The sequence below is a fragment of the Enhydra lutris genome, unplaced genomic scaffold (assembly GCF_002288905.1).
Source record: "Enhydra lutris kenyoni isolate GAN:26980312 unplaced genomic scaffold, ASM228890v2 scaffoldscaffold44, whole genome shotgun sequence".
Classification (NCBI taxonomy): Eukaryota; Metazoa; Chordata; class Mammalia; order Carnivora; family Mustelidae; genus Enhydra; species Enhydra lutris.
In genome coordinates, this window is record NW_019154128.1 from 3,696,683 (window position 1) to 3,985,040 (window position 288,358).

Genomic DNA, 288,358 nt, shown 5'->3' on the forward strand with positions numbered 1-288,358 from the left:
GGATCCTGTTAGAACGGCACTGCATTAAAAACTAGAATTTCATTCCAGGCCAATGTCCTTTAATTGCAAAATAGCATGGCAAAGAGGTCTGTCTGTACTACTGGTCTAATTTAGAACACGCCTTCAGCCCTGGCAGGGTTGGGGAATGGAGCTCAGCCTTATTTGTGGAATTGTTCTGCAGGGAACTATAAAAGGATCCACACTCACACCTTCTCATGCCCACCAACAACAGCCCCCACCCCCATCCCCACCCTCAAAGCTCCAAGGATAGCCCACCAAGCTCTGGTGGCCGGGCCTGTCTTTGATCTTACCACGATTCTTAAACCTGGCGGGACTCCCCCAGGTTTTTTGGGAGAGGTGACAGAGGTCAGAGCTTGGCCAGGGTCACAGGAGCAATAACTCTGAGGTTGGGCCATATCCACGGCTGTGTTGGCAGATCAAAGACCCCAGCGTCAGCAGTAGCACATGGTTCCACCTACTGGAAGCTGGAAGTTGGCCCAGAACCTAGAATTTCCGACTCCATGTTGAGTGTTTTTCTGCATGTGTGATACTTCTGAAACAAAGTTTGGCTTATTAAATAAATGGTGGTTATCTCTGTAATAAATTACTATGTCCTCCTTAAAGTCAGCTCTTAGAAGGATGTGGGGAATAGAATTTTTCCTCTTTTTAAAAAAAATACGTAATTAATATTGCCATTTTTACTTCTTTTTTTAAATTTGTATCTCTTTTTTTTAAAAAAAGATTTTGTTTATTTGAGAGAGAGAGAGAGAAAGAGCACAAGCAGGAGCAGACGGGCAGAGGGAGAAGCAGACTCCCCGCTGAGCAGGGAGCCCACTGGGTTTGATCCCAGGACCCCAGGATCATGACTTGAGCCAAAGGCAGATGCTTAATCAACTAAGCCCCCCGGTGCCCCTAATTTGTATCTCTTTTATCCAATATAAATATTTTGACACAAGTCAAGCTTCTTTGTTTTCTCCACCTTTTTCTCTCTCTCCTGTTAAAGGCAAGTCAGTTTATTCATTATATGATCTATCCTTCCATGTTATCAGAATAAATATTTACATCCCCCTTTCTTAGGTAAATGGCAGCATATCATATTTTCTTTCCTCTACTTGCTTTGTTCATTTAATAACACATCCTGGAAATCACACCCTTGGCCCTATCTCGAGGTGTTCCTCACTCTTCTGGAAAACTGTATGGTACCCCGCCAGTCCCCAGATGGGTCCTCTGCAAAGAAAGCTGCTGTGAGACTACTGCGCATATTTCTTCTTGCCTTTCGTTGCCAGTGTATTTCCAGAATAGGTTCCTGGAAATAACATTTCTGGCTCAAAAGGCAAACGCATAGGGAATTTAATTAAATAGTCCTAAAGTCAGATTCTACTTCCATAAGCCATACAGGAGAGTGTGCTTCCCCTCAGCCCTGCCCTCAGAGTCTAGCACTCACCTTTGGGTGAGTACTGTATGAGTACTATATGAGTACTCACCTTTGGGATCTGGCTACTATGATTAAGCAAGGCTTGACAACCCTGTAGGTTTTATTGATTTCCCTTTTCCAGCCCCCTCGGCGCTTAGAAGCCCCTTATATACTAGAGATGACCATTTGTCTGTCATTGTGGGTGTTGTCTCCATCTGTCATTTCTCTGCTTGATTTGCCCGGAGTGGTCCTGATCAGGGAAAGATGTTTCTTTAAAAAATAAAAATGTATAGCATCAAATATATCCCACTCTTACTATATAAACTTCTGGATTTTAAGTCATAGGTGGAAAGATTTGTCCTCTCCCCGGTTTTACAGGACAAATTACCTTGAAAGGGAGGGAGATGCAAGACACAAGGGGCACCAGGGCCAGAGAGTCCAAAGGAGGAAGTGCTGACTGGGAGGAAATGAAGTGAGCTCACAGGTGTGGTCAAGGCACGGGACGTCCAACCGGAAGTAGGAGTTGGGGGTGAGCCAGGGCAAGTGGCCAAGAGAGTCCCATGGGAGTCCTGGGGGCGCCAGGTGAAGCTGAGGACCACCTCCCAGGAAAGCACACACATCCTCCATATGGAGCAGCAAATGGCGCCAGACCATGTGAGAGCTGTGCCAGGCTATTGTCCCCGCCCCGCCCCTCCCCTGTCCAGGAAGTGAGAGAACAAAGCCCAACCCCCACCCTGGAGACACAGGTCACATTTGTGCTAGAGGAAGAGTGTTTTCAATCAGATATACGTCTGAAGTGTTATCTTGAAACTGAACTAAATTTTTATAATGGGAAGTGATCCCCATATTACAGAATCTTCTCAAGGCATCATTAATGGAGGTATGACCCAGCTGGAGAAGGGGATTCAATATCACACAGATTAGGGGTAGGGATGGGAAAATTCAGGACCACTTTATATGTGTGTTCTGGTTACACATACTTCACCTTATTTAACTCAGAAAATAAGGTAGACACTCCCACCGAAATTGTATAGGGAAGGAAACTGAGGCTCAGTTAGCTTAGGTTGCTTTCTCAGGCTCCCACTGTTAGTAAAGGTGTAATGAAAATTAATAAGGAACTATTGTGGGTTACAATGTTGATTTCACTCCACCATGTCTCTGCCCAAGGGAGACATGGCCTGGGCTGACACGCTAGACTTGGTATGCAGGAAAATTTCACCTCCAATGGTCCTTTTCTGGATAATTATCATCAAATTCAAAACTCCTACAACCCCAGATGGATTATAGAAAAAGGGCTAACGTATATTCATCAGAAACTCCTCCAAAATACAGAACAGGCTTTCACTGGAGATTTGAAAATCAAAGTGAAATATTTTTTTCTCCTTTTAAAGAATAAAAGGAATGTAAAAACCCTTCCCTTGTGGCTCCACAATACCAAATGTGAGGTTAGAAATGTCTGCCTGAGTTAATTCCTTTGGAAAAATCGATTGCTGATACCTAAGGCAAACATGATACAGGCAGGTACATAACGTCACATCTGGAAACATAATTGGATTAGTCTCTTAATGCCTGGCCACCAGCCATAATTCCCTGTGCTAAAACGATTGCAGTCAGAGCTATAGAACGAATGCCCCAAAACCAAAGAGCTTGTCTTCACTGATCTAAAAAGTTGTCACCTGAGAAGGGAGGAAAAGCACACTCACATAAACTTATGTATGTAATTCAACTCAGTTTCCTTACAACGCTTCACACTCTGGCAGAGGTTCTGTTAATATCCTCAGTATCTGAGTGGACAAGTGTCTTTGGAGTGCCTTTTGGTGCCAAGGGCTGTGCGAAGTACGAGAGAGCAGCCAAAAGAGACAATCATGCAATAAATTACATTAAGAGCCTTTGAAGCAAATTGTGGTTAGTTGACAAGACAGAGGTTAGGGGATGAAACCCTTATATGTGATATACGGAAGAGTTACCCGGAGTGAGGGATCATAGGCAGGGGCGAGGGGAATGGAATGGACAAGAACTCTGGACAGTTGGGGAGGGCATTGCGGAGGAGTGGGACTTGCAACAGATTCTGGAAGATGCATAGTCCTCCCTCTGATAACTGCTTGCTCTTTCATGGTATTCAAGTCTAGCTGGCTAGTTGGTCACACAGCTAAGGCGGATATTTCCCAGCCTGCCTTGCAGCTGAGTGTAGCCATGTAACTAAGTTCTGGGAAACAGGAGGGAAACGGAAGAGATGCACCTTTAAAAAAGGAATGGGGCACCCAGTTAAGTGCCAGACTCTTGATCTCAGCACAGGTCTTGATCTCAAGATCATGAGGTGAAGCCCCATGTTGGGCTCCACACTGAATTTGAAGCCTACTTAAACACACACACACACACACACACACACACACACACACACACACACACAGAGTAAGAGGAGTATTTCCTTCCTCCTTTCTCCTTACTGCTGGCTCAGATAAGCATGTGAAGGCAAGAGCTGAAGAAACCACCTTGGACCCAGAAGTAAGAGCTGTATTTTGAAGATGACAGAGCCACCCAAAGAACTCTGGACCAGCTCCCTCCTGACAAATATGTGCAAGAGAAATAAACTTTAAACTTGTCTAAGACACCATATCCTCATGTTTTGGGACACCACTTTATTTTGGGATACGGCCAGCTAGACTATCCTAATTAATACACGTGCTTAGGGAGGAGATTCATTAATAACAAAAAGACCTTGCTTTAGGTCAGAGTCTAGTAGAGGTGGTAGAACTGTGAACAAATAATCACAAGAAAATTGAAATATGCTCCAACAGAGCCTTTATGTGTCTGCACGTACCCACAGCATCTGCACAGACCCACTGCAGGCCTGGGTTACATTCTCTTCTCAAGGAACCCAGATAGACACCAAGGCTCCATGTAGCCCAGTCTCATTTCAGCATTATATTCAAAGAACACTTTGAGTACAGTATATTATATTGAACTATATTAAAACTAATTTCCGGTTTTCCTCGCTTCCTTCACGAAATACCAAAAGAGTTTGATCTATTTTGTACAGCATCAACTTAATTCATTTTCTTCCTTCTATAGTTCTTCCGCCTCCTATAACCATTCCACCGCCTCTTACTCCCTAAGTTTTTTAACTCTACTTTTCTGACCCTAGCTTTCTTGGAAACCATGATGGAGTGGCCTCTTCTCTCTCTTTCTTCTTCCATTCTGGGTCATTCTGCCTGTGGGAGGTACTGACCGTTCCTTGACTCCTACTGGATCGGGCAGCTTCAGGATGGTAAGAAGATCTGAAAGAGTCCTGGATAGTTTCTTGTAGGCAACATTCTCTCCTTTTTAGCACTCACTCTTACAATGGTTTTGTATTTGCAACCTAAAGGGAAGTCACCATGTTTGGAAGCCTTTTCAGGCTGACAATTAAAATCTTGTCATTGTGTACTGGAAAGAGAACACTCAGAGCAATTTGGTGACTAGGGTTTACTGTTAGGAATTCAGTTGTCTAAGCCACAAGGACTTTGCTGATGGTCTTGGCCTAAATGGCCCTCAGTACTTCAGTCTGTTCCACTTGATGTGTCATCACTGTTGGACATGCCTGTCAACCAATTGCCCAATCATTAAAATGACTGTCAAGGAAATTTAATACTCTGGTTGGCCAAAATCAAACATTATCTCTTTAGTCACATTGAAAAATAGCCTGTCTCAATTACTTCTTATGCTATACTGCCTTACAAAGGCATTCATAATAATATAGCGCAATGAAAGAGCTGATTGACACTTAATTGTGACTTAATTCTTGTAAAACAAATCAGACACACACACACATACACACACACACACACCCCAATACACTGAAGAAGAAAAAAAAGGCTGGAACCAAAATAATGTGTTTTTTTCCTGATGATAGCTGATTTTTTATTGCCTTCTCCTTGCTTATACACATTGTCTCATTTTTGTACAATGAATTTTTTTTCCTAACTAATGGTATTATCCCATGACATTATCCCAACTTTTGTTCAATTTTGCTTTGAAAGAGGAGGAGAATTTAGGTCCACAGATGGATCTCTGTGAGGGTTCACTAAACTTTGTAGTGGACATCAGAGGGAGAAGATGCTCTGAGAACTGGTAAGTAAGGATTTGGGGGACTTGTACTAATATTGGCTCAGGGCCTAGAATGCAAACATTTACCATTGCTTTGTGGATTCTTTTTCTGGATATATAGTCATTTTTCTCATACGAAGTTAAGTCTTTACAAGGAAAAACTACATGAAGATAATCATGAAGATTTCAAGTGATCATCTGTGTGGGCTGTTTATTTTCTCACCTGAAGTGATAATTGCCTCTTTGTGACATCATAATTGCTTGCTGGAGACCTGATTATAATGTCACCAACAGAGGATTAAGCCTTCAGGTAAGGAGGAAGCTGCAGGAGCAGATGAGCCCCCAGGAAACCAGGATTCAGTTTTCATGCAAATGTCAAAGTTAATAAAGGCAAAGCAGGAAAGGTTGACAATTTCACCTTCCTAGTGTATCTGCTATCCTCACCAAATGGGTTCACGATATTTTTTATGAGCTGCAAGCTGGCTTTTGATTTCCGCCAACCTAAAACCAACATGCTTTCCAATTAGCAATTCAGTGATAGAACATACATGCACCGTATTTTCATTTCCAATGCAGGGGAGTAGAGGTGAGGGTAGGTGAAGGATAGTCTAGTGCTGAATCAGGGTGGGGACAGGGGAGGCAGATGATGGGAAGCACATTTGAGAAAGCCATGAATCCTTATGGCTAATATTCAGTGTTTAAAGTTAAACTATAACCAGCTACACTTAATTCAGCTGTCTAGATATAAAGAGAACTTTAAACATGTTCCTGCTGAAAGCAATTTTACTAATTTTGTTCATTCTTTTTCTCTTATGAAGTGCACCATCCATTTCCTTCCTCCTTAGTGTTTGTATATTGTTAAAATCATTGCATATAAAACCTCAAATAATGAGAAGGCTCAGGGTTTAGGCTGTGGATGCTAGTTAACCAAACATGCTGTTTAACTGAAGATTAAAATAGGAAAACTCTTGTTTTCACCCTAAGTGGTGAAAATGGTTTTACTAGTGAAGTTTCTGGATACGTCAGTTCCAGTTAATTGACATTTTATTATACCTGTCCTTTAGATTAGCTCTAAGACATTGTTTTCCACTTAAAAGGTCAGACCTTAACAACTGCAGGAAAGGCATGTGGATTGTAAGTATCACCTCATGTGGAAGGAGGGCTCAAATGACACTAGGGTTTCCCATTCAATTGTGAGAGTGTAGGTTTCCTGTTAATAGCAATTTTTTCCCCCTCAATTCTTTGAGCTGTTTCAGAAGTTAATTTCCCTTTTGCACTTTCTATGACCCTAAGTCAGGCCAGGCTGGGCTCACAATGTAGCGAGGAACAACTAACTCTCAGTGGTTTAGCACTTAAAAGCTATTTCTTGCCTACTCCAAGTCCTTTGCTCTCCAAGGGCAGCTGTTGTCTATGAGAGATTTAGGGATCAAGACTGTTGAACCTAGAGCTCCTCCATCTTCACCAAGCCCCACCCTCACCTCCGAAGGGGAGGTAGGATGTGCAACAATAACACGCAGGCTTCTCGCTGCTGTGGCTGGGAATCCATCTACTCACACTTTTGTGTGTAAACCTTTGGCCAGATCTAGACACACGGCCCCTCCCAACTACAAGGGGGCTGGGGATGGTTTTATGTGTTCCCATCAAGGAAGGATATAAAAACAGATGTTCTTTCCCAGTCTCTTTAAACACTGTGAGAAGCCAAATAAATGGCTTTTGTGGAGAGGATCTGGGATCTTGAGACCTGGAACAATCTACAGAAACAAGGTGCAGGTATGGTCTTCAGACAACCTGTATGGAGTCCTATATGCACATCCCAGATCTGTGAAACCAGAATCCCTGAAACAGGAGCCCAGGAATCTGTATTTTTAACAGCCTCTGCAGGAGGTTCCTGGGTGGCTCAGTCAGTTAAGTGTCTGCTTCGGTTCAGGTCAAGCTCTCAGGGTCCTGGGATTGAGCCCACTGGCTCCCTGCTCAGTCTGCTTCTCCCTCTGCTTCTCCCACTGTCCCTCTCCCCACTTGTGTTTTTTCTCTCCCTCTCTCTCTCAAATAAATAAATAAAATCTTTGAAAAAATTAAAAAAAAAAACAGCCTCTGCAAGTAAGTCTTCTGCACATTACACTTTAAAAAACACTACACACATATATATTCAGAGCCCCCCCAGAAAAAAATTTCCACCGCCAAAAAGTTTAAAAAGTTTAAAAACACTGATTTCTGTATTGTCTACTTGTTTATTCACAAAACACTGTGACATGTAAAAGACCCTGACCAAGAGCCTTTGGAGGGATTTCCAGCTATGGTGGCATGAAGATATTGGCAATTCCCCTCTGGAAAAAACACACATAAAACTAAAAGAATTGTCTGAAACAACAATCTCAGGGGAGTGAAACTCAAACAAAAGCAGACAACAAATTTAGAAACATTCTAGAAATCAGAGAGGTAGACAAACCATGAAAGACTCTTGATTCTGGGAAACAAACCGAGGGTTGCAGAAAGGGAGATGGGTGGGGGGATGGGTGGTGGGATGGGGTAAGTCGGGGATGAGCATTAAGGAGGGCACGTGATGGGATGAGCACCATGTGTTAGAGGCAACTGATGAATCACTGAACATTACATCAAAAACTAATGATGTATTGTTACATGTTTGCTGATCGAATTTAAATTTAAAAAAATAAAAGAAGAAACATTCTTGAAAAAAGTGCTGGAGCTTTGAGTAAGAGTCTGTGGCTTAGTTGACTGGGGCAGCTTCTATACTCCATCACCCGTGGCTCGGTTGGCAAGGATGATGGATAGACCAGTGTAGGACTGGCTGAAAAACAACAGCTTTGTTGACTGTTCACCCTTGGGGGGGGGCTGGAGTGGAAATCCCCTATGATTTTGTTGGCCAAAAAATTAGTGAACTCAACTGGGAGTGCAGAAAGTGACAAAGATCGTCCTTGACCAACATTAGTCAGCTTCCTCTAAGCTCTTTTCTCAATGAGGCTTCACACTTGGGTGTTGTCCTCAAGCCTGCATAGCCCAATTTTAGCAAAAGTCCTGCTAAGTCAGTGTAGTGAGACTTCCTCGCTCTCAATATCTGATCAAAATTCTTCATCCCCTACCATCCTTCCTAGAGTTATCTGATCACTCTGGTCTGCCTTCAGAAAGAATTCTGTTAGGTCCGTTTAGTAAAAATTGCCCCCTACTCCTGGTATCTCCTCAGTAATTTTCCATTCACTGATCCACATCACCTGCTCCTTGGCTATAAATCTCCACTCCTCCTTGCTGTGTTTGAAATTGGATGTTTCATTTCCCCTATTGTAATAGTTCCTGAATAAAATCTATTTGTACCACTTTGACTACTGTCCAGGTCTGGTTTCTTCAACAAACAAAAACCTGCAGCTTCAAAAGCCTGAGACTGAGGACCCTGTTAAGTCAAGCAATGGGCCAACTAAAAGTTCAACAAGATAATTCTAGAAAGAAAAGAGCCCTAAAAGGACTCAGATAAGCCCTTTCCATATCCCATATCTCACCCATATCTCTGGGTGACTAGAAAACTATTCAGCTTGAGGAAGACCCATGGACCTGACATGAAATGAAAGTCCAGAAAGACCTGAGATACAGTGTGTTCTCCAACCCATACACTGGTCGCTTGACAGAGGATATAAGCCTGACAGACTCGAGGTGTTTGAGCACTGCCTAAAACATTGGTTAACCAGAGAGCTTACACAGACACGGGGAAGCCCTTAGGAAAGGCAGGCGAAAAAAATAGAAGAACAAAAAACTTTAAAGACATCTACCATGTACCACAGGGGAGACAGATTCCAGGATTTAAGTCAAGTAACAATGAATGATAACCCCAAGAAAAAAATAAAACGGGATCTAGAATTGCTACACTATATTATCCAAAATGTTCAGTTTCAGTTTACAAATTTACTAGACTGAAAAGAAAACAGGAAAGTATGACTCATATTCAGGAAAAAAGGGCAATATAAAGTGACTCTGAATGGGCCCAGAATTCGGGTTTAGCAGACAAAGATTTCAAAGTACCTATTATAAATACATTTAAAGGATTTAAAGAAAAACGGACCAATGACTCCACAGAAATTATTTTAAAAAATGAATTAAAACTTAATTCAAGGGGTGCCTGGGTAGCTCAGTGGGTTAAATGTCTGCCTTTGGCTCAGGTCATGATCTCCAGGTCCTGGCGATCTAGAATCATACTCAGTAGTTAAAGGCACACTTTTTTCCTAAGACTGAGAATAAGGCAAAGGGATGTTCACCCTCACCAATTCTAGTCAATATTGTACTAGAATTTCAGGACACAGCAATTAGGCAAGAAAAAGAAACAAACGTATCCAGATTGGAAATGAAGAAGTAAAACTACCTTTATTTTCAGATGACATATTCTTGCATATATAAATTTTAAAAGACATGACTAATAAACTAATAGAACTAATAAATGAGTTCAGCAACATGGAGAATACAAGATCAACACACAAAAACTAATTGTAGTTTGATGTTTTAGGAATTAACAGTCCAAAAATAAAATGAACAATTCAAGCTATAATAACATCAAAAGAATAAAATAGTTAGGAATAAATTTAAATAAAAAAGAGCAAACTTTGTTCATTGCAAATTACAAAACATTGCAGAAAAAGATTAAGTTTTGAATAAACAGAAGGACATCCCATGTTCATCGATTGGAAGATTTAATATTGGTTAAGATAGCAGTACTACCTGTATTGATTTACAGATTCAGTGCACTATCAAAATCCTGTCTTATTTGCAGAAATTGGCAAGCCATCTTAAAATTCTTTATAGTAATTCAAAAGACCCTTTACAACCAAAACAATCTTAAAAAAGAAAAGAATTAGATTATGATTATGAAACCTACTACAAAACTATGATAGTCAATACTGAATTATACTGGCAGATGTATAGAGCCATGGAAGAGAGTTAGGAGTCCAGAAAGGAACCAGGTATTGACTTTCAACAAGTGCGCCAAGACAATCTGATAAGAACAACATAGTATATTCAACAAATGGTACAGGGACAACGGCATATCTACATACAAACAAATGGAATTGGACCTCTTCCTCATGTCAAACACAAAAATGGATCTTAATCTAAAGGTAAAAGCTAAAACTATAAATCTCTCAGAAGAAAATACAGGAGCAAATCTCCCCGATCACGTGTTAAGCAGAACCTTCTTAGATATGACAACAAGAGGATGAGTGACAAAAGAAAAAAATAGATAAATTAGAGTTTCTAAAAATTTAAAACTGTGCTTCGATGAGTACCATCAAAAAAAAAGTGCAAAGACAAAACACAGAAAAGGAGAAAAATAAAAACTACAATAGAAACAATAGAAAAAAGGAAAAAGGACCCAACTTTAAAAAATGAACAAAAGTTCTGAATGGATGTTTCTTCAAAGAAGATACCAAAGAGTGAAAACAACAAAACAGATGTATCATCAAGTAAAATGTGGTACATCCACACAGTGAAATATTATTAAGCAATGAAAAGAGGAAAAGGATCAACACATGCTACAACATGAATGAAATTTTCAAATTTCATGTTTTCAACATTATACTAAGTGAAAGAAGCCAGTCACAAGAGAGCATATATGGTCTCATTGAATTTATATGAAATTTCCAGAATAAGCAAGTCCATGGAAACAGAAAGCAGGTTAGTCATTGCCTAGGGCTGGGTGGGGAAAAACTGGGGTGAAATGGGGATTGACTTCTAATGGGCATACGGTTTCTTTTGGCGATGATGAAAATATTCTCCTTACACAACTGTATGAATATACTCAAACTACTGAATTGTCAAAAAAGGAAAGCCAAAGTGAAGGTATAGATGTAGTATATGTTTCACATTGCAGTTGGTGTGGTAAGGTCCAATTACAGAGCTTCTAGTGTGTCTGCATACTGGACTAGGCAATGGAGATAAAAAGACAAGCTTAGGGGCGCCTGGGTGGCTCAGTGGGTTAAGCCTCTGCCTTCAGCTCAGGTCATGATCTCAGGGTCCTGGGATCAAGTGTCTCTCTCGTCAGGCTCTCTGCTCAGTGGGGGGCCCGCTTCCTCCTCTCTCTCTGCCTGCCTCTCTGCCTACTTGTGATCTCTGTCTGTCAAATAAATAAATAAAATCTAAAAAGAAAAAAAAGAGAGAGACGAACTTACCGCTTGCAGAGCTCAAGACAGTGCTTAGCATACATCAGACAGTCAAATAAATGTTTGCTCAACATTGACAAGGCTCAAAGTCAAGAATTTAAAACCCAGAACAGATTCCATGTTTTCCTGGTGCTTTGTCCCGTCTCTCTCTGTCCACTGATTTGGAAGACATTTCAGATCTTTCTGACCTCTATAGTTTGCTGCATGAGCTATTTGAAGGTTTCCAGGTGCTAGAATGCCACATACCAGAGGTAACCTGTAATAAGCTAGACCTTTGGGTCCAGGTGTAGAGGATTAGTTCCATGCCCTCAGGGAGGATTTTGGCTTCACGATGTTGGGTCGATTTATATATTTTCCAGATTGCATTGACCGTAAATTTCCATCCACTTGTAGCAGATTCCCATTATTCTCTGCAAGTGGCTGATATATTACTAAAGCTGGTGCCATCCTTTACATGTCTCATAAATGTACCTTCTGCTTGACAGCTCACCAGGCCATACTGAAGGCACAGCGGCTTGCAGACATACCATAGCACCTCATGTCCCAGTGGGCTGGTGGCCACAGCTGGGCCCGAACCATCAGTCTTGTCTCCATCAGTTTCTCTTTCCCATGTTAATCTGGGAGATGATTCCCTCTGATCTGCTCCTTCTTTCCCTGACTGCTCTCCCTTCTCCTTTCCAGGAACCCTAGCTAAGTCTACAACAAAAACTCCTGTACCCTTCTTTAGGAAAGGGGGTCTCTCTTTAGCCTTCTTTCCATGTCCCCAGACAAAGACTCACACAGTACTTTCTATAGAATGGATACTGACAAAATAACTTTCGATACATCTACCACTATCAGCCAGAGACTAGCTAGGACTCTCAAACAAACAGAACAACAAACAAACAAAAAATTTTCCTGCGATCTCCTTCTAGTAGAAGAGAGCAGGTTTAATAACCAAAAGGATTGTGCCAGGAATTAAAAAAAAAAAAAAAAAGGATGTAAAAACCTCCAGAATGTGTCTAGGACAGTGTTATAGACAGAGATGATGATCTTCACCTTTATGGTTTAATTTGGACGGGAGTGGATGCTTGCCATATTCTCCTGAAATTGAACCTCTGGAGATCCACTTCTCAGCTCAACACTTATCCTATTGTGAAAATGAAAATTTTCACAATGAAATACATTAAAGTCACATATGTTTTTAGTATTGTACTGTGAATGAACTGACTGCTTCTCTCATGTGATGGCTCATGAACTATGAGGACTTATTCTTGAAGGAGACACCAAGGGACGGGCTCACAAGTTGATTAGAAGGACGCTGGCAGGTGGGGCTAGGCAGCACAGTGAGTGTGTCATGCATGTCGGTGTGACCAGAAGAGTGTGACATGCATGTCAGTGTGACCAGCCACGGGTCTGAGGACATGAGATGCCTCTCAGAAGAGAAGACAAAAGTAATAGATTAAAGGGATGAAAAGATGCTGTGAGGAAAGAAGAGGTGCACGCACGGCAGGACACACGTAGGGATGCCCAAGCCCGCTGGAGCACAAGTCCTCCACCAGAATATTCCATTTCAAACCTAACATGGCCACCAAGCTCCTGCTGAGGTGTCTCATCCTAGCTCACCACAGTCCCCAGTCACTCTGGGCAGTTGCTGTCCCAAACCACTAGAACTTCCTTGAACTCTGTCTGAAGAGTGTCCTCCACATCTCCAGCCCTCTGTCTGGGCTGGTGCCCTCTTGTATTTCAGAAATTCATTCCTGACTCCTCCCTCTGACTGACAGAGCACCCTTGTGCCCATAGCACCCTGGCGTCTGGCTCCTTGAACCTCGGCTGGCTGCCCCGTGTTTCCCCTGTGACCTCCCTCCATCTTCCACATTAGACCACAAAGGCCTGGAGAAGAGGGTGAAGTTAATCATCTTTACATTCTGGTGCCAACCATGGAAAAGACCCTCAAAAAACAAATAATAATAACAAAAACAAATTTTGAGCAAATGAATTGAATAGCTTACCCTTTTTTTTTTTTTTTTTTTTTACAAAAGTGCAGCAGTGAATGAGTCTTTATTTCTCTGAGAAAATAAACCATGGAATTTGGGGAAAGAAGTATTTTCTCCTCAAATATTTTGAGTGGTGACTTTTAGTTTTGTTTAGATAAAATAAACAGAGATGAAGCTGAGAAAAAAATATTATTTTCCAAGGACTTTGTCATGACTGGGCTCCTTTGGTGGAGAGAGAGCTGTTTCTGAACATCAGGGGTGTCTCACACTGGTGTAAAATACCACACTACCCTTAGGAGTACTTGATCAGATCAAGAAGAAGAATGGAAATGTGTTTCAGAGTGAGTGGGAATAAAGGGCTAGCTTAAATGTAGGAACATACAAAGCAACTGGGAGGAAGCAAGACAATGAAATGCATTCAAGGGCGCCTGGGTGGCTCAGATGGTTAAGCCTCTGCTTTCGGCTCAGGTCATGGTCCCAGGGTCCTGGGATTGAGTCCCTCATCCGGCTCCCTGCTCAACGGGGAGCCTGCTTCTGCCTCTCCCTCTGCTGCTCCCCCTGCTTGTGCTCTCTCTCTTTCTCTGTCAAATAAGTAAAATCTTTAAAGAAAAAAAAAAAAGATGCATTCAACATGTGTGAAGTGACCAAACTGAGTGGCCTGGGAGAAAGGTGAAGGGAGATCTCAACAAGGAAAGCCCGAGCCCAGAGCAGGACCGAATCGTTCACGGAGGACCCAGCCACAGCCAGGAAACTTACATGCTCACTTACAAATGCCATCCTCCAGTGATGGGGAGGGAGCAGGGTGGGCAGAGACGGTGAGGGCAAGGACGTGAGAATGCCGAGCCAAGGGCAGCAGGAAGGCAGGAGAGGGAGGGGTGAAAACCAGCCTACCTGACAGATGGAGGGCCCGGGAGGGATTGTATTTTCTGCTCTAATGGGCCTTGGAAATGAGACATTCCCACTCTCCCACACTCTCCTGGAGAGTTCAAAGCCTCTGTACCCAGGAGTTCTCAATTTCCAAGGCACTCAAGTGAGGCAAAATATATCTTTCCCACCTGTAGTTTCACTGACAAATTATTTACGAAGCTAAAAAGACATTTTGCTGGCCCTTTGAAGAGGTTCCTTTTGTTCTTTGCCATGTGACTAAAAAGCAAAAGCCAACCCAAATTGCAGAACTCACTCTGCAACATACCACGTGGGTCAGATAATTCTCGTGAATTCTATCATGTGGGCTCTTTCCGTGTGAAAGTGTTCTTGACTAACAGGTACAGATGAGTTATGGTGTTGGGACTTTATCTGGCAACACCAGACATCACAAAGGACAGAAACTGAGTCCCTCTTAGGTCTTTCCTGTGAGGGAGGGCAAGGGTCACCCAACTTGGATCCATGGACCCTTGAGAAGGTGAGGCCATCTGCTGGGCCCAGGTTCTCCTTGGCAAATGAGTAAGTCCCTGCCTTTTAGACCAGTCTTCTCTATAGGGGTCCTCTGCCCACTCACATCCGAGAAAATCAAACCAAACTCTAAAAGACAAGGGCTCTAATAGAGTACAGGATTTCCAAATCTCCAAGGCTAACATCCTACCAAGCATCATGACTAATTTGCACTTTTTTGTGTATGATTTTAAACCTTTTTTAACTTTTATAAGCTAGTGAATATTTTTATCAATAAATGGGTTGAAATAATATAAAAGCAAATATAAACAATAAGCACATAAACTGGAAAAAATAATTTTGGCTCAGGGATTCTAATAACATAAAATTTTAATTAAGCATAAATTGACTTCTTAGAACTCTAAATTGGCTAGCATATTTAACATCCCAATATCTACTTATAATCATCTGTTATTTATATTACTTTGTCCTCATCTTTATCTACAATGTATATACTGGCTGAATTTCTATAACCCTTCATTTTGATTTGAAACCCTTGATTTACTGATAAATTTACTTCTAGCGTCTTTTTCCTTTCAAATATTGCAGCTTATACATGTATTTAAAAATTGCTTATACATGCCTATCCATGCTAATTTATTTACTTATTTTTTTTTAAAGATTTTATTTATTTATTTAACAGAGAGACAGCGAGAGAGGGAGCACAAGCAGGGGAAGTGGGAGAGGGAGAAGCAGACTTCCTGCTGAGCAGAGAACCTGATGTGGGCTCGATCCCAGGACCCTGGGATCATGACCTGAGCTGAAGGGAGATGCTTAAGGACTGAGCCACCCAGGCACCCCCTATCCCATTATACAAGCTTATTTTTGAAAAATAGCTCATCTATACATCCCAAGGAGAAATCTGATGGAGACAGCCAAGTTTGGTGAGCGTGCAATACTGCAATGCAGTTCTGACACTAACTGACTGAAGTTAGCACAGACCACACAGATTTAACACAGTCCCCAGGAATACCTCCATTACTTCAGGCACCAGGTACGAGTTCCAGAGTTCTCAGGCCACCCACACTTCTGCCCAACTGGGCACAAATTCAGAGGGTTCTCATGATCCTCTCAGGTTTGATAATTCACTAGAACGACTCACAGAACTCAGGACAGCACTCTAGCTACAGTTCAGTTTATTTCAAAGGATATAAATCAGGGCAGCCAAAAGAAGAGACCCATAGGTGAGGTCTGGAAGGATGCCAGACGTAGAGCTACCCTGTCCCCGCCTCATGGAGTCAAGGTACACTAGTCTCCTGGCGTGTCCATGTGTAGCTACCCACCAGCAAGTTTAATGGAGCTTCAGTGTCCAGAGGCTTTTTTTTTTTAAGATTTTATTCTTTTATTTGAGAGAGAGAGATCACAAGTAGGTGGAGAGGCAGGCAGAGAGAGAGAGGGGGAAGCAGGCTCCCCGCTGAGCGGGGAGCCCGATGCGGGGCTCGATCCCAGGACCCTGGGATCACGACCTGAGCCGAAGGCAGAGGCTTAAACCACTGAGCCATCCAGGCGCCCCAGTATCCAGAGTCTATGTAGACCTGATTGATTGAATCATTGATTGCATGACTGAAGTCAATCTCCAACCCTTCTCCCTTTCAGGAGGTGGGGCTGATATTACCTGGTTCAAAGCCCTAAACCTCTGATCACCTGGTTCCTGTTTCAGGCATGACCAACCTTTTGTTCTGAGTCATCTTAGAAGGAACACAGGTGTGGTCCCTGGCGCCCACCACCAATAACAAAAATACTGTTATGACTTGGAAAATTCCAAGGGCCTAGAAGCTTCCTCCTAGGGACAGAGACCAGACAAATTTTTATTATACAATGAGGACAACTGCCTTAGACAGCAAGAGACCTGACTTCTAAGCCCTACTTCCACCCTCACCAGTAGCTAAACCTGAATAAATGCTGAAGTTTACCTAATGGACGATTTAGCTTCTGGATCTAAGTTAGGTGGTTTAGGAAACAACTTGTCACAATAGCTGAGGCACATGGCCTATCATTTGTTTACACAATTCATACATTTATCCACTTACTCAGTCGGCACATACATATACACTTATTAAGTTCCAGGCCTGTTTAAACTGTCACTGAGTGTGGCCTACAATTGAGTTTGGTGGGTTGGTGTTCCCCAGGAATGAATACTTCTGAACCTGAAAAAAAAAAAAGAAAAGTATTCCTGTAATATTAGAAGTAAGTTAGGGGCAGGGGAGGGGTAGGGTAGGGTGGCTAATGTTATCAAATGCCCTCAATCTGTGCAGGGACCAGGGAAGGAGTGACTGCTGTTGGGTGCCTATCTTCAGTCAGTCCACAGGACAGATGTTCTAACAGATGAGTGTGGCAAAGAGGTTGAGCACTCACGTGATTGGGGTGTGACAGAGCCAGTGAGTGAGGGGCTGGGACTGAACCAGGCTTCCTGACCCAAAGCCCACCTCTTCTCCTTCCAATAGGTTGTACCTACCATCGCTCTAACTTAGGATTGTTCCCAGGCAGTCTCTTTCCTGAAGTTTGGCTTCAGGATGTTGGGAGAATTGAAGGACACCACCTCTTTTAAGGGAAAAGATTTCTGTTGAATTGTGAACAACAGTTGGTTCACCTTAGTGAAAAATGATACCCAGCTACCGGAACAACGTGTTCTCTCTCAGTCAGAACCGTGAGTGTTCCTTGGACTGTTTTTTTTTTTCTTTTTCCATTTGGGAAAAAAGACCCGAGTGTCTTTTCTCTATGCCTCCACTTCCCCCTCTATGCCTCCACTTTGATAAGCAGCTCACAGTATTAGTTGTCACTGCTATATATCAGATTAACCCCCAGAACTGAGCAGCTAAAGACAAAACACACCTCACCTCACACAGCTGGAGACATCAGTAATTTGGGAATGCCATTCTTGGGAAGTTGTGTATGGCAACCTTTCGTGGAGTCACAGTCAAGTTCTGGGCTGGGGCTACAGTCATCTGAAGGCTTGAGTGGGGCTGGATGATTCACTTATAAACTCCCTCAGGTAACTGCTGGTGAAATGCCTCAGATCCTCGCCATATAAACCTCCCCAGATGGCTGCTCACAACAGCAAAGGCAGCTGGCTTCCCCCAGAGAGAGTGAATCATGAGACAGAGGATGGGTCCAATGAAGTCAGAAGCTTCAATATGTTTTATATCTGGTCTTAGAAGTAACATACCAGAATCTCTGCTTGTATTTTCCTGGTGACACAAACTGACCCTGGTACAGTGTGAGAGGGAATCGCCAGGAGGCAGAAATCATTGGGGGTATCTTGGGAATTGGGTACCTAGTTCCCTTCTGACCACCAATGATTCTTGTCCCTTTCACATGTTAAATGCACTCACCTCCTCCAAAGAGTCCCCTTCCCCACCTCGCCTCTGCCAATCTTACCCCCATTACAGCATCAGCTCAGGGTCCAGAATCTCATCATCAATTTCATATGTTACTATAAGCAGCAAGAAGAAAGCAGGTGGCAACTTCAATCCTCCTTCGTTACACCACCCAGTTCACTATATACATTTCCTACTGCCTACATAGTACAGGCAGCAGTGTTACGAAATACTATCACTGTGTAACGAAGATCCCCTTTCCTCCAGCATTCAGAAAGGTTCTCCTCCCTTCCCTTTAAGCCTCACCAGCAGCCTCCTCAAATTCAGATTCTCCTAACATTTTTGGTCAAGGCAGCTTAGGCTTTCCTCACTGTTCTCTGTAAAATCCCACTGCCACTAACGCTCATATTTTAGGTTATTTTTTATGGAAACATTCTCCTTCCAGTTACCAAAGTCTGATTAGGTATCTACTTTTGTGTAGGAACAAAATAACTATCAAAACATGGTAGCTGGGGGGCACCTGGTTGGCTCAGATGGTTAAGCATCTTCCTTTGGCTCAGATCATGATCCCAAGGTCCTGGGATCAAGCCCTGCATCAGGCTCCCTGGTCAGCAAGGAGCCTTCTTCTCCCTCTCCTTCTGCTATTCCCCCTGCTTGTGCTCTTTCACTCTCTCTGTCAAATAAATAAATTTTAAAAATCTAAAACAAAACAAAACATGGTAGCTGAAGATAGCAAATATGTATTATGTGACAAGGTTCCTGAGAGTCAGGAATCTGGAAGCAGCCCAGCAGAGTAGTGGTGAGTGAGGATCTCTGATCAGGTTGCAGGCAAGACATCAGCTGGGGCTGCAGTCATCTGAATGCTTGAGTGGGGCTGGGGGATCATGTGCGCATTGGCAGGAGACTTTGGTTCCTCACCCCGGGGGCTGCTCATGACCTGGTAGTTGACTTCCTATGGAGAGACACTATTCTGAGAGAGAGGGAGTGACCAAGACAGAAGCTGAAGTGTCCTCTGTAACCCCATCTTAGTAGTGACCTGCCATCACTTCTGCCATATTCTAGTGGTCACAGGGATCAATCTTGGTACAATATGGAGGCAATCACGCAAGGATACTACAGGAGGCAGAGGTCATAGGGGGTTGGGTGACAATCCTGCTAATTGTTGACATCTGCTTTCCCTGGACATCCACTGCAGCAGACCCTGAGCAGTTTTTCAGTCTGCTCAAAGTTCTTACCATCAAGGAGCTGGGCCACTTCCTCTTGGGAACACTATGCATAAACTTAATGTAACAATTTAGTGGTTAAACATAGCCATAAACTCTTTCCTCCAGCTTAGTGGATGTGAATAATTCTCTCTGAGGCATTTACAGAAGAAGAGAATTTAGATCAATAACCATGTTTTCCCATAACAGAAGTACACTCCAACCCTACAGTCCGACTTATGCTTTTAAATTTGATTTGGTGTTGGCTTGCTATTGGGAGGAAACACAGTGACAGCTGTACCATGGTATAAACTTTTCATTTTTGAATGTAAAAGTCCTAGATGCAAGTTATATGGGAATATATGCCACGTGACTCCTACCAAAACACAAGGAGTGAAGTCATTCTGCTCTTGGTTCAACCCTCCATGGAACATAGGTTTTTTTCCTCGGGGTTAGCCATGCAGGGAGAAACTGTCCTGACTTCAACTGCCACCTCCCTTTCTAGGTGAAACCTTTCAGGCAAAGAGCCCAAGGTTTCTCTCTAGACTCAGGACAGGGAGGAGGCCCAACCCTGTATTTGGAGCCAGTCCTCCATTAAGAGAGACTACAATGGTGTAGATTCTTGGTATGAAACCCCAAAAATGCTGTAGGGAATGAGAGCTAGTGTAGCCTTTGAAAATATTTGTTGGTTATTATTTTGACTTCTTAAACCATAGAAGTATTGCATGTTTGTAAAAGAATTTTAATTTTACACACACACACACACACACACACACACACACACACGTATATATATAACTTACTGTAAGTATGTATGTGTATGTGTATATATTTATAAAGTGTGAGTTTATATATAAAGTATACACTCTAGGGGAAGTAGATTATAATTTTCTAGCCTTTTTCCCATTTATCTACAATTTTAAAATAGTTCATCATTCAGCAGCATACTGGGGCTTAGTATTGGGGGTGGGGAAGAACATTATAAATCATTCATTCTCTATAATGTGGGGAGAAAACAACAAGCCAGATAAATGGCTAATTATATAGTATAGTAGAAGGAGTTAAATTTCCTGGAAAAATTCAAACAGGGGGAGGATAAGGGGAGTCATGGTGGGAGAAGATTGTAGTTTTAAATAGAATGATTAGGAAGTGCTTCATTAAGAAGGTGACATTTGAACAGATTTGGAGGAAGGGGCAAAGCATGGGAACCCCCAGGGCCGAAAGCATCCCAGGCAGCAGGAACAGCAAAGGCAAAGTTCCTGAGACAGAAACATGTCTGACGGGAAAGCAATAGAGAGGGGGTCAGATTGGTGGTGAGTGGTGGAAGTGGAAGGGAAGTTCGGGTCTTACTCAAGGAGAGACAGAGAGCCATCAGGGGAATCTTGAGCAGAGGAACCCCATGATCTGAGGTTTTAAAAGGGTCACTGTTCCTGCTGTGTGAGACCACAGACTGTGGTGGACAAGGCAGAAACAGGGCCTGGTGAACCTAACCATGTGCGTCAGGTACAGGGGAGATGGAGGGCCAGGCTTACCCAGGGTTGGGATTTAGTTAGCTGAGTGTGACAAATTCAGAGAGGGACAAAGGGATGGAAGTATGTGCAAAAAAGGGATAAGGATTGACACTAGGCTCACTCAGTTCTGGAAAAGAAGGACATTAAGAACAGAAGAAAGAGGCAAGATTGGGGTGGGTGGGCAGCTCAGTGGATTAAGTGGGGGGCCCTTGGTTTCAGATCAGGTCATGATCTCAGGGTCATGAGATGGACTCTGCACTCTGCAGTCTGCCTGTTCCTCTCCCTCCCCCTCCACCCCTCTCCCCCCTCTGTCCCTCTCCTCATTTTTTCTTTCTCTCTAGTTCTCTCTAAAATAAATAAATAAAGCCTTAAAAAAAAAGATGCAAGATGGAGGAGCAATGGAGGAGTATGGGATGGGTGGTGTCCATGGGTTGTAAGTGGTATTGAGGAGTTGTTTGAATCAGGGGAAGAGAAGACTGAGTGGGAAGATAGGCTAGGGCCAGAGGAGAATAGAATACCTGAAATTGAGACTATGGCCAGCATTGCAGGTTTTGGTGCCATCACTGTCAAGGGCATGACCATGGGCTATGGTGCAGAAGAGAGCACAATTGCTGGAGGAAGGGAGGACAAGAACTGAAGTCAGGGTGTGGAAGGATTCCATGTGTGGCTAGATAGTGAGCCAGGAGCCAAAACTTCCAGAAATGAGGGTGGGAAGCTCATAACCTGAGGGTGGGAAGACGACTGCTTCAAGGAGATCTAATACTAAATTCTAGTGGTGCTGGCCTCAAAGATGGAGGTTTTCAGGGAGAAAGGAGGGAGAAGCGTCTGTAAGTAGCATCGAGAAGGACAGAGGATGCCACCTCACCTACAGACCTGGTGAGCTAATAGTGGGCACACTGCCCCATGTCAGTCTTCCTTGGTTTCCCATTGCATCGGTAACTCATGATTTATTTAACCAGTCCGCTTCGGAAGGTCACTTAGGATTGTTTCAGGTGTTCTGTGGGGGGTTTTGGTTATTAAAAACAATCCTGCAATTACCATCTTTATTATTAATAATAATAATGCCCATTGAGGCCAAGTGTGTGGGAAGCAAGGAAGTGGCAGGCAACCTTGGGGTCCAGTCTGGGCCTTGGAATCACCAGCTGCCCACGTGATGCCAGGGTGAGGAAGAACAGCCTGTCCACAGGCTTTTGCATAGCTTTAGGCATTGTATTCTAGGACCTCGCTTTCTTTGGTGTGGCATTTAACTCGCACTGCTCTGATTTCTTCCTTGTGTGCTATAGAGAGACCGATGTTCATCTGGTCAGAGCATGATGGTCTGTGCAGAATGACAGCTGGGTAACAACCCAAGGGACTGAAACTATGGGTCGTCTTGCAACTCTACCTGGTGGACAACTGGGAGGGAATGGGAGACTCAGGAACCCAAGGTTTTAATGAGGAGAGGACAAATTCACGTGCCAATGTCTTGGGGGAAAAACTCCAACTTGAGGAAAAATGCACCTGGGTGATAGGAACCTGGGTGCAAATCAGGACTCAGGTTCCAGGCTGCTTCTGCTGCCAACCCTATGGGCAAATTCTCTGCTCTTCCTAGGGCCCAATCTCCTAAAATACAAAGCTGGGGTGGAGAGGAGGCGGCACCATATAGAGAGAGGGAAATGGACTTAAGAGTCAACTAGTGCTCGCTTCACATCCAAGTGCCTCAATTTCCCTCAGTGACGAGCTCCGGGAACTTTTTTTCCCATGAGTGCAAGAAGGATTTGAGTTACCTGAGGATAGCAACCCTGGGGAGTTTGCCCCTCATAGGTCCTGTGCATATCAGGTTCTGATGAACAGTCACTTCCCATCCTAACCCAGTTCCGCAATTCCTAGCCAAGGACTTGATACTTACGGATTCTAGAATAGCGTGGCTTTAAGAAGAGTGGTTGTTACTTACACCATACTATAAAACATCCCCGGCTGGGGCTGGGGCTAGGGCTGGGGCAGCTTCTGTCTTCAAATCCATGAATAGTGCTGCGGGGAAATGTATGTGTATTCATAGACAATGAAGCCAGTGGAAACCAGAAACAACCTTACATCATTTCAGCTCAAGTTTTGCTGCCAAATAAACGATGGCAAGATTTCTGCTTTCAAGTCTGGTTCTTCCCTCTGGCATGGAGAAAGTCACCAGATGTGATGCTGGAGAGAAGACATTTATTAGAACGTGGAGTACTAGTATCAGGCTTAATGAAAGCCATGTTAATATCTCCTATGGTCTAACTTGCATTAGTTTCCTTTTCCTCCCAAAAAAACACAAAAAACAAAAACAAAAACAAAAAAACCCAAACCACTCTGTCCCCAGAATGAATCCACACACACTTCAGTGTCCCTCTTGCCCACCCATGGCCCCCCTTCAGGGCCATGTAGGGGAAGGGAGGGTGGGTGGCCTCAGGTCTCTTCCAAGAAACTACTCCATGGACGATGGGGCCAAGAGGGGAGAGAGGATGGACAATCTAGTTTACTGCCTCCTGCACATCCTGGTGACAACCTAGGCTCTCCCCCGAGCCAGGTTGTGGCAAGGTGAGTGTATTAGTGCCTATGGGCTACTATGACAAAAAATACCATATACCCGGTGGCTTAAAAAACAAATTTTTATTTCTTAGAGTTCTGGAGGTGGGAAGTCCAAGATCAAGGTGCCAGCAGATCCGGTGCCTGGTGAGAACCCATTCATAGATGGTGCTATGGTCTGAATGTTTGTGTCCTCCCCCAAAAAATCATGTGTGAGATTTCTGATGCCCAGTGTGATAGAAGAAGAAGTCTGAACCCTGGTAAAAGGTCCTCATGTGGTCATGCTGTCACCCCAGTCTCAGACTTCCAGCCTTCAGAACTGTGAGAGAGACATTCCTATGGTTATTAAGATATCCTGTCTGCAGTACTTTGTTATTGCAGAGCACAAATGGACCCAGACAGATGGCCATCTTGCCAGTTTCCTCCCTTGGTGGGAGGGGCAAGGGAGCTCTATGTGATCTCTTTTATGAGGTCACTAATCCCATTCATGAGGGCTCTACTCTCATGATCTAATTACTCCTCAAAGGTCCTACCTCCAGATGCCATCATATGGGGGTGTAGTTTAGAGGAGAGGACACAAACATTCAGATCTTAGCAGTGAACAGGAAGGATTTTTATTTCCCATGTGCTCCGAGGGGGTTATTTTGCTCTTTCTGCTCTTGGTCTAAAATGCAAAGGAGTCAGGAATCCACCTGGCATGACACCTCTTGACATTTTCCTGTGGGAAAGGCTGCAGGCGAATTGCTTCTTGGTAGAGTAAATATCTGCCTCTGGGTTCAAATCCTGATTCTATCACCTGCTAAGATGCCTCCATTTCCCTGTCCCATTTCAATCAGCTAAGACATGTATGATGGATGGCATACTTCTTGGCCTAGGGTATTAACCAAAAAAATCAATGTCAGTTTCCTCTCCTCTTTAATTCTGGGTGTGACAAACAGGAAACCCATCCAGCTAGTTCACGTCCACTTTTGTGTAGCCCCTTCTTTTCATGCTATTTAAAAAAAAAAAATGGTTTTAAAAAGCTATAACCAGTTAGGGCAATGTAAACCTTGAAACAGGAAGTTGGTAACCAGTTAGGGCAATGTAAACCTTGAAACAGAAGTTGGAACTGCTTCAGAACTAATATTCCATCCCTCAGATACCTGAGTAAGGAGGTCTTACTCCTAAGAAGGTCTTTTGGCAACAACTTCCCTCAATTTTTGTTTGAAAATATCTTTCTCTTTCATTTTTGAAGGGCAATTTCACAGGGTAAAGAATTCTAAGTTGGTGGGGTTTTTCTCTCAAAACTTAAAATATTTCACTCCATTCTCTTCATGCATGCATGATTTCTGAAAAGTCATCCGTAAGTCTTACCTTTGGTTCTCTAGGTAATCTGCTTTTTCTTCTGGCTTCCTTCAAGACTTTTCCTTTACTTTTGGTTTTCTGCAGTTTGACCAAGATTTGCCCAGTTGTGTGGATTTGTTTTGTTTTGTTTTTGGCATTTATCCTGCTGGTGTTTTCTGAGTGCTAGTTGTTCCCTGACACTAATTTGGAGAAATTCTCAGTCATAATTGTTTCAAATATTTCTTCTGTTCCTTTATCTCTTTCTCCTCCTTCTGGCATTCCCATTGTGTGTGTGTACCTTTTGTGTTGTCCCACAGTCCTTGGATAGTCTCTCCTCTGTGTTTTCTCTTTGCTTTGCAATCTGGAAGTTTCTGTTCTCATATCCTCAAGCTCAAGAGTCTTTCCACAGCTGATTCCACTCTACTAATTAGCCCATCAAAAATGTAAGGGCCTGGTTGGCCAGAGAGAGTCATTTTGTGTTTATGTAGTGAACTTAGATTGACCCTATGCAGTAAACTTAGATTGACCCCGCCCCTCCCAGAGGAACTTACTTGCAAAGCCTAGATACAAGGGCGGGTCAGGCCAGGTGAAAACATCCAATCAGTGGGGCACGCATATATCTACTAGGGTAAATTGAAATTCAGTTGGCCAATCGTGTGTTACCTAGCAGTTTTTTTCTGTGTGTGGCAGACTTAGCATGACTGTGCAGTGTTCTCTGTGTATTGCAATCTCATTGGCCACCTGTGTATAGCCCAGCTAAACTACCTCTATAAAAGTTAGTCTGTGAGGCTGGGAGGGGTCGCCTCTTTGCAAGAGACGGCCCTGACTGGTCAGTTTGATTCTCGATGCTTGGTGCGAAATAAAGCTTTGCTTGACCTTCGCTTTGTACCAGTCTTGCTCCTTTGATTACGGACCCTAACAAAAAGCATTCATTTCTGTTACAATATTTCTAATCTCTGGCATTTCCTTTTGATCGTTTCTTAGAGTTTTCATCTTTCTGCTCATACTATCCATCTGTTCTTGTACATTGTCTACTTTTCCCCTTAAAGCCTTTAGCATATTAAGTATAGTTTTAAAAAATTCCTGGTCTGATAATTCCAACATCCTTGTAGTATCTGACTCTGGTTCTGATGCTCGTTTGGGCTCTTCAAACTGTTTTTTTTGCCTGTAAGTGTGCCTTGTAATTTTCTGTTGCTAGGCAGGCATGATGTATTGGCATAGGGACCTGTGTAAAAAGTCCTTTAGTGACACATTGGGTATGGGAATGTGGGAGCACTCTACAGTCCTAAGATGGGGTCTCAGACTTTTGGTGAGCTTGTATCCCTCCACTGTGAATTTTATTAGGTCTTTTCAGTGACCTGCCTCTTCTTAGGTGAGGTAGCATGGCTGGAGGGGGTTGGAGTTGGATAGGTCCCTTCCCCCATGGTGGTTAGGCTCTGATTAAACCCCAGCAGGTTAGAATCTGGTTAACTAGTTTCTCCTGAGGACAGGACTTTGAGGAAGAACAGAATGCTCTGTATTTCAAAATGGTTCCTTTCTGCTCCCCCTGCTGAAAACAAGAGGGGGTTTTTCTTTGATCTTCTCTTTGAAAATCTCGTAGAGCTCCAGTAGGTAAAACTCACAGAAGTGGGGCGCTCCCTTATTCTGGGTCCCTCTGGGCTTTTTATCTCTTAGTTCTCCTACCCTAGCACTGGTTTCCACGGAGGTTTCTGCTTGTGACTGTTTGTTCTGATAAGTTGTGATTCTCTGTAGCCAACTGTTTGTCTCTCTGACTTTGGGTACAGTGGTTTGCTGGGCGATCTCACTTTTGTGACAAATCTAAGAAGAGATGTTGATTTTTCAGTTCATCCAGCATTTTACTTGTTGTTAGAATGAAGACATCTAAGCTCCTTACATGCTGGACCGGAAACCGGAAGTGGCCTGTCTTTTCCTAGCAACATCTTCCTGCTAAATGTGTATCCACATGTCCCACATTACTAGCAAAGACGTGAGAGAGCTGTTGCAGCTGTCCCCAGTAGACCCATCGGGTTCATTCCATGTCTCCATGTCTGGAGCTGTGGTTTCCAAGCAAGGGGGCTCTCCCTGGGGAAAGAATCCTCACTGGGGCCTGGGAAAGAACACCAGAACTCAACTTATATTTATTTTTTATCTCAGTTTTCTATTTCTCTTTTTGTAGGTTTTACAGCGTGCATGAGAGATTTGTGTAGAAATACTTAAGTATACTTTCTAAATAAATCATGGGGCTACATGCTCAGACATTTTGAATGATAAGAATTGTGTTCAAAATAAAATGGAGACCACTGTTTTAGAGATTGACAAGGTAATTTCTCTACTGGTGAAAATAGTACATTTGGTTCCTTTTAAAATAACATGATCATTTTCCCCCTCTCTTGACAGAGATTTACCCAAGTACATATGTTTTTTCTTGTTTTGTTTCAATGAAGCCCTCAGATCTTTGGAATAATATTGTACTTTTGCACTGATATGTTAATGTTTCATGTCCATTCCTTAAATTTAAAAAAGAAGTATTTTTTTTTCCTCTTCACTTTCTCTCTGCTGTAAAAGTTTCCATGCTGGCAAATGGAGTCAAACCAATTTAGTCTTGCCAAGAGAGAGGACCAAGACTGTTGATCTCCAAGTTAGAAAATAGCCTTCTTTTTTCTTATTTTTGTTTTTTGTTGGGGCAGTGGGAAGGAGGGGCCAATGGTCAGTGTTTACACTCTCTGGGCTCCTGAGAAGCCAACAGGTGGTTCTGTGGCTCTGTACTCTGGAGTGGTTCCTGAGACACAGCCAGAGAACTTATTCCCAAGGGGAGGACAAAAAGTCACCTGTTGCCTCTTGTACCCAAGCATTTCAGATATAGATACTCTAACATCACTGTATAATCATGGAGGTAATAGCAATTTTCAATGGCAGGCCTTGAAAGATGGCAAAGATTAAGAAAAGGCTCCCATTTTCCTCCCAAACACAAGTTGACACTAGCATCTGGTTTGTCTAGGATTCGGGGTTGGAAGTCAGCAAAATTACAGAGGCTATAAGACACTACTTGCCATGGTAGGCGGTCCCATCCTTGGTGGGAGTTTGGAACAGGGGTCTGTTGTGATGTATGGCCTCCACCAACCTTGTAAATGGGTTAGTGAGGACAACTCTGCCTGCCTCAGTGTTGCTGTGAAGTCAGATGAGATCAACGACCAATGAGGAAGAGCTTGGAAATCCCTGGGCCCCCACATGCAAGAAGGCCCCCCTGCTGCCAGGTGGCCACTTGGGCTCATCTATGTCAGCACCACCACCCCCAACCCATCCAGGCAACCCCAGGTGCCCAGAGACACTTTGCGTCTGTGAGTCCACCAGCAGAATCTCTCCTTCTTCTATCCATGCACCAAAATGTCCCTGTTCATGGCGTACTCATTGCTGGTCACTGCCACATATAAAAAGCATTTGAATGAGGACTTCTAGAAACAGATTTCAATATAATTGAAAACCTATAAATTTAAATTAATTTCAATTTTTATAAAACAGATTTTTGGCAAGGTGTTGGGAAGCCAGGTGGAAATACTAAAGCATAGAAATCCCCTGGGGTACCCTTTAAACCATTGTTTTCAATCCTGGCTGCACATTAGAATCACCTGAGAAGACTTTAAAATTCCTGATGCCACAGGGACACCCCTGCCCAGGGCCATATTATAATTTTTGTGAGCCTCTTCCTCTAAAAACATACTAAAAATCACATTTTACTACTGCAGTGGTATAAAGACAGGTATGTTAATATTACATAGTAAAACCTTTTCTTTGACCTGAAAACTCATTTTCTTCTTTTGATTTTAAACAAAGTAAAAACACTTTTTTAGTGTGCCTGGTGGGCGTGTTATCCCTGCCAAGAAGGGCTTAATCAGAATTTCTTGGGTGGAATGGAGGCCTCAGTGTTTTCTAAAGGTCCCCAGGCTATTCCAGCAAATAGCAGAACTTGAGACCTGCTTTTAACCAACCAAGAAGGAATGCCTACTTGACCGGATTGGTGAAAAATAGACTAAAGAGGTCACCTCTTCTCGTCCTAATGGACCAAGGTTAGCCAAATTCGACCTGAAGAAGCCTTGCTTCCCTCCACACCCAGAAATTCTGACAGAACAAAGCATCCCTTACTCCTTTATCATCATACCTCAGACATTCAAACCCCTGCCTGCCTGATAAGAAACCCCTGAGTGTCAGAACTAAAGAAACAGAAAGATCTGTACACCCATCTCCTTTCTAGATGAAGAAACAGCTGTTGCTGAAGTACCTGGTCCAAGGTCATGGAAATGTCTGAAGCCAGAACATGCCCTGAGCCCCGTCTACACATCTCATTATATGTTGCAACCCCTTAAGAAGGAACTCACAGGCCCCAAAGGGCAGAACCAGGAAAGTCTCTTGAGCGCAAAATTTGCTTGGTCCTTCCATCTGCTCATGAGCAATCATGATCCCATGAGGGGCCAGTCCCTCTCTGGGATGGCATTACATACAGATCACCTGAGAATAGAATGAATACATTAGACATTACAAGACATTCCACCAGAAACCTTATTATGGGCACAAGCCCTACCATGTTGACATAGGGTTCAGAGAGAGAAGGAAGAAAAGGTTATAACAAGAATTTGCAGGTGTTCTGGGAGATGGGAAAGTGATTTCAGCCTCTTTCATATTCAGTGACATCTTTGGAGCCATTTGCCTTTCCTTCCTCCCATCCTTCCTCCCTCCCTCCCTTCCTCCCGTTCTTTGTTCTTTCCTTCCATCAACAAACGCTTGTTGGGAACCTACTCCTAAATGTGTGGGATACTGTAGAACATGTCTAACAAAGAAGAATGGGTTCCTACCCAAAATCTCAGATTCACAGCCCTGGGGGGAGAAAGGCAGGCATGTAGGTAAATTATAGAACAAAACCAGCAGGTCAGATATATGGGAGCATGGAGTAAAGGGCACATTCCTGTGCCCCAGGGGCTTACTGGAGCTGGTATCTTACAACAGACATATTTTGAGCTGAGTTTTAAAGAAGGTTCCTTGGTTGTCATGGAGATGGGATTGGTCCATGAGAATGCACAAAGTGAGGAACTGGAGGGGAGCTCAAGGGTTCTCCGGTGTTATTTACTCAAGTGTTTCCCATTAGGAATCAGGGCATTAATTAACTGCAACCCCCTCAGTCATTTTGGGCGGGGGTGCCTTTTCTGCAAATGCAGCCAGAGCTAGAGCTGAGATGTTGGCTAGAGAAATTCTTTTTCCCTTCTTTGTGTACCTCCTGAAACCAAATTACAGTTATGGCCCCCTAAACCTGCATTTTCACAGGTTTCCCATAGCAATCAAATTATGAAATGGGAGTGGGTGCATAGATAAGACAGAGATGGAAATAGCGCCGAGTACAATGAAGGAAAGTGTTGTGAGGGATGAAGCTTCCAAGTTCATGAACAATTCACGTTTTTCTGAAGGTGGTCCTTTGTAAGTGCCAAGGTCATAGCTTACCTGGAACTCTCAAAACCCGTTCTTGTTTGCTGGTTATTACAGATCACACCAAAGCTATGCCTAACCAAGCTCAGCATAGATCAAGGGCTTTTAAAGGGTTTTTATTTTGCATCACTATTTTTAGCTATTGCATGGAAGAAGATTGAAAAGAAACCTATCAAAACATTAACCAGGTTTGTGCTTGAGTGGTGATGGGATTTTTGACTTCTTTTTCTTCTTTCTCTCACATATTATTTTAGTTTTTTTATCTTGAATTAATTACAGACTCACAAGTTGGAAATATTGTGCAGAAAGATCCTATGTGTCCTTCACCCAGCTTCCCCCAGTGGTTACATCTGACATAACTATAGTACAATCATCGAAAGCAGAAGGTTGACCTCAGTACAGTATGATAAACTTGACTCTACAGATCTAACTCAGATTTCACCAGTTTTTACATACACTCGTGTGTGTGTGTGTGTATGTGTGTGTGTGTGGGGGGGGTCTTTGCAGATTCACCAGACATATAGATTTGAGTTTTCGTATTTTAAAAAACTTTTTATAATAAGAATGTATATGTCTTACTATAAAGAGAAAAGCTTTACTCAAATTCTTTTCTGGGAATCTCTCATGGGGGGGCAGTTAACCCTAAATATATAAATTTTTAAGTACAAAATTATTAATTGTGGAATTACTTATAAACAACCTTAAGGCCTACAAGGGTCCAACTAGAAGTAATTAAACTGAATTAGCTAGAGTACATTCGCTGATGGACTATTGTGTAGATCTATAAACTGTTGGTGATAAAAGTTTGTGATAACATAGGAAAATGTTTGTGATGAAATTAAATGAGAACCCAGCTACCAAACCGTGCATGCAAGTGTGGGATGTGACTATGGACAGAGATCAGGGCCCGGGGTGGGGGAACATACCCAAACTATTCTCTTTATTTTTCCTTATTTCCCCCAATTTCCTTATTGAGCATGTCTCAAATTTTAAAATTCATTGCCTTGTGATCATATTAAAATGTAGATTTTGATTCAGTCAGCTGGGACCCGAGTAGCAAGTAAGAGGCCCAAGATTTTTATTTCTAGCAAGTTCCCAGGTGACCCAGATGCTCCTGTTCCACAGTCCACACTCTTTAAACAACAGATTGTTAGCAAATGGACCTTTAGAAATAATAAGGAGCTTCTTACATTGAAAACTGGCCTCAAGTGCCAAAGCATAACTCCCCCCGCCAAAATCCAATAAAATTCCCTTTCTTTACAGATTCGCCTTGGAATTTCCAAGTAACAGATGGAGAGTTGGCCTTGTCAAGCCCAAGACAGTGAGATTATTCCTTTGTTCTAAGTGATTTTGTTTACCGAAGGTGGGAGCAGTTTTCCATTTGTGGGGTGGCCTTGTCTTTCATCCAAAGCTTGAGTCTTACTGATTCCTTGCTTTCCCTGTGAGGACTTATTTTGCCCCCTTATCATCATGGCACCCAAAAACAGGTATCTACCTGGAACCCCAAAGGTGGAAAAGCACAATGGGGTGAGGCACTCCTCAGACATGTAATCGTTGTGCTCAATAGCCACCTGCTTGTTTAAGAAAAGTAATGCGAGGAGCAGAGAGACTCCCTTTATCTTTTGGCAGCCTCAACTGTGAAGCACTTTATTTTTCTTTTAATCTTTCAGCAGGGGCTGTTTCTGCTCTAAGCGTTGCCAAATTAGATTACGGCCCAGAAATTTCTATTTTTAAAACACCACAAAGTCTTTTGTGTGAGTCAATGAAGCAGTATAAGAAGACTTTTATTTAGTTTGTCATTTATAGATTTCAGTGCTCTTCTGTAAATATGACTTGACCTCTAATGTTATTTCTTATTAAAACTCATGCGTGTTCTATGTAGAATATATGGACTTTTTATCATGTAAAATTAAGAAACTTAATTCTTCCATAAGCTTACTACCTATAATGGTGTTTTCTGTTTTGTTTTGTTTTTGCCTAAATGTAATATACATGTCTCTTTTTTGTTAAGCTGTTATCATACCATGTTAGCAGTTTTGTAATATCTGTTTTATTTTACTTGACCTTCAAAATGGCCTTGGGAGAAGGCAGGGAAGATATCGTTAACTCCAGGTCACTGGAGTTGGCTCAGCCGTGATAAAATTCCATGATGATTCCTGTCATTCATAGAAACTCCTCCTTCTAGAGCTCAGTCCAGCCCCTCTATGGGGACACTCCCTGGTGAAGGCTAATCATTGCCTAGACTGCTCTACGAATACATATGGATAAAATAGATTAATGGAGGAGAAGGGAGAAATTATTCCTAAATATTAATTGGATAAAATGGAATTTATGGAGAGCTCTCATCTTTGAAGAGGTGGCTGATGTCACCTAAATTTCATTTTCTTCCGGCCTAGAAAATGACACTACTCAGGAGTGTATTAAAACCATATCCCCAGTAAACATGTGGCAGTATGTGCACACAGAGTGCCACAGTTAAGGAGAACCTGGTGCTCTAGAACCACATGCAACGAAATGAACCAGAGCATTCATAAACACAATATTGAGGGAAAAAAGCTAAGCACAACAGGAGACACACTGCATGGTTACATTTATGCAAAGTGCAAAAAACAGGCGAAACAAAGCTGTGATATTAGAGGCCAGGAGAGGGGTTCCCCCTGGGGCCCTGGTGACCAGAAGGGATACATACACAGGATTCTGGAAGCACTGGTAACACTTTACTGCTCTTCCTCACCCCACCTCCCCTCCCCTTCTCCCTCCTCCCTCTTCTTTTCCTTCTCCTTCCTCTTCTTTTCCTTCTCCTTCCTCTTCTCCCTCTTCTTCCTTTGGCTGTGGAAAACAGACTTTGTTTCTTAAGCACATTGTTACAGTACAATTGATATACAAAAAGCTGTAAGTATCTAATATATGCCACCTCATGATCTTGGAAATAAGTATACACCTGTGAGACCATCACCACCGCAATCCATGCTGTAACATTTCCATCACCTCGAAAACATTTTTTTCCAGTCCCCTTTGTGAGTATGCATGTGTGTGATAAGAATACGTAATGTAAGATCTACCCACACAGTAAATGCTTAACTACTCAAAACAGTATTATTGACTCTAGGTAGTTGCTGTATAGTAGGTATCTACAATTTACACATCTTGTAGACCTGAAACTTTCTGTGTTTGATTAACCCCTGCTCACACCCCCACACCTCCAGCCCCCTGGCAACCACCATTCTACATTTGACTTTTTTTAAATGTCATGATCATGTAGTAATCTTTTTTCTGTGTCTGATTTATTTCACTTAGAATAATGTCCTCCAGTTTCATCTGTGTTGAGGCAAAAGTCTGGATTTCCTCCTTTTTATTTTTAAAGCTAAATAGTATTTGGTGTAATATATTATTACATTTCCATGCATCATCCATAGACACTTCAGTCGCTTCCATGTCCTGGCTGTTATGAAAAATGCTGTAGTGAACAGTCGGCTGCAGATATTTCTTTGAGATCCTGATTTTGATTCCTTTGAATATATACTCAGAAGTGGGATTGCTGATATATGGTATCCCCATACTTAATGTTTTAAGGAAGCTTCGTACTGTTTTCTGCAGTATCTGTATCCGTGCGCATCCCCACTAACAACATACCAGGGCTCCTTTTCTACACATCCTCGCTGGCACTTTTTTTTTTTTTTTTTTTAATAATTGCCATCCTAACTGGTGTGAAGAGCTCCTCATTGTGGTTTAGATTTGTATCTCCCTGAGAATGAGTGATATTGGGTACCTTTTCATGTACCTGTTGGCCATCTGTATGTCTTTTGGAGAAATATCTGTTCCCCTGCTCATTTTTACAATTTGGTTTTCTGGGTTTGTTGTTGTTGTTGTTGTTGTTATGGAGTTGTGGGAGTTCCCTCTATATTTTGGGTATATGGCTTGTAAATATTTCTCCCATTCTGTGGTTTGTGCTTTGTTTTGTTAATTTTTTTTTCCTGCACAGAACCTTTTTAGTTTGATGGAGTTCCCATAATAAGCACCCCCTTACACAAACCACACAGTTCTAAGATGTGGTGAGGGGCTGTGAAGGAAATACATCCAGTGAAGAGATAGAGAAAGTGCTGCTGCTTAGTCCTCATAAGTAGGGTGGGTCGGGGTGGGGGTGGGGGGCTCTCTGAGCCTCGGGCAGGACTCTAAGACTAAGGGTAAATTCATCCCAAGGAGAGTTGAAAGGTGCAGAGGGAATACACAGGTAACATCTGAGAATAGAAGGGTGCTTGGCATTTTGGGGAGGGACAGAAAGGAGGTCAGAGGGGCGGGAGAGTAGGAGGAGGGCCAGACAGAGGAAGGGTCCTAGGGTAAGGCAGGAGCCAAGTCAGGGGAGAACTGGGGCCTTCGGAGGCTATTGTAAGGAGTTTAATTTTATACTAAGAGCAAAAGGAAACTACCGACGGCTTTCAGCGGGGCACGTGGATTTGACTTACCTTTTAGAAAGACCACGTTGGAGACTATTTGGATAGACTGAGTGCGGAGGGACATTAATGAGTTAATTGTAATAGGCTGCATAGAAATGATGGCGACTCAGGAGGATGGTAGCGAAGGAGAGGAAGGAAGGGACGTGAGCAGGCAGGAGAGATCTGGACAGCAGCACTAACAGGACAGATGGCTCCTAGGTCATGCGGACCAGAGGGAGGATGGGAGAGTCAGGGTGTGAAATAGAGAAGGGCAGCAGGGGTGGGATGCTGGTGGAGGGGACAAGTCCGAAGTTAGAGATCCAGGCTTGGAGCTCGGGGAGAGGGTCTGGCTTGGAGATAGAAATCTGGGGATGGGGATGCCTGGGTGGCTTTGTTGACTAAACATCAGACTCTTGGTTTCAGCTCAGATCCTGATCTCCTGGTTGGGAGATAGAGCCCCATGTCGGGCTCCCTGCTGAGCTGGGAATCTGCTTCCCTTCTGCCCCTCCCCCTACCACTCATGAACTCTCTCTCTCTCTCTCATAAATAAATAAATCAATTAAAAAAAAAAGAAATTTGGCAATGGCTAACATACGTGCCCTGTAAAGCCTGCTATACCGGATGAACTTCTTTTAGGCAGAACTGATAGAGGAAAATGATAGGCCAGCTTTCAGCTCTGAGGCTCTCCCCATCTGGAATTAAGCCAAAGGGGGAGCCAGTAAGGAAGACCAGAATGGGTTGCCCAGACTGTGTGCTGTCACAGGACCCCAAGGGGTCATGGTCAGTGCACAAGATAAAGCCCACGGTCAGCGGAGAAGCCAGCAGGAGCTCAGTGATGAACTTGGCACAAGCCCAGCAGTGGATGGTGTTGGTGACCGTGGTTGTATCTGCTGAGGCTGATGACTCGCTGGGGATGCGGCAGCCAGATGCCAATGTTCCAGGGCTGAACTGAAGTTACTTGAATTCTTAAGGTAAAAGGGTAAAGCTGTAATGTGGGCGGCTTGAAACGGGTTTGCAGCCACTATGGGAGTCTGGCACCCTCAGTTCGGCTCACTGAACACCACCGCCTCGGTGGGGACCCATGTGGGTTCCTGACACCTCCAGGAAGCTGGAGCCCCCTTGCCCACCCTCACACACCACCACCCCACTGTTTCCATCCTCTTCCCACACAGTCCACCCACCAGCCCTGCTAATAGCTCAAGGGCGGCCCCATCACGCACCCCCCACCACCGGGCTCTAGCAGGCGATGCTGTGAGCCACCAAGGCCTTGCGGCCAACGGTTCTGGTTCAGAAAGCGTCCCCATGCCAGGACACGGCAGCAGGCACTGTAAATACAGGATGTGGGATACATACTGAATGCTGGCCTTCCTCTGTTTCATTGCCAAAGGAAAATTTTTCTGGAAGCCACCAGCCCTTCAGGTGAAACTGAAAGAAGGGAGGGACGCGGCTTAAGTTGTTTGCAGCAAATTTTTCCAGGCGATATGAAAGAAGTATTTATCGGGGCTGGGAGTGAAGGCAGGGAAGGAAGAAAGGGCAGAACTGTGATGTGACAGGAAATGTCTGTAAACGGGTGGGGGAGAGGCGGAGAGGGAAGTCAGTGAATCTGATGGCGTCTTCCCATCTAGAGGACAGTGTCTGTAGATTCCGTGTTTCTAAACAAAGGGAAGTGTGATTGCACGAGCCAAAGGACAGGTGCTTGCTCGCTCATTCGATTGGTCTTTACTGAGGACCTTCAATGGAGAGGGAAAATTAAAAGGGAATAAAGGAAGCGAAAAACATTTAAAGTTGCTGAGAAATCTAAAGCCTAATGAATTGTTTTAGATGAGTTTAAATAAAAGAGATGAGAGGTGGAGAGTCTGTATCAACATGATTTCCTTGGGTCTCAGGTCATGAAGGGTCCTGAGCAAGAATGGCCTAAGGGGGCCAGACGGTGATTTCTCTTCCACATAAAGGAGGTCAGAGTGGAGTAGGTAGTCTGTCCAGGGCTGTTTGGTGGCTCTACGGATTTGTCAGGGATCCTCTCTGTCATGCCCAGGACTGTCCCCGTCCTCTTGGTTCTTAAGCTCAAGCCACTTGGGTCAAGATCAAGGAAGAAAGAATGACACGTGTGCTCTGCTCTAAGGAAATTTCCTGGAGGTCCCAGGAAATAGGCATTGCTGATCGCCTCTGATTAGCTAGGATATCCAAATGTGGTCTCGTGTAGCAGCAAGGGAGGCCAGGAATGTCTTTTGTTTGTCCAAAATGTGGATTTTGTTATTTTGGGAAAAGGAAAGAAGGGCTATTTTGGTCCGCCACAGAGGCTAACGTATAGAAATGGGATATACAAAACAGATAAGAGAGGTGATGATTCACTTTAGAGATGATGTTTGATTTTAGCCCCATAGCTAAAGGAACATGGCTCGACATGGAAGACTCTCCACGGTAGTGCCCCAACTGACCAGTCCAAACCTTTCTCCACGACACATCTGAGCCGCCTGATCCTTGCGCTAAACCGGTAATCCCTCAGTTCTGAGTCTTGGCTTACATTGTCCCAGCGTGGATTTCAATTCACATGCTAGGGCTTGTGTGAAGCCACTGGGTTAAGCAAGTGTCCAAGGAATCCCTAGGAAGGAACCTTATGCACACACATATACATACATACACACACAGGAACACACACACGTACATGCACGTGCCCACATGTAAATGACTCAGCCAGAAGGGCTGTCCACTGGGCACAGATTAGAGACAGGACGAAGAGCCAGTGGACTGGAAACACAGCAGGTGGACGATCATGGCTCATTAGCTGGGCAATAGCTCCCCCAGCGAGCGGGGTTCTCAAGGGCTTGCCGCATCCTGGGGAAGAGTGGTTTCCAGAGGCGGCCTCACACACCAGCTGGGTAACTGGTCTTCTAATGACCCCAGCCTCACTTCTTTATGTTCAACCGAAATTCTTCGCAGATGCATTTCTTTGATCGTGGAAGTCTGGTGTGTTTGTAAACACACAAAAGGAGCTGTTGCTCTTAGTGCGGGGGCTTTTGCTGGGTTCCACATGTCTCTCACAGGATTTCATGATGTCACTTCTCTAAATTATATTGACATGGGTAGGCGGGTGTATACGTGTCTGTACTTCAAGGAGGGAACCCAGACTTAACTCTCAAGAGATTTTCACAGAGGCCTATGCTCCTGTCATATTGTGATTTATAATAAGAAATCTATATTTGGACTTGGTCCCCATTCCTGGCAAGGAGCTCCTAAATCCCTTGGGATTTCAAGTGAAGAGTCATAACAGTGTTTTTGTTATGTTAACACAGTGACTTGTGGAAAACTCCTGGGTCACCTAAGGTTGGGGACTCCTTACCAGGGAAGCTATGTGACCAGAGGGTTGGAACTTCTGCTCTCCAACCCCATCCTTCCCCCTCCCACTCTCCCAGCTGCCCGATATTCAAGGAGCAGAGAGGGGCTGGAGATTAAATTTTCATCACCAGTGGCCAATGATTTAATTAATCATGCCTTCTGAAAGAAAACCCAAAAGGACTGAGTTAGGAGAACTCCCAGGTTGGTAAACGTGGAGATTCAGAGAGAGTGGAGGGCTCAGAGAGCAGGGGAGTGCCATGCCCCTCCCCACATCCTTTGTTCCAAGCTTCTCTTCCATTCAGCAGTAAGTAAGATGTTTCTCTGAGTTCTGTGAACCGCTCTACCAAATTAATTGAACATGAGAAGGGGGCCATTGGAACCTCTGATCAGAACCATGAGTGACACCTGGACTTGCAATCCATTGGCATCTAAAGAAGGTGGGGAGCCATCTTGTGGAACTGAGCCCTTATGGCCTGTGGGATCTGATGCTGTCTCCAGGTAGATAGTGTCAGAATCAAGTTAAATTGCAGGTAGCCCAGTACACAAAGATAAACTCGAAATGGATAAAAGACCTCAACGTGAGACAGGAATCCATCAGAATCCTAGAGGAGAACATAGGCAGTAACCTCTTCGATATCAGCCACAGCAACTTCTTTCAAGATATGTCTCCAAAGGCAAAGGAAACAAAAGCGAAATGAACTTTTGGGACTTCATCAAGATCAAAAGCTTCTGCACAGCAAAGGAAACAGTCAATAAAACAAAGAGGCAACCCACGGAATGGGAGAAGGTATTTACAAATGACAGTACAGACAAAAGGCTGATATCCAGGATCTATAAAGAACTTCTCAAACTCAACACACACAAAACAGATAATCATGTCAAAAAATGGGCAGAAGACATGAACAGACACTTCTCCAATGAAGACATACAAATGGCTAACAGACACATGAAAAAATGTTCATCGTCTCTAGCCATCAGGGAAATTCAAATTAAAAGCACATTGAGATATCACCTTACACCAGTTAGAATGGCCAAAATTAGCAAGACAGGAAACAACGTGTGTTGGAGAGGATGTGGAGAAAGGGAAACCTTCTTCCACTGTTGGTGGGAATGCAAGTTGGTGCAGCCACTTTGGAAAACAGTGTGGAGATTCCTCAAGAAATTAAAAATAGAGCTTCCCTATGACCCTGCAATTGCACTACTGGGTATTTACCCCAAAGATACAGATGTAATGAAAAGAAGGGCCATCTGGACCCCAATGTTCATAGCAGCAATGGTCACGGTCTCCAAACTGTGGAAAGAACCAAGATGCCCTTCAGCAGATGAATACATAAGGAAGATGTGGTCCATATACACTATGGAGTACTATGGCGCCATCAGAAAGGATGAATACCCAACTTTTGTTGCAACATGGACGGGACTGGAAAAGATTATGCTGAGTGAAATAAGTCAAGCAGAGAGAGTCAATTATCCTATGGTTTCACTTATTTGTGGAGCATAAGGAATAACACGGAGGACATGGGGAGATGGAGAGGAGAAGGGAGTTGAGGGAAATTGGAGGGGGAGATGAACCATGAGAGACTATGGACTCTGAAAAACCATCTGAGGAGTTTGAAGGGGAGGGGGGTGGGAGGTTGGGGGAGCCTGGTGGTGGGTATTATGGAGGGCACGTATTGCATGGAGCACTGGGTGTGGTGCATAAACAATGAAATCTGTTACACTCAAAAGAAATTAAATTAAAAAAAAATTGCGGGTAGCCCAGCTGCCATTGTAGAGAATGGCTGGGGGATGAGAAAGGAAACCACACATTGGTGTTGGGGGCAGAGATCAGGCAGCCGCAGGTCCCAACTGCCGTGCTTATTGTCTCTCACAGAAGAGCCACTGGGGGGGCTAGTCTCTGGATATGGTGTTGAGCAGCCACAGGCCAAGCCAGGCTGCCACTGCCCACACACTGTGTCACCAAGGAGGGATGCCCAGAATTCCGCGTGGGTGAATGAGGATGGTCTAAGAGGTCTTCATTCTGCTCTTAGTGGAGCTAAGCTCGGACGTCTTAGCACAGAGCTGGGAGCGGAAGCATGAAAAAGAACGTAGCCAAGTGTTTTAAACAATGGTTACTTAAAACTCTCCTAACTGGTTTTCATGGAGCTGGCCATGAATGCAGTAATGCTTAGGGGAGACCTGGATTTAAGTGTGTGGCTTTTGTAAGCCATCGGCCATGTGAAATGGCTCCGGGTCAACTTAGAGTTAATAAAAGCTAATATTTCAAGCACTGTTTAATATTTTGGTTATATGGAAAGTTTTTAATAGCCAGGAGGCCTGGAGCCAAGGAAAGCCTGGGCCTGCATGAGATTAAATTAAATATCCTTTGACTTTATTGACATGGAATCCACATAGCACAGATAACAGCATTGAAGGCCGCATGTTTTCAGACAGCGCATGTGACCCAGGACTCTGTTAAAATATGCTAACTATACAACACAGCTACTCTCCTGTCCATGGTCTTGCTTCCTCAAATTTCCACAGTCCAGGAAAGGATCTAAGGGTAGATTTAGATTAGTAGATCTTGAATAGATTGTGAGGATTAGAAATAGAAAAAAACGAAATGGGTTTACTTCTGAGACATGTTATTAGGTTTATGTGTCATTCATGAGGGCATTTATAAATATTTTGTGAATACCTATCTTGAGAAAAATTATCTAAAACTTGGAAATAAGGATTGGGGGCAGTATATACTTTCTTTTTTTTTTTTTTTTTTAAAGACTTTGTTTATTTGACAGAGAGAGACACAGAGAGAGAGGGAACCCAAGTGGAGGGGTGTGGGGAGAGGGAGAAGCAGGTTCCCCACTGAGCAGGGAGCCCGATGTGGGCCTTGATCCCAGGACCCCGGGATCATGACCCGAGCAGAAGGCAGATGCTTAGCGACTGAGCCACCCAGGGGCCCTGGTAGTATATACTTTCAATGTCACTCTACCCAAGGAATTTCTCAGCCTCCAGGAGCATAAACCCCTGATTGCCGCGACTACTTAACTGATTCGCGCTCAGACACTGTGAAGTTACTTGTCAATTTCTGTCCACTACAGAAGCCACCGTTTGATTGTCCTACAGAACCCTAATGAGTGACCTGTCTAAAGTAGCATTCCGAGTCTGGCATTCTGTGTTTCAAAGTTCCTACAAGGACCCAACTCCTTAAGTTGCTTTTGGAACCAACATTGTTATTTTATGTGTTCCCTTATTAATGATCGGCAGATCTTTCCCTTATTAATGATTTAATATTTTGGGAAGGCCTCATAGTTTTGACTTCTGGAAAGTTGCATTCCGTACTCTGAAAAGTATACAGGAATATAAATGACAGCTCCTGCCCTCTAAGCCCGTCCCCAGGGAAAGGGTAGAGGAAGTACTGTATGAAATCAAAAGAGAAGAATGAATTAGAGCCAGAAACTTGGGGAAAACTTTACGAAAGCCAGGGGTTGCTTTGGTAGAGCCTGTGCCATGAGGGGAGGTGTGGGCTGTCCTTTGGGGAAATTTCATTTTCTCCCTCTTACCTTTATCTCTCCACTTTTCTTTTCCTTCTCAGTTTTAAACCCCAGAGCTCTCCTCCTTACTCACCTTCACACTTCCTCCTCTGCTCCCATTTATCTTCCCGAATGAACCTTCCTTCTGGTCCTATAGAAGGAAGGGGGTTCGGGGAATTTGGAGAAGGGGCACTCTTCACACAAAGAGGCTGGGCAGGGAGCAAATGCTGGTTTTCAGGGCAAATTCCCTGTTGTGCTGTGCACTGGGGATTGTTTTAAAGGAAAAGCTCTGGGTATCAGCGAGTCAACAAAGAGGCCAGGGTGCCCCGCGAGCTATGTTTCCTTAACGTGGTTTGGCTATTCCTGCTAACAAGTGATTTAAAACAGAATCTGCATCGATGTGGTCCTTGCACAGTGGGTCTAACACAGCCCAACATCTCTATCTGTGGGCAGCCAAGGGTTCTAAAGACGCTGGTCTGATCCTTCGTTCAAAGGGAGTGGAAATCACTCTTCCAGGGTGTGGGGGCCATGGGAGCCCCCTCCAAGAGGCTGTGCTCAGTGGTTCCAGCCAGCCCTGCCAGGTTAATGCAGCCCGCTAAAGTGGGGGACTCCATTCCCCCCCCAAACAATCGCATCAAGCTCATTATCGGTCTGATCAAGCCGGGTCTCTGAGTGCAGTCCAGAGGCCAGAGATCGTTCTCCTCAGCCCATGGATGACCAAACCGAAGCCCAGTTGTGAGGGGCAGGAACCAAGTCCCTGACCCTCACTCTTAAGCTGAACGTCCGTTGTGGGGGCCCAGTAAGCACTCAGTAACAGGAAGCAACAGGCTTGTTCTGCGCCATCCGGTGACACTTGGAATGCACCCTTTCAGTCCCCGGCCTCAAAGGGTGTTTCAGAATGAGTCCTGCTCAGGAAGTTAAGTGGTATCTGGTCAGAAGCCCCAAACAAATTTTCTCTTGATTTCCATCCCTAGAAACAAACCGGAAGAGCTTTCTGCAGAAGAGTAACCATCCCCAGGGAGAAGCTCTTCATGGGCCTGAGTTCCGATGACCCTTATCTGGATTTAGGGGGTCTCTGCTTTGCTCGCCCCTCTTCTCTCTGTTCTCAGGACCTGTAAATAAGACTTCCCGGGCAGTTTCAGGAAACCCAGAGGGAGCAAATCGCGCTGGGTTTCCTGAAACTGCCCGGGAAGTCTGGAGCTCTGTCCTCGTGGCCCAGTCCAGCCTTTGAGACTTTCAGGCCCAAGCAGTAAGAAGCACCTACTGACGCAGTGCTCAGACCAGTACAGCGGACATGTCTCCCGTGTGGCGAGGACACGAGGGGCAACAGCCTCACAGCGCAGTCACCCATGTGGTCCATGCTGCAAGCCCATCAGGCTGAGGACACACTGTAGCCACCAAAAGGCAATTCTGGAAGTGGGATCCTTCCATGAATACCCCAGCAGACCCCAGTCAGGACCCTGGTGTCCTTCCCCGCAACGCAGGATATTCTTCTGGAATTCCCAGAGGTCTCAGGCTCCAGGTCCCCAGGGTAGTAACTGTCTGCAGTGTCCTTTCCTGGAGGCCTTCCTTTCTTTCTCTGTTCCATTCCCTCTGCCTTGGAATGGGAAGTGCACCTGGGCTCTGGTTCTCTCTCTGGTCCACCTGGCACAGCACAAGGCCAAGACATCCGGGGATGCCCTGAGGAAAACTCCTCCCCCAGATCCAGGCAAAGCCAGCTCCCTGCTGCAAGCCGGCAGGAGGAAAAAGACGGCTGAGAATATTCGTATTTCTATGATTTTGGTCTTTTTACATTATCTGTTAATGAGTCAAAGCCAGGGATCTAGTAGGGCCACCTACTAGATGTGAGTTGTGAGTTGAATTTTGAGAAACAGTAATAATAGCTAATATGCAGAAGGGATCTATCACCATGCCTGGCTGGGGCTCATCCTGGCAGCAACAGGAGGCCTAGCTGCCAGAATCCAAAACTTCTGCTCTTTTCCTCTGCTGTCCCAAGTGAGGGAACAAGGGTGGCGGAAGCAAGCCAGGCATGGGTGCCCTGGGGGCCCATAGGGACTGACCGGCTGCCACCCTTGCCAACCAGGAAGAACCTCATGCTTTGCTCAAGCAGGAATAGGGGTTTTCTAGCCTCTGTTCCCTCAGGGGAAGTGATATTTCATGGGCGCTTGTACAGAAGCAGCTCTAGCATCCTCCTGTGTCTTTGAAAGTGAAAGCAAAGCCTCAGAGGTCTGTCTGGATTCCCCATTGGGGCCTCCTCTCCCTGATCGCAGAAGAGCTTCACTGCGGGGATTCAGCGCAGTGGGTTCAGCGCCGCTGTCTTAGCTTCTGAGCCCGGCCTTGTCCATCGCTGTTTGCCTCCAGCCCTCCATCACTTTCACCTTCTCTCCGTCCCTTCCTTTTCCTTCTGTCCTTTTGTAATTCTTTCTCTCTCCTGTTGTTCTCCCTAATTCTTTCTTCGTTTTTTTGAAGACATATTTATTAATTTGAGAGGGAGAGAGCACTAGTGGGAGGGGCAGGGGGAGAGAGAGAGAGAATCCAAAGGAGACTCTTTGCTGAGCCTGGAGCCTGACTCCAGGCTGATCTCACAACCCTGAGATCGTGACCTGATCTGAAACCAAGAGTCGCGGATGCTTAACTGACTGCACTGCCCAGGGGCCCTTCTTCTCTTACTTTGCACAAATGCTTCTTAGCTGCCTGCTCTTTTTTGGGTACCCATGCTCCAACAAATGGCCAGGGCATCTGGAGAATGGCCGTTGAGCTATTTTGCGGGGAATCATGAAGCTTCATGGGCCAAGCCCCATTGCTGAGCCTGTCACATCGAGTACTGTTCCAGGTGATGAGGTCCAGGGGAAGCCCCCTCCAACAGATGAAGCTGCTGATGAGCCCAACTGTTAAGCCAGAATTCCACATTAATTAATAATTTCCATGGGTGATGTGCCTGTCAGGATAATGGGTATCCCATCACTGGATCGAGGGGTCCCCAGGAGTGGGAGGAGGTCAGAGGCAAAAGGCTTCTGGGCACACAACCAGGGTAAAAGAATTTGGATATATTTATAATATATATGTTATATATATTATGTGTATATATATATATATATATATATATATATATATATATATTTTTTTTTTTTTAAAGATTCGTTTGAGAGAGAGCACGTGCACATGTGCACATGCAGGTTGGGGAGAGGGGCAGAGGGAGAGAAGCCTCAAGCCAGACTCCTAGCTGAGCATGGGAGCAGGGTCCCATGACTCATGAGATCACGGCCTGAGCCAAAACCAAGAGTCAAACACTTAACTGACTGAGCCACCCAGGCACGCCCCCCACCCCTGGAACTCAGATATTTTTAAAAAGCTGTCAACTCTTTTTTTTTTTTTTTTTTTTTAAGATTTTATTTATTTATTTGTCAGAGAGAGAGAGAGAGAGGGAGAGAGAGCAAGCACAGGCAGACAGAATGGCAGGCAGAGGCAGAGGGAGAAGCAGGCTCCCTGATGAGCAAGGAGCCCGATGTGGGACTCGATCCCAGGACGCTGGGATCATGACCTGAGCCGAAGGCAGCTGCTTAACCAACTGAGCCACCCAGGCGTCCCAAAAAAAGCTGTCAACTCTTAAAGAAACCAGGTAGGCCTAAAGTGACATTCCTTTTTAACCAGGTTGCTGTTCATTCTAAGGCTTCTTCTGTTGGGAGGACCAGTAACACATGTTCAGAACTGGGGCCTCCCCCAGGCAGACCCATTGACAGTTACTACACACAGGCAGTTTCTGAAACACACAGATGGCCCCCACGGTGCAGTGGCCCAGCACACTCAAGTTTTCTTTCTCGCATGAGTCACAGTCCAGTGCAGGCTGGTGGCAGTGGGGACCAGGGTAGAGGGACCTCTGCTCCGTGCTGCCCTACAGAAACCCAGGCTCCTACCAGCTGTGCTCCCCTCCTTCTAGCGCCATGGACTCCTTCCCTGGGTTCCCCACACGTGCTCTGCAGACAGGAAAGAAGCCTGCTTGTGCTGCCCCTTGTTTCGCCGGCCTTTCCTGACCGGAGTCCACGTGCAAGGCCACACGCAACTGCCAGGGAGCAGGGAGCACCAAGGAGGAGAATGACATGGTGCTGGGTAAGCATTTTGCTTGGTGACAGAGACACCTTGGGCTGCCTTACACTGCAAGCTCTAAGGGCCATTAGAAGTTCATCCACACGCACGTTGAGCTGGGAGGAAGGAGGAAAGAGGATTAGATGGACAGATAGACACAGTCATCTTGCCTAACCAGGTACACCCAGAAGTCATGGATGGATCCCCAATCTCCACCCCCAGCTCAGTGTTACACACACACGTGGACTCCTGGCTTGGTGCCGCCTCCATCCCACCAAGAACTGAGATGTGGGCTGTCAGACTCCCTTAATTAACTCACTTATTGTTTGGGCCAAAAGACTTTCGCTAAACAAACTCGATTCTTACAGGGAACAAATGGCTGCACTTTCCCACTTGGAAATGCGTTTTTTGTTACACTTCCTTTTTATAGAAAGACTGAAAGCACTACGATATCTCAAAATGGCTCAGCGGAGTGTGTTGCGATGTAAACGTTTCTTCCTCTGAAATTGACAGAGCCTCATTATCTTTAAATTGCTTCAAGCGCCACCAAGATTAACAGTCTTCTGGAGTGTATGTTGATTCAGAAAGATGTCGCCTCTGAAGTTACAAGACGCCCCATTGCCTCGAGATCTGTAGAGTCCCTGGGAGCCTCCAATCAGCTGACATCAGCTGCCTGACCTACTTGGAATGGGGACCAGTGAAAACTGTGTGTAGTCTTGTAGAAATTGGCCCTGGATTATAGGATTAACAGGAGCCGCTGGAGGCCAAGGGACTTTCACTGTAATTGACACCAGGACGGGTGTTTCAAGCTTTTGTCAAAGAACAATACAGCCAAGGAGCCACAGGTTGGGTCAAAGAGGCATTGTGACGCTTGAAGACTCAAAATGTGGCTAATTGTAGAGGAAAAGGGAGGTGATAAAGAAAGAGGGATTGACTTCAGGAGAGAAGGTCAGAGAGGAAAGTTGGTTTGAAAGCAAGATCAGACATCAGAAGAGGGAACGCCAGAGGCCAAGGCTGAGCTTCTCTGACGCTATTAGTCCCTGGGGCTGGAAGCTGGCAACATCGCCGGCCTGAGATCATTTCTTCATTGACGATAGTGAGAATGCCGGAACGTTCAGAGTCACTACATTATCGAGGTTCTGTGCCACGCCTTCGGATCAGAGCTGTCCTGGCTCTCGCGTCCTTCTGACGACAATCCTCGTGTTTCTAATGACAGCTGCTCACGTCCTTCTATACTGTCTAAAATGTAAACAGCAGCAAATACATTCCCAGTGCTTCATTCAGCCTGCTTTCTGGTTTACCCAGGGGGAGTGCCGTATTGAGATACATCCTAATGGATATTAGTCAAGGCTTTCCAGAAGGACAGAACCAAAAGGATGTGTTGGAGATATTTCTATTTCTATCTCTATATTTCTTCAGATGTAATACATATTATATTATATTATTATTATATTATATTATTATATCTATCTCTATATTCAATATAGATATAGAAATAGAAATATTTCCAATAGTACATATCTAAACATAGATATGATATATAATATCTGTATAAATATAGAGATATAAATAGAAATATTAGTATATATACTAATATCACTAATATTGTATTAGTATATAATATATTAATAATATTCATATATAGTATACTATTAGTGTATATTAATATATTAGTTATACTATATATACTAATTTAGTAATATGCTAATATATACTATGTAGTATATATTAATATTTATATATATATTATCCATCTGTCCACAAAAGTACATTCTCAGGCTCCACCCCAGACCTGGTGTATCAGATTCAGGAGGTAGTCTGGAAATTTGTGTTTTAATCATCCTTCAAGTGACTATGATGCCCAAGACAGTTTGACAACCACTGGCATGGGGACTAAAAGGCTGGCTATTTTCAGTGTGGCTTCCGGCCTCTTGGAGGATTACGTAATAGTATCACATACTTATGGGTAAGGCTTTGTGCAATTTATTAAGGACTTCTATATATACTCAATTCTCACAATGGTTATGTAAAATAAAGATAATTTTTGCAAATGAAGAAGTAAAATTAAAATGACATAGCTACTCCTATCACTGTAATGCATCCTAATACAATCATCCCCTCCCTCCCTCCCTCCTCCTCCCTCTCTCCCTGCCACTTTCTCTCCCTCCCTCCCTCTTTCTAGTCAGTTACTGTGGCAGATGAAATGTTGCATTTGAAGCTCATATTCCCTTTTACAAAGGAAGGCCCTGTTCTCTCAGGTGCCAGAAGACCGCCCTTGGCTGCCAGCCCTCTTTGGGGCCCGCTTTGCCCGAAGGCAGCCTCTCAGCCCAATGTCACACCTCCTTCTCAGAGGCAGCCCATATCCAGTGACTGATGCGTGTGAGGGAGTGATAGTCTGGCCCAGCCCCGTCCTCCCAGTGAAGGGCCATCTTGCTCACCCTGTGGCACTTCGGTTTTTGTCCCCTCCCTTTAACAGATGTTCATCCTTGTACACACCTTCCTCAGTGTCCTGCACGCTATCCAGTCCTTCACAGTGGGCATCCCAGGGACATTTCCTGGCATGTTCTTGGGCACTGACTTGACGTCAATCCTCCTAATGACAGACGATTGTGTTGTCACTGTTGGTGTGACACCCCCCCGCTCATAATCACATGCACACTAAAAATTTTCTGGATATTTGAGCACCGCTCAGTGGACACCAAGGCAGCATAGACTGAGGAACATCTCTGAAAGCTTACTCCAAAACAAAAGTGGATTATACAAAGTCTCTCTTCAGCAGAGACACCTGAGATATATGTGTATATCTTGAATCTGTTTCCAGGTTGCCCTTTGCAAATCCTTTAGGCAGGCAAAGATTTTGTTTCCCCTTGGAAGTCTTCCTCTGACCTGTCGAAGTGTCCAGTTTCCAAAGGGCCATGACTTTCATCATTTCAGCATTTCGCGCAATAGGCCTACGCATGACACAGCACGGACCTTCCAGCTACCTATTTATTATGAGTCTGTCCATCTGACAACTGAGGGCTCCCTCCACGCCATCGATCACCTCCCCACAGAGCATGCGTCATCCTCCCAGAGCCGCTCAGAGCTTGCTGCCTCCAGCCCAGAGAAGCCCATGGTGTCCTGTCTGTAGCAAACATTCATATCTTCTTTCTCCCCCTTGACAAAAAAGAAAAAGAAAGATTTAAGACGTGATACCTTCAGCACCATCTCTGACAGAGAGTTTTTCCTTTTTTTCTGGAAAATAGATGATCTATTGTTTCCATGCAGCAAGTAGTAATTAGCACGGCTTTCGTGTTGCCCTTCCTTTTCCTGAAATTCATCATTTATTGATAGAGGGGCAGGCCTGTTAGAGTTAAGGGGAAAACATTGGCCAGCAGGTTAATTGTGAAGCCTGTGGTGATGGCATGAGAGAAAAGGAAGTGAGTCCCGACGTTCACCATCTGCAAATTGGACTTCACACTGCTGGAAGGGGAGACCTGCTCCCTACAGGAATCAGGACTGGCGTTGACCTTGGCAGTAAAGCTTGGCTTTACAAGTGTCAGCAAAGGAAGGACCACATCTCACCTAACTCAGTTTGCCGAAGAGAAGCAGAGTCCTTATTCTTGGGGGTGACTCCTCCCTTTATAGATGATGGTACTGAGGACCAGAGAAGTCAAGTGCCCCACCAAACATCACAGAGTCTTTGCAATCCAGGCTTCTGTTTTTGTTTTCCCCCTTTCCCACAATTATTCTTAGTCAAGTATGCCTATATTGCTTACTTGGCTATGTTTTTATGAATTTTAAATTGTTGGTTTTAGAGTTAACTGAATTATTCGGGAGAAAAAAACGGACTGAACATCAAGGTTTTTCCCCATGACACAGGTAACTTTTCATCAGAGTGTTATTTTAAAATGTTTAAACTTAATTGTAAAACATTTTTAGAATTTTCTAGTTATTTACCTTAACATTTTTAAATATACCTTTTAAATTGTGATAACATAGACACAACATGAAATTAACCACTTTATTTTATGTGTACAGTTCAGGGGATATTAATTTCATGGTTCTACAACCATCACTACCACACAGGTGATGCTCTCCAGAACTTTCTCGTCTTCCCAAATTCAAACTCTGTTCCATTTAAAAACTCCCCATCCTCCTCCTCCCTCCCCTGGTGACCACCATTCAACTCTCGAACTCTATAAGCGTGACTACTCTGAGTCGCTCATTTATATGGACTCCTGTGATGCTTTTCTTTCTGTGTCTAGCTTATTTCACTTAGTGTAATGTTTTAAGGATCATTTATGTTGGAGCACGTGTCTGAATTCCGCTCCTTTGTTATAAGCCTGAATAATGTTCTATTGTATGTCTATATTCCATTTTGTTTATCCATTCGTCCATGCCTACAGCCTTGGGTAATTTCCACCTTCTGGCTACTGAGAATAATGCTGCTGTGAACATGGGTGTACAAATATATCTATGAGTTTGAATGTGATTTTTAAGATTAAAATTTATTTTTATTTATTTTGTTTAAGATTTATTCATTTATTAGAGAGAGAGCGTGAATGCCTGTGAGTGGGGGGAGGGGCAGAGGGAGAGACTCCTTGAGCAGACTCCCTGCTGAGCACAGAGCCAACTGTGGGGCTCAATCACATGACCCATGAGATCATGACCTGAACTGAAATCGAGAGTCTGATGCTCAACTGATTGAGCCACCCGGATGCCCCAAAATGTATTTTAGAAAAAATAATGTTGCATTTTCTACTGGTGAAGTTTATGTCATTTGGGCCAGCCTCTCACCATTTTATGGTCTGTTCCTATTATATTTGGGCTGCTTGGGTACCTTTACAAACACAAGTGATGGCTGTCTTTCTTCACCTGGTTAGCCAGTGTGCACAACGATAAAGTGGGCACCACTGACCAAAAAGTCGTACAACTCTTCTAGAATGTCCTTCTCCAGAATAGGGCTTGCTTGGTTCCCGCTAGAGTTCTGCTGCCTAAGAGATGAGGCCCTCAGTTCATTCTTCTTAGATCAATAAATTAAGGAACTATATATTTTTCAACAATTGAGTTATTGATCCATACATATTTATTTTTAATCAAACTTTCCTTCAATGTACACCCAGATATAGAGATTATTTTCTGTCATAACCATCACTAGATGGGATCAAGAAGAAGTCCTTCCCAAGCTGTTAATTTGTCACTAGACACGTAAAGGCCCTCCTTAAAAATAGAGAAGTCTCCCAATTTGCAGTGGTATTTGGCTCTCAAAGGTGCTTTTTTTGCCCCAGTAACTTAGATACTCTGTTGCTGTACTGGAGTTGTTTAAAAATGTCAACTCTGATCTCTTAGCTACACCTTAAGTTGGCAGTCCTCCAAAAGATGGTCAATCATGGATGGATCAGATGACCACAGTTATGGTAATGTCGTGTAACAAACAACCCCACATCTTGCAACATACAGCAGTAAGCATTTGCTTAGCTCATGAACTTCAAGGGTGGCTGGGGCTTGGCTGATCAAGGCTGGCTTTGGCTGGGCCAGTCTGCTTCCAGCCACAATTCCAACAAGGCATGGCCTCTCATTGAGGTCTGGGCTCAGATCTGCTTGATGCCTGTTCATTCGGAGACCCTGGGAAGGTCTAAGGGAAGCACTTCTCGGGGTCAGGCAGAGGCAAAAGACAGAAAGTGGAAATAGCAAGGCCCCCTAGAGCCTGGGTTCATAATTGGCACACCACCCCTTCTATTTCAGTTCATTGGCTAAAGCAAGTCACACTGTCAAAACTAAGGAAGGAGAATATGTTCTACCTTTTAGGGGGAAAACTGTAAAGTCACATGTCAAATATCTGGGTACAGAAAAGACTGAAGAATTGCAACCAGTAATGCAGCCTTCTTAACCCAGCTGTGGAAAAAGAGCCAGGAACAATTCACCCTCTCCAAAAGAGACAATGGCCTGCCGACAGCCTAGCATTCAAATAGACTCATACAGTGCAGACAGTGAAGGCTCAAGTAGGAGTCTGCTAAAATCTGGTGACAGAATAGGAAAGTAAGAACTACAGTGCCTGCTCCTTCAAGTGTGCTCCTTTGAGTTATTAACATGCCAGGCCTCATGGCAGCAGCTGAAAGAATGAGGCTCCTACCCTCCCTCCTTAGGCAGAAATCATCACTCTGCCTCAGATTCTTTCCGAAACAGATCTCTGAGTCTTGCTAGAGTAAACCTTTCTCCTTCTATGAGAAAAAAAGGAAGATATGCCTTGCATGTGATCCCCTCCACACAAGGATAATTAGTGTCAGGTGCCATTTTGATTCCATTGCTTACTCAGCAGCTAATGGTGAGCACATGGGATTAGTCAAAAACAAACAGCAAGGTCCCTTCCAGCCACTGGGCCTGGAAATCAGGTATGATGCCAGGTAATTTAGAGCAACATTTCTCTAGGTGCCTGTAACTGTGGCAAGGCAGTTACCATCAACACTTGACACACTGGAACAAAGTCTCAGCAAGACTGTGCTCCTTTGAGATGCCCCAAGTTCTTGTGAACATTTCCAACCACACTGTGCTCTACAATGGGCAGGCCTACAAAGGGGGGGACTGGGTCAGCCCTATTCTACCCACTGTCCGGTTCCAGTAACAACAGGAAGTGTCAGCGACAGAGATGAGGGGAGAAACCAAGGGATCCCTTGCATAGCTGGCCCGTTTCTGAATGTCTCAGACGTGGGTATTTTTCTCATCATGAAAATCCTTCCTGGAGTTCCTTCTCTTTCATAAAGGTCTAAGTGATCTCTTTTGTGAGATGACTCGGGGAAGCTGGGCTCCTCTGAGAGGAAGCAGAATTGATGTGAAAGAGATGACTGGGGTTGGTAAGGATGTGGTGAATGTGGACATCAGAAAAACAGGCAGAGAGGCCAACTGTGGATTGGTCTAGAAATGGTTAGAGAGAAACTAGGACTTTTTAAATGTATTTACGTTGCTAATCTCATGTGGTGCAGGCTATAGATAGATGAGTCCATTCTACAGAAATGTATCACTGAAGACTGATAAATACTGACAAATGAGTCAGGCCTATGGGGGGTATTCAATCGATCTCCTGGAATGAATGAAGCCTGGTGACACCACCAAGGAGAGAATATGGTGTGCAGGGATTAGAGTTCCCTCTGAGGGAGAGACTTAGACATCGCATCTCTCCCAAATTTAGGGATAGAAGTGGCAGCCACAGCAGGTCACCTTGATGTAGGTGTTCTTGGGTTCATGAAGAAGAACTTGCATGAATCGTCTTAGTGATGCAGAATTTCCTACACTCAGGATCTTTTGACTGCATCTTCCTGGTGTCTTTTCATGTGTTCCACTTTTCTCTACATTTCCCATACATGGTAGAGTCATAGGCTTGATTAGATTCTAATTCTTCTGGCAAAAAGTCTTCATGGATGGTGTAGTGTATTTCATATTGCATCTCATGAAGTGGTCACTGCGCTTCTGGTGATGTCAGTGTTGATCAATGGGCTGTCAGTCTGCCCCACCTCATAAGTTACCCGTTTATCCTTCATCCAACTGTCCTAGCACCTATTGGGGATTGTTGCCTAGATCCATTGTTTCATGAAGGATAACATGTCTCTTCTGAACTGGCCTCAACCCAGGACCATGATCCCTGATTCTCTCGAGTTCTCCCAAGTTTATGGCTATCTGTGGGTAGGGTTGGGTTTGGAGAGGGACAAAAAAACAACAGAGGAAAATTGAACAGAAGGAGGCCTTTATGATTGATGATATACTCCTTTCCAATTGTTAATCACTCTATATTATACAGAGGACCTTCTTTGAGTTCAGTGGCTTTCATAAGTGGCAAGGCCCAGTATCCTTACTGCTGCTGCCAATGGAGGAAGACACTTCAGTGCCCTGGACTCAGACTCAGGTTACACCACTCTATAAGCTGCTTTGCTCGGTAATTTTATTTAATGATATCATTCAACTCACTGTTCCATGCTCCCGAACTGGGTCTTAATAAAAAGGCAGTTCTGGATGTATCACCTTGCCCTATACTCCAGAGTTCATTGTCATCCTTGCCATAGCAGGTGATCCCCAATGAAAACTGTGAACTCTACCAGTTCCTCTTCTTTCCTCTGTCTTATCTGTATGGAATGAGTATGAGGTTGCTTTAGGGAATAATCTGGTAAAATCTGAGCCTCAGATCTGGGTGGTTTAGCATTTTAAAAGTTTTCTTTCCACTTGCAGAGCATATCTAAAGTGGGGTGGTGGGGAACCTGGGCCCATACAGTCACACAGCATCCTAGGCTGACAGAGACCCCGTGATTTTAATCCTGCATCATCTGGAAGCTTGATCCTCATGGCAAAGAGAGCTCTGGAGGTTCTTGAACCAGAATCAAAATCTTTGGCTGGAAGCAGCTTAGGTCACCTCTGCCCTCAGCCCACTGACCAAAACTCATCGCTGGTCCCATCTAGTCATTTAATTGTTCTGGTGTCTGGAATGGGAGAAGAACTGGATGTGGGTGGGTATGAGAAATACCCACCCCTGAGTGTTAGAAATTTGTAGAATAAGGCCTGCTATCATTCAAAAATTGTACATTGAGGTTTGTCAGTTGTAATGGTTTCTGGGATTTCATACATTCTTTTATTTATTTGTTTGAAAAGGTTTCCTGGAACCTTACTACTTGCCAGACATGTGTTCCAGGCACTGGAAATAGAGCAGTACTCAAATAAAACAAATCTCTCCCCTCAAGGTGCTTACCTTCCCAAGTCAGAGGAAAACAATAATTGACAAAACCTAGTATATGTCGGACAGTGATTAAGTGCTGTGATTCCATGTAAAGCAAGGACACAACTACAGAGGTAAGAAGTTGGGTACTACTTCAGGATAGGCTTCTCTCAGGAGGGGACCTTTCAACAGGGAACAGCATGGAGGCCAGTCATGGGCGAAGAGTATGGGTGTGGAAGAAAGCATGTACAAATGCCAGGTGTGGAAGTGAGTGAGTGAGGTCAAGAACAGCAAGCCGGGATGGGCAAATAAGTGCAGGGAAGTGGGAGGAACACATTGCATTCCAGCTATGGAATCCATAAGTCATGGGGATAAAAGGCAAAGCTTAGGGAGTCTACTCGATGGCACTATAATGGCATTGTATGGTGACAGATGTGAGCTACACTTGCGGTGAGCATGGCATACAGTATAGACTTGTGGAATCAGTATGTTGTACACCTGAAACTAATACAACATTGTGTGTTAACTATGTTACAGAAGAAGAAGAATAAAAAGAAGAAGAAGAAGAAGAAGAAGAGGGAGGGGGAGAGGAGGAAGAGGAGGAGAAGAAGATGAAGAAGAAGGAGAGGGGGGAGGGGAAGGGGGAGAAGGAGGAAGAGAAAGAAGAAGAAGGGGAAGGAGAAGGGAGAGGGGGAGAAGGAGAAGAAGGAAAAGAAGGAAGAAGAGGAAGATGAAGAAGAAGGAGGAGGAGGAGAAGGAGAAGGAGAAGGAGAAGGAGAAAGAGCAGTAAGTCAGATACTATGGTACAAGAACAATGAAGTGGGCAGAGCTGTAGGGATGAGGTTGGAGGAAGTGGCCAGGGACTGCCTCACAAGGACCGTTTGAGCCCAGGGAGCATTTTGGATTATATTTTACGTGTCATGGGAAGCCATGAAAGGATTTTGAGCAGGGCAGTGACCTTACATAATTTTTACTTCTAAAAGAGGTGGCAAACACATTGTAGGGGGATGGGAGATTAGGTAGAAGGCTCTAATGTGAGCCCCAGAGACAGATGGCTATAGTGACCAAGATTATGAAGGGAATGGCTGAACTGAGGACACGTTTCCAAGGTAGGGTTTGACAAGCTGTGTGTCCCCAGAGGTCAAGGAGTTTCCGTCTCTCCATGCCAGCACATTCGGGTACTGAGAAGCTGTGTGACGTGATAAAAAGTGGGAGTCCCGGAGTCAGGCAGAGCCATGTTTGCCCTTCTGTTCCATCACTTGCCAGCTCTCTTATCTTGGGGGAAGTCGCTTAAATTCGAGAGCCTCTAGAACGGAGATGATGATGCCCATCTCACGGGGCTGTTGTGAAAGTTACAAGGAAAATATGAAAGTGCTTCCATGTTGCTTACCACTTACTTTGGAATATTCCACTAGGGTAGTTTTAATTTACTCCCAATTCATATTTTAAATGCATCTGAAAGACCCTGATCAGGATTCCGCACCCCAGCAGAGGATGGGACCAGTGCTTCTGTGCTTGCTATTCAAAGTGTGTACATGAGAACTTGTTTAAAAATTAGCTTGAGAGATGTCTGAAATAATATTTCAATAGTGAAATTAGTAGTGGTAAGAAATAGCATAAGAACAAGGTGAGTTCAGCAGCCTAGAACTTTCCAGAATGACGACTTCAACTCTGTTATTCTAGTCTCTGACATTTCCTGAAGGATTCCCCTGCTGGGTCTGATTCAAAGGTGAGAAGGTCCTGCGCCTCACATATCACCACATCTGCCTTCAGGAAACCTTTTGTGCAAGAGATTGTCAGAGGGCCCAGAGGCCAGGGAGAACTGGACTTACTCAAACTTGCACCAAGAGCTCATCTGACTCCTCTGGGCTTTCTAATGAGGGACATTTGGGAAGTCAACCTGATTATTGGCCTTCACTATAACCTTCCACCCAGTGGAAGGGCTGGGATAGGGCTGATCTATAGTGCCCCCCTCCTATTCCCACCCACCTTTAATCCCCAGAGGGTACCTAGATCAACTGAAAACAGCAGCAACAATGAAAACATGGTTTGACCTTGTGGATGGGCAATTCGACTGCGTCAGTTCTTGCCAAGAGTTTAGCCCAGTGCCTGGCATACAGGAGAAATTCAATAATAGCAGCTCTTACTGTTTTCTTAGTGAGAAACCTAAGGCCCCAAGTTACCAGTCGGTGAGTGGCCGAGCTGGGAAGAAGGCTGAGCTCTGCTTGGTCCTGAAAATTCAGGCTTATTCACCCTACAACACAGCCTCCAAAGAGACAGGGGCTGCTTGTAGCCAGACTAACCCACTGAGTTATTCTCATGCTGCAGGTCATCGGGAGCCATGGATAGTTGGGTTGGAAGTAACAACAGGTGTGACATTTATAAAACTCCTTGACAACAGAGTATAAGACAGAGATCGGTGGATAGAAGCTAGGGATGGTATGGTGACTAATGTAATAATAACAATAAAAAAAACTAGGGACAATGAAACCAGCTAAGATTCTCCTTAAAAAAAAACCAGGACATTCTATGAGAATGATAGCAAGGGACAAATCTAATGACTGTGTGTGTGCCAGCTTGCAAAGGAGGGGGTGGCAGAACATGGTGGCTGTCGTGTCATCATCTGTCACACAAGACGTGTGAGATGATGCTGAGCTCCTGTCTGCTCACTGGAAGATGATGGCAATATTGGGGGAGAGGACGCTTGCTCCCAGGGTCTGAGACACATACGACTGGGAATCTACTCCTTCTGGGCTAAGCTGTTCATTAGCTGGGGCACCCAAGCTTGGAGACATCTAGGAAGGTCTTCCTCCTAAGGGTAACCCACCAGGAAAAGAAGAGGATGAGATTGTGGGAAGATGAGGTCGGGGGCTGTTAGCCAGAGGTGTGGGTGTTGGAGGGGGGAGTGTGTGTTGGTAGAGGTTTGTGAGTACGAGGTGTGTGTATGAGTGTGTGGGTGTACATGTGTCAGTCTGTATGTTGGGTGGGGTGTCTGGGCTGAAGACTTGCTTCAAGTAGCAGGTGCAGGATTACATCCAGAAGTGAATGCCACACACCATCCTTTCAGTTATTGGGTAGCTGAGCTTCCAAGAAAGGTATCTTGGAGCTGGGCCCCCTCTATTCCAAATAGGCAACCTTGCTATCTACAAGAAAAATAAAATCCCGCCTAGTGTGATGGTGATTTGCCTTGCCAGGAGCCACACATCTCTTACCTAGTCCATGAATGATTGGAGGTGGGCATGGATACCGGGGTTAGGCTTCTCGATCTTGACTTTCTGGTGTTCTCTTGGGTGTGTGGCAAGGAGAGGGGGCGGGGAGAGACATCAAAACTGGAGGTGACCTGAAGTGGGCTCCTCCAGAAGACCAGAAACCGGCCATCGAACAATCACCAAGAGTCCTCAACACAGGCAAGAAAGGCTTTAGGTGTCACTTTGAAAGTTTCAACACATGCCAACTACATCTTCAAGAACTTAGCTATATGTTGGTAGGGGAAGGAGAGGTTTGTTTTATTTTGTTTTCCAAATACAAGGAAATTCTTGGTTGAGAGGAGCAGACATGTTACTAAGAGTTACACTTCACCCATCTAACTGTCATTTCCTGAGAACTCGTGAAGCTTTTGGCTTTTAGGCCGGAGAGATGCAACACGTTGATCTCAGGAGGAAAATCTGATTCAGGCTAGATTGTATCTAAGTTTATTCCAGTCAGAGAGTTGGGGGCATTTTAAAATATCACATTTTGCATCACTAACTGCATAAACAACTTTCTAATTGCCCTATGGTCTCTTTCCACATTTCTTTTCACGCGTCTAACCCGGCCTTCTTTCAAATAAAATATTATGCTTTTTAAGCTATTCTGTCTTTCACCATCTTAAAAAGATCTTTATTCCATCAAATGGCCCTTGGAATACAGCTTTTCTCCCCCCTCCCCCAGGCCAATTTCATTTCTCTAAGGTCATCAGAGAAAACCACCATTTCTTTTATTTATTTATTTATTTATTTATTTATTTAAATTCCATTAGCTGGCACATAGTACATCATCAGTTTCAGATGTAGCATTCCACAATTCGTCAGTTGCGTGTAACACCCTGGTTTCAGAAAGTTGCCTTCAAAGTCCTGGCCCTGAGGGTGATAGTGGCGTCACAAGACCCAAGAAGCCCATTTGCTGTGCTGCAGCGACATTTTTGCCAGCACAGGCCCTGGGGTCGGGAGGGCCAGACTTGGATCCCTGGGCTTCACCCTGGATGTCTCCACGCTCCCAGGCAAGTATAGGCAAGTGGCGGGTCAAGGGACAGGCCAGGTGCATTTCAGCTGTGAAACTTCCAAAATGCCCTGTTAGCACCCACTCTGGTTCTTAGACCTTGTGCTCCTAACCTCCCACCCCAGAGCCTTTGGTTTTCTTAATGGAAGAGAGCGGCTTTCATTGATCACTTTGTATGCTAAGCTGAACAATTTTTTAAAAATAATCTTGGGATCCCTAATTTTCCCTTAACTTCCCATTATGGAGCAATTGTTCCTGAATTTATCCAGAAGTATTAAACTGCAGGCGTATCCATCCACTATTTTACCTTATAGAGGAGGACCCTGTAGGTGCGGTGACCTAGAGGCAAAGGCACTGTTCCCTTGTTCTCTTTCTGCCCCTTCTTGGTCTCAGCTTTGGGCAAAAAACCAGGCTTTCCAACCACGGTCTGTTCTTTCCACAATGGAAGATGCTGTATGGTCTCTCTATATCCTGTCTTCCACCTCTTGGAATAATGAAGTCTCATATTGTTCTAGCACCTTCAAAAAGTGCTGTTAACTACCAGACCCCAAGCCACCTCTCTCAAGGCTCCAGAGACTTCCCAGCCTGGTGGGACACATCTCCCATCTTGGAACGTAAGCTCCCGAGGACAGCGCGGGGGCTGGGTGCTCCCGACCCTGTATCTTGATAAATTAGCACTTTGCCTGGCCCACAGCAGTCATTCAACGAATATTCTAGAATAATGAAGGGATGAGGTATACGAACACTCCCACCATTATGTGTCTTCCTCAGGCATCTTTCCTAATCTCCTTAGCACATCTCCAAGTCCAAGGAAAAAGTAATGGATGCGGTATTTATGTGGCCACCAAGTAAATCTGTCCTTCCTGATCATTTCTGGGCCGTGTCCATCCTCAGAGCAAGGACAGACCACTGTAGGTAGTTCTAGAATGTAAAGGTTTGGAGTCCCTCAGGGTCAGCCCAGTCACTGCTTTTCAGTGACATTCCCATGGAACTTCAGACATTGGAGCTTTCCAAAATGCACACTCCCTTTGGTGACATCAGTGGATTGCCTCGTTCTGGGTATGGACCAAGGGCAGACTGCCACAAGATAGGTCACTCTGCCATGAAGACGGTGTTGAGTTAAAAAGCAGCTGAAATCCAACAAATTCAGGAAAATCTCTGCCTCCTCCTCAACTGCTTAAGATAAACTGAGAAATAGGACCTGCGGCCAGAAGGGAGCTATCCGCGTTGATAATGAACTAGGTGAGGCAGACAGGATGGAGGAACCTAGCAAGGCCCATTTGATCAAAGTCCTCTGTGTCCCATTGTTTCTGAGGGGCCTAGCTAATGTGTATTTATCAAACATTTATGCTTCTTCATCTTCCTGTGTAATTGCATTCCTTCTCTTTGACATCCCAGACTCCAGCCCCCTTCTCCTTGTTTCAGAATGACATCCATGCCTCATTTGGCCTGTCTCCGGAATTTCCACGTCTGTGTGGACACCCTGTGGGTACAAAATTAAAATCTGCTTTTCTCCCGTTAGTCTGTCCGGTGTCAATTTGACTCTTAGTCTGCCCAGAAGGACTTTGAACGGGACGGGACATTCTTGCTCTCCAACATCTGTGAGAACATCAGCCACCCCCAGCAGGCATGGTAGCAGCCCAAAGGGCAGCAGGAAGGAGGGCATGCGGACAGACACTGGTCAGCCCAGCCATATGGGCTTTCTTCTTCTTCCTCTGTTGGAAGGGGAAAAGCCAAGATCTGCTCTTTTGGCCACATGTTCCTCAAGAGTGCGAACAAAAAAAAGTGGGAACAAAAAAAAGTGACTCTCGGACAAAACAATGGGTCTGGCCCTTCATTTCAGGAAGTCACAAGGTTGAGTTTTTTTTGTTTGTTTGTTTGCTTGCTTGCTTTCTCTCCCTGCAGTTTGGCAGACTCTAGGTTCTTGGTCCCTGGCCTTCCCCTCACCCGGCAAGTCTCTTTCCCCAGACTCAAGAGACCTCTGGGATTCCTGGAAGTGAGACCACAGAACAGGCCCCTGGAAAAATCATGGCAGACCCAAAGTTTTGCGTTCAGCTTACTGTGGATTTGGGCCCTGACTAGATGCTGCATAAAGCCGCTGCTTTTCAAGGGATGCCAACATTCCCAGACCCCATGTTTGCTGAAGAGAGGAGACCATGAAAAGCTGGATGGTGTGTTTTTAAAAATCAGGCTCCCCACAGAAAAACACTTTCATATTGAAGGTGTGAGTGTTTGATGAGGAAATAGGGCATAGCGGTTGAGGGTGTGGGCGCCTCAGGCCCCAGCCCCCCTCACAGGCCTCTCACAACCTCCCTTCCTCTCACCACCCAGGCCTGGGGGCCCCTCGAGGGCCGGGGTGGTCATCCACACCCACGCGAGCCCACAGCTCCCCTTTCCAGAGTTCCAGTCATGATTTGCTTCCTCTGAGATCACTTCTGCTGATATAAAATGTTCTCAGACGTTAATTTTAGGCTCTTCACGCCAATAAATGTTAAGCCTGTCAGACAGTAGCAGGGTCACTGAATTCCGCCCCCTGGCCCCAAGCCCGTCTCTCTTTTTCCATATCTTGTTTTCAAAAGATTCACATACAAACAGCAAAAGTTAAAAAAAAAAAAAAAAAAAAAGTAAAATGAGCCCAAGGCACGGTGTGAGATTAGAAGAGGCTGGCAAGGCCAGGGAGGTCCTGGCAGCGGCAGGGTTGGCCCCAGACCCTTGAGGTGGTGTGGGAGCCACTGTATGAGCAGTGGACATTTTCCAGGCTTTAAAGCTCTGGACAGTGGGGAAACTGTCCCCTACCCCCCTGTTCCTCAGTAGGGAAACCCACTCAGTGGTACAACAGGTCGGCCTCAGGCCTGAACAGGAACTCAGAACCCCTGGCCATGAGTGGGCCTCTTATGGCATCTTAATAAATGTTGCCTGGCCAAGGGAAAGTCCTTAAGCCTGTCCTTGCATTTCGGTTCTAGAAAACAAACAGCAGGAAGGGCTTGCTTACGGCCTTTAGGCCAGGTCCTCCCCTTTCTAGGCCACACCCAGACACTTTCCAGACCCCTGTTGCCACTAAGTAACTTCTTCCCGCTGAATCAGCATGTTTCTCTCCAAACAACCCTGGAGGGCTGGGGTGGGTGTTCTCCCATAAATCAGCAACTTGGTCTTGCAGGATTTCAGGGTGGTGAGAGTGCCTTGGTAAAAAAGGCAGAAAGTGGTGGGAGCCTTGGGGAGCATGGCTGGGTGACCTCTGTGCCCTCGAGGCCCTCAGGAGTTTCTGCTCTTTACCCCAAGAACCATTCAGATACCCGTGGCGTTCCGTGGGCTAGTGCTCCACATAACCAGGAAATAAGGCAGAAATCCCGAGAGGTGAGAAAGGTAGGGAAAGGGGCGAACAGCACTCCTTGGGGTTGGCTGTGAGCTCACCCCTGGACTTGCTTTGAGCTGAGCCCACAAATGACCTCCCGCTGGGTCCCCTGCCACTGCAGCCCCCACTAGAGCAGATGACAGTGACTGGGGGGAATCCCAGGGCCTTCCCTGAAGGGTGTGCAGGAAAGGGTGGGTCCAGGGAGAATCAAGGTTCCCTTGACTAGGTGAGGACGGACAAGCACAAGGGCCTCTCTCCTCAGCCCTGAGGCAGGGCTGGGAGGTGGAGGTCGCTGTTGAAAAACAAAATTCAACTGAGTGAATTTAAAGATCTAATCAGCTTTCTTCAGAATTCCTGAACTGGGCAGCATCCCATCTAGTAAGTAAAGGGGAGCACCTCTGAGCTGAATGAAAGAAAGGTTTTTAAAAACAAAGGGAGGGAAGAAGAAGAAGAAAGAAGGAGAAGAGGAAGAAGAAGAATAGGAAGAAGAAGAGGAAGGAGAAGAAAGGAATTTACTAGCAAGGAGTTCCTTATTTAGGGAAGGTTGTCCTTTTCAGGGAGAGATGGGGCCTATCAGCAAATTTCCTAGCATTGACCAGGAAATTCCTTGTCTATTGGTGAAAGGTTATGTTCCCCAGGGGCTTGACAGTGCTCTCAGGTTAGATATCGAGTCTTGGTTTGCTGACTCCCCAGTCTACGTGATGTCATTTGGGGCCTGTGGTTTTCTTTTCAACACCATTAAATAAGTATCTGAGGAGTGAGTGGGAAGATTTTGTTGTATTCAAACACACACCCCTTAATAGTGCTCAAACCCAGTTCTGGCCAATTGTCAAGGCATGTTCTCTTTCTTCCGTGATGCTGAAAACAAATTACCCTTGCTTCACCACAAAGTGATTGCCTGCTGCATGTGAGACAATCCTGGGCAGCCATAGTTAAGGGGACACAGGGGGTGAGGAGTAGTGAAGACAGAGAGATGAATTCCGAGTCTCATCATGAGAGCATGTGGTAACTGCCTACGTCCTAGGGAGCAGCAGGGCGTGTGAAAGTGTTATTGAGGAAATAGAGATCACAAGACACTTTCTCAAAAGGAAAGAACAAAACAAATGTAGGTATTTGATGAACTATATGTTGATAAAATGCCAAGGCCTAGAGGATTCTGTGATGAGTAAGAGTTCTCACCCTTGAGATTTCCTGTTTTAGAGGCAGTATTAGCCAGGGTTCCCCACAGAAGTACCATTAGGACCTACAGAGATGTGTAGATGAAGATTTGTTATAGGAATTGGTTTACACAGTTATGGAGACTGAGGAGACCCATAATCTGGTGTCTGCGGGCTGGAGAACAGGGAAAGATGGTGGTGTAATTCAGCCCAGTTCTGAAGGTCAGTGGTGTGGGTCCTGGGCCAATCCGAAGGACCTGGAAGCTGGAGTGCCTATGTCTGAGGACCTGAGGAGATGGACGTCCAGCTCAAGCAGAGAGCAAATCAGTCCTTTCTCTGCTTTTTTGTTCTATTCAGGCCCCCAAAGATTGGGTGATGTCTGTCCTCATGCCTTGGTGACAGCAGTCTTTTTTTATTCATCTACAAATTCAAATGTTCATCTCTTGTAGAAACACTCTCACAGACATACCCAGAAACAACGTTTTGCCTGCTAAAGGAGCTTCCTTTAGCAAAGTCAAGGTGATACAGTATTAACCATCATGGAGAGGAAATCAGAATTGAACCCACTCATTTCCAAACAGTGGGGTCAGCCTGGAAGCCAGCTTCCTTTCCTGCACTGACACTGCTGCTCCCTGATCTAGAGCTAGGCTGTCCCATATGGTAGCCACTGCCACGTGTGGCTACCGAATATTGGAAATGTGGCTGGTCTGGGCCACCATATGTCATAACTGTCAAATACACATTGGATTTCAAAGATTTACTTTTTAAAAAAAAAAGCGCTATCTCAGTATTTTTTAATGTTGAATACATCTTGAAATAAAATATTTTGCTGAGTTAAATAAAATATATTATTAAAATTCATTATAATTATATGTAGCTATTAGGCAATTTTAAATCACATCTGGGGCTTGCATTTTTTTTTTTTTTACTAAGCCAGCACTGACCTAGAAGGAAAGCTAAGATCTCCTTTCACAGTTTTCCTTAAACCAAGACCCCAGGAAAAGCCCCAAGGAGCTTCCAGAATTGTTTTTTTTGGACTCCCCACCCTGAATCTTCGGGCTCTCTTGGTCCTCCAGAGTCAGAGACACCCGAGCAGATGTCACTAAAGTCAAAAATATTCTTCCCGTAGGGACCCCTCCAAAAAGGACCTTGGGAAATGGACCCCTAAAATAGCCTGCAGAGATCCCGCACGGAGAGCTCCTCACCCCCAAACAGAGACCAGAAGTACATCTTCCAATCGGCTGTTTCTCTGTGTGCTCTGGGCTATAGCTTGCCGAACCATGTTAGTAAACTTGGTACATGCTGGACTAACCCAAGTTACTTTTTCCAATTGCAGGAATGCTCAGAGCCTATGTATACTAATAGATATTGCGACTCCCTAAGAGTCAAACAGTTTTTTCAAGTTTTATTTATTTATCTGAGAGAGGGAGAGAGGTGTGCAAGTGGGGGGAGGGGCAGAGGGAGAGAATCTTCAAGCAGACTCCCTGCTGAGCACAGAGCCCAACTCCACACTTGACCTCATGACCCATGAGATCACGACTTGAGCAGAAACCAAGAGTTGGACACCTAACCAACCGACTGAGCCACTAAAGGCACCCTGAGAGTCAAACATCTTTTGTGACTCTTCCTGCATTTACTGAGGACGGAGTCCTCACACCTTGTTTGAGAACCCACCAAACATACATCAAGAAAGGCTGTGTGGGCTCTGTGACTTCTGCCACCACCCAGGTCTTCTCCCTCCCTAGAGGTGGCCAAGGGCACCAGGCACACCCCTCTGGGTCTGAGAGAAGATCACAGCTGCCTCTAGTTTCTAGACTACTTTGCTCACTGGCATTTGGCAAAATGGCACTTGATTTAACAGCAAGAGGAATTTGCTGCTATTCAACCAGGTAAGACCATTTTTCTCTGCCTGGTTTTGATATTCTGTGCTCCAGACCTCGGGAGCCCTTAATCGCCCTCTGATTTATATCATCATAAGAGATTTCAAAAAATATATATAAATTGTGTACTGGGAGTAAGTGAGAGAGCTTTCCATCAATGCCCAATTCATTCACCTCTGCTGAAAAAATATAATCAATGTCCAACAGACAGCTTGAAGATTTACAAAGTGTTGGACTAAGGACCTTACTCAATAATCATCTTTTCTATTATTTCATTTCCAGGCTCTAAGACCTGCCCAGGGTGTGGGGGTGGTGGAGGACAGAGCCTACCCATGGGCTGCTTGTAGTAAGCCACCAGCAGGCTGGGACTGAGGGACAGCTGGAAGGGGGCCAAGAAGCTCATTTACTTCAATCTATCTTGCTAGCATTGGCTGCTATTATGTTCTATCCCAGTCCCTCTTCCCCTCCTCACCCCTGAAACTCAGAAGTCCCTCCCAGATATTCAGTTCAGGCCATAGCTTAGCTTCTAGCTTCTGTCATTGGCTTCCCACACCAGGCTCACTTGAAAAAAAAGAAAAAGAAAAAGAAGAAAAAGTCAGCTATAGGTTGGTCTTGCTATCTCGGGTATTTTCTTACTCTTAACTCAGTCCTCCTGGCTTCATCATCACTTCACATTTTTCATTAAACAGAATAGCAACCCTGTGCCAGGCATGGGGCTAAATGTCCCTACAGGGTCTGCACATACAGAATTGGTTGATTTGTTTTTTTTTTTTAAATGGTATTTTATTTAAATTCAGTTCATTAACATCTAGGGTGTTACTAGTTTCAGGGGCAGCATTTAGTGATTCATCAGTTGCATACAACACCCAGTGCTCATCACATCACATGCCCTCCTTAATGCCCATCACCCAGGTACCCCATCCCCCACCTGCTTCCCCTCCAGCAACCCTCAATTTGTTTCCTATAGTTAATGAGTTAGGTTAAAAAAAAAAAAAAAAGTCCTGGCCTCATTTGTTTGAATTCATTATTCCTTTGTGTTCTTTTATCTTCATGACAATGAAATTGAAGTTTGATCCTGATTCGTGATGGACCACATCTGCCAGCAGTCTTTCTTCTGGAATGCTCCCTTATTATCTTAATGCCAGCAGTGTCCCTGTTCTCCGGAGAACCTGCTTTCTGTTCTCCTCTAGGTCCTGGAAACCACTTGGTGGCTGGTCGCAGGGGAGGGCCATCGCCGGCCACGGAGCCTTCTCTGCCTCTGCTAACACAGCAGAGACCCGGGTTCAGCTGACAATCTCATATTGCGGGACAGGAAACAAAAGAGCAATTCAGTCCTTGTGAAAACTTGCCAGATTTCCATGCAACGATTTTCCTTCTTGAAATCACTTCTTGTGTTTCCATCACAGAAACGAATTCAAAGGAAAATGAGTAATTGCTGGTCTACTCAGAATCAGTGGGCCCCCACGAGTAAGCGCATTCCTGCGTGAATCTATTAATTTCCATTTCCACGGCTTTTGGATGTAAAACAAATGTTTGATGTAATATGCACCACCGGTCTGCTATAATTAAGCAACCTCTTACTGTCTAAATTGGTGAAGCACATCATCGATCAGTATAAATCAGTATAAAGAGGGCTTTCACATTTTCTTGATACAAGGGAAATGGCCACAAGTATTCTGTTAAGATTCTGGGATGCCGCTCTCCCCCAAGTTACAATAGTAGAAATAGCTGCTTCTTGGCGGCCTCACTGGAATGCTCGTGTCCAGTGATGGCTCAGTGCACGTGTACGTAGAAAGGAGTGAATGGTGGGGAGACTCCGATTAGGAATCAAATACAATTGACCCTTGAATAGCACAGGGGGTTAGGGATGCTGATCCCCATGCAGTCAAAAATCCACGTATATGGGCACCAGGGTAGATCAGTTGGCTAAGCGTCAGACTCTTGATTTTGACTCAGGTCATGATCTCAGAGTCGTGAGATGGAGCCCCACGTTGGGATCCCAGCTCGGTGTGGAGCCTGCTTAAGATTCTCTCTCTCCCTCACTCCCTGCCCCACCGCCTCCACTTGTGCCCACTCTCCCTCTCAAAAAAAAGAAAAAAAATAAATCCATGGGGCAACTGCGTGGCTTGGTTGGTTAATCATCTGCCTTCTGCTCAGGTCATGATCCCAGGGTCCTGGGATGGAGTCCTGCATCTGGCTCCCTGTTCAGCAGGGAGTCTGCTTCTCCCTCTGCTCTTTCTCCTCCCTACTCATGCTCATGGATTTAAAAATCCATGTATAATTTTGGATTCCTCCAAAACTTAACTACCCATATAGCCTACTGTTGACTGCAAGCCTTACTGCTCACATAAACAGTTGATAAACACATATTTTGTTTGTTATATGTATTATAATACTGTATTCTTACAATAAACTAAGCTAGAGAAAAGAAACAGTTATTGATAATATTATAAGGAAGAGAAAATACTTTCACAGTATGCTACTGTAAAACGATCTGCATATAAGTCCACCGGTGTTGTTCAAGGGGCCACTGTATATTCCATTCCAGGGCCATTTCCTGAGCTCCTATGCAACACCATTCTGAGCACCACTTACTAAGCACCTCGAATGTATTAGAAGCCATCCTGACATCTTGACAATATTCAAGATGTGGGTTCAGTCCTCCTAACTACACCCTGCATCTTCTGCTGCATTCTTGCCCAAAGTGGGGAGGCTGGAATCCTGCCAGGTCTGGTAGGATAGCCTGGAATTCACCCCTCTCCCGTAGCCAATAGTAGAGCAGAGTAATTCCCAGCCACTGCTCCCTTCCCTGCCCAGGTGGGGGGCTACCTCGCTGCCATATCCAGGTTAGTCCTGGCCCTGGACCCTGGGGCAAAGGCAAACCCAAGGCAGGGAGGCTGTCGGTACTCCATCACCGCACAGTTAGCCCTCACTGCACACCGCATTTCGGACGCCACAGCTTTTGCCTTAGTTCTCCGGAGCCAGCAGCCACGTCCCACCTGTATTCATTCTCGGGGCTCAGCTGCTGAAAAAGAATCGCTTGAGCCCCTTGAAGTGGAAAAGGATTTCTCACGGGCTCCTCAATGGCTTCCCCAATGCTTGGCAAAGCTGAAGAACAGACCCCAGGAGGGGATCCCCAGAGCTCCTCTCAAAGCCACCTAGCAGAGCCAGGAGACATTCATGTCCCTCAGGAAGGGTCTGCAGGATGGGCAAACAGCCCCTGCCTCTCCTGGCTTCAGAACCACTCCCCTCTGCTCTGGTCCTGCCAACTGAAGTAGCTGTATCGCCCTCTGCCTTCTTGGCCACTTGACCCTTGCCAAATTTAACCTCCCCCGCGTGCATCAGGAGGTGGATCCTAAGTAACGTCCAGAGTCCTAGTTGCCGGGATTCAGGTGGGGAATGAGGTTTTCGCCCGCCCACCTCTGCAGTCTGGGAGGGAAGACAGGCTGTGACCGAGCTGACATCAGGTTTTGTCAGTTTCCCAAGCCATAACCTGACACCCGCCCCTTCTGGACTCGATCCATTTTTATCTGGGTAGTTGGCTTAATCCCCCAGGGCTCTGGAAACCGATTTCAGTTGGCTGAGAACCAGCTGGGAACCAGCCACCTGCTGACAAATGCCAAACCCAGGACTGTTTTGTATCGAAAACTTCTCTTTGCTGAGGTTCTAATTTTCTGCAAAGGGCCTCTTCTCCCCACCGCCCCTCAACATAGTTACCATTTTATGAGGCGCATCTCTGCTAACGCCTTTGTCCCTCCAGGAATAAGCCGCTCCTTAATCTGAGCCAATCAGGGATCTCGTCTGGAATCTAGGGGCTGGAACCCAAGAGGGTTGCATCAAACTTCGCCGTTGAAGCTATAAAAAATATCTCGGGAATTCTCAGATGCCATGATTTCTGCCACGTGGACAGCCCTGACCACGGTGAGAGCAAGGAAGGAAGCGGATGGAAATACAGAAGGAAATTCACGAGAAGGAGAGGGAGTGCTGAAGGCCTTGGCAGCCCTGATTCTGGTTTCTTCTAATCTCCTCCCCTCCCATGCCAGTCTATTAACTTCAGGGGTGGTTCTGTGCCCGAGCAGTATTGTCATTCTCCCACTTTTGCTTCATTCTGAGGTGGCCTCTGTCATCTGGAACAGGGGATTCGAGTTAATACATATTTATTGAGTGATTTGAGAGGGACTCTTTGATTCTTGTTAGTGTACACACATGCTGTTATTCTCCTAACACACACACGCACACACATGCATGCACATGCACACACACACTTCCTGTCTCTGCCAGTTCTTAAAGCTCCAGTGCTATTACTCTGCTCCCCTTCGCAGCAAAGCCTCCTAAGAACTCTCTGTACTTCCCCTGGTACCTCCTCTCTCCCATCCATCCTCCCCTCCGCCTCACTGCTGGCCTTCAGGGTCATCTCTCAGCCTCTCTCTGGACCTCTCTGCAGCCCTGGACGCCACTCGACATTTCCACCTCCCTGGAACTTTCTTCATTCGCCTGCAGGCCACAAGTTGGCTTGGTTTCCCTCCTGCCTCACCATTGCCCCTGCCCAGTGTCCCTCTTAGTTCCTCCTCCTATTCTTGACATCTTAATATTTGTGTCTTCTGTTGGCCTCTTGGCTTTTCTGTCCCTCCCTTGTCCTTTTCATCTGCTCTTCTCTATCGTAGGAGACCTGGCTCGGAAGTCTGTTTTCCCAGATGACCACGCCAGCTGGTTTCCACTGCATATGACCGGCTGGAGGCTGGGCTAGGAGACCGAGGAGGGAGTCCTGAGCTTTGTCTGCAGCAGCAGCTTCATTTCGCTTCTGTCCACCTCCTGGGGGCTTGCCAGAGCTCAGCGTCCATCAGGTGAGCCCAGCCTCCGGGTGCTGGTAACACCACCACTGTTCTGTTCCCAGACCACATGACTGTAGAGAAAATCTGATGGAATCTGAAAGTCAGCTAGGAGAATGAATGAGTTTAGCAAGGTTGCAGCATACAATATCAAGATACAGAAATTAGTTATTTATCTATATACTAGCAACAATCAGAAATGAAAATAAATCAGTTATCACTTAATATCACATAAAAATATTGAAAACTTCAGGATAAATCTGACAAAAGATGTGAAAGACCCCCACTGAGAACCAGAAACCTTTGCCAAGGAAAATTAAATAGACTTAAATTAATGGAGATACATACCTTGTTCATAGGCTGGAAGACTCAGTTCTCCACCAAATTGATCTATAGATTAAAAACACAGAGGGAGAGGTGCCTGGGTGGTTCCGTTGGAGGAGCATGCAACTCTTGATCTTGGGGTAGTGGGTTTGAGCCCCAAGTTGGGTATAGAGATTACTAAAAACAAAACAAAACCAAAAAAACCAAAACCTTTAAATAATACATACATACATAAAATTTTAAAACACATAAGGCATAGAGGCAATAGTATTGTAATAACATTGTATGGTGACAGATGGTGACCATGTTTATGGTGGTGAGCATCACATAATGTATAGAATTGTTGGTTCACTGGGTTGCCCCAAAACCCATATAACATTGTATGCCAATTACACTTGGATTAAAAAAAAGAACAGTCCCTGTCAAAATCAAGCAGACCATTTTTTTGTAGAAATTAACAAGCCGATTCTAAAATCTATATGGAAATGCAAAGGACCTGAAATAGGTAAGAAAATTTTGAACAAAGTTGGAGGATTAATGCTGCTCAATCTCTATAACTATTATAAAACTATAGGAATCAAGACAGTATATGACTGGCATAAACATTGACAAATTGAACAGAGTCTAGAAATAGACCCACATATACACATACATAGACAACTGAGTTTTGACAAAGGTGTCAAGAGAATTCAATGAAGAAAGGATAATCATTTAAATGAATGGTACCAACATAATTAAGTAAATAAATAGTACTAGAACCATTAGATAATCATATACACAAAAAATTTTTGATTCATGACTTGTACCATATATAAAAGTCAACTCAAAGTGGGCCATGGTCTTAAATGTATGACTATAAAACTTCTAGAAGAAAGCATAGAAAAAAATCTTTGTGAGTTTAGGTTAGGCCAAGATTTCTTAGTTACACCACCAAAAATAATGTCCATAAAAGAAAAAGTTAATCTTTGCTCTTTGAATGACACCGTTAATAGAATTAGAAGCCAGGCCACAGGCTGGGAGAAGATGATTGCCAATCCTATCAGAAAAAGACTATCGGAATAAAGGATTCAATAGCTCACTAATAAGAAGACAAACAGTCTGGTTTAGGGGCAAAAGGTTTGAACAGATACTTCACCAAAGAAGATATATATTTGGATGGCAAATAAACACATGGAAACATGTTCAACCTCATTAATCATCAGAGAAATGCATATTAAAGTTACCATGGGCTAACACCACACACCTATCAGGAAATCTAAAATATAAGACACCAGCCTTAGCAGCTGTGAGGGTGCAGAACGACTGGAACTCTCTACCGTGGTGGTGTGACCGCAGAATGGTACAACTACTTTGGGAAACAGTTGGCTGATTCTTGCAAAGAGGAACCTCCACTTCCCATATGATCCAGCCTTGCTGGTCTATGTATATATCCACACAGAGGCTTGTACGCGAACGTTAGCAGCAGCTGTCCTTGAAATAGTCAAAGATTGGAAGCAATTCCAATGTCCACCAACAGACAAAAGGATACATTCTGGTACATCCACATGACGGAACTCTGCTTTGCACTAAAAGGGAATGAACTGTGGATACACACAAAGATGGAAGAGTCACTGAACAAACACCAACTGAAACAAGTCAGAGAAGAGAGCACAGGCGGCGTGATTCTTCAAAATGCCAATTCATCCTTAGGGCAGAATGAGGTGCGTGTTTACTAGGAGGAAGGGTGGGAGGGAAAAAAGACAAAGGGGTGTGGTGACCTATTTATGCTCTTGATTTGGTGATGGTCTCACAGGTGTTTTCGTTCACATGTCTACACATTACACTTACAGTAATCTTTACGGTGTATCCATGATACCTCAATAAAAGTGTTGTAAAAACTAAGTCAGACCATATTTGCCCTCTGCCCCAAACCCTGCATTTCATGTGCCCTGAAAGCCAAGATCCGTACCCCATCCTCGTCTGTGCTCCCAGCACCCTGAGTGCCTGCCTGTGTTTCCAACAACGGCTCAAAGACAGCAGGCAGGTTTCCACATGAGGGACTTTTTTTGTTCACTGTTCATATGTAACCCAAATTTGTTACCCAAATTTCCATGTGGCTAGGTCCTTCTTTTAAGCCTTTGCTAACACGTCACCTTCTCAATGAGACCCACCGTTATTTAACTCCCCACAATCCTGAGTCCTCTTTCCCTGCTCTGTTTTTTTTTTTCCCAAGCCCTGACCACCTTTTAATAAAATAGGTATTTTATTCACTTATTATATTTATGACTTAGTTTTTCTCTGACCCCCCGGTAGAATATAAGCTCCTTGAATACAGAAGGTTTTTGCTGTGCCCACCACAGCCTGATGTGTCCCAAGACCAGGGTGTGGCACATGGTGGCTTCTCATAAAGACTTGTTCAGTGAATGAGTGAATGAGTTATACATGGATAACGCTTGCTAAAGACAGAGGTAACCTACATCAATACAGTTCTAAAATCCAGCTCAGAATATATTGACAAAGTTTTGACTTTCATGTCCAGAAAATGCTCCATAATTTTACATGATTGTGTTTTGAGCAGTAGTATTTTCAATCAGTAATAATGCCCCCCGCCAAAATGCTCACTGAATGTGGATGATTTCAAATACAGTTTGCTAACATCTCCCAAGTCAAATCTGTAAATAAGGACTCCCCGCGAATGGCTTTCCCCATAACATGCAGAGTTAGAAAAACAGCAATTACGGATATCCTAAGAATGAATAAACTCATTTTTTGCATGTGTTACCCTTTGAGACAATAGAGCCAGCTTGAGAAATTGAGTGCAATAGGCCATCTCGTTACTTCAGTCAGATCTGGTTTAGCTCTACTGAAACTTCCTCTTCACGCAGACAAGGGCACTGTGGTTCTCATGCCAGCAAGCTTTTAAAAGTCTTTAAAGTAATTTCATGACCCAAAAATGTGCACGTTGTTCATTCTGATTTGATGTTTCAAGTTTAGAATGCCTATCAGTTTCTGTGCAAGAATTGGCTGCAGCAGAAGTTCTCAAAGTTTGATTGTTACTAGAGATGCGATTTTCCAGACCCCAACCGGACCGACAAATCAGACATCCTGGGGGTGGGGTCCAGATTTCTACAAGCCTTCTAGGGGATTCTGATGGCTGCTAAGGCAAAACGAGGACCACTGGGTCTACACAATAGTGAGGTTTGGAAATAAATTCACTATGGTGTCACTTCTACTGCCTGAACTGAAATTAGTGCCCTGAAATCAATCGGCAAAATGTTCCCTATTTTTTAACAGTTCTGTTCTTTCTTCTGTTATCTTTATTTTATTTTTTAAACCAGACAACTTTTTCAGGAGGCACATGAAAATTTAGATAATAAAAAACACTATTCCTTCCCAGTGATCAGCAAAGCCTCATCAAGAACAGAGTAAATAAATGTATTTTTAAATATATTAACACAAAAGATTTACCATCCAGTAGTAAAAATGAAAAGTATACGTGTGCACACACAGTGTTTTTATTGCTATGTGGTGAAGGAAAAGAAGTCAGATGCAAAATAATACAGTCCAATTTCATTTATATAATGTTGAAAAACAGGTTAAACCAAACTGTACTCAGGCGGTAAAAACTAGAGTCAAGAATGGTATTGAAGTCAGCACAGCGACTGCCTCTGGAGGCAAGGTGGGTGTTTTGATGGCGAAGAGAGTTATAGGCAAGGCTTCTGGGGTAAAACCAATGCTCTGAGGATATTTGCCTTATAAATACATTAAACTATAGGTGGAAGTTTTTATGTTTTTTGTCATATTTCACAATTCAAAACTGTCTTAAAAAGAAAGAAAAGTAAAAGAGTTGACACTGTTGTGCCCCCCTTTGGCTTCAGGAATTAAGGTTACCAATACAAGTGGAGGGTCTGTGGGTTTCTCCCTGATTCAGTCCTGTCTTCTCCCCTTCTCCCACGGGAATTGTTCCAAATTGGTTATTCATCATTGTGAGTCATTTTATCTATTTCTGTTATGTTTGTGTATAATAAGTACGTATATAGCCTTAACTGGCGTATATCACCATGTTGCCGGTTTTTAAACTTTATATAAATAATCTTACACTGAATATATTCTACTGCACTGTTTCACTCAGATTGTGAGTTCATGTGCATTCATATGACTATGGTCATTCATTATTCTTTGTTTAGCTAAGCACATTATCTGTGGATATTGGGTTGTTTAGAGATTTTGTATGTATTGTAAATGGTGTTGTTATGAAACATTCTTGCGCATATGCCATAACATTCCATCTAAATGTATGGAAGGTGATATTGTTTTAGAATTATATAAATTATATATATAGTTATATATAATAAAATATATATTTATACATAAATAATAAAAATAAAATATAATATTATATAATATATAATATATATTTTAATGTGTATTATATAATATAAATATAATACTATATAATATATTTTAATGTATATAATTATATAATATAATAAATATAATAATATATAATATAAATAAATAATAAAATTATATAAAATTATATAAATTATATATACACATATATCAGCATATAAAGACACCTGTGGACATATGTGGAATTTCCTGGTCTGTGTGTAATGGTGGATTTCTCAGGCATATGGTATGGTTACATTAAACTTGATTAGATACTGCTGACTGGTTTCCCCAAGGGGGGGTGGTACCAGTCGACATCCCTCCCGGCAGGACACTGTGACTCATAACACCAGCATACCGAGACTGTCTAATGGATCTGGAACAGAGTCCAAATTGGTTCTAACCTGCGTTTCCCTGTTCCCTGACCATCCTTTTATATGGCCATTTATGTTTCCTCTTCTGTATATAACCTGTGTATATGTGCACCCTTTTTTATATTGTTTCTCTTTTCTTTTTTTAAGATCTTATTGTCGAGAATGTGTTGAGCATATTTTCTCCCAATTTGTGACTTGACTTTATTTATCTCTCTGGATTGTGTCTTCTGAGAAATGGAAATCCTGGTTTGTAATTGAGTAGGACTTGTTTACTATTTACTTCAAGATTTATGCTTTTTGTGTCTTATTTGTATTTTTTCCATGTCGAATTCATAAAAATATGGTTTTACAGCCTCCTTTAAAAGCTTTGCTTCTCACATTGATGTTTGTTCTGTCATATGAAATGGGGCTGAGGGTCCCCAGCTGTGGACTGGCTTAATATGCACCAACAGTCCCTTTCTCTATAGACTATCACTTAGTACTTACTTCTGGACTAAATAGCTAAACATAATGCAGTTATACTGCTCTTTCTCAGTTCTCCAGTTGTAGACATTGTCTAACAACTTCCCAGGATGAGGGATGGAATGTAGCTTTTTGGCCTGACCTTGTATCTCCTCTCCTCCACATCCCAGAACTTTCCGTACTGTTCTCCCTACCACTCTCTCCCCTTTCCTTTGGTGGGAATTCTTAATAGTTGATTGTTAGCTCCTGTATATCTTATAATTTTCTCATCTCTACTCTCCATTTCTAGAAGATTTTCTCAACATTATTACACAGCCCTTCTGATAAACCTATTACTAAGGCTACCTCATTTGTCATTTCCAAGAGCTTGCTCTGTTCTGTCACTGTTCATGTTTCATAGCATCCTGTTCTTGCCAGGGACGCATTGTGTCCTGAGAGCAGGATCGTGTAACAGTTAGAGGTGCAGGAGGGAATGCTCTAAGGGAACTGGGCTGGGGGAACCCAGGAATTCAGGTGAGGAAACAGCCCAGACAAACATTGTCCCACAGAAACATTCTGCCACCCAATTATGTCATTTTAAATGTTCTAATAGACATATTTTTAAAAGTACAGAGGAGGAGGTTGGAATTCATTTTGCTAAGGTATTTTATTTAACCCAATATATTATTGTTTCAACATGTTAGAGATTTTAAAACTTATTAATGAGATATTTCACATTTTGGCGGGGGGCATGTTTTCACAATTCGGCATGTGTCTCACACTTAAGCATATCGTCATTCAGACTTGCCACGTTTTAAGTTCTAAGCCTGTGGCTGGTGGAGACTATGTTGGGTAGGCCACATCCACAGGGAGCTAGAACAAGCCAGTAGGTTCATTTCGAAGCTGCCTTGACTCCATCAAGAACTTCCTTTCCAGTCCACTTCTCGTCTTTCTGGACCTTGCCCCCAGCACTCTGGCCCCCCTGGATGGTGGGCCCTAGAGCACTGCTCCATCCCAGATCCCTGTCTTAGCCGTGCCTCGTGAGCCCCTGCCCACCTCTGCATTGTCGCCTCTCATGGACATGATTTGTGTTGCTTCGTTTGCTCCCACTTTCATCCCTTTAGAAAGTGCGGTGCGCCCAGGGCTCTCTCCCTGTCCTTCTCCCTCTACCAAGGCCTGTCATCCTTGGATCCACTTAGCTTTGCCATAGCGGCCTTGATATCCAGAGCGGTTGCCCAGCTGACTGGCCTCTTAATCTGGTTAGAAAAGCTGCGGCCTAAAGGTGTCATGGTGGCCAGGAAGGAGCTCATCCCCAGCATGGTGACTAGATCCAACTGGCAACTAGCAGTTTCCAACTGCAAACTCCCAGATGGGTGGCCAGCTCTGGTCATGATGGGCTCAAGAACTGGAATGGCCTTGGGGCCACAGTGTCTAGGGCCTGGACTCTGGCCTTTGCCCCAGTAGAGAGAAGACAAGGCTAGGAAAAATGAACTAGGGGCCAACAGGAGGCAAAAGAGATGCCCCCAGTGTTCATGGGAGAAGAGGTGTGGAATGAAACCCAGGGTATGCAGGAAGCTCTGCCTGCCCCAGGCCCCTGAGGAATGGACCGGGCAGGTGTGCTTGGTGAGTCAGCCCTGGGCCCCTGCTGCCCTCCCGATGACTTTCTGCTCATACAATAGCCCAATTGTGTCACTGCATCTAGCTATGGCTTGGGTTGCAACCCAGGGACTCAGCCCAGGGACCTCTAGGGACAGAGAGAAACAGCTATGAGAGAGGTCTTTGTGCAAATCCATCCTGCAGGAAGGAGCCCAGGGGGTCACAGAGAGCATGGCTGTGGCTGAGGAAGGACAATGGGGGACAAGAGGAGATGGTCTCAGCAATCCGTTTGGACTGATGGCCTGTGGGTGTCAGAAAGTGGCAAGAGGAAAGCTTATCCAATCAGTGTGGAATTGTTGTGCATTTTAAGTAGGTTTTCAGACAAAAGACTTTGTAAGTCTGAAGTCTAAGGGAGGTTAGTGAGGTCTCAAGATACTGCAATGCTTTCTAACCGAGTGAATAATTAGAAAGTGTTTGCCTTTTTTTTTTTTTTTCTGTTGTTGTCACATGCAAGGACCTATTTGAGATTGTTTGTAAACAAAAATGATGGGTAGCTTGGGTCTCTTGGGGCTGAGAGCTCAGTGTACCCTGTAAAAAAGTCTAACCCATTTTTGCAGAAGGTGAAATTTCTGAACGGTTATTCTAGACCATGTTTAGAGATGAGAAATATGGGGGGCATTTCATAGCTTATTTCTGTGAAACAGGAAGTTAAAATATTTAGACAGAGATGTGGGTCTAAGACCAATGGAGGCAAGCCCTTCGTCCAAGGCATCCAACAGTGGCGTCTTTTCATGGGTACCAGGTTGCAAGGTGTGCCTTCTAGGTGTTAGCCTTTGTCGCCTAGGGGAACTAAGGGTGAGAAAGATTTTTAAGCTTAACACTGTGTTCAAATACTAAAAGTAAAGCATAGCCTCTGTTGTCCCACTTTCACCAGCCTACAGGCTTGATGTTGGGATAGTCCCAAGGATATCACTGGTTTCTCTAGCTCCAACTGATTCATTAATGCTGGGTCTGTAGCCCCTCTTGGATTCCCACCCGATTCTTTATGGAAACACTGGGTGAATCTCCCCTGAGCCTGAGAGACTCCCTTGCTCCTGGGTGGAGCCTCACATTCTTCCATTCTGGCCTTTCTTGTTAGTGTCCAATGCATTGGCCTGACCACATCTATAGGGACACCCTTTCCTCAGCTTGTGTTGGGCAGGGCCCCAGTGGGCTCGGATGGAAACCCAGTGTGAGTAGGGACCATTCTCAGAGAGGACGGATGCTCTCCTTTTCCTTGTCTTCCCCTTCCAGCTGTCCACATGGCCGCATTCCATGGACATCATTCTGTCAGGAATTCTCATGTAAATTCATGTCTACCTCACCTCCTGTCATACATTCACAGAGAAGTCTGAATCGACATGAAATGGTAACTTATATATGGGACCTCCCCTATTAATGAGAACTGAAATCCTGGGGCAAACTCTGTAAGGTGATAAGATGCCAAACTTAGACTCTTTCTACCTTGCAGTTTTGGCAAGTGTCCCAAAGGCTGTCCTTCTTTTTGTTTCTCTGTAAGTTAACCTTATGACTTGAAGTGACTTACACTTTCAGCGACCGTCTATCAACTGCTGACAGACTCTCCCGTGCTTTCCTTTATGCTCTCTTTCCCTCCTCCCCTATCAACTTTGTTATCTGGAATTTTCTTTGTACATCATCAAGGTGGACAACATTCCCATGATGTCAATAGCCACGTCATTTCCAGGTGTTTTCCAATTAACGACTGTGATGTTCTGTCAAATCTGAGAAGATTCATTTTGTTCACTTTAAAGTACCAGTTGAAGTATCTCTGTTTCTTCAGTTGTTTGTTCTATTTTTGGACTTTGGTGTTTCTCCTCATATTTCCTTCAGTGTTGAAAAGTACTGGGTTTTGGTCACCTGCCTATCAAATGCCGGTTTTGTTTACCAGAGCCTGCCTCAGGTGACAGGCAGGAAACTTATGTGTATCACAGATAATGTTAGTCATCACCACGTAACTTACCATTCCAGAGTCGGGACACATCCACTCCTCCGTATTTCCATACCACTTCAATTCTGCAACCGCGCTTTGGATGGTCTGCTTCTCCCTCTCCCTCTGCCCCTCCCACTGTTTGTGTGCTCTCTCTCTCTCTTTCAAATAAATAAATAAAACCTTAAAAAAAAAAGCCAAACCAAAAAACAAAATACCACAGAATGGGTGGCTTATAAACAACAAACATTTTTTTCTCACAGTTATGGAGGCTGGGAAGTCCCACGATGTAGGTGCCAACAGACTCAGTGTCTGGAGAGAGCTCTCATCCTTGTTTATGGAAGGCTGTTCTTTTACTATGTCCTCATCTGGTAGAAGAGCAAGGGAGCTTTCTGGGGTCTCTTTATAAGGGCACTAATCCCATTCGTGAGGGCCCTCCCTTCCAAATGCTCCACCTTGAATATCATCCCCCGGGGGTTAAGATTTTAATATATGAATTTGGGTGGATGCAAACCTTTGGTCTCTATCAGACTGTGCTGATCTCTGGAGTCACAAAGACAAATAGGATACATTCTTCACACAAGAAGCGCACCTTCTCAGGAGAAAACAAGAACGGGCCCATTAGAGTACAGTGCGGTAAGTGCTACCATGAAGATAAGCACAGATCCATGTGAGACCGTAGTCCAAGCTGAGGAGGGGACAAGCCTCTTGAATGGGTGCTTTCTGAACTGAGTCTTGGAGACATCCTGAGGTAAGAGAGGGAGGCACCTGGGGATGGGAAGATGAATGGTCCAGGCAGAGGGAAGGGCAGAGACAAAGCCTTGGAGGCACGGGAGAGAACAGCAAGCCCAGGTGTGAAGACAGAATGTATGGCTGGAGGACTGGCTGCTGAGGAAGAGGGAGCAGAGCATGAAGGGATGAGAATCTGGGAAATGGAGCTGGGAGGTGTGTGTTCCCAGTGCTCTGATTATCCTTTGCTGCAAAACAAACCACCCGCAACGGTGGCTCAGAACAATAGCAATCATTTACTTTACTCACAAATCTGCAGTTTGTGCAGAGCTCATCACGGAGGGTTTGTCTCTGATCCACATGGGGATTAACGAGTTGATGTGACCTGGGGGGCGGGGACGGGGGCAGAATCTGCAACCGATCGCAGGACTCCTTATCCAGCTGCCAGCCCGGGCTGCTGGTTGGCTGGGACTCTGGCCAGTGCAGAGAGCCAGGAACCTTGGCTTCTTTCCATCAGGGCCTCTTCGTGGACCTGCTCTCCCTTGTGGCTCAGTGACTGTGTGCCCAGAGTGAGCATCTCAAGACAAGAAGGCAGGTGGAAGCCGAACTGGCATTTGGGACCTTGCCTCTGAAACTTGTAGACTCATTTCTGCTTACGCTATTGGTTGAGACAGCAGGAAAACACCCAGTTTCAAGGGGAGGAGACCTAGCCCCCATCTTTTGAGGGTTGAGCGGCAAACTTCCAAAAACGCATATGGGACGAGCTATTTTTAGAAAAGCACTCTCCCCCATGCAGCAACTGTATGGAAGGCAGAGTGTACAGGTTGATACTAGAGGCAAGGAGATGCATTAGGAGATGTTTCCAGCGAGCAAAGAGCAGACTAGGGAGATGCAGATGTATTCCAGAGTCTGCTAGGTTCTGGGAGTCGGGAAGGGAGGCTCAGTCATCAGGGAGCAGCACTGGCCACAATCTACTTTGCAACTGAGCCCTGAGCCCTTCGGAGGTACAGTCTGTGTGTACCAGCTCTCAGTTCCCTGGCCTCAGTGCTAGGCCAGCTAGGAGTTGTTGGTGTGTGCTGTCCCCACATCAGTCAGGGCTGTGGTTTCTGTGGTCCCAAGGAAGCCTGGGGTGCCACTCACGAAGGCCCACTGTTGTTACTGATTGATAATAACACCAGGACCTTGCTGTCCACAGAGACAAGTTCTCCCCCAACACCACTGCAGAGAGAGAGAGAGATTTTCACCTGGGAGGGAACGAGAAGGTCTGGTCCACTTTCAGAACATGGAAACTCCTCACAGTGGCCTGCAGAGGAGGTGGAGGACCCTGACTTCCAAATGCCTGGCCCCCCATTCAGTGGACGAACAAGGACATTCAAGATAACATTTAAGAATGTTCAAGAACATTCAGTTGTGCTTATTTTCAAGTCCACAGACCTTCAACGGTCAGAAACTGAAGGATGGAAAAAAACCCTATTCAGCTAGTTTATGAAGACAAGAACAGCTCTTGGGATGTTTATTGTCTCCTTCCCACCAATGGTCATCTATCTCTTGTTCTCTGAGCAGCACATACCTTCCTTTCTATCAATCTTGGAATATACCTGTGTTCTCCCACCTGGAAGATGACACTTTCACCTCACTCCCACCAGCAATGAGCTGGAAGCCTATACTGGGTTCAGAAGAGTGATCTTGGCTTTGACCCCATTATCCTGGGGCTAAAACCCAGCTGGCTGGCCAGCAGAATCCCACCATCTCTGGGACCTTTGGAAGCACATGAGGACCCCTGAGAAAGGCTCTCAAAAGAAGTTCTACCGGGAACCAGCACTGAAGTTGTCAGGCAAGGCTGTCTGTCACCTGTTCTTTCCTGATGCCAGCAAGACAGAGTCTTCAAAAAACCAAGGGCCCCTTGCCATGGCATGCCCCATGTGAAAGATGGCCCGCCTCAGCGATCTACCAGAAGAAGCCTATGGCTTTAGACACTGCTGGTCAAACGCTCTTCCCGTGTTGCTCCTATAGTTTCTCTGAGCCTCCCTGTCATTGTTTGCAAATGCGGTGGGCTTAACTACCCCTGCCAGCGGAAACCTTTGAAGTCCACTTTTTTTTTAAGATCAAGAACTGACCAAGTTCATCCAGATGAATCCAGTTTCTTGACTTTCTTCTCTTCGGTGATGTTTCCCTCCTCTCCTTCTTGATCATTCACTGGGATCGACAAGTCCTATTTGGTAGCCACAACCAATTATCCTTCCACGTCAGTTACTAACTTAATCTTACAATATCACATAGACCTCTGAGTTCATGGATCCCTGGGGCTCTTCTCCTCCTTCATCGATTCCTCTTTACTCTCCCCTTTATCCAGTTTGGATCCCTGTGGTTTAGCTTTATAACTAAAGGAGAGGGTGTTTTATCCCGTATCATATGGTCTGGCAAGTAGTAATTAAAGTAAGAAAGCATTTAAAAAGTAAAAATATTAAGTTAAAATTGGGAAGACCCAAAACTGACATGTACATCTTTGAACCCATTATTATGGTTTACAGCAGATAGAGATGCGCATTCATCCACCAGTCTTTGGAGTTAGGTCCATGCCTTTCCTTTGAGAATGGGTCTGCTGATGGGAATTCTGCACTGTCTCTCTCACATAAGTCACTAGAAAGCCTCTACTACAATTTGGTTTGGTTTTCTTTAGAATGGAATGACCACCAGTCCATGCCTGAGAAGTGATCCGAGTGCAACTGTGCTCTTACAACAGCATGGAAGCCTGGAACGAACAGGTGCTAAAACACCTGTGAGCTCCGAACAAATAAAACCATTTCTTGTTCCATAAAGAACAGTGGACAGAGTGGGCACTCAGGGCGGCACCTGCTCGCCCCCCAGGCTCACCTTCTGCTAGGGGTCCAAGCCCATGAGGCCAATAAAGCCCTTGTGCTCTTTGAAAGCTACTCCCCAGTTCTTTTTCATTTCTCAAACCCTCATCCCTAGGTCTTCTTAGACATCCTTATCAGCTTAGGGCCTTCCCTCCATCACTGGAGTGATCTTAGAGCCAGACAAGGCCATGAGAGATCAATCAGGGCTAGATGTTTATTTAAGGGTTGTGACCCCAGAAGGAGGACAGATGGGACTGACAGAGTAGGGATGCTCGCTACAGGGACTGGGGGCATCTAATAGCATGAAAGCAATTGCCGGCCTCCCTGAGTAGTGAAACAGTGGGGGGTTAGTCTGGGGACCATCTACAAGAAAGGGATGACACAACCATAGGCAGGGCCCACACTCCCCTCCCTTGGGGATCACGGCAAGAACCCTGTCACTGTCTGGGCTGTGACCTCTTGGATTATAAAAAATCCCCTTCTTCATCTCTTGAAACTAAAACTCTGTCCTGAGTTTCAGGACTGAGAAGGCAAACCCAGAAAACTCTTAGGAAATTTCTGCCAACATCACTGGGGATGGCTACAATTACTTTTGTAGATAAATATTTCTTAATTCTGAGAAGACTTAAAATTATATAAATGTTTGCTGGTATGAAACTATAGCATTAACATTTTTGAGGTAAGAAAATCTGTGTGTATCTGGTAGCTTATGTCTTTATAAAATTTAAGAGAATCTGACCTGTTAACTTAAAACATCTAACTGAATTTAGACTTTTTTATATTTTATTTTATTTTATTTTATTTTTAATTTGATAGACAGATATTACAAGTAGTCAGAGAGGCAGGCAGGAGGGAGAGGAGGAAGCAGGTTCCCCGCTAAGCGGAGAGCCTGATACGGGGCTCGATCCCAGGACCTTGGGATCATGACCTGAGCCGAAGGCAGAGGCTCTAACCCACTGAGGACTCAGGCGCCCCTGAATTTAGACTTTTGAATTTAGGTTGGACTCTTAGTAAATGTACAAATAGCAACAGAACATGTAAGAGAACTTAAGACTCACTGTATTCGTAAGTTTAATTTATTAGATTTCCCAAGGATTACTTAAATGCTTGGAAAGGTTTGTTTGTTAATTAGATCACTGAAGTATGTAAGACTGGAAATTGAATTAATAGACATATAAATGTAATTTAAAATCCTTAAAGGAAAAAAAAATAAAATGCTTAAAGGAGTTTAATTCCATGTTAATCTGGAAATAGACATTAATCAAACTAATTAAAAAGGATTGCTTCATGTTGGGTTTATAAATAAAATAAGATTTCTAACCCGAATTAAGAAACTTACGGTAGGGCGCCTGGGTGGCTCAGTGGGTTAAAGCCTTTGCCCTCGGCTCAGGTCATGATCCCAGGGTCCTGGGATCGAGCCCGCATCGGGCTCTCTGCTCAGCAGGGAGCCTGCTTCCTCCTCTCTCTCTGCCTGCTTCTCTGCCTACTTGTGATCTCTGTCTGTCAAATAAATAAATAAAATCTTAAAAAAAAAAAAAAGAAACTTAAGGTGAAACCAGGGATCATTAACTATTTTTTTTTTAAACTCAAGTAACTTCCTTTTAGATAATCTTAGCTATAGATTCAAAAGCCATTTTTTGAGGACACAAAAATCTCACACTGATAGCCTCATAGTTCATGGGAAGACCGAAACCACCAGACAGGCACCCCATCACTGTCTGATTACCAAATCCACAAGCCAACTGTATCCACTATTCCTTCTTCCTTCCAAGTAGCAACAGAGTCTTGTTCCTTCTGTCATTGCTCAGTTCTCTTCTGCTCCCTCCGACCCTCCCTCCTCTGGGTGTCCCCTTCCCCACACCATCAGCTTTGCACTAGTATGTAAAGAAGCTAGCACATGGACCAACACGCAAACATCGGTTGGACCCAGAGCTACATACATACATAAAAGAGGATGGGTGTCTAACGGTGTAGTCACAGACAGAGCTTTTGAGACTCCAACTATCTCAGATGGGTTGGGTTGCCTATCTCCATGCTAAGGGATTAAATTCATTCGTTAAAGTCATAGGCAGAGGGGAGTGGTGACTGTTGGGACAAGATTGCATTCTTTATTGCTTGACTTGGCTAATTTTAAATGTTAATTATTTTCTAGAAACAATTTCCTTTTAAGGCTAATCTCCAGTCTCACCATCACTTGCTTTTAGATTTCATTTTTTTCTAAATTAGAATAAGCTGTACTCTCTACATTACACCTATGAATTAAGACACATAAAAATGAAACTTTCAAGAGTATAATGTAAGTTGAATGTACTTGTTAATGTCAATGTACTTGTTAATATGGGTTTGAGGATATGCAGACACTCAAGTTTAAGTTCATGCATGCCGTTATAAACATGAAACTGAGCTAGAATGATGTGACATTTTCCTCTAATCTTTACAAAAACATCAAAGTAATCATACCCATTAGTATGGCTACCACTGAAAAAGCAGAAAATAACAATTGTTAGCAAGGATGTGGACAAATAGGAAGTCTTGTGCGCTGTTGGGATATAAAGTGGTGTGGCCATTATGGTAATCAATATTGTGGTTTTCCTAAAAATTGAAAATAGAATTACCATATGATCCAGCAGTTCTACTTCTGAGTATATGTCAAAAAGAATTAAAAGCAAGGATTCAAAGAAATATTTGTACACCCATGCTCACAGCAGTGTTATTCAAAATAGCCAAAAGGAAGGGAAGCAACCCAAGTGTCTACTGACGGATGAAAAGAGAAAATAGAGCATATACATACAATAGAATATTATTCAGCATTAAAAAAGGGAGAAAATTCTGACAAAGGCTACCAGATGACTAAACCTTGAGGACATTATGCTAAATGAAACGAACCATTTGCAAAAAGATAATACTGTATGATTCTGCTTATATGAGATACCCAGATTAACCAAATTCATAGAGACAGAAGGTAGAATGACAGTTGCCAGGGCCTGAGGGGAGAGGGAATGGGGAGTTGCTGTTGTCAATGGGGATGGAGTTTCAGTTTCAGAAGATGAAAGAGTTCTGGAGATGAATGTGGTGAAGGTTGCCCAACAACGTGAATGTACCCAATGCCACTGACTAAAAATGATATAGTAATTTTTTAATAGATTTATTTATTTTAGAGAGAGAGTGGGAGAGACAGTATGTGTGCGCAAGCAAGAGGGGAGGGAGGGGCAGAGGGAGGAGGGAGAGAATCTCCACTGAGTGCGGAGCCCAACGTGGGGCTCAATCTCATGACCCCTGAGATCACAACCCGAGCCCAAATCAAGAGTCAGATGCTTAACCAACTGAACCAACCAGGTGACTCAAGATAGTAAATTTTGTTATGTGCATTTTAGCACAATTTTTTAAAAAGTCACAATAGGTCACAGGGCACAAGTGGTTTCTGATTTAAGGCATTTTCCAGAAATTCTATGGTAGATTAGACAGATAAGAAACAACAGCCCTACTGAGCAAAACTCTGACTCAATTTCAGATGCCATATGACCTTTTGCAGACACACACAGAGAGACGAGAGAGCCTGAGAGACACAAGCCTTCTTGTAAGGCTTGTGTGTGCAAACTCAGAGTTAATAAAAGTACCACCAGGTCTTAGAATGTACCTTTATAGCCAACGTTTGATCATGTCAAGGCTTCCTTCTAGTGTTTTAGAATGGCTTGCTTTAGCTCTTATTAAATCAGAGAGAAGGATGTTATTTCATTTTATAGGTTCTCTTTTTCTGTTGTCAATCAACCAACAAATATTTGCTAAGCATCTACTACGTACAGGGAGCACAGAATCTAACACTCCGAGAAAGGTTTTTAGGTTGAACCATAGGAAACTGCCAACATTCAACCATTTTTGACCTGAAAAAAGGGGCCATTTCCTATGACTTAACCTTAAACTCAGTTGTTGATAATCTGGGGAGAGAACCAGCAACCTGGGGAGAGAAAAGATAGACACACCAGAGAGGTTGGCCGGCAACCACCAGTACAACCAGTACAACAACACATACGACCCGTACAGCCCCAGAGCCAGAGAAATGCTGTAGGTCTCCTGGAGAAGAGGCAGCAGGATAGAGGAAATGGGGAAGGGGTTGAGACAGTGCGGCTGGACGAGCAGAGGAAGTGACTCATTTACCAAAATGTCTGCTTGACGCGAGCGCAGACGCAGGGAGACAGGGATGCCCGGGCTCCGCGTGGAGTTACCGGTAGCTATGAGGAGGCCCCGGGTAGCTGAGGCTTGAAGGGGAGTGGGAGTGTGTGACGGGCAGTCTCGTCTGGGTTTCACCGTCTCCGTTGGACGAGGCAGCTGCTGAGCACTGCGGTGCAAAGACGGAAGCGGAAGTTCAGGAAGAGCAGTTGGTTGAGTGAAGACATTAGGTGAAGACAGCGGGCGAAAGTTGCCATTTACTACATGGGCTGTGAGAAAATAGACCACATTCTTGGTGGCTGCGAACAGCAAGTGGTGTTATTAGGAACGGATGAAGACCTTACAGAGGAAGCAGGTGCCTTGGGGTTGAATGAGGTGAGGCTACGCGAGAAAGGCAGAAACAAGCGAGATAGATCAGTGAGGAGGGGAAGAAGGAAAACTGGCATCACTAAAATGTTGAAAGGCCACAGAGCTTCATCTAGAATTTTGAAAGAAAAAAAAAATGTGATGTGTGAACCATATCCAGCCACGCATTGTTTTTCAAGGGCAACAGGAAGGCGTTTTTAGACGCGAAAGGTCTCAAAGCACTTTGTTCTCTCCTCTTAGGTTGATTCATTCAGTGTTAATAGACAAATACTTATTGAGTACCTACTGTGTGCAGAGCACTGGTCTATTTTGGTTACATTAGGCAGCAAAGCAAATACCCCTGCCCTTGTGGAACCGAATTCGAGCTGTGGGGTGTGTATGTGTGGGTGTCTATGTGCACGCACACACAGTAAATAACGACCATAGCAAAGAAGTGAGTTATCCAGTATGTTTGAAACTGTTAAGTACTGCAGGGAAGAAAAAGAGCAGAATAAGGGTGGTCGTCAGGGCAGGTTCATTGAGAAGGTTCTAGATGACCCAGATTACAAATTCTGTATTTCACAATATTCATTATTCAGTTAATTGGCTTCATTGCATTTTTAATTTGGCAATTATGATTTTAACCATTATTTTTCGTGAAAAAGTTGGCTACTGATAAAATTATTTTCTAATACCCCCAGGAAGGCCAAGCAAAGTCCAGAGCAGAACTCTTTCTTTTTTCTTTTTTTCAGTTGTTCATCTTAGAGGTTTTATTTTTTATTTTTTTTCAGTGTTCCAAGAGTCACTCTCTCCTAAATATTCTTCTACAACCAGTATGACAAATGGAGCATTGACTCTGTGTCCACCTCATTTTGGTCCATGCAATTTTAAATACAGAAGAATTTTTTTGATGTATATTTCCTTCAAATAATTTCTATCTGTTGTAGAAATTTGGTGAACATTAAGACATGTAAAGAAAACACAATATTTTCAATTGCTCAAAATGATTTCCTGATAACTTTGTAGCCAATATCACCGTCCCCACCAAGAAAATCTACCGCTGAGAAGTCAGAGGCTACACCTGCAGCATGGATTGGCCATTCCCAAAGAAGAGCTCGGAAAGCTTGTTGAACAAACGCTGCACCCTTGAGCTTCCAACACCTACTGTGACCACTGTGATTTACATGCTATTTGGATATCTACATTCTGGTTAGGCAGTGGTTTTAACTGGTTTCATTACTTCAAGTTCATTCCTTTCTTCTTATTTACTATTCACAGCGCTGGAAGGGAACTGCTTGTCTTTGTAGCAATGAACACCACTAGCATCTGAATCCCATCTGCGACTAGATGGCAGCTGGAGGTTGAAATCATTTGAATACAGTGCCTCTGTGGGTCTACAAGCAGACATGGTCTGGAATTGTGGGTTACCTCGGGCTTCGTTTAGATAATAATCTAGCCTATTAATCTCTTTTTCCTTTTTCATTAAGATACTTAACAAGCTGTACGAAGCTTCTAAGCATGTTACATTATTATGCAAAGCAGTTCACCTTATCTACATGTATAATAATGTCTGACAACTATAATATCATCCTGAAAGGGTTGGGCAGAAAGTGCCGCTCTGTGCCAGTGTGTCTGAGGCCATTGAAGTACAGAGGTCTCCAAACGTGGCGGTCAAGGTGCTGGAGAAGGGCAGAGCCCATGCTTACCCCCAGGGTGGAAGCCAAAAGTGTTTGACTACCATGAAGATAGGACTACTGCCTCTTTGGACTTGGACTTTCCCCAGGCCATGACCTATTCTTGGAAAGCTGCATCAGCAGGAGCTGGAGCTCTGGTCCTCTGGTTCCTGACTTTGGCTCCAGAGCCTGATGCCCAAGCTGAGGAGTTGATCAAACACCCATCCCCTGGGGAGGAGGCCATGCATTTTAAAAAAAATCTGTCGAAGTGAGCTTTTATACCAGCTGTCAGTCTCATCCATCTTAGGTAATAACTTCCTGTCAAGTGACGGGATCCTCCAAGGATGGAATGAGTCTTTTCCAGTTAGCTTGTACAGCTGGGAGCTGTGATATGGGAACTCCACATGGAGATTAAGGCAAATAAAGATTACTCTTTTAAAAAGACAGCTCTAGTTATTCAAGGTCTGACACTTCTCTCTATATGATCCAAAGAAAGGACATGCTACAGAAGGTGTGTGTTTTCAGTAATGTGAACACAAGGGGTTGGGAAGAGGTGATTTTTCCGAAGGTTTCAAGCAGACTAGAACAGTATCCAAAGCGTAGGCCTCAAACCACCACCATCAGAATCTCCAGGGAGCATGTTAAAAATGCAGATGCCCCTTGCCCCCTTTAAATTGGAATCTGGCAGTTAAAAAACTGCATGAAAGAACATTCTTGAAGGGTTGGAACTATAAGCCATCTAGGTCTGAGTGAGCTGTATTTAGAACAGCAACTACCAGTGTCTCAGAGTGCAAAGGCTTTTTGAGAAGATGGCATTAGGGACTGAGTGTTTGCACTGCCTCCAAATTCATGTTAACATCTAATCCGCAATGTGATAGCATTTGGAGGCAGGGCCTTTGGGAGGGAGTTCAGTGACGAGGAAGGTGCTCTTACAAATGTAACTATTGCCCTTATGGGAAGAGGCCAGCGAGCTAGCCAACTCTCTTCCTGCCATTTGAGGAGACAACATGGCAGGTCGGAGGTCTGCATCCTGGGAGAGGGCTCTCATCAGAACCTGACCACACTCGCATCCTGATCTGAGACCTCCACAGTCTCCAAAACTGTGAGAAACAAATCTCTTTCATTTATGAGACATTTGGCTTATGGTATTTTGTTATAACAGCACGAGCTAAGATAGGGGGCAGAGGTCTTCTGAGCATTGGTTGGCCTATTCAACTTTTGCCTAGTACTCAATGACTCTTGTGTTGTCAGCTCAGGCTAAGAAACATAAGGAACTTGGAAGATGTTCTATTCTGCCCTCCATGCCCCCTCCCCTTCCCAGCCATCAAGGAGAAAACAAAGATGTCTGCTCCTCAAGGGAGGATTTTTTTTAGGGGATGTGAATTTGTCGAATACCTGAGGTAAGAATGTGGTGTAAGTATGGTGCTCAGTGTGGCCAAGTATGGCTTTGGGGCCTGGGCTTCTAATGAAAGATGGGTCTCATATTTAGAATGAGGAGTTTCTTGGAATACATGTCCTTGCGTACTTTTAGAGTCTATGTTCTAAAAAGTGGGGGTGGATTGGTGCTGACACTGCTGGTAGGGGCCACATCGAGGGTCTCATGGAGCCACACCTTTGCAGTGGGGCCCTCTGAGGAAGCCTGTGGCTGGTGGAGGCACCAGGGTTCCAACAAATGAGGAAAAATGTCAAGTAGATTATGTGACACACAATCGGCCTGACTGGCATTGCTTAGTACTGTGGAGCGTGTCCTGCCAAGTTGGTCTAGTGCTCTACCGCAGATAATCCTCACACAGCCCTGGGAATCGCCAACATGGTGAGCAGCCCCGTTTGCCCGCAGGCCAACACACTCAGAGAAGCTGGCTAATTCGCTTGAAGTGACAGGGTTAATAAGGATAACTGGGCGCTCCTACCACACTTGGCTTTGGCAGCAGCTCCCAAGCCTGGAAAAGGGATTCTGCTTTGTGAGAGAGCAGACAGCAACCCCGCAAGGTTTCAGACAGACAGAAAGACCTAAAATCACTGTATTGATCACACGAGTGGTGATTACACGAATTATACACCTATGGGTGAGTTCTAGTGGGAAAGTGGCCAAGACCAGAGCTGTATTTACCGTGAGGTTTTATTTTAAAAGAATACTTTCAAGCTTTTCTAGGCTCTCACAGTTCTAAGCTTTGGTCTTAAAATTAATTTGGCATTCTGGTATCGGGTGGTAGAAATTAGGAAGAGAAGTAGTTTATAAACCGCTTCACAGATAGAAGCCAAAGACAAAATTGTACTGGTACCGAAAATATTTAGCTTGGGAATATCAGAGTTTCAGTAGACCTAAAGATTCTAATTATAATTTAAGACTATCATTTGTGATGCACTTTGGGAGAAAACATGGCCAGTTTTAGTTCCCTAGAAACATGATTTAATAGCATCTGGCACTCGTCACGTGTGAGGGCTTGGTGGTTCAGGGCCGTAACTCAGCAGGGCTGTTTCTGAAAAATGAAGGCACACTGAATGCAAACAAATGAGCGGAGTCACACAACTATAAAATGACTGCCCTTTATTGTCCTTTGCCGTCTGTGCAGAGACAAGGGAATGGCAAAGCAAGATCTGTCCAGGAAATCTCGGACATGCAACAAGGTGATGGCAGAAGGGCCACCTGGACAGGGCATTGACGGTCCGTTCACACTCCAAACCACACAGGGACTCTGCCTCGACCGCCTTCCCCACTGTCAGCAGGCTCGAACTGGGGCTATCAATCCACCCTCCACCGGTCCACCTGGCGCTGGGAAGTCTGGGGATGCTGGAACCTTCATAAATACAAATCCTGATCTGTCCCAGGCAGCTGGAGGACTTCCCACGGGGGTTTGAGGCAAGATTGAAAATGACGGTCAATTTTAACTACAAGCCTTAGAAAAGTTCCTGAAGCCAGAATGTCTATCTGTATTGTGTCCTTTAATTGCTTGTTTCTTCCTTACTTGCTTTGTGTAAACCCAAGCCTTTCAGCTATCCAGACACTTATCTTATGAACGGATTCTAACATCAGGTCAAAATGGAACACACAACACCGAGACCTGAAAAAGTCAGAAGCCCTTGTAATTTCCAGGGATAAGGTATAGGACAGATGTGCTTTGTCTGAAGTAATGATCCACTTTGCTCATCTGAATATATATATTCTTACAGAACTGGGTACCCCAGCTTCAGGTACCAGACCCCAAACTTCTGATTTATATCACAGGCAACAAAGAGAACAACGAACTCAAAGAGAACAGGAATGGCAGGTTAAGTGCAAGCTCTCACCAAACTGCTTATTTCTGCTGGAAACCCCTGGGGTTGGTGTTGGAAGGGGGTGGCACCAAAGCCAGCTTTCTGGGTTTGCAACTGCCTGACCAAGTACCAGCGCCATGACCTTGTGCATTTACCTCCTGCCTCATTTTCTCCATCTGCATAAGGGGGATGAGAACAAGACCACCTTAGGGGGTTGTGATGAGGACTAAGTGAGGACACCCTGTCTGGCATAGACAGGGCACTGAGGATACATGCGCTGTTCCATTAGTCAGTAATGGCACAATTCCCCTGTGATGTGACTTTGTTTCCTGTGCCTGGCATGTTGCAACTGTTTGAGATTTGCTTACCAACTGAGCGACTGGAAGTAAGACACGGGTGGGAGAGAAAAAAGCTGGTGCTGAGCACTACGGCTGACAAAAGTTCGGTGCAACATTTTTAAACAAATAATTTCCAAAGAGTAAAGTTAGGACCAAGCTTGAGATTCTGCTTTCTCTTGGAGTTTCACTAATTAAAATTTATTATTTCAGCATACAAAATATGTGGTGGTAGAAAAAGAAAACACGCAAATAATAAATTTGTTCAAACTCCTTTCTAAAAATTGTTTCCCCGTAGACACTGAGGAACCAGTAAATGCTGGAGCAATTACTGTCCCGGAATGGACTCTGAGTTTTCCCAAAGATAAATACACACATAGTCTTGTCATAATACTTTTTTTTTTATTACAATATCCAAAAAACTGAGTATGCAGGTTTAGGAGGTCTCAAGACCCCTTCTTCAGTTGTAGGAATGTGCCATCTCAAGACTGTATATTTAAACTATAAAGAAGTTCAAATGTAAAGAAAAAAAATGCAATTTCTTCATAAACATTCTGTGTCTCTTACTACCAATCACATATTCTCTTGTAAACCCTGAAAAATTCCCTGTAAAGCAAATAATATATATATATATAAATATATATATATATATATATATATATATATATATATATATATATGGGGTGTGTGTGTGTGTGTGTCTATAAAGTGTATGGTAGCTCCCCTTCCCCAAAGATCAGCTGTTTTCCTTAATCATCTGTATTAGTGTCAACAAATGGCTACAGATACATATTACTTTGAGAATTAAATACATAATCGTGAAATTTAAACAGGCCGCAGGGCGAGAGGAAAAAGCACTAGGCGGATGGCACATCTGGGGGTAAATGACCACAGCATCTGTCTGTCTGGGTCACAGGTCTGGCTTCTGCAGACTGACTTTCAAGGAAATTCTTTTATTGCAAGCATAGCCCCGAAGGCACTGGACTTTCACTACTCTCTCATCTGGTGGTTCTGGTATTGCTACCAGCAAGGCGTGTCCACTCCCTGGACAGTCTGGGAGCCATGCAAGGGCAAAGGGCATGGAGCCACGGCTGCCAGGCCCAGGACCGGGGCCCTCTGCAGGAGCGCCGGCCCCGCTTTCTGAGCTGTGCTGTAGTTCACTTAACGACAGCATCGGTGCGTTCAAACCGTGCCCGATGTCTGTTTAAGGAGGGCTTCTGTTAGCGCGAACCATCTGAACAGACTAAGGCTGTTTTCAGTTGAGCAGGAGCGCCGTGATCGAACAGCCCCCTCTTGCACCTCCCGTTTGAAACCTGGCCGGGAGGAGGGCAGGCCAGCAAGTAGGTGCCACGGCCCGGCCTGGCAGAGGGGAGGCGAGCGGAAAAACAGACCGACCTGCACGCAAAGGTAAACGAGGCCAAGGAAGCCAAGGACCGATGAACCACCGGACAGAGCGGAGCCCGCTGCAGGAGGGCCCGTGAGCGCGGCCTTTTCCGGGGGCGCACGCGCCCGGCTCCGGGAAGGTGAGTGTGGCACCGAGGGCCTGGAGGTGGCAGGGGCTGTGGGCGTCACTGCAGCGCTCGGACGAGGTAGAGCTTCTCCCCGTGCTCACTGGTGAAGATGGGCGCCTTTTTGTAGTGTTCCACCAACTCGTCCATGGTGTGAAACCGCCGCTGCCCGATGCAGTAGACATTGTCCACAAGCTGCACCTTGAAATGTTTGTTCTTCCCTGACGCTTTCAGAGACACGGAGAAGTCACTGGGCTGGGGAGGAAACGGAACACGAGTCAGGACCGGCCGCCGGCAGGAGACGCGGGGGAACGCCCCCACGCAGCAGGCACGCACGCACGCCAGGTGTGCGGCAGTACCTAGCACGCCTGAGGCTCCCGGCGACCCAGGGGCCATGCGACCTCGCGTGCTCTGAGTCCAAGCACAACTCCATTTTGCTTAGTACAGCGTCCGTGCCAAATGTATTTCAGTTATTCGAAAATTGGGGACCCCATACATAGCGTGTAGGGATACTGGTGTTACCCTGATGCTGAAGAAACTTGAATTTTTTTTCCCCAGCCTGTTTCTAATAAACTGGGAATTTCTAAAAAGTGGTCTGCATATAGGCAGCAGCTAGAAATTTCCCTCCATTAGAAATGAAGCCATCAAAATTTTTCTAATTCTAAGCTATTTAAAAATAAATAAGAGCAGTTGAAAACTCCGGAGTTTTAAACATGGTTTGTAATATCCGGGGGTGGGGGTGGGGCTGTACTATGGTTTAAGCGCAGATTTTACTGAGAAGTGCCTGATTTTGCGATTATGTCAGTGCCTTATTTATATGTGAATCGATTTGAGAAAGGTATCGTCATTTTTTATTAAAAGTAGTCCTGCCTATTCTGAGACACTGACTAGCCAGCTGATGGGGAAGTGGAAGGAGGCTGGTCACCCTCAGTGGCTCCAGAATAAAACCCAATTGCCCACTGGCATTGTGTCCACATGGGGTGTGTCACGTGGCCCTGCCTACAGATCTAATCAATTAAGATGTCACTGTCCCACTGTCCCACTCTCACTGCAGTTCACGTTGTTCTTTGAGCCATCCTGTCGCTACCCTGGACGATCATTCTTTCAAGGCTACAAGCTGAAAGGTTTTCCACCTAAAGAAACCTCTCTCAATTGAGATAAGTTCTTCCCTTCCTTGGCTTGCCATACAGCAGAAAGCTGACAACTTCCAGGGACAGGAGCAGAGTGTACTCCAGTAACTTCTGTAATAAATAACTTACACGTTCGTCTTATCCCTTCACTATGCATTAGGCCAGGTGGACCACATCTTCTCCACTCTGTATTCCGGAGAGCCGTACAGATGGTAGAAGCCTACTATAGCTCTTAAAGGAATTCCTACAGCAGGGTTCATTGGTTCTCAAGACCCAACTAATTTCCTGCTGCGGAGGACCCGCCCCGTTCTGTGTGGTCCCACGGAGACAAAATTAACAAGCACCTCAGCCACTTTAACACGCAACTTACAAACCTTTGGTCCAAAGTGTGCAAAATCTTGCAAAACAAGTGAAAATCCCATAAACCAATGACATCCCAGGGAAATGGATATCCAAGGGCATTCAACTCTACAAAAGCACTGTGGGGCTCACCCACCAGTCACAGCTGCTACCGTGCAAGAATCAAGTGACAACTGTATTCACAGCCTGTATTTATGGATCCCTCCACCCCAAACAAACCAAAGAGAAATCTTTGAGGGAAAGGTCCCATCTTATCTCCGTGCTAACCCTGGGACTTGATGCCCTAGAGGAGACGCAGGAAGTGCTAGTGGGCTGGATCTTCAGGAAGACACAGAAAGACGGATCTCCGAATTAACCTCAGGCAACATACCATTTTCAGAGTCATGGGCGTGTGACGGTTAGGGAGTGGGGAGGACAACACGGAACTCGGAAGTTATTTCCTCCACTAGACCTCTTAGAAACGAATCATCACAAACCCTGATGTCACAGATGATCCTGTCAACCCGCCCTGTCAATGTAATATTCTAAACCGCACAAAATGTCATTCTAAGTAATTCTAATCAATTCTCCAATCGTGACTGTTCTCATGGGACTGAACAAGATGGGTGCAAGCTAACCCTCGGTATCCTCTGTGTTATTTTCCAAGTTGGTTGCTGTGTGTGGCTCTGAAAAAAGAACCAAGTGAAACAGGTTTCTGCCTGACAGGTCCTCCACGTGTGAGCAAGGCTTGGAGCACTGGCGTCGTTGTTGCTGTCACAACAGTTATTAGTCCTAGTGCAATAGTCCATACAGCTTATGTACCACTCAATCCTCTCCTGAGGGCTTCTGATTTCCCTTAAAGCAATGTTTAGTTTCAAGCTTCTATTACACACACACGCGCGCGCGCACACACACACACACACACACACAGAAGGCGATCTCCCTTTTATAGTTTAGCACAAGCCAGGCACTGTGCTAGTTTTATAGATCCCTGAATCAATTCACAGATTAAGCAGCATTGTGGTCGAGGTGAGTCAGGGTAAGTACACGATATACCCCATTTTAATTAAGCCAAATGATCAACAGATGACTTTCTGAACAGGGAAATGTGCTTTTAATTTAAGCTCCTTAATTTAACATCATGGCATGCCATGTGCATTTGGGTGTTAACGGCAGGAGCGCCGATGCAGCGGAGAAGGTAATTTTTAATTTCATGGGCTCTTGAGCAGAAACCTTAAAAGTTAAGGATGTAGAACAAACCCAGTTTATGTGAAGCAGGAATGCTGAACACTTGGGGGATTCTTGGTTCATTCTGGGCAGATTTTCCAATCACTAACTAGCACTAAATGAAGTCTGAAGATGAGCTCGACCGGTGGTTCTCAAGGTAGGCTCCCAAGACCAGTACCAGCAGTAGCATCACCCAGGAACTTGTCAGAAAAAAAGCAAATTCCCAGGCCTCGCCCCCAGACCGGCTGAATCAGAAACTGCAGGGTGGGGCCCAGCCATCTGTGTTTTAACCCTGGCCATCTGCGTCTCAGTGAGCCATCTGCAGGATGCTGATACGGTCTTAGAACAGAAACACCATCTGCGCCAACCACTGGCAGTGTTTTCAAATGTTCAGAGCCATGAGAAAAAGATATGAACGTGAATGATGGGCTGAGTAGCCCCTCGAAGTGGGGAACTCTGGGGCCAACCTCACCCCCAGGCTGTGGATGCCTTTCTGATTCTGTCCTGAGGACTCCGGCCCCGCCAGACATTCTGGTGTGGAGCTGCCTCAATGACACAGCTGGGACACAGGTGGGCAGAATCTCCTTTCCTTAAACTGGGCCAGTTCCCTGGGTCTGACAAGAGATGGAGCGGCTCCAGACCCAAAACAACTCTGCCTCCAGAGAAAGCGAAAGAGCACAAAGCGGAGGAAGACCCCTGGGGAGGCGATGCCACCAGCCTTGTCCACATCTTGTCCATCTTCTAGAATGACTTAGGGGAGTCGGGTGAAAAAGAACGAGGCCACGCTCCCTTTGGCTAGCAGCGGTGTGCTGACACTGTGACTCTGCACTCTAATTTGAAGCCAGTCAAAGAACCCTGACAGGGTTTTGTGAGAATACCTACGTTGAGAGATAAATGCAAGCAAAACTAAAATGTTCTGTTTAGGGATACATACTTAGGTTTAAACAATCAGGGAAATTATTTTCATAAAATTAAAGGTAGCAATTACCTCTACTTGGAGGTATGCTGCAATCAGGAGGCTAATCTGGGATGGGCAGTAGCTTCTAGAGTACCAGCAATGTCCTGTTTCCTGAACTTGACCTGGGATACACATGTACTTAAATCAGGCTCCTTGCTCTGCGGGAAGCCTGCTTCTCCCTCTTCCACTCCCCCTGCTTGTGTTCCCTCTCTCACTGTATCTCTGTCAACTAAATAAATAAAATCTTAAGGAAAAAAAAAAAATAGACATTTTCTGTGTGTTACTTGACACGATAAAACATGTTTTAAAGGTGCTAAATCTGAAGCAAGGAGAGCTGGCTTGGCTCTCCAGCAGTCATGTGGCACCAGCATTTACCACTTCAAATAGCCCTGCCACCCTCTTGAGGGCCTGCTTCCTGCTTCCTAGACAACCAACTTCTCATGGTGTCTCTGAACAGCAGAAGCAGCAAGAGAGCTCTCCAGGGTCTCTTTTATAAATATGTGACTAATCTCATTCATGAGGGCCCCACCCACCTAATACAATCACATTGGGTAGTGGGCCTTAGCCTGTGAATTTGGCAGGGGTTGAGGTGAGACACACATTCAGTCCAAAGCAAAATTTTTTTATATTCTTTCTGTGTTTTCTGTCCTTTTATATGTGTATCCTAAAATCTCTAATTCCTTTGGGCTATCTTCCCATTTACTAATCCTTTCTTTGGCCGTGTTTAATCTATGGTAAACCCACCAAGTTCTTAATTTCAGTTATTATATTTTTTAGTCTTATAATTCTCACCTTTGTTCCTTTTTTATTACTTCTAATTGTCTACTCAAATTCATCTTGCTGAATTTCTTGAACCTACTAATCCATAGATCTTGAGGACGATGTTTACACATTCAAAATCTGGGCTTCTATGGGTCTGTTTCTATTCTCTTTTCTTCCCCTCCTTGTTTTTGGTAATTCAGTCTTGCCTTTTGGTACTGTCATTTGAGTGCTACATATTGATATGAGATATGAAATGATGCTACTGTCCTTTGGAGAGAATCTGCTTTTGCTTCAGTACTCGGGGAGGGTGGCACAGAACACCTCAATCCAATGAGGAAAAGAACTGATGACAGTCTAGTTAATTTCAGAATTGCCTTTGTGTCCAGTATGTAGACTTTGGGGAGTCCATACTGAAGGCATGGATTTTTTTCTGGTGCCTTGCCTCCTGGGTGGCCCTGGCCTCCAATTTTTGCCCCCTTGCACTGTAGGCTCCCGAAAAACTACTTCTTGGTTGCTTTTAGTTTGTTTCATGGTTTCGTCCAGCTTCTCAAGGTGTTTTTGGCAGAAGCGTTAGTCTGTGAGAAATTAGTCTACCATGACCTGAAGTGGAAACTGGTCGTGTGACATCGGACAAGTGGGAATTTGTTCAGACTCCAGGTCTTTATTACAGTTACGCTGAGAAGCAGGACAGTTGGTTGTACTATACACTCTGGAACCAAGCTGCTTGGGTTCATATTCTGGCTCCTTCACTGAATAGCGTTGTGACCCTGGCAAATTTCCCAATGGTTTTTTGTATTGGTTTTCTCAACTGCAAAACAGAGATAATTCCTAAAATTGGGAAGAGACTAGAACAGTTTAACAAACTCTAGTAATGTCAGGAGTATAAAATCTTTGGGGAGATACTAAGCAAATACTGTCATTTAGGGGCTCTTCCTTAAGTTCCTTTCATGAAACTTTATAAAGATAGCAATTGGTGTCTTGTCAATACTTAAAAAGATTTCTTTTGACTAGAATTTCTAGAGAATACTTAACTTTCCAAACTAACTAGAAGAGGCCTACTTCCTTCTGCAGAAGCACCACATTTTACTTCACGCATGATCATGTTGTCATCCTGACTTGTTTAAATCTATCCTACTAGGCTCCAAGCTCCTTGAGGAAGAGGCTCATTTCGATCTCATTTTTATGAACTGTCTGCCTCTAAGTATCTTTGAGGTCTCCTGATTTCCAGCAGAGGAAAAATAAACATTACCAACATGGCAGCCACTTGTTCACTTTTTCTTTAAACAACCAATGGAAAAGCTTTGTCTCTTGAACTGTCATTTTCTGTCGTCGCCTAACTTACAGTCTTGCCTTCTGCCTGGGGTACCATATTAACTTGTTTACTGCTGTGTCACACATCACCCCTAAATTCAGTGGCTTGAACAGCAAACATTTATAATTGCAGTTTCTGTGGCTCAGGAACTGGGGAGTGCCTTAAACCTTGAGCTAAAACCACTCAGCTCCTATTGGGCTGTAGTCAAGACATTGTCCGAAGCCTCAACTGGGGATGCAGGAGCTGATTCCAAGAACCAGGTTTGCTTACATGAACCACTCAGGAGGCCTCTGTTCCTGGTTTCATGGGCCCTTCCAAGGGGCTACTTGAGTGTTTTCAAGACCAGGCAGCTGACTCCCTCAAGATCAAGTGCTCAGAGAAGAGGAGCAAAACCAGAATGTCTTTCACAATCCAGTCTCTCGGAAATCATCTAACATAACTTCCACCACATTCTGTTCATTAGAAGGAAGTCATTAAGGTCAGCCCCTCCCGAAGGTGAGGCAATCAGGCTCCACCCCTTGAGGAGAAGGGAATCAAAGAATTTGTGGACACCTTTTAAAGCCATCACAGGTACCGTATTTGTTAAACTTTCATTAAAATCTAACTAGACTCAGTCCTGTACCTTCTCTTCCATTTTGAAACATCTGTTTTCAAGTCTTGTAGTTAAGCTTCCTCCCACTGCCCATATTTCCTCCCTTTCCTTCTCCAAACGCCATACTTACTTGGTGTCATGTCTCTTCACCAAACGCTGTGCTAGCTTTTCAAATTTTCTAATATCAGACCATGTCTTCTTATTCTCTCCTTCTCTCTGACTGTCCTTAAATGAGTGACATTTTTCTTTTCTATTCTCACGCTTTTGAACCACAGATTATGAAGAATTATCAGTTGGGATAAGCCATTCATTCTTCCCATCCCCCTTGTTAGGAAGTCGTTTTCCAAGTGGGACAGGAAAACAATTACTAGATTAGGGAAAATCAACCTCTCAGGGCTTTTACTAATATATATATTTTTTTGCTTAGGTTTTAGGTCCCTATTTGAATACAATCCCTCTAAGTACTAGAACTTGATTTAACCCCACACATCCACACTGGGGTCAGAGCAGGTGTTCAATAAATGAACTGACTTATGAATTTCCCATTCTGACCATCTCTTCCAGTTTCCATTCCTTTAGGTAATTTTTACATCTCACCTTTTTATAATTTCTGCTCACAAGTGACCACTTTTAGAAAAGACAATGAAAGAACACCCTCTTTGACACTACTTCTACAGCTTCATCAACTTGATCCACTATTTCAAATACTTGCTGTAAAGCTGTAAAGCACCTTTGCATTTTTATAAAACAGATACCCTGGTCAAATATTTCTCTCCTTTCCTCAAGATTTAATCACTATTTTCTCACTGATGGGGAAAAAATGGATGCTGAGAACAGTCCGTAATGTCCTTTATTTCTTCTTTCATCCCTGATAGCTTAAATAGTAATATGATTTTCTTTTAAGCACATGGCTGGGAAGAAATAACAGGGGAGGATGGGACCTTGCTCCCTGGCAGTAATTCTTAAAACTTTTCATTTTGGAGAGTAGAAATGTCATTTGTGCGGTTCACCAAGCCTCCCAGGTAGGCTCTGGACCGAGTTCCGGTCATGCTGGTTTTTGAACATCAATAATTTATGCATATATTCAACACTCCCTCTACTTCCAAATCCAGGTCACCCTGTTGGTTTCTTATCAATGGCCGCATCATTCTTTCCTTTTATTTGGTAAATGGATCTCTTTTATACTTCTTCAAGGAAGGTACTCTTTGTCCAGAGAAGCAGTTCCTTGACCAAAAAAAATCTGAGAACCAATGGATTAGAGGCAAACTCTATTCCACTGATCTTCCACTGATCAATACTCTCTCTGTTCTTATCTCAAAAAAGCTGCCTTTTGGTTTTATCATTCTGCTAGATCACCTGCCCAGGTTGTCCAATAAGGCCTTCTTTTAATCAAAATTGACTCACTGTCTATACTTAGGCCACTAAATGTCAACTGATACTACTCTCTTTGTTTCTCCATCGATTATCTCTTTGCTGGCGTTTTCTCTTCCTCTATAAATGTGTCTTTGAAGTATTTACTTCCCAGGCCTGAGGCCAATCCATACGTGACATGACCAAGCATTCTCATTCTCATTCTCTTTTGAAATAAACTCTTTTACAGAACTCAGTCGTCAACCACAGAACGGTCTACTAATCTTTAAATGACAGTGTTTAGGGTCCACTTTCAAGTTAGTGTGTGCATGTGTGTTTATCCTTCCCTGCCTCCCAAAACATATTTCCTAGAGTTAAATGTAACTATTTCAGAGGCTGGACTTTCAGAATATTGTCCTTGTCACTCTTTGTCTTTTTGCCACGTCATGCCGAGTGTAAATGGTCAACAATAAATGATATTCAGCGATTCATCTTACCATATAACACAATGCTGTTCAAAAGGGCTGGAACCAATTTCTGATGCCACAATCCAGTGGTTCCCAAATCCGAACACAGCATCACTGGGAGAGCCTATCCACACAGAAGGCACGTGGCTCCATCCCAGAGACTCCGATTTGGCAGGTCTGGGGTGAGGTCTGATTATCTGCATTTCTGGCAAGTTCCCTCGTGATACTAATGCTTGTGCAGCAACCACACTTGGGAGAATGACTGCTGCCCAGCTAAGGAAAGTTTTACATGTGTCTTCTCCTGTTTGTTTGCCGACCTACGCATGCTTGATTCTGTCATATTTCCCATGACTGTAATGTAGTGGGAACTTTCAAAAAGGTGAAACAGAAAACAGTAAGGAAGAAGGGGGTGAGCAGGCCAGTTTGTACACAATTCCACTTGTAATGACTACCTGCGGACCTCATTCATAATGAACCGCTTTCAGTGCCATAAACTTCATGGGGGTATCTATTTTGTTATTCTCCCTGGCTCTTGCCATCCTATGGAGGTAACGGGGAGGAGCTGCTTAGTACTACCCAAAGAAGCAAACAGTAAAGGTAAGATTAAGAGGTTATGTGCTGATGCAAATCAAAACCACAGCGAGCTGTCACTTCACACCCATTGGGATGGTTATCGTGAAAAACAAAAACCAAAAAAACAGAAAGTAACTACTGCTGGCGTGGATGTGGAGAAACCCTATGCACCACCCGTGGGAACGTGCTATGTGCCGCTGCTGTGACTGACAGAGGGCAGGTCCTCAAAAAATTAACCAGTGAACTACCATTTCATCCAGCCACTCCACTTCAGGGCATACATCTAAAACCAATGAAGTCTGGGATTCGAAAAGGTATTTGCACACCCATGTTCACAGCAGCATTATGCACAACAGCCAAAAGGTGGAAACCCCAACCAACTGTCCATCAACAGATGAATGGATAAGCAAAATGTGGTCTGGGCATACAACAGAACCCCATTCAGCCTTAAAAAAGGAAGGACATCCTCTCACTGGCTACAACATGGATGAACCCCGAGAACATGACGTTACATGAAATAAACGAGGCACAAAAGAGCAAATCCTGTATGATTCCACCCCAATACAGAGCTTAGAGTGGTTGGATTCATGGAGACAGAAAGCAGAAAGTCACCAGGGGCTGGGAGAAGAGGGAGACGGGTGGTATTTAATGGGGATACAATCCCAAGCAGGGAAGCTGAAAAAGGTTTGGACATGGATGGTAACGATGACTGCACAATAATGCAAATATCCATGACGCAACTGAACTTGAAGATGGTTAAAACCGTAACTTCTGCATTATGTACACTTTGCCACTATAAAAAGTACCAACCAACCAAACAACAAAAAAACTTCTCTTAAAGTTTCTGTGGGGTCTAAAAAGCTTTGTGAAATTCCGGTAGAAATAAGAGGCATGTGACAAAGGGAGCCAAGGCATCGGGATGGGCCAGGACATGGGCTCCTCCCGCCATGGACGCTAACCTGCAGTAGTCTGGCAGAGCAGTCACCGGCCGCAGGAGCACCGGGGGCGGGGTGGGGAAGTGGCGGGGTCCAGTGCATCACCTCCTAACGAAGGCACAGCAGTGGTATGCAACATTTCCCTCAGATCACCTGAAACACCTGGTGACCCTAGTTAGCCGGTTTTCTGAGAGGGGTGTGGGATATGGAGGGGGACACATGTGGCAGTTGGAGACAGGGCTCAGACTCACCTCCTGATCCAAAAATGCGTGCTTTCCTTTGGCTTGGGGTCAGGCAACAATCATCCCTAAACTTTACTTTTTCCTATGAATCACTTTTTTCTCGATTTTCCGAAAATGCTACCATGATACTGCCTTGCTTTGGCTGGGACACCCGCTGGTCCGTCTCAGAATATCTGCATGTTGGTAGTATTAGTGAGATACCCTAGAAACCATGTGTGCTGGGCACGTACCTGCCTTGCACACATCTCGAGACCAACGTATACACTCCTTGCAGAATTCCTTTTATAGGAAGGAATTCCTTCCTTGCAAAGGAAGAGTTTTCTCAGGACACCTGGTGAAGACCCCTGGCAGGCAGGCCAGGGTCCTCAGTTTAAAAAGAGAAGACATGTGAGACTGCAGGTTGCTGTTTACCATGTGTCAAGGAGAGCCGGATTTCAATGTTTCTCTGTCTGTCCTGGTTCCTCCAATCTTGAAAGCTGGAGATGGTACAGGGGGTCTTCCTTCACCAGCAGAGAAAACACATCTGTGGCAAGAAGCACAGCTTTGGGCTGGCCAGTGGGCACCAGCCTGGGCCAGCAGCCTCATGTGCCCCTCGCTCTGTGTCTATGCACGTGTGTGTGTGTTGTGAGAAACAAAACAAAACTGCCCAGTTCACAGAGGTCCTAATACTTTCTATGATTTTCTCTCACTGCTAATTCAGTGGCATGATCGTCAAGTTACTGGGAGGTCAGCCTAACTTCCACCTCCTATAGAAACCACATGGAAGCCTCGGTCCAGAAGACAAATATATTTAGCTATTTCTATAGCCACAGCTAAAAAACTGATTATTAAAAAAACAAAACAAAACAAAACAAAACAAAACAGGGGTGCCTGGGTAGCTCAGTGGGTTAAAGCCTCTGCCTTCGGCTCAGGACGTGATTCCAGAGTCCTGGGATCGAGCCCTGCATCGGGCTCTCTGCTCAGCAGGGAGCCTGCATCCCCTGCCCCCCTCTCTGCCTACTTGTGATCTCTGTCAATTAATAAAAAATCTTTTAAAAAAATTATTAAAAAATAAAAATAAAACAAAAACAAAAACCAAAACCAACCCAGAGGCTTACACTGGTACTGCATGTGTTTGCCACATAAGCCCTTCTAACAGATTAAGGGCTTAGAACTTCCTTGACCCAGTTTTTAAAAATTTCCATTACATTGTGAAATGTTTTTGGAGAAAACCATTTCTTACATGTACTGGTGATTTTCTATGAGAGCAATAGAAATATTTAGATAAATGGTAGTTCATGGTCTAGGAGATTTTTATGAAAATCTTTCTGAATACTTTTATGGATAAATTGTTGACTTGGACCTATTTTTTTGTTTTACTTTGAAAGACTTGTTCTTCAATTGGCAGTGGTTACTGGATGACCGTTTCTCTCTTCATTATGTCTGCAGGCCTCAACAGAGGGTGTCTGGACCACCCTCGTGGCAGCAAAAAAATACGCCAGAGGCCACAGTTCGGATTCCAGCAACGCATTTAAGCACAACCCCAGGAGAACACAGGCACGGACAGAGAACTTCGGAATCTCTAGCACTCGGCACTGGTTGGCTGCTGATTCCCATACTGAATCTATTACACACCTTCTGGATAATTAATTCGTTGGTTAACGCAGAGTGTTTCTTAGAATCCCACCAAAGCAGTGGGATTCAATGGCCAACAGCGTGACACAGTACAAACTCTCTGTGCTGACCTGGCCTTCAAAGGGGCCAGCACAGCCATGTTCAGGGGCAAAGTCACCCGAGTGTAAGACTGCCCTGTCACCCAGGAGCATGTGGGGAGCACATGGCCCAGGCCTGCAGGTCAGGAAAGACTCTGCAGGAGCAAAGGTGGCTGGAATGAGACCTGAAGGACATGTATACGTTCCACTGGTGAGGGGCACAGGAGAGGCAAACTGCATTCTAGATTTTTCTAGGCCTGTATAAAGGTCTGGAGGCAGAGACAGCCCAGTCCAAGAACCCAACAGCAGGAACACAAGTGCAAGGAGGGAAACTTGCACACTAGGACCTGGAAAGACACCAGGCATGAACAGAAGAGGCCACTCAGCAACTCTCAGCTCACAAGGGGGAGAGTGGCTCTGTGCAGCCTCACTGCCCTAGTCCACTGGCCTGACAGGGCCCCCTTGGCGAACCTACGCCTGTTTCCTTTACGCGTCACCAGTTAGCTGAGTTTGGGGTGACAGCCTACTCTTCCTTTTCAACATTAATCTCCCTCCAAAAACAAATCAATGGATTCAGTATTATTTATTTGCAACAAAGCAGAAACCAGACTCCATTTAAAGCCCTTCATCATAAATAATGGTTTTCTAAGATTCTCAGGTGCTTTGTGTTCCTGAAGGGCCAAGTTATTTTGCCTGCTGGTTACATGCAATTCTATCGGTAGTCTGCGAAGACACAGGCAGAGCACTCAGAGAACCAGTCCATCCTCCTCCTCCCAAGAAGAACCCCCTCCTCCGGGGATGAACGGGGAGCCAGGCCTTGAACGGAGGCCAAGGGCTCAGTATAGAAGCCCTCGTTGGGTTCTGAAAAAAATCACGAGGGATACCCTGGGCACACTTGTGACTGATCATATTTCAAGAACTAGCTTTAAATAAGACTCTAGTCTTTTTCACAGATGCGTGAGTTTGTCGATTTGTCTGAAGGTAAATACGGGAGGGCCAGCGAGACCGGTGATGAGGAGTGAACTCTTAGAAAAGCAGCCATCCTAAGTGATGCTTCGGGTCCTTGCAGTTTTAAAAATGCGATATATTTCAAGTGAGACATACTACAAAAAAAATACAGGCTTAAAGCTTCCATTCAGTACTGGGCAAAGAGCCTGATGATTAAAAAGTAACTTACTGTTTTCTCAATGGAAAGATGCATGTAGGCACTGCTCTTCCTTAACATTAACCCACACCTGAGAAGGCATCTAGAGATCATGGCCCCAGACCGTGGATTTAGAAAGCTCGTGAGCGTCACTGTTGGAAGGAACTCACTCCGTGGGTCCCCCCTTTCTGTGCTGCTAAGAAGCAGGGTTCACTCTGCTCTGACGACTGCCCTCTTTCCCACTCTGAGACACAGAGCAAAGGCCATCCTAAACAGCTGAAAAAAACCGACAAAAAGCACTTTAGAAGCTGAATTCCACTCAACAGAAAGCCAACAGTTCTACCTAAGGGAAACTTTAGAAGAGATAAATGTTCACCTTTGAGCATGTTTATAGTTCTTGCAAATGTAGAATTAAGCAAATGTAGTATTTCAACAGCAAATATAAGTATGTCTGAAACCATTCGGGGGTTACAATAATCATTCTCAAAGTGTGGTCCTCAGTTCAGTAGCATCAGCATCAGCGTCGCTGAGGAATGTGCTAAGAAATGCAAATTCTCAGGCTCCAGATCTGCCAGGAGTCACGGTACGGGAGTCACAGTCAGGAACGTTAGGGGTGGGACCCCACGGTCTCTATCTTACCAGGCCCTCAGAGGGACGTTGGCCTGTGGGACAGTGTAAGCATCAGTGATCTAGAGAGGCAAAGGGATGACATCACCCAAAAACAGAGTTTTGGCAAAAAAATTATGATTTCTAGAAGAAATAAAATTTGAATACATAGCAAGGAACTATACTAATTCTGTCCTTCTGTTCCTCCCTGGCCAGATAATCTTAATGGATGGATGGAGATATATATCTATATATACCTATATATAGATATATATAATTTTTTTTTTTCAAAAAGAGCAAGGAATGGAACACATGACTGCTCATGTGGTCAACGCACACATTACGTGATCTTTAGCAAAAGGTAGTTTTTCTCCATCAGAAACAAACGCAGTGGATGACCAGCAATTAAAGTTTCCAAATCCTACTGTGAAACATACCATACACATGTGGAAGAAGGAGCTCTCGCCGGGATTTCTAAAGTCCGGCGGAGGAGAAGGGCTCCCTAAACCACGGGCAGGTGCTGCACGGCTCGTCTCCTCGGCAGACGAGCATCACAGGCGTAAGCTGTCTCTTTCCAAATAATGGCTTCAAGGATGGAGGATGGAGCTCCTGTAAAGCTAAGTTACTGACAACTTCCAGAGCCTCCCAGAATGCCCGCTGCTGGTTTTTCCTAACTGTGAGCACGGCTTTCCAACCCTATCCGCAGAGTACAAATACATGCGGGCAAATGCATCAGGGTGTCTGGTGAGCACACAGAGGACAGGCAGGAACTTGGAATTCTCTAGACTTCATGAGCTGTGGATTCGCAGGTGCACGCAGGAAATTGGAACATGGAGGGTAAGAAACGGTGCTGTTTTCACCTTGAGCTGCTGAGAGAAATGATAATTATGGGGCTGGGAGCAAGGGAGAGAAGATGGTAGAAACAGAGGGTAGGTATTGAGATTTGGGACAGGAAAGGGCACCCAAACAGGATCCTTTGGTTGGTCTGTTCATTCCTTGATAAAACATGCCTGACAGATAGCTCTGAAAACACCCAGGACATCACTCACACCCGCAAGCCCAGGATGTGGTAAGGTTTGTATTTATTTTTCCAAAACAGGCGCTCCTCCTCCCTTAAATGCACACATGTCCTAGGCAACTCTACTGGTAGTCTGCAAAGACGCAGTGTTAGGTGTATTTTTATTTTTCAAAACAGGGAAATACTGAGTATTTTTAAATGCACGAGAACATCAAGCAAGCGCCTTGATTATTTATAGCAGAATCCCTCAGGAGATCTTAAGGAGGCCTATCTGGAAGAAGAGCTCTGAGAAGCCGCTGAGCTCCCGCAGAAGCCAGGTGTCCTGTGGTGACCTCAATCAGAGGAAAGTCCCAGGCCCAAAGATGGCGAGAGAGAAGGGAAATGAAACGAAGATGTCCCTGCATCCCATCAGAAGCCTTTCCGACCCCGGCAGGACACGATGTTCTTTTAGATTACAGCTGCTATGTCAAGGGCTCACATCGGTCTGGTGGTGGCTCTGAAAGCCAGGCTCTCATCTCAGAAGTGCCAAAGTGAATAGCAAAGGAGACAAAGGATAAGAGAGCGTTGGCCAAGAGGCAGAGGCAGAGAGGAGATGGTGGAAAATGAATAAGGAATGGATCTGTCCATCTGTCCATCCATAAAGTTCCTCAACAGCCTCAGAGGTCCCAGGTGGGAGTAGGAAAAGCAGACCTAGGTCTGCTGTTGGGAGAAATGCAGCAGCACGCCTTGGAGAACCCCAGAACATCCCTTTGGCACAAGGCAGGCATCCCAACAGGGAAAATGCCACGCGTGAAGGCAAAAGCCACTAGGACCAGCAGCCCTGCACACCATCACAGCCCTGCACATTGGGTCATGTGGCCCTCCTCAGTCCAAGCCAGTGCTAGAGAGGGTGCAGGGCTGATGGGGGGTCCTCTCCTGCCTCCATTCCCCTGGAATCACACTATTAGTGTGCCATGGCTCGCTTTTCTAAGTTAAGACAAAATGCAAAAAATCAGGAGAGTGTCCTATAAAAATGGTTAAAATACAGTGTCAATAATTAACGTTTCAATTATTTAGAAAGTCAGCATATTCTCTCATAATCTGAGACAAACAAGACACGGGAGCTTATTCAAGTACTAAGACGGAACCCAGGTGAAGAAAACTCAGGCGTACCTCGGAAATACTCTATAAACCATCGCAAAGAAGCCAATATCACAAGAAAGCAAATCAGATGAATTCTTTGGTTTCCCAGTGTGTATGAAAGTTACGTTTACACTACCCTGTAGTCCATTAAGTGTGCGATAGCATTACGTTTAAAAAATAATGCACACGTCTCAACTAAAAATACTTCATGGCTAATAAACACTAGCCATCACCTGAACTTTCAAGGAGTCAAAAATCCCTGATCACAGATGACCATAACAAATATAAACATGAGGAAAAAGTATCAAATACTGTGAGAATTATCAAGATGGGACAGGGACACGAGGTGAGCAAATGCTGGTGGAAAATGGTGCCAATCAGACTTGCTCACCACGGGGCTGCCGTAAACCTCCAGTTTGCGAAAAACACGCTCGTGCGAAGCCCAGTGAGAAGGGGGAGGCCTGTGTCCCCCCATCCACAAGGATCTGGTCTCTGAGTTCAGACAGTGACACCCGCCGAATGTGTGTTTCCTATGGAAATGTAGTAGGAAGTCTGCCCCGAGGCCAGCAGTTGGGAGGGCGCTTTTCTCATCTACCCCGTCCCCAAGCCCTAGATAGGAAGAACAGTGAATGAGGCTAAGGTCTCCGCACCGCAGGGCTGCTTTGACCCCTCTCCATTCTTAAAAGTGTCTTCAAACTCAAAAATTATTTTTTTTGAGGTTTTTTTTTTTTTTTAAAGTAATCTCTACAACCAATGTGGGTCTTGAACATACAACCCCAAGGCAAGACTCACACGCTCCACCAACTGGACCAGTCAGGTGCCCCTCAAATTCCAAATCTCTAAATCAAGCTTATACTTTCTGACTCAGGATTATACTTATCCCTTAGGCACTCTGGACCAACCACCTTCTACCATAATTGGTTTTACAGTGATTCCTCTAAGTTTCTGCTCAAGAGTTAAACGTGCAACATACTTCATCCTCCTAAGCCTCCGGCATGATCTGAAGGCAGCTCTGCGCAGAGCTTACATCACGTGAGAACGATTCGATCTGATGGCTTGCCAGCAACGATAAGCTCTGGCGGCTGGATAAGAAAATCACAGAGTTCAGATTTCAGAGGGAGTTAATATCCAGGCCTGGGGTGCTTGCCTCAGCACATCTAAGGCGGCCGCCAACGCTGCGACCTGCTGACACGGCGAGGGGTCCAGTCGCCACCACCATGATGCTCCTCCTGCCTCGAAGAACACATCGCAGGTGCCTCTCTCTCAGAGAAGGAAAAACATTTCCATGGCCTCGAGTTCCTCGCAGATCCTTCTGCAAGAGTCTTAAATATGCACTGACTGATGGCGCTATCAGCCTTCCCAGAGGACCCCAATTACAGTACAGTTTACATATTTCCTAGTCTTGTAGTTTGCATTTTAAAAATTAAACTGAAACCCGCCAGAACCGACACAACATAACTGCAATGCACTCTACCTACAGCACTCTTGTTTCGGGGGAATCTTATTATATGGAAGGTGCATCTGCAAAGGGATCAACAAAACCAGTTGGGTTGAGTATTTCCACAATGTTTACACATGAAAAGGTTACCTTGCATGACACTTGCCCTGTCTTCCAGACAGGCTCAGCCACGTACCCAAAACACAAACCCCAGATCTGTCGACCGACCGCTGGAAGAGGATCTGCTATGAGGCAAGTGGCCTCCTACCTCTGATTCAGTTCACACACGCAAACTCTGCTCTCTTAAGCCCTGTCCTTCTTCTTTTCAATTCCGTTCATAAGTGCTTTTAAAAGCTTTTCAGAGATGAACTCCGCGATGCTGCCTGCAGCAGAGAGGACCGTAGGATTGTACGGTTTCAAAAGGAAAACCAAACAACGCACAAAGGCTGTGTCAGAACCCAGGTGCCCCGCCCGCTGAGAGCAGCAGACATGCCTCGGACCCAGAGAGGAAACAAAGTCAACCACCAAGGCTGCGGTTGGCAGGGAGTGGGCTCATGAACAGAATGGGAAGCCTAGAGAGAAAAATGATGTCTGAGTCTGTAGAACATTAAAGGGGTAATTTCTGTAGAGCAGCCAAACCACCTTCAGGAGCTAGAAAACCACCTTCCTTACCATCCCATCTGCAAGAGTACGTCTACAGGACAATGACAACCACTGTCCCCAACTGGGTTCCCATCCCCACGGCAGACGTACGTCTATTACAGAGCAGCAACCTTACGTGGGTTTACAGGCAAATCGTATTTCCCAAGCTTAACTGGAGCCCCAGATACGGGGGGCTCTAGGCTACCGGGAGCTGTAGACATGCTCTGGCTATGGGCCGTGTGTGGACAGGGAAGGGAGCTGACCAGTGCGGGGCACGATGTACTCATGGAGATGAGTACACCGCGGCCGCCAGGCCTCTGCCACCCGGGGGCACTTACCGAAGACTCGCTGTCCCTAATGAGGAAGTCGCCCTCGACGCCCCGCTCGTTAAGGGCGCACTCGGCCTGGTGCCGTGTCACGTTCCCGTAGTACCACTCTCGGCCCGCGAAGCGCCCGCTGCACGCGGGGCCCGCGTAGCTTATCTGCGGTGCGTGCGAGGGGTGCAGGGCGGGCCCGTCGCTTAGGACCACTACGTAGTTTTTGGGGACCAGGCCGACCTGCCCCCGGGCATTTTTGCACTTCCACCACTCAGGGTCGTTCTCGGGCTTCTCAATCACCTCCATGGTCTCCCCCTTCTCAAAATTGAGCTCCTCCTCGGTGACCGAGCTGAAGGGGTACAGCGTCTGCACCACATGCAGGACCCGGGCGCCCTGGCCATTGCTCATGGAGGCGCCTTTCCGCAGGCTCAGGAAGCTGGGGGACTCAGCGGCCGCTTCGTCCGTCTCCTCTAGGACATAGTTGGAGGGGAACCAGCCGATCTGCCCATTGTAGCTGCCTCGCCACCAGCCGTCGCTGCACTTCTCCATGACGGTGACGCGCGACCCCTTCACCAGGGACAGCTCGTCCTCCCGTTCCGCCACGTAGGCGAACTTGACAAAGGCGGGGATGTTGAGGTCATAGATGCGGTCGGCACCGCCCCCATTGGCAGGGTACTCGGCATCCGTGCTGGGCGTCGGGGACGCGTCCCGCGCGCTCGTCTTCCTCTTGGTCTTGCCGAGGCCTGCGGAGACACAGCAAGGGCTCAGTGGGCACACACGGGGCATCCCTGGTGCTCAGACACGCCTTCCCCAGCCCTCTGACACACCGGGGGGCAGGAAGGAGACGAAGCCACCACGGGCACACCCTACAGCCATAGCCAGCAAAGGGAGGTGCAGCTGGAGTGCACCTTTGCAAAAGCTGGGGATTTCTACACCCCCCCTCTCTCACTCACTTGGGAAAGATTGCCCGAGTACTAGCAATGGAAAAAGATTACAAAAGAGCAGAGAGCTAGCTTCCTTTGGAAGGATGCTACTTTTTAGAAAATTCCTGTGACCCTCTTAGAGAAAAATAAGGTAGAGTGGCTTAGATAGGATGTCTTTGGCCTTCGTACCCACCAGGAAGTTGGACTGATGAGCTCAGACCTGCTCTAAGTCTAGGACTGGTCAGAACTGCCTGCCCAGCTCCCACCTCACCAACTCAACGCCTGTGCCACTTCGGGGACACTCTGGGCCCTCCCAGAGCTGTCTGGCAGTAGACTGGCCCCACTGGGCGCAAACCAATACCCTCCTTCTCCTTCTCTCGTCTTCCTGCAATTCTGTCCTTTCAAAACAAGAGACTCATTTCCCACATGTTGTGATGAGCCAATTAGGAAAAAATTGTTCATCTGTTAAGCCTAAGGCAGAATTTCTCACGTGGTGATTCAAAACCCACTAGTGGATCATAAAACCAATTTAATGGGTTGTGACTGTCTTGTTTATGTGTGTTGTTTGGGTTTTCTTTAAGGGAATAAGAAAATCTCAAAGCGCATCGAGCAGGGTCTGAAGCTTCAGATACGTAAGGGAGTGAGTACTGAGTTGCATTGGGAAACTTACTTCCTCCTGTGCAAGGGGAAAACAGAGTGAAAAGCTCTAAGGTAAAAGTGTTTCAGCCCTGGTAGAACATAGAGAATTCCGGAACCTTCTTGAGAAGTGAGCCTAGGGGAGAAAGGTACATTGGTGTTCAGAGCCACAGGGGCCACTAGCCTCACAGGGTGGGCAGGCTCCCCAGCTTTGCCTGATAGACAGCTGCCCGCCCACCAGCTCCACAACACCTCCTAACTTGTCAATGTGGGGATTTTGATGGTATGGAAACTGGCCATTTGCAGATAACCACCCCCACAAATGACACCAAAGCACTCTTATGGGTAGAGTTTGTAACTCTCATTTTCTTCCATTAAATGGAGTAAAGACAGAATGATCCTAAGGATTATCTTTGCTTCTACTCCCTTGTTGAGCAGGCAGGAGTTCAAGAGGAACAGAACATTGCCGTATGACCATTGTCTACTGTGGGGTGTTCAGCACTGCCTCCTAGACCAGCACCCCCACACCTCCAGGCTCAGGCTCAGCTGCCCCACACTTAGTGCCAGCAGTGGGGTCTGGCCACTGTAAGGCCCTTGGACAGCACGCACGAGGTGACAGCCCAGCAACATGAAGGGATCATTCACAAGGCTTTCAGGCAGACATACCAATTCTTTAGTGAATGGCTTCAGCAGACTTTTCTTCTTCTTTTTTTTTTTTTTTAAATATACAACATTTTATTTAAGCATGTAGGAAATACGAACGTAAACCAGGGTATGAAGCCAAGTTATGATTTTAGACTTCCACTTACAAGTTAACTCACTTTACATGAAAACATGAACCTCTAAATCTTCAAATGAATCTTTCATGTGATTTCAAACCTATGTGGGATTCACTAGCTCCAAAATCTAGAAGGCAGACCACTCAGAAAGTACACTTCTGTCCAGAAGGCTCAGGCACCAGGGTATTCTAAGCCTCATCAAGGAGTCGGCATGCTAAGGCAGCAATGACCAGGCAGAGGAAAATTTCTACTGGTAACGAGACTTTAAGAAATAATATTTACAAATAACTTTTTTAAAAAAGATTTATTTATTTTGAGAGAGAGTGTGTGTGTGAGGGGAGGGACAGATGGAGAGAATCTTCAAGCAGACTCCTTGCTGAGCACATAACCCAGTGCGGGGCTCGATCTCATGACCCTGAGATCATGACCTGAGCCGAAACCAAGATGCTTAATCAGATGCTTATTCGGCTGAGCCACCTAGGTGCTCCTACAAATAACTTTCCCTTTTTTTTTTTTTTAAGATTTTATTTATTTATTTGACAGAGAGATGGCAAGTAGGCAGAGAGGCAGGCAGAGAAAGGGGCGGGGAGCAGGCTCCCAGCTGAGCAGAGAGCCCGATACGGGGCTCTATCCCAGGACCCTGAGATCATGACCTGAGCCGAAGGCAGAGGCTTAATCCACTGAGCACCCAGGTGCCCCTACAGATAACTTTCTAATAGACCTTTTCAAATTTGTGAGTAATGAAAGCTCTTGAGAAAACACCTACAGAAGAGCAGAATTTAGAATATTTATTGGCACAGAAAGGTGTCAAGATCAGCAGAAAAGCCAGCATTAGACCTTAGACCTCATGATACATTGTCGAAGCCACCTTATGACCAACTTATGAGCTTGGGACTTTGCTGACTCTTCAAGCACAAAATAATTACTTTAGCCACTGAGTTTTTACCAGGCACCTTCCTAGACTTTGGGGAGACCAAGAAAAACGAGACAGGCATGTTTCTTACCTGCATGGAGCTTAAATTTATCAAGACTGGAACATTCCGCATAGCAAGCACACCACGGAAAGTTAGACCTGTTTTACAACTCTAATATGATCCAGTCTTTGAGGCAACTCTTGAAGGGGAGGGGGGGCATGGAATGCGGCAAAGCAACCGAGAGCCCGGCCCACAGGAGACTCCAAGCAGGCCACTTATTAGCCGTGTGATCTTGGGCAAGTTACTCAGTGTGTGTCTTCGTTCTCTTACCCATAAACCGTGGACAACAGTGGCACCGTATTAGTGGGCTGGGGCTGCCATGACAGGGTACCCCACAGATCATGGGGCTTAAATAGAAATCTATATTCTCACAGTTCTGGGGGCTAGTGAGACCTCCCTTGTTAGCTGGCAGGTGGCTGCCTTCTTGCTGTGTCTTTCCATGGGCTTGCATGTCTGTGCCCTGATTTCCTCTTCTTACAGGACACCAGTGACATCAGACTTGGATCCACCCTAAAGACCTTGTTTTAACTCAGTGACCTCTTTAAAGGCCCTTTACCAAGTCCAGTCACACACTGACATAACTGGTGGGTCAAGATGCAACATATCAATTCTGGGGGATATAATTCAGCCCCTAACAGGTAACAAATGCAGATTGTAACACAAGGCACATGAAGGACTCTGAATAACGATTACAACTCTGAGTGAGGGCCTTGCGTTTCTTTTTTCCCAAACAGGTATTTTACCGGGAGAGGGCCAAAGTCCTCTGAACAGTCTTGGCAACATGTTACCAACGCCAGATGGCCACCAAAATAGAAAGCTCGCCTGGCGAGCTTTTGGCACCTGAGAAACATTATTGCTTGGGAGCAAGGTCACAGGCAGTTGCTGAGGCAGGAAAATTCAAGAGACAGATGTCTGGGAATAGGGAGGAAGCTGGCCTTCCCGACATCTACATGACCTGAACACTCAGATCAACAGCCCTGCGACAAAGTGAGCATCCCTCTATTTCTACAGATGGGGAAACAGGCTGAGGGGATCAGGGAACTGGCCCAACACGTGCAGCCAGCGAAGTGGTGCGGACTCGTGCACCAATAAAAGCCTACTGAACCCGTAAGACCATGTGCTGTAAGACCCTGTACCATGACAGCTATGGGAAGCGTGTCAGGACTGCAGGCTGTCAGAAGTCTATCCTCACTTTCCATATCAAGCCTCCAAACCCCATGATAAGTGCTTCCTCTAGTCCTCGGGAAAGGAAATGGCCCGTGTCTCCAGGTGGAAGCAGGGCTGAGGTTCAGGGAGTGAAGATGTGGGGTTAGAAATGTATCCCGAGTAAACATGAGGCCACCGGGCCACTGCCATGTGGCAGCTGGGAGATCTCAAAGGCTCAGAGGGAAATCTGTGAATGCAGAGCAGGCAGTGTGGTTCACGGACGTCTCACAGACGGCTACGCTGCTGTGCCCGACAGCCCCAACTCAAACCACCGCCCCCCCCCCCAACCACATGCCATCCAGGCCCCAAGCAATCTCTCTCTCTAATTTAAAGGCAAATCTGTTAGGGATTTGGAGGCAGGGTGGGAATTCCATACTCCCCCACCCCCCACTTTCTCTGTGGCTATTTTTCCCACACATCTTCTGCTCTGTTTCTTCTTTCACTGAAGTCATACCACCTACTTCTCCCAGTTCTAGCAAAAGCACCTTGAACCCATCAATGTGTGTTTTTGATTTTCTAACAAAGACAATGTGATTTTTTTCTTTCTCTTAGAATGTTATGTATTTTCCCAGCAGGCAAGGCAAACCCTCACACTCTTTTGCAATGTCTCAAGCAATCTTTACCTACAGTAAGTAAACAGTAACTAACCCCACAAGGCAGACCCGAAGTCCTCATTAACCAGTGTTTCTACTCATGCCCTCTCTGTGTGGTATTTTGGAAGAACACACTTTCCCACGGGGACTGCTCCTTTGGCCCAATCAGGAATCCCTGGGATAGCCAGGCTGCAGACAGGAAGAAGGACCCAAGAGCAGTACCCAGCTGCCCTACCTGGCCATACCCCTCCCCCTCCCTCACCCCTTTGGGTATGGGACCTGGATATAGGTTGGATACCAGGCAGTTCAGGACTGAAGACAGGGGACCTGAAGTGTGTGTGTTGGGGGGGGGGGGGGGCGGATACTGGTGTGCTTTGGCAAGATCTGGCATGACTTCAAATGATGGGCTTTTCTTTCCGTTCTCCTGTTAACCATAAAATCCAACTGCACGGATTTTATTTGGTGCCTGAGTGTTTTGGAGGCTTTGCTGTGCTGTGTTCTGGTGAATTGTATTATGGGTGAGAATATCTAGAATGGGACCATCAGATAACTGTGATGGCTGGCATGCTGTACTGGGTGATGTCAAGTAACATTTTTTCGCCAAGTAATGGCTTTCTCTACAGCTTGTTCAATAATGTATACACTGCAACACCTTTGCACAGAGAAAAGAACAAAGGAGGAATGGAAATCATTGTGGAAAAAAAAAAAAAAAAGAAAAAGACATTTCATGTGGCACGTGCTCAGGAGGGACTGGGATTTTTAACTTCCCTATTAGAGATAAGGCTCTCAGAACAACTGGGGTCCACTCCCCCCAGTCTCCTCCCCCCCAACCCCCCGGCAGCTCCAACGTTCTCCTTGCTCCACCAGGGGTCCTGGGCAGGAGGGTGCTGGACAACAGGCTCCACATATGGAGATGGGTAAAAGTCTTGGAGAACCTGAACGCTGGCCCAGGACTCCAGGCCGGACGGAAGTTAGCAGTCAGGCTGGAGAGAAAGGTGTGGACCCATGAGCACAGGGCTGCCTGGGATGGACGGGGATCACAGCCGAGGAAGGATGTGAACAAGCTCCTCAACAGAGGCCCCCTCCATAGCTGTCACGTTAAAGACCCGCCACAGTTTGTTCCATGAGTTTTATCTGCATCTAGTAACAGTAATAAAAATATGATTTGAAGGGGCAAACAGGTGAGTTGGTTCCAAACATAAACCACTTTTCAGCTTTCGTGATGATTTTCTTACACCAAGCTCTGGGTCTCTAATCCTGAGTTACATTTTCATTGATGATCATGAGAACATTTTAACTTTTCTTGAATAAAATTACATACATTAAAGGTGGAGTTCTCATAAAAGCTTGAATATGTCATACATTATTAATGTTGCTGATTTTCAAGTGAAAATCGCTTAAATGCTCCTTTGAAGATAGATGTTGTAACAGACGACTTCAAAATATGCTCTAAGTGTAACCTGCCAGCTGGAGCTCTGGAGATTCAACAAAATGTCAAACAAATAGGATAGTTCAGAAGTATATTCAAGTCAATCATTTAAACATTGTGCATCCAAGTTTTAGGAGGTCTATGGTGAAGACATTTTACTTTCATTATTTATCGGATCTGCAGCGTAACCAGATTTAACTAGAAAGCCTCCTTGTACCTAAAATACAATAAGGTGGCATTTACAATTTGGGGGCATTTCCCCCATTAGGGTTAGAGCCTATTACAAGAGTCGACTGAAAGTTACAAAGAGCTTTTATTATTAAATGCTAAGGAGATATGCCAAGGTTTGATTAGGGTACAACGCGTCCAAAGTAACTTTTTATATAAAGTCGGAATATATTTAATGTTTGGCTTCTAATAGCTTTTGGTGCTTTTATATGTGCATTTAATTTGCATCTGGTGTTTTTGGCTACATCGGAAGATTAGCTTGCACCAGTGCTGAAATTTATGATCAAAATATTTGCTATATAGAGGGGAAAAAAACCTCTCAAATTTACTAAACTTCCGATGTTTCGAGAAGTGACCCATTAAAATCAATGCAGTGGTCCTCTGTTGCTGTTTTCAACTATTGAGTATCCTTTATCCCTTCCCTTATTCCACAAGACTCCTCTTCTTGTGGCTTCAGCAGGGCCATCTGCACCCCACCGGGCCATCTGTGGGGGACCCATGACCCTGATCTGCCACAGTTACGGGCGAGCACCAGCCCTAGCCACCTGGAGTTGCCCACGTTTATAGATGTCTGAAAAATGAATGGCTGAGCAGAGATGAGGCCCAGAATGAGAGAAAGAGCCCCTGGGTCCTACCATACTTCCCAATGATGTGAGCCACTGGATTCCCTTTTGAAATTTTCCTCTTCTTTTTGTACTTTTTTTCCCACCCTGTCTACTTTTGATTGGACTTTGTCACTTTAATAAAGAGTGCAGAAAAAATATAACCGCCCATCCCCTGCGCTTACTCCTCCCAACCCACCTCCTTCAGTATGCCAAACTGTTGATTCCCACTTAGCAAAGTGCTATATTTGGGTGAAAATGTCAAAAAGAATATAGTCGTAGTTTGGGAGCACCCAGGTTTGGGTATGAGAGTGAGGGCAGGATGGTGGGGGTGCTGACCGCCGTTCGCACCATGTCACGGTTAATGGCTGGGCTGGTGTGCCTGCTTCTGAGGCCCAGAGTATCCTGGGTTGAAAATACTTACTGCAAGAGTCATCAAGTGTGACATGGGGGTGGCCATAGGACATCAGGCTTAACCAAACCACACCATCGAACCTCAATCTGATGGGGCCTAGTGTATTTGACTTAGGATGGTCCCAAGTGAATCACTGTGGCCGGTATCTTAGGCATGGCTCGTCAGAGAAACCCCAAAGACAGCTCAAGAGAGGGGGGAGGCTGTTCAGCCCAGCTTACTTCAGATGAGGCCAAATCTAAGGAGATTCAAGGAGACTCAAAGGAGTCTCAAAGGAGACTCGAGCGTAAATTCCTCATTCAGCTGATTCAGGGAGCATCTGTTCCTTTTGTCACACAGGTCACACGGAGGCTCAAACATGTCGCCAACTGATGACCACGGATGAGTTCCGGAGAGGAGAGGCAGCATGGGGGCAGAGGAGACAGGCTGCATAGGGCTGTGAGCCAGACGTGAAGGAGGCCGTGGGGCCACGCTACGGAGGCCCAGCAGGAGAGTGGGATGTAGGACGAGACCAGAGGGCTGGGCCGTGCTGGGGCAAAGATGTGTACAGTGGAGGCTGGCAGAACTGTGTTGGGGAACCAAAAAGCTTGTCAACTTAAATCTCAGAATTCTGAGTGTCCCACTGGCAGAAAAAAATTCCACCTTCCCTTGAGACTCACCATTAGGAACCAGATAGACTGAAAGCAGCAGAAACAATAAGTTTTTAACTACTTGTGAGCCAAAGGACTAAATGCATCCTTGGCACTTTTGTATCTCTTTGGGCAACAGTTTCATTTGCAAAGAATCCCAGCCTTATCGTCATTGCTGTTGGGCGCCACAGTTCCCATCCACGTGCCTTGTAAGGTTTGACAACAGGGAGCATCCATCCTTCTGACAGCCAGGCTGGGCTAGAAACAAAGGAGCTAGAGTAGAAAGCTGGCCAGGGAGCTTTCTTCCTCTAGGGTTTGAATCTAGCTTTCAAAAATGACAACGAAGGTTCTTTCCAAAAGCTTAGTCAGTCTGCATCTCCACGGCCAGACTGCAGACAGTATGACCTTGGGAAACGCCATGGGCTCGTGGGCAGGACTCAGGGTCAGCGAGGAACTAGCTTCCTGTGGGCCTTTCCCCCACAGTAAGGCGACAGCTGATCCCAAACCCCTGGTCAGCACTAAGATCTGCAAACACTAAAGGTCATGTCACCCTCACACGCCCCGTCGTACTCACCCACCTCGATTTCAGTGCCCACTTGCCCGTGCTGTATTTATCTCCTTGAGAAAGATGGTGTTTCATCCCGTTGTGACCTCAGGACCTGACATCCAGTAAGTGTTTGCTTAATTAATAAGCTCTGCTTCCTATCTCACCACCAGGATTCCGTAGGCACTGATCCGTCCTTCCGGACTGATCTCTCCAATGACACACACCTATGTTGCCAGCAGTGTTAACACATTACTGAGAAGCAGACTGTTATCGCAACTAGCAAACCTCCCAACCCAAGAAGGGGTAGGGACATGGGTAGATGGAAGGGGATGGCCCTACCCGAGGCAAACCCCCACTGTCCGGGTAGGGGTTGTCAGCCGAGGGAGGGATAGAGTGACTATTGGCCACCCCTCTGCCCAGGAGGTCCCTCTTCCAATGGGCAGCCTTCCCAGGAGCTAGCTCAGAGACAGGTGCAGGAGCAGAGGGCCCACCATCACGTGGGGCTATGCGTCTGGGGCTCTGAGCTGGAATTCCCTTCTTTGGGCATCAGAAAGCCTGTTCATGTGTTAGCAGGCAGGCAAATAACACAGTCGAACATTTAAGCCTGGGGAAAAAAATCATTTATGGTACAGGATTTTTCTATCTAATGTGAAAGCCGAATGGTAACACAGATGTCAATGAAAAGAATTTTTTTATATTTTCATTATAATTTTTAATTAAAAATACATATTTAGTACCCCTCAACACCTACTCCCGACCCACGAGCAAAAGCATTTCTGAATATGCAAAGGGGTATACGAGACGTGGCGCGGCTCAGCTAGACAGGCTGCCACGTTACCGAGCGTGTTAATCCACTGGCAGAAACTCAGCACGCATGCAAGTCTATAGGGCCGTACCTGCTAAGTGAAATGAAATATGGTAAATACATGCAAATGAGCAAAGGGACGGCGCACTCGTGGGGGCAGACACAGGTGGCCGATGGCTGGCAGAGGCGACAGAGCCGAACTACAGCCTGCGCTCCAAGCCTGGCTCTGCCGCCCATGAGCCGCGGACCTCAGTGATTCTCTAGCGGCTCTATCCCTCGGTTTCTTCGTCCGTAGTATGAGGACATCCGAGGCCCCTGTGGGCTGTTAGGAGGGCCCAGTAACTGGGGAGCACACAAAGCGCAGTGTCTAAGACACAGCAAGAGACCAAGTGAGAGCCGTCACTGTGTTTATTGTTGTTATTAAAACACCTAAGGTTTTCCTCTGGTTGAAGGCAAAGGCAGGGGCAAGTGGAGAAGAACACGGGTGGTGTTTTCCCAACAGGGGTGTGCACATGCCTGTTTTCTTCTCAAAATGCTCCTGGGGGGTCAGGCCCTCAACCTTACATCTGCTCTCCAGGTCATCACAAGAGGAAATGAATGATCGATGCAAAATGGGCCTTCGCGTGGGGCGACAAAGGAGCCCTGTTTTCCTAGCAGGGATGAGCAGAAAGGCTCGTGAGTTCACCTGCTGCCCTGAACAGGGCAGACACCAGTTACTATGATGCTGGGCTGTCTCCACCCGTGCTCCAAGACAGGGCCTTTGATGTCCCTGGGCTCCTGGCCTCCAGGCCCTCCCTTATCTGCGCATGGAGCTGCCTGGCTTTGCTGTGAATGAGCCTTGCGACCTTGAACACGTCACTCAGTTTGCCCGATTTCATAGAAAAGCTTGGACCAGGTCATTTCGAGCCTCATTCTGACATTTGAGGTTTCTACAGAGAGCCCAAGTGGAATTCAGAATTCCACTTTTTAAACTTAACTATACACATTAGGATAAAAGAAAAAAAAATACCATGGAAGAACTGCGAGGGGTTCAAAGGGCCACCAACAGCATTTTTCTTAGCACTTAGGTTAAACATTATGGATTCAGCTGGGTTAAATTAGCAGCCTGAGAACCACAACCATTTTACTACTAATATTCATGCTCTACTTATAAACACTCCAGTGTTCCACGTCAGACCATCCACGGGACTGCTCCCTGAAAAACCAAAAATACAAAATCAGGCGAGACTCCCCTGCAAACAGCCCGCTCTGGGGAAACACAATGGCTCCAGCCTTAAAAATGAAGAGCCGCCCTCCAGGTCACTTCCCGGCTGCGAGAACCACTGGGCCAACTGGGGGTGTGCGGGGAGTCGGTGAGTTTGCAGCAGAGTGGAGGAGGCATGAAGACACGGCAGCGGGCCGCCTGCAGCCCGCCAGCTACACTCCAGCCTAGGGTGGAGGCAGGAGCCCGGCAGAACATTCCAGAGCTGAGTGCCCGGCAGAGGCGCAGCAGGAGGCGGCACCACAAGGAGGCACCCAGGTGGGCCCTGCAGGGATCCAGGGGGCTCAGCAATAGGCAGCGCGGCACATGCGAGTAAACAATTACACTCTCCATACCCCATGCCTGCTCCCAGGGGACGACACAAAAATGTAACAGCGAGAAGGAATGTTGGAGACATATGGAAAGGGTCTAAAAAAGAGAGGGTGCCATATGGGGAAATGCAGTTAGAAACATGGTAAGAGGATTTTACTTTAATTCCTAGGCATTTTTAGTTCACGTTTCTCTGTTCTAAAACTTGAAGCTCCCACATGAGTAACTCTTTAGTCAAGAAAGGGTGTTCTCTATGTTCTTTAGAAAACCGAAGCAGAAAGTGCTAATTTTAGCAAGCAGCGTACAAGATATCGGTTTCTGGGAAATACTTAACCTGTGTTCTCATCCTTCCTCGGACAAGGGGTAGTGGCCGGCCCAAGGGACAGAGCACAGTGCCTCTCGCACACCCACACGTGACTACACGCCTGCTTCTCCTGGTCTCCTCAGGGTACGGACCCCTCCTCACTTCCCCTTACCTCTCCTGGCTTTTCTCTCATTAGCATTCTTTTTAACAATCTGTCTTGTCTCTAATTATCCTCCCACTAATCTGTTGTGAGTTGTTTTACATTTTTGGTTCTAAATACTTGGACGCTTAAGATATACAAAAACAAGTCCCAGTGTATTTTGGGTCGCTGGCACCACAATTGCCGTACAAGCTTCCAGATTATGTGGGCAATACATTTGGCAGGTCAATTCTATTGGGAACGAGCTCCCAAGACAGAATCCTAAAGAATTCCAAAGTATGAGATGTGTAGGTATTCACGTTTATAACAATGGTAGATTATACAACAGACCAGAAAGTAAACCCACATGCTAACTGGAACTGAGAACCCGCACTCCCTGTTTTGTTACTGCGAGGGAATGACAATCGGCTGGAGGAGTCCAATGTTCAAAATAGGTGATGGGGACTGAGGCGTGCACCTGTCATATGAGCACTGGGTGACGGAGGATAAAGTGATGAATCACTGAATTATACACCTGAAACTAACAGAACACCGTACGCTACCTAACTGGGATTTTAAAAAAAAGATCAAAAGAAGTTACCTTAGTCTTTCCACATGTTATGTACAAACTTTTCGTGGAAATGGTTTGGCTTTGCACTTTCTTGAAACAAAGAACAGGTTCCTCAGAGAGTGACATAGCTCCTATTGGAATCATGTTTAAGTGATCTTCTTACTCTTGAAGAACATTCCACTCAGGAAACAAACTTCTTCTGTGACAGGCGCACCGGAAAGAATCAGCTTCTCCTCTAGCACGGTTGATAAAATATTCAGAACTCGGGGAGCCCCCTGGCCACTGACAGCCAGCAAGTGTACATCAAAACTCATGTGGTCAATCTCCCTTCCGGCATGTGCTGATACCAGCATACGTGCCTTGCGGGAAGAGCGCGGTATCTCCTGGACTAATGCCAGCACCATAGCTAGTATTAGTAACAGCAAGAAGTCACCTACGCTACGTGATTCTGATTACATACGTGTATAAATACTGAGAAAACAGACACAAATGATTACAGACCCAGCGATGAGCTCTGGGTGAGGAGATCACAGGTGATTTTTCTCATATTTTCCAGGCTTTTAAAAATAAGAATGCCACGTTAGATGGTGGTTTTATAAAGTACCAGCATCTCAGAGATTACAAGGCTGAGGAATACCTGTTTGCAGAGACCTGGGTCGTCCAAGAAACTGTGAGTGGCCAAGACGGCTGAAATGTATGTGTCCAGTACAGGTGGTTACAGGCTTGCTGCTGGAGAAATGGCTCCCGAAATAAAATAATCAATGTACAGACAAGGAGACACGTTCCCGTGACATTCGGCCTCTAAATCATTGTAATGAACGGCTCTTGTTCACCTCCACAGAAGGAACGGGACAGAATTACTAAGTGACTCCCTTGGGTCAGGGAGAAAATGATGCTCACCGAAGGAGCTGGTCCCCTAGCAGAGCAAGAGTGGCAGGAAACCACAAGGGCTGTGTGGGCAGGGACCCGGGGAGGGATGGATTTCACTGGCAGGCATTGTGTGTGTGTCCCCAACCCTGCCCGATCAGAACCCCCAATTCCAGCAGCTGATCAACAACTGAGGCTGAAGTCGGGCAGACGTGATGTGAATTCCAACCCTGTCCCTTACTGCGTGTTCCTGGGCACATCCCTAACTTCCCGGTGTCTGTGTTTTCACACGGGGAACCAGGGTGTCAGCATGCCCCTCTTCGAGTTACTGTGAAGATGAAAACAAAAATGTATGCGGGCACCAAGCATGCTATAGGGCACAACGAGGCACTCAGAGAGAGGGTTACTACCCTCCGATCACTGGCAGCGTGCACATGAAATCCGCTTTGGGGTCCCAGTCTGAATTTTTCAGCGGCATTCGCTTTTGGTTTGACTGCGGGGTCGGGGGGGGCCCCTTCCTGCAGGGAATGTCAGGAGCATGGGGAACGAGGGCTCAGGGAGCCCTAAGGCTCTTCTGCCAGGGCATGGCTGTGGTGACCACACTCCCAAGGGGACTGGAGGCCTGGGACCAGTTGTCAAGACAACAGAAACACTGACAGCCTATCTGAGGTCCCTAACATGCTACCGAAGAAATGCCAGGTCTCCACTGCGGGCCCTGGATACAAATATTTATATAGAAGTCCAAAACAAAAATTCCCTTAAAAATAGGAAGTATGTTATCACAAGCATCTGAATTTTGCCTGAAGCATCCCACTGCATGTTTCCACAGGTGTCCTGCTGTCACTCAAACTCAAACAGGTCTTGTCCTCATGGCCCCGTTTCTCTTCCTACTTCTCGAATTCTCTGCTGGACATTCATTCAGGCTTAGAACCCTGGAGACGTCTGTGCTAATACTTCTCCTAGCTGCTTCATACCCACTCAACTTGAGCCTGGGGTTTTCCTGTGAAATCCCCTCTGGGCTGAGCTCAGGACTTAGGACATCACCCCAGGGTGGCCCTGAGGCCTCATTCCCAGCCTCCTGCAGACAGACGGGCCCCCGTCCAGACCCTTTCTGAGGACCAGGACCACGCTGCCTCCTGTACGCCCTGATGGACATCTCTGTCCACCACATGGCAACTCTTGGGGGTTCCCTTTCTAAATGGTACCAGGCCTGGTGTTCAGGGCCGGCTGTGTGGGGTACCAAATCCCTGAGGACACCCCTATGCTCTCCCTCACCCCAGTCCAACTAGCTCCCTGAATGTCCTCCAACACAATTTGGCTTCCAGCCTCCGAATCTTGGCTTTTGTTCTCCCTTCCTCATCTGAAGCCCCTTCTGCTCTCCCAAGGGTCCACTCAGCCTGGGTATCCTTCACTGAATGACTTCAATTGTCAAGGATCACAGGAGACAGTCACTTATCCCATTTTACAGATGATCCTAACCACTATGCATATGGCTCCATGAAGGGTAGGGCAGAGGCCCATACTGCAGTTCCCAATGACACAGGATGACACAGCCCCACAGCTTGACTGAGGGCTGCTTATTCGTGCTGGTGTCATTTTCCCAGTTCACACAAACTTCAGAAAGCCAGGGAATGAACCTTATCCTTTCTTCATATCCCACCAGATGAAATGCCATCTGGCCAGGCTCCCACTTCTGATCCACACATACCCTATGACACCACGCTGATCCCCACATAATGTTTGCATCTCTATTTCAAAGGCTTTGGTTGTTGTTTTCAAAGGTCGCTCAGCAGGGGATAAAGCAGCTCCAAAGGGATTTCCTAGGGACAGGGCAAGGGAGGGACAGTATAGACTCAGGCTCAGCTCCCACAACCATGGGCTGGGGCACTCGTTACTCACCACTCATTTTTAACTGACCAGCTGCCCTGGCTCAAGGCCACTGAGCACATTTATAAGCATGGCAAAGATCCACAATCCTGTGGTCTCGAAACGAGAATTCCCTCATAGTCCACACAGTCACAGAGGTGGTGAGCCCAGGAGATCACTTCTGACCATCACTCTCCCCATCACTACGTCAACAAAAAAAGCACACAATGAACTGACTCAAAACGGTCCGGGCTCATCTAGCCGGCAGCACGGATTCCCTCATTTGCGAGCTAGTGGCAAGGAGAGAATTCTGGATAATTACAGAAAAGTTCTGAATTAAGTACTGTGGGCAACCATTCTGATGAGCGTCGGTTGGATACATCTACACCCAGTATTATTTTTATGTTTTAAGTCCAATGGCAACAGGTGCTCAGTGATAACGCGATCTCTGAAAGGCTGGTGCCAAATTTAGGGTAAGTAGATGTCTAGACAAATCGGACGGGGTTGTGGGGGGAGCTCAAGTTTTATCTCCTCTGCTACAAGCCAACTTTCAAGCCTTGGGGGTGGTCCCTAAAACACTCACATCTATCTGTCCATTCATTTTAACGTAAAGTTACAATAATGGTGCAGAGATATCATCTTCCCTGAGCCATCTGAGAGCCCCTCCTGTCTACACGATGTTCCAACAAACCTAAATGCTCAGTGTATATTTCTACAAATAAGGACATTCTCCTCCACAAGCACAATATAACCACCAAATGAGGAAGTTAATGTCAATACATTATTATTGCCCAATTCTCTGATCCCATTCAAGTTTTGCTAGTAAGTTTTTCGCCTCTAAAATAAAGGACTGGATATCAATAAAATCCCCTCTAATATTCTAACTGCCTGTCTCGGCAATGGAATTCTATCACAATGCCCACTCACTAAACCCAGGTATTCAACTTGGATTTGGATTCAAACTTGAGTTGAAATCCCATCTCTGCCCCACACCAGGACCAGCAGTAGTATGTTCCTGGGGAAGTCACTTCACCACCCAAAGTCAATCCCAGTCAATCTAAGAGCCTTGTGAATTTCACCCATGGGAACTACCCCCTCCCTGTCTAAAAGCATGAGCTCAAAAGGGTCCAAGGGCTATTTTACAGTTAGTTAGCATCAGAGAGCCTCCCTCTGCTCCCAGGTCTGGCCTGGAATCCTGCGCTTGAAATCAAGTTTGGCCTGAAATCACAGGTGGGAGTCTGGGTGCTAATCACTGGTAAGGTGCTAACGGACCCAGGTATGGTCACATTGGGACAAATGCTAAGGGAACAACTGTGGGGAGTGGGTCACTTCTAGCTCCACACTCCCAGGGAAGTGGTCAGCAATGAACACATGAACCCTCCCGAGGAGGTTGCTGGTAGCTTCTAGATGGAACTGTATCGTTTTGGGTAACCCGAGGCAGCACGGGGACTTAAGTGAACCACTGAGAACAGAGTTAACCTCTGAGGCTTTGCTGGGTCCCAGCTGCTCCCATGGAGCTTTAACAAAAACTGTTCTTCAGTAGTCTGAGGGAAAATCTTTAAAAATACCTCCCTGGAAGCAGCTTCCCCATCTCAAAAGATGTAGCACGGTGCTTTAAAACACCTAACCCGCATGATTTAATAAGCGAGGCAGCAATGTCAAGGCCGGACTGTAGACCAGCAATGCTCCTCACCACTAAGCAAAGAGCTGCATGGTTTGAGCCCTTCAGAATATCAAGTGGGCTCGGCCAGGCAGAAAGGGTTCTTAACAATTGCCCCTTGTTATTTGCGGAAAAGTTCTCTTTGACTATTCATGGTCAAAAGTTGAATATGAGAGGGGATCCGGTATCTAAATGTTTTGCTCATGTGCAAATAAGAGCTCATAGTGTTTTAGTCAATTATAAATTATTAAAGGAAAAGAAAGAATGTTAATCCTTTCCTAACAGATATCTTTTTGTCAAAGGTACTGCTTTTTGGAAAGTTAACCTAATGAACTATTGCATGTGATTAAATTGAATTTTCCACTGACCTCAACAGAGCAACTGAGTGTAAGAAAGCAGGAGGGAACTCCAGAGTTCCAGTTCTCTGCAGCAGAGATGTAAACACATTTATAACACCATGACTTTGCTGAGGAGTCCAGTGCTATTTTGTTCCAAACCAGGCACCTGCCAGGGAAACCTTACTCTGGGGCTTGAGGCATCAGGTGGATTTCCGTAGCGTAAAAAAATCACAAAGGTGGATGACATCACAAGGAACTACTGAAAGCCTGACACAATGCCAGGTAGTTTTCCACATAATTTTCACTCCTTCTAATACGCCCTGGAGAGAATTTCTGCTGGCTGCATCACCAACTAAAATCACACTGTAACTGTGACAGCATGCTGGTGACAACACTTTAAGCAGGGAGCCACAGACATTTGGCTCCAATCTTTTTAGCCATGGGGATGACTGGGAAGCAGGACGGGCCTCGGGTTTTCTCACCTTCCTTGACAATGATGCCGTGGCAGGCCCGGCTGTGGGGAATTAAGAAGTCCCTCCACTGTGGGGATTTCTTGCCTGGAGCCTCCCTTCCCTTTGGTACTGCTCAAGAGGGCAGTGGAAAACTCAGGCTGGAATAATAACGTCTCTCTCGGTGCAACGAAAGCAAGGCTTCGGGGCAGCATGGTGAACACAAAATAAAGATACACAAAAATGGGTGGGGGGAGCATCCCTCCACAGATACTGATGTTGGAAATATAATTTTGTGTTTTTACAACATGTAACGCTTAGCACAAATGTGTCCAAGCAGATGTGCGCCTGAACTGTGACTGAGGCCTGGTGGGGAGCTGTCACCTTCCAGGAGAGGAGCACGCGTTCCTCAGGCAGCTCTCGAGAGCCAAGGGGAAAAAGTTAAAGAAGAGCAAACTCCGATTCTATTTAAGGGAGAGCTTTCGAGCAATCTGTGTTCTCCAAAAATGGAACTGGCTGACTATCGAGGTAGAAGTGTTCTGGCAGAGCTGGTGGCCATCTGTCAGGGGCGGGGCAGTGGCCCAGCACCCAGCACCCAGCTCCACGAGGGGCTGGTGGAGTGAGACTCCTCTATGTGAGAGCCCACAGTACCCCCAGCACCCAGCACCCAGCTCTGGGAAGGGCTGATGGAGTGAGGCTCCTCTATGCTGAGAGCCCATAGTACCTTCAGCACCCAGCACTCAGCACCCGGCTCCGGGAGGGGCTGGTGGAGTGAGGCTCTTCTATGCCCAGAGCCCACAGTACCCCCAGCACCCAGTACCCAACACTCTGCTCTGGGAGGGGCTGGTGGAGTGAGCTCCTCTATGCCGAGAGCCCACAGTTTCCCAGCACACCAACTGGATTACAGCTCGAGAAAAAGTAGACATAGAGTGAGACATCTGGTTAATGGTTTCAATTTGAGGCTTTGTCAAAAGTCAAAAAAAAAAAAAATGACAAGGTATTCCAGGGAATTTCTAGATAGTTCAGAATGCTTGCTTTGTCTTATTTCCCTTCCGATCATCTCAATTTCTCAGTATTTCATTCTTTACTATAATACCAAGAATACATTTTTAAAAAAATGGATTAGAAAGAAAACAAAACAAGTCAAGGATGTTTAACAGCTCCCAAAGAAGGTACGTTGGTGGGCGAGAGGCTGAAATTGGAAAAAATAAATAAAATTAAGCTCAGGTATTTATCTGTTCATGCTAACTGCATTTCTACCACAGTTAATGAAGAGTTATAGGTAAAGGACAACAACGTTTCTTTCAAGTGACCTGCCTGGGAAAAAAATTATAGGGGTTAATGGAAAAAGAATCAGGCTGCTCATGCAAAATGAAATTTCTACATCAGCCTCAGACTCTGTGATAGCTGGCGTGATTCATAATCAGGCCTGTGTCTCATTTCTCTTTCCACGTCACAAAAATAACCTAAGCACTAATACAAAAACACTACCCAATAAATGAAGTCTTTCAGTGGATCTGAAGAGAGACTGAGCAGACCCTCCAAGACTGCATGAAATTTTAGATGAATATTTCCCCACACCCACTACATTCGGTGTATCATTTTCTTTCTAGCTTTCCCACCTGCTCCCTTCCCACCCCACATGAAACAAATCCTCCTGTTACAAAGAAAAAGGGAAAAGTCAAGTAAATGTAACACAGGTGATAATACTGACTTATTTTATAGCAAACTCTTAAGTGATGACCAGCGCCTCAGGTACGACCCGCATTAGACTCATATAAGGAATAACACTAACTTTTGCAAATGGCGGCGGGGCTCATCATTCTTTGGCAAGGCCCTCAGTTACTAACAGACATCATCTGTAGCAGTCACTACTGTAAATATATCAGGTATGCGCACTAAGACAAGGGGGACACCATTAACCTGAGGTGATTCAAGGTGGTCTGGGTCATGTTGGGATACAGAGCACGTGGGAAGAAAACCGGGTGACAAACCAACTGGGTTAAGGTACCATTGGTCCCCACCTGAGTGACGGCTGTCGGCCTCTGGCATCACACTGGGGCGTGCCCATGGCCACCTGAGCTAACACTGGCCAGGACTGTGGTATGGGCATCATCGGTCCAGGATGGGGGAAAAACCCACCCGGTTCAAAGTGCTCTTCGCTCCTTCCCACTCTATGCATGAAGGCGCGTGGACAGGGTTGTGTGAGACACAGAAGACCTGATGTGGTGATGCGGGCAGAGTGGCTGGCATTCCCCATGAGGAACCTCCAGAAAATGGATGCCAGGAGACAGAGACACATGCAGGGGTCCCTACCACACAGAAGTGTCAACCTCCATAAGACTCCAGACTCCAAAATCTCCAGGAAAAGACAAGCATGGTATTTCTCCAAAGACAATTAGAAAGATGTCAACTTTAAAACAGACCCTCTTAAACACACACACATGAACTAGAAGGATGAATGCTCTCCCCTCCAAAAACACCAGGCTTCTTCGCCTTGCCTAACAGGAAGTAGCTGAGCTCTAATCCGGGTCCTCCAGCGTGGGGCGCACTCACCTAGCGTGTCCTTCAGGTTCTTCACCAGGGAGCCCTTCTTCAGGCTGTTCTTCCTCTCCACGTAGTTGGACGGCACGTAGCCTGTCCGGTTGGCCGCATTCCTCACCCGCCACCACGTCTTGGAGTCGTCCAGCAGCCATAGGCGCTCGTTCTTCTTGATGTCCAGCTCCTGGTCCTGTTGGGCTGTGTAGTCCCACTTCGCTATCACAATAACTTCTTCTGTCATCTTTCATGGAGTCCTTCTGCCAGCAAAACATTTGGAGACGTTCATTAGAGAACCAACCAAACACTTCACCCTGTGCATCAACTTGCAAAATTATGCACTGACAGCTTTTATTACAACTTGGCAACCGGTTTCCTCCTGGGTCTCAAAATGACCTTAAGATGACCTTCTTTCAGCACGCTTTAGTATTCTGTTTAGAGACGGCAACTTAAGAAAACAAATCCTCATTTTGTACACTGGGAAATCTGCCTGCTGGGCCAAAACCGAAAACAAACTTTCCAAAAATTCTAAGTAACGATGTCATAATTAAATGTGTTCACTTGATTAAGTAACAGCAGCTCCTTGTAGCTATGTTTATAGCCGTGTCTCAAGATCTGCTGAATTTTACGAGTGCACTTAATGTACACACGCACCCAAACTGCTCTTATAAATTAAAACTAAAATAAATGTGGTATCCTGGACGGGCTCCTGAAACAAAAAGGAAATCAGTGGAAACAACAGTGAAATCTGAACAAGATGTTGTTAATAGTAACACATACCAGTGTTTGTCCCTTAGTTTTGACAAATGTACCATGGCTGTGGGAGATGTTAGCACTAGATAGCAAACTGAGGAAAGGATATATGGGAATGCTCTGCACTATCTTTGCAACTTTTCCATACATATGAAATTACTCTTGAGGGGTACCTGGGGGGCTCAGTCAGTTAAGCATCTGCCTTCAGCTCAGGTCATGATCTCAGGGTCCTGGGATCGAGGCCCAAATCAGGCTCCCTGCTCAGTGGGGAGTCTGCTTCTCCCTCGGCCTTTGCCCCTTCCCCTACTCCTCTCTTTCTCAAATAAATAAAATATTTAACAAAATAAAATAATAAAATAAAATTACTCTTGAAACCTGGGCACTTATAACTGGCAAAATTTGGAAGTGATCAAGATGTCCTTCAGGAGGTGAATGAATAAACTGTGGTACATCCAGGTAATGGAATGTTACTCAGTGATGAAAAGAAATGAGTTATCAAGCCATGGAAAGGCACTGCTAAGGAAAGAAACCACTCTATAAAGGCCACCCCGGTCTCATTCTCACAAAGACCCTTTCCTTGACCAAACTTTAGTCAGGCCCCTCTGAATCCTCTTCCCAGACTAGGCCTCAACCTCTACACTTCCACATTTGTCTCTGCGTGTCCCAATTTTACCAAGAATCCTGCCAAGCTGGTTTAGCCAGAATCCTCCACTCTTACCCAGGTGATACCCCATTGCCTGGCTTACCTTCAGGAAGACTCCTATCAGGTCAGTTTACTCAGAATCCCTCCTGTTTCCTCTCAGTAACTCCATTCAACTATGGCCTACCTTACTCCTTGGCTATGAACTGCCATTTTTCCTTCTTGTATTTAGAATTGAGCCCAAATGTAACTCCCTTGCAGTAATGCCTTTCAGTAACTTCTGCTTCACCCTTCTTTTTTTTTTTTTAATTATTTATTTATTTATTTGACAGACAGAGATCACAAGCAGGCAGAGAGGCAGGCAGAGAGAGAAGAGGAAGCAGGCTCCCTGCTGAGCAGAGAGCCCGATGCGGGGCTTGATCCCAGGACCCCGGGACCACGACCCGAGCCAAAGGCAGAGGCTTTAACCCACTGAGCCACCCAAGCACCCCTGCTTCACCCTTCTTTAACAAATGTCACAAATATTTTTTCTCTTTACCGATGCCAACTCTATGACATTCTGGAAAAAGCAAAGCAATGGAGATAGTAAAAAGATCAGCAGTTGCCGGGGCAAGGGAGGCAGGTGGGATGAACAGGTGGAGCGTAAGATTTTTAAAGGAGTGAAACCGCTCTGTATGACACTTTAATAGTGGATACACGTCATTATACACTTGTTGAGACCCATAAAACAGGCTACACCAAGAGTGAACCATCCCAAAATATAAAGTTTATGAAAACCAGAAATAAATATAGTATATTATATATCTAGTTAAGACAGTTCTGGAAGTAATAAATAGCAGAGGCATAGCTGAATGACTGAAATGAATATAGTTATCAACTGTGTCAGCAGCTCCGTACTTTTTGGGTACAAGATGGCCCAGTATTTCTTCCAGCAAAAAATTCGAAATTAAGTCCTTCGACTGACTGCGTTTCCTTAAAACTTGGAAGGAAGGGATAACGGAAAGACTACTGACTAAAACTCTCTTCCCCTCTGACAGAGACAATTCCTCATCCCTTTCTAGGGATGACTTTAGGATTATAGAGGGAATCATGTGCACTGGCTCCATGGAGGCATGAACACCATTTTTAAGTAACATGACACTTTCTACTGGATGCTAAGGCGACTTATAAATAATACATGTTCTCCTGTTTCTTGAATTAACTTCCAAATTTAGAGATAACAAACCTTTCGGGAAGGAGGAAATATTTAATAAACCTTATGCATAATGTATGTAATATCCAAGAGGACAGAGTTTCACACAACGCTCATTTCCAAGCTGCAGACCATTTTGTTACATACTTTTGGGAAATCTCCAGGCCCTACTATGTATTTCTCTCTCTCCTGACCTTTCTGTCAGGGTTAAACTTTTCAAAGTTATAGAGGCGGTTTTTCTTTCCTTTCTTTTATTTATTTTTTTTAAATAATAATGAGAGCAGTAATAGGATTGAGGCTCAGAGAATATCCCATTTGAATACCAGGTTTGTCTCTTAATTACACAGTTTTCAAGAGAGTTCTTAACAAGACCAGCCCATCACATAAGACCAATCAGAGCAATTTATTACTTTCCGGCGTGATTTAACTGCATGAACAGCAGTCAAGTATGGAGCTAGCTTGGCAGAGTACACTAACATCACTGAGAGCTTAAACACGTGTGGTGCCAGGGCTCTAACACAGACCAATGGTATCAGAATCTTGAGGAGTGAGGTCTGAGCATCAGGTTTTTACAGTTCATCTTTCTGGCAGGTCTTAGAAGGGAAAAACCAAGTAAGAGGGAACTGAGTCACCAAACACCACCTCAGGATACTTTCCGTGGGTCATCAGACTACGGATGATTCACGAGAACTCTGAATGCGTGATGGGTACCTGACACAGGTCAATTCGTTTAATCTCCAGAACACCCACCTTCCAGGAAGTTGGTATGTTTTAGGAGACTGAAGATCACAGAGATTAAGTGATGGGTGTAATAACAGAATCAGGATCTGAGCCCTGGGTCTGTCGACTCCCAAATTAGTGTTCATGTGCCCCCCTTCGGGGTGGGTGGCTGGGTGAGGGTCTAATGTGTGCTCTGCATTTTGATGGGCTTATTCCAATCCAGGAAATCTAGGATTCTAGACCAGGTGAAAATAAAAAGTTCCCTCGCACCTAGAAAATGATAGCAATGGGTTTCAAACCTATTCTAATTGACTTACGACAGCTTCCCATCACTATAAAAACTTCACGAGGTCAGCCAATCAACAGGTGCTTTGTCCCTGTGCTTTAGACGGTAGCCAATCAAAAACCACCTCACCCCGATGGAGTCCACCAATCAATAACCACCTCACCCCTAAGGTAATAGAATCCACCAATCAATAAATGCCTTACTCCAGGGTTTCTGAGTGTTAGCCAATCAACAGCAGTCCCAATGGAAAGACGAGATGGGAGTAATAGCAGGGGCGAGGGAAGGAGGTGATGCTGAACCAGGTGCATGGCAGGAAACCGGGATGCGGGGAAAAGGGAAAGGAGGCTGATTTCAGTCTTAGAAGATGGGTGGGTGGGTGGTCAGTGGAGTCAGAGGGGGGCTCTCCAGGATAGAAAGGTCTAAGCAAAATAATTAAGAATACCAAGCAAGAGAATTAAGAATAATGATTCCAGAAAATCATTTAAAATAAAAAGTGAGCAGAATGTTATCTCTGGATATCTTTTTTTTTTTTTTAACGTTTTTAATTCCAGTTAGTTAACAGACAGCATAACAGTAGTTTTAGGTGTATGATACAGTGATTTGAAAATTCCAAAGAACACCCAGTGCTCATGACAAATGCCCTCCTTAATCCCCATCTCCTATTTCATCCATTCCCCCACCTACCTCCCCTCTGGTAACCATCAGTGTGTTCTCTATAGTTAAGAGTCAGCTTCTTGGTTTGTCTTTCTTTTTTCCCTTTTGCCTGTTTCTTTTGTGAAATCACCTGGTATTTGTCTTCCTCTGACTTATTTCACTTAGCATTATACTCTCTGGATCCAGCCATGTTATTGCAAACAGCACGATTTCACTTTTTATGGCTGAGTAATATTCCACTGTATATGTATACCACATCTTCCTTATCCATTCATCAGCTGAAGGACACTTGGGCTGCTTCCATAAGCTGGCTACTATAAATAAAGCTGCTCTAAACCTAGAGGTGCATGTATCCCTCTGAATTAGCGTTTCTGTATTCTTGGGTTAATACCCAGTTGTGTGATTGCTGAATCATATGGTACTTCTATTTTCAACTTTTTGAGGAACCTCCATACTGTATTCCACAGTGGCTGCACCAGCTTGCATTCCCACCAGCAGTGCAAGAGAGCTCCTTTGGGTGTCCTCTGGTTTTGTTTTGTGTTTTTTGTTTGTTTACTTGTTTGTTTTTAAGCCATTTCAATGCAAAGTTCTGTACCTTTCCCCCACCCCGCACATCACCCTGTAGCCCAGCAGAGGTTTCATTTTCCTTCACTTTGCCAACACAGGTCAGAAAAGCCACCTGGAGGCCCATCTGGAGGCAACTCCAGGTTGGCCAAGAGTTCAAATCCCATCCCTTTTGCTCAGGGGCTCAACAGGAGGCCACGTTCTTTCAGTTGCTATAGTGTGTGGGATATATTGGAATAGAAAGAAATGCAGCTGAATCAAGATTATTCCATTCCAAAATTAGATTTAATTTTCTAATAGCAAGAAGCCTTAACAGAACAAAGTCTGAAAAAGTACACTCTAACTGCTGAATGTTAAGTGAGACAGTATTTTGATTTAGTCTAAGTATCAGAGAGATCAGCACCCAAAAAGTAGGCATGTTTATCACTTCAGCTTAGGAGGTTCAAGAAATCTCATTTTTGCCTTTGTTAACTGTAGCTAATTAAGTGATCATGTAGGTCGAACCAACAGAAAGAAGAACCATATATTTGATATCATACAGCCAGATCCTATCTTAAATGCCATGTGGCCACTGTAGAATAGAGCTTAGCAAGAACCTCATGTCATACTGGATAAAAGGAACACTCAAAGAACCTAGCAAATGAAGCTGCTTTTTTCAAGATTTAGGTGGGAGAAGATTTAAGGAAAAAAAAAAAGTCTAGAATAGCTATAAAAACTTTCTTAGCTCAAAAGTTTTCACTAATTCCTAAAATATCTAGGACCCTATTTTCTTTCTAAAAAACAACCCTGTCCCACCGTGTGACAGTGGTTGTTTGGGCTTTAGGCACCTGATTTGATGCGAAGTTCAAGGATAAGGTGGACTGATGATTCAAGGTTAATATGCGACTGCCTTGTGGGACATCTGGGTGGCTCAGCCGGTTCACTGTCCGCCTCTTGGTTTTGGCTCAGGTCATGATCTCAGGTCATAAGAGGGACCCGTGTTGGGCTCTGCCCTCAGCACAGAGGCTACCTAAGACTCTCTTTCTCTCTCCTCCTCTGCCCCTCCCCCCATATGCTCTTTCTCTCTGAATAAAAATAATTCTTAAAAAAATTTAAAAGAAATACATATATACATCTGCCTCATTTATGCCTCTATGAACAAACTAATTTAGCTCACTAAAGAAAAGACCGGAGTCACAGAGCTTTGAAAAACTGCCAATTTCACTTTGCAATATAAACCGTACAAGGACAGAACAGGATTTCCTAAACTTAAGTCAAAATAAATAGATAAGTAGACAGACCAAAAAGGTGTAACTCCTTACCCCCAGAATATTAACTTGGAATTTCAGAAAAGTATCTATGTGCACACGTGGATACAGACCTATCAAAATATACGTGTCTATGGGCAAATAGTGTAGAGAGCAATCATGTAGGAAATGAAAGTAAGACTATGCGAAAAAAATTACTGTCCTCCCTACTTTGATTTTCAACATATAGTCTGAATTACTCAAATAACAATGTACTTCACCACAGGTCTAAAGGACTTTTTTTCCTTTGCAATATTTCATGCCTTCAATGTAGTCAACCTATTACTATGGAAAGTCATTCAAATATAGGCTTTTAGCAGATGAGTAACGAAAGAATGATAGACCCCCAAAGGTATCCCGAACCTCCTATCTTACGAACCCGCGAATGTGCTAGATTACATAGCAGAGTGTAATTAAGGGAGCTCATCAGCTCATTTTGAGAAGGGGAGATTATCCTGGATTATCCAGGGGGGCCCAAAGCAGTCACAAAAGTCCTTATCAGCAGGAGAGGGAGGCGGAACAGTCAGAAATTTGGAAACGCTGCACTGTTTCATTTGAAGACAGAGGAAGGCGCTGTGAGCCAAGGGAAAGGGTAGCTCCATGAGCTGGAAAAAGTGAGGAACAGATTCTCCCCTAGAGCCTCCAGAAGGAACAAAGCCCTGCAGAAACCCTGATTTTAGCCCTGTGAGCCCAGGTATGGGATTTCTGACCTCCAGAAATGCGAAGAGGTTAAGTGTGGGCTGAGTTAAGCCACAACAGCAAACCCATGCAGTGAGTAAATTCCACTAAGGTCAGTCCCAAAAGGGAACACCTTCTGGATTTTCCCACCTGTATTACAATGCCTTTGTCCCTTGGTGTCTATCGGCAAATATTTAAAAACAGGACACTTGCATTAAGGAGATCTACTCAAAGAAAGAGTCCCAGAAGCAAATGAAGTACCTTCTAACTTCCTTATTAAAGTTTCAAGTTGTGCTGTAGATAAAAGACTTGCCAGATGCCAACTCATTTGACAGGAGTTGGCAGGAATGTGTGGTACCCTGTGGGGGAACAGAAAGGCCAGTTGGTGGCTCTTTACAAGCAGGATCAGTAATTACAGCTAATACACTTCAACTTTAAGTGGGACACAATATGGAATCCAGAGGCTGTTCCAACTCACAGTAAGTTAATTAAGCCATGACAAGAGTCAAGGTCTTACTACTTCGCCGAGGCACACAAATGCGCCACACATAAAAGAGAAAACAAACAGTGGCGCGAGGCTCCCTGCACCTTTTTACTGCGGAAGGGGACAGGTGCCAATGGAAGCTGCCAGCTGGGTGGTTGAGGGGTGCATGCTTGTAGGTGAGCAAAGCCATCCCCCTCATCCCTACACGACACTGCTGTGTATGCGCGAGCTTGTCAGATGTTTCCGGCAACCTTCTGAAACAGAGGTCATCTACAGGTATCGTCAGTGACCGATCATCCTCGGGCATAATTAAATAACCTGTCCAAATCCACGGGGCTGTAAATGGCCTGGACAGGGGTCTGAAGCCAAAGGTTTATATCCGTTATCTTCTCTGGCCTTGGAGTGTTTGCCGGGAGCAGAATTCTACAGCATGTCTAGGGAAAGAAATCCGGAGGGCAAGGCAGATACGGACACATGAGAACCAAATTTCAATTTTCTTTTTGATAAATGGGTAAGCAAAAATCCTAAGGGAGGAAGAGACCAGATGCTCCTGGTCTTCCAGGTGCCGTCCGGGAAGGCCTTGTTGGCTTTTTAACAACCCACTGGAGGAGGGGCAAAGGCAGACCAGCTGCAAGGGACGTTTCCCCGATTCCCAAACACAAAGTTGAAGAGCTCAGTTCCTCCCTTGGTGCCAGGGCAGGACCACTGGTGTTGCCCCAAGCGGACGGCCACCTCCCTGCAGCCGTTCCTGCTAAGCAGGGCGGAAAGGGATAGGGCTCAGGCTTCCGACACACTGAGAGCCTGGCGGGTTATTTTGGACAAGGTCTTTTTTATGATTTGCTGCTAATTCTGTTGGATGACAGAGCCTGTGGCCTGTAAAGTCTCTGAATTTGCAAAGTTTCCTTTGTGATTGTTCCTCTCCAGCTGGAGAAGGCTAGGGTTTGAAATGCACTGTAACACCAACCAGGCAGGTGACGCTGGGGGAAGTTGCCTGACCTCTCTGACCTCCATTGCTGTGTTTGGCGGTGGGGTCAGGGCTTCTGTGAGGATGAAATGAAACAATCCACAGGAAGTACCCGCTACCTGGTCCATGCTGGATACGTGGCAGACATTCTTGCTCCCCCTACGTCATGGGATGCCAATCACAGGACTCACTAGACTTCAATGTAGACTTTGCGGGGCTTCAAAAATACATCACCCTAGATTTTGACAGTTTCAGCTAAAAACAGTGAGAGAATTTAAAATAACAGTTAATACCCAATGCTCTAAGGTAGTGTCACAAAATTGAGATGCCGTAGTGCCATCAATCCTATTTTGAAAAAGTTTTACCAAGAGATCCCCATGGGTCGCAGATACACCCTGGCTCCTGCTGGGGCTAACACAGATGATATCTGCTTGCATTCAGCCTAGAGAGAATTTTCATGTGTCCACAGTGTTTATCACAATACAATTTATAGACAAATAGGTGTAGCCAAGTTATTTCCAAAACATAAATGTTTTAAAGATTTTGTTTGAGAGAGAGAATGCATGGGGCGGGGAGGGGCAGAGAGAGAAGCAGACTCGCTCCTGAGCCAGACATCGGGCTCGATCCCAAGACTCTGAGCCAAAGGCAGACACCCAACTGACTAAGCACCCAGGTGCCCCTTAAAACGTAAATTTACAGTGTGTGCTGAGGTTTATTCCAGAGAACCAGCCAGTGAAACAACACTGAAGAGGGGAGGTCGCTGGGCTTTTTTTCTTCTTCTCCTTTGCTGCCTGCTCCTCCCTGGTGCTCCTGGCCCCTTCCCCACCTCTGGAACTCTGCAAGCGAGCTCCCTGCTGGCCCCAGGGCTCTTGCTCTGGGCCTCTATTCCCAGTGCTGCTGGCTGTGCATACCACCAGTGTTTCCCCCCTGCCCCCGGGGCTTGCCCTCATGACCCAGAGCAGCTCTGACCACTTTCTAAAGACTAATTACAGTATCAGCAGAAGCTCAAGCACACAATCTGCCACACGATTTCTTTTTTAAAATTGTGGTAAAATACACATAATGGAAGATCTACCATTTTAACTAATTTTAAGAGTACAGTTCAGTGGTAGTAAGTACATTACACTTGGACAACCTGCATCTCCAGAACTTCTCTGTCTTCTAAAACTGAAACCAGATACCCATTACACACTAATTTCCCATCGCTCCTCACCCCCCCACCCCCCCAGCAACCACCATTCTACTTTCTGTCTCTATGAATGTGACTACTCGTTTAAGTGTTTGTCCTTCTGTGCCTGGCTTATTTCACTCAGCATAAAGTCCTCAAGGTTCATCTACATTGTACCAAGTGTCAGAATTCCCTTCCTTTTTAAGCCTGAAAAATATTCCATTGCATGGATAGACCACATTTTGTTTATCCATTCAACCGGCGATGGACATATGGGCTTACTTTCCCCTCTTGATTCTTATGAATAACACTGCTGTTGAACATGAATGGGCAAATATTTCTCCAAGACTCTGTTTTTAATTCTTTGGGGTACATACCCCAAAGTGGACTGGATCATACGGCAACTGTTTCAATTTTTTTGAGGGGCCTCTATCCTGTTTTCCATAACAGCTGGCACCATTTTCAATTCCCACCAGCAGTGCACAAGGGTCCCAATTTCTCCACATCCTCACCAACATTTACTATTTAGTTGTTTGATAGCAGCCATCCTAGTGGGTTTGTACACATATTTTCTTAAGTGAACCTTCTTTTTAATGGATACTGAAGAGGATTTGTTAGTGGATGGCAATTCTCAAGAAAAAGAAAGGGTGTTTTTTTTTTTAAACATATAATGTATTATTTGCCCCAAGGGTACAGGTCTGTGAATCATCAGGCTTACACATTTCACAGCACTCACCATAGCACATACCATCCCCAATGTCCATAACCCCACCACCCTCTCTCTACCCACCTCCCCCTGGCAACCAACCCTCAGTTTATTTCGTGAGATTAAGAGTCTCTTATGGTTTGTCTCCCTCCTGATCCCATCTTGTTTCATTTTTCCCTTCCCTACCCCCACAACTCCCCACTCTGCCTCTCAAATTCCTCACATCAGAGAGATTATAAGATAATTATCTTTCTCTGATTGACTTATTTCACTCAGCGTAATACCCTCTAGTCCCATCCACGTTGCAAATGGCAAGATATCGTTTCTTTTGATGGCTACATAGTATTCCATTGTGTATATGTACGACATCTTCCTTACCCATTCATCTGTTGATGGACATCTAGGTTCTTCCCATAGTTTGGCTGTTGTGGGCATTGCTGCTATAAACATTCAGGTGCAGGTGCCCCTTTGGATCACTACATTTGTATCTTTGGGGTAGATACCCACTAGCGCGATTTCTGGGTCGTAGGGTAGGTCTATTTTCAACTTTTTTAGGAACCTTCATGCTGTTTCCGAGTGGTTGCACCAGCTTGCATTCCCACCAACAGTGTAGGAGGGTTCCCCTTTCTCCACATCCTGGCCAGCATCTGTCATTTCCTGACTGGTTAATTTTAGCCATTCTGAATGGTGTGAGGTGGTATCTCACTGTGGTTTTGATTTGTACTTCACTGATGCTGATTTGTACTTCCCTGATGCTATAGCCCAGGAGTACAGGTCTGTGATTGACTCAGAGCGCTTAGAAAGAAAGTTTTATACTTTATAATTCATCTCCGGTGTTCTGCTCTATCCCATGCCCATTTTTTTTCTTTTTAAGTGAACACTATTAATTTATACATACTAGCAGGATCAGACACTCCCCCAAATTGAACCATATTAAGAAAAACACCTCAAAATGTGAGTTTGTAGGTGTTCATCACCAAGCAGCTAATTTTACTACATGAAATGCCTGGACACAACCAGAATTCCAAAGACTAGACTAGTAAGTCGATACGACTCATTAGTGCCCTGGAAATATTCCAGAAGAGAGAGAATTGGGAGTTCTGTTGCTTCAGTAGAATCTAGGAAGTGCTACTCTTTATACTACTTTTAGACATAATTTACCACTCAGGCCCTGAGAGTATCCATTTTACTAACCTTTGCTAACTGTTCTCCATTTCTGCATGAGCCTCTTAGACATTTGTCACACTAAGAAGAAGGTTATGAATGTTAAGGCCTGAGTACCATCATTTGGAGACTTGCTGTCCACATAATAAGCCAATTTCATCATACAGTATTAATTGTAAAACACATGGAATTCCAAACACCTGCACTGGACCTGGAACCAACAGACACAACCTTACACTGACCCGGAAGATATCACAGTAACGGGGTCATGAGACAAAGGAGAACAGTGGAAACCGCTCCCTCCGCCCCTCCTCCCCCAAAAGCAAACTCCTAGAGGCAGAGCAGGGAAATGGCTAGGCAGGCAGGAGAAATGAGGAGATGCTGGTAAAAAGGATGTAAGCTTTTTAACTATAAGATGAATAAGGTCTGACATCTCCTGGAAAACAGTGACTACAGTTGATAATAGTGTATTGGATAATTGAAATTTGCAGAAAACTTCAATGTTCTCACCAAAATAAATAAATATGTGGTGTGATGGGTGTTTTCATTAACATCTAGGTGGGGAGAATCCTTTCATGATGTATACGGTAAATCACCACAATGCACACTTTAAATATCTTACAATTTAATTTGCCAATTACACATCAATAAAGCTGATATAAAAAAAGGGAAATACTCATCTATGAAAATGGACATTGTTCACTTTGGTGAAATTTGACCCTCTGTTAACCCAACCAAGGGAGTGTGAAGTATTTTTAGACAATGCATGCCCACTGCTCCCAATGCAGACATACAACCATGGAGCGCCATTTTTAGGGGTTTATTAGGCTTTGCTATTTTTCCCCACAAAAGTAACTGTAACTGTTATAACTTCAGTATCTATTTCTTTAAACATATCAAAATGTAAACGTCATGAGTTTTCTTGGTTTCCTAATGAATTCAGCTTTGCTAATCAATACCTGACCTTCTTCCTGACCACCTTGTTATTCACAGTCCTCTGCCTAATGCGGAAACACACACGAGTGAAACAAGCAGCACAGTGACTTTAAAAACACTCCACGTTATCAAGGTCTCAGTGTTCAAATAGAATTAAGCTGCCAAAATCATTTTCATTCTTCAGATATGTAAGGTTTGTGCCCACATTCTAGGTTTTCAATTCTCCTATATAATGTGTTAAGAAAAATTACAGAACACCCGTCCTTACCTAGCCCTGGAAATGGGGAGCTTCCCCTGTCATGCTGAGGAGAGAGCCTGGTCCAGGTCAGGGATCTGGAATATGGAAGGGATCCTGGCTACTCCGGTTTTTTACTCACTACACATACATACCTACAAATGCTTTTGTTAAGATAAATACTGACGTTTATTCCAAACATGCAATTCTTTTAAGGGTGTCTTCGGGGACCTAGGTGGCTCAGTCAGTTAAGCGTCTGCCTTCGGCTCATAATCTTGGGGTCCTGGGATTCAGCCCTGGGGCAGGGAGCCTGCTTCTTCCTCTCCCTCTCCCACTGCTCCTGCTCCTTCTCTCTCTCTCCTTCTCATTTGCACATGCTCTCTAACAAATACATAAAATCATAAAAAAAAAGACAAGAAAAGAAAAAAAAGATGATTTTCCTATCATTTCACAAAACAGAAGGAGGAAATAAGAATTTCCAACATCTATGCCTGACTTTTTGAAATAAATTTTATTTTTCAGAATGGTTTCAGTTTGGGGTGCCTGGGAGGCTCAGATGGTTGGGGGTCTACCTTTGGCTCAGGTCACAATCTCCAGGTCCTGGGATCAAGGCCAACTCAGCAGAGAGTCTGTTTCTCCCTCTCCCTCTCCCCCTGCTTGTGCTTTCTACCTCTCTAAGTGAATCTCTTAAAAAAAAAAAAAAAAAAAAAATGGTTTCAATTTCCTCTACTGTTAACATACTACATCAGAATGGCACATTGGGACAATCAATAAACCAACACTGATACATTATTAACCAGAGTCCATATTTTATTTGGATGTCCTTGGCTTTTACCTAATACCCTTTTTTAAAATCCACAAACGCGCCCAGAAGACCACATTACATTCAGTCCTCATGTCGCCTCAGGCCCTTCTTGGCTGTGACAGTTTCTCAGACTTGGCTTGTCTTGACGACTGTCCAGTTCTAAGGGATACTTGTCAGGTCTTCTGTACAATGTCCCTTGCCTGGGATGCGTCTGGTGCGTTTCTTCCCATGCAAGCGCTGTTAGTGGTTTGGGGAGCAACAGCCCAGAGGCAAAGTGCCATATCATAGCAGGGGATCAAGGAGAGATCCTGTCCACGTGACTCACCTGGTGGTGATGCTGACCTGGCTGAGGTGTGTCTGTCAGGTCTTCCCTCTTCCGAGTCTGTCTGTCTCTTCTCCACACTGGGCTGTTGAGAAGGACACCTCTAAGCAGCGTCTGCCCTTGGGTGGGGCTTCCATTCCACCTCCCTCGAAGATGTGGTATCTACCGAAGTTAGATTCCATTCTACACAGGAGACTTGTCTCTCTTCCTGGTTTAAAATTCATTCATTTGCATCGGGGTAGATGCACAGAAACTTATTTGAGCCACACTCTGGCCACAATCCAGGATTGCTTATTGATCCTGTGGCTCAAACTGTTCTAACTTTGGCTTCTGGGAACTCTTTCAGTTGGCTCCTGTGTTCCTTTGCTATTCCACCATCACCGTGAGAGTGTGTGTGTGTGTGTGTGTGTGTGTGTGTGTGTGTGCGCGCGCGCGCTGGGAGTCCATCCTTATGCTCTGGCATCACGAGACAGCTCCAGGCTCCTCCTGGACATCTCCTGCCCCAGTCCCGGAATCAGCACAGCTGGCGTTAAGGTAACCAGTGGTACCTACGTCTCACTTTGTGTGCATTTTTTTTTTTTAAAGATTTTATTTATTTATTTGACAGAGAGAGATCACAAGTAGACGGAGAGGCAGGCAGAGAGAGAGAGAGGGAAGCAGGCTCCCTGCTGAGCAGAGAGCCCGATGTGGGCCTCGATCCCAGGACCCTGAGATCATGACCTGAGCCGAAGGCAGCGGCTTAACCCACTGAGCCACCCAGGCGCCCACTTTGTGTGCATTTTATAGACTCTAGCCCAGCTCCTGGGTCACAGCACTGTTGAAGAAAGTAAAGAGGCCATCCTGTGGGCCTGCTGCAGTCTGGCTTTGGTTAGCCTTCCCTCCCTCTAAGCAGTGCCGTTAACAAACACCTCTCCCTGGTCCCTAACGTACCTGTCGCTGTGTCTGGCTGACTGTCCCCAACCCCTTCTCCCACTGCCTACTCCTCCTACAACCCCAGCTGGGTTCCATCCCCATCCTCACCAAGCAGGCCTCCCTGACCCCACCTTCGGTCTGCCGAACATACTTCACACTACCACAGGTGTAATTATTTTTACCCTTGACTTAGGTGAGCCGAAACTTGGTAACATATGTCAAGAGCACCTCAGGAGATCCCAGGTGCTATGAGTCAGGGCTCTGACATGGTCACCCAAAGTCCCAAAGAGGCATGGAGAAAACTCTGGTCGCATCTACCCTCCCCCCTGCCCCAGGTCAGCCGAAGGTGCTACAGAGGCGCTCCCAAGCTGCTGATGGGTCCCACTTGATACTTCTGATCACTGGCCCAAGCAAGTCCTGGGTGCTGCCAGCAGCTCGCTCCATGTCCAAGCGAACTCCCTCCCTCCGTCTGTAAGGGTCTGTTTCAGATCTTCCTTCTCCCTCCACGAACGTGCCCCACCCCTTCTGCAGTGTCAGGTGATGAACAACCTTGCCTCATACTTCACTGAGAAAAACAAAAGCAGTCCGAAGGAAATGTCTACCTGTCTATGCCTGTGACCACGCCACTTGTCCCTTTGTTCCCAGGGTGGGCAGCTGGGCACCCTCTGGAGGCCCGCCCTCCTCTGTGCACTGAACCCCACCCCTCTACTTCTGGAGGAACCTGTTGGTCCCCACTCCACCGTGTCCCGAGGACTCTCCTTTCTGGATCATCTTACCTGCACGGTGATAGCTGACACTGTCCATTAGCGCTTTCTTGAGCGCGCCCCTCACTCGGCTTCCGGGCAATCACGTGGCCCTGCTTTTCTTCCTCCCTGAGCGCCCCCCTCAGCTCCCTGCTGCTCCTACTCTGTTTCAGACCCAGATGCAGCGGCAGCCAGGCTGTCTGGGAGCCCCTACTCTGTCTGCTTGCTGCCTGGATGATTCTGTCCATCCTCCTGGCTCAGAGTGCCACTTCGATATGGGTCACTTCCAGAAGTCAGTCTTCACCCCTGCTCTTGCCCCTCAAAGCCAGACTGTTCCACCCAAGTGCCTAGGGAACGCATCCACTCAAATGCCCAACGTGGTCTCCAAATGGCTCACACCCAGAGACAATTCTTCATTCTCCCCACCAGAAACAAAAGGAAACGAGTCAAGTCAACAACAACAAAACCCGCCTGTATCTCCTCTCAGTGTTCCCTTCTGAGTAAATGACATAAAAGACAACCATTCATCCAGTTGCCTGTCAAGCCAAAGCTCTTGGAGCCATCCTGCAGCCTCTCCTTCCACACCACCCGCCCCGCTCAGCACACCCTGCAGCCTCGCCTGAAAAATGTCTCCAATCCAACCACTCCTCATCCCCTCTACCGCCCTGCTCCAAGCCAGCAGCCCCTCTTGCCTGTGACTTTCTCCTAACGGGTCTCTCTGGGTCCAACCCTCCCCCAACCCCGCTCTGCTACCCTAACAGCAGCCTTGTGAGACCTGTACAACGGACGGTGATTTGTGTCACTCCTCTGTCCAAACCTTACTGCAGCGTCCCATCACATCATAACAGAATCCGGAACCTTTACAAAGGTCTCAGATAACTTGACCTTGGGCCCTTTTCCTCCACGCTCGTACCCCTCCTGCTCCTCACACCTGGCTGTCCCTCGGAGCCACCAGGCGAGCTCTTGCCTGAAACGCTGTGCCCCCGACATCCACAGACTCTCCGTCCCCTCACGCTGCCTTCTTATTTCCCTGGTACTTCCCAGGAGTACTTCATGCATGTCTTTATTGATTAATTGTCTATTTTCTCCCACTGAATACAATTTGTTGCAGACAAGGACTGTGTGTCCTTGTAAACAAAGCGCTCAGGCAGGCCTGAGCCCATGCATGTCCCCTGCAAGCATCTGAAGGAGGGAGTGGGTGAATGTCCCATAGATGCTCTTTATCGGGAGGGGCTGACAGCCTCCCCCAGAGGAATCTGCTCGTGGGTCCGAGCTACTGAAAGGCTGTTGTGTCCTACACTGAAGTCCCAGTTTGCTGTTGGGAGTCACACTGAAGATGCTTCATCTAAAACAATCTCACTCCTTGAGATAGCCGTTGTTGTTCTACATAATAAGGGCTCTTGACTCATGATGGCAGCCGTAGAAGAATTACAATTAAAATCTTAAATGTTATACTATTGAGCTACTTTGGGTAAAAGGATAAAAAAGTACATGGAATAGACATAAATATTCATGAAACGCGGATCAATAACGAAGGACTCTTCCAGCTCTTTCCAGCAACTAATGAGCACAGCGACAGATACGAGAGATGCCAGTTTAGGCAAACCCACAACACGTCTGAGAGCACGCCGGCCGAGAGCACACCTGGTGAGCAGACTCTAAGCACCGTTAATAAGATTCCGGCACTGGAAAACTCTGTATTTATCCTTTTCAACCCCCAATTTTGAAATAGGCAGTTGAGCACTGAAACAACGCCAGATGGATATGGTCCTTTCAGCAGAGCTAGAAGAATACAAGACTCCCTTTTACATAAAAGCATTAAAGTTTCTAACTAGTGGAATCCATTGCTGGCATGGTAGAAGACTGTTAAGAGGATGTCTGGATTCTCAAGTAGGAATTCCCAATTGCCACAGATTGAAATCTGATGAAATATACTTGAAAAGAAACCGCTGTAGGCACTGCACACAATGACAAAGGGCTGGCATTTAGAAGACATAAAAACCCTTGAAGTCCAGAAGAAAAAGACCAACAGCTTGACTGAAAAGCGGGCCAAGGACACGCTCCTTGCACAGAAGGGTGGCACAAATGGTGACTACATACCCGAAAAGCTCTGCCACATCCATAGCTTGAGAGCAGAGTACGGAAGATGCCTTTGGACTCCAGAAGGATAAAAATGAAACAGGTTGATGATACAGGTGTGAGGAAGGCTGGGGAGATGAAAATGGAATGACCAGCATTGAAGACAATTTGCTGGGCTTTTCCTGGAAGTTCAACACAGCATGCCGTGCCCAGTGGCAACTTCACTCCGAGTCTCAGGTGGGACTGCTGTGACAGAGAAGAGAAACGAAGCCGAGCAAGGGGAAAAGGGAGTAGGGTGTCACACAGCAGTGACACAGAAGCAGGCCTCCCCAAACCACTTAGATGACTCCCGGAAACCAGGCTGAGTAGGGGGAAAAAAAAACAAAAACAAAGGACATCCTACATGGTATCATTTTCGGAAAAGCCTGAGACCGACCAACTAGACAATATTGTTCAGGCTCACCCATGCATGTAGTGAAATGAGCTTTAAAAAGCAAGGGAACGGGGGCACCTGGTGTGTGCAATCAGCAGGACATGCAACTCTTGATCTCAGGGTCATGAGTTCGAGCCACACATTCAGCGCAGAAATTACGTATTAAAAAAAAAAAGAATAAAAAAGTAAAAGAGTAAGATAATGGGCAGGTGAGTAAATAAATGAGGGAGAAAAGACAAAGGTCCCCAGAAGAATTCCAAATAAATTATGTAGCTCCTCCTCATCAAGGAGGGGGAGCCTAACTCCACTCACTTAAGAGTGGGTGGCACTCAGACCTCCTTCCAAGGAGGACAGCACGAGAGGGGCACGAGGAGGAACTCTGGAGCCAGCTGGTCAAGGCCAAGGTCATGTTGCTTAGGCAGATGGACAGTACATACCTTGGATATTATGTGATGAACAATGGCACTTTACTGCTTTGGTCTCCAAAGAAGCCCACGACCCTAACAATGAGGATCAGGTAAATCCCCACTAGGGGACACCTGACAAGTGCTCAAAACCGTCCAGGTCACCAAAACCAGGAAAGTCTGAGGAACTGTCACAGCCTGAGGACACATGACAACAACGTGTAATGTGCTCTCCTGGGTAGGACCCTTAGAACCGGAGAATTTTCCATTCTCTGAAGCGTACTTTGATATTAATATAGCCATTCCTGCTTCTCTTTTGATAATGATTAGTGTTTGCATGGTGTGTAATTTTTCATCCTTTTTTAATCAACGTATATGCAGACATATATACACATGCACGCCTCTAAAGTGTCCCAGGATATGACAGGAGAGACAGAAGCACCTCAGAGGATAAGGCACTTATGTGGCCAGTATTTTGTGCTTAAAAAGGAGAGGTCCTATAGGCAGAAGTCAGGAACGGGCTAAACCCAGGGGTCCTGAGACTGTACAGAAGAGTTCAGAACCCTATACTAGGTAATCCATGCAGAATCCAGATCTCATTTGGGAAGAAGACATTTCTGGTTTATTTAGTTCTTTTTTTTTCAGGGAAGGAAAAAAAACAAAAACAAAAACACAAGCGATCAGGTATTCTCTACAGCAGTCTGAGTTTTCCATTCCTGAGACCGTCAAGATGACGAGCTTCCCCACAAACGCCACTGACACTGTAAGCAGAACACCTGAGTGCACAGAACTGGGCCTCACGGGGTCAGCCCCCAAGGGACACAGAACTTCTTCCCACCCAGCTCTAGAGTCACAAAGGACTCAGTGCAATCATCTGATTCACCCGCTCATCCATCAGGATCCTGCAGCACTAGGAGGTCAGATCCTGGTCACCAGGACACTTAGACCTAAGAGACTCGGATCCTGCGGCTAGGCTAGAGGGTGTGGGTCTGGAGCCAAAAACATTGGGCGACATCACTGACACCAGAACCAATTCTGGCTATGTGGCCTTTTATAAAGTTGTAACTATTTCACACCTCTCCCGTGTTCTGCAGGTAACCCAGATATTGGTTCCACTGAGCAAAAGTCAGGGCTCTGTAAAAAGTCCCTGGAAGAAATAATATGGATTCTGCTGTGTGATCTCTCCACTGACCCTGGACCCTGTTTGGTAGGAACCCATCATCTCTCATGCTGAAATCTCCAAAGTAGAAAACGTAAAGGCATGGAGAGAAAATATTAGCAGCACTCCAATTTCTGGTATGTTCTAACGCACCGAGGTGCCCTGTGCTTCCTGTTTATTCTATTCTGCCAGATTTCTGTGTAGAAGACCAGTTTCCCTTGAGGGGTAGCTCATTATAAGGATCAAAAATCAGAACTGCCAATAAACACTGTAATCAGTAGTGGACTGGAGTTTTGTTTGTTTTGTCTTTTTTAAGTTTTGCAGATTATCTACAGTATGAATAAATGAACATTCTCGGATGGAGGACTTCAAAGCAGAAGGCCTCTTGCAGGAAGACGGATGCAAAAACATACAGACACAGGCACAGCTCACTCCAGGACGTTCTAGAGTCAAGTCTGAGCACCCTAGTGGCTCTTGGAGGAAAATGCACGTTCCAAGGTGGCCCAGAGCACAGAGGAGGTGACCTGGGCACAAATGCAAGTGAGGCTCATCTAGGACACAGGAACACTGTCCTGTGACATCCTCTTTACCCCTCTTTTCTTGCCTTACCTCTGCTCTCAACCTCAAAACAGCCCTTTATCTCCCCAGGTTTAGCAGTTTCCAGACTGGCTGATCAGAAAGACTGGAGAGGCTTTAAAATAAAGCCAAAAAAGTCTAGGCTTCCCAAAATCAAATCCTCAGAGCTGGAACCGGAGACTGGGGTCTGTGTGTTTTTTTTTTTTTTTTTTTTTTAAACCCACCTCCAGGAGGGGGGAAGCACAAGTGGGAAGAGTGTCGATGAAAACATCAGCCCCGATCCCCTGTGTCAGCACCTTTGACTCCCCGGGGAGCTTGCCCCAGGAGATGGCAGGGCCCATCTGCCCCTCCAGGTTGGTGGCTCCCCTGTGCAGCCAGCAGGCCCTGACTCAGAGCTCCCTGAGACCCGTGTGCTTGCTTCTGGAAAGAAAACTGTGAGGCAGAGGCCATGGCACTGTCAGAGGCCAGGTCTTCTCTGGTCCCCAAGCACCTTTTGAGTGATCAGCTCCTTCCATTCCCAGCCCAGCCGGCCAACAAGAGCAGGGGCAGCAGCACAGGCAGCTCATAGCTCAGGGGAACTCCTGGTCCCCTCTCCTGGAGATGAGAGGCCAACGGGAGACGAGCTCCTGTGTTTTCCTGCCATTCGGGGCCAGAGGGGGACTTCCGGTGTCACCCACACCGTGAACGCTTCTTCCCGCAGAATTCTGTGGGGTGTGGTGGCTGGGACTGTGCAAAACTGTCCATGATGGACTGTCCCTGAACTCCGAGAACCACAACCCAGGTACTCCTCAGGTCCCTCCCCATCACTGGCCCGGAAACCAAGGCCTAGATGTCAACACACAGTCATGAGAAGCACAACTGAACAAATGGCAGGTCCTCAACCCCATGTCCCCCCACACACACCACTTTCTCCAGAGGCCTCTGCTCCAAGCACAAGTCAGTGAGACTTGGAATCCAACCACCGAGAAAATAGAGCCAGAATTTAACAAAACTGTGCTCACTATGGAGTTTTGGGATGATAAGACAGAGCCATTTGAAGATGGCCATGCAGCTTTTCCCACAAAGAGGAGGCTATCAGACGCAGGCTGCTGACAGGAAACGTTTCTTATCTCGGGCTCCAGGGATGAACGGCTCCCCCCAGCTCCTCTGATCTTGGTGTGGAAAGTCTTTCCTAGTCTTTGTAAGCACTACAGAATCGACAACAAAACCTCTGGGTAAGATCATAAGCTGCGGGTCCCAAAACTGCTAATTAAAACAAGTCTGGAGAAGGGGGTCTCAGCTTTGTTGTCCTCCCCACTCCTTCCCCATGAGCGCTGCGGTAGGGGAGGGGGGATCCAAGCAGAATGCAGCCTTCTGTGGAAATACCCTACCTGAGCACGAAGCACTCTGCTTCCCCCACTGGGCTTGGGTCTGGCCTGGGGTCCACGGTGGGCCTTGGCTGCTCCTGACTGTGGCCTGCCCCCACTGCGGCCTGCACAGCATTCCACACAGGAAGGTCAGAAGGCCAAGGGCTCTGGGCAGGGAACCACCATGAGGGATTCCAAAATTAGGATCTCCCTTACTTCTTTCAGAAAGCAGTCAAGTTCAAACCTAACCAAGGCTGAGAAGACACAGGTGGTTTCACAGTGAGACATAGGATGGGTCCCCACTGTCACAGACCTAGCAGGTGGACACAATTACCCTCTCCTCAATAAGAACTGGGGGACCCCAGTTTCCATTCAAAACCTACTTCTGCTACGACCTTGATCATTAACACGGTACCAGTGATCTTCTATGGTCTGACTGAGTCATACGAAGTTTTTATTTAACTTCTTGGAGCCAGTACTCTTTCCAGAGAAAACTTCCCCAATGTTCTAATAAAAGTGAACAGGAAACACCAGTGACAGGAGAAGGTGGAAGTGAAGAGGTCCCAGGACCCCCCACAATCCCCCAAGTGTCCCGGGACCACCAGCCATGCTGCCTGTGCAGGACAGCTCTGCGGTCTCCCGCGTGCCCCTTCAGATGGGCACATGCTAGTGGGAGGTCCATAAAAGGAATTCTCACAAGGACAGAGCAACTTATTTTTCAACTTCACTGAGGGAGACTTAATATATAAAAAAGTCATGCATATTTGATATGTACAATTTGAGTTTGGACATAGGCACACACACCTTGACATTATCGCCCCAAACAAGGTAATAAACAAGTCCACCACCTCCAACAGATTTACCTGTTCTGGGTCTACAGATGGCTCCCAACTTCTAGTAGATTTTTTTGACTTTATGACGGTGTGAAAGCGACACCCATTCTGTAGAAACTGTACCTCTAATTTTGAATCTGGATCTTTTCCCGGGCTAGCAAATGTGCTCCATCCTCTCTCGTGATTCTGGGCAGCGGCCACGCAATGGCCCCCGTCACCCACGCAATCATGAAATCAACGAGCAGCACAGTGAAGACCACTCTGGTTTTCACTTTCAGTTCAGTATCCAATCAGTCACGGGATATTCAACACTATTAGGAAACAGGCTTCGTGTTAGATGATCCTGCCCAACTGTGGGCTGATGTAAGGGTTGTAAGCACATTTAACACGGGTGAGGCCAAAGATGACGTTCACAGGTGTATTCAATACCTTTGTGACTTACTGATATTTTCAACCTATGATAGGTTTATTGGGATGTAAATGCATTCTGAGTCATGGATGATCTGTGATTTGCTAAAAACCTCCACCTCCCCAACCCCCCACTGCGACACACACACATGGCAGGAATGTACTTTTTGTTTTTCTGCAGGAAGGTAAAAAAAAAACAACAACAACAACAACAAAAAAAACCTTTTTAATTTTGGAACCTTGACTGCAGCAATGCTCTCATTCAAAGATCCATGTGATCTACTTCTTACTCTACCGTTCTGTCCCACCTACATGCCTGGTCCAGTGGTTCTTAAAGGAACAGTGCCGCTAGGTCACTCTGCAACCGAGCATGCACAAATAATTATAACCCATGACCTCCTGGCTCATTTCCTGTGTTTATAAAATGGTGATGGTGTGGGGAGAGAGAGAAGAGCCATGTCATCTGGTTTTAAAAAGAAATTATGCAAGTTTATATGAAAATTCCTTTGTGAACTGTCGGGTACAATTCAGAGAATAGTGGAGAAAGGATAGAAATGCCCAGAACTCAGCTTCTATCAGAGAGAAAAGAAGGGGGGGAGTGGGGAGCAAGGACTTGCTTTTTTGTGTTTTTAATTGTTTTTTTCAGCTTTCTAAGAAGCCACACTGCTAGAGCATGCTGGGTAGGGGAGAAAAGGAAAATGCTTGATTAAACTTCGATCATCACTTCTACCATTAGAAAATGGATGATTTCATTACATTTAAAAAAAAAAACTACATTGCAATTTTCTGAAGCTTCACTCTGCACAAAGGTGCTGTGGACATCTAAAGAGGCATGGGGAGGACACAGCACATGGAAGTATACAGGTTCTCTTGCTCCCACAGATGATTTTTTCCAAAGGTCTGCTCCCAAGTTTGAAGTCACCAGTACAAGGCAGCACTGAAGGCTGTCTGGGAACAGCACAAGGCCAAGTCCGTGGCCTGCATCTGGCCTCTGCTTGGTCCTGAGCTGCTCAGCTCAGGACTTCAGGAGGTGCAAGGCCCTCCTCCATGGGACTGAAGTTCCTGTGTCCCACCCCTCAGCTCCTTCCCAAAGCTTTTCTTCCTGCTCCCTTCCTTAAGTTTCCAAAAGAGACTTGCTTCCAAACCATACTTGGTTGCTGGGGACTTTTCTATGGGAAAAAATAAGCAAATAAATAAAATTCATGGTCTGGTAAGAATGAAAGGCTTCGGATCAGAAGATGTAGACACGCAGCCTACTCTTCCCTCACGAGCCCTGAGCTTTGGCCAAGCTGCTTAATCTATCAGAACATCCAGCAGGTTAGGCCTGCTTCAAGGTAAGTGCTCAGACCACAGGTGGTTACTATGTCATTGCCAGGGTATGTCAGGGTCATGGGGAAGAGAAAGAACATGACCTTGGTCAAAATGCCAGCATGTGAGTTTGACTCTACGAACATAGGCAATCACCTTAATCTCTCCCAAGAGTTAGTGCCTCGCCTGTAAAATCAAGGTAATGAGATCTGTGTTTCAGATTAGAGGTTACAGTTGAGGCAGAAAGCCCTATGCCAGGCACCCAGCAAGTATGACTACCCCACCAAGTTATCTGTGGTAGAATCAACACTGCCGTACTTTTAGCAATTGCCAATACTTACTGGGTATTTATTTAATCAATTTATTTGATTATCACAGATCTAGCCACTACAAAAACTGGAACATCAAAGGCTATGGCTATCCCCAGACACTTGGTATCCCTTAAGACCGCATTGCTCCAGTGCAGAGTCCCTACCCCAGATTCCTCAGGAGTCCCAATGAAGGGGAGAGTGGCAGTGAGGGGGCCAGGATGGTCCCTTCTATTTTCGCATAAATCAACAAGTTACTTCCAGATATCTCCATCTCTCAAGATCAGTTTTAGCCCTAAAAACTTAATGACTGACTGAGAGATGGGTTTTGTATGTAAAAGTTCTTTCTAAATAAACCTGTGGGCCAAGAGAATAAGAGCATTACTAGCAGTCTTGTCATTTCTACAAAAAAAAAAAAAAAAAAAAAAAAGCTGAGATATGGCAAAAGTGAGGAGAAAAAAAATAAAATTTCCCTTTCTAAAATTAGTATTACTGGATAGGATTTTTATGAATGTAAGAGTGACAAATATGGTTGGCTTTTCATTTTATCCTGCCCAATGCAGGCTTAAAACAAATCACTGCTGCTTCTGTAGTGGACAGAAAATAATGCATACAGACTTGTTATTACTTAAAGTAAGCTGTTGTCAGATGTTTTATATAAGCCTTATGGTAACCACAAAGCACAAACCTTTAATAGATACACAAAAAAGAAAGACAAAGCAATCTAGAGGTGCCTGGGTGGCTCAGATGTTAAGTGATTGACTCCAGCTCAGGTCATGATCCCAGGGTTCTGGGATCGAGCCCCACATCAGGTTTCCTGCTCAGCAGGAAGCCTGCTTCTCCCTCCCGCACTCCCCCTGCTTGTATTCTCTCTCTTGCTCTATCAAATAAGTAAATAAAATCTTTAAAAATAAAAAAGAAAAGCAATCTAAGCATACTACTGGAGGAAATCATTAAATGACAAAGGAATTGACAAAGAGAAGAAAGGAGCAAAAGAATTACAAAAAGCAGGAAAACAATTAACAAAACGACAACAGTAAGTCGATAACTATCAATAATTACATTAAATGTAAATGGACTAAAATTCTCCAATCAAAAGATGGGCTGGGGCGCCTGGGTGGCTCAGTGGGTTAAAGCCTCTGCCTTCAACTCAGGTCATGATCTCAGGGTCCTGGGATCAAGCCCCGCATTGGGCTTTCTGCTCAGTTGGGAGCCTGCTTCCTCTTCTCTCTCTGCCTGCCTCTCTGCCTACTTGTGATCTCTGTCCGTCAAATTAATAAATAAAATCTTAAAAAAAAAAAAAAAGATGGGCTAATAGAGTGGCTTAATGGAGAAGAAACCTAAGACACATCCATGTGCTTCCTACAAGGACATTTTTCGGATGTAAGGACACACATAGACTGAAAGTAAAGGGATGAAAAGATATTCTGTGCAAATGGAAACAACGAAACACAAAAAAAAAACAGGGATAGCTAAACTTTATCAGACAAAATAGAATTTCAGCCAAAAAATGTCATTAAGAGACAGAAAATGTGCTTATATAATGATAAAGGGGTCAATCCAATAAGATATAACATTTCCAAATATTTATGCACCCAACATAGGAGCACTTAAATATATAAAGCAAATATTAACAGATGCAAAGGGAGAAACATAGAGCAATACAGTAATGGTGGGGGGCTTTAATACCCCACTTACAGGGGCACCTGGGTGGCTCAGTGGGTTAAAGCCTCTGCCTTTGGTTCAGGTCATGATCTCAGGGTCCTGGGATCGAGCCCCACATCGGGCTCTCTGCTCAGCAGGGAGCTTGCTTCCCCCCAACCCCGCCTTCTCTGCCTGCCTGTCCTCTTGTGATCTCTGTCAAATAAATAAATAAAATCTTAAAAAAAAACCCCACTTATATCAATTCAATAGATCATCCAGACAGAAAATCAATACAGAAATTTGTATGCAAAATACATGCTAGAGTAGGCAGACTTAATATTTACAAAAGATTCTACCTAACATCAACACTATTTTTCTCAAACACATACAGAACATTCTCAAGAATATATCATAGGTTAGGCCACAGACAAGTCTTAATACATTTAAGAGGACTGAAGTCCTATCAAGAATCTTTTATGGCTTGTAATGGTATGAAACTAGAAGTCAATTGCAAGACCAAACCGGAAAAATCCACAAGTATGTGAAGGCTAAACAACACGCTACTGAATGGGTGAAAGAAGAAATCAAAAGGTAAGTCAAAAAATACCTTGAGACAAATGAAAATGGAAACATCAAAAGTTATGGGACAGAGCAAAAACAGTTCTAAAATGTAAGTTTACAGTGATAAGAACCTACATTAAGAAAAAAACAAAGACTGCCAAATAAAGTAACTTTACACCTTAAGGAACTAGAAAAAGAAGAACAAATGAAACACAAAGTTAGTGCAAGGAAGGAAGTAACAAAGACCACGGTAGAAAGAAACAAAATAGAGACTAAAAAGATAATAGAGGGGCGCCTGGGTGGCTCAATGGGTTAAAGCCCCTGCCTTCGGCTCAGGTCATGATCTCAGGGTCCTGGGATTGAGCCCTGCATAGGGCTCTCTGCTCGGCAGGGAGCCTGCTTCCACCTCTCTGCCTGCCTCTCTGCCTGCTTGTGATCTCTCTGTGTCAAATAAATAAATAAAATCTTAGAAAAAAAAAATTAAAAAAATAAAAAGATAATAGAAAAGACCAGTAGTACTAAGAGCTGGTATTCTGAAAAAGATAAAATACATAAACCTTTTCCAGACTCACCTAGAAAAAAGAGAACTCAAGTAGATAAAACCAGAAATGAAAGAGGGGACATTATAACTATACCATAGAAATACAAGGATCGTAAGACACTACCATAAAAAACTGTATGCCAACAAACTGAATCGCCTAAAAAAGGGGACAAATTCCTAGAAAGATAAAACCTGTCAAGACTGAATTATAAAGAAATACAAAAATCTAAACAGACTGATTATTAGTAAGAAGACTGAATCAATAGTCAAAAGCCTCCCAACAAACAAAAGTCCAGGACCAGATGGCTTCCTTGGTGAGCTCTACAAAACACTGAAAGAATTAATACCAATCCTTATCAAACGCTTCTAAAAAACAGAAGAGGAGAGAACACTTCTAAACTCATTTTACGAAGCCAGCATCACCCTAAAACCAAAATTAGACAAAGACATTACAAGAAAAGAAAATTATAGCCCAATATCACTGGCAAGTATAGAAAAATCCTCTACAAAATACTAGCAAATTCAACAGCATATCAGAAGAGCATACGCCATGATCAAGGGGAATTTATTACAGGGATGCAGGAATAATTCAACATATGTAAATCAATGTGATGCACTATATTAAGAAAACAAAGAATAAAAATAGTATGATTTTTATTAGTATGAATAATAGATTCAATGAATAGATTCAATAGTATGAATCTCAATGGATGTGGAAAAAGCATTTGATAAAATTCAATATCCGCTAATAAAAACTCTCAGCAAACTGGGTATAGAAGAAACGTACCTCAGCATAATAAAGCCCACAGCTAATATCATACCTAACAGCAAAAAGCTGATGGCTTTTCCTCAAAGACCAGGAACACGACAAGAATACCATTCTTGCCACTTTTATTTAACATAGTAATGGAAGTCCAGGCCAGAGCAATTAGACAAGAAAAAGAAACAAAAGGCACCCAAATCAGAAAAGAAGTAAAACTGTCACTATTTGCAGATGACATGATGTTATATATAGAAAACCATAAAGACTTCTCAAAAAAACTGTCAGAATAAGCGAATTCAATGAAGTTGCAAGATACAGTATCAATATACAAGTATCAGTTTGTTTCTGTACATTAACAATGAACTATCAGGAAGAGAAATTAAGAAAACAATCTCATTTGCAAGTGCATCAAAAAGAATAAAATACCCAGCAATAAATTTAACCAAGGAGGCAAAACATCTGTACATTGAAACTGTTAAGACATAGATGAAAGAAACTGAAGAAAACACAAATAAATGGAAAGATACTCCATGCTCATGGATTTTAAGAATTAATATTGTTAAAATGTCCATACGACCCAAAGCCATTTTCTTTTTTTTTTTTTTTAAAGATGTATTTATTTATTTGACAGCGAGATTGCAAGTAGGCAGAGAGGCAGGCAGAGAGAGGGGGGAAGCAGGCTCCCTGAGTAGAGGACCCTGAGATCATGACCTGAGCCGAAGGCAGAGGCTTAACCCACTGAGCCACCTGGGCGCCCCCCAAAGTCATTTTCGGATTCAATGCAATCCTATCAGAATTCTAATGGCATTTTCATCAGAAATAGAACAATCTTAAAATGTGTATGGAACCGCGGTGCCTAGGTGGTTCAGTCGTTTAAGTGTCTGCCTTTGGCTCAGGTAATCCCAGGGTTCTGGGATGGAGCCCCAAGTCAAGCTCCCTGCTCAGTGGGGCGTCTGCTTCTCCCTCTCTCTCTGCCCCTCCCTGCCACCTGTGCATTCACTCTTCCTCTCTCTCTCAAATAAATAAAATCAAATTTAAAAAAAAAATTTTGTATAAAAGATCCCAAATACCCAAAGCAAATTTGAAGAAAAATAAAATAAATCAAAGGTAGAAGCATCGCACTTTTGATCTCAAGGTATCTTACAAAGCTATGATAAAGAAAACAGTAAAATGTTGGCATAAAAAGAGACACATAGATCAATGGAACAGAACAAAGAGCCCAGAAATAAACCCATACATATATGGTCCATTAATTTCCAACAAAGGAGCTAAGAATACACAATGGGGAAAGAATAGTCTCTTTAGTAAATCATGCTGGGAAAACTGGACAGCCCCATGCAAAAGAATGAAACAGACCACTAGCTTACACCGTAAATAATTAACTCAAAATGGATTAAAGGCTTAAATATATGACCTGAAACCAGAAAACACCTAAAAGAAAATGCAGGCAGTAAGCCCCTTGACATCAGTCTTGGCAATGAGTTTTTGGATTTGACACCAGAAGCAAAGGCAACAAAAGCAAAAATAAACAAGGGGGAGGACATCAAACTCAAAAGCTTCTGTACAGCAAAGGAAACCATCAACAGAATGAAAAGTAACCTAGAGAATGGAAGAAAATATTCACAAATCATATATCTGATGAAGAGTTATTATCCAAAATATACAAAGAACTCCTACGACTCAACAGCAGAAACACCAACAAAAAGTGGGCAGAGGATCTGAACAGCACTTTTCCAAAGAAGACATGCAAATACTCAACAGGTACATGGAAAGGCACTCACCATCACTCATCAACAGGGAAATGCAAATCCAACTCACAATGAGATATCACCTCACACCTGTTAGAATGGCTATTAGCAAAAATACAAGTGATAACACGTATTGGCAAGTACTGGAGAAAAGGGAGCACTTTCTCTTTTTTTTAATAAACATATAATGTATTATTTGTTTCAGGGGTACAGGTCTGTGAATCATCAGTCTTACACAATTCACAGCACTCACCATAGCACACGTCCTCCCCAGTGTCCATCACCCAGCCGCCCCATCCCCCCCACACTTCTCCCCTCCAGCAGCCCTCAGTTTGTATCCTGAGGGGAGTCTCATATGGTTTGTCTCCCTTTCTGGTTTCGTCTTGTTTTCTCCCTCTTGATGGAAAGATACGTTGGTGAAGCCACTATTGAAAACAGTATGGAGGGGCCCCCCCAAAATTAAAAACAGAACTACCAGATGATCTGACAATTCCACTTCTAGGTATATTTCCAAAGGAAATGAAAATGGGCTCTCACAGAGCTATCTGCAACCCCATGTTCACTGTAGCATTATTCACAGCAGCCAAGATATGGGAACAGCCTAAGTGTCAGTCCAGAGATGACCAGATTCAGATGCGATATACAAATACAACAAATGTTATTCAGCCATGAGAAAAAAAAAGGAAATCCTGCCATTCTTGACAACACAGATGGACCTCAAGACATTGTTAAGCGAAATAAGCCAGAGAGCCAGACAGAGACAGACAAATACCGCGTGGTATCATTCATTTGTGGAATCTTTAAAAAAAAAAAAATAAAAGTCAAACTCTTGAAACAGAGAGTAGCAAAGTGGTGGGAGGGGCTTAGGGTGGAGGAAACAGGCAGAGATTGGTAAAGGGTAAAACTTTTATCTGTAAGATGAATAAGGCCCAAGGATCTAATGTATAACACAGTGACTACTATTGATAACACAGTATTATTTAATTGAAATTTGCTAAGAGGAGGAAATGTAAATGTTCCCACATACACACACATGAAGATAAACATGTGAAGTGACAAGTGTGTACATTAACTAGATGGTCAGGATTCTTTCACGGTGTATGTGGCATATCAAAGCACCACAATGTACACTTTTAGTAGCTTACAATTTTGTCCATCACAAACCTCCACGAAGCTAAAAAAAGAAGGAACAACACGTAGAGGATCACTGGTAACATCTGCTCTCCAATATTCGTATCAGCAACTGACAGTTCATGGAATCTGCGTCTCTTCTTCCCTTCGCTCATGAGTCTTATCACCTAAGCCACGATCTTTCCTCCCCCTCGACACCAACATCTTCTACCCCCTTGGGCTTCTTTCATGAAAATGTCTCTGTGTAGTTTTTCAAAAGATAAGGAATTTTCAGCATCGTGTACAAGGCCCTTCACATCTAGCAAACACCAGCCAGCCCCCAATGACAGTGAACTAGAGTCAGTCTTCAACAATACACGGGAAGAATTAAGTGCAGGCTCTACATCCATGAACAGCACGCCAGCGTAAATGGAAGGGCTTTGCCACTGTGCTTCTCCCATGATTCCCCCTCCCCACAGCAGCCAGGGTCAGGGCTAAGGAGTTCCCAAGACTGCTCTTCAACTTCCAAATGGGGGAGGCTCCAGGGAAGACAAGAATACAAGGCAGGGAAGTGCACCACCTGGAAACAGGGGCTCAGAACCCCACTTAGGCCCCTCTGAGAAGCAGCTGGGACATTCCCCCTCCCCCCAGATCCCCCCAGCCAGCCCTAAGTGCAGGTCTCAACTGGTACAGGGTACACTTTGAGTCCCGGTACCTGGGAAATGCATCTGAGGCTGACATCCCACTTAACCACTTTACCAGGCTGGTGAGGCTTTCATTTCTTTCCAAAATATGCCCCTCGATAAAGGCACTTTTCCCGTTGGGGCTTGAAGGACCACAGACCAAAGAGCATGCTGGGCCCCAACTCATTATTGCTTAAATGATCTGGAGATTCTAAGAGCCGTTACCCAGAGACTCCACCTAGCCTGTCCTTGCCAAGGGGACCCACTATGCCTCTGCACATGCATGCCCTCATTCTCTAAAACTCACTCCAAACACAGCTTCCCGTGACTTTTCCAGACTCCTCTCTGAGGGACAGTTCCCTCTGCCTTGGGCACCAGGGACTCACAATAAGAACCCCAGCCAGAGCTGTCAGGGTCCTGTGCCTATCCCACAAGGGCAAGAGAAAAATGCTGTCTAGAGCTTATTTTATCTATTTTTGTAGCTGCTAAAACACTAAGAAAAATAATCTAGAATCCAGTTGGTGCTCACAATATTTATTACATGAATGGATACATCTAAAGATTTTCCCATTGGACATTTAATCCAAACCACAAAAGTAATTTTTAAGACGTTTTGGCCATGGATGTCATGAGCTTATAAAAATTAATTCTTTAAAGTAATATGGGTATGGATATTTTTGTAAGTATCTTTCCACGGTTATGAATGGTCCTCTACCTAATTGTACCCAGGAACCAACCACTTGCCCAACAGTCACGGACACCTGCAGAATGCGCTGCTGGGAGTGAGTGTAACACCTCCCTGCCTACCACTGTCCGCGGAAGACAAACTTCCAGAGTAACTGGAATGATTAAGGGTGTTAATATCATGAAGTGTCAGATGCTGATACTGACAAATTACTGAGGAATTCTGACGATCAGCTTTGAGGACTGGTGCTAAGTTTTTGCTTGTTGCCAGGAAATATGTGACTGCATTTATAAAAGACTAAGTCTTAAAAGGTTCCACTCCAATGGCAATTAAAAAAAAAACAAACTGAAGTGCTACGAGTAAGAGCTTTCCTGTGTAACAGAAATCTCCTAGGACTGGACGTCTAACACCCCAACGATACTTATCCTTTATCAGGTCTGCAAGAGAAACTTGGGTTTCTTTCCATTAACGCATGAGGCGGTGGAGAGCTAGGAACAGACATGTCCAGGAAGCAGGGTCAGAATAAGTCTGAGCATACAGGGAGGAAGGAAGGAGGGTGTAGAATCAGGCTGCACAACATTAATTCCAGGCTCTAGATTCCAAGCCAGGACCTAGATCGGGAAATCACAACACTCTAAGTAAGTGAGATATGTCATTTCCTCCAAATGAAACCAGAAAGGATAATAAGGTGAAAACACCTAGACACTTAATCCTATCCTTATGAAATACTACATATTATTTCTGCACTATTCTTGTTACCACACATCAGAAGGGAACATAAGTAAAATCAAGAAGCCTTCAAAAAAGAAAAAGATAAAAAAGAAGTGGTCAAGGGGGCGGGGGGAACCCCACTCATAAGAAGTTTAATAGTAGTTTTAGACCAAATGAAAGACAATTCTAATTTATATTAAACTAATAAACTTAATGAATATCACACCAAGAGATTTTACAGTCCAAAGCTATAGATCCAAGAATAGTTTAAAACAATGTGTGGCTAACACAGGCAAAATAAGGCTCTGAAGGAAAGCCCGTGAACTGGGTGCTCTCCCTACTGCGGATGAAATCCTACCTTTCCAAAAAGGCACCTCCCGGCCAGAGACAGACCACCAGATTAATCAGACGACTAAACCACAACTCTGACATTTAAATCAAATGTCCCAAACAATGTTTTAGGGCTGAGAAATCACTCTGTTGTACGGACACCTGTTTTTGTCCAGTACCTGTTACTACAGGACCCCTGGACCTCCAAGCCCACAGGCTATCTTCTGGGTATAGTTTTAACACGCATGAGCCGATTTCCCATACAAGCAAGCCCAACACTCCCCAGAATCCTTTATCTGTTTGCGTGTTTTCACAGAGACTTATCTTCCCAAGACCGAGGTCAGAAGGAACATTTACTCAACTAAAAGTAGCCTGAAGGCAGTTCTTTTTTATCTCCTGCTCCCACAGCAGCACACAGAAGGCCTCGCTCAAGGCCCGGCTCAAGACCACCTGTTGGGCCGCAGAGCTAGGCGCCAGGGCATTTACAGTGGGGGACACCCACCATTCTGCTTCCTAGCTACCCCATGCTGTCACGTGCTGACGCAGGAACAGCGATCTCATTTTTGAACCAGAGCCCTTGGAAACTTGAACGTGATGTGGCTCAGCTCATCGGGGCCGCACTTAACTGCCATTTAACTCGTGTAAAACCTACACTGCAGATCAAGCACTGGACTGAGACAAAAGCACCAACTTCTTGCATCTGTTTTAAGCAGGGCACTGCACGCTTACCTTTGGCACTCAGTTGTAAGAGATGACTGGCAAATGCAGAATATCTTGAAAAGAGAAATTGCCAGCTGGTGACACACTTGAAGTTACAAAGCTGCAGGGATTCTCCAAATTCTTGAAAAAAACCCCCAAATCTCAGCAGAGAATTATGATCTGGGCAATCACTCATATAAAAGGAACATAGGAAATCTGAAAGGAAACAAGAAAAAAAAATATTTATTAGGAATGCCTGCTTGCAAGAAACTGCATGATTATTTATTTGCCTGAAACCAGTATTTTTTTTTTTAATTTTTTTTTTTTTTTAGATTTTATTTATTTATTTGACAGAGAGAAAGATCACAAGTAGGCAGAGAGGCAGGCAGAGAGAGAGGGGGAAGCAGGCTCTCCGCTGAGCAGAGAGCCCGATGTGGGGCTTGATCCCAGGACCCTGAGATCATGACCTGAGCCGAAGGCAGAGGCTTTAACCCACTGAGCCACCCAGGTGCCTCATGAAACCAGTATTTTTAATACACCCCAGAAACAGGGTGCTTTTGTACCTACTGACCTCTACCCAAACAAAATTATTCTCCTCCTCTACCTTCAGATCCCTGCTATCAGCTCTGAGGCTCTGTGGAGGGAAGAGATGGGGAAGGCCGGGACAGGTGGCTGCCAACAAGGGACCTATGTTCCCAAGATTCCTCCAGCCCTCCTCCCCGAGACAGCTCCTCCCCACACACTTCAACCTGCCAAAAACAAAAGAAAGGTGTGCCACGTGGAAAGGAAGCAAGTCTGAGAGCCTAATTAAGGCAGAAGGGTTGCAGAGAGCATGGATATTTAAATTTAGAGACTCGTTCCTCTTTTGGAGGTTTCCTGCACTGGCCATTTACTGAGAGGTGGGAGGCACCCCCTACTGGAGCCATAGCCTTGTGCTAAAAACATCCCTGTAGGAAATCTGAGAATAGTATCCTAAAACTACAAGGAAGCTGAGACAAGAGAAGCCTGACAGAGGTGACCGGCAGCCTCTCCCTCCTGCTCCTGGACAGTCCGCTGCTGCCTTATGTTCTCTGAACTTGGGTGGCTATTTTCAGTCCTTGCCAGCATTGCTGAAGGGTCCCTGAAGCTCTGTGGACCTCCAAGAGAGTTCAGTGACATTTTTAATTACATTTCAAACCTAGAGGGGCTCTGTCCTGACAGTTCACTCATAGAAGATCTATTAATTCATCCCTGGCATGATTGTGACCCAAAACATTAAATACCCCATAGAAAAATCAAATTCTATTTTAGTCAAATAGAAAAAGATAAGTCAAGTAGAACTTCCATAAAAATGTTATACAGCAAGTTCATAAATTTTGATTAAAAAATTAATTCCTCTTTGTGCACTCTCTAGCATTATTTTAAGGGCTGCATGATTTTTTTCAAGATTTATTTATTTGAGAGAGAGAGAGAGAAAGAGAGCAGGGGAAGGAGGAGGGGCAGAGGGAGAGAAAGTCTCAAGCAGACTCCACACTGAGTGTGGAACCCAACGTAGGGCTTGATCTTTCAACCCTGAGATCCAGATTCACGCAGAATCAAGGGTCGGACACTCAACCACTGAACCACCCAGGAGCCCCAGAGGCTGCATGACTTTAAAAAAAAAAAAACAAAAAAAAAACAGGCGCCTGGGTGGCTCAGTGGGTTAAAGCCTCTGCCTTTGGCTTAGGTCATGATCTCAGGGTCCTGGGATCAAGCCCCACATCGGGCTCTCTGGTCAGCGGAGGGCCTGCTTCCCCCTCTCTCTCTGCCTGCCTCTCTGACTACTTGTGATCTTTCTCTCTGTCAAATAAATAAATAAATCTTTAAAAAAAAAAAAAAAAAAACCAACACAATTTGACAGGGAAAAGGTGATGCTGGAACACAAGAGGAATACTAGATTGAGGCAAGACAGTAAATGTGGACCTGGACAATTACACCCTTCCCGCTGCTGAATGTTGACGATAAAATGACAGGGTTTCCAGAAATAGATTTGGAATCTGGACTCAGGTCTTGGCCAAGCGTTGTATTTCCTTCTACTGCGCTTACCGAAGAAAGCCACCAACTAAACAGTCATGCCCACAAATGCCACCTCCGTATTAGTATTTTCAGAGGTATAAGCTGGATTTTTTAAATTTTAACTGAAAAGTGAATTTAGCTGGAGTTGGATCACCTAGGCCATGGTGAGGGGGCGGCTAGAAGAGCTGTCTGGGCATACAGCTCTCCCCCTCTGGATGCACCGTGCTCTCACCAGTGAGATTTTTAAACTCTCACAATACCCTTCCACAATAGCTATCAACACCCACTTTTTCACGAGTTAACTTTTTCCGGGAAGTGAAGGTTTTCCTTAACAGCCTTCAGGGAGGAATGCAGGCCTCCGAAATTCTAGACCCACCACAGCAACGGCAAGCCCTGTGCCCCAGCCAACGTCTTAACCAGTCCATAGCTGAAGAACTACGGGCGGGATCTGGAAGCCCAGTCCTCTGATACTCAGTGTCATGGGTAAGGCGGAAAAGCCAGGTGGAACAAAGCAGAATTTGAACTCATGGAGGAGCTCCGATCAAAGCGACACCATTTCAAGTTCCTTTAAAGGTGCCCATGGCTATCTAGGATTCAAGCTGCAGCATTTCCTTGGAGAAAAGCATTTCATGGACAAGCCATCCATGAAATGGACGTACACCTCAAATGGAAATAAACGGAGGGGTCAAACCTGTGTCATCCTGGGTTTCAGGGTAGCCTGCCCATGGCCCATGTCTAATGTGGTGGGGTTATTAGCATGTTCAAACCTCTGTTAAGGACAAACACTTCAAATCGGATCTTAAGTACAAAGATCTAATCCCATCAGGAAAGCAGACACTTGTGCAAAAACCACCTCTGACTGCAAACACTACCAGGTACACGGTCAGCTGGGGCGCAGAAGGCTCTCACCTGAGAACTCACTCAAGGCCGGTCTGCACAGCACACTTCAGGCAGACGGGACTGTATGCAATGGGTCTATGTTTTCCTTTGAAAATATTTCTCCCCTAGCTCCCTGTGCATCTCACTTTAGAAACACAAGAGGAAGAGGCAGGACCAGAAAGGAATTAACCCTAATACCAAATATATCTCCTTCTCTGCATTATTTTGGACCCCTAATAACACAAAATTTCATCACTGTGAAATCCACAGGATTATCTGAATTCTCTGTAACACTGACGTTTTCTTTTTTTTTCCAACTGTGTTTTGAAAAACCCAAGCCACAACGTGGGGTTTCTCCCTGGTCTTTTGGGGGAGGGAGGCAGCACTTGCCTCCACTGTGAGGGCTTGCGTGCCTCAGGGCCTCGATGTGCGTGCCTGGGGGCACTGCCGGTCCTGGGGCCACAGCCTGACCCCGAGATGCCCCCATGTGACTAGCCTAGCCTCACTTAAACTTCCAGTGCCTGGGACAGCAGCAGACTTGTCTTGGTCCCAGGCAGTTTCCTTCACACCTGCAAGGAGGTCCAGCGTGATATCCATCATGAACGCATGTCACGCCAGAGAGTCACTAAGGGTTAGTAGGAGGGCGTGTGCATGCCCCCTTCTGCTGATGGCCGTGTGCTGGACTCGACGGCTCAGTGGCCGACGTTCCTGGCCACCTCGATTCTTCCAGAGCCTCAGCCTGAGCGCCCAGGGGATAGATACCACCTTACCTCCCTGAGTCACAGAAACGGAGCCACATCACGGGCAGGGAGGAGCAGGGTTTGTCCTGGTCCCAGTGAGACCTGGCACTGGTATTCCGCCCTCCTGGGGACCCTGCAGGACAAACCCGATCACTGAGCTCAGGAGCTAAAGCAGCAGATGTGGCCCAGCCGGAACCTGAACCTCCCCTGGTCTGATTTCAAAGCCCAGCCTCTCTCTTTCTTCTCAAAAAAGATCACCATTGATATGTCGAGCCTGGACACTCAGGCGAGGTCTGTCGGTGGCCTCCGTCAGGAATTGTCTGCTACCCTGGGAGGCCGGCTTCGGCCTCTCCAGTGCTACGGCAAAGGGGTCAGCCCACGAAGGGACACACCGCTTTGTTTTCAAAGGAAGGGTTTCTCTTAGATGTTAACGCAGCAAACCCAGAATTGCTGAAAACCACGATCTGACTGGGTCGAGTACAACACACAACGTACACACTTGCAGGGCGCCTCAGGTGGGCATCACAACTCAATCTTACATATGCCAAACACACCCAGAGAACCCCCAGACCCCTAATCTACAGACCGCACAGAAGGCATTTATCTTTCTTCTTTCCTTTAAAAAGGGTAGGTGGGAATCACGTGACTATCCTAGGCCTCTGGGCTCACGAATGCCACAGCCTCCTCTCATCCTTTCTGTCCCTCCTCACCCTCCCCACGTGAGACCCCTCTTCAGAGCACGTGGGCCCCACGGTGGTCTAAGGGACGTTCAGCTCAGAACAAATATGGAAGGTCACCGCCTCAGGCCAGTGAGGCCAGGCTGCCTTGCTGACTTCTGGCAGAACAAACTATATTTCATTCCTACCAAACTACTTGGTGGAAAACTTTATTCCGGGGCAAAAGTGCTCATTTCAGACACGAACAAAGCTACACAAAAGTCTCCTTGAATGGCTTGGGCTAAAACTCAAGCCTGGTTTCCTCCCCCATGCCTGGTGGTTCCCAGTCAGGGCCCAGAGAGTACCTAAGGCCATAAGCTAGTTACCAAAATTTCAAACAGTCCCACGAAATTAGGATTTTTTACTCAACATAAAGCAGTCCTAAGCAGGACTAAGCAGTTTTCTGCACTGGGCTAGATTTGTATCGGTCCTAAATGATAAAGCTGGTTCTCAGTTGATTCTATCTGTTGATTAGAAGTTGGTTAAGGAAGGTAAAAAAAAAAAAAAAACAAAAAAACTAATTTCTAACTCTCTGAACAGCCTCCAAAAGGCATCACATGTGGCTAAGGCAGGTGTCTGGAGAGGAGCGTAAATGGTCAGATTTTCAACTCTGAGGTTTCTATGTTCTAAAATAACAGAGATTTCTGCCTTCTGGGACTGAGAAAAAGAGCAGAACTGCAGGCAGTGGGGTCAACTACATATAAAGAGGCCAGAGAAAGTGGCAAGTGACCACAGGACAGGAGAATGGGGGTTCCAGGCCCGGCTCAGCGAGCCCAAAGCCCTGTATGACTCTGCCTGTTTCCTCCGCCATGCCCAGGGTCCCTCAGGCCCGATTCTGTGGCTTTGACATGCAAATGGGTCTAAGAATGATCAAAAATTGATGATGCGGTACCAAAAAAAAAAAAAAAAAAATCATCAAAGCTTATCTAAAATACCATGACCAAGAAAGTCATAATGCAAATCTTAATAGGAATTTAAATGTTACAGTCCGCTGCTGAAAAATTCTAACAGATTGGAATCTGACGAGTAACGCCATTTCCAATGGTTTATAAAGATTTTTTGTTTATGCATTTGATGGCAGCCTCATCAATACAACAATATTCCATTCTCCAAAAGGTCTGATAAGGGGTCACTCTTAAGAGCTTCCCTGCTAGTCCAAATAAGTTTTCAGAATCCACATAAAAAGCCTTGCTACACCGCTCAGTGTGGTAACTAGACGATCTAAAGACATAAACAGGCATACCTTGGACACACTGTGGCTCCAGGTCCAGACCACTGCAACAAAGTGACTATTGCAAAAAACAAGTCATGAGTTTTTTGGCTTTCCGGTGCATTTAAAGTTATGTTTATATTAGAATGCAGCCAATTAAGTGTGCACTAATATTAGGTCTCAAAAAAACAAAACAAAACAGCGCACGTGTCTTAATCAAAAAATACTTTATTGCTAAAAAATGCTACTAGCCCTCATCTGAGCTCTCGGGGAGTCATCACTGATCACAGATCACCATAACAAATGTAATAATAATGCAAAGGTTGGAAATACTACAACCCTTACCCAAACGTGACATAAAGACATAAAGCGAGCAAATGCCCTTGGAAAAATGGCGCCAACAGGCTTGCACAGCCCAGGGTGGCCACAAACCTTCAATATGTGAAAGACGCGGCATGAGCGGAGCGCTATAGCATCGGTCCGGCTGTAACATTTTTAGAAGACTCGCAAGCGTTCTTTATGACACAGGGTTTAGTTGCTGCAGGTAGTTACAAGACCAATAAAAAGCACACTCACAAAAATAAAACTTTAAACACTAAAACGCACTACTGAATAAAACTTGTGCGAACCCCTCTTCTGTTTAAAAAGACAGCAGGACAGGAAGGCAGACAGGCAGGCATACAGGGCTCTGAAATCTTATCTGAGATAATTCAGGGGCACCAGGTGGTCCAAAAGATTTAACTTGAATGTGTGTAAGAATTATTTTGATTATTTTGCTGCAGTTCATGTCCCTTACCTTTTGGGGATAAAGGACTGGAAGAATAAGGGAAACGCTGAGAAAGGCCAAAGCCAACAAATGGGTTAGGGGGGAGCAGATCCTCCTTCGCCCCCTTCCCTCACCGTCCCTCCCTTTCTCTCTCTCCCTCTCACACCTGTACACACTCACACACACTTCCTCACATTTTTAAAAAAATAGAATCTTCAAAAGCAGGCAAGGCCAAGCACAGGCTGTTGGTAGGGTGGAAACTGGGGTGAGGAGTTATGACTTTACTTTTTAACTTTATTCTTTTCCGTAACATTTTTACAACTCTGTCTTACTCTGGTGATTAGGATGTTAAGCTATTAGATAAAACCGCATCATCTTCCCCATTTCTTTTCACTGCTGGTCTTCTGGAGAGAAGACCCACCTGGTTGCCCTGGGGCACCTGGGGCACGTGCTCTCTCCCTGCCCTCTCATCCACCCCCAACCCAGCACCGAACAAGCCCTTACCATCAGGGCCTCCTCTCCATTCCTGGTCTGCCATTTCAGATCTCCTCTGCTAAAATGGCTGCTCACCATCTTGGGCTGCAAAGCCCTCTCCCCCGCCTTCAGCTCATCTTTGGGAACTCCCTGCAAACTCTCTCGGCTCCCTCCCCGGTCCTGCCCCCAATGCCCAGGGGAGGAGTGAAATCCTACCCTCTTGCAAGAGGCTGTTCAAGGCCCCTCCTCTGGGAAGAATTCCCAGATGTCTCCAGAGGCAGTTAAACACTCTTCCTCTGGGTTTAAATTTTGTTCGCCAAAATTCATATGCTGAAGTCCTAACCCCCAGTACCTCAGAACGTAACAGTATTTGGAAACAGGATCTTTAATGAGGTCACTGGGTTAAATGGAAACTGCTGCTCATCCAATATAACTGGTGTCCTTATGAGAACCGGAAGAGCCACTAGGGATGTGCAAGCACAGAGGGACGGCTGTGCAAGGAGGCAGCAAGATAGCAGCCGTCCACAAGACAAGGAAAGAACCTCAGGAGAAACCAAACCTGCCAACGCCTTGATCTTGGACTTCTAGCCTCCAGAACTGTGAGAAAATAAAGTTTTGTTATTTAAGCCACCCAGTCCTTGGTATTTTTGTCATGGAAGCCTTGGCTAACCAATATACCATCTCCTTCACCAGACTGTTACCCACAAATTCTCACTACGTACAACACATACAACAGGAACCTGAAAAATACGTCCTAAATGAATGCAGGAATGAGTGAATGGAAGGAACCAGTCAGTACCAAATCCACCAGAAAAATCACAGAGCATCTCCCTGCCTCCTTCCTCCTGAGCACAAAAGGAGCGGATTCTCTAGTTTTCCTACTTTCTTTAAAACCCAGTTTAAATACTGCCACCTCTGGGAACACACTTCCGAGTCTTGCCTTCCCTCCTATTGCAGCATTCACCATACTGTACCACAGCCACTGTTCTTTGCATCTTTAACCATCTACAAAAATAACCAGGATATATGTCCCCACCTACCTTAACACTTAAACCTCAACATTTATGGACCTAGGCCAATCCACCAGGCCCCAACCCCAACTAGGGGACTTGAAAGCAAATCCCACAGAAAAATTACTTTATCTGTACAGACTTCAGTATATACCACCAACAGATAAGTACAACTCCATTGTAACACCAAAAATAATCATGTATTCCTTAACATAAACCTCATAGTGTTCCCACTACCCAAATTTTCTCGTAAATGTCTTCTTATAGCCGATTTATTTGAATCAGGATCCAATTTATTTGAATCAGGATCCAAATAATGTCTATAAATTACAAAGTCTTGCACGTCTTTTAAGTCACTTTAAATCTATTTTATTGGAAGGATGATTTGTTGAAGAAACGGAGTCATTTGTCCTGCAGAATCCCCAGCATTCTGGATGCTGTAAATTTTATCTCCCTGACGCTGTTTTACATCGTCCTCCACCCAGGCACTTCCAGCGAATGGGCAGTGAGCAAGGGGCTCGTCCAATGGGAGAAGACTTTCTCAAGGGCAGGGTCCCAGCACTGACCCCATACTTGGTACCCAGAGAGCAACCCAATTAATCAATGAGTCAGCAATGACAAAACAGACCGGAGGTGGTGATGTTATCGGTGCACTTCTCTGCTTCCGTCCTTTCCACTGGGCCCATGCTCAAGCATGATCCTCCTTGGGATCAAGGGCATGCCGTCACTTCTGGGCCCTTCAGAGAGAAAAGGTCCCGCTCTCCCTCTTCAACTGGGAATAGGTATATAATACCTAAGACTCAAAGTTTTAAAATAGTCCAAGCACGGAATGATGTTCTTCTGGTTTTTAAGAAAATGGTTTTAAAAAAAATAACCACCGGTGGGGCATATGAGCCCAAGGCGGCATGGTTTCACTGATGGGACATCCTTACACAACCCCAGAAAGGCAGCATTCACACCCCCAAACTACCCCATTGAGAATGCTTTCCCCTCTATTCCTCTAAAACAAGAGTCCTTTTTTCTTCCTACAAGGAACATTTTAATTGTTTTATATAAATCTAAGCCCAGAATTAACCAAATCAGAAACCTCAAATCTTTTCTTTCCCCTGCCCTTCAAGTTCAACACCTTGGTGTTGTTTTGGCACCACACATTAATTTTAGAGAGAACACTAGATCTGCCGAGTCTGCAGCGGACACACACGGGCGTCACAGGATGGAAACATCTGGAGAGAGCTGCTCAGGTCAGGGCCTGGGTTCTAATTAACTCAGGATTAAATCGCCGTAACCTCAGCTGAGTGAACCACACATACAGATGCAGATTTTAGTACTCTAGGGATTTGGGGCTTACTCGGACCCCATCTTTGTTCTGGATCACTTCAGTGGCCTTCTAAGACACCAAAACAGGACTCTCAATGTGAGGGTCAGGGACATGAGTTTTACAGCTATTAGATGAAGGTAATAAGTTAAAAAAAGACTGGAAACAGTCAATGACCTGAGAAGACCATGGAAGCATACAGAACCATTAAGTTCTGGAGAAAGATTTTGTGGGAAGGTGGTCGGTTTAAATTCTGTGTATCAGTGGTAACCGAGAAGCCTCCCACGGAATGAATTTGCTTCAAAGAAATTGTTGGGGGGGGGGGAATCTCACTGCACATTATCCTATGTTACTTATGATGGGTACTAAATAAACTTGATTTGTTTTCCCCACTTTTAAGTAGGGGTGATGCTCATATAGATATTATAGTATCCCCTAAATTACTCTCTAAAATCCATAAAATATGTAATGAAAAGAATCTTGAGTAAGTTAAATGTTGCCATCCAAAAAAGGGGTTAATGGGCGCCTGCGTGGTTCAGTGGGTTAAAGTCTCTGCCTTCGGCTCAGGTCATGGTCCCAGGGTCCTGGGACAGAGCCCCTCATCGAGCCCTGCATTGAGCTCTCTGCTCAGCAGGGAGCCTGCTTCCTCCTCTTTCTCTGCCTGCCTCTCTGCCTACTTGTGATCTCTGTCAAATAAATAAATAGAATCTTTTTTTTTTTAAAGGGGGGGTTAATAGTTATCAAGTTTAACTGAGAGAGAACAAATTTATGATTATTCCAAATGAACAGGAATTTTAATAATACTGTGTTCTGAAAGTACTCTTAGCTACTTTTAAATATTCCTAAAATGGTCAAAGTGTGTTTCAGCCACATTTTCTCCAAAGGCCAGATGCTTTCACAATTCTGTGACTTTATTCCTACTCTTTCTTCCCCCATACTGGGATAGCTTTATCACTCCAGCTTTCCAAAGCCACTATCCGGCTAAATCCAACTCATTGTTCAGAAATGAACTCAAACAGTTCCCTGTCTGGGGACATTCTATAGGAATGGAAGATGTTCCCGTGGAAATTATTCTTGTATAATCATAAACTCCCCTACAAAAGGCTATCTATGCAGGAAGAGCCTCCAGGAAAGGACCACCACATGCTGAGGTCCATATGGCTTGGCCACATGGCAGGTGCTCGATAAAATGGTACTAACAGACATTTATCATCCAATAAACTTTCACTTCTTTAATTATATTTGTAAGATCTGTTGCAATTGTCCAATACCCTACAGCATTCAGTGCCATCTGTTCCAGAATCCTTTCCTCCCAAATTTCAATCCAAGAGACCCTGAATCCCTTATACAACTGTCCTTAAGCCAGCCCACGAGTGTCAACAAGGAGACTTAAGTATAGATAATAAAGTAACTATGCCAAAAGCAAATGAAGGTTCTATTTATGAATTGTCTTTCTGAATTCTACTGTTATCACTTCATTTTTCTTGAGTTTTTCATTTGTTAAATAAATTAACAATGAACCAATGAGAGGGAATGAATCAAAGAGTACTCTGAAATTCTAGAGCTCAAAAAAAAAAATATATATATATATATGACTTCCTATGGCAGCTGCCCAATTAATGCCATCCATAAAGCCATTCAACTACTGTGTGTGGGCTAAAATCCAATTAAGTCATTTCTGTCTGAATCTCCCCAAAGAGCCTCCTGGTGAGCTCGAAGTGGAAATAATCACAAATGCCAGATTAGCTATGTAAGCATTTCCAAAGCTGAAACCAGACAAGAGCATGAAAATCTACATGCCCAGCCTTTTAACTGGACACAAAGGAAAAAAACATTTCAATGACCACCTGGCAGAAAGTCAAACCCACTTCCTTGGTCTGCCAGGTTTTCTCAGATAATCCTCACCCAGTGTAAGCGGCAAAAAAAAAAAAAAAAAAAGCTTTGATCCCTTCATTTACACACATTATGAAATGATAAACTTCCACCCCACAGTGCAGTCTTACGCACAGAAGAAACAGAATCAGGAAGAGATTTCAAACTTTCTCTGAATTCACCATTTTACTCAACCAATCCCTTATGAAGTTTGTCTTGAAATCAGTAAACTCTAAAATTCACAATTGCCTCTCGGCATGGAATTCGTCCCATAAAAACGTGCAAGCATAGCCAAAACCTTTGAGAGGCTGCGGGAAAAAACAGACCCAGCTCACGAGTTCAATTTCTCTTTCACCTTACAACCCATCACTCAGATTTCCAACTCGGCAAAATAGAGAGTATCTTCAGCTATGTACAATAGCCAAACTCTTGAGTGTTCTAACCATGCCTTCAAGAAATGGAAAGGTCTCCGGCTTGCCTATTCATTCCAAACTGATCCTTCCACCCCCCTACCCCGCCCCAGACCTACTGATTTAGAGTATCTGCAGTCTGTAAAAAGCTCCTAGGTGCTTAAAACACCAGCCCCAGTTAAGAACCAGTACAGTAGAGAAAAGACTAGAAGGTGAAAAGGGCCGATTCAAGAAGCCCTATTCTCTCAACCCTAAATATTCAAATACAAGGGTTGTCTGAAAGAAGATGAATCCAGGTAATGAAATTGACCATGCCACTCTGTATGACGTAGAGGACACGAGGACTTTGTTCTCAAATCCCTGTTCTGTGTCTTTTTTTTTTTTTTTAATTTGACAGATCACAAGTAGTCAGAGAGGCAGGCAGAGAGAGAGAGAGAGAGAGGAAGCAAGCTCCCCGCTGAGCAGAGAGCCCAACGTGGGGCTCGATCCCAGGACCCTGGGATCATGACCTGAGCCGAGGGCACAGGCTTTAACCCACATAGCCACCCAGGTGCTCCCCTGTTCTGTGTCTTACTACTTACAGGATGTTGGGGCTGCTATTTCGCCCGAAAGTCTAGGTTTCCTTGAAGGCAGTATCAGTCACCTCACCAGTGGAACGAAAGTCACACTTATTCAGTGAAAATGTGTTACACATCTGCTGTGTACAAACACTGCACAGAAATAAGGCACAACACAGCTGTAATCCTTCCTAAGGAACTCGGGCTGGTCAGGGACCAAAGTCAAATAGGAGATGACACAGCAGGGCTTCTTTATTTCATTTGCTACAAGAAAACTCACCTATTAGAAAAAAAAAAAATGAGCTGAACTGTGCAAGATAACTTCTAAAACAGATGTGTGCTCTCCAAAATCTCTAATACCTGTTTTAAAAAATTAAAAAGTCTAAAGAGACAAATAGTGTGTGTGTGTGTGTTGTATATGTGTGTGTGTGTGTGTGTGTGTGTGTAAACATAACAGCTTTAGTTAAAAAATAATTTATGATGCAACACAAAGTGGGACTGATCTTGCTTTCCTGAGACCAATCTTCCAATAGTTGGAGGAACAATGACGTCGGGATCTCTTCTCCAAGCAAAACCTTCCTCGCTGGAACAATGCCAAAATTCCCTGAAACGCATCATCCCAATGCTGTTCCCACTTCTAGGCAGACATCAAGTTAATTCATCCAACAAGTATGTTCTGAACCAGCACTGTGCCGGGCGCTAAACACAGCATACGTGACAGACACGCTTCGCCCCCACAAGGCAGACACAAAGAGACAACTGGAAGAGCCAAATCGGGGACCCAGGATGCTACGGGTCGTTATCAATCACCCCTGTAAGTGGCGCAGGTACTCAGACTGGGACGGCACCACAGGAAATGGAACTTCTGGAGCTAGCTCGCAGGTGAGGATGCCTGACCCCGCCCTGCTCCTCAGGTAGCATCACACCTGCACGGTGGGGGCTGGCCTCTCACTACACCCGGGGGAGGTGTTTTCGGAGTGGCATGTGCTCCTCACACGTCCCCCTGTGGCACCTCATCACGCCAGTGTCAGTCCCCTGTCCCAGCTCCGTGAGAGTTCTGGATTCTGATCCCGTCATGGATGACCCCGATCTCTCCATCCATTTACCACGGACACACAGGTTAACATCCACGCTGCGGCACAGATTACGGCGAAGAACAGTACGTGGCTGAGACCTGGACTCGGGGAAGATCGAGTGAGCAGTCCCTGTCCTGTGGCTGTGGCCGGGCGACCAGCTCCTAATCCACATAATAGTTCAATACGCAGAGACGGGCCTGTGGCCCAATTTGGTGAAGGAGCTTTGGCTTTGAGATGAAATGCCAGCCCTGCCCCTGCTTGGCTCCGTCTTTTGGCCAGATGGTTTACTATGTCCAAAGCTTAAGTTTTCGCCTATAAAACAGAGGATGAAGAGAAAAGGATTGCCTTACAGATGTGCTGTATACAGTAAGTAGCACAAGAAGCACCCAGCAAATTCCAGGTACAGGGTGGGGGCACCCAGAGAAAACACTGCTTTGCTCCCCCTGCGACACACTGAAACGCCACTCCTCTCCTAGTAGCCAGCCCCCACACACCCAACCTTTGAATGGGGCCAGCCAGAGAACACCAAGAATGATGCCACCCCCCCCCCCCCCCCCCCCAGCTGTTATCAGAAGAGATAAGCTTAGCCACCTGGGAGATCAGAGGACAGTGAGTGGAGGTAAGAAATGTCCTTTCTCCTTTGGCCCTGGCACTCCCTATTACTCCTTTGTGCCGTGAGCCACTCCCCTCACTCCCCAGAGCTCCCACTCACTCACGTACTCTGTCCCTCTGTCCCTCGGATTTTCTCCTTTTCTGTCTGTCGATGCTATACACCTTTTTTTGTGTGTGGAAACGGACTATGAATGTGAAAAAACACCGGCTGTTTCCCAACCTCATATGGACCGCACGAGATGATCTGGGGGTAAGCTCAGGAAGTCAAGGGCACTTGGTCAGTGGACAGGGTTAGGGGAACAGAGCAAAGGGAGGGCAGATGACCACAGACAAATCCCCAAGAAGGCAACAGCCCAGAAGTCTCCTAAAGAGTGACCGTGGTCAAGAGGGGAGGGCCCAAGGTGAGCAGGTGCATTTGTGCTAGAGATATAAGTGGGTCCAACTTCATCCAGACTCCCTGCTGACATCCAGTCACATGGCATCAAGGAGGGGAGTTGCTGACAGGCCCCCCGCTGCTAGCTTTCATCTCCATTCTGTAATCTGTTTAAAGACCTCTTTCCTGATTCTGCTCTTTTCTCCATTTAGAAAATTAGAACATTCGCCATCTCCAGCCTTCTGGTACATCTTCCCTTCAAGGCCACAGAGAGTATCAACAGGGGTTCCACAGACTTCATCCGAACCTCAGTGTGTGAGTGCAAAGCAGTCAGGGGCTCTTCTCCTTCCTTTTCTCCTTTTCAGCTTTCATTCCTTCTCAAGACCTGTTCTGTCAGCTCCATTTTGAGGATTATTCTTTTGGACAAAAAACAGCAACAAAAATGTACATAGAAGTTGATCCGTCCTGCTCCTGCTGCTGGTCACATAGGACAGCACACACCACGCCTGTGCTCTGGGTCCCTCTCTCAGACAGACCATGAAAGAAAGAACACCTTGTTTAGACCTTCGAACGTGAAGCTTGCCTCACCTCATCTGTGGTTCAGCCTGCCACGCGCCACTCGAACACGTATATCCCCCTCTCTTATTTACTCCCAAATTATATCCTACCTTCCTTCAGCTTGCAAATCCAGGAACTTTGGGGCTCAGAGTTTCATGGACTAACAAGGGAAGGAAACAGACCGGTGAAACCGCAAGCCTTTCCTCAGCGTTTCCTGGGCGCCACCAACTAGGTTGAGTACTTTCCCTCCATTATCATCACACTGAGTCCTGACACCAAGAGGTTTCACTGCCCCTGTTCACAGCGGAGTCAGGGGATGGGCACAGGTGCAGTGAGAATTTGGAGTCCACTCACTCGGGAGCCCTTGGCCTTGACCTTATGCCCGCTGCCGCTCATGCTGGAGACCAAGGACAGCCAGTGCACCTGGGTGGAACAATTGCACTGAACTCTTCCAAAGGACCACGTGATAAGGGGAAAACCAGTTATGATCTCCACCAAACACGGATGGAGAGAAAGGCTTAATGATGTCCCAGGAGCACAGTGGTTCTTAATGACAGATTTCTCAAGGACCAGAAGCTACACTTATCAAAGAAAACTCTTCAAGGAACTCTTACACACCCTCCCTTTCTTTAAAAAAAAGAAAAGAAAAAAAAAATACGTTGTCATTAACTATTTTCAATCAAACTTCCTACCATTCATGCTTAACCTGCCTCCCACATCCAAGAACATCCAAGAGGCTGGCGAGACTGCAGAGGGCTGGGCCAGGTAAGGACCACCAAAATGCCTTCCTGCGATGGATATTATTTTACCCACTTCTGGACACAAGAGAGGGAACCATCTGCCTTCTACCCCAGGCCAAAACAACTCTGTGATCTTTGGGCCTCTTCTGTCTCATTTATTTCTATACAAGCACAGCCTTTAGCTTTTTATAGACTTTCACAGAATGCTATTTCGTTTTGTTTATTTAAGATAACAGAAAGTTTTCAGAGAACTCATCTGTTCCAGTTTGGCATGGCATATAATGGAACTAGGAAATAGGAACACAGAAACAGACCCAAGTGCTTCTGGGAATTTAGTATATGACAAAGGGTGCTTGTTCCAGTCACTGGGGAAAAGACGAGAATTCTCAATAAATAGTGATGGGAGACTTTGGTAGCCATCTGGAAGGAAGATGGAGCCACACTTCACATCCTACAACAGGATGAATTCCAAATGCAGCTAAGGTTTACCGTGAAAAAAAAAAATAAAAGTATAGAAGGACATATGGAAGAAATTCTTTAGAGCCTTGAAGGAAAAACTTTTTTTTTAATCTCTGACTAAAAACCCAGAAACCACAAAAGATGTTTGAATTCATCTACATAAAAATAAAAACTTTTTTTTTACAAGGCAAAATATACCCCAGGCAAATCCAAAAGACAAATGAGAAGACAAAGGATATTTGCAATTTGTGACACAGACCAAGGTCTACTCTTCCTGATCTGGGAGAGCTCCTTAAAATTGATAAGATCAGCAAATCAAGAAAAAAGAGGCAAAGGAAACCAGGCAGGAAAATGTCTGCCTTTCAGATAAATGCTGGACTTGAATTAAAAAAACACATACTAGAGTCATACAAAGATACCACCTCTCTCACCTATCAGTCTGTCAGAGATCCAAAAATGTGGTGACAGTACTGTATCAGTGTGAACTTCCCACTGTGATCACTGTCATGTGGTTATTGAAAATGTTACCATGTGGGGCACCTGGGTGCCTCAGTTGGTGACTCAGGTCATGATCCCATGATCCTGGGATCAAGTTCCATGTTGGGCTCCCTGCTCAGCAAGAAGCCTGCTTCTCCCTCTCCCTGGGCTTGCACTCACCTTCTCTCAAACAAATAAAATCTTTAAAAATAAATAAAACAAAGAAAATAAAATGCCGCCACTTGAGGAAGCTGGATGCAGGGTTTACAGAAGTTTTTTTGTAACCTTTTTGCAATTTTTGGTAAGCTAAAATGGATTTCAAAATAAAAGTAAAAACTTTTTTTTTTTTTTAATTTCAGTGTGACAAAACGGCCTACTGGTGAGGCTATGAGGAAGCAGGTAGGCTCGTGCACTGGTGACGAAAATGCAAAATTGCACAATTCTATGAAAAGCCATTGGGTAAGACGTATGAAAATAGAAACAGCCTAAATGGCCAACAGTAGGAAAAGAGTAAAATACATTACATCTACAAAGTGCTTTTCCCTTATAAAACAGGAGGAATGGCTCTAGGTTCTAAATAGGAAAGAGTTCAAAAATAGATAGTTACGTCAGAAAAATAAGGTTTAAGGACACGTCATGTTATTTTCCCCACATGCATTTATCTATGGAGAAACTTACCTACCACTTGAGCTGCCGGGCTGAGCTGCCTCAAGTACATCCCAGCAGTTTATCCTCATTACGTTGCGATTCATGACCCATTTGAACTTAATTATCAGTAACCTTGGTGAGCTCACTACAGGCTTCTCCATCTAAATAACCCATAAAAATGTGTTTTTAATCCAAGCTACAGGGATCTCTGAGGAACCTCACCATTTGTCTCTGACGATCTGAAGATGAAAGCATTTCACCCTTCATTTCTTTTCTCTACAATCAGTCCCCAGGCTCTAAGGTTACTTTTCATGAAATCGAGAGATCATTTGCCCACCATAAAAATTCACCAATTAAAAATGTACAGTTTGATGGTTTTACTTACTTTTAAAAGCAAGTAATAGAGAAATCTCTTTATAAGAAGAAAAAGGGGGGAGACAAGAAGGAAACTGATGAGTTGGGTAGCCTATTACTTGGGTATTTTCTAGAACATCCTGGACTTACAAGAAATCATGAACTTTATCTCTGGTGAGGCCATCTGGGTGCCTGGGTTAGGAGGAAGGCTTCCTTCCACACTAGATTTCAGCTGCTTTTTGCTTGTTTGTTTTTCTACTTATTACTCTTTCAAATAAAAATTTCTTTCAACAATATAATACCAGATAGAAAACAAATCTCACAACAAGCTAACCTTAACGCCTACTCCTTTCACAGAACACTAAATCCTACAGATACTTCTGTTCAAAATCGTATCTTCTGGAGCTAGGACTTAATTTAATATTCGCCCTGAAATAGATGGATCACACCCGTAAATTAATGAAAATGTAGTTATAATTTTGTTCTCTTCGGAAATGAACCGAATCAGATTAATGCAGCTAGTCATCCTGTAGCCAGACCTTCCTGATGATGATTAAACTCTTTAAAAATCTGCAGTTAGTGCCAGTAGCTTTGGGGAAAAAAAAAAAAAAAGTTATGAAACCATAAATTAATGAGTCCACATCAAACCTCTCAAAGAGTTCTCAGTGTCAAATTTACGAACTGGTTTTGTTTTCTAGAAGCATCCTGCTTCCACAGAGAGGCAGAAGCTGCCAGCACCCATGATCTAAGGTGCTTTGTTCTACCTGTGCTTACAAAACACTTGGCTTCTGCTCCCTCATTCCAACTATGGGAGAATCATACTGAATCTTGTCTCAGTTGGGAGTTGCTACAAACCCAGGGATTGACCGACTGGGATTACACCCGTCTCGCACGGGTCTGGCGGGAGCCCCCACAAGATGAGGACCATGTTATACTCCTCACCACCCCTCAAGTCCCTAAGCCCCTGTCCTCTGCGTGGTTTCCTGAAGCATGCACGGAATACTGAAACACCTTCCACTTGCTCCCACAGCCCAGTGGCTTGCTGCTTGGGCACGCAGACTTTTTTTCCTTCAAAGGACATGCAAACCATCTTTTGCCCTTACACCAAACAACGTGGAATTGTGGTGCTGGTGGTCCCTTCATTCATGCTCTAGAACACTGAGTACAACTCATCACTCAGAATAGCACAAATTCTTGTTTGATTTCTGTGCAGAGGGGGGAAAAAAAATCAACCCAAGCTTCAGAACGTTATCAATTATTTAAGGGCTTCCCCCAAAAACTAGCAGAAAGGCTGAAATGGGGGTATTTTGCAAGGTTCTGAATTTAGCAAAGGAAGGCTTATAAATCAATGTCAGCTTTTCTCTTGTGTGGGGGCAGGGAAGATGCTGAAAGAAAAGGGTTGGTGGCATAGGATATGAGTCAAAGGCCTAGAAAGGGTAATAAATGTTTATCTCTTTGGGCCACAAAGTTACAACAAGGAGTTTTGATGACTCAATCTATTTCTGAAAGATAACCCTCCTAACAATCCGAGCACTCTTCCACGCCCCGTGGCAGTATCGAAACCAACCACAAAGAAGCGTTAAAGTCCAAGACTTAAATGTTAATAAAATTTATCTTAGACAACCAACTCCTAAGAGGGCTGCCAAACCTGTAAACCATCATCGTTAATGTCTTAACTGTTCTATTGATACATATTTCCTTTCCAGGAATCAAACTGCTATTGCATGTACTTGTGTCAAGAAGAAATGCCAAGGGGTGCCTGGGTGGCTCAGTCGGTTCAGCATCGGCCTTGGGCTCAGGTCATGATCTCAGGGTCCTGGAATCGAGTCCCACTTTGGGCTCCCTGCTCATGAGGAGCCTGCTTCTCCCTCTCCTCCCCACTCGTGCTCTCTCTCTCTCTCTCTCTCAAATAAATAAACTTTAAAAAAGAAGAAGAAGAAGAAGAAATGCCAATCAGGATCCCCCCCCCCAAAAATCATTTAATTTACCTGATGCAAGACTGGGAAGTACAAGGCGAGGGGGAGGAAGGAAAAAGAACAATGATGTTAGGAACGTCTGGAATAACCCTAAACTACTGGATCTCTTCATCACCAAAGGCAAAAGGCGGACACGGCTCTGAAACCATCAAGCACCGAAAAATGTCCACCTTCCACATCCTACGCCCATCTCACACTCCCAGGCCCTCTCTGGGAACCAGCACGTGCAACTGACACCACTGTCGATAGCCCCCAGGTGCCCCCCACCTAAGAGAGGGTGCATGCCCCCTTTTATGTGTATTGCATTAAAACCACCGTGCAGTTGAATTATTCAGTCCCCTTTTTAGTTGAAATGGGGTATTTCATAGATAATAGAGAAAATGCAGATACAGAGATAAGAAAAATGTATCTTGTTATCATGCATGTCATCAATGACAAAATAATTTCATAAGAGCAGCAACACTTCCAAACTCCCCATGGGTCACCTACACTCACGTGCACCTCTGAAGGACAATCTTCCTTTTTTTTAAGATTTTATTTTCATTTTTATTTTAGGGATATAGAGGGAAAGCATGAGCAGGGAGGAGGGACAGAGGGAGCGAGAGAAGCAGACTTCACGCTGAGCCAGAAGCCCGATGCGGGACTCAATCCCAGGACCCTGAGATCATGACCCCGAGCAGAAACCAAGTGTCGGGCACCTCCTCAACCGAGACACCCCGGAGTCCCTCAGGTCTTTTCACTTTAAATGACTTCTGTTTTCCTAAAGTGCTAGACATAAATATCTATTGAAGAAGGAGAGAGAGAGAGGGAGGACGAGCAAGGTGACCCAAGCTCTCGAAAGCGTGGCTGAGACAGAGGACTTCTCACCAGTGGTGCACGTGTGGGGACCAATCAACCTTTGTCGCAAAGCTCTCTGGAGCACGTTAGGACGGGTAGCAGCAACTCCCATCTCCCCGGAGTGGTGACAGTCAAAAACGTCTCCAGACACTGCAGACATTGCCAAATGTCCCCAAAGGGACGAAATTACCCCACTGAGAACCAGTGAACTAGAATACATGTAAATTAAATAGACCAAGTTGTGTTGTTTTCTTTTTAAACAGCAAAAATAAGACAAGAATATTCATGTATTTTCTAACTATTTCAGAATGTGATTAAAATATTTAGATGGCAGTTGCTATAATTACCCCTTCCAAAATCACTGAATAAGTAGGCACATTCAGTTAGACTCAGTGTCATGATTAACTAAGTCGTTGTACACCATATAATCAGAAGACCACCTCTCAACTCTAGCTTGGGAAAAGTGGGAAATGTATGCTACTGTTTATTTAAGAAAATGAAAGATATTAAAAACAAATATACAACTGCATGAATGTTATGTCTATGCTTGCATTAAAAAGCAATAAATAAAAGGGGGAAGGAAAAAAATCATCCTTTTACAAATAGTGATGGAAAGGGCTTGAGCGAGAGGTGCCTGAAGATACAGAATCAGACTCTGGGCACACTTCTGGCTCTGGAACCATCTAAATGGTTTATGTAATTATAAACCAATATTAACTTTTTTAAGTCCTAAAAATCAAAAGCAGAATGCAAACCAATTAACCAAATTATATATTGAGTTGGTGGCATAAACAAGAGAGACATTATTCCAAAAGGCTTAGAAACAGTAATTTGACTGTATTTCCCCAGTGGGAGAAACCCTGAGGACAAAGATATCGTCTGCCATTTCCACTACTCATATGGTTGGTAAAAATGTTGGTAGTTATTCTAAACATGTATGTGTCGTCTACAAATAAGATTATCAAGCAAATAAGTTCTTATGTCGACGTTCCTACGGAGAAAAACTTTCAGCCTCAGAGAAAAGCGATACAAATAAAAAAGCAAAGAAGTAAAATATCCTGAAATTCGAATCCTGAATTAGAAATGTCGGTGTGAATTTACAGAGGATGATGTCAGAAAACAAACCAAGAAAACCAAATGAAAAAACCCACCTCTGTCCACAGCAAAGGCCCAGATCCAACAACCAGCCTGGAAGCAATAATTCCTGACTTCCAAACCGAGGTCCCTAAATTCCACTTCCTCCTAACAGGGCCACGGTCCTTGAAATGTGGGCCTCCGCCTGGGATGGGCACAGCCGGTCGGACCCAAAGCACGGCTGCCCCAGCCTTTGGTGACGATGATGTCACAGACTCTGGGCCTGAGCCCCGAGACGCAGAAGCAACTTCAGGCAGCCCAGCTAGGCGGCAGCCGGGCACTCAGCATAACAAGGATGCCAGCCGCAATGAATGAAGATGCTCCAGAAATACCTTACATCATGAGCTCATAATGTCTCTAAGAACACAGAAGCAAGCCACACAAGCCACCTCACTGACGGCTTGTGGAGGAGCTGGGGAACCAGAAGTATTTGTTCTGAGAACTGCCAAAGAGAAGCAAGACTTTCCTGCGCAAGCGACCTTAGGCTAACCGCCACGTGTCCTCCTCGTCTGGCTGGGAGACGGAGAAGGAAGGACATGATCAGAATGGCATCATTTTGCAACTCTGATGAAATCGGGGATGAAGGCAGTGATCACCAGGGCTGCCTGTTCTCATGCCCTCCTCCTGAAGCGCACACACCGCCCACGAGGAGTCGTGCCTGAAAATCGGAGCAGAACAGGCCCCAGATCTGACCAGCGGCTGACAGGAAGCACAGGGGCTGGGGGCCATGGCGAGTGAGGGTCTGGCAGAAAGCCGCAGCTGTGGGAAACCCAAAGGATGAAAGACTTGCTTTCCCCAACAAATCAATCAGGGGGGGGGGGGGGGGGGGGGGGGGAAAGCAAACACACCATTCAATAGCAATAAGGTTCTGAGATAATTGAGGAAATTTGAACACTGGTTACAGGTTTGGTAATAATAAGGAATTCATTACCGGAGTATTCACTATAATATTTACAGATGAAATGAACTGGTATCTCAGCTTTGCTTCAAAAGTAAGCCACTGGAGTGTGTAGGAGTTCAGATGGAGCAAGACTAGCCGTTCACAACGCTGTACTGAAGTTCTGAGAATGGGTCCTCTTGAGGATCCCTGCTAGGATTCTACCTCTAAAGAGGATCATCCTGTAAACTAAGAAATCACAGTTCAGGGGTGACTGGGTGACTCAGTTGGTGAAGTGTCTGCCTTTGGCTCAGGTCACATTCCTGGAGTCCCAGAATTGAGCTCCCTGGAGAGCTCCCCGCTCAGCAGGGAGTCTGCTTCTCCTTCTGCCCCTCCCCCAGCTCGTGTTCCCGTGTATGTGCTCTCTCTCTCTCTCTCTCCAATAGTATTTAAAAAAAAAAAAAAAGAAAGAAAAAGAGAAATCACAGCTTACAAATGAGAGACAGTCCAGAACATCACAAAATAGGGCAGCCTGAAGGGCCTTCGGAAACCCCCAGGCTCCAAACCACCTTCTCCACAGGAAGGTGAGTAAAGTCACCCCAGGGCACAGAGCGAGACCCGGCCAGGCCACCACGCAACAGGGCTGGGTAGAGGATATTCTGACACACTCTTAAGCTTTCTTCTCTTTTCTTGAGTATGAGAGAAAGTGAGGGGAGAAGAGAGCACGCAGGAGCAGGGGGAGGGCTGGGGAAGAGAAGCAGATTCCTCGCTGAGCAGGGAGTCGCATGTGGGGCACAGGACCCCCGAGATCATGCCCCGAGCCAAAGGCAGACCCTTAACCACTTGCCCAGCTGAGCCACCCAGGCACCCCAGAAGCCTACTGTTTACAGTCATCTGCTAAGACATTAAGGCTCTTCTTTTTGCTGGTGAATATACTTCCAAAAACATTATGTTTTTGGTAATTTGAACTCTAGTCCATCCCCCCACCCCCCAAGAAAAAGAATGATCAGCTCATTCATTCTGTAACATTTTGAGAACTTACTGGGATGTCGAATGTACAACAGACAGTAAAACCTTCCATGCCTCATGAGAGTGCAAGGAAGCAACAGCACCTGGGTCGTCCTCATGCAGATCAAACCACGTGCACTTTCCAGCTCCCAGGCTGCAACGACAGTGAACAGCCTCGGCTTGTCTGAATTGTGAAATTATAAAAATTAACGCATTTATCAAGCACTCGCTTAGGCAGGTCTCCGTGATCTAGCCAGGTCACGGTAATCTGTGGTTTTAAAGTGAGTCAATGAGAAACATCCCCTGTAAGAAGAAGCTGAGCCCATCTTCTCTATAAACATAGTCTACAAACATACAGCAAACCATGCTGGTATGCAAGTAAAGAATAAGGACATCCCAAGGACATGAGGCCAAGATAAAACTGCCAGAAAATGACGGCTGGTGAGGACTGAGGGAGGAGAGAAGGTGCATTCACTAAATGGGCATTTTAAGCCCCCACATCCCATACAATCCCCAGCTCTGTCAGCCCCGAGCAGCAGCCACCCGGAAACTGACAGAGCCTATATCCACACCCGTTCCGTTTTCTGGGGCAACGACAGAGAAATAAAGGCACTAGAGTAAATGAGGGAGATGAGAAATGACCAATTTCTTATCATTGTGGCTGTAATTGACATTACTTCCCCAGGCTCCTCCAGATGAAATCAACATTCTCTTACAGACCACTAGAATTTAAATCCTGTGGGGGAAGGATTACAGATATGCTCTAAACCCTTCACTTCACAAATTGAGAAAAGAAAGGTACAAAAAGGCCACATAGGTTTCAGGGTAGCTCAAGCATCCTCCCGGTTATGTTACTCAAGGGTATTTCCAAAGCCCCAAAGTTTTCTGCCTGGAGGTCAGAGCACCCAAGCTGTGTCATCCAGTTCTTGTCAAGTTCTAGTGACGAGGGGCACCTGGGTGGCTCAGTGGGTTAAGCCTCTGCCTTAACCTCTGCCTTAATGCCTTAACCTAATGCCTCTGCCCGCATCGGGCTCTTTGCTCAGCAGTGAGCCTGCTTCCCCCTCTCTCTCTGCCTGCCTCTCTGCCTACTTGTGATCTCTCTCTCTGTCAAATAAATAAAAAATAAAATCTTTAAAAAAAAAAATTCTAGTGACAAGACAGCTCTCCTAGTGGTGTGTATCTGTGTGTTGACATGAAAGGGAGGTCTGTTTCCTTCTGGCTCTTTCCTTATGAAGCCCTGTGGGCGAGAGCCCTCCTTGTCAGCACGGGCTGACCAGCCAGACTCCTGCTTTGGCACAGATCAGAGGTCAGAGCACAGTGACGAAAGCGCCTCCCATAACTTGCCTGTGGACATCAGTGGGTGGCAAGAGGCCCAACTGGACAGAAGCCTTAAAGACTTAAAGAAGCTCACCAAAGACAAGCTCTACCTGTTCACACTTACTTCCAGGTGTGCTGAGAAGGGAGCCAAAGGCCAGGGGTTCCAGCAGCCTGTCCTGGCACTGAGTCCCTCCACCTGAGAATGAAGATGGGCCAGAGGCTGAGGGGCAGGAAGATAGCCCATCAGCTGGTGAAAGGCTTCGGGCTGCACCACCAGACCCGGGACTCCAACAATGGCTCCTCTCGGGTGTGTGAAGTAGCAAGAAGGGGCTGGGGGAGGCGGCTGGGCCCCCAGGCTGCCTGCCCGGGGACCCACTCCCCAGCACCCCACTTGACACAGTGCCCAGGCATAGAACCTTACCTGTCTTAGGAGCCTGGCCACCTGCCAGCCTATGGCACCCAGCAGCCGAGAGCTCAGCACCAGTTACCACTCTGAGTCAGCAGTGCAAGACCTACTAAAAATAGGTGCTAAGCAGTTACACAAGCTGCAGGAAGTGAAGAAATGAGAGAGTCTGTAATTGTAATCCGATCAACAAATTCTAAGGACACCAGCACTGTTTCTTAATGGTTTGCTTTTATGTCTGAATGCGCAGGCCTATTTATGGGCCTTGACGACGAAGGAGCTTACTGTATTTTTAGCTCACAAATCAACTTTTAATTCTTCCCATTCTACAAATGGGAAATCACACTGCACATAGCACAAGCAATAAAAATTAAGATGTTTTGAAGATAAGCCACTTCTGCTCATTTGCATTTAACACATGCCTGACTACACCATGCACTAGGCTCTGATGCTAGGCTCCTCCTCCAAGCCGGGAGTGAGGACAGAAGTCAACATCCATTTGTGCAAATTTAGTTAACTGCTGCTTATGGCCCATGTTTCCTGATGGCCAGGGGCAGTGGTTCTCACCGGGTGCTGCTGACCAGCAGCAGAGGCACTCAGAAGCTTCCCAGAAATGTAAATTACTGGGGCCCCCTCTAGACCCCTGAGGCAGAAACTGGGGGGCTGAGGGCAGCTGAGTGTCTCAAAAAGCCCTCTGGCTAACTTGGGACAAACTCAAGTTTCAGAACCACAAACCACAGGGCAAGGTGCTCACAGGAGATCATAATAGGCAATAAACAGTTTACAGCATTGCATTTTGCAGACACATTTTATTGCCCATATTAGGATGTTATCTAGCAAGAGAATCGTTTTCATCAAAAAGACTCCAAGAAACAGTTCTTCAATTGGAAAGAACTCTCTTATTTGGACCAAAAGAAACAGGGTAATTTTTTCTCATTGAAAAAAGTTATGAAACATTTTTTGCGCACCAGGGTCAAGTCCACGTACGAATGCAACCTTGGCCTGGTCATCACCCCGGCGGAAGGTCCCGGTTGATCCACCCAGGAAGGTGAAGAGGACAGCTCCACCCCTAGAGCAGCCTGAGCACCAGCAAAGCCTGGCAGAGACTCATGCTTTAGATCCGTCACAGTTGTCATTGATTTTAAATTGGAGCTTGTCCACATCTGCTTAGCATTTGGAAAAGATTAATGCAACTAGAATACATTTTTAAGAACTCAAGGCAATAGGGGCGCCTGGGTGGCTCAGTCCGTTAAGCATCTGCCTTCAGCTCAGGTCATGATCCCGAGGTCCTGGGATCGAGTCCTGCACTGGGCTCCCCGCTCAGCAAAAAGCCTGCTTCTTCCACCCTCTCTGCCTGCTCATGCGCACTCTCTCTCTCTCTTTCTGTGTCAAATAAATAAATAAAATCTCAAAAAAAAACAAAAAACAACTACTACTACTCCTCAAGGCAATAAATAAGAGAACCACTGCCCTAACTATGGTCTCCCTCTGTAAAAATACACAGAATTAATACAGATGGCTTCTGTCTTGAAGCAGAGTCATGAATTACAAGGGCTTATAGCTGATTTAAAGCGACTTAAAAATGAAGAGAAAGAATGGAGGGAAACTAGGAAAAAGCATGCATTCTACAGATAAAGAATTTTTAAAGAAAAGAAACGAGGGGTACCTGGGTGGCTCAGGTGGTTAAGCAACTGCCTTTGGCTCAGGTCATGATCCCTGGATTTCGGGATCAAGTCCCGCATCAGACTCCCAGCTCCATGGGGAGTTTGCTTCTCCCTCTGACCTTCCCCCATCTCATGCTCTCTCTCACTGTCCCTCTCTCAAATAAAATAAATAAAAACCTTAAAAAAAAAAAAAGAAACAAACAAACAAACAAAAACCAGAAGACATGGGAAGACAGGGCGTCTTGGGGAAGGTCAGTGAGACGAGCCCTAGCCGGCGTATCGAGCTCCCTAATACACCCCAGGCAACATGCTCCTCTAAAGTATACAATACACGCATGCATACATACCACTTACAGGAAAAATTAGTTAGGACAGAATACCGGTCCACATGTACAAACCAGAGAAGAAAGCCAAGGACCATGCCTAACGGTCATCTTCTAAACCGTTCTGACGGCCAATGGCGGCAAAGAGAAGCACCTGCCCCTTCTGTGCATCTACTTTTCGGCAACAGCTTCCTCCACTGGAGGGTATTATGCGTGCAGGACTTTCCAGGGCACCAAACTCTTTAAACCCATGACAGCGACAGTGTCTCACTTTGACCTCTAATTCGTGTAGCTGATTTGAGAGACTCACTGTATTCAGTACTGGTCTCCTTCCTCCCACTTCCAAAACCCCAAAATTCAGATAAGCCAAAGGGAAGAGAAAGGCAGCACTTAGCTTTTACACCCCTGGTCCTCATCTCTGCATCCTGGTACAGCAGGTGCCACCTAGGAAGGGTGGGGTCCCAAGCAGAATCCGCCCCTGGGGTGGTGGGGGCAGGAGCCACTTGGTACACCTGGCCCTGCAAATGGCCAGCGAGTGACCTTGTGACCTGGGGGTCTGCACACCGGGCTCGTCACGGAAGAGCCGGGCTCACATGGGAGGATGAGTTTTTCCTACAGAACAGCCAGGGGTCCAAAGTAAAGCCAAAAAGCACTGGTCTCGAGCTTCACATCCCACCCCTCACTGTTGTCAAGACAAGACAGCAGGGCCTTGTTTCTCACATGAGGGAAGCTGGCTGCAGGGACACCCTAGGAGGGGCTGCGGGAGCTGGTCTCCCCTGCAGTGAGGGGCCCAGGGAGGCTCACTGTATTCGTTTGCTTGGACTGACATAAGAAAAACCAGAGTGGGTGGTTGAAACAACAGAATTTATGTTCTCACAGTTCTGGAGGCTGGAAGTCCCAGATTAAGGTGTGGGCTGAGCTGGTTCCTGAGAGCTCTGTTCCTGGCTTGCCGGCAGCCGCCTTCTCGCTGTGTCCTCACACGGTGGAGAGACAGCCAGTTCCTGGTGCTTTCCTCAGGACATGAGTCCTATCATATCAGGGCCCCACCCTTAGGAACTTACTTCACCTTGATTCCTTCCTTAGAGGCCCTGGTTGGGTGGAGGGGGGAGGCATGGGGAGGACCTCAACAAGGGACACGGGGTGGGAGTGCCCAAATTGGTCCCGTTGGGGGAGCTGGCCCAAGGCAACAGCAGCAACGGGATAAGACCTGGGGTTGGGGTTTCCACGCTTTCCACAGCCGTGAGCTGACCCTCCTTCCCTAGGAAGAAAAGGATCCAGGAAAGAGAAAGGCAGCCAAGTGGTGCAGGGCCATGGGCTACACAGATCAGGACAGAAGGGACAGGCAGCTGCACGGCTGTCACCACTCCTCAGTGGGGCCAGACCCAAAACCCAGGCGCCGTCGAAGCAGAGTGCAGACAAGAGGCAAAATGCAAACCACCACACTCATGAACTTGCCTCAAGTCCTGCGAGCTCCGGTGGGGGCACCAGGCCCAGCTGAGGCCTGCTGGGGTCGTCACCTCCTCGGAGTCTGACGACAGTCCCCTGCGGCAGGCACTGACGGCGTCCCTCCTGAGAAATGTGGGACTCAGGAGCAGAGGCCAGTCAGCTGCGAGGGGCTAGGCAGGGGCTGGCAGCAAGGCGGCGGCCCCGAGGCCAGCCACCTGGCCTCCAGGACAAGTGGAAAGGGAAGAGACCCAGGGGGGGTTGTTGCTGGAGCCCAGGGAGCGCAGGAAGGGGAACGACCAGAGGATGCAGAAAAAAGAGAAAGAGCAGTAGGGACAGGAATTAGAAGGTCCTGGCCGCCGTCCTCCAGAGCCGTACCCCGAGCCCATGCATGTCAGGTCCTGTGCGAAAGGATTTAGCTCTCCTTCACAACCCTGTGATGGGCGGTTCCTCCTTCTTCAAAACATACATATAGGCTCTGCGCTGAGGGAACCCCCAAGCGGCCCATGCCTCGAGTGGGAGCAGACACTAGACCTAAGTGGAGTTCGAGGCCAACCCCAAGGCTGGAGGCAAAGTCTCCAAATCCAGAGACCTTCCCAGACGGGCCTGGGCCAGCACACCCGCCCTGCACCCCACTGCACACTAGCTGCTCCCAGGGCCGGGTAAAATGAGCGAGTGCTCAGGGCCAGGCCTGGCACACAGCTTGAGCTGCTCAGTTACTGGTAACAGTTGCTATTACACAGACTCAAAATAACTGTTTTGTTTGGTGTCGGAGCCATCTGTATACATTGCTCTGTGTTCCCTGTATCAGGTGCGGAGGCGGTCTGCAATTTACCATTCCGTCCACAATACTAATAGTGGAGCCCTCCACAGAAGAGATGATCGATACAAGGCAGGATCAGTGAATTAATTAACTGATAGAGAAATGTACAATGGAAAGGACATGAGAATAAGGCAGAAGGTAAATGAGAAAATCGACAGATGGGCAAAGGGTGGACACACATAGATGAAAAGATGCAAAAAAAAAAAAAAAAAAGATGTAAGTGCAGGGGACAGAATGGTCTGGGTTAAATGACTGGTGTCTCCCTGGAGTGTCTCTCTGGACCAGAAGGATTTCATCGCCACCAGCTATAATCATCTATTTTCTTCAGCACACCAGATAAGAGCAAATAAATACACAGACACTGCACTTACTAGGAGGAATTAAGCGCCCCTACACCCAGGCTCCTGTTCGCCCATGGGTGACGCTCTGCATGGGACTGAGTTCTCCAGGGCTTTTTCGTATGAAGCGCAAGAGCAAACACCGCCTGCACGTGCAGGGTGACCCCAGCCTCGGTGGCAAGCCTTCAACACCTGAGCGGACACTGGCGCAGGCTGGCCACTGAGCTCCCACTCCATCTCGGCTGGTTTACACTCTCCCCTGTATTTCACAGCAGGGAAACCCATCTGTGGGTCCTTTTAGGTGAAGAGAGGTAAAGCAGGCAGCATTAAAATTTGGCTTTCTATTGGATGGCCTCTGATTGAGTCACTTTTACTCCATTTTAATTTCATCTTTGTGATTAATAGCAATGACACTCCCATGTCCCTTCCCCCCACTGACAAAACCATGACACCTTTGTCCTATGGCCACAGACGTCATAGGAAAAGGAAGCTTCCAGATAGGCTCCTTGGTGGGAGGGGAGACCACCCTCCGTTCTGTGCCCACCAATACACAAAGACCGTGGCCACCTTGGGCTCCCTGTGACTTTACCCGGAACCACACACCTGCTCCAGAAAGCATTTTGAATTGTGAGGCTGTCCACCTGCATTCACAATTTCTTACCTTTAGCCTTATATCCTATGCAGTTGGTTTTATAGGATTAAATTCCTATGTATATATCACAAGAACTCTGAAATGGGAAACGTCAGAAACACTAGTGATACCGATCTCTCACCCAGCCCGCTCCCCGGGGCCTAGAACAGCGGCTGGACACCAGACCCAGGGCAGGGAGACAGATGTCTTCCTCCAGAGGCCAAACTACCATGCCCTTTGTTCCCAATTTTGAAGATGCTACAGTTTCCACTAAGTTAAGTGAGAATCTTTTATGGAAAGCACTTACAATGGCCTGACCCCTACCTGTGCTTAATTTAAACATTAGTGATTAGCATTATTAGATATGAATGATAATAGTACATTCATGCTGACTTACATTGTAAAAACCCAAACCTCTTCACATTGTATACCCTCAGCCCCTCCCCACTAGGACACAGGAAGGCAAAAGCAATGTGTGTTCCTCCACGGATCCCTAACACAGCTTCTGGTACGTGGTAGAAACACATGTAGAAACAGTTCGATGAATGTCACACGGCCCTCCACTTCAGTGGAAGCGTACCTACCATTACTGGCATGAAAAGGAAATCTGAAATGATCTGCTATGTAAGCAAATGAATCTGTCCTCTTCCCTTCACCCCAAGCTCAATCTGCAGGGGGGAAATATTTCTTACTGACCGTACAAATTAGCATCTACCACTGGCACAGTTTACAGCCAGTAAGTAAGGCCAGCTCAGAGCCAACTCCACTTCGAGCTGCTCTGTTCTTTTGTTCTTTTTTTTTTTTTTTTTTTAGATTTTATTTATTTGACACAGAGATAGAGACAGTGAGAGAGGGAACACAAGCAGGGGGAGTCGGAGAGGAAGAAGCAGACTCCCTGCTGAGCAGGGAGCCCGATGTGGGGCTTTATCCCAGGACCCTGGGATCATGACCTGAGCCAAAGGCAGATGCTTAACAATTGAGCCACCCAGGCGCCCCTCGAGCTGTTCTTACCCTACAGAGCACCCTATGTGTGAGTGACACAACAGAATCCCCACCCAAGGGCACCATTCAACCACCAGCTCTACCTAAAATTCTACCAAAGGCAACTCCTACCGACCTGTGGAACAGCTGGCACCTAAGCAACATCTAAGCAGGAACAAATGAATCCAGAGACCACTCACCACGCCTGCAGCCTGGTGACGACAGGCGAGTCAGCCCTTACGCGCTGGGTTATTTCTGCAATGAAAACAAAACAAAACACCTCACTAACTAAAAATGGAAAACTAACCAAATGATCACAGGGTCCCCTTTGGCTCCTAAATACGCCATTTAGCACATGGCGACTGATAAGCCAGGAAGTTCTGACAGCACCTAGAGAAAAGATGGGAACTCAGAAACCGTGTCTTCCTAGCAGCAGAACTGAATTTTCAACAGAGTCAACAACCAAAGGACTCGTTCACATCTAAAACTGCTTTCCCCAAGACTGCAACAAGCACGCCTTCTGTTCTGCTCTTGCACGCCTGCTGGAAATCCAATGCACAAGGACACACATTTCTGTCCTTCGTTAGAGAGCAAACGGAGCTGATGTGGCAGAGCATGTGGCTTGCAAGGAACGGAGCCTCTGCAAACCTCCGTCACCAAGACAATGATCGGATGAAGAGGACGCGGCATTCAAGGCCGTGAGGCACGCAACAGACATCACCATTCACACTTTGCATTTTACTTCAGCAAAGTCAAACAAGACAGAACTGCCTTTTGCTAACTGTGAGAGTTTAATTTACAGGAAAGGGATGTGTCGAAGGCAATTCTGCAAAAGATTCATGAATTGCTAAATGTCTTCCCATCTCTCCGATAGGAGGCTGGTCTTCCCCACATGCCACCATGTCCCTCCACGCACCCCCACCCCCCCGAAGTGGCCCAGCTTGGTGATGGTGGCCTGACTTTACCTGTCATCCTGCAGCCAGACAAGCCCCTTCCAGGGACACCTGGGCATGTCACGAGTGAGCCAAGGCAGAGCCAGCCAGCCACTGAGGACGCTTGCATTCACACCCTTTTCGGTCCCAAACAGAACGCGTCACGACGGAGCACGGTGTAGGGAGGGCTGACCCAGTATGACCAGTGTCCTTATAAGAAGCCTGAGACACACGGGGGCTGCCACATGGTGACGAGGTCAGAGACCACAGCGCCACAGCTGCAGGCCAAGGAACGCCACAGTCTGGGGTAACCAGAAGCTCTCAGGAGGCAAGGAAGGACTCCCTCCTCCAGGTGTCAGAGCAAGCGCAGCTGCCAACACCTGGACTTCAGACTTCTGGCCCCTAGAACCGTCAAACAGCAAATTTCTGTTGCTTTACGCCACCGAGTGTGTCTGTGTTGCTAGGGAGGGTACACATTTAGCCTCTGGGAAAATAGGGGCTATTTCCCAGGCCAGATGGTGGCCCAGCGGCTTGTAAAACATAGTGGGGGTGGGGGGGCAAACTTGGCATAAAGAATCGAGTGATTTTCTCTTCAACTTTAGCAATGTGAGGGCTTTTAAAATGGTTGCGAAGTCACGGACAAAGCAAGAAAAGTCTCATTTAGAGCCTGATGGAAGACAGGGTAACACCACTGATCAGACAAGTACTTGTAGGTCTCTGAGGAAAGCAACATACGCAGCAATCACTAGACTCGGGGACCACAGAACAGCGCTCTCCAGAACTCAGAAGGCTCTGAAGAAATAACAAAAGAGATTACTTAGTCATTTACGTAAAATTAGAAAGCTTCGACAGAAGAAAGTCAACAGAGGATCACTCCCAGTGGGTGTGGGTATGTATTAAAATCCAAATACCAACACTGTCAAAATAACAGTGACGCTATCTGCGCCAACCACAGTTACTAACAGACACGGTTTTATCCACATAACTGACATAAAGCACACAAACATATGGAACGCTTTCCAAATCACCACGCACCCTTCAGAAACGATTAGCCATTGAGGCAAAGGCAGGGCATCTTACTAATAAGTGGATACAGCATGAGGGAATAGGGCAGCAAAGGATCACAGGGGATGCCGCGCTGGGCCCCTTCCCCACCCCCACCTAGCTCCTTCCACCTGTGCAGAGGGGAGACTCTGCTGGGGAGTCAGATGCCCCAGGACGTCATGGGTCTCATTTTATATCTGCCTTTCACCGCTCTCACTGCCCGCAGGTAGAAAAGTACCTAATGCACGACCAGTTCATTGAATTGTAGTAAGATGTTCATGCAAGGAACAAACCCAGGCTCTCTGTTGCAAAAGAAGTCCCCAGCCAGTTCTCCCTGAAGTGGCCAGCAACATTGCCGAGCATGTGCTCCGTGAAGCAGGGCTAACCTGGCACGAGCTCAAGTCTGTTGGCAGAGGCTGTGCATCTCCCTGGTCTGGGGAAGGCCTGGTCTTCAAAGCACACACACACAAGGAGAAAGTTCAGGGAAGTCTCTTTCCTAATAACAATCTACAAGGTTCCCCAAGGGCACGGGGACCAACCAAGGTCAGGCTAGATTCCAAACGGCCCTTTCGGCACTTCTAAACACCACTTGGAGCATTTTCATTGCTGTTGCCATTCAGTTTCAAATCACTGCATATTTTATTTTTATTTATTTATTTGACAGAGATAGAGTACAAGTGGAGGGAGCAGCAGAGGGAGAGGGGGAACCAATGCAGGGCTCGATCCCAGGACCCTGGGGTCATGACCTGAGTCAAAGGCAGAGGCTTAAGAGGCTTAAGAGCTGCCCAGGCGCCCCTAAATCACCCCTAAATCACCGCATGGGTTAAAGAGAAGCCCACGGCAAGGCTTGCCAAGGCCCTTCTGGTGCTAATTCAGCAGGAGCTAAGATGCAGGCTCGCTGTTTCCCCAGCTGCTTCAGCACAAAGTCTAGCACATCTCGTGAGGATTTTAAAACCCCTTTCAGGGGATTTTAAAACCACCTGTTTTACTTTCCAACCAAATAAAAAGAAAGAAAAGTACTAAAGCTGGACGCTAGCTCCTAGCAAAATTCAAGAGCAGGTGACGGGAACATACAAGACGGTGTGGGGCCAGCATCCCTCAAGGGAGAACTTGTGTGGGACTTAAATCAACTTTCACTGTTACAAGTGTAGAGTATGTAGGGGGTTGCCCCTCCAGGTCTCAAAAGGCCTTCAGCCCAACTGGCATCTGAGCTGGAGAGGCACAGAGCATGACACTGGTTCCATGGGAACACTGGTGGCAAGGGGAAGGTGGATGACCGGCCCCCCATTAGCCCATTAGGGATGTGCCTGGTCCCCTAAGCCAGAAGGGAAGGCCACCAGGAGTCCCCAGGCCTGTCTGAACTGCCCGCCAATGATCAGACCAGGAAAGTCATCTTCCCACTAAAACTATTCAAAACCAGTAATGGGAGGAGCAAGAAACCACCAAGTGAGAGGCTCCCACACTGGGGGAAACCTGACAGCAACTTCTCCCAGTCAGGGGCGGGCTTACAACCTGCAGTCTCTGTGCTGGGGGCTTCTTCTCTTTAAAACCAGTCATGGTGGGGCACCTGGGGGTATCAGTCACTTAAGCCTCTGCCTTCGGCTCAGGTGGTGATCCCAAGGTCCTGGGATCGAGCCCCGTATCAGGCTCCCCACTAGGTGGGAAGCCTGCTTCTCCCTCTTCCACTCCCCCTACTTGTGTTCCCTCTAGCTGTGTCTCTCTCTGTCAAATGAATAAAGAAAATATTAAAAAAATAAAATAAAATAAAAATAAAACCAGTCACAATTACAGGCTAGCATGTGGCCATCCTTCCCTACCCTTCCCTTCCCCCAGTCTTTCTTTTTCCTTGGCAAGAACAGAGTGAGGAAGGGGCCAGGCCCAGGAGGAAGTCAGGTGTTTGTCCTGAAGCCCCTCCCTTGGCTGGGGACCGAGCAGGCCCCAGGTCATCAGGTCACTCGGACACTGTCACCCTGATACCAAAGAAACTGGCAGCTCTCTATTAATCTCAACCCAAAGCATTAGAGCAAGAAATCAGCAGGGACCAGTATATATGCACACGCACCAATCCACTCGGCAAACACCCAGTGACCCGAATGACATTCCCAGAGTCCTTCTACTTATGCACTCAGATGCCAGCTGGAGAAACAGGCACGGGTACAGAGAGCTGACAGCTACCACCGGTCATGGACAATGGCAGGATCATCACATGCCAAGGAATGGGCTCTTTTCAGGCACTGCTCTTTATAAACCTTACAACTATCCTAGGACCTAAGGCTTGCTATTGTCCCCATTTCTCAAATGGGAAAACTGAGGCACGGAGAGCCCTACCAAACCAAAGTCACACAGTGCCAAGTGGAAGGCCATGACCTATGCCAGGGAACCAGATCTGTACCACCCTGGTGTACTGGCTCTCGGGGTTCAGTGCACAAGTGTTCAAGGACAGATGTACAGGAGAGGCCCAGGAGACCTCCTAGGAAGGCGCTGCTAGTTCTAGATCTGGGGTAATCCAGACACCCCAAAGGAGAGACGCCACTGCAGTCCTGCAACACACAAGGCGGTGAGCAGTGGGGGTGGTGGGGGAGGCAGGCCAAGCACTGTGAACAGCATGCACAAAGGCACAATGTGAAAGTGCATGGCCTTGCTGGAAGTAAACCAGTGTGACTGCATTCATAGAGTCTTAGAAAGTACTAAACGGTGGCAGATGAAGCGAAGATCAGATTTTTAGGGCCCTTTAATAAAACATTCAGGAGCCCAGGCTTCATCATAACCAGAGGCTTAGAAGGAGGAAAGTGAAACAAGTAGATCTGTGTATTAGAAAATCAACCCTGCTACCAATAAGAGGCTGATGAGAGGGAGAAAAGTCCAGAAGCAGGAGGAAGAGAGGACTGTGGCCAGGTGAGAAAGAAAGGCCTGGTCCGGGCAATGCAAAGAGAGAAGGTCAATTTTTCAAGGCTCAGTGACCACACGCTACCCTCATCTGTGACTGTTGGTCCAGTGTAATTATTAATAGCACCCTTCTCTGCTCACAAAGGTGTCCAGTACAGCCAGAAAAACCGCCACATTATTCCACACCCATTTGGGTACAATGTACGGTCAAGAAGCAGAAGCAGGATTTGAGGATGAATACAAGATAAAAATAAGGGTGTGTGTGTCTTTTAGGGAAATTTACGTAATAAAAACCTTATTACGGAAATATGGTGACATATTAATATTTATGACTATCCTGGCCCCTCTTAACCTGGATGTTGTGAAACGAAGCTTTTTGCACTGAAAATTCCACTTTAAAAACCTTTCTACTATCCTACAGTATTATTAGTTCTTGATTAATCTCGCAATCAGAAAATTTTTTTTCTAGGAACAAACGTATGCCTCGTCTCTGCTGCACATAAAATATTCTTCGTTGAAGTAATGCCATACCTCGAGAAAAAAAGAAAAAAAGAAAAAAAAAAAAAAACTAGATAAGCAGGAGGAGGAAGGGTTTAGGAAGAGGGCAGAACTGAATTAAATAATCGAGGAACAGCAAGGTCCAGAGAAGGGACGTGTAAAGCGTGTGGGTGTGTACATGACTTATGTAAGACAGCGGAAGGCAGTCTGCTCACAGCCACCCACAGAGGCCATGGTATCCCCACGCTGCTTCTCTCGTGTCAGTTCCTCCTCTCCTACCGCTAAGGAAATTAATCCTGTCCTCCAGCCTATGTGAACTCTACAGAACAAGTATGCTAGGGACGTATGTGTGCATGTCCGGAAGTGTAGATTTTAAACCACAGACGGACCAAGAGGTCCAATTCAAAAGCTGCAGTATTAGTGGAATAAAAGCAGCATTCTTTACACACACCATCTACCTGTGCCATGCTCAGTGGGTGGGGAACAAGCTCTCCCTTCCCTCCAGCCACCCACAGGCGGGGCCTCCACACTGTCTGGATTCAGGGGCTGTATTGTGCCCAGCAAGCCACGTTTTGCTGGAACGCTGCAACCTCTCCCTTCATCAGGGGTAAACACAGATGTGGCTATACTCTCAAAGATAAAGGACCACAAGCGTGATGGACTTCAAGCGCCCCCTTTAATTAAATTAATGCAAAAAGATGAGAAGTTCTAAGTGCTGTCTTCTCTGTTCTCTACGGGAGTGATTCTAATAATAAACACATCTTACTAACGATTCCTAGTCACATTATTCTCAATAACATCTCAATTTCGATATTTTATAGAAACCACATTTCTGAGTTTGAAAGAATATATTCTTAGTGCAAGTTCATAATAATAGTCTTTTTTTTTTTTTTAAAGATTTTATTTATTTACTTGACAGATAGAGATCACAAGTAGGCAGAGAGGCAGGCAGAGAGAGAGGGGGAAGCAGGCTCTCCGCTGAGCAGGGAGCCCGATGCGGGCTTTGATCCCAGGACCCTGAGATCATGACCTGAGCTGAAGGCAGAGGCTTAACCCACTGAGCCACCCAGGCGACCCTATAATAGTCTTTTTTAAATGGCACACATCCAGCAGTTCTGCGGATGTTACTTCCCACTGTCCAAGGAGTCCCGAGCAGGGGCTCGAGCAGAAGACGCCCTGGCCACCTGATGTGACCACAGTGCTGGCATTACTCTGTGGACGGCGGCTCTGGAAAAGTCCCACGGGGAGGCCACCCAGACCAGTGACTTCCCCTCTGCCCTCAGCTGCCCTTCTTACCACTCCCACACACCTATCAGAAGGGCAGCCGTGTTCTCCAGGGCCACCTCCTCCTCCCTCCTGGGGGATGGTCCACTGACTGGCTCAGGGTGGGCGTCTGACCGATGTTGACCAGAGAAGTGCCCCCGCCGCGAGAGGTGAGGTACAGAGTGGAGGCTCTGCGAGGCGCACGGCCTTCCTGCTGTTGCTGGTGACTGCCCCTCCTCCCCATGTTGCAGGAGAGGAAAGGCTGGTCCACCCGGTACAGAGAGAGCAGAGCAGAGGCTGGGTGGCTGTCCCGGTCCCTTGTGTGCATGTCCCCAGAGCCCGGCCCACACCCCTTCAGAAGATTCCCCTCCCCCCAGGAAGCTCCAGAGGGGTGCTGGTAGCTGCCCCACAAGCGCGAGGGGGGATGCAGGAGGGTGGGGGGAGCCCCAGATGCAAACGCGGAGTGGGGGGAGCCGCAGGAAGTCAGGGTCTACAACAAGGAAGCTTCCTGTTCCCAGCAGAAGGGAAGCAGAGGCTGGAGGGAGAAGCAAAACCCCTATGCTGGCATCGGAACCCCGTTACCACCACCAATGCCGAGCTGCCCTTGGGTAGGGCTGTGTAGGAGGGCCTGCGGCCGCTTCCTCCTTATCAGCGGGAACCAGTCTATTCCGGGACTTCAGAGCGTGGTTCTGGCCTCCCACCTGGGACAGGGCACACCAGAGGGAACGAGGCTGCCTCCCCGCCTCTCTGCACAGCGGCACCCAGGCGTGCAGTGCACACGTGGGTGGCGGGTAACTTCCCCGCGATGCAGCTGCGATGGAATCATTGATATTCACTTCTAGTAGCCAAAGCCAGCATGTTTGACTTTTTGTTTTGGTTTCCAGCCCTTCCTGCGAGTGTAGTCTGCACGAGGCACAACTGGCAGACTATCAAGAGTTCAGTCCCAATGACCCATGCCGAGAGGAAACAGCAGCGACCACTCATTGTCCCCCACATGCCAGGTGGCAACAGGTCAGTTCCTTCCGCCCACACTCCAGAGAGTCCCCGTGCCAGATGTGCTCTGGCGTCCGGACCACTGTCATCCGGCCACGCTCCCCTCTGGACCTCTGGGGCTACATTTCCCAGGCCCTTGCCAGCTGGCCTCTGGGTTCGGTTCTGCCAAAGGGAGGCCGTGGTGCAACATGAGAGCAGGAGGGGGGCACCCAGTCAAGCAGCGGACTCTTGCCTTCGGCTCAGGTCGCGATCTCAGGGCCCTGGGACTGGGCTCCGGGCTTAGCAGGATGTCTGCTCTTGAGAGATTCTCTCTCCCTCTCTCTGCACCCCTGCCCCCATGTGTTTTCTCTCCCCCCCCCATAATAAAAATTTTTAAGAAATAAAAACAATTAAAAAATAAAAGGAAGAAGAAAGGGTGAAGACTTGCCCATGCCCAGGCCCCACGAGGCAGGAGCAGAGGTTCTAGAACAGCATCAGCAATGCATTCCTGCCTTAGCTCCCAGGGAAGGACCAGGAGTTCAGGCTTCCTGCTGGCATGGAGGGTAGTGGTGGGGTGCACCTGCTCCCTGGCTCTGGGGGACTCCCATGTCCTTGTTTTGTTCCTGCATCTCTAGAGCCAGCAGCAACTTGCTCAGTTTCTGATCCCTGGAAAACATGTCTTCCCCCTTCAGCTCCTTCAGCCCTTCACACGCTTTTGTAACCACCCTTGTGCATCTAAAATACCTAGGAGGTTTCTATGTTGCTAACAAAGAGGCCCCACAGAGGATGGAAGGAACCCCACAGCCAGAGCAAGGCAGAGGCCATCTGAAAAATTATGGCTGGCAGTGGTGACTCTCAGTTGAGTCAAAACAGAAAGAAACCAGAGGGCGGTGTCACTCCTCACCTGTCACCTGGGGTCTGACTGCTAAAGGTCCCTTGCAGCCTGGGCAGAGGTAACATCACTCTGCGGGTACAACTGAGCTCAAACCAGCTGGGCCGGCTGGAGGAGGAACACGGCAAGCTAGCCCGCATCAGCTGCTCCAGCAACCAAACCTAGAAGAAAATCCACAAGCTCCTTTTTCTGCACATGCTCAAAATGTCATGCAGGTCCCCTGCTGGGCTGGGGCACAACCCAGGACTGGTGCCATGCAGCAGGCCCACCACACATGGGGAGCGAAGCGTAGGAAACAATCCTGACCACAGCTCGGCAATCCTCTGCCAGCCAACCAGACGTCCCACCTGCCATATGCCTGGTAAGAGAGGGCCCCGAAATCCTCCCCCAACTTACGTGGGCTGCTTCCAGGTGATACTGAAATTTCAAGACATTTGGAACACTTCAACAAGTAAGGGACAAAAGGCAGGTAACTGATTTTGCTACAGAAAATCCAGGAGGTATGATGATCATAGCTGGGACAAAAGCCGGGGGGTAGGGGGGGATCTTCCACTCCGCCCCCAGGACACAAAAGGGAAGTAGGAGCAGCTGGTGACAGCAGAGCAGAGCAGACCTCCAGGATTCCCTGAGTGGGGGGTGGGGGGGATCTGAGGGCCACCAATGGCCTTTCCACACCCACATCTCCCCAGAAGTGGGCCACAGTAAGGGATATACATGGGCTATGCCAAAACAGTCCAAACCAAAAATACAATGGGTGCATTTTCTTCAAATTACTCCCTAGGTGGAAGTTATTCACTCCCTAAGCAACTGAAGGTCAACACTTGGGCCTTCTGCTAGATTCGGGGGCTTTTTTATAACCACAAAACCAAAAGGGAACTTTGATAACCAGCTATTTCAACCCTCTCATTTACAGATGAGGAAATTATGAGCATGATCAGTACATTAAAAAAAAAAATCCACATTAAAAGAATCCAAGTGAACCAACAGAGCTCCTAAAACTTACACACAGGGAGGTGTGGCGCTCTTGGTTAAGTGAACCAGGCAGTGCGGTCGAGACAGAAAGAGCTCTAAATTTCAAAAGGGTATAATTAGCTGGATTATTCTTCAAGTAAAGGTAGCTTGAGATGGCGCCTTTATTTACAGCAGAAACTACTGAGGTCCAACCATGAACTCATAAATAATGTTTAAAACCCAAAGGAGACAAGAAAGAACTTATATATAAAGGCTCAATAGTGACAACTGAGAAAAACAAGCAAGTCGGAGGAAAAACAAGTTCAAACACACCCATCTGATGTTAAATTGAAACATTACGTTCTGGTTAAAAATAATCCCAAGAAATGACACGTACCTGGAATTCACTTTACAGTCCTCTAGTGGGGAGCACAGCACAGGAGAGGGAAGTGAGTGGAGCAAAGCTGAAATGAGAGGGGCCCCGAGCTGCTGAAGCTGAGTGGCACGCCATACGTTCTCTGTGCTGCAGAATTTCCCACCATGAGTTTAACATCCACGTAAAACTAGCAGATTCCCATTAAACATGCACCCTTGTGTCACGCCCAGTGCAAATTACTCAGCGTAGGTCAGGCAAGAGCAATGCCACTCCTAATGCCATGTCACTTATTATTACTTCTTACAAAATAAAGTTAAGCCAAAATCAGATCACAAGGTATTCAGATGACAGGACATTACTTAATTTCCAAGTAAGTCAACCTGGTAATGGATTTTGAAAGCATTTTTTCAATTATGCATCATGTATGGCTTAAGCCAGATTTCATTAGATAAACATAGAATTCAAAAGAAAGGCTGCTTTACAGATAATCTATATTAATCAGTATCTCACAGATGCCTTCCACAAGCTGTTCAATAAATGTGAGTTAAAACTGGGCCTGCCTGTGGACCCAGATTTTCATGAGGCCAGGCCCCAGGCAAGCTGAGACACACCCCCACCTCGCCCGAGACAGAGGTGAGGCCCTGCAGACGAGCAGCGGTGGACACCTGCCCTAAGAGATACTGAATGGGCTCCAGGACCCAGACTCACTACTGCAGGGGCCCTGCACACAGTGACACAGAAAACACCACCGTACCCTGCACAGGCTGATCGCCAAATTCTTCCAACAACTGTTCAATACTTCAATTTTATTTTTGCTCCAACAGAAACTAGTGAGCATCGGTCAGACCACCATCATGACGGGCAGAGTAAGAACCTGCTTCGAGGGGGCAGGGCTCCCAAGACTTGAAGAGAACTCAGGCACCTGGAGCGTCCTTCCCTTCGGTACCCTCGTGCCAGATTTCTAGATGTGCATTTCACTTGGTGTCTCCGGTACTTTCCTTATGATCCCATTGGAGACTTCTATTTTTTTTTTAAGCGAAATAAACCAGTTACACAAACGATTACTGAACTACTCAGAGGAGTACAGAGGAGCAAAGCAATAGGCCACACCAGGAGCTCCCTGAAATCGGAAGCAACACAGCTTCGCTGTTTTCCTTCCATGTCCTCTACAATGAGGACCCAATGCCAGGCAACAGTGACACTCAAGTCCTGGCTCAGTGCAGCTGTGTCAAAACTGGAGGCTGACCCCAAGCTAGGGTAGTGGGGGCAGGGGGGTGGTGCGTGGAGAAGAGGAGGGGAGGGGTAGGAGGGGAGCTGAACCAGAGAGCCAGTCACTTCTGGAGACTCTTAGACTGAACTAGCTGCCTAAAGAGGGGGCTCAAGGGCCCCCAGGATGATGCCCACAGCCACTGGGAAGAAAAAAAGGCTCGTTTCCCTTTTTCTGGACCTTCCCCTCACTAAACCCAGGCAGACGCGAGGGATGTTGAGTGCTGCTCATTCCAAGGGGTTGGAAGGTTCTCCTCCAGAGACTAAAGAAGCGAGCTGAGTGTTTGAGCTGAGCCTTGAGAAAGTGAAAATCAACAGTCTAAATCCTGGTTCTCAAACTCAGGGCCAGAAAGGTCAAGAGTTCCCAAGAGACTCAGAGAAGCGGCTGGGAAGATCCCGATAAGAGACCACTAATAAACCAGCGCTCTCAATTCTCCGCCAGCCTTGAGACCATCCGCCGCGGGCAGGGAAAGACTCCCTGCCCTCCGAGCCACGGGCGGCCTGGCAGACAGGGGGCGGCTTACATGCTCTAGTTGCCAAAGCCTTCAAGCTGAAAAGCTCTGGTACCCTTCTCAGATGCCTCGTCTTTGCAGGGTGGCAGGCAGAGAATGGAAAATTCAGCCCTCCAACTATCCTGGGAGACAGAAAGTCAGCCTGGGAAAGCTTCCGGGAACAGCTGTAGGGAAAAATATAGATCTGAGTGACAGGCAGGCCTGACAAAGGAAAGGAGGCTTTGATGCAGGAAGGGTTCTTAATTCAGATAAAAGAAAATAAGAAATAGTGGAAAGCAGTGTTCGACCAAGGTATGTGCTTTTCTAAAAACATTTATGAAGGCAAAGCCAGTCTCAAAGCTTCTGTTTCTAAATGAGTCTCCCCGCAAAGTCGTCTGTTGAAACCCTACCTCCCAGGGTCGTGGTATTCAGAGGTGCTCTAGGTCTACCAAGGGTCATGAGGGAGGCGCCCCAGGCTGGGCTGAATGCCCTCCTCAGAGGAAGAACAGAACAGAGCCCTTTCTTGACCCAGCTCTCGAGGACCCCGCGAGAAGGTAGCTGTCTCCAACCCAGAAAGCAGACCCTCACCAGACACCACTGATCAGCCAGCGCCTTGATCTTGAACTCGCAGCCTCCAGAACCGTGAGAAACAAACCTGTTGTTGAAACCACTCAGTTGATGGTATTTAGTTAGAACCACTCAAGCTAAGACAGCCTCTATTTAAGAAACATGGGCTTTAAAAAAAATTATCCTCTAGTCATAAGAAAAGAACATAGTTTTCACTTAAGCCATATGATGAGAAAGAATGGGAAACCACCCTAGAAAGATCTGTTCAAAACATAACTTAGATCCATGTTTCCTACTGTAAAGTCAGAATGAAAAAATATGAAAGAGGGCAGAAATGGTGATATTAACATCAGGACTATCAACAATGAAAACTGAAATTACCAGCAATCTAAAAAATGATTCAATGTAATATAGCTTACTTCCCCAAAAAGACTTTCTAGAATACCCGAAATGTTTAAAGAGGCCTTGACCTGTTAAAATGAAGATATCTGAATGAAAATTAATGAAAATACCTCAGCCTACTATTAAGGTCCACATCTTAGGCAAGATAGCTCTCTAGGACTTACCACACAAATCAATCTGAGACATGACCTCATCGTTTTACAGACAAGGGCCTATGTTTCTGGAGCGCACCTATAACCCCTTAGAAATGACATCCTGTAGCCTTCTGTTACTTAAAAAAATAAATAAATAAATAAATAAATAAATAAATAAATAAATTTATTTTCCACGTGAGCATTTGTGGTCACCCACGCCTCACATGGTATGCTGCAGCACTCCGTTATAGAAAAGCACAGAATCCTATCCCTGACACCTCTCCTGACATAGGCTTCAGAAAGATAAAAGCCAGATGGAAACACCACCCTTGAAAAGATCCTTAACATCAGAGAAAGCTACTGACTCCACTTCTAACTTCCAGCTGCACTAAGAGAAATTTTATTCAAGCCCTTAAAGTTTACAGAATTTTGAGAAAGCCATGACCAAAATAGTACATTTTTCAAAAATATTCTGATCCATAGAAGTTCCTTTAGCAACCACGCCCCACTTACTCAGCAACTGGAGGTTCTCTGCCACCAGCCCCTTATTCCTGCAATATACCTTTTCTTTACTTGTTAGCACTTTACATGATGTAATGAAACAAATGAAACAATACTTAGATAATGCCAGAGGTCAGGCCCTGTTTTCAGTGTTTTTGCATATTTTAATCTTCCTAATGGTCCACTGTCCAGTGACAGCAACTGAGGCACCAGGAGGGGAGGTAACCTGCCCAAGTCCCCAGTCCTAGTGATGGACCAAGATCTGCCCCTACCACTCTGGCTCCCAAGCCCTGGATTTAAAATTGCAAGAGTGAGCTGAATAGTAGACATTAAGAACACAGACACATCAGGCAAACAAGGGAGACTACAAGAGGAATAAAAATCTTAGTTTCTCTCTGGTCTTCCTCCTGAACCAGTTTTATCAGTAAGGTCTGGAAGCTTCTGTGCCCTGCCCTGGAAGGGCCTGGATAGCCCGGCTCCTCGGGGAGGGAGGAGAATGGACCAGCAGGCCTTCTCAGCCAGATCTGCCTAATTTTTCCTGTCGTTCCACATGCCAGTAGGTGGGGTGGTGGTTTCACCCACACATCCCACTTTTTGCACCCCTATTCATTACAGAGTAATGATTCTTCTGTAAGTTATTCTAAGGAGAGTCACCAGTTTTGTGCTCCATTTGATCAGTTTGTATCTCTAAGCTTCCCTAGAAATGTTACTGTATCTTTCCTGCATTTGCTTCCTGAGAACCAAGAACCGGGGGAGTTAGCAGCACAGTCATGATTAGGCAAGAGAGGGTAGAAAAGAATGTAAAATAAGAATGCATCAGCTGTTTCGGAGAGGAGGAGTGTTCTTAAATAGGGCACAGCCAGCTGGGGAGGAAGAAGGGAGGGAAGGCATTCTAGGGCTGTCCTGGTGTGGTATAATAAAAAATATAGTTGGTCTTGCTCCATGGTTCCCAGTACAGAGCTCCCAAAACCCCTGGAATTTCCGGAGTGATAGGGACATCTTGTTATTCAGACCAACCCCTTAAGACCATGCCCAAGTTTATGCTAATTAAGTGACTCAGGTTTAGGGCCCCCCCCCAGGGGGCGGGGGGCTATCTTCAGGATTGGGGGCTATCTTCAGACCAACCAGGGGATTAAGAGGGTGGGAACTTTCAGCCCCAGCTCCCAGCCCCCAAGGGAGGGGGCCTAGACACTGAGTTATAAAAACTCTAGTACAAGATTCAGGGAGCTCCAGGATTGGGGAACACACTGATGTGCTGGGAGGGTGGCCGGTCTGGAGAAGGTACTCGGGCTCTGTACCTGGCCCTGGCTATACCTTTTCCTGTAGACCTCTGCCATCAGGCTGTTCCTCTATCCTTTGTAATAAACCACTGACGTGAAATTCTGTGAGTCTTTGCAGCAAATTATCAAACCTACTGAGGGGATCATGGGAACCCCCAATTTTCAGCCAATCGGTCAGAAGTATGGGAGGGCCAGAACTTGAGCCTAGCATTTGAAGCCAGAGGGAGCCTTACAGGGTCTGTGCTAACTTCACGGAGTTGGTGTAAGAACTGAACTGAATTAAAGGCTGCCCAGCTGGTATCAGCAAAGCAGAGAGCTGTGCGGTTCAGTCGCCCCTAGCCACACACGGCTGCTGAGCACTCAAGACGCAGTCAAGTCCATCTGCGTCCTGCTGTAAGGGGTGAAACACACTGGATTCCACAGACTAAGGCACAAAGGAAAAAAATTAAAAATCAAATATCTCATTAGTGATTTTTTGAAAGATTTTTACTTATTTATTTGAGAAAAAGTGAGCGAGAGAGGCAGAGAGTGAGCAGGAGCAGAGGGAAGGGGCAAAGGGAGAGGAAGAAGCAGACTCCCTGCTGAGCAGCCCTCCCACCTGCTACCAACCCCCCTACCCTGCCACATGGGCTCCATCCCAGGACCTGGGATCATGACCTGAGCTGAAGGCAGACACCTTACAAACTGAGCCACCACCCAGGTGCTCCAGCATGAGTGATTTTTTATATTAATTTCAAGTTGAAATGAAACTGAGCTAAATAAAATACATTACTAAAATTAATTTCATCTATGTCTTCCTACTTTTTAAATAGGATTAACTACGAAATTTCAAGTTACACATTTAGCTCACATTGGTGGCTTGCGTGATAGTTCTATGGGATGGAGCTATTTTAAATGCTTTCGTTTCTGAACGTGTAAGGACTGAAAGCCACTTTTCATCTCCAATTTTCACATGCAAAGAAAGCAGCTACCTGAGGATGGGAGCAAGGGATGTGAGTCATGAAGGGGGAGAAGGAATTAATATTCGTCACACGCTTCGTTTGTGCTGGGAACCACCGAGTACCTGGTACAATTTCACCCTAAATCCCCTCGATGATGAGAATCCTCTTCCTATCACAGAAGGCGGCACCAAACCTTGCCTGCACCAGTGAAGTCACACGGCAAGGACTCCGACAGCACCCCATTCCTTCTTGCAGAGCAGGGCTGGCAGACTTTTTCTGGAAAGGACCAGATAAATATTTTAGGCTTTGCAAGCCATAGTCACTGCTGCAATGACTCAACTCTGCCCTTGTATCATGAAGGCAACCACAGACCACATGTACACAAAAGGGGCAAGCTGTGCTCTAATAAAACCATCTCACAACAACAGACAGGCAGCCGGACTGGGCCCGCAGGCCATTGTTGGCCACCGCCTGCCCTACACAGTTAAAAACAAGACAACAGGTCCAAAATGGAGCTGCTTACGCCAAGACCCGTGTCACCAAACTGAAACTTAACTGAAAGTTTCCACTCTCCCAGAAATGGTATCTTAAAAAAGTCAGTGAGGAATTGTCTAATAATCTGCCTGACAGGCCTCCCTTCCTCCCACTCCCACCCCAGCCACCCCCTAAAGGAAAAAGACCTTGTCACGACCAACCAACCTGTTTTTCTGTCTAGTATTATTTCTTCCTTCCCATTCCCTCTCACCTACAAAAAGCCTTTCATTTTGTATAGCTTCTCAGAGCTGCTTTCTATCTGCTAAATAGGATGCTGCCCAATTCAGGAATCGCTGAATAAAGCAAACAAGACCTTTTCCCTTGACTCAGGTGAGTTTTGTTTCTTAATAGTCTGGTGTCAGTGGTGGGATGCAAGCGACCTCTGATGCGTCAGGGATGAGAAACACGGCCAACCCTTTGAGCTGTCTGTCTTGCCATTTCTAAGGTCCATGGATAAGGTTTTCTCAGACATGAGCCCCGCTCAAGTTGAGTTCCCAATCTAACTGGTTCTCCAGTCCAGGGCTGAGCGGTCAGTCTACACGGACAGAAGGCCCTAATAGAGTGCCAGTCCTTGGTTAGCCCTCAGTTGGTCCCCTGGTTGGTCCATGGCTCCAGCCCAGGACTTAGCAGACCAGCCTCAGCTGACAGATGGATCCCCCCTGAAAGCCAGATCCCTAGCCGCTGGTTAGTTTCTAGTTCCCATCTGCTGGGGTCTGCTGGTTTGGTCCACAGTTCCACGCTGGGAGCTGCTGGTGCTGTGCACCTAAGGCCTTCTCTCCACCACGGTACTATCTCTTTGGTTACTGCGGGTGGAAACAGCTCCATTTCCTCGATTGCTGTTGGTCCCTCTTACTGTGCACATGAGAGGAAGGAATAATAGATCCATCGTTAATGCGCATCTCAGAATCCAAAGCTCCAGAGTGTGGGAATGGCGGGCCAAGTGCTGAAAAGCTGTTGGCAGGCTTGCCACCAAAGACACTCATGTGAGGATAAGCTGGTCACGACTACGGTTAGATGGACACCAGGTCACCTGCCAAACTCAAGAAAATGTCCATGCCCTGAGGTACAATGAGGAGCACCACCCAATCCCAACCCAGCGCCACATCCCCCTTAGGTATTAATTTGCGTCTGAGGGACCGAGGATTGGGTGAAGAATGGGATCCTCTAGGTCCAAATCTTGAGCGTGCCCACTTCGGGTGAACTTGCTTATTGGACATCAAAGAGCTGTGATGACATCCTATGAAGACAAGCTATAATGACAATGGCCATCATGGAGAACATTCCACCTAGACAACATCATTCACTTAAGAAATGCACTTGAAAGCATGGGTTCCCAAATAGAACAGAATGGGATACCTATTTTCATGGACGTGCAGAAGCCTCTGAAAGGCTTCAAGATTCCAAAATGGCTTCACTGAAAGATGCCTTGCAAAATGCTAACAAAAAATTAAAGACACAAGAGGTACCTAAATCCAAAGCCTAAGATGTGACTCCAAGTGCTCTCCTCTATTCTCCTGTATATGAATACTTAGCCCGCCAACCCTCAACCTGACCTGCCTTCACTCTGCAGGGACTGCACGACTACAAACAAAAGTCTGCCCAAATAATGGCCTTACAGATGCCCCCGTTATCTACCTTGCAGACCCTTAATATGGGCCCCTTCTTGGGTTATCAGGGGGATTTCCTGTAAACTCCTACCAGTTGTTCCTTTGAACAGCCAAGGGGAAACTAAAACAGAAATTCAATGGAAATCCTTGCCAAATTCTGGCAGATACTAGAGCAACACTCTCTACTTTATTTATTTATTTGACAGAGAGAGATCACAAGTAGGCAGAGAGGCAGGCAGAGAGAGAGGAGGAAGCAGGCTCCCCGCTGAGCAGAGAGCCCGATTCGGGGCTCCATCCCAGGACCCTGGGATCATGACCTGAGCCGAAGGCAGAGGCTTTAACCCACTGAGCCACCCAGGCGCCCCCATAACACTCTGTACTTTAAACCCTACTCTGGAGCCTCTAGATGGGACTGTTGAGAAAACCGGCAGAAGTAGGCGAAGGGCGACCTGTGAGCCTTCTTGTACATCGCATTTTGTGTCCTGAAAATTGTCTGAGTCTTCTTCCTATTGCTATGGGGGGAGGGGGGGCACAGTAGTATCCTTTGCACCCTCCCTGGGAATGCCTTGTGCATCCAAGGGTGGGGAGGGATAGTTCAGTACTTCCAGGAATGTTTACTGTTTTTCCAAGCTGAAACTTGGACATATTTGAAAGGATCTTCTAAGTTGCAATGTGGTCAGTTGGCCAAATTGGAAGCTGATATTCGGAAATTAATAGTAACTGTTTTTAGGCCCCCTCCCCTCAGGTAAAGATACCCAGAGGGAAAGGAAAACATTCCCAAGACAAAGCCCTACATCTACGACAGAGGAATCTTTTGATTTCCATCTTAATATAAAGACACAAAATGAAAACAAGGTAGTTGGATGGGAGGGTCAGCCCTTTCCAAATCATTTTAGGTCACAACCCAATTTTTTGAGGAATTAAAAACAGCTGCCTTTGTCTTACAAAATGAGTCCTTGCAAGAAGGGAAATGCAGCTCTGGAAGCAATTCAAAGCCTACTTAACCTTCTAACCAATCCCCAAATCTCACCCATCCATCTTAAAAGGCTCACAGGCAACATAAAATAGAAGATTTAGAAACAGAAGTCCCAGAGGAAGGAACTTGCATTCTCTCCCGGTGCTTTTGAGATGTAAATGTTCTACCTGGTCTCTCCAGGAACTGGGGTACTTCCTATGGTGGGGGGAGGGAGTTGGGGCGGGATATCTGGAAAAGAGGCAAATGAAAAATCTTGAAAGTCTTCTCCACAAATATTGGTAAAAAGTTTAAACCATCAGAATGGTTAACCTTAACTTATCCTATCTTCTAGAAACACAATTTGGATCCAACTGTTCTTTAAGAAACTAGTGAGTTTTGCATTATTGTACCCATTTTACAGTTAAAATTTTATTTTTTAAAATTTTTTAAAAAGATTTTATTTATTTATTTGACAGAGAAAGCAAGCACAAGCAGGGGGAGCTGCAGGCAGAGGGAAGGGGAGAAGCAGACTCCCCACTGAGCGGGGAGCCCAATGCAGGACTTGATCCCAGGGCCCTGAGATCATGACCTGAGCTGAAGGCGGAAGCTTCACCAACTAAGCCACCCAGTATGGTTATAATTTCAAAGCAACACCTCTAAGGTCTGTGTTTGTGTCAGTATGTATGTTTATGTATGTCTAATATGTATGCTGTAGATGTGATATTTTTCTACTTCTGGATGGTATTGCTAAAAAAAAATTTTTTTAAAGGTCTATTTAATTCGTTTAAAGAAAAATAAGTATTTAATTAAATATTTCTAGACTGTCAGAAATATAAAAACTAACTCAAATATTTTTCAGGTTTGCCTGATCTAGGACAGTCTTTGGTTAAAAAACAAACAAACAAACAAAAAAGCAAGTTTGTTGGTTTAATTGTTTAATTAAAAACAGGAATGTATTTAGAGCTACCAGCATTAAATATAATACTTTTATTCTGCCTGCATTTTCTACTCAAATAGATTAACTTCATCTCTGTTACAAAGTTTGTCAGCGAGAAAAATATCTTAGTATAAGAACTTTGTTTAATGTCTACGAAATTTTCATGAGTAATCTAAATATATTAAAAATTAGTGATTTAGATAGATGTAAGTAGGATAAAAGTTTTAGGTGAGCTTTCAGCCATGATTATGTCTTATGATGGGTCTACTTAAATAGTTTCCCCAAATGGTTTTGGTAACTTGAAACTTTGGAGTTTTGTTAAGTTAAATGATGTAGAGTCATTGAAAATCTAGATCATTTTCAAATAAGATAAAATAATGAACATTAATTATTATTGATTAATTAATTATTGAACACCAGTTAATCTACTTTTGGTTTATTATAGAGAAACTTAAGTATGCGGGTATATTAGTAAACATGTTTCATGCAACACTGAGAAATTTACTAGGAGCAAGAATATACTTCTTCAAGATATGAAATGTATTTATGAGTTTGCTGATCCCCAGAAGGCTAGTGTGAGAGACAGTCCACGATCACTTGCTTCTTAGTTTTCACTAGGAAGTAAGGATTCTGTGGGTTAAGAATTCTAGTCAACAGAAGTACCTGAAACTTCTTCAAAAAAACAAGGGTGAAGGAAAACAAGAGTATTAAGAGTAGACAAGGAGAGGAAAATGACTAGTTGTTCCAGAATGAGAAAAAACATACATATGAGACGCGATCTGAATGGATATAAAAACACTTGCAGGTTTGTGGATCTGGAATCTCGTAGAGGGAATTCTACATGTGGTCAAGCAGGCTAAGATTGAAATGGATTTGCTTTTCTAATGAGTTTTAAGAGCAAGACTACACTGGTACAAAATTAGAATTTGATTTTCTCCCTGGAAAAAAAGGACAGTATTCTCTTGGACCTTTGGAATGCTTTAGATCAGAGACCATGAAAGTTTCCTTATCTTTTAAGCAATCTCCTAGGCAGCAAAGATTTTGTGTTTTAACCAAAGCAACTTCCCGTGCATCACACTGTCTTCATTAGCTCTTGCAAGACTTAAGAAAACCCAATCTTCTCAATACTAAAAGAGCTAACTTTTGTTCACAGCGTTGTAACCTTCTGTGTTTGCCTTTAACACCATCTTCTGTGTCATTTTGGTTAAAAAGATAATGAAGGATTATTTCACAATGATCTGTGATCCATTTATTCAGACTTTCAAACCACTTGACGTTTTGACAACTTCCTAAAATCAAATTCTAAATGGGGGCTTTTTCCACCTTAAAGTAACTCTGAGATTTCCCAGAGGGTCCCTGGAAAATCTCAAAGGATTTGTCTCTCACCTGGGTAAAATATTAAACTAATCAGGTTTATTTGCTGTTAAGTTACGTGGGATGCACTCTCAAATGAAAGATGCTAAACCTCCTTATCTTATACTTGTATGGACGCAGGTTCGGAATGTAAGTGTTCTAGAAAACGAATGAAATTCCTAGAAATCCGTGATGTCCCACTATAATGTTATCATAATTGCGACTATTATCTTAAAATGTTGTACATCGTACAAATGACCAAATATTTTTACCATTTCCATTATAAAAAATCCTAACAATGAGCATCCTTAAGTCTTTTGACATTTACAGACCACTGCTGTCCTACTCTGATGCATTTGCAGAAGTGAGACTCCTGAAAAGGACCCTAGCAGGAACTCCTGATCACTGACACCAAATTACAAGGTGTTGAAACTCTGGTGCTATCTCACAGCTGAAGAAGGCTCCACACCTGACAGCTGGTCCTGTGCAAATGCTGGAGAGCTCAAGATCAAACTGGCTCAGAAGAGAAGCAGCCAACATCAAGGTAGACTGCTTCCACCCAAGACAGCAGATCAAGAGTGTTTCTCTCCATTCCTCTTCCCTCTCTGACCAACCTTTCCCTAATTCTTAGAACCCAAAGGCCTTTATGATTCATTTGCCCGTACTCCGCTCTGCTCTGGCCTGAAAGATTGTTCATACGCTCGGGCCACCGCAAGCAGGGATAATCCAGTCTCCAAACTGCCGGTGGACTGGCCGTGACGCTGACGATCCCGTAGGTCTCTCCATCACACACTTTCCCCCAATTGACGAAAGCCTCAATTTCTCTGGAACTAATCCCCCATCTCTATCAAGTGAGGCTCCCTAACCCGGCGTTTCTATTTCCCTGCCTCAGTTTAACAGCCCCAAAGCCAGAAAACCTTGTGTCCAAGCCTTGTACCAAGAAAGGGACACAAGGCAAGGATAAGCAGAATAAAACTGCCTTGTGGCCCACAGACCCTTCAATTTTACTGGTCTCTAAGGCTGTCACCTTCCCAGCTCTGAGCCTCGAACTCAAGCAGGAATTAGCGGGGGGTATCCATAACTCCAGGAGAGCTTCCTTTGATAGAGCACTGCTCCCCTGGCCACAGGTGCAAGTGCGGCTATTACCAGAACCTCACCTTTTAACTCTTGAAGGTGCTGCAAATCCACTGTTAACAGCCATAGCTACCAACAAAACTTCCTGGCCTCTCTGGCCCAAGTTGGTCTTGGTTAACAAGACAGCCCTTGATTATTACTGTTTTAGTCTGTGCTGTCGTCCATGCCACTTGCTGCCCTGACGGACACTTCTGGGGAAGCCGAGCTCAGCTACACAAGATCATCAGACCAAGCCTGCTGGCTTCGGAGAGTGACCCCTTCAGTGGGATTTCATCTTGACTACAGTGGGTCTTGGGGACCATGGCTCTGAGGTACTCCAGGCACTGGGAATTATCCTGCTTAAAATAATGACGGGGACCCTGGGCACAGCTGACTTAAGCACCAACTCTTATTTTTGGCTTGGGTCATGATCTCAGGGTCCTAGGATCAAAGCCCGTGTCAGGCTCCGTTCTTACTAGGAAGTCTGCTTGGTATTCTCTCTCTCCCTCTGTCATTTCCCTTCACCCCCATGCATGCACTCTCTCTCTCTCTCTCTCTCTAGTAGATAAATAAATCATTAAAAATAACCATCATAATCTTCCTGGTCCACTGTACTCTCTCACAAGCTTTAAGTGGGTGTTTGTATGCGCAGCCACTAACCACCAAGCCAATGAGCTCAACTAAGAATGGAACATCAGAAAGGAATGAAGAGGGGTGGCTCAGTGGGTTAAGCCTCTGCCTTCGGCTCAGGTCATGATCCCAGGGTCGTGGGATCGAGTCCCACATCAGGCTCTCTGCTCGGCAGGGAGCCTGCTTCTTCCTCTCTCTCTTTCAGCCTGCCTCTCTGCCTATTTGTGATCTCTGTCTGTCAAATAAATAAATAAAATCTTTAAAAAAAAAAAAAAAAGAAAGAAAGAAATGTCAAAACCATTTAAAAAGAAAGAAAGAAAGGAATGAAGAGAGTGACTGACTAAAAGAATGTGAACACAAAGTCATGACTTGTGAATACCACACAGACAGTCAGCAAAAAAACTCCATCACCTATGAATATCCACAGAGAATCGGCAAAGCTCACTTCAAGTGGTGGCTGTGAGTAGTGCTAATGCCTTAAATTTTGATCACCTCTCTCAGGTTAGAGTCTCACCAAAAGAGGGAAATTGTTAAAAATAAAAATTAAAAAACAAAACAACAACAACAAAAAAACAGGGCCCATGTCACCAAACTTCACAGTTTCCATGCTCCCAGAAATGCAATCTTAGGCCAGTCAATGAAGAATGGCCTCATTAGCACTAATTAGGTAATTTGCCTGATAGACCGCTGCCATCCCCTAAAGGAAAGTGACCTTGTCACGACCAATCTGCTTTTCTGTCTACTATAACTTCATTGTTCCTTTTCTCTTCTGCCTGTACAAGTCTTGCTTTTTGTACAGTTCCTTGGAGCGCCTTTCTGTCTGCAGGATGAGATGCTTCCTGGTTCACAAGTCACTGAAGGAAGCCAGTTCAACCTTCAAAAAATTGACTCAGTTGCATTTTGTTTTTTAACACCACCAGGAAGAGAAGCAGCTGTTCCTAAATGATTCTAACTATCAGGGCACCAAAATCTAACATTGTAAAGGATCCCTTTCACAAAATACTAATTAGGTCATTGTTGTAACAAGTTGACCCGGGAAAGTCAAATTCTGTAAGTTACCTTACTGTTCCGCCTCTAGGATTTTCTTTGATACCACAAGTAGGCCATTTAGGCACTGGCACTAGAAGTATCAAGTTAACAGCACATTATATTTGATTCAATGTATACGATGTATGCGGCAAAAATAAAATCATGCGGCAAAAATAAAATCAAAAAGTACCACTCAAGGGAATACAGAGTGGAGGACATGAGACGAAACACAGGGAGGGCCTAGGCGGCCAGGTCAAAGTCAGCCCTGTTTCTGAGAGAAAGGGTTAAACACCATGATCCTGGCACTGACGTGTGTGTGTGTGTGTGTGTGTGTGTGTGTACCCGACCTGGCTAACTTCACACATACAGCTGTTTCGCACCTGGGCAAATATGCCCAGATGTGGGAGGAGTCATACTTGACCGTGTCAGGGTTCTCTTTGAGACCAACCTCAGCCCTTCTCTGACTCCCAGTTCTGACCAGCTCTTTACAGGTGGCAGCAAAATGGAAGAAAGCAGCTCAGGTCAGTTATTCTGCAAATCTGAAAACTTTTAAAAATAGTATCTCATAAATCAGTACTCACTACGGATAGAAATAGTTCTGTGGGACGCCTGGGTGAGACTCAGTGGGTTAAGCGTCTGACCCTTGATCTCAGCTCAGGTCTTGATCTCAGGGTGGTGAGTTCAGGCCCCCACATTGGGGTCCACAATAGGTGTGGAGCCTACTTTAAAAAAATAAATAAATAAATCATGGGAAAAATCCCTGCACGCCTATCAGGGGGAAGGAAGGCCAAGGAAAGCAAAGGTTTGGGGATTAAACTGAGCTTGGCCAGGCTGCTCACCTAAAGACCCCCTGCTCCCTGCTTTCTCCCGCAGAGATCACCCTGAACGGTGCCTGGTGGACAAAGACAAAGGGGAATACAGCTCTAGAAAAAAAGAACATCTAAATGAAGTAAGAAAGCAATACATCAAGTTTGTCCTACTGTGTGAACAAATTCTAGTCAATTTGTTTTTAAGAACAGTAATGCTGTTTGGGGATCACTCGGAGATGAGGTCCTCTAGACAACACGAACTCGAAATGCCTTTACGGAGGGGCCGCTGATACTCTTTCCAAAGTCATGTAGTTTTGGTGACACTGACGCTTCCACATTACTGGTGCAAGCCTTCAGAAGGGCATCGTGGCAACAAAGGTCAAGAACCAGGAGCATGTCCCAGCACTGAACCCTGCAGCCCCTCTCTGAGGAACGGATTCCCTGAAAACAATTCAGTAGAAGAAACGAAGTGACAAGTCTGTAGGCTCTCTCTCTAATGGCTCTGTCACCTCTCTGGGACACCACTCAACAAGGAAACGATACAAAGATTACTAACAAAGGGGGGAAATGTTCACATTAAGATGAACATAAAATTGTACAGATGTTTACAAATACAAGGACGAGTTACAAACACTTAAGTTTCTTTCTTGGGTTAAGACTGCAGGAAGCATCTTTGTCCTCAAGTACCATCTTTAAGAGTTAGTATGTTGTCTTTAACACGAAAAGAAACTCCACCAAAAAATAAAAAAAAAAAAAAAAAAAAAGAAGAAAAATTAAAAGAAAAAACAACAGTGCCAGAAAAGAGATGTCTGAGAAAGCTAGGTCTCCATGACACATGAGTGCTCAGCTCACCTCCTTCCAGCCCTGGCAGAGTGCAAACCCCACCTGGGAAAAGCCCAGGAAGAGATGAGCCTCAGTGGGCTTCCCTCCAGGCTTTCCCAACCAGATGGGTGGGGTCTCAGGGTCCAGAGGCAGCTCGATTACTGCCCCTCCAAGTGTGCGGGACACAGGTGTCCGCAGGGATGCAGGACCGGGCAGGGGAGGAGGGGTGCCTGCTCAAGTCCCAGCGCCAAGATGATCAGGAATGCGGACGACAGCCTGCCCGCAGGGCCCTCCACCTGCCCACTGGAGGCACACAGCCAGGGACTTCAAAGGTCCCCGTGCACGTGTGCAAACAGAACATGCCCCCCACGAAAACAGAGCGGCTGTCAGGACTGACACTCGGATAAGTCACTTAGCTTCTCTAAAGGGCCTGCCACACTGTTATGCAGGCAGAAGGGCAGCTTGGAAGATGACGGTGACGAGCAAACAGGACACTGTATGAAATGTAAAGCGTTCAGTAAATAGTAGCGACTGTCACATTAATACTTCAGGAATGTCCCTCCACACGCTCCATCACTTTATGGGAATTCCCAGCAGCTAGTGTTTATAATCCTACGTACAGAGAAGCACAGGGCAAGCCAGGCACGCACCAGTTCTTCTTCCAAACTATTTTTTATGGCACATTTCTGCGAAACATGGTCAGAATTTTGCCACACCACCACTGCGAATCAAAAAGTCCAGCTCTTGGGGTGCCTAGGTGTCTCAGTGGGTTAAGCCTCTGCCTTCAGCTCAGGTCATGGTCTCAGGGTCCTGGGATTGAGTCCCACATCGGGCTCTCTGCTCAGCAGGGAGCCTGCTTCTCACGCTCTCTCTCTGCCTTCCTCTCTGCCTACCTGCAATCTCTCTCTGTGTTAAATAAATAAATAAAAATAAAATCTTAAAAAAAAAAAAAAAAGTCCACCTCTTTCATGCAACAGATTTTTTTAAGTCATCAACATTTTCCTGATGCTGGTCGTTACTCTAAACCCCCAGGTACCAAATCCACGTCCCACCCCCATCGCTCTACTAAATGATCAAAACTCCAAGAACAATATTTATATTCATTTTCTTTTAGCTAGTGAACTGAATATATATTTTCCTACCTTGACAATTTAAATGATTAAATTCACAAAAACAATGATTTAGGCTTTTTATCTAATTTAAGTAAAATTCTTTTTAGTTTTTTGTTTTGGTTTGGTTTTTTCAAGAAACGATTTCCCCTCCTCCCCCCACTTGGGAGATGTTCTGCCATCACTGCAGGACTGGGAAGAGTTCTGCCAGGCAACAAATTAAATCACTTTTCCGCAAGGCCTGTGCAGACCATCTCTAGCCCAAGGGCTAGGTAGGGCCCAGGAGCCGTCTGTCCCCTCAGACAGAGGAGCACCGGGTCCCAGAGAGGTGTTGCCCTCCTGTGCATGCCCGCCCACCCTCAAGTCAGGCTGGTGAGGCTGCAGGACTCCTCCTCACAAGGCTTCCAAATGGTTTTCATTTTATGCAGTTGGATTAAAGCACAGTTATTAAAATATTATTTAAAAAACACATTTGAGATATCGTAATATATGTGCTCCTTTATTAACTCACTGAACAAAAGGGTGTCACGGCAGATCTAATAACCACCATAATTTCAAAGGAACGATAACAGTAGCTCGAGTTTCAACATATCAGCAACCACCGTGATGCAGTTATGAGAATCCCAGTCATTTCTGGGAGGACTGTGAATGTCAAGGGTTGTGTGATCTGCATTCACAATGGAAGGAAATACTAAATTTCAGTTAACAACTAGTGAAAATAAAAATGTAAGTTTTTCCCACCTGGTATGCTTGGACCACCCCCCACCCAAGTCCATCGACTCACAAACAGACCCCCTGGGTTCAGGATTCCCACTCTGGGGAGTCACTTGGAATTTCACATGATGCCATGAATCTGGGCCATCGGATTCAGCAAATCCCTGGAGTCCAGACTTGGGGCAAGGGGCTGCAGGAGGGACATTTCGAAGCAGAGGGCTCTTTTGTTGATGTGAATAACAGCAAGGCCTACTGATATGGGGGCACAGCTCAGGGCCAGGACCCAGCCCCCAGTCTGATGCGCTCTCTACTAGGTGCGACCCACTTCCTAGAGTAAGGCCTCTGCCAGCTTGAGAGCTGGAAGAAAGCTTTAGCGATCACTCCGTTCAGCACCACTCTATGGAAACTATGCTCTCAAAAAGCTCGTGTATTTTAAAGAAAACCCAAGACCAGCCAACTGCGCAGAAATAGTGCCCTTAAATGTTTTCCAACAAACCTTGAGTCTTTGGTTTTCATTTCGAGTGATTCTTCTACACAAAACCTCCCAAAAATTGGGTCAAAACAAAAATTTAGAAAAAAAGACAGGATTTCTTAAAAATAAGAAATCTGCAGGTCAAAAGAGAAATAGTAAATTATATGCTGAACACAGAGGCATGGATTTAAAAGGAAATCATGTTCAAAGAGGCCACTGCAAATGCTCGTGTCCCATAATGTTAATAAACAAATGCACTAATACAAACTGTATTTGTGTGAATGAGTACAGTTGAATCTCTCTGGTCCATGTTGCTCTGAGGAGTGGAACAGTATGCAAGCCTTCCACCCCCAACCCTCAAATCCTACCACTGCTGTATGGGGAGAGGAGGTATAAAAAGGAAAGCAAATGGGCTCCTGACCTTGACTCTGACCGTTTCCACACCCAAAAGAAAGGTCAACCACTCTTCTCGCTCTGGAGAAAGATTCTCTAGAACCTCTGGTCAGTGGCTAGAGAAAAAAGGGCCCTTCCAAGGCCTTCTCCGACCCCAAGCCAGCTACTAAGCCAACTCCCACCTGGGCTTGGACCTCTGCCCATATACACACCTGGAGCTCTATCATAGTACCTGGGCAGGTGGGCAGGGCCACCAGCAGCAGACTCTGTCTACAGCATGGGCCGAGCCCACTGCAGGACCTCCCTCCACACTAAACTCCTCCTCCAACAGGAGAAGCCAGTTGGGGCCACCACCTTCCCCTGCAATCAGGGATCGCTGCAGAGACAGATAGCCATTGCACAGCCAAAGGCACTGGGCACCCAAGGAGACCATGGACATCTGCCGGCCATTATTATTTGCCCAAATTTGGATAGCGTCCACAGGCCACCCCCACCTTCACACAGTCCCTCGCGTGCTCTCATGGGCACACACACAACAACAGCATTTTTGGACAGGCCTGGGCATTTGAGACCTGCTCTCCTGCGGCCCAGACCCGCCCTACCCACAGGGTCCGTGGTTATAACTGCATTCCTTGCCCTCTGTGGAGCTCCGAGGGCATCACGCAGAGGCAAGAATGACCCTGTGCTTACACAGGGAAGCACTTACGCTATCCAGAAGGGGTTAAAACCGTGGGGGTGATCAGACCAGAGGCCCTTCACAGAAAAGCCACGGGACTAGATGCTCCTGGCAGGAGAGAGGGTTCAAATGGTAATATAGAGCATAAGAACCACCTGGGCCACTGGTTCGACAGGAAGAATCCCAAACCAGCACTTCCCAGGAGACTCAGGCAGTAGGGCCAAAGCTGGCCCCAGGAATCTGTGTGCCTAATACATACCCCAGGGCCACATTCTGGAAGCAGGGAGGCTCCGGTCTTCCCTCCTCTGGAACAGCACCAAGGGCAGTGCTACACTGCCCCTGTGACCACTGAAAACCCTCCTCCCTCAGAGAGAATAAATAAATCTCCCGTGCAGAATTTCAAATCACTCCCAGACATAACATGCCCCTCCTCGAGTACGCAGAATAGAACTCCTCCCTGTGTTAAGGGACTTCCTCCCCAAACTTGCTATATGGACAGAGGAAAAACCAGTTAACTTTACAGCGGGGAAGCCTGCAAACACTTCAGCCAGATGATCAAAGTCAAGAGCAACAGTGACGAGTCACATTGACAGTATGTATACCACTGAGACAAGGCACAGAAAATGGCATTTGACCTCATGATCTCCCTCCCCAAAACCTGTAACTCCAGTCTAATCATAAGAAAAACATCAGACCAATCCCAACTGAGGAACGTTCCAAAGGACACCTGACTGGTATTTCTCAAAAGCATACAGGTCATAAAATCAAGGAGAGCCTGAGAAACTGTCACAGCCAAGAGGAATCTCAAGAGACATGACGACTAGTGTCATGTGGGATTCTGGGTGGGATCCAGAAAAAAGACATTAGGTAAGAGTCAAGAAAATCCAAATCAAGTACAGACTTTAATTAGCAATAAGGTACCAATACCATCTTTGGAATTTTTTTGTAAATCTAAAACTATTCTAAAATTAGGGCCACCTGGCTGGCTCAGTTGGAAGAGCATGTGATTCTTAATATTGAGGCTGTGAGTTTGAGCCCCATGTTGCGTAGAAGGCTTACTGAAATTTTTTAAAACTTTAAAAAAATTATTAAAACTATTCAAAAGTTAAAGGTTTATTTAAAAATATATATGTACTATACATAAATACACATATGCAAAGCATAACATGGACGACTTTCAAGAATTACAAACTGTACTTTGGACAAGTGGGTAAAAACCAGAATGAACAAAAGGAGATAAATGTACCGAATTAGCTTAACACAATAAAATAAGGTTATTACATGGCTGGAACTCAGTACAATTTTTATGCCGTTCTTCAAACAGCATGCTATATGTACTTGAATATGTAAGGTAAGAGACTACATGAGTTTGTAAACAACAACAAAAAACTGCCTCCCTTGAATGAGATGCAGAACAAACTAACTGAACATACATTAAATTCTCTCCTACTCAGGCCCCCAAGAGCCAGGAATCGATGTATTCCAACCAATCTTTAAAAGTGCATCACAATACTCATATCTCAAGTTACGTTCTCATTATTCTCAAATTAAGATAATTTGAGCACTAAGCATTAATTACAGTGTATCACAAATTAATTACAGAATATCACAAAAACTACTTTACACTAATCCACATCATCAAAAGTGAAACGTAAACTGGTTTCGTATGAAATGGAAGACAAATCACTAATTATGATTTTAATTATTTGGCATGCCACCATTAAGCTATTTCTAGACGCTAACCAGAGCGAGAACAGAAACACAAAATTGGCCCACCTTTAGAAATTAGTTTCATATCAACACGCTGTCAAATGGCACAATGATTTGGGTACCAGATAAAGCAGAAGTCAACAATCTGAAACTCTACACTTAAAATATACAAAAAGAACATCTATAATGAAGTAAGAAAGAGCTTAAGTTTCAAAGGACACACACTTCAAACCAGACTATCAGTAGGATACAAAATAAGACTGGGAGATGTCTGGACAGGAGTGGTTTATAATACTCATTACTAACCCAAGTGAAGTAATAATCTGACTAAATAAATCTTTTCTGGATTAAAATGTAATGGCACAATGCATTTATGCCATTACCAATTAAAAAAATGAGTCAGGAAGTTTAGTCTAATACCCCATGCCAGCCTTCCCTTAAAAGCACCAAAAAGTAGCCTTACCAGTTTTTTTGTTTAGTTTTGTTTGTTCTTTAAAGATTTTACTTACTTATTTGACAGAGAGACACAGCAAAAGAGGAAACACAAGTAGGAGGAGTGGGAGAGGGAGACGCAGGCTCCCCACTGAGCAGGGAGCCCAATGCGGGGCTCGATTCCAGGATCCTTGGATCATGACCTGAGCTGTAGGCAGAGGCTTAATGACTGAGCCACCCAGGCGCCCGGCCTTACCGGTTTTTAAGATCTAAAAGTCTCAGGGAAATAAACAACATATAAGTAGAGTTCACATTCTCTGAAAATTAGGGACTAGCTGACCCCCCAAATCAAGTGTTCATCCTAAGCGAAGGGGCAGCCCGAGCCTCCACCAGGCCCTGCAAGAACAGTGCCCTTCCTGGGAAGCGGGAACGGTGTGCCAGCCCAGCGGCAGCGGTGACAGAGGTTGACAGTTGGCAAGTGGGACCATGGCAAGGTCTCTGGGGCTGCGTGCAGAACGAAGAAGTTCTTGCAGATCTCAAAGAAAACATTATCCTTCCCTGGAACGCAGGGAGGTCTACCTGGCCTTGGGGACTCCCCCGCATGCCTCCTTGTACCCACTACAAGACCCCACACATAGGGAACAGTCACTTCATAGACTAGTGAGCTGGGCTGAGAGCTAAGTGGGAACCAGTGAGCCCAGCTTGCATCGGCTTCTGAGATCCCTGAGGGCCAGTTTTTGGGTCCTGAGCCCGAGGCAGAGTGCCTCTCCCGTAGCTGGCCCTCCAAAGCACGAGCTGTGTGACCATGCAGCTGGGCGAAATGGGGACGGCGGTCCAGTCTGTAGGTCAGATCGGCTTGAATAACGCAGCCTTTTCTACACTTGCGCACATGCCTTTGCCATCCTCAAACCCCATTCACCAAAAATGAAGAGCAACAAAACTGACCACGGAACTCAGCTGGGCCCCCCTCCTTGGGAGAAACGTCTCTGAAAAGGCCCGGTGCGGTTCAAATTTTTCAACAGGGAAGAGCGGGCCCATACAAGGTTCTCAAAAACCTTGAGAAGTGTTATGGCCCTGTTTCACAGAAGACAAAACAGAGGTTGGGAGGTTACGGGTTTGCTGCACAACCTGAGCCAAATAAGCAGCAGGTGGAGAGGAGTCTACACCTCCACTCCTCAGAGGACGCTGTGTTTTTGCAGTTCAAATCTTGACCAGCTGTTAATGAAGTTCAGGACCATACTGTGTTATTCCAGCTCCTATTATAATTAAAAGTCAAGAAGTCACTACAGGAAGGCCAACCTTTTATTTTCAGGGAGGAGACGTGCACACAAAGCCTGAAGGACAGCCAGGATCCGCAGCTCTGGATTCCAACAGCTCACACACACCCCAGACCCAATGTACTGCTGAGAGTGTGGGCCTGGGAGGCTCCTCTCGGCCACTCACAAGACCCCTGGTGGCCAGCCACTGTCCCGTGACCTGCGCTCTCCTCATTTACACAAGAGCTTATGACAACATTTGCCTCCCTCCACCCAGGCTGGAAGAATCCAATGATACCCAGCCTGGGCAAAGAACAATGAGATACGTTACATTGTTTTAGACCTCATACCTAGAATGCTTAAGTCTGTCCAAAGAGTTACTATTAACTTTTCAGAGGCCTTTCTCAGTCCATGGAGGATGGGAGCATTTTGGAAAAGAAAAGACTGATTGTGCTCTGAACGATCTTCACCAACAGAAATTCAAAAACTCACAAAGTGCTGATTTTTTGTTTATCCTCACAACTGCACAGGAAGAAAGAAGATAAGAAGCAACAAAGTAAAAGTAGAAAGGAAGAGCAGTACAACAGGAAGTGAATTATATAAAACAGATCTAGATAAAGCCAGGGAAATTTCTAATTGAGAGCCCTCTTAATTCCTGGGCTTATCGGACTTGGTCAAGTGGGAGTTTAAGTCTTTAAAAAAAAAAAAAAAAAAAAATTTGTGGACATCAACGTCATATTCCAGGCTGGCTAATAGGCAGCTCTGCCACTAACCCAGACAGAGACTAACAGCCAAATTATAATTTTCTCTTTCCATGTCCCTGGATAAGGTCTAATTTGTGGTATTTTCACTCACTCTCCCCTGAAGAGTTTATTTTTTCGGAGCTATACAAAGGCAGGAGTGAAACACTTGAAAGCTAACAGATGTGACCTGCTCAAAGATTATCAGGTTGAACCTAGAATCTTAGGAAGTTTAGTAGTAACAACAACAAAAACCTTTTTTCCTATGGACAGTCACCAGTTGAAAGGATTCTCAGCTACGTAAAAAGATTTTGAGTGGACCAACCTCTGAAAACTGATTACTTAGTAAGAGCAATTGAGGGGGGCACCTGGGTGGCTCAGTTAGTTAAGCAGCTGACTCTTCGTTTCGGCTCACATCATGATCTCAGGATCCTGAGATCAAGCCCACCCTTGGGCTCTGTGCTCAGCAGGGAGTCTGCTTGAGATTCTCTCCCTCTGCCCCTTCCCTTCCTGCCACCCCCACCCCTCCACTTGCTCACTTGCTTTCTCTCTCTTCCTCAAATAAATAAATGCAATTGAGAAGGGACCCCATTACTTCCTTGTAAGTGGACATTCTAAGGGGAGCATGTTTTTATCACAGTTCAGCCAGATTTCAAGATGTTTCCCACAAATCAACACTATATACTTATATGGTCCAAATATGTAGAAGCAGAAAATTTGAAAAAGCAGTGTATGCCATATTTTACCACAAATGGTGTTACAGATAAACTGTGGTTAAGTCACTTATAGTCAAGTAGGTTTCTCCTTTATATAACTGTTAAGATGTATAAAGTGTCTAACTCTCTAAATAGATATTTTTCGTGTTTATAAAAATGGGTGAAAAAAAATGATCGCCATATGGGCAACTATGTGAAAAAATACAAGTGCCATTAATTTAAGGGTTTACGTAGAGAAGCATTCACTGACATCAAGGTTGCTTAAATATCGAAATTCTGGCTGGGTTCATTTTCAGTGATGAGGGCTGTCCTACTGGTTGTAGGACGATTGGCCTCTGGCCACTTAAGACACTAGGAGCACTGCCCCGTCAAGATAACTCGAAAATGTCTCCAGACACTGCAAAATGTCCACACAGGCACAATCACCCCCAGTTGAGAACCACTCATCTATATATGGGACTGGAGGTTCAAATCTCAATGAAGTTTTTTAAAATACTAACAGTTAAAAAAAAAGGATTTCTGTTATTTGTAAAAGGGAATGGCTTTCATTTCTTAATCCATACCTAATAGCCAGTAAGATCCAAAAATGGATGGGAATTTACTCGTACTAATGTGCATGACGTTGAAAACTTATCTTCTTCCTCCAACATGTAACCCCCACCAGCCTGACACACAGAGGAAAAGAGGATCTGCCTCTCTCTTTTGACAGGTGGAATCCGCTTTCCTGAACGTCGCTGAGCGCAGGGCACAGTCAAGTTTAAGCAGCAATGTAGTCAACACTGGAGGCTTCCTCTGTGACACATCAAGTGAGCCTTGGTTCCACCCAGGCATGCTCCAAAGTGGAAATTCAGACAGCCCAGTGTGTGTGATCCCCACTCCCCTTTCTCTTTTTTAGAGGATAATGGCAAAGTGTGTTTACAGTCACCACTGGGTCTTATCTTCTGAACCATATAAAAAAGACCGACTAAGAAAAGTAGGAGATGGCACTAAAGCCCAACAGATGGCTTAATAAAGGGGTAGCAGGGACAGCTTCGAACTACAAGCTAGGGATGGCCCAGGAAAGCTATACCGGAAGCACATAAAGGAAAAAACCATCCAAGAGCAGGTACTGGAGACAGATGGAAAACGGACTTGAAGACAAATGGTCGGGATGGTGGCGTACATTAAGTAAGTCACGTGCAAAGGTGAAACACGGAGTGGAGAACCAAGAAAATGGAAAGAAAAATCTGTTTTTCTCTCTGTCTTGCCTGATTCTGTTCCTCAATTGGGTTTTTTTTTTAAAGTGGTTTGATGAAAATTCACTATTCGCCTGTATCAAATTTCCTGAAACTGTCTCTAAAATAACTCCCTGAATCCCTTGTTATTTCTTGATCTCTTAAAAATTCTCAAGCAGTTTGCAGTTTTTATGTTAACGTCCCCAAGCTGGCTTCTGTCACTCAGAGCAGTAAGAGGGCTGTTTATCACCGATTCAGACCTCTCCCCACCACCCCCCCAACACCAACAGACTTGCAAATAGGGAAACAAGCTTTTAAAGTCACTGTCCTTAAAATGGACATACAAGAACAGAAAAGAGCAACTGCTCTTTCTTCTCTTCTGCAGCCCGACTCCTGAGTGACATAATTAAACTATTTGTTGACTTGCAGACATCCTTAAATATTCAGCCAAAATTCTTGAGATATTAAACTGAGGCACATTCTCCAAGGAAAATCAATGTCGACATTGATGGGCTTTGTCTGGTAAGACAGCCACTGGCACTTTCTAGGCATCTCAGTGTGACCTCAGCTTCTTGGAACAGTTATTAGCTGGCCACCCCCACCGCTGCTGGGAGAATTATTACGCTTGTTTAAGTAAAGCAATCTTTGCCGCTACTCCTCCTGGAACATGCTACATACAGAGCTGGCCACAGAAGAAACAGCTTGACTGCAAATCCAAGCCTGTGAATTCAGAGGAGCTGCCCAAGGTGTAGTCCTTCTGAAACCACTGTGTTCCCAAGTCTTGGTACAGACACACAGACGCCTCCCCAACAGAGACACAAGACTCCTCGTTCCACGTGAGGGCTACCCGCTCTGGGAAAAGGCTAGCCAACGCTCTGACAGCCTCTAAGGGTCTCCCCAAAATGGAAGGTTAGGTTAAGGACGGTCTGGCTTGGAATGGCGACCAATGTCAATGCCCCCATCGGAAACCTATAATAGAAGCCTTCCGAAAATCCAGACTGACACTTGACCTGGCCTCTCTAGTGATCTGAGAAGGAGATTTTCAAAACCATTTTGGGATTCTTCAAGACACAGACATCATCAAAGCACAAAAGCAAAGCGTTTGGTGTGTTGGGCTCCAGGCTCCAAGCCCCTCCCTCCCATTACTACACAGGAACTCATTAAGACACAGCTGCAACTGACAATGGCCTCCCAAAAGGCTCAGGAGCTTCGTGGAGGAGCAAGAGAATCCCCAGTCCTCTCTCCGCAGTCCCCACGGTGATGGACATTGGGTGGGGACCCACCACACAGACACATATGAAGGGGCCTCGTGCGCAGACCTGCCCAACAGTGCTAGAGGCAGGTTTGCGGATCACTCTCAAATTACTGTTAATTTACTGTAGTAATGCTGTTACTACTCAGCATGGAAACCTCCTCACTCACCGGTGTCCTATTGCAAATCCCTCAGCGCCGCTTCTCAGTGTGTGGTGCCCATCCCAACACAGGTCACGTGGGAACTCAGCAGAAGAGGGCATCCTCACTCCAGACCTTTGCATCAGAGCCTCTGTGGTGGGTCCAACCATCTGAGCCCTCCAGCGATGCTGATGCCCATCTCAGAACTGGCGAGTTTGCCCATCAGAGGAGCACCGACCTCCGGGATACAGCAAGGAAGGGCCGAGAGGAGAAGCAAGGCCAAGGGTGCTCGGTCATGCTCCCCTGAGACCCCACAGAGCTAGCCTTCCACAGCCAGGTGAGTGGCTCTAACTCTTTGTTCCGTCCTTCCCAAGCTCAGGCCTTCCTCCACTGCTTGGCTAATCAAAGACGTTCCAGAATGAACCAATATCCAAGCTCCACTCTTTATCAATGGTTTTCCATCAAAGTTTCTCAAATATTATACCTAATAAAAGTCTATAGTTCTGTTTACATATTTTCAGCTACATCTCAATGAAAAGATGGGTGGCCTAGCTTCGGGGATGAGAGCAGAGACCCTGAAGTCAGGGGGTCTGAGTTCCAGACCTGCCATTTGCTAGCTGTGGAAACTCAGGCAAGGTAACCTGCTATTTACCTGCACCCTGATCTAGAAGGACAAAAAACACTTAATTTTTGAGAGGATTCAGTGAGTTATTACTTTGTATGAAGTACTTAGAACAGTAATTACAATGTGTGATTGTGTGTATGTGTTCACGGATAAACTAATCACTAAAGAAAATACGATTTTCGCTTTAGTACTTATAAATCAAGTACTTCACATCCATCAGAATTAGGTTGAATCCTAATACCCAAAGTTGTTTTACATTGGTAATTTAGCCTCTAGAATCCAAAACACATTTTTAAAATCTTTGTAAAATGTACCAAGTATTTTAATTACATGTAATCAAATCTGACTTTAGCCTCTAAAATTGAGGGCACGAGATCTTACATTATTCCCTATAACTACATGGACTACACCTTTCCCACTCCGGAGTAATAATAATTGCCGTTACTATTATTCCAAAGTGTTTGCAGTCTGTCTTTTTAGCTTTCTCAACTTTGGAATGTACAGAATAAATGAAGTGGAATCATCAGAATTAGATCCACCTGCACTCCGCAATATGGCGGCCACCAGCCTCACCGGGCTCTTGGCCGCTCCAGGGCAAGAAGGAACGTGATGGGCCAACAGTGCAGAACACGGCCAATTGCAAAGACCACACACAAGGAAGACGATGTACGTTATCTCACTAATAAGACTTGCCATCAATTACACGTAGAAATAAAAATATTTTAGAGCTCTTGGGTAATTAATAAAAAATATTACAAAAATTAGTTTTATTTGTTGGGCTTCAAATTTTCAATGTGGCTACGTTGAAAATTATGTCCGTGGCTCACATCTGTGGCCCGCAGCAGATTTCAACAGAACAGCACTGTTCTTGACAATCACTTCAAAGGGCATCTGCAGGGAAACAGGTCACATGAAAGCAGACACACAGGACGTTCTGCACCCATTCTCTCCTCCCTCAGGGGCATGCACGGTTCGGAGGTGCAGGCCTGCAGCTATGCGGTGATGCCACTAGTATATGCCACTGAATCAAGCCCCGTGGACAGAATTCTTTGAAACGAAGGTGATTATAAACTTCGGTCTTGTTACCGCCGTTAGCAAAGTGACATTCAGTGTCCAGACACAGATGACTGTAGTGGCTCAGGGTACAGGGCAGAGGCGGGGGTTGGGGGGGTAAATTTAGAAGCTGGGGGAAACACGAAGGGAGCCCAGGTGTGCAGACCCACGCATGCCACACAGAGGACTTGGGACAGTGGTCTGATGTGCACCAGGGCCAGTCTGGAATCACAGTGCGGTGAGCCAGACGGATCAGCAAGAGTGGTCAAAAGGGATCTGACAGTCCATGCACAAGAGGAAATCAGAAGTACAGCAGGACTCAGATGTAGGAGAGCTTCCGGTGGGAAGATCACTAAGTCTGGGGGTGGGGGGTGGGGTATTCAGGGATGACTGAGTGAGTCACTGATGGAGCTCTTAACTGAGAAGGCCTGCAAGTCAAGAGACAGTGACACGCAGACGTCTGCTTGTGAAACTCAAGAGTTTTAGGTGGGCACAATCGATAAGAAGCTGGATAATTCACATGAATGACGGACTAAGTGAATAAACGAATGAACATACCAATCTGGAGCGGGAGAGCCGTCTGCCACACAGACCTCCCCCTGCCTTCCGCCATCATCCTGCACAACCCAAACTGACCTGAGTCAGAAGTGGGCATACAGCGCTCGGGGTGTACCTGAGCAAACTCGGGCCTGCACCAGCACCGAAGGGACCCCTGCTGACACCGCAGAGGCTGCAGGGTCACAGCAACAGAGGCCCAGAGGGGATGGCCTTGCCCTCCCACTTTGCTCTCTTCTCCCAGGGCCAGGAAGCGCTTTCACGGCCATACAAACCCAGTGCTTTCCCTAGATCTGATATTTTATCACAATCCTGATCCCAAAAAAACCTACCTCCACTGAGGGGAAGCATCCATAACTGCATTAGGTCAGCACTGCTCTCTCCCCTTAATCATCCCACCTAAAATCTGACCAGCATCTGGAAGCCCAGTGCCAAGGATCCTTCCCTATGCTGAGTCTGTGTGACTAGGAATGAGCCGCCATCCCCTCCTTACCTCTGCTCTGTAACCACCCCTGGCAGGTGTCCTCAAATACAGATTCCAGATCTGGGTGAAGGAAGCAAGAGGACTTCCCAAGATGATCAGTCTTGTTTCCTAACACAGCGTTACACACTGGTATGAACTGACTTGTTCCCCGCCCCCTCCCAGTATGTTGAAGCTCTAAGCCCCAGTGTGACTGCATTTGGAGACAGAGCCTTTGAGGAAGTAATTAAGATTCAGTGAGGCCGTATGGGTGGGGCCCTAATCCCACAGAACTGGTGACTTTATAAGAGGAAAAGCCACCAGCAACTCTCTCCAGGCAGAAAAGAGAGGGCACACAAGGACAAAGCAAGAATGTGCCCTTCTACAAGCCAGGACGAGAGGCTCACCAAGGACTGAATCAGCCTGCCTTTCATCTTGGCCTTCCCAGCTTCCAGAAGGATGAGAAACAAATTTCTGTTTTGCACCCGGCCTGTGCGGTTCTGTTTCTGTACCCAGAGCACACGGTGAGCAAGAACAAGCACATTTCCACTTGCAGGCACTGTCTAGGGTGATGCTGGCTCCCAGCAACGAAGCGAGGACAAAAGTTTCACTTGAACTGCTCACTGACACGGCCTCCCCGAAACGGCTCACCTTCAAAGAGTCAATGCACACGGAGACCCTGCTCCCACCACTCTCTGCTTGCACCTGCAATGTGACAAAGGCATCCACGCAAGGTCTGTGCACTCCGCTTCCCAGTGGGATGAGCTAGCACATCAGTAACCTTACAAAAACAGCTCCCCAGCACCCTTCTGGGGTTCCCCACCTGCCATCTGCTTAGCCACAGGGCTAAAAGCACAGGGATCCGATGGGAAGCACTTACCATCCTCAAGTTCAAGCTCTGTCCTCCCTGCTGTTGTCCCTGAGCTCTAGACTCCTCACGGAGAAAGAAGGACCAGAGCCCATTTTACCATGTTATTTCAAATATGAAACAGGATGGCATGTGTGGAACGCCATTTGTAAGCCCTGAATTAGCATGTCAGTATTAACACCGATTACTTTTATCTGCCTATGGCACTTCGGATCTTCATGAACCACTGACCAGCACAACTACCAAGAGGAAACTGCAATATTTAAGTTTAGAATGTGCTGGAAACTTCTTCTCTTAAAAACATGAAAAATACAAAGGGGAGGAAGAAGTAAGGCGGAGCTAACAAACTCACTGACCCAGAAGGCAACGAAGGCTTTGCCCCAAGCTGCCAGTTGAGGCTGGCTCGCACAATCCACTGAAAAGCATATGTATGGAGCCAAACCTACAGGTGGTTATGCAACCAGGTTTGTTTCTTGTTTTGCTTTTTGTTTTGTTGGGTTTGTTTTGGTTTGGTTTTTGGTTTAAGTGTAGCTGCAGGACTATAAATGACTCCTCTGACCAAGATCTAACCAAAGAGAGAGGCCACCAGACCAAATTCGCCCATTGTCTGGACATCCTGGGGACAAAACCTTCCACGATGTCATAGGTTCTGAGCAGATGTACAAAGATCCTGGAGATCTTTCATTACTCACATCTCCGTGGGAACCTAGAGCCCCAATAACTCAACAGGCTCAGAACTCGGTATTCACGTGTTTAGTTAGTATTCATTGGGAGCCATGAGTATAATGTATGAACACAAGAAATCAAAGGGCAAACTGTGACGTGTGTATGTGTGGGGGGGGGAGTGGATATAACTTGCTAATGTTGATTACACCTTCAGAAATACATACTTAGAGATCTGTTCAAAGTAAAATGCAGGAAAAGAAAAAACAGTCTAATTTTTAAAACTGTGTTACTAAAACGGCCTAAAGAACTAGGAAACTATTTTTACTTTAGCTGCATACTTTTGATAACCAGTTAAAGGCTGTCTTGACCTCCTTCTAAGTTGTCTGAACTCAAGCATTTAACAACATACATGATAGCACTTTTTAACTTAGGCCCTTTGAAAACATGCCATGAAAGGTTTCCATCACTCATCTGAAGAAAGAGAAACCATTTGGAAGCACCATTTGCTATCCCTCTGGATGGGAAAACTAATTCCCTAAGCCTCTGGGGTGAGTCGTGGGGAGTTTCCAGTTCATTTGTGAAAAAAAGTTCAGCTTACTAGTTTTCCCAAACATTGCCCACTGCCCTCCCCTGCAGGTCCAGCAAGCAATTTTCAGCTCCTCAGCTAGCCGGCCTCATTCTGAATGATGGAGAACCACGTCCACAAGCCCTCTCTGCCCCCAGCACACACTGCAAGTCAGTCTGGGCCATTGGAAGCATGTGTATCCCAGAGAGCAACACAGCCTCATTTAGCCAGGGCAAATTAAGCTAATGCAAGTTATCAAGTAAAGGACTCCAGGTTATTCCAGGCAATCAGGAAGTCTTTAGGGTATTTCAAAAGGTTATCAAGTTTGTGCATGTGCAAGGAAGATTTCCGGTGTATTTAATATGGATGATAATGCCTTTCTCAAATACTGTGTACATAAGATCTGCTGCCGGGTGGAAAACCTCAATGATCCCCCAATGCAAATGACAGGGTAGGGTCACAGATTTCAGGGAAGGAGAGAAGTTAAGCATATAGCATGTAATAAAGCAAAACTTGAAGCCTGTAAACTGAGCACAGTTCTTAGAAATGCACCTTAAACAGCCCCACCCATTTAAAAAGGGCCCGTTTCAGGGCGCCTGGCTGGCTGAGTCGGTGGAGTAGGGGACTTCTGATCTCAGGGTTCTGAGTTCCATCCCCACAGTGGGTATAGAGATTACTTACAAATAGAATCTTTAAAAATAAATAAATACATAAATAAATAGGGGCCAGTTTCTCCACAAGTGGGCAGAGGTGGGTGATGGAGTGGTCAGTTCCACGGGTGGTGATTTGCCACCCAGTTTGATCCTAAGTTCGGTGATCAACACTGTCCTGTGTTTTGGTAGCAGCTGAGAAGCTCCGAGCCCAGATGAGGCCTAGCGGAGAGGAAGCAGAGTCAAGCATCTTCTCCACAAGCTCCCCACCGCTTGAAGTTCTCATTGTCAGCCTCCAAGTAGCTGCAGCCAGAAGACCACAAACATCCGGCCTTTCTCTCCCATCAAAAGTACACCTCACCAACCTCAACAGGAGAAATAATTAAGGTAAGATTTTCCCTTACTGGTCACTGCTTCACCAGCCTGGTTAACACCCATTTCTTGGGAAATCCCTGTTCCAAACACCTGCATCAACAGCCCCAGCTCCCAGTTAAGCCCATTTTCTCTCCATGCATTCACTACCACCATTCCCCTTCTAGGTCTATAAACACCGCAAATGCTGGAATCCTGTTAATTTACCCACCTACATAGGAGCACCTGGTAAGGGCATTAAGCAATCCTGTTAATTTACCCACCTATCTAGGAGCACCTGGTAAGGGCATTAAGAGTATTCAGAAGCAAAGTTTAGATCTGTTTTGATAAGTTACAGTAGCCCTGGTTAATTTCATTTTCACTCATTTGAAGATTTGAAAAGCAGGGCTGCTAACAATATCAAACGCAATGGTATGAAACACACCCGAATTACTCTCATTCCTACCCAAATCCCTTCCCAGAAGGCAGGAGAAGCCAGGGCTGGGCCTGAACTAGGAAGGGCCTCTCCTACCTGCAGGTCCTGGGCTAAGTCAATGCCCACTGGCCTCTGGGGTACAGTTTCTGTTTGGGTCAATGGAAGGAGGAGGCCTGCAAGATTTGTAGGTTCCTGGGGCCTGCTCATCCCATTATGCAGACACAAACTTGGCAGATATAGCCTTAAACCTGTTGGCAAAATAAACAAAACCAAATAAAGGGGAAACCGCCAACCGGAACTGTCTGAAGTGATAGAGGCCCACCATACAGGTTCCTGCTTTGTCCCTGAAGCTGTTACAATGCTAGTTAAAGTCAGGTGCCTGCGGTTCATCAGTGAATGACACCCCCCCACCCCGCATCCTGCGCAGACCTTCCTCAGCGATCATTACTGTCTACAAATTAAAGCGTTTTTGCAAATTAGATACCTCTACACAATGCCACGCTAACTGCGCTCACGAGGGAGTTACCTTCAGTGCCTTAAAAATCACACACCGAATTCTTCCAGAACCACTCGGTGCTTAAATCGCCCTGAATAAACCGAGAGGGCAGACGATGTGAGAAACTTTTCTTTCAGGTGGCTGTAAGAGAGTCATGTAAATCTGGGACAGGACGCAGAGCCTGGAACCCATCACAAAGCGCCCCTCGACCAGGCGAGGACCTCCTTTATGCGATGTGACCGCAAGCTTTGTGCGGGATCGTAAATAGTTGCCATAAACACAGTAAGTTCTCCGGGCCATGCTCGGCCTCCCGCGTCCCCGCGCTGGGGCCGGGCGAAGCGGGGCTATTCTTCTCGGAGACTCTCGCCACGACAACCCCGGCCACCGAACGGTCCCACACCGGCCCCCGCCTCGGTGCCCGCGGCTGCCGGCCCGCAGGCCGGACGCATCTCCCCCGCCTCCCCGCCCCACGCGCCCGGGAGTCTCTGGTCCCGGGAACGCGCCGCCCAGGCCCCCCTGCGTCCGCCCGCCGCCCTCGCCCCTGCCCCCGCCCCCCGCGCCTGCCCGGAGAAGGTGAAGGGGGGCGCCCGGAAGGCGGACGGGAAGGTGCGGAGCCGGGAGGTGCCCGGCAGTCGCGGCCGCGGGGGGCCAGGCCGCGGCGGCGCCCCAAGGCACCCGCGGAGCGCTGAGGGCACCGGCCCCCCGGCCCCTCCCCCGGCGCGCGCCAACTCCGCCGCGCGGTCCAAGTTCGCGGCCCCCGCCCCGAGCCCGCCCGCAACGCTTACCTCGCCTTGGGCCGCCCGCCGAGGCCGGAGGGCAGCCGCGCGGGTCCCGGGGCGGCGGCCGCTCAGCGCCCGCCCAGGCGCCAGTCTTTGTCTGCGCCGCTCCCTCCTCCCGCCGCTCGGGGGACGCTGCCGGCCCGGGCGGACCCCGCCGGCCCGGCCGTCGCGAGCCTCCCGCCGCCGAGCCCTCCCCGCCGCCTGCCGCCCGCTCGGCCGCGCGGCTCCGGCCTGACGATCCCCGCGGCGGCGGCGGCGGCGGCGGCGGCGGCGACCCTCCCCCGGCGCGCTGCGCCCGCCTCCTCCGCGCGCTTCCTCCTCCCCCTCCTCCCGCCGCTCCTCCCCGGCCGCGCCGCGACACCGCCCAGGGGCCGGCCCGAGCCCGCGCGCGCGGCGGGGGCCCGACACACACCTGGGGGCGCGCAGGCAGCGCCGGGGGCTCGGCCTCGGCCGGGAGACTAGGCGCTCCGGAGCGGCGGGCGCGGCGGGCGCGCGGGGTCGGCGCCGACCGGGAGGAGAGGTTCCCGCTCCCCAAACTGCCGGCTCCGGGAGTGGGGCAGCGGTGGGGGTGAGCCAAACAGAGAGGAAATAAAGGCAGCAACTTCCAGCCTCGAGTGACTGCTGGGTGGCCTTTCCATCCTCTTTCTGTTTGATTTTCTTATCACGACGCTCTAGTTGTTTGGCGACCGGCCCCCTCCCGGAAGCATTCCCACGGCACTCTCAGCAAAGCAGGCCTGTGGTCCATCAGAAAAGTGACTTACGTAAAAATGTCACTTCCTTTCTGTAATTGCTTCTCGGCATTTTTATTTATTTGCCCTGTATCTATTTACTTTCCCAAACGAACACTTTGGTATTCCATCATTCCTGTCGGAAGCACTTAAGAAGAAGAGAGGGAACCCAGCCCCCCGTGCCCACTGTCCCGCTCAAGCGGGCCCACCAAGCAGAACCATGGAAGGAGCTGCCAGAATGTGGGTCCCCGAAGCAGCTGCCACTGGTAGTGGGACTGGTCCAGTCACCTGGCCACACGTAGGTGGTTACCTGTAAACAAATAAGGAAAATTAAAACCCAAGAGGAAGGGGAAAGACAAGTTTTCCTAGAACACGCACAGGCATCCAGATGTCTGTTCTCCAGTCTCCTTCCCATCTGGCTTTCCAAAAGGAAATCCTACTATTCAAATGATTCTGATTTCCTGACGGAATAGCCTGGATCCATGTTAATGAGATTCTTTCTTAGGCTCCTGGCTTCTCATTATTATTAAGGCAATAATAATTTACCCAAGGTGACAAGGCTGTATCATCTGAATCATTCATCCCCTGCCTTGTTCCCAAAAGGAAGTACCCAAGTAGGGTAACTAGAACCAGTATAACTTTGAAGTCACAGTACAGTGTTTGCCTTTCTGCTTTTTGGACCGTGAAACCTTGCACGGGTGTTTCTTAACCAATCTAAAATCTAACAAATGAAGAGATCATATTTACCTACCTCCTATGTCAGTCCCTGGCACCTTTCCTCTCTATAGGGAGCACTCAGTAGGTGACCAGTTGGAAGTAGGTACAATATACTGAGCAGGGATGGGTCCAAGATCGAGGAATCTGGATAGCTGGCTTCTCTTTGACCTTGGGAGAGAGGTACCTTGGTCATTCTTTTGTCTTATTAATAAGGAAAGCAGAATCATGATAAATGGTCTGGCCCAATTTTAAATTAGTTTACCCAAAATACCTATAATAACATTGACCCAGTTTTTAACTTGTCTGCTTTGTAAACCATCACTGAATCATCATTCTTGAACTCCTCTTCCTTTTCCCTTCATTTACAAAGGTAAAGTCCCTGAGGACATTCTATATCTAAAACCCAGTGTCCCTTTCCTAATCTTTATCCTATGCAGTTTTCAGAAGGACATGGCATTTCTGGTATTACCTGAAATTCAGTCATCTTTTCACCTATATAACACGGCTACCTTTCTGACCTTTTCACATCTGTCCCTTACAGGGCATGTTGTCCTTCCAGCTTCTAACAATAATAATCCCAAAGCAGAATTTGGCCCTTTGGTTTTATTCTGATATGTGTCTTTTTTTTTTTCTTTTTTTTTAAAGAGGGTTCTCTTTTTTTTTTTTTTTTTTTTTTTTTTTTTTTTTTTTTTTTTTTTTTTTTTTTTTTTTGGTATGCTTCCAGAATGGATGTTCAGTGATTAACTCCCAGATCTGTAACCTTAGAGAGTTCCCCAACTTGTCTGCAGTCTCTCTGGAGCTCATCAACTCTTCAATATCTCCAGGTTCAGAATGAAATTTATCTCCTTCCCAAAGTAGCTCCTCCTCCACGGTCTCAGGCTTGGCCAAGAATCCACTAGGCGTCTCAACTCTGGGAGGAACTTCACTGCAATTCCATTTCCTCCTTCCCTCTCCCAAGGTCTCCCCAAGGGCAGTGAGAAGAGGGCACTAGGTGATCTTGGGATCCCTCTCCCTTCTAAATCTTCATGATTCTGAGTCCTGGTGATCTTGAAACAGCTCTTTGTATTTTCTTTTCCCTTTCCAGTGGTACCTTCCAAATTTTTACATTATTACTGATACCACTTATGAAACTTCTTTTAGTTCTTCATGTATGTATGTATAAAGATGATATGTATATATTATATATGATATATATATAGATATGGATATATCATCTGTAACTCATACATGATAGTATTATCCTCATTATATACATGAAAAAATGGAAACTAAGTGAAGGAACTGGGGTCAGAACTGAACATACTGATTCTAAGATTCCTGTTTTTTCCAGGTACACCCATTACCTTCCAGCTAGCCTCCTGTCACTCACTTCCTCCCGTCTCTTAAATTTATGCTGGATATCAGTGTCACTGTAGTCTTCCTAAAAATTGCATCTATCTTGCCTCCCCCCTGCTCGAAAAAAAGCCACGGCTCCCCATTGCCCACCACAGTTTCTCAAAAGTTCTCTGACAGCAGAAGGCTTGAGAATCTGCTCCTGAGAAGGCTGAGGAACTGAGCCCTAAGACGCCTATAATCATTTCCCCAGGGCTATCTTAATAAATTACCTGAAACTGTATGGCTTAAAACACAGTTTATTCTCTCAGACTTCTGCAGGCCAGAGTCTGAAATCAAGGTGTCAGCATGCTCTCTCAGAAGGCTATAGGGGAGACTCCTTCCCTGCCTCTTCCAGCTTCTGGTGGCTCCAGACATGCCCTGACTTGTGGAAACATCACTCCAATCTCTGCCTCTGTCTTCCCATGGCCTGACCCCCTGTGTGTTCTGGCCCCTTCTCTCTTGTCATTAGATTTAGTACCCCACCCCCACCCCCCCATTCCAGGATGATCCCATCTTGAGATCCTTACTTATAACAACTACAAAGACCCTTTTTCCAAATAAGATCACATTCACAGTTTCCACATGAACATAGCTTGGGGGCCACCATTCAACATGGGGGAGACATTTCTTTCCAGCTGTTGTTTTGTCTGAAAATGTATGTCTCTGCATTCCACTATATAGAATGCCCAGTTTGTTTTACTATTGAAATGTCTCCAATAATGAAATATTGAAAGTGAAAAAGTATAAATCTGGGGCACCTGGGTGGCTCAATTGGTTAAGCAGCTGACTCTTGATTTCGACTCAGGTGATGATCTCAAGGTTGGGAGATCAAGCCCTGCCATGTTAAGATTGTCTCTCTCCCTTCCTCTCTCATGCTATAATAAAAAGAAAAAGGATAAGCCCTTCCCCCAAAATCAATTCAGCATTAAATCCTAAGATTTATCTTTCAAAGCCTTCTCAAACTTAGTCCTACCACAGCAATCTCATTGTTGACTCTGTCCCAATTTACTCCAGTAAATTTACTCCAGTGACTCTGCTCCTCATTCTGTGTCCCACATAGTCACAACAATTTCTGCCTCAACAGTGCAGACACAGGAAGGAACTCCTCTTCCCCCTCCTCTTCCTTCAGAGTTCCATTCAGAGCCTCCTCATTGGACTCATGGGAAACCCAAGGTAAGGTTGAGGGTGTTGGGTCAGACTTCAGAGGCCCACAGCCTGCTACAAGCCCATGATTTGAGATCATTTAATGTCTCTGGGTCTCAAATAGAAGTAACGCTACTCTTACAAAAAACTGAGAATAAGTGAGGTAATGTAAAGTGTTCTCAATTGTGTGTTTGGCACACGGCAAACATTCGTATCAGCTTTTCTAAGACCTTCTATCTTAACATCCAGTTTAATTAAACATATCTGGTATATTTCTATTTGTAAGGTATTATGAGAGTGAATTCAGGAGAAATGAGGATAAGTTGAGATTTTAATCTCAGAGGAAGGATAAGACCAGGACACAAATAACTCTAATATAAAACTAAATATGAAAACACCAAGTGAATTATGTCCTGGGAGTCAGAGGAATCTTTGAATTTTATGAAAGATGGTGGCATTGGGAGTGGACCTTGAGAGACCTTGGCCACCCTCTAGCCTGCCCCCTTCCTGGTTTTAGGGAGGCCCCCCCAGCTGACCTTGGGGGAAGCAGAGTGGGCTTCTCCATCCATTTATTCTTCCTGTGAGAATAAATGGTCTGGGATTGACCGATAGAAACTTCTCACTCAGGACTTTGAAACTGGAGAGTGTGGCAGAGAAGAAGAAGACAAGATTCAGTTGGCTTTTACGGGAAGGGTCCCAGAACTTCCTTACAGAGATGTTAACCTGCTCGGTCCTGGCCCCTTCTCAGAGCTCCTCCAGCCCCACTGCAAACTACTTGATATCCTTCCTATAAATCCCTGTTCTGCTTAAGGTAACCAGAGGCACTTCGGCTTCCTGCTTACCCAAACCCCTGAATGACACAAACTATAGGATTTTGAAGTTAGAGATAGGGAGGAAATTCCCGGTGCAGGGAACTTAGAACCCTGAGCACAGGGGGAATGTGGGAGGTTTCCATAGGAACAGGAAGTGCCACCAGTTGCCTCCATGGAGCAGAGGACGCCAGCAAGGATCCAGAGGAGATAAGACCAAGGAGATATGGTAGTTAAGAATCACCGGGCTTGGTGGCAGGATAACTCATTAGGCGTGCCTTTACCGAGGAACACCTGGAGGTAGGAAGAGAGGTGATACATTTGCACTACTCAGAGACGTAGTAACCCAGACTTGAGTGGCGCCTCTGGATGGGCAGTGCTGTAGGAGAAATTAAGGGAAAGTCTCACAAGGAACTGACAAGTGATCAGATGTGGGGAAGCAAAGGAGAAAAGACATCAAATATAACCTTAGGGTTCGGATTTGGATGCGAGCAAAGATGATGGTGTCAATATCACTGATAGGAAAGCAGGGTAAACTGGTTTGAGAGGGATAAACGGTTCTGTTTTTGTCCCTTAACTTAAATTGAATGTACATTATTGCCAACTTACTACACCGACATTGTTCTACCAGTAGTACAGAAATGAGCAAGTCACAGTTCTTGCCCTCGAGTGACGTTTGGCTAGGAGAGTAGCTATTAGCATTCTGGGTCTGGCATATTCCACTGGGGTAATGAACCATACTGCCCCATAATTGTGGCATCCATCTTAGCATGGATGGAATCATCCTGAGGGCAGAGACCAAGTCTGATTTTCCTTGGCAGCTCCAGCATCTTTTCTCCTGTACCCAGTATGAGCAGACACTTTGTAGATCTGTAACGACGGATGGAGATTCTGCACCTCCGTGAATTTGCCAAAGGCAACAGAGGACAGTGAGCTTTAGTGAGGAGACCTAAAAAGAGGCCTTTATGAGCTCACTGTAAGAATTTCAAAACAAATACTGTGGACTTGCAGATTTCACTATTTCATTTTACCTACATTAGTGGAGGGGGATGGGACAGAAACACGAGTCTAGAAATGGCGTGGTAATTTCTTACCCAAACTTCTAAGTACCTTCTCATTACTTCTTCAGATTCGAGAGCAGACTGGCTAGAAATCCATGAAGTTCATCTCTCAGCCACTGTCAGAATTAAGTTTCTGTAAAAAAAATCACAAATACAAAGAGTAAGATTCATAGAAACCAAAAAAAAAAAAAAAAAAAAGACATTTTCTATGTCTTGTCAATGCAATTCTCCTGCTTCTAGCTCTGAATTATGATCTGGATTTCAGGAAATGGCAATGCATTATCTAATTTCTTAAATGAAAGAAAAACAGGCAAGGTGATAGTCTAAAGCTGGGTCCAATTTAGGGTAAAAAGAAAAAGAGAAGTAAGTGTACTCTTATGCTCTCCAGTCTGTCCTATACATTCTGTCCAGGAACGCTTACTGCGATAATAGATGTATACAGTATAACTTTCGAACTTGAAGTCGGCTTGCTCCGACATATAAAAATGATCAAACTTTAAATTGTTTGTGATTATTAGCAGCAGGGAAGAATTCATTTTAGATAGGAAAACTTTTAAGAGAGCTCCATAACTTTAGACAAGCTAAGAGGATTTTGCTCAAATTTCCATTTTGAAATCTGCCTTTAGGGGAACATCACATATGAAACATCTCTGTTAGATACAATAAACCCTCAATTAATCAGGATGCCTCAGGAGGGAGGTGTTCTGCTAAGTTAAATTTTCATTTTGGGTAAGGATTAACCAGAAAGCCCCTTTAGCTGGAACATAAGTTGAAATTTATATATATATATATATAGCGAGCTGATATCTTACCTTAACAAAATGTAGTGGTACATGAAATGAGTCTTTCTTTGATGTTGGGGTGGACGTCAAGCCTCAGAGTCATCGTTCTGAAGAGGTACCTTCATTTTACAGTGCTAAATGTATGGAGGCTTGGGCAGAATCTGTACTAAGGCAGAGCCACGTGCCAAAATGACTTTTAAAAAAATTAACGAAATTCATGTGTTTTCCTGCATTTGTTACTTTTGTTTTCCCAAAGAGGGAGATTGCCACTTAATGAGGGTTTCACTTACCTAAAGTCTCGTTATTCAGTGTTTTACCTATATATTTTAAAGGGGAAGACTTCTAAACTAGAAAGCAATTCCCAACTCGGGTTTTGGTGAAGAGAACGGTGCTCTTTTCATCCCATTCTTGACCGAAACACAAATGAGGTGATGAGAAAATATGTTCTGGAAATGCCGCCACGCGATATCGCTTTCACTTTGCTGTCTGTGTCACCTCTCAGAACAGCTCTATGGTCCGTGCATTTCATGGGGCATTTTATGGAAATGGCTGTTTGAGAAATGATACTGTCTAGTTTGGTACCTGGTAGTCAGGGACTCCCTCCCTTCCGGAATCATTCTCCATTCAGTATTCAGTAAACTCTCAGCTTGGAGTTTCCCTCTCCGCCCCGCCCCCCACCTCCACACCCATGCTGGAGCACTTAACCACAAATGCCTTGATTTGCGATCATTTATATCTTTATGATATTTAAACAGGACAAATGGATTAAGAGCAAGAGAGATTAAGAGCAAGAAATCTCTTTGAATTCCCCAGAGCATCTCATACCAAGTTGGCAGTTAATAATGGTTTTTTGAAGGCATGCTGTATGATCAAACCATTTAGAAATACTGTTTTTGTAATGCAGATGTTTACCTATGTATATTACAAGTAATTATTAATGCTATCATTATTCATTTATTGTGTTCTTACCACTTGCCAAGCACATTGTCTGAATCTCATAGCCCAGTGAGGGAAGGCTGATGATCCCCATCTTATAGATAAGACTTAAAAAGCCCCAAGCTTGTCTAAGGTCACAAAGGGAACGGGGTGGTGATGGAATTTTTTTGTGACCTCTTGTACAAATATTGGCTCACGGGATGCCTGTGAAATACAGCCAAGATTAATAAATTACACTTACTTTATTTTCTCACTAAATCGCTTTCCTGGTGAATTACTTATTCCCCCTGACTTCTTTATTTTATAGCTCAAGTTTGTACTTTTTGATTCCCTTCAACCATTTCACCCCCCACCCTCTCTGCAAACTACCAACCTGTTCTCTGGTCTTTGAGCTTGCTTTGTTTGTTTTGTTTTTAAAAGTCCACATATAAGTGATATCATACAATATTTGTCTTCCTCTGTCTGACTTATTTCACTTCGCATAATGCCTTCAAGTTCCATCCATGTTGTTACAAATGGCAAGATTTCATTTTTTTATATGGCTGAATAATGTTCCACAATACACACACGCATGCACACACACACACACACACCCCACCATTTCTTTATCCATTCAGCCACTGGTGAAACTTAGGTTATTTCCAGATCTTGGCTTTTGTAAATAATACTACAATCAACATGAGAATATGCATTTTTTTGTTACTGTTTTTTAGTTTTCTTGGATAAATACCCAGAATTGGAATTGCTGAATCATGTTATTTCTTTTTTTTTTTTAATTTTTTAAATTTATTTTCAGTGTAACAGTATTCATTGTTTTTGCACCACACCCAGTGCTCCATGCAATCCGTGCCCTCTCCAATACCCACCACCTGGTTCCCCCAACCTCCAACCCCCCACCCCTTCAAAACCCTCAGGTTGCTTTTCAGAGTCCATAGTCTCTCATGGTTCACCTCCCCTTACAATTTCCCTCAACTCCCTTCTCCTAACTCCCCTTGTCCTCCATGCTATTTGTTATGCTCCATAAATAAGTGAAACCATATGATAATTGATTCTCTGTGCTTGACTTATTTCACTCAGCATAATCTCTTCCAGTCCCGTCCATGTTGCTACAAAAGTTGGGTATTCATCCTTTCTGGTGGAGGCATAATACTCAATAGTGTATATGGACCACATCTTCCTTATCCATTTGTCCGTTGAAGGGCATCTTGGTTCTTTCCACAGTTTGGTGACCGTGGCCATTGCTGCTATAAACATTGGGGTACAGATGGCTCTTCTTTTCACTACATCTGTATCTTTGGGGTAAATACCCAGTAGTGCAATTGCAGGGTCATAGGGAAGCTCTATTTTTAATTTCTTGAGGAATCTCCACACTGTTCTCCAAAGTGGCTGCCCCAACTTGCATTCCCACCAACAGTGGAAGAGGGTTCCCCTTTCTCCACATCCCCTCCAACACATGTTGTTTCCTGTCTTGCTAATTTTGGCCATTCTAACTGGTGTAAGGTGATATCTCAATGTGGTTTTCATTGGAATCTCCCTGATGGCTAGTGATGATGAACATTTTTTCATGTGTCTGATAGCCATTTGTATGTCTTCATTGGAGAAGTGTCTGTTCATATCTTCTGCCCATTTTTTTGATATGATTGTCTGTTTTGTGTGTGTTGAGTTTGAGGAGTTCTTTATAGATCCTGGATATCAACCTTTTGTCTGTACTGTCATTTGCAAATATCTTCTCCCATTCCGTGGGTTGCCTCTTTGTTTTGTTGACTGTTTCCTTTGCTGTGCAGAAGCTTTTGATCTTGATGTAGTCCCAAAAGTTCATTTTCGCTTTTGTTTCCTTTGCCTTTGGAGACCTATCTTGAAAGAAGTTGCTGTGACTGATATCGAAGAGGTTACTGCCTATATTCTCCTCCAGGATTCTGATGGATTCCTGTCTCACGTTGAGATCTTTTATCCATTTTGAGTTTATCTTTGTGTATGGTGTAAGAGAATGGTCGAGTTTCATTCTTCTACATATAGCTGTCCAGTTTTCCCAGCACCATTTATTGAAGAGACTGTATTTTTTCCACTGTATATTTTTTCCTGTTTTGTCGAAGATTATTTGACCATAGAGTTGAGGGTCCATATCTGGGCTCTCTACTCTGTTCCACTGGTCTGTGTGTCTGTTTTTATGGCAGTACCATGCTGTCTTGGTGATCACAGCTTTGTAATAAAGCTTGAAATCAGGTAACGTGATGCCACTAGTTTTATTTTTGTTTTTCAACATTTCCTTAGCGATTCAGGGTCTCTTCTGATTCCATACAAATTTTTGGATTATTTGCTCCAGCTCTTTGAAGAATACTGGTGGAATTTTGATCAAAATGGCATTAAAAGTATAGATTGCTCTAGGCAGTAGAGACATTTTAACAATGTTTATTCTTCCGATCCAAGAGCATGGAATGATCTTCCATCTTTTTGTGTCTTCTTCAATTTCTTTCATGAGTGTTCTGTAGTTGCTCGAGTACAGATCCTTTACCTCTTTGGTTAGGTTTATTCCCAGGTGTCTTATGGTTCTTGGTGCTATAGTAAATGGAATCGATTCTCTAATTTCCCTTTCTGTATTTTCATTGTTAGTGTATAAGAAAGCCACTGACTTCTGTACATTGACTTTGTATCCTGCCACGTTGCTGAATTGCTGTATGAGTTCTAGTAGTTTAGGGGTGGAGTCTTTTGGGTTTTCCATATAAAGAATCATGTCATCTGCGAAGAGAGAGAGTTTGACTTCTTCATTGCCAATTTGGATACCTTTTATTTCTCTTTGTTGTCTGATTGCTGTTGCTAGGACTTCTAATACTATGTTGAACAAGAGTGGTGAGAGTGGGTATCCTTGTCGTGTTCCTGATCTCAACGGGAAGGCTCTGAGCTTTTTCCCATTGAGGATGATATTTGCTGTGGGTCTTTCATGGATAGATTTTACGAAGTTCAGGAATGTTCCCTCTATCCCTATACTTTGAGGCGTTTTAATCAGGAATGGATGCTGGATTTTGTCAAATGCTTTTTCTGCATCAATTGAGAGGACCATGTGGTTCTTCTCTCTTCTCTTATTAATTTGTTCTACCACATTGATTGATTTGTGAATGTTGAACCATCCTTGTAGCCCAGGAATGAATCCCACCTGGTCATGGTGGATAATCTTTTTAATGTGCTGTTGGATCCTGTTTGCTAGGATCTTGTTGAGAATCTTAGCATCCGTATTCATCAGTGATATTGGTCTGAAATTCTCCTTTTTGGTAGGGTCTTTGCCTGGTTTGGGGATCAAGGTAATGCTGGCTTCATAGAAAGAGTCTGGAAATTTTCCTTCTGCTTCAATTTTTTGAAACAGCTTCAAGAGAATAGGTGTTATTTCTTCTTTGAAAGTTTGGTAGAGTGCTCGCTTCGGCAGCACATATACTAAAATTGAAAGTTTGGTAGAATTCCCCAGGGAATCCATCAGGTCCTGGGCTCTTGTTTTTTGGGAGGTTTTTGACCACTGCTTCAATCTCGTTCTATTCTTAATTTTTTGACAACCCTCCATACTATTTTCCACAGTGGCAGCACCCATTTATACCTCTGTCAATACTGTACAAGTGTTCCCTTTCTCCACACCTCGCCAACAATTGTTATTTCTTGCCTTTCTGATAATAGCCCTTTTAACAGGTTGAGGTAGTACCTCATTGTGGTTTTGATTTGCTTTTCCCAATGATGAGTGATATTGAACATCTTTTCAAGTAACTGCTGGCCATCTGTATGCCTTCTTTGCAAAAATTGTATTCACATCTTCTGCCCATTTTTTAATCAGATTTTTTTGCTATTGAATTGTATGAGTTTTTCATATATTTTGGATATTAACTCCTCATCAGATGTGGGATTGTCACATATTTTCTTCCATTTGGTAGTTTTGGTAGTTGCCTTTCCATTTTGTCGATGGTTTACTCTGGCTGTGCAGAAGCTTTTGAGTTTGATGTGGACATTTTTTCTGTGATTGCTTTTGCTTTTGGTGTCAAATCCAAAAATTTATTGCCAAGACAGATGTCAAGGAGCTTACTGCCTACGTTTTCTTAGAGGAGTTTTATTATTTCAGGTTTTACATTCAAGTCTTAATCTAATTTGAGTTCATTTCTATGTATAATGTAAGATAGTGGTCCAATTTTATTTATTTGCATGTGGCTGTCTAGTTTTCCCAACACCATTTATTGAAGGGACTATCCTTTCCCCATTTTATATTCTTGGCTTCTTTGTCATAAATTAATTCACCATTTGTGGGGTTTACTTCTAGGCTCTCTATTTTATTTTATTGATCTCTATGTCTGTTCTGTGCCAGTACTGTTGTGATTAAAATAGCTTTGTAATACAGTTCCTAATCAGGGATCATGATGCTTCCGGCTTCACTCTTCTTTCTCACACTTGCTTTGGCTCCTCAGGGTTTTTTTGTGGTTCCATACAAATTTTAGGGCTGTATTTTTTTTTTCCATAAAAAATGTCCCTGGAATTTCGATAGGAATGCATTGAATCATTAGATTGCTTTGAGTAGTATGGACCTCTAAACAATATTAGTTCCTTCAATCCATAAGCACATGGTGTTTTTCATTTATCTGTTGTCTTCCTCAATTTCTTTCATCATTGTCTTATAGTGTTCAGTATACATAAGTTTTACCTTCTTGGCTAAATTTATTCTTTGGTATTTTATTCATTTTGATCCAGTTGTAGTAGGATTGTTTTCTTAATTTCTCTTTGTGATGGGGTGTTATTAGTGTATGGAAATGCAACAGATTGTTGCATATCAATTTTGTATCCTGCAACTCTACTGAATTCATTTAATAGTTCTAATAGTCCTAATTTCTGGTGGAGTCTTCAAGGTTTTCTATGTAAAATATCATGTCATCTGCAGATAGCGACAGTTTTACTCTTTCCTTTCAAAGGTAGATGGCTTTTATTTCTTTTCTTGCTTAATTGCTCTGGCTAGGAATTCCAATACTATGCTGAATAAAAGTGGTAAGAGTAGAACATTTATGTGTTGTCCTTGATCTTAGAGGAAAAGCTTTTAGCTTTTCATCATTAAGTATGATGTTAACTGCGGACTTGTCATGTATGGCCTTTATTAAATTGAGGTCTTTTCCCTCTGTGCATACTTTGTTGAGGGTTTTTTTTTTATCATAAATGGATGTAGAATTTTGTCAAATGTTTTTTTCTGCATCTGTTGTGATGGTCATATGATTTTTACCCTTCATTTTGTTAATGTAATGTATCACAGTGATTAGGTTATGTTGAACCATCCTTTCATTCCTGGATCATGGTAAATGATCTTTTTAATATATGGTTGAATTAAATTTGTTAATATTTTGTTGGGGATTTTTAAAAAATCTATGTTCATCAGGGATATTGGCCTATAATTTTCTCATCTGGTGACGTCTTTGTCTTGTTTTGGTATCAAGGTAATATAAACCTCATAAAATGAGTTTGGAGAGATGCCTAGGTGGCTCAGTGGGTTAAAGCCTCTGCCTTTGGCTCAGGTCATGATCCCAGGGTCCTGGGATCGAGCCCCACATTGGGCAATCTCCTCAGCAGGGAACCTGCTTCCTCCTCTCTCTCTGCCTGCTTATCTGTGATCTCTGTCTGTCAAATAAATAAATAAAATCTTTAAAAAACATGAGTTTGGAAGAGTTCCCTCCTCTTCTATTTTTTGGAGGAGTTTAAGAAGGATTAGTATAAATTCTTCTTTGAATGTTTGGTAGAATTCACCAGTGAATCCTTCTGGTTCTGGACTTTCGTTTGTTGGGAACTTTTTGATGACTGATTTAATCCTCACCAGTAATTAGTCTGTTCAGGTCATCTATTTCATCATGACACAGACTTGGAAGATTGTATGTTTCTAGGAATTTATTTGTTTCTCTCAGTTGTCCTATTCGTTGGCATTTAATTATTCATAGTAGTCTCTTCTGATCCTTTGTATTTCTGTGGTATCAGTTGTCACTTCGACCATTTCATTTCATCCCTGATATTATTTATTTGAGTTCACATTGAATTCTAAACAGAGTTCTGATTCTCCCCCCACCTCACTCTGATTTTATTAATCGCTTCTGATGTCTACAGCGGACTAGGGCTTTGTGTTGTGGGGGTGTGTGTGATACCTTCAACCATATGGGCTCAGGCTGGAGGGAAGTACAAGCTCCCCAAGGTGGTCCTCCAAGTCAAACTGGCTGGAGAATTTGTTTCCTATTGCTGCCATAGCAAATTACCACAATGTCAGGGGCTCGAACAATGCAGATTTCTCACCCTACAGTTTTGTGAGTCAGAAATCCAATGCAGGTCTCATTAGGTTAAATTCAAGGCATTGGTAGAGCTGTGTTACCTTTTGTAGATTACAGGAGACAATTTGTTTCCTTAATTTTCCAACTTCTAGAGGCTGCCCACATTCCTTAGCTTGTGTTCCCTTCTCCATCTTCAAATCTACCTCAAAACCTGTCTCTCTATATATCAAGCTTCACCTAAGACTGAGGCTGACTTTTTAAAGTTTTTTTTTGCTACCCTTGAATGCCATTTAAACCTGATTTCACCAATACATACATATTTCCAGTGTGATTTGCGTTAGATCCCGAAACCTTGAAATTTCTGTTATTTGTAGACTGATTCTCAAGATCAAGTAGAAAAGCAGGTTGCAGTCCAATAAACCACCTTTCCTAACCAGTTAGTGTAAGTAGGAGAAAAACAAATGTGTTGTTATTGAAGAAATTGGTCTAAAACCCGCACTAATTTTGTAAACACCAAAGCAACCTAAAAGTAGACACTACTGTTTAATCCAAATGATTGTAATAGATGCCATATGTCCTCTCCAAAGCCCAGCTGCAGCTTCATTGGACAGATCCCCTTCTTACGTACATGATAATGGCTTCCTATGTCAAGTGAGGGCAAGGCAGAGTTCTAGCGAGTTAATCTCTCCCAAGCAATCCAAGCAATGGGGAGGTGAATCTGAAAATAAATATCCCAGCTTCCTTAACTTTTGGTGGTTCTACATGGAGGCCCCCAGCAGGGTTGGGGCCCCCCCCCCCCGCTCATAATGATGACCCACTTGGTTCCTTTCCTTTCTTGCCCATCTCACATCCCTATTCCCTCATGGGCTTCTAGAAACACCTACTCATTTAGTCTGCTAGAACTGCTGTAACAATAGGTGATTTGAACAGCAGAAACTTATTTTCTCACAGCTCTGGGGACTAGAAGTCTAATATCATGATGCACACGGAGATGGTTTCCCTTGAGACTCTTTTCCTTGGCTTGCTGATGGCCACCTTCTCTGCATGTCCTCTCATGGCCTTTTCTCTGTGCATGCATCCCTGCTGTCTCTTCTTCTTACAAGGACACCAGTTGTATTGTATTAGGGCCCCACCCTGTTGAGCTCATTTAATGTTAATTACTACTTTAAAGTTCTCCTCTCCAAACACAATCACATAGGGGATTAGGACTTCATCCTATGAATTTAGGGGGGATATTTAGTCAGAAACCTCTACCAAATAAATTACTTGCACTCAAATCCTTATCTCAGGGTATGAGCCCAAATTAGGATAGCCATATGCTGATTTGCCTCAGACCCTGAAAAAAGGTGTTATAAAGAATGGTTATGATGTCTTACATACATGTGCGCGCGCGCATGCACACACACACAGACACACACACACACGTGTGTGTGCGCATATGGCTTGATAAAAACAGGCATTCCTGCAGTCAGGGAATGCCACTGAGCATCCCAAGCCAGATTCCTTGTAGGCTTGGATTGCATAACCCAAGAATATAAGTTGTGTGTGTGACAGGATTCTCCTTAAAGGAATGCACTTCCGGATTCGTGGGATTTTGCTTTTTCTGCATCAATTCCTTTTACTGTGCTATTTACTATTGTTTTGCCTGAAGGCCAGTTGCGTGAACTACTAGTGGGAGGAAATTCAAGAGACAGATTTCTCGGGGTGGGGAGGACTCAGGAAGGCCTCATGTGATGTATTTTGGGGGCATATATCTTAACAGTTTCACGGTCCTTCCATTAGGACCCCTTTTCAGACCAGGGCTCATCATCACCGGGAGGGTCACTGTGGTACGATCCTGTACCAGCATAATTTCCCAACCTGTGGGCTAAGCAAACCTCGTGTCTTGCACATCTTGCACATGCATAGACTATGATTTTTCAAATACATGCAGATGCTGTGGTGACAAACAAGACACAAGTTCATTGTGCAGTACTCCCAAATTCATCGTAACCTTCAGTCCTGTGGTTGTCTAGCCAAAGGATATTTACACATCTACCACTAACACATGAAGACATTTGACAAGTTTATGTAAAAAGGGACCCTCCTACTCAAAATTTTGGAGTCTTTGTTCTAATCTGTGACAGAGATATTTCTAACTCAGCTGCCCCTCCATGGACAGGGTCTAAGAAGATCTGGAATTTACTGCCTGTTTACAGTCCCTTGTCTCTTGAAGAGTTCCGTTAGCCAGAATTGCCCTTCCCTGTGGGTCTTCTGTTCTAGCTCTCCTTCTCCTCGACCTCCTTTTGTTTGTCTTGCTCTCTTCTTCTGCCAATATGTTTATTCTCTTCAGGTAGGTTTTCATCCTCACCCTGATCAATATGTTCTATATTCTTTTAATTGCCAGTTCGTGGAAAAGCCTTCTTAACCCCATCCACAAGTAAGCCTATCAGGTCTGAAGATCTTTACCCAAAAGCAGAGATGGAGAATTTGGACCAGGAGAAGAATCATTCAAATCTACACTAGTTCTTTTTTTTTTTAAGATTTTATTTATTTATTGGACAGAGAGAGATCACAAGTAGGCAGAGAGGCAGGCAGAGAGAGAGAGGAGGAAGCAGGCTCCCCACCAAGGAAAGAGCCCGATGTGGGGCTCAATCCCAGGACCCTGGGATCATGACCTGAGCCAAAGGCAGAGGCTTTAACCCTCTGAGCCACCCAGGCGCCCCTCTACACTAGTTCTTAAAGGTTGGTGGCACACAGTGTAACAGAAGCAGCTGGTATCCAGCCACATTCCCTTGGAATACAGCATGTCCCTGCCCGCAGGCCTGGCTTCCAAATGCCTACCTGCAGTGTTTTGCCTTCAGGCTCTCTCTGGCCAATAGCGTCTGTTCTACCCCAGTGCAAGGCAGGGAAGAAGTGCGAGGACATTAACACCATCCAGAGTCCCAACAGCCAATGACTGATGGGAATTCATTGACAAATACCCAGCTCCTTCACCCTTCTGGAGGGATAACTGAGATGCATGTCCCACACTGATCCCCAGAGTTCTCTGGGTAATTAAGCCCTAGATGTCCACTGTGGTCACCAGGCTCCTAACAGATCTCATATTTTCTTTCTTCCTTGTCTTGTCACACTCCACTGTTCCCTAATACTGTTTTCTGTGATCTCTTCCCAATAATCTTCTTGCACTGCAATCCTTCTCCCTGTCTTATAGGGTAACCCGAAGTAGAATGCTGCGGGACGTTCTCTGCCCATATGCATTTTAAACAAGCTATTTCTAGATTGAAGAAAAGGGTAACCTGGCTGTCCTCTAGTCCTGCTTGGATTTATAATTCATTACCTGGAGTTGACACTTAGCCATCTATGACCTGGACAAGTCGCTTAATGTCTTTGTGCCTCAGCTCCCTGATTGTGGAATAAGGATTTGGGCTGGAGCAGTGATTTTCAAAGTGCAGCATTCTTCTGAAATAACTTTAAAGATTCTCCAGACAAAAGCAAAATCTGGAAATGAAGAGGCACTTATAGAATCATTTAAGTTAAATTACAAAATTTCAAGGAAGGGGGAAGAATATAGTGTTGGGTATTGGGAGATAATTCTCCATGGGTCTCTCATGTTTCTGCTCCTCTCACAAACAGAGGCCTTGACAATCTTTATTTCAGACTGTCTTTTCTTTGTTGTATGGCAGAGAGCCTTTGGAAATAAAGGCAGTGTCTCCCAACAGCCAGTGGTAGGTTCGCTTACCATTCAGCATAATGAAGGTAATGCTTTCCTCCACTACCGTGGTTGAGCAGATTCCTTGTCTTGTAGCCCATTATAAGAATTGCAAGTTCCCGTGGGGCATCTGGGAGGCTCGGTCATTAAGCATCTCCTTTTGGCTCAGGTCATGATCCCAGGGTCCTAGGATTGAGCCCTGCATCCAGCTCCCTGCTTGGCCGGAAGCCTGCTTCTTCCTCTCCCACTCCCTCTGCTTGTGTCCCTCTCCCACTGTGTCTCTCTCTGTCAAATAAATAAATAAAATCTTAAAAAAAAAAAAAAAAAAAGAATTCAAGCTCCCTGAGCTTTGGGGTTTCTGGGCACTGAAGAACACCCATTCCTTACATAGAATCTTCTACACCACTTGGAGTTAACCCAAAATGACTTGAGAAACAAGGGGAACCAAAAGCAGAGATGAAGCTCATGTCACTTGCTATCTGGGAGTATGAAAGCCCTTTGTCTCTGATCCAGGAATTTCATGTCTTCTGCCAGCATTCATGAAGTTATGGTATGATAACTTTTTAGCTTACAAGTTGGGTAAAACCTCAGACCCCTCACCATACTTAACATGTGGAAAATGTTACTGAATCTTGCATTGTTGGTGTTACCAATGAAATGTGGGCTGATAGAAGGTTTGTACAATACAGTAATTGCCATTGTCCAACAACAGAGTCTAAAATAGAACCCAAGAGTACAGACCCAAGTTCTGAAATAATTGGCTTAAACTCTGAGATTAGTAAAATCTTTACATTTCAAATAGGCAAGTGTATTGATGTTGGTGATTTCTCTACTTTGATTGTTTTTTTTTAAAATATGTTTTTACAGGCAAATAAAAGGGATATTTATCACTTTATAAAACACTCACTACAGACATATTTGGAGAAGAAAATTGTAACTAACTGCTTAGAACTCAAACAACCTCATAAAAAATGTAGCAATGTCTGTATAATGAGGAATAGAAAAACTATTTGCATAAAAATTATTGCCAATATGTATGCAAGCAGTATATTTGCATAACAAGCTCTGGCGGTAAACAAAAAGACAACTTTGTTTTTTAAGTGTTGGGTAATGTCCTACAAATTGACAACTTTGTTAAAGGATTGTCTTCCCATTGCAAACTTTTCAGTTATTTACAGTGATAAATGCGGTGAATTCCAGAATTTACTTTTCATATTGAAGTTCACTGGTTATACTGAAGAGAGGCACCAGGGCATGTAAATACTTCAAATGAGACAGAAAATTACTATTGTGTAATAGAAGTATCTTTAGCTGAAACTCTCAATATAGCATGACTGTGCTGTTTGCCTGTCTTGTGGATATTTTTAAAGAACTAAATTTGGCAATGCGAGGCCCCTATGTTACCATGCCTAAAATTACAGTTAAAATGTCAGCAGTGAAACTGAAAACTAATGTTTGTACTCAACATGCAAAACAAAGTAAATTAGACTATTTAGAAACCTCAAATTACTATCTGACAAAGAGCTGTGCTACTGTGTCTGATTTTTAAAATATTAATACAGCTTTATATTGTTCATGGTTATGTTTGAAAAGTATTTCCTGCTTCATGATAATTAAAATTGTCTTATTCTTTCTCTGTTCCCTTACTATTCATCACATTTCTGAATTAGGATGTGTATCCTGGATGTCAAGGAAGCCATTTTTTAAAACTGGTACCATTTGGATCTAGTTGTGTTTGTGAATTTTAACTGCTGTTAAACTAGTCTGTACAACTAGAAGCAGGGGAGAGGGCCAGAAGACCGCGCTTGACATCCGTGAGTCCCAATTCCTAAATTTTGTATTCATGTTATTGCTTTCGATGATTTACTTTATAAGTACATGTTACTTACTTTATAAGTACATGATTTGGATGTGTAAAATAATTTTATGTTAACAAAATGTCATATTTTCTGTTGCAGACCCTAGAGCTTTACCTAAGATTTTATTTTTGTGAGATTTGAGGGGTAAAGAATTTTGAAAATCACTAGACCAACTGGTTTTTCAGTTTCTAAAGACTTTATTCCTCTAACTTGAATTTAAAACCAACTTTTCTATTTTTCAAAATTATTGAAACAGAACACTGAAATGCTATCCAAATTAGAAATACACACCCCCACACACATATTCTTGTCTCACTGTCCCAGCATTTCCTTCTCTGGTGCGATCCAATTGCCTTCTCTAGTCATTGTCTGAATCAGATGTGCCAACTTTTCTGATTATTTGGTTTTTAAGTCCTCATTTGTCTTCCTTCAAGCTGGTTGCTTTTGGTCTCATTCACTGCTCATCTATACTTTTGTAGAAAGATGGATGGAATATTTACATAGAACAACAAAAATGGAAAGCAGGTCATTTTGGTATTTTGTCAACTCTGATAAAAAGCTTTTAGTGGAGTAAATATTTAGGCTTATTGGCTGGGACAATATTTTAGTTTTTATGCTGCCATATGAAGATGTCTGTACTATGAAAGATTCTGGAGAAAACCTTGTATCATATAATTGAAATACTCTTTATCTCAGATTATGGTGTTGTGCCTCAGGCTACGTACTCATTCTCTTACTGCGTAACAGATTACCCCATAATTTATCATGTAAAACAAGATACATGTGTGATCTCATGTTTTCTATGGATCCGAAACCTGGTGCAATTTAGCTGGATGCCTCTGTCAAGGTCTCTTATGAGGTTCCAATCATACTGTCGTCCAGGGCAATGGTCTCATCTGAAGGCTCTACTAGGGGATGAGGGTTTGCTTCCTCACTGACTAGTATGGCTGTTGGCAGGATTCAGCTCCACACAGGATGTTGGACAGAGGGTCTAATTTCCTCATTGGCTGTTGGCTAGAGCCTCCCTCAGTTTTTTTGACATGGGCCTCTCCATTGGTCAGTTTACAACATGGCATCTGTCTCCTGTCAGTGTGAGCAAGAGAAAGACAAAGAGAGGGGGCTTGAGACAGAAGCCACAGCTCTTTTGTGATTTAATCTCAAAAGTGACATCCTGTAGCTTTTTCCATATTCTGTTGATGAGAAGCAAGTGACTGGGTCCAGCCCACACTCAAGGGGGAGGGTATTGCTCAAGGGCATTCCACCAGGAGGTGTGGATCACTGGAGGTCCTCTCTGAGCCAGCTGACCATGGGGTGCTCAGCAAAAACCTCATGCCTCTTCCATAACCTGAAGGAGCCCAAGTCACACAGTGAGTAGGTCTATGGCTGACATCACTCTGTTCCTGAAATTGAGAGGAAATGACAGTTTCCCTGCCCTTACGTGTCCACTATTTTGTAACCATCCAATTCAGAACATGGGGATGTTGGTGGCAGTGGTGGAGGGCACACTCAGTCCCATCACCACAGACACTGAAAGTCTCACAGTGTGCCCACCAGACAGGAACAGGCCAGCCACGGGACACACCACACAGGCCCGGCATGCCTCTCTTCCTCTGTAATCATACCTTGTTGCTACCTGTCAGATTATTACCATGCCTCACTGCATGTAAAGTGACTTTTTAAGGTTAAAAGAATTCTTGCTCTGAATTGAGGTTGACATAAGCCAGTATATTGAAGCTGAGACTTCGCTGCCCTGACTAGCTGCTGTGGCAGTTTCCGGAACTTGCTAATTGGCGTGTGTCCAGACTTCAGGACTGTACTTGCTTCAGCTGCTACTCAAAGTAGGAGCTGACTGTGCCAAGGTCTCTGCACGGCTCAAATCCCTGCACCACTCATAGTGGCAGCTGTGTGGATAACGGCCTGACTGGAAGCTTGATTACATGGGCTGCTGAAAAATAATCAGCATGATGGGTTGAATAAAACACTGGATATACGTATAAAACAATTTACATTTACATAGAGAAAGCTGTATGAGGAGTTCACTCATTTTCTGAAATACAGAGTAGACAAGAGGCAGTGATGATCTCAAATCGAGGACAAGGAGGACTATCACTCCTCTTGAGAAGCACCCAAGGAAGATAATCTAGAACAACAAGCAAGGAAAGCTCTAGTTTTCATCTATTAGTATTATAACTCAAAATATATATGGTTCCAGACTCATTCCAAGTGCAGATTGTGTTTGGTTAAAAGTTCTATTGGGGGGCAGTCTTGCCTAGCTTTGACGGAACCTCTCTACTGGAACATTCCAAGCTCCGTAGGAATGCTGGGGATTGCAGTGGCAAGAGCAATTTGATTCCCTGTGATTTCAGCTGCCCCACCTCTCCTCAGTACAGATTGCAGAGAGAAGAAGGAGTTATGCCAAGATCTATTTTAAGGCTCTGTACATTATCTAAAGAGGCACACCTATTTTTAGCCCAAATGTATAGACTTTCATTACCTTAACCCTAAAACTGAAGATGAGGGTGAGTTGGTGGGCTTTCCCCTTTCATCTCAAACTTTCTTTTTAAGTCTTTAGAAATCATTCTTGACCTAGAATGTGATGAATTCTGAAATATGGTAATTATCTGTTTATAATGCAAACAATTGGCAACACATCCTTGATCAGATCCTCAATACGAGTCCTTGGAGATATTAGAATTCTTCCCCAAGCAGCTCTTGAAACATGCATTATTTTTGACTTATAAACTTTGGCAGTACAGAGGAGACACCCAACTTTTCTGTTCCTGTGCCATAAGCTCAAGGGATTTTTCTTCCACGCTGAATGAAGGCTGGTTTGACACAAGCTCGAGGAAAAAGCTTAGAGGTAAAACCAAAGAGAGAAAGAGCAGATCCATGGTCAAGGGAGTCAGGGCATCCAGAAGGCAGACACAGAGTTAGGATGGGCTACTGGCCTCTCGGTTGCCTCCTTTGTGCCTAAAAATGATACCTAAGTGTCTCTATTTTCTATCATCAAATTACAAAATATTATTAATATTTAAATTTACATTTTTCATTTAATGCAACTATATTCCTTTTTAAGTAAGTGTGATGCATCAAACTTCAGATGTTCAGAATTGGAAAGATAACTATTTTTTTTTTAACTGACATTTCTGACTTAAGTAATTTTGAGGGTAGTCTGTTATCATGTGTTTACATCTATTGTACTGTTTCCCATCAAATGTCTTCCATTCAATATTTCTGGAGATCTTTCTTTCCATGGAAAGCAATCTCAATGTAACTTTATGGTAGAGATCAATGGATAGTTTACAATATGGACGTTTGCTCTATAAGCTATTGAAGTAAGATATATCTGTTCCGTAGTGTAAAAGAGGCATGGAAAAGCATGTACACTCAACTGTTTATCACAAGTTAATATTGGGAAATACCACCAGGCTCCTGGGATCACTTTCCCCAGGAGGTACCAAGATCCTCCATTTGGGGCCTATCGAATGGAGCTCTAGATCACTTCTAGAGCCCCCTAGAGCCCAATGGAGTACAAGAGCACCCAATTTGCCCACCAGCAGAGGATACCATGGACAGCACAAGCAGATGTCCAGACCCAGTGGAAACCTGTGAAGCTTGAGGTGGAACTCCATGGCAAACCATGGCAGTCTGGCTTGACCAAAGAGGATAGACATCCCTGCAGTACCAGCCAGGATAGGTGTCATCACCCCGAGAGGTCCCCTGTCCCTTCCCCCTTCCTGTCCCTGTGCCCTGACACAACACACAGACCAACCTCAGGAAAAGTGTTATGTGTGTATATTTGTGTGTCTGGGTGGACACTGAGGTCACTGCAGGTACATTTCTGTCACCAGGGGGCAGGGAGGGGGTATTGTACTCCCCAAAGAGAAGAGTTTCAGATAAATTAAGACTCCTTTGGGTTCCTGGATGCAGGTGTTTCACCCGCAGTTCCTATAGACTTCTACATGAAACTCAACTTACCAGTTTCCCAACTTTCTAAAATAATCCAAAACTAATTCCAAAAAGACATTTTCACTTTTGTTCAGAGAATGCTCATCATGTAGGCTGCAGTGGCACTTTATGTTTAACAGTTTTATTGAGGTATTACATTTGACATTTGATGAATAACATCTGTAGATTGGATCTGAAGATAGAATGGACCAAAGACATGGGCTTGATGTCTAGGTGGTGACATCTTGAGATGTCTAGGTGGTCCTTCTCAGCTCCAACATGCTCCGATTACCTGAATCACCAATACCTCCCTTTCCTGGGATTGTTGGGAATTTCAAAGAATCTACTACCTAAGTCTGTTTTTAAAAATGAGATGTCTTGTAAACCTTAACCCCCTCAATTTTTTTTTTAAACTCAAGAAATCTCACATCATCCTATGGCCACAACCCATATATAATTAATTTCTGGACACATTTCCTTCCAGGCTTTTTTTCAAATGTACATTTTACTTTCATAGTTGGTTGTATTTTTTTTTTTATTGCCCATACAATTTTTCACAGCTTGTTTGGGTAATACATATATTTAATTCAACTTCAAAAGTGAAAAGTTGTGGCCACTTTGTTGCTTTCAGTTACACAATTTCAATTACAAGTGAGAATCACTGGTGGGGATCATATTTTGATCATTAATTCCATTTTCCTGATCACAAATGATCTCCTCGTGTTCTTTTGCATTTGGTTATCAAGGTTTTAATGTTCTTATTTACTCATATGACCTCTTTAGCTGATAAATATATTGAGCATTTTTCTACCAAATTTGTCCTAGTCGACAGATTTTCATTAACATGCTAAATATTTATTTAGTCGTATCTTTCTTTTATGACTTGCTGTGCCACTTCGATTCTTAGAAAACTATTCCTCTTCAGGGTCTTGACAAATATTTTATATATTTTATAAATAAGTTTCTTCTGTGTTTAGCTGTTGGAATTTTCTGACACTGCAGATAAAATCCGAAGTGAATGAAAACAAAATTACTCTTTCTCAGACTGTAATCCCGGTTCCCTCCCCATCGCGCCATCTTGTGGGCCTCCACCAACCACACTCCTCCTCACTTCCTCCACTTCTTTGAACAGAAAGTGGGACAATTTTGTGGCAGGCAAAGCGAAGTGCTCATGGGGGGCACCATTCCTTCCTCTGGCCTCCTTTGTGATCTCTGAGACACCAGAGCTGTTCACCTCAGCTGAGTTACCCCAGAAACCACTCAGCAGCTGTGATGCGCCAAGCTTCGAAATGGCCTTCTGCTTTGGCGTTATGAAAATGTCCGCTTTCTGCTGTGGGCATCACCCTCGTGGACCTGCGGTGCTCAGGGCCTGGTGCCCCTTCCATTTGAGAGAAGGATACCATCAAAGTCTTCCTGCGGCCCTTAAGATGCCTCAGGACTTTCCGTATTGCTCTCTTTTTCCTGCCTGTCTCTCACTCTCGCTGCCTGGAACTTTAGGCATCCCTAAGTGTGGAGCCCTCCCCACCGCAACCCCCATCAGTAAAATTCTCACCACTGTTCTTCACTGAAGAGCCTTAAAAAGAAAATGGATGGCCATTTCTCTGAGAGAGTTTAATTATGATCCTGCCCTATGGCAGCAAGATGAATTGGATGGCGTCTCAAATTCTTTTGAAAGGAGCAATTGGGGGACGTATAAAGCCGTGTGTCTAGACTGGAAATGAGGGAAAACCCTAGTTGTCTTAAAGTGGACAAAGTCCACAAGAGTTACGTTTTTTTCAAAATTTTACTTAGTTAATCTCGGGAAATGGACTCCTACTTTTAAAGCTCTGATAATGCCCGGTCTCAGGCCACTGGCCACCTGAGCCTATATACCAAGATTATCCGAATTCCCAGTGACACACTGTCCCTGCCGCCGTGCAAAGATGTCAGGGAGCTGGCAGGGATGAAGTTTTCCATGAGCCGCGGAAACGACTCCTACAAGAGACAGACGCGCATCCTAGCACCTCAACAGAAACTCGACTTTCATTTGCTATTAATTTTTTATCATTCTCGACCACTTTTGCCCCAGAAATTTCAAACCTTATCAATCTTTCACCATTCACTCTGTACCATTTTCAGTGCGGAGGGAAATGAGACCACTATTTGCTCACATTATAAAAAATAGCCTGTTCATATCATGTCTTTGTTTAGATTCCAATATACTAAGGTTGTGTTTTGTTTTGTTTTACTTTTTTTTCTTAATTAAAACTTGAGTAGAGAATCTAATGCCTACTTTAAACATAGTCCTACATTTATTTTATGAATGTTATTCTTTTCTTGACAAGACGGGTTTGGAGTCTTAAAACGTCTTTTGAACCTGCATTATTATCCATTGAGCTAAAAATCATGTTTTCCTTTTGTTAATGCAGCTACAAGAAGAGGTCAACGTTTTCTCCTTGAAAACTTAAATAGTCTCATTTAGATGACTTAATTGACAAAAAAAATATATCCCTTTGCTTGATAAATATTAAAAAATCACAACAGCGAGATGAAGATACATAATGAAGATTCCTAACCAAGGAGACAATGCTTTTATTGGCCTGAATGTTATATGGAGAGAGGGTCAGCCCTAAACAATGGGAGGTGTAGTTATTTAATAAATGGTGTCTGGTTAAGTGTTTGCCAGTTTGGGGGAGGGGGAGATCTACTTAGTTCCTGTAGCACGGATTGCTAATTTCCCTCCAGATCCCTTCCCCTCTCCCTGTTTACTAATAGCTACCCTCCCCACAGCTTTGGAGAGCACCTCCATCAACACATGCTGTGCTCCCCAGTTCCCTGGCAACTAGGGAATCACACAAGAACCAAGGCACTTTCTTTATACAAAAAACTGCATGGCCTTGGTTCTTTATCCCTTCCTGCAGACTGAAATTCAGACTTGGTGGTGAAAGATCAGCAGTGGCCACGGGAGAGTAAACAGCGTGGGGACTAGTGGGACTGGAGGGAAGAAGTCTGGGTCCCAGGGTCCCTGTGTGATCACAGGGAGCAGAACCTCCTGTCCTGGCTGGCCCTGGGCCCTTGACAACCGTTGATCACCATATAAGAGATTAATTATTGAATTGGATGAACAGTTGAATATTTGCAATGGACATAAAGATAAAAGATATAAAATATTCAAAGGAGACGAGATATGAATAGCTCTTGAACACATGAAACAACACTCAATTTACTCCTAATAGGAAAAAGCAAATTAAAATAACGTTTTTAAACCTCTCAGATTGGCAAATAATCAATACAAAGTGATAAGACAAAAACAGTAAACTTCAAGTAAATAAATAAGGAAAGGATGCAAATAAAAAAAGCATACAGAAAAAGAAATATTTATTGAAGATAACAAGCCAATATTTCCGTGTATTAATCAGCAATATTTCCCTATTATGGGGGATTATGTACATTCCAACAATGTTATGAGGAAATTGGATACAAATCTTATGGAGAATCATAAAATTGTGTTTTTGCTAGCCTTTGTTAGTCTATACAGTGAAATGATTCAAAATATAGCAAATGTATACCTGAAGATATTCATAGCGATATCATTAATAGTAGTGAAAAATTAAAATCAAGATGCCCACAAAAGGGAGATGGATATTATGTAACCACTCAGTGGAAGAGTGTAATCATTTTAGATGATGCTTGTGAAAACTGCAACACATGACAAGAGGATTGACATATTTTTTAAGTGGAAAAAGCGAGTGGAAACTGCATATACATTTATTGTGCTGTTGCGTTTTCTATGCCTACGTCTGGTTCTGTATCTTTAGCCCAGATCTGTCTCTTCAGCATAATGCTGAATTTCAGATGGCTATCTCTACCTGTCTACTCCTTATCCTTTTCCAATAAATCTTCCAGGCTTCTGCCAAATTAATTCATCCACTGTTTATTCAACAAATATTTATTGAGCACTAATCACTAGCCAGGAACAGTTCCAGAAGCTCGGGACACGCCACTGAACAAAACAAAGAGCGCTGATCTCACAGGGATTATGTTCCCTTCAGGGGAGACAAACAATAAAAATAATAACTCTACAGTATGTTAGAAGGTGGTTAGTGCTGGGGGAAAGAAGAAAAAGGAAAATAGAGCACTGCAAGGTGGTTGGCTGCGGGATGCGGACGGGTTGCAGGGAGACATAGAGCTCTCGGAGTAGAAGCTCATTGGGAAGGGAGACTTGATCGAAGACTAAACAGAAAAGATGCAGGGAGCTGAGTGGAGATCTGAGGCAAAAGCATTCCAAAAGGCGGGGCCCTCTGGAGCTAAAGCTCAGGCGCGGGTTCCGGCTGGCCCTGTTGAAGGCCCTGCGGCCTCGGTGATGGATCGGATTGGGGAGAGATCTTGTGGACCCCTGTGAGGATCCCCGCTCTGGTCTGATGAGACCTGGCGGCACGACGGGGTGTGAGCCATGCGCACTCCCGTTGGGGTTCTAGAAGAGCTCCCCTCCTGGGCTGGGAATGGAAAGAAGGGGCAATGGGAGAGGCAGACAGCAAGTTAGGGGACTTTTACAGCCATCTGGGTGAAAGATGGGAGTATGGGAGGAAGGGATAGGACTCCTGGATCGGTTGAAAGTAGGGCTACACGATTTCCTGAGGAGGCACGAGAATGGAAGAGAAAAGCCAGGGCGCCTCCAAGCCCTGGGCTTGACCAACCTGTAACTGCGCCTACTGCGGTGGTTAAATGGAAGTTGGCATGACTATGGGACCTCCAGGTGTTGGTGTTGAACAGGGAACGTAGGGGTCCGCAGCATGGAAGATGCCACCAGTGCTGTAGAGTTGTAATCCTTTGCAGTTCTCTTATTTTTTATTTTTAAACATTTATTATTTGAGAGAAAGTGAGAATGAGAGTGTGAGTGGAGGGACGGGCAGAGGGAGAGAATATCAAGCAGACTCCCAGCTGAGCGTACAACCAACCCATGCAGGGCTCGATCCCATGACCCATGAGATGAGGAGCTGAGCTGAAACCAAGCGTGGGATGCTCAACTGACTGAGCCGCCCAGGCACCCCACTGTCCCCTTATTTTAGAGCTAATGATTTCCTTCAGATCTCAAAGGTCCTGCAGGGTCTGTAGGCCTTGAGCACTGGGTCTATGGCCCTGATGCCTTCAGGGAGCTGACAGAGTAGACAGTGCTCATTCATCATGAGCCCTGAGCTACCTTTTTCATTCAGTTTCTGCCCCTGTCCTCTTCATACCCTCTAGAACTCATCCAGACTCATCTCCCTGAATTTCTTCTAAATAGCTCCGCACTTTGTGCCTCTGATTCTGCAGCTTAGGGCTGCCCTAACTGAGTCCCACCTCCCTCTTCTCATTGTGTGTTTGTTGATGGCAGTACTAAAGATCCGAGAAGGCAAATATCCCCAAATGATAGGAGCTGTGCCCTGGCAATGGGCTTCTGACAATTTCCCCTGCACTTTCGAGAAATTCTATAGGGTTACCATCTTTGAATGACTTTGAAATTTTCTCCATCCTTTTTCCTTCCTTCAAAATTAACTGCAGAAAGATTGATTGTAAAAATATCCCATGGATGTTGGCATTTTCCTTTATATGCAACTGTGTGGGATGCTTTATAATAAAAGTATTGCTGTGATTGTCATCCTACCCCGACTTCCATGCTTGTGATTTCAAGTTCTTAGTGCATTTGCAATGAGCCAGTTCCCAAATTAATCCCAAAAGGTGGCAGCGCATTTTCTGCAGAGCAAAAACCATACCTGAGCAAGGACATTGGGTGTTTAGACAAGAAGCTCAATCTGAGTCAGGCTGGAGAGGTCATGGCCAAATTTGTTTCTGGTGAAACAGAAGTTCTGGCTTCAGTTTCTTTCCATATCAGGTGGCTGGATGGGACCTGGGGTGGCAAGAGTGGATCCAGAGGTGGGGGGGGAGGGGAGGTGGATACCAGCACCTTTTAAAGGAAATATGACAGAAGCTGGAGGTATCTAACATGAGGGGGCTGCTAGCAGAGCTGGAGAGCAGGCATCCTGGTTTCCAGTTCTCGCCTTCTGTGAATCGTGACACGTCTTAATGTTTGGCATCTCTATTCCCGTATTTATAACTAGAGACAATAAAAACTGTCATAGGGTTTAGTGTGTGTGTGTAAAGACTTGGCAGTTTGGAATGCACAAGGGTTTCAGGTGCTATGTTCTCAGTAAATATTGATTTCTCTTCTTTTTGCTGGGATATTACAATAACGACAATAGGAAAGTGTCATTGATCTAATAAAGCTGCATGTTCAGGTGGCTTGTAAAGGTTTTGTTGAGATCCAAAGTATCTTAACCCTACCTGGGCTCCCAGATAATCACGCTGATTATTTATGTAATAATCGCCAACAGGCCTAGAGAACCAGCTTGGGATCTAGGCATTTATGTATATTTCACATCAGCCTGTGTAGGCAGGACCTGTGATCACTATCCTTCTGTCCCGTGGGAAAGGAGAGTCACGGAGAGGGGAGGCAGACCCCCTAAGGTCACAGACAGTAAGTGGGAGGGGCAGGTCTTGACCCCTGCACCCCACTGCCTTTCGGCCAGCTCCTATCGACTCAGCGCAGGCTGTGAGCAGCCCTATCAAAGGGCTCCCGTATCCTAAATACCCAAGTAGTTCCTGCTGAGTCAGTCCCTCTGACTAGGCTCACACAAAGATCTTAATTCACTGTGACTCCAGCACGGCTATTTTCACTCTTCCTGTGTGCTGATTCTGCTCACAGTGACATTGGCAAACACATGACATGGAATGAAACAAAGCATTCCTGGAAGCTAGATTTCCAGAAAGACTGTCATTGTCCCCCCTCTTTCACTCTTCTCCCCACCCAGGAAGCCCCCAACCTTGGGGGAGTGACTCCAGAAAATGCTTTCCTTTGAATGTCATCATTTACACTCTCTGCCAAGTGTCCCTCTAACTCAAGTCTTGCCTCTCGCATTAGGGTGCAGTTAAATTAGGCAAGCAGGTACCTCGAACCCTTCGATGGAGGAGTGTCAGATGTCAAAGTCAGTCACTTTATGCTGGAAGGTGTTACATTTCAGCGCATTTCTGCAAGGGCTACAGTCAGATCTTTAAGGCTTTGAAATGTCAAGGCCCCATACTCATCTATTTTACCAGTGTTGACATTTGACTGGCTGAAAATTGCCTTTGAGCCCTGTTCAAACATTTGAACTGTTGCATCTTATTGTTTCTGGTGCTCAAGAGCATCAACAAACAGCGTGCAAATCTGACGGCTGTATTGTAAGTTCCTATGCTTTGTCTCCTTTGCTAGGAAGCCACCTTAAGCTCCACGCATAGAAAAGAACTGAAATTTTTCTCTGAAGACTGCAGTGTGCACAAGCACGGGAAAAGACAGCAGGGAAGTGTTTGCTGATGAAATTGATATTCCTCAAAGATGGACGGTAATATCTATTCAAGAAATGCCAGACGCCTGAGGTAATTCACTGCAGGAAGTGACAGCTGGGGCATGGAAAGAGGAGCAGGGTAATTGGCTAAATTAAAATCGAGATCAGAGTTAACACTTTTACATGTGTGAAACTTGCAGCGCAATCTAAAATGAGCTAAAACTTGTTGAGATCAAAATACTGTCTGGCCTGTATTTGAATCTCACTCCCCACTTCCAATCCTTGCCATTTCTGTGCACCTTTTCATTCTGTTACCTGGATGACATGAGAGAACAGAAAATCCACTGCTCCCCTCAACAGGGAATCAGCTGCCCGGGGCTCTCACACAGGAGGGGACATTGGAACACCCTCCTTCCCCCCACACACAGGGGCTTATTAAACACAAGTTGCTCTACCCATCCCCCAGAGCATCTGAATTAAGACCAGAGGGTGGACCTAAGAATTTTACATCTTTCACATTTCCCTGGGTGATGCTGATGGGCCACAGACCACACTTGAAGAAGTCCTGGTCTATGTACCGTGGACTCTGATTTTTTCTTAATTTCTGTAAATCCAGTAAAGCTGGATGAAGGGTGGGAAAGGAATTGGGTTTGGAGTAAGACAACCCTGGATTAGACTTCCAGTTCTGCCAAGTACTGGCTGTGTGAATTTGGAAAGACTCCTTAACCTCCAGGAACTTCAGTCTCCTAACATGCAAAATATGGATAGCAGAACTACGTGATATCACTGGCAGGATCCAAGGCTGTACAGATTTCACAAATAAAAATATTAGCGAACAGGATCCCTGCACCCCACACCTTGCTTTCTACATAAGCCCTGATTGCAGGTAATAAAACCTTCCAAAACACTAACCTGCAATACATTAGTCCATACCCAGTCAACGGGACTCTTTGCTCTGGGACATTTTGACTTCTAATTTATGTTAATATTGCCTCCTTGTTTGACCAGCCCATAACATGAGAGGCTACGGTTCTACATCGACTTTCGTTTTTCAAAGAGAATGCCAACACAAACCACGATGGTAAATGGCCTAGAATCACAGGACACACACACTGAGAATTTCATATCAAATATGTCACCTATTCAAAGTTTGGTCTTAAAGTTCTCATATCTTTACAGGTTGCCAATGTGACCATGCCTCTCTGATGTTTTTCCAGCTGATTCTGGAATTTGCTAGTGTGGGAGCCTCCTGAGGAGACCAGCGACTGAGCCTCCCCCAGATAATTCCCTCGCATGATAATTTCCAAGAGAAAACTGGGACTAGGCCAGTGATGAGTCAACCGCAGTGACTAAGAACAGAGGCTCAAAGATGTGGCTGAATCCCTTCCCACTGGTCCTATGAGCTCCCTCATTTCCAGGTCTCATTTGGTTAAATATTGGTCACTCAAAATGTTATTCACATCTTACCTAGCTTTCCTCAGAGCTCAGGTGATCCGTTCATAGCAGCCTAATTCACAATAGCCAAAACATGGAAGCAACACAAGTGTCCATCAGTGGATGAGCAGAGAAACGAAACGTGGTATATGGACACAGTAAGCTATTATTACTCAGCCTTAAAAAGGAAGGAAACGGATACCTCCTACAATACAGATGAACCTTGAGGAGCCTGGGCCCAGTGAAGTAAGCCACACACAAAAAGACAAATATCATATGATTGTGCTTACATGAAGTACCTAGTAATCAAATTCAGAGACAGAAAGGAGGATGGTGGCTGCCAGAGGTGGGGGGAGGGGAAGTGAGGAGATAGTGTTTGGATGACGGAGCATTCCAGAACAAAGTGAATGTTCTGAATGCCACCAGACTAAACACTCAAACACAGTCAAACTGGCTAATTTTCTGTATATTTTACCATAATAAAAAAATTAAATAACACCAAAAAACCACTCGATAAAAGTCACTCGATAAATTCTGAAAACAAATGGAGGCTGGATCTTCCAGCTTCTAAGTGACTCTCTAATATGAAGGTTAAGCCATCATGAAGTCTGCAGTCTGCCTAGATACCCCTCTTAGTTTATAACCCAGGCAAATAGCAGAAGGAAATAACTTAAGGAAAAGACATGGTTCTTATGAAATCAACGGGCTTATAACCTAAGTCTGTCAGATAAGAGTGCCAGAATTTTCTCCAGGGTCGCTGACACGAGGTAGCTGTTGGGAAGCTGTGGGAATTAAATCATGCATTTCCCACCATGTGGTTTAGGCAACACTTCTCTGACGTCCACCAGCAGATTCTGTTCCCCATAAAATGAGTCTATGGGGAGCCTTTGGATGTTCTATAAAATGACTTTTACTGACAAATTCGTTTTGCAAAAGCGGTGGAAGAAGGGTGTGCTTGCAACTCTCGCCTCTGGCCCTCTGGGCGGACTGTGCTCTTGAGCGGAAGCAGTCATAGAGTTCTCAGAATTCCTCCCAGAGTTCTCAGCCCTGCTTTTCCTTTGGCCTCACCCCATCTGCACACGACTTTCTTTTCTCATACATGTTCTGACTTCCACAGATCTAGACACAAATGGAAGCACATGGAAACGCATTTAGCATTTGAAGAATTGCAGAGGTGTGCTGATACACAAAGGGGACCTTTATGAGGCGCCATACACAGATTTTTCTCATTTATTCCTTACACCATTCCAGTTTTGTTACCCTTATTTTATAACTGAGTGAATGGAGGCTCAGAAAAGTAAAAACAAAAGAACCCGCCTCCCCGATAACCACCTAAGTAAGATCCTGCAGCTAGTAAGGGGACAAAGGTGAATTGGAAACCAGATCCTTTGCCTTTCTTATTACCACTAATGGAAACAAAACAAAGCAGAACACCGATCTTCTGTTGGTTTCCCTTTATCATCTCTGATCCGCTTTGAAGACTGAGCTATTGAAAAGAATAGACAGGTCAGAACATCAGATACTTCAGTATTTGTATTTACAAATATAACCAGGCAAGTAGGAAAGATGAAAAGAATTTATGGTGTGACTTGGTATTCAGAGAGGCAAATATGGAATGATGAAGGCAAACCGAAGTATGGTAATGATGTTACATCCTTACATACAAAATACACCATTACATCGTGACATACAAAGTATGTCATGATGGAGTGGTACAAAAGTAGAAATCATGATAAATGGTGAAATCTTGGGAGGGAGAGCAAAGGAAAGTAATGTAAAGACCAAGAAACAGTATTTGGATATATATATTATCTTATATTTGGATATAAGATTTTTTTTTTCTGTAAGAACACAGGATGATAGCAAGTTGTAAGGTGATGTCAAAGATATATCTCTCTGCCCCACTTTCCTCTTGGAAATCTGCCCAAAACAAGCAAGATGCAAAGAAAGTAGGAAGCACTAATAAATCCCACTTAAAATGTAGGATCAAGGGCTACAAAATGCGCTGAAGTCACATGGGGTAGGGGGTGGTGGTGGGGTAAGGCAGAGGCATGATGCCCGGTATTGTTTCGTTGGGTAAAGTCAACAGAACAAAATTCTCCAAAGAGATACACGTAGAAGGAGAACTGATCATTTCCTGCTTGAGCTACATTTGTGCCAGCGAGAGGCAGTGCCAGAGAAAGCGCCATCTTGTTGGGAAGCAGTCAGACAATGACCCTGGAGCTCTCCCATAGACTCTTCTGCAAATAACCCATAAAATATAATAAGGAAAAAGGACAGACAGAGAGGCAGCATATTAGCCTGTTTGGGACATAGTCTATTCTCATAACAGAATATCATGGACTGGGTGGCTAACGCAACAAAAATTTATTTTCTGGTGTTTCTGGAGGCTGGATGTCCAAGATCAAGGTGTCATCAGGGCTGATTTCTGGTGAGACCTCGTCCTGCCTTGCAGATGACCACAATGTTGCTGTGTTCTCACTTGGCCTTTTCTCTCTGTGTGTGCACTCCTGGTATCTTTCCTTCTTGTTTTCTGGACACTAGTACCATTGAATTAGGTTCCCACCCTATTGACCTCATTTACTCTTAATCCAATACTGTCCAATATTATCTCCACTACAGCCAAACTGGGGCTTAGGGCTTCGACATATGAATTTGGGGGGATACAATTCAGTCTTAACAGATGATGAAAATACAAATTCACAAAAGCTGACCCAAAGAGAAATAGAAAACTAGAATTGTCTTATTAAAGAAACTGAATCAGCAGCTAAATATGTTCCTATAGGGTGCCTGGGTGGCTCAGTGTGTTAAGCTTCTGCCTTCGGCTCAGATCATGATCCCAGGATCCTGGGATCAAGCCCCGCATTGGGCTCTCTGCTCCGAAGGGAGCCTGCTTCCCTTCCTCTCTCTCTGCCTGCCTCTCTGCCTACCTGTGATCTGTCTGTCAAATAAATAAATAAAATCTTTAAAAAAAATGTTCCTATAAAATAAGCATTAATCCCATATGGTTTTTAGAGCTAGGTTCTACCGTGAATGGAATTCTGATCTCACATAAACTTTTTCTGAAAATTAAAAACCAAAACAGAACAATCCATCCCTCACTCATTTTTGAGGTAAGCATAAAGTTGATCCTAAAATTTGACAAAGATAGTATAAGAAAGGAGAATTATAAGCCAAACTGATTTATTAATACAGATGCTGTTATTTTACTATAAGAACAGACCAGAGAGCTACATGGAGATTTCAAAACTAACAGGTACTGAACTTTGAACTTATACACAGGCTATCGTAACAGTCACTGTATCAATCATTTATTTTATCAAATATGTGTCATAACTTTTCACAGTGGCCTTGGAAGTTAGGCATTTTTACCATGTTTGACATATGAGAAAATCAAGACTTGGGAAAGTTACCCCTGCCAGACCTCAAAGAAAATAACATTTCTCAGGTCCCCTTGGCATGGGTGTCCTGGGGCACCCACTCATTGGCGGTGAAGAGCCTGTGGGCTCATGACCCAGAGTTCTCTCTATGCTGGCTGGCTTCTCAGTCACATCACTATCCAGAAGCTCTTCCTTCTCAGAGTCATTGCCTAGCCCACGTGTCTCCCCTGGGTAACCTTTATCTGGGTCTTCTATTTTTCTAGCCAGTTTATTGAGACACTTTTTTTTTTTAAGGTTTTATTTATTTATTTGACAGACAGAGATCACAAGTAGGCAGAGAGGCAGGCAGAGGGGTGGGGGGGCGGGGGAAGCAGGTTCCCTGCTGAGCGTAGAGCCCAGTCCCAGGACCTGAGATCATGACCTGAGCCAAAGGCAGAGGCTCAACCCACTGAGCCATCTGGGCACCCCAAGACACATTCAAGGATTTACTCTTCCTGGGCTTTCTCTTTTGCTTTTCAAGAATACTTTCTTGAACAAAAGCCAGTACTTGTAAATCATAACTCTGGCTTTCTTTTATCCAGAAAATGAAAAGGCGACCTACTAGATGGGAGAAAATACTTACAAATAATATATATGATAAGGGGCTAATATTCAAAATATGTAAAGAACAGATACAGTTCAAGAACAAAAAATCTGACTTAAAAATGGGCAGTGGATCTGAATAGACATTTCTCCAAAAAAAAATAAATAAATAAATAAAAAACCTATGCAGATAGAGGGCCAACAGACACATGAGAAGATGCTCAATGTCAGAAAAAAGCAAATCAAAGCCAGAGTGAGCTATAACCTCACACCTGTCGGAACAGCTATTATCAAATAGACTAGAAGTAACAAGTATGGGCAAGGATGAGGCGAAAACGGCACCTTTGTGCACTGTTGGTGGGAGTGTATATTGATGCAGCCACTGTGGAAAACAGTATGGAGTTTCCTCAAAAAATAAAAAATAGAACTACCCTATAACTCAGCAATTCCACTTCTGGGTATACATCCAAAGAACACAAAAACACTAATCCAAAAAGATATATGCACCCCCATATTCACTGCAACATTATTTATAATAGCCAAGATATGGAAGGAACTTCAGTGCCCATTGATGAATGAATGGATAAAGAAGGTGTGGTATAATATAAAAATGGAAAATATATATTATATATATTAATAATTAATAATATCTATTATTATAATATATAATACATAAAATATATATTACATTATATATTATATATTATATATATATTACTCAGCCATAGAAAAGAATAAGGTCTTGCCATTTGCAACAACATGGATCTTGAGGATATTAAATTATGCTTACTGAAATAAGTCAAACAGAGAAAGACAAATACAGTGTGATTTTACTTACATGTGAAATCTAAAAAAGAAAACAAATAAACCAATATAAAACCAAACCCATAGATACAGAAGAAACCAGACTGATGGTTGTCAGAGGGAAGGGGAGGGTGATAGGTAAAATGAGAGAAGAGGATCTAGAGGAACAAACTTCCAGTTATAAAATAAATAAGTCACAGGATGTAATGTATAGCATGGCGACTATAGTCAATAGTATCGTATTGCATATTGGAGAGTTGCTGAGAAAGGGAATCTTAACAATTCTAATCAGAGGAAAAAAATCTGTAAACTTGTATGGTGTTAGATGATAACTAGGCCCACTGCCATGATTATTTCACAATGTAGACGAGAAACAAATCAACGTGTTATATACCTGAAACCGATCTAATGTTACACACCAGTGAGACTTCAATGAAAAAAAAAAAAAAACTTTGAGAAAGGAACACACAAAGATTAATAATTCAAGGAAGCGTCTTAACTACACAAACAGCAAGGTATTTTTCTCCCCAGAAGGAATTGTGTTCAAGTTCTCCTCATGCCCGCTACACTGTTCTAGGCAGGGAACAAACCCGACCCAACCTCTCTGCCTCTCTTAGAGTTTATGTGCCCCCGGGGGAGACACAGATCCAAAACCAGTTAATAAAATATTTAATGACAATAATGAGACATGCCTCAAAGGGGACACGTGGGATGAAGCGGCATGTGACATAGGGGAGCTTTTCTGGGTAGTCTGGTTTTTTTCCCCTGAATTTTCAAGGAATGGACTCCAAGATCTTAAAGACCGGCAGAGCTCCGACAGAAGAGAGAAGCAAGAGGAAGCAAAGAGGTGGGGAAAGCCCTTAATCTGAAGGCCGCAGTTACAGGTTTGTAATCTGCTGTGCTTCTTTTTTCTTTGTTTTATTTATTTATTTATTTTTAACTCAAGTGTGCTTGACACACAATGTTACATCAGTCTCAGCTGTACAGCATAGAGATTCGATTTCTCTGCCCATAATGCCACGCTCACCGCAAATGTAACTACCACCTGTCACGGGGCAGCACTGTTAGGGTACCACTCACGATATTCCGTGTGCTGTACGTTTCATCCTGGAGACCCGTTCATTCCATCACCAGAAGCCGTGCCTCCCGCCCCCTTTCACTCAGTTCCCCCATCACCCCTCCCCCCGCAACCACCAGTTTCGTTCTCCATATTTATGGGTCTGTTTCTGCTTTGTTGTTGTTGTTGTTTTGTTTTAAACTGCCTCCTCCCTCCCAATTAACAAATTATGACTTTTTCTGCCAACAAATACTTTCTGTAGCAGGATTTAAAAAAAAAAAATGACGGTGTGGTGTTTCTGTATCATTTATTGAACAAATTTCTTATTGTTGCAAATTTAAACTGTTTCCAACATCCTCCCTCCCATTTTCAACACTGTTTCAAAGTCCTTCCATCTTTGAGTACATGCGTATTTATTTTCTCCTGGTACTTTTCTGGAAGAGGAGCTGTTTTGCCAGAGGGAGTAAGGAGGGTAAGGTGTTTGATACATATTGTTAAAGTAAGTATTTTGAAAGATAATAATAGCATTAGGTATGTGGAAATACATCTCCCATGCTCTGGTGGGAGATGTATTTCCACATACCTAATGCTATTATTATCTTTCAAAATCTTGCCAGTTTCATGATGGATACATGGTAGGTATTATTTTTGTTTTATATTGCATGTTATATTTCTGATGAATGTTAACATGTATTCACATGGTTGGCAGGTCTATAAATTGCTTCTTTGATTAATCAAATACTTCTACTGTTCACCCATTCCTTTTTTTAAAGATTTATTTATTTATTTTTAGGTGGGGTAGGGGAGAGGGAGAGAATCTTAATCTGACTCCCCGCTCAGCAAGGAGCCCAAGGAGCCCAAGGTGGGGCTTGATCTCATACCCCGAGATCATGACCTGGGCCAATACATAAAGTCAGGCGCTTAACTGACTGAGGCACTCAGGCATCCCTCCACCCGTTCTTATAATATAGTCCTCTTCTCCTGATTAAATTTTAAGAGCTCTCCTATATTAAGACTATTCAATCATTTGCACCACAATGTATTGCCTTTGATTTTCTTTCTGGTGCTTTTTGCACATACACAAGCACACAGAGCATTTCCATATTGATAGATATATACACACATGCATATTTGTGTAATTGCACCAGCATATCTGTAATGTAAATTCCTACAAACAGAGTCCCTGGGTCAAAGGGCAGGTGAATTTAAGATCTTAATAGCTATTACTAACCACTCAGCACATTTAATGCCCATGGCAACCCTGTGTGATGGTTGTTTCTATTGTGATTTGCAAAGAATAGGAAAAAAGAGGCTCTGGGGGTAACTTGCTCAATGGTGCACAGCTAGTAATTGGAAGAGCTTAGATTGGAAGACACAGTCTCTGACTCTTAGCCAATATACTCACTATCTCTGGTAATATTACACACACACACACACACACACACACACACACACACACAAACACACAGAAAGGACTTTATTTCCAATTTCTCAGACTTCTCCCTTACCAGAAATTAGGATTGTAGAGACTAAATTAAACAGTTTATTTTAAACATCAAAAGAGAACATGACCTAAGTTAGGAAAGGAAAATCTAAATTTGCTGCCAAGTGATGGTCTCAGCCCTGATGCCTGTTCCAGAATCTTCTGCATCATGTTGCTTAGAATAGACAGAGAGTTCTATTTTTATAGGGGTAGCCCCTCTATGTCATATCACAGAAAACACATTCCTGTGTCCTCGGTGCTTTCGTGTTAATGTCTCCGGGTATTTTAGAACTGATGGGAAGTCTTCTAAGAAAAAATTGCAGGCATTGAAAAAATAGATTTTTCTATTACATTCTGCACAGTAAAAAAGTTTAGATGAAAACAGTTGAACCTAAAAAATGATTTCAGCTTGTGGGTAACATGAGAATATATACAATATTATTTATTACTCTTTTTCAACTGAGAAACAATGTGACATTTCAAAATGGGATAATGTAATGAACTTTTCTGGCACAGTATATAACTTTAGCTACCGTCATTGAAGTAATTGACTGTTTCAGAAAAGGCTCCCAGAAGGACTGATAGAGGATGCCAATGAACTTGACTATTTGAAAGACAATGTCTTCTGGTTCTTTACTGTGCTATAACTGTACATGAGAAAAGCATCTTGTGCCAATAAAGTCTCCCCTCTTAAAGAATGGAACTGCCTGTTTGGTTGCAAAGGAACCTAATAACATGCCATAGTTTTAAGAGGGGGAAGAAAGTGACACAGCTACAATTAAGGATCATCGATCTGCTATCATGAGCCACTCTGGACCATCAAAGGAGGCAGAAATGGGATCGATGGGCAGCTCACGGGGAGGAAACAAGGATGGCAAGGAGCATCCTATTCACAGATTCTGTGGCACACAGCTTTTCATATATTAACACCTCTCTTGTTGGGATATGTGGGACACTCAATGGCATCTTACAACTGGTGGCTTGCCCGTTTATTTATCACAGATGTTTTCTTCTTTGGTGATACAGAAAATAATGGTGCACCTCCCCTCACTCCCCTAGAGTTAATGAAGTAGGGATGCTTAGGTATAAGTAAGCAAAGCGTGGAGGACATCATGGAGGAGGAGATGGTGGTTATTCACACCCCTGGTTAGCAGTTAGTTGCAATTATGGTATGCGGGCTAGCACACAAGACTTTTTTTTTAAGATTTTATTTTCTTTATTTGACAGAAAGGGAGAGATCACAAGTCGGCAGAGAGGCAGGCAGAGAGGCGGGGGGAAAACAGGGTCCCCGCTGAACAGAGAGCCCAGTTTGGGGCTCGATCCCAGGACCTTGAGATCATGACCTGAGCCAAAAGCAGAGGCTTAACCCACTGAACCACCCAGGCACCACTAGCCCACAGGACTTTAAAGCACAGTTAAAGGGATATGATGTGTGGAGGGGAAGAAAGAAAGCAGAAAAGTGTGATGAGGCTGCTTGTTCATCATTAACCTGAATAAGACTACGGCCCGAGCCCAGTGTGGGAAGTTGCCACATTACTTCATCTCCCAGAAGTAAAAAAGCCATTTATTTCTATAGTGCGTATTAGCATTAGAGCCTGAAATCCAAGTAAATTAGGGTATTTATAGAAACTATCGGATTGTTTGGAACGCAGTGTTTGTATCTATTGACAGTGATTTGTAACAATTAATTAATACTCAGATGTAATATCCAAACAAAACACTTCTGTGCTACAACGTGATTATAGCATTGATTTCCTACAGAACATTTTTAGGTGAGGTGGAGTTACATGGCTAAGAAGGTGTGAGGAGAGTAGACTTAGAATTTGAACTGGAATCGATTCTAGCCTTCTAAATTCAGAAACGTGATAACAGGACCCCAAGCTGTGGCACCAGAGACCCCAGACCCAGTATTGTCCGGGCCTTGCTCCCTTGCTGAGGGCAAAGCCCGATGATCTCATCCTGGACCTTGAGGTCCTTTCCAAACACACACAGTCATTGTGTGATGAGGCCTCCTGACCTAACAACCATTAGGACTGCCTCAGAGGAGGAAGAACTACCACAAGTGTTCAGAGGACCAAGATGTCTGCCCCGGTTGCAATGGAGATGAAGAAAGTCTCCATGGAGAAAGCCTGCTTGAAATGAGCTTTAAAGGTGGGATTTCATGTTGTGGTGAGAAGGGCCAAATGGGGTTCCTTCCCCAGAGAACAGAGCGCATGTCTCAAGCAAGGCAAAGTGGCAGGGAGTGTAATATTTGTACATGGCTCTCAGTCCTGGCTGCCTATTAGAATACCCAGAACACTTGCCCCAGGCAACGCCTGGCCCAGCACATCTGCCCAGCCAGATGTTCGTCATCTGCCTCCATTCTCCCTGTTGCATTGGCCATGCCATTCTGCCTCACCCAGGCCAACAGAATCAGGATCTCTGAGAATGGGTATTTTATTTTATTTTATCTTTTATTTTTAAAAGATTTTATTTACTTATTTATTTAGAATGCAAGCAGGGGGAAGGGCAATGGGAGAAAGAGAATGTTAAGCAGACTCCCAACTAAGTGCAGAGCCTGATGCCAGGCTCATGTACCATCTGAGCTGAAATCAAGAGTCGGGATGCTTACCCAACTGTGCCACCCAGGCACCTGACAGGGGGTATTTTAAACCTTTTTTCAAGTGATTCTGATGTGTGGTCCGAGTTGAAGACTCTGATCTTTGGTACAGCAGGTAGAAAGAAGGATTGTTTTGAAGTTCAGGGTATGCGTTAGGAAGGTACAAGAGAATGGAGAAACAGATTCGGATCTTTTCCAGAAGACACACTGTGTTGGCAGGAGAGAGAATGTAAATCAGCGGGGTAAAGAGACTATAGGCTGCGGTAATGGATTCAGCAAGACATGTGAGGATGTCCACAGAGGTCACCCCTAGATCTGAGGAAGGAAGGAGCCTCATGAAAGCCAGACCCCAGAGGAGGGACAAGTCAGCAAGGGGCTGAAGTCTTGGAGTGGCCATCAGCAGGCAGGAGGAGGAGAGGAAAACCACTACCTCTCTCTTCCCATCTGTCAGTCTCTTGCTGCTTCTTCCCACTGCACAGACCCAACCAGAAGCCAGCAGGCCAGCCTCGCAGATCGAGGAGCCTGGCATGAGATGGTGGCAGGGGGAGAGGCAGATGACACATGGAATATAAATAACATGGTGTTAAAGGCATTTCTACAAGTTTTGCCTGAATTTTCTAGGCAATGGTGAGCCCCTGGAGGCTTTTGACTGGGAAAGTCATGATTAGAACCATGTCTTTAAAATGTTTAAGCTGCCATGATATTAAAACTTAATAGGAATGGGAAAAATATTGACACATAGGTTGATTAAGGCCGAAAGAAAGCAGGAGAGCTCCTACATTCATGCTGGCCTTGGCCTGCCCCCGTGGGTCGGAGGCTCCCCTTGGGGCTGGAGATCACCGCCAAGAGCTGTGGGTGATCTGCCGGCAGCTGCCTGGACCTTGGCCTCCCTGAACACTGTTCGCTCGCTGCAAGTATTCCACTCTGAAGAACAAAGGCCTGTCTGTTCATAAACCAAATTTATGGGATTGATTCATCCCGTGTCAACATTAAAGAACTATGAAAATGTTGGCAAACACATAGGAGCATGTAGATTCTGAATTCCTGCGTGGGACTGAGGAATGGATAATTCCTTGGTGGACGTGTGGGAGGGAGGGGGGCCATTTCCAACTACAGCCACCCTGGGAAAGCACAGTGCGGGGAGGAGGTTCCCCACCAAGTAACTTGGCTCTCCACTTTTGCGTGAGAGCCGACCTCTCCAGGCTTTTCCCTGTCGAGCGACTCAGAATTGGGAATGAGATTGTCCAAACTGAGCGCTTCTATTGGGGTCCGATCTAGACATTTCCTTTTGCCTGCTGTGGGTCAGCAGTGAAGTTGAGTCTGTCTAAATGCAGAGGGAGCAGACTCTCTGCCCTCCTTGCTAGTCCTGGCGCAAGAAGGGCAAAGGAGAAATGTAAAGGATGATTGTTTTACTTCGACATGTGCAAAAACTCAACCAGAGTTGCCCAAGAGAGGAATGGGCTGCTTTGTGAAGCGGGGAGTCCATCCGTATAGGTACCCAAGCAGGTTCCTGGTGGCACAATTATGACTGATATTTTATTTTATTTTATTATTTATTTAGGAAGATTCTTTTATTTTATATTATTTATTTATTTGACAGAGAGACAGAGATCAGAAGTAGGCAGAGAGGCAGGCAGAGAGAGGGAGGGAAGCAGGCTCCCCGCTGAGCAGAGAGCCCGATGCAGGGCTTGATCCCAGGACCCCGACATCATGACCTGAGCTGAAGGCAGAGGCTTAACCCACTGAGCCATTTGACAGAGAAGGAAGAGAGCACAAGTAGGGAGAATGGCAGGCAGAGGGAGAGGAAGAAGCAGGCTTCCCACTAAGCAAGGAGGCCAATGTGGGGCTCCATCCCACGACCCTGAAGGCAAATGTTTAGCCGACTGAGCCACCCCGGCGCCTCATGACTGATATTTTAGAGGGTTTTTCCCAAAAGGACCGGAACAAAGGTTATGTTAGATGACTCTCTTCTTTGGGCTGAATTGTGTCCCTCCCCGCCTCCCACCATTCATATACTGACGTCCTAATTCCCATATCTTAGAATGTGATTTATCTGAAGATGGGGTCTTTTAAGAGGTAATTAAGTTAAAATAAGGTCATTAAGGTGGACCCTAACCCAGTATGACTGTTGTTCTTATAAGAAGAGAATATTTGAGCATAAATATTTGTCCTACAGAGAGAAAAAGCCCTGTGAGGGCTCCCTGAGAAGGCGGCCATCGGCAAGCCAAGGAGAGAGGTCTCTGAAGATACCAACCTTGACAGCATCTTGATCTTGAACTTGAACTTGCTCTGGAATTTCTAGCCTTTAGGACTGTGAGAAAAGAAATTCTTGTTGTTTAAGCCATCCAATCTGGGATACTTGGTTGTGGCGGCCTTAGAAAACTAATACACCCTTACTCTTTCTGAGACTCTACTATGTGATGTGAAAATTTGGAGGAAAAAAAAAAAGAGATTCACTGGAATGCAGAGTAACAGTCAGGATAGCAAGTCTTGGCATTTAGTAAAACAGCAGGGGTCTCAAGCTGCAGTTGCACATTGCTTAGCTTCAATAATTGAAATAGGAGGGTATCAAGAGGAGGAATTACAGGCAGGACTTATTCATACATTAATGAATACCTGTTGAGGGCTATCTGTGTGCCAAGACCAACAAATCAAAGCTGTAAGCAGTCAGCCCGGCTGGTTGCAGAATGCCGGGCTACTCTTGAGGCACCTGGGATCACCCATCAGCTGGGTGGGTAGGAAGTGCCCAGGCAGGTGGACACTAGGTATCTGGGTGCTAGAATGTAGGGGCAAATGGTTCTTAGGTGGCATAGAGAATTGACTTTCTCTGCACTCCTATAACTAAGAGCAAAGTGTGGGAGTTTCCGGGAAGTAGGTTTTTGTGCAACATTTGCTCATTTCACACCAGGAGGTTACGAAGGCTGAAGTAGGAAATCGACTGGAATAATTCATTGGAAAAGAGCCTACAGCTCTTCAAGAGCCTTTTGCGGGTAGGAAGGAAGATCTAGATGTAGTGAAAGCAAACGTCCAGAAAACTTCTCTTTGCTTCTCTGTCGCCACCATTTCCCTGTCCCTCCCCGATGGAGCTGATCTGTTTGGATTGCATCAGTGGACTTCCTTGCCTTCTGGAGCCAGCAAGAGATTGGAGGGAGGGAGTAGGAGGAAGGGGACCAGAGTATTTACTCCCTAATTCCTCCTTCCATCTCAACAGGGAGTCACCAACCCTCTCAAACTGAACTACTCTATACCATTTTCTCTCCCTCTGTGTTCTGATAACTGTTCCCTTCCCTTCTCCCCCCAGGCCTAGGAATGGTGGCAGTACCCATCTGTTGGCCTGAATTTCTGCATGCTCCTTTATGTTTCCCTGCGCTGTGCAATACCTTTGTAAATAAAATCCCCCTCAAATGAACCTCATTCGAGTGTGCCGTCTATTTTCTTTCTTCTATTCCCTGATCACACGAACTACATCACTGGATTTGGTCAATGCTAAGTTTTCTGTAAATCAGTGCATCTCCAAGTGCACTGTGAGGGTCAGGCGAGGTGTTCTGTGTGTGGCCAATCAGAGCAGCGAGGTTTACCAAGAGGAAGATTTGAGAGAGAGGCTTCTCTTGAAAATTCTATTTGTATAAAGGATTCCACAACAAAGACTCAGTTTGAAAACCTCTGGGGAAAAAAGAAAGCGATGCCCTAATTTTGAGCACGGATCATAAACCGAAATTCTCACACGATCCTTGCCACAGACTTCAAGCGACCCAGGATCTAGTCTGTGTCTTGGGCTTTAACTTCTCAGGACAACATCAGGTGGAGTCTTGGCATTTTTCCATTTAATTTGATAAATGTACACTACCAGCAAGGTGCAGTGGCTTAGTGTCTAAAGAAATCCACTTTGCCGTCTAAATTATTCAGGTAACCTGTCTATATTAATCAAACCAGTTGGATAACAGCCAAATCTCCACTTCTTTTTGTATTACTTAGGGCCAAGGCAAGATGACAAAGGGCGGGGGGCAGGGGAAGTTGGTGTTGCCTGTATCTTCACAGAGATGCTGCTAGACAAATCTACTGGGCTGTAGCTAGCCCGCCCAAGAGAGTCTGGCAGCAAATACTTGTTTTTAAGACAGCTCTAGAATGTGAGCCTCAGGACAAGCAGCGAATCCTCAAGAGTAGACACTTTGGTAAGAACGCACTCCAGACATCAGTGAGGTACCAAGTTATGGAGACCATAAAATGTCTTCCTCCCAAGACGGGTGCTCTGTCAAGCATAATGTTAGACAGGGCCTGTCAGCCAAACACCTGCACTCAATGAAAAAGCCAGAACAGAAGTGAAAACTGATTGGAGAGGCGGGTGTCAAGAGTCATGAAATGAAATACTCTGACACCAATTGCTCTGGGACAATGTCAAGAATTGTGGAATCTTTGCAACTGTTCGGTTCCCCTTGGGATTTTCAGATTTCCAGCAAATAGAGATGTTTCTGCCTTCCAAGGTACGAGGCAAGTGAAACATGGGAGTCAAGGGAGGGGGCACGCTGTCATGTGGGAGTGGACATGATCGCTCCCTTTGAGGTCTCCTGGCAGTTTATGGGGTGGGGAGTCCAGAGTGGCTCTTTAGAAAAAATGTCTTCAATTGGTGAAGGTCTGCTCGTGTCTGTTTATTATTTTTTTCTAAGCAAAATGAAGGTTTAGAGAAAGAGAGCTTTGATAGGGCCTCAGAAGAACTGAATGAAAAGCCCACTGGGCACACTAACCAGGAATGAGATGGCACATTGCTCTGCCAGATCTATGAGAGGGGAAGGCGATGGGGCATGATGAGGAGTCTCTGATCTGTGGAGCTTAGTTTCTAAGCCCATTTGAGCATGGAGGCAGGGTGTGGATTCTTCCCCAAGTTTGGATCCTCTTTGGATGGGTTCCAAGCTGGGCCCAAGAGTGGAAGTGTGGATGGATCCACAGAACAGGGGCCTGGGTGGGAGAACTAGGCTCACTGGGCTTCAGTCCCTCTCCTGGAGAGAAGGGCTTGGCTAGAAGATTCTGTCATTTCTTCCATGGCTAATACTCTACAATTTCATATCTGCTCATCTATGACGCACCGATTCTTCTCTCTGAACTAATTGCCCAGAAAAAATTAATAGAGTTCTTAACATACTAAGTAATCTTTCCGTTTCTTTCACTGAAAATAATAGAAAATTAAGGCACAGACGAATGGTTTTCATACATAACTTCTCTCAATTTAATTTTTTTTTCCTAACCAAACTTAGTATATAGTTTTGTATTGCTTTTTTTTTTAAATGGGTGGTATTTTAGCCCAGATAAGTTAGAAGGATTACTTTCTATACTTTAGCAATTCTGTGGCCATTGGGAGTCTTAATTCTGTTGGGCTGACCTGATCAAGAAATTTGAAGATCAGAATACACTCAGAATCCTCAAGTCTGGACATCCTCTCTTAAGGTTAAAAAAAAAAAAAAATGCCCCCCTCTGGGCCTGTCAAAACTCAGCGGGGCATCTGCTAGAGAGTATCTCTTTCTCCTTCTGTCCCTCTCCCCTGCTCTCTCTCCCTCTCTCTGTCTCTCAAATAAATCAGTCTTTAAGTTAAGAATAAAACTTGTCTCCAAATCTATAACATCTTGTTTTTAAAAAAATTCCTTGAAATTTAGATCTTCCCTGGCCCCACTTGTCTGTGTGATCATGTGAAGACTAATGTCTCTCAAGCAGGAGTGATGTGTCATCAGCCTGGCAGAGTGATTTAAAGGATGTCAGAAACTCAGAAACCTGACAATCCAGGGACATGCTGAGTGGTGGGGTATTAATGGCATACACTGAGTTGGGGGGGTCCCCAAGTCCAACAGGATGACTTCCTTTCATTATTCCAAGTGAACCAGCTAAGGTCAAGGCTATGTCAAGTCATTAAAAGATGTCACAATTAAATTATCTTTTAAAGGATGGTTTGTTTTGACAACATGACATAATTATAAGTAACTCTTTTTGACATGGAGCATTTTTAGGGTTATGACATACATAAATACAGGGGGTGGTTGAAACACACTGTATCCATAGAATGCAATGTCAAGTTTGGGAGGACAAATGAAATTCACCCCAGAAAGTCACCCATTTATTGATAAGTATGTCTTATAATAGATATTAATTTTACCTTTTTTATTGCTAACAAGGAGGCAGTGTTTTGTTTTGTTTTGTTCAACATGAAGGAGCTGAGGACAGTCCTAAAGTTTATTAAGCCTTAGGGACGAGTCTGGCTTAACACATGCACTTGTTTTCATGGGAGAAGGTATGTGGCTTTGCCGATGTCAACTGTCCTTGGAGCTGTTCAGTCATAGGCTGGGCCCGATCCCTCAGGCTGCTTTCTTCCCAGAGGGAAGAATCCACAGAGAAGCTCATCCCTATGGGCTCCAGTCAAGGCAGCCAGCAATGTAACCAAGATGTCTTCCCACTG

The 288,358-nt window shown here is 45.0% G+C and overlaps 1 protein-coding gene across 3 annotated transcripts; it reads right to left on the bottom strand.

The window, feature by feature from the left end:
- Positions 1-92,784: 92,784 nt before the first annotated feature.
- LOC111155877 (NCK adaptor protein 2) lies at positions 92,785-240,022 on the bottom strand. Of its 3 annotated transcripts, none has more exons than XM_022516324.1 (5): positions 239,936-240,022; positions 165,412-165,597; positions 131,859-132,097; positions 111,797-112,518; positions 92,785-94,165 (listed from the first exon to the last, which is right to left on the bottom strand). In XM_022516324.1, exons 3-5 carry the CDS (start codon positions 132,082-132,084, stop codon positions 93,971-93,973), a joined length of 1,143 nt encoding a protein of 380 aa, XP_022372032.1. In that variant the 5' UTR covers positions 132,085-132,097; positions 165,412-165,597; positions 239,936-240,022; the 3' UTR covers positions 92,785-93,970. The 3 variants fall into 3 exon arrangements, with proteins under 3 accessions (XP_022372032.1, XP_022372030.1, XP_022372031.1); XM_022516322.1 differs by having other exon boundaries at positions 131,859-132,100; XM_022516323.1 differs by lacking the exon at positions 239,936-240,022 and adding an exon at positions 211,935-211,987 and having other exon boundaries at positions 131,859-132,100.
- Between the last annotated feature and the right edge of the window lie 48,336 nt (positions 240,023-288,358).

Excerpts from the sequence above, each read along its gene's own strand:
- LOC111155877 (XM_022516324.1), bottom strand. The coding sequence starts at position 132,084 with ATGACAGAAGAAGTTATTGTGATAGCGAAGTGGGACTACACAGCCCAA. Across the intron at positions 112,519-131,858 it reads GAACCTGAAGGACACGCTAG|GCCTCGGCAAGACCAAGAGG; the intron begins GTGAGTGCGCCC and ends GTGTCTCCGCAG. Across the intron at positions 94,166-111,796 it reads TTAGGGACAGCGAGTCTTCG|CCCAGTGACTTCTCCGTGTC; the intron begins GTAAGTGCCCCC and ends TTTCCTCCCCAG.